This window comes from Pogona vitticeps, chromosome 4 (genome assembly GCF_051106095.1).
Source record: "Pogona vitticeps strain Pit_001003342236 chromosome 4, PviZW2.1, whole genome shotgun sequence".
Taxonomy (NCBI): Eukaryota; Metazoa; Chordata; class Lepidosauria; order Squamata; family Agamidae; genus Pogona; species Pogona vitticeps.
This window is the reverse complement of record NC_135786.1, coordinates 229,149,192-229,372,562: the sequence shown is the minus strand read 5'-3', so window position 1 is coordinate 229,372,562 and position 223,371 is coordinate 229,149,192. Positions and strand designations below refer to the sequence as shown.

The following is a 223,371-nucleotide window of genomic DNA, read 5'->3' as shown; positions in this document are numbered from 1 at the left end:
CAACACACTGGGTCAAGAAATCTTTTCTTTTGTCTGTTCTCATTCTCCCAACACTCAATTGGTGTGGATGTGCCCTGGTTCTGGTATTGTGTGAGAGGGAAAAGAGCTTCCCTCTATTCACTTGAGCCATCCCCTGCATTACTTCATATGTCTCAATCATGTCCCCCCCCAGGTGCGTTTTCTCTAAACTAATGAGCCCCAAAGGCTGTAGCCTTTCCTCATAAGGGAGGTGCCCCAGCTCAAGAATCATTTTAGTCGCTCTCTTCTGCACCTTGTCCAGTTCCACAATGTCTTCTTTGAGGTGCGGCAACCAGAACTGTACACAATACTCCAGGTGTGGCCTTACCAGCATTTTGTACAATGGCATTATAATTTTGACTATTTTATTTTCAATTCCCATTTTAATGAGACCTGGCATGGAATTGGCCTTCTTCACTGCTGCCACACACTGGGTTGACACTTTCATCGAGCTGTCCACCAGCACACCAAGATCTCTTTCCTGATCCATCACGGACAGCTCAGAACCCATTAAATGATAACTAAAATTTTGATTTTTCACCCCAATGAGCATTACTTTACATCTTCTTATATTGAAACGCATTTGCCATTTTGCCTTTTTACATTTCTTTCTCCCAGTTTGGAGATATCTTTCTGGAGCTCTTTTGGAGCAATGTCATCCCTCAGTTCCTTAATAACCCTTGAGTGGATGCCATCTGGACCCAGTGACTTATTGATCTTCACTTATCAATTAGGTCTAAAACACAATACAAAGATAGAATAGAAAATAAATAAAGGGAGAATATTCTTCTTCAGACTTATACTATCTGTCGTCAAGTTGGAACCAACTTATAGTGACCCAAATAGGGTTTTAAGTGAGATATTTAAGGAGTGGTTGTATCCATTCCACACACCCCAGTGAACTTCCTTGAGTGGGGATTTGAACCCAGGCCTCTTGAGTCCTAGTCCTTCACTCTGTCCACTACATCAGACTGGATATTAACAACTTTAGTCGCAGTATAAGAGAACCAGTCCTGTTTGGTAGGATTTAGGGCCGGGAAGGGTGTAACATTTACATGAATGAAGTATAAATTTAGGACGGGAGGAAATGAACAATCTGAAATAAGAAGTTAGAGTGTCACACCTTCACAAGGATTTCCTTCCTGTCATTTGTGCTTAAAACACTATAGCTACCAAGTATTGTTAGAAAAGACGATTGTGTTAGAAATCACCACTGAAATCAGCGGGGTTAACACTGGTTGAAGCTACTTTTGCAAGACCAGATGTTAACTTATCACCTTGTTTGGGGTGAGAAAGACATCCAGCTGTCATGGCTGGCCTAGACTGTAGCAGGTCTTGTCAAGTGGAGAGATGAGTCAGATATAAAATTAGGAGCTGTGCAATGCTTTCTGAGGCAGGCAAGAGTCTCCTTTGTTGAAATCTAATGGAAATGAAACCAATCTTGATTCAAAATTCAAGGCTGCAGGGAAAGCAACAGAGATTCTGTTTAGCTGAGAGAGACAAAAGTAAAGACAGGCAGAGACTGTAAAAACACCTAATCAGGGTGTTTTGTGGCTCATGGCTACCCCATGAACCATGAACCACTCACGAGCGCTGGAAAAAACAAACCAGTTCACAGTTTCTTTTTTTCATTCCGTGCTTGGGAGAGGGGAATCTAACCCCCTCCCCTTCCCCTGGCCTCCTTACCTGTTCGTGCCTCCTCCTCCTCTTCTTTCTCTTCCACTGCTGTCTTCAGAGACAACGCACAACTTCCCTTGTGGGAGCTGGGCCAGCTGTCTCAGAAGATGGCAATGCCAGAGAAAGAAGAGGAGGGGGTGGCCGGACCAGTTCGGGAGCCAACGGGAGCAGCGGGAAGCGAGAGGGGCCCTCCGTTTTGCCAAAGCAAAATGAAGCACAAGATGGGAACAAAAATTTGACACTTTTTTTTTCAACCCAGCAAAATGTAAGGCACAAACCGAACCACAAACAACCCAGTCTATAGGGTTGTTTTTTGGTTGGGTAGTTCGGTTCATGTTCACCTCTAAACAAAAAGGTAAATCAGGATCTATTAATACGTCCTCGGGTGACTTGCGGTAGATTTCTCCTGATTCCTGGTTCTTTCACAGCAGCAACAGTAGGATGCTGACCAGTTTATCTAGATCAGTGATTCTCAGTGATGGGTCTCAAATATTGACTGAAATCCTGTTGCTGAGTGTACTTAGTCGCACTGCAATAGGCCCATTGAATTAGTGGGGATTTGGTGAGTCAGCTTCTCCATATGCTTCATTGGTTCAAATGGGCTTAATCTAGTTGCAACTTGCTTTAGTGTAGCAGGCAACTAGATAAGTTAATGTACTGTCTTGAAAACAGTCATTAGCTAGAATGGGCCCATTGAATCAATGAAACGACCAAACGTCATGCCCTTGTCTGCCATTGAGGCATTCTTAGGCACCGTCAAGAACCAGTTTTATTTCTTTGTTATTTTAAGCAGAATAGTGTCGATGCGCTTGCAGGCCCGTTGTGCAAAATAAGACGAAATATACTGTCCAATGCCATATCAGGGACAGGACCATAATTTTTCTTTCCTGCCTTTCCTCATAGCACATTCATTTCTACCCTACACATTCAGCCAGTCTCTAGAAACAAACAAATAAACAAAAATGATCGCATCAATGTCGTCATCATCTTGGAACTGCAGAGCAGGAAGAGACCCTTATGGATCAGAGATCTAGGAGGCCCACTGGGGATTCAAACTCCCAACCTCTGGCTCTGCAGCTAGATATCTAAACCACTGAACTACCCCGCGGTTCCTTCTCTTCATCAATGCTTTGCAACAGTCCTGATCCGCTGCAGTTTTTTCTGAGTCTGGGTGCTGATCCAACTCAGAAATGGCCTCCTGAACCACCTCGATGCAGCTGCTGAACAGGGCATTTTCAGGGCAAATAACTAACCCCAGAATCCACCACCTCTGGTCAGGCTTGAAAGCATGCTAGGCAGGTCCTAAAGTTTATTTCCTGCTCCTGTGTAAGAATTTGTCCTGTGTAAGAATTTGCCTGTCTAGACTCTCAACACATTTCTGCCTGTTGCTCAATGACTATTATGAGCCCATGTCAGTGCTGCCAATGATGTCTTGCTTTCAAGCTTAACCATTAGGAAGGTAGCTTCTGTTGTTTTTTTCCATTGCCATATCATCTTCCTGGTTTATGGAGCTGCGCTCTCTCATTAACACAAGGCTATGAATTAAAGACAGGGCTGTCAGTTTCACTGGAACACAGAAAAAGTGCAAAATGCAGCAGTGAGTGCAGAATTCATGTTGTTGTGTTGTGTTTTGTTTTTTTGTTTTTTTGCAGCATCTCAGATGTGTTTCATTGATTTGACTTTGCAACAGGGTCTGTCTGCTGTGCCTGCTAATACATCAAAAACCTCTTGATTAGCCATGTGAAAATGGTCACATTTAGGAGCAGAAACACAACAAATAAGTAGACAAGCATTGACAGCTGGTAGCTACTAGCTGCTATCCAACTCCTTGTCTGCTCAAGTGGAAACGGATAAGAAACAACAGCAGATGAAATGGATTCATAAACCAAGTGCAGACAAAGGGTAGCTCTCTAGATTATTTAAGCCAAAGCTCTCAGCTATGTTGAAAAGCACAGCTAGACCATCCTTGACCATCCAGCCACTGTTTTTTAAAAAAATCCAGTGAAGGACACCCCCCCCACACACACACACCTACAGTGGTCTATTCTGTGGTCAGGAGCTCTTAACATCAGAAAGTTATTTTTAATAGTATAATCAGAATCTCTTTTTTTGTTTCTTTCTCTTTTTTTTTTTTTTTTGTAATTTGAATCCATTGGTCTAGGTTCAACCAGCAGAGAGCTAGCACACTGCACATGACTAGATGATATAAAAGCAACCCAACAGAGCAGTTCCTGCCAGGAAATGACCCTGTCAGAAACTACTCCTAGGACTCCGTACCCTCGAGGAAGTGGGAAGCCACAAAACACTAGTATCTGAAAACTTCTTGCTAGGAAGCAGTAATTCATTTGACATTCAGGCAGGCACTGCCCTTGACAAAGCTCAACAGCATTTGTTCCTAGCTTCTAATTTTCTCAACACACACACAAACACAAAGTTCCAAGGACAAACAGAAGCTCATTCTATGAACTGTAACAGAAGATGAGAATGCAGGATCAGATCTTAACTAGATTGATTCTTTTCAAATCCCACATTCCTGGTCCAGCTTCTCTTTCAAAGGACGTTATCAAAATCAAGATCACCCAGACAGATTATTAGAGCTGAAGTTATTCTCTATGTAAGTCAGAAGACCCAAGAAATAATGTGGCCAGGATACCAAGATGGATTGTATGGCCAAAGATTCCAGGCAGTCAAGTGTTTGCTAAAAATATGACCTATGAGATAGCTCAGTGGTCCAAGCATGCATCTGTAAAGCCAAAGGTTGGGAGTTTAATTCCCCACTGTGACTTCTTGACAGGGGCTGGACTTAATGATCCATAGGGTCCCTTACAACTCTGCAGTTCTAAGATGATGATGATGTTCCCAATAAGCAGCAAACTTCTCAGGGTATGAATATCGCAAACAGCAGATTTTCTTCCTATTATTCCTGAATAAGAATAAGGACATTATTCTTATTCTCCAAAAATCCAGATCAAGAACCATGTGTTGTGGGAGCAACTGATTCCTCTTAGCAAGTCTTGCTTGCTTTTAAGGGTTCTTCCAGATGGCTCATATGTACCCCTTTAAGTTTTCTGTTAACTTAATGGAAATTCTCCTGGCATTCAGATGAGATCCTTCTTAAACCACAACGTACACCTCTTTTCATGAGCATCTGCACCTTCCAAAACCACTTGGTTTATTTTATTTTTAACATAACTACACTAATTGGAAGCAGAGCTCACAGCCCATCACTCCAAGAAGACAAGAAAGGAGAAAGAGACTTTTGGGGACCCACAGATCTACTGAAGTCTAAAATTACAGTGCAATTCTAAAATCGTAAACAAACTTAGGTAAAGGTAAAGGTTCCCCTTGACAATTTGTCCAGTCGTAGTCCAACTCTAGGGGGTGGTGCTCATCTCCATTTCCAAACCACAGAGCTAGCGTTTTGTCCAAAGACAATCTTCCGTGGTCACATGGCCAGTGCGACTAGATACAGAACGCCATTACCTTCCCACCATGGTGGTACCTATTTATCTACTTGCATTTGCATGCTTTAGAACTGCTAGGTTGGCGGGAGCTGGGACAAGCGATGGGAGCTCACTCCATCGCATGGATTTGATCTTATGACTGCAGATCTTCTAACCTTGCAGCACAGAGGCTTCAGTTACCAGAAAGCTAAACATGCTGAAAACAACCCCCCCCCCTTTTCCAAGTAAACTTGCAATCAACACAATGATGAATGGGGCTGCGGTGGGCCAGTCTGGAGCTTCCATCTTTTCTGCAAGACAGCAGATTTTTCAACTCTTGGGAAGCCTGCTTTATGTTGTGTTTACACTACAAATTTACAGCAATCTGACAGCCATTTATAGCTCCATCCTCCAAAATCTGGGAATGTAGTTTGGTGGTCAATTTAGAAACCTTAGTTCCCCGAGATATAATGGAATTATGGCAATTAGTGCCATTGAAGTGCAGTACACGTATAGTGCAGATACTGGAGAACAGGGGGGAGATGACACATTTATGCAACCGTGTCCTCTTGGAGGAATGCAAATAGCCACCCTCCCTGAGAAACTTTCTGCAAGAAACCCTGGGAACTGTAGTTTTATAAATGAGGCTAGGAAACTAGAGCTGATTCTATCCAATAGAGATGAGGTGATGGGAGAAGTGGCAGTATGGGGAATGCTGAGAAATGACCACATTCTGCTGGAGTTCCGAGGAAACAAAAGCAGAGTATAGCCTAATGTGTATGTACACTGGATCTTAAGCAAGCCAGTTTTAATAAACTCAAAACAATGATTAGTATGGCAGGAGATCCTAACAGGAAAAGAAGTCCAAGATGGGTGAGGATCTCTTAAAAAGGAAATTTGAAAAGGAAATTTGAAAGACACAGTTACAAACTATTCCAACAAAAAAGGTAAAAGAGCAAAGACGATCAATGTAGCTTCACAAAAATCCCTGTGAAAACCTGAAAACAATAAAATATACATATAGGAAGTAGAAGGCCAGGTCACAGAGGAAGAGATAGATAGCAAATAATTGCAGAGATGGTGTTAGGCAGGCAAAAGCCGAGAATGAGCTGAGGTTAGCAAGAGATGCTAAAAGCAACAAAAAGTGTTGCCAACATACATGGAAAAGGCAAAGAAAAAGTGGCTCAGCTACTCAATGGGGATTGGGAGAAAAATGAACAAATTACAAAGAAAAAGAAGTCTTGTATTCCCATTTTAGCTTGGTCTTCTCCAAAAATACAGTCTATACTCCTCCAGGCAAATGTGAAGTTCATAGGGAAGAGACAGGACTGGAGCTTGAGACAGATAAACAAATAATAAAGGAATACACTTATTACAGTTCTGGACACTGGACTCAAAGAAGGATGGCGACAAAAGGGGAAGTTCAGGGGATGCCACCAAGGATGATCAGAGGATTGGAAATAAAGACGTATGAAGAAAGACTGAAAGAACTGGGCATGTTTAGGCTTGAGAAAAGAAGACTGAGAGGAGATAATATCATGCTTTTCAAATACTGGAAAGATAGAGATACAAAGGAGGGGCAGACTCTGTTCTCAATCATCTCAGAGTGCAGGACATATAATAATGGGCTCAAGTTACAGGAAGCCAGGATATCAGGAAAACTTTCCTAACTGTTAGAGCAGTAAGACAATGGAAACTATTACCTCGGGAGATGATGAGCTGTCCAACACTGGAAGCATTAAAGAGAAAAATCAAAAAAACCACCTGCCAGATATACTTTGATTTGGATCAATGCATTGAGCAAAGGGTAGCATGTTGGCACCAAGGATGGTTAGAAGACTCAAAACTAAAGATGACCACTTATCAGTTGCATGGGAAAAATCCCAGTCCCGCCTCCTCATCTGAGTGGTCAATTGCTAGAGGAGGTGGGGATGGGCAGCCTAAGCTCCTGCCCAGACTGGAGTGCTTCTGGAGAAGGACCCCCTAGCAGGGCTCAACAGGGGATGAGCGGGACAACCAGCCCAGGAGATGCGTATCTGTGGTGCCGTGCAGCTTGCTTCATGCAAACTGACACAGATAAATTCAGACCCGTCTCTACTGGAAACCAAGCCCTATGAAGAAAGGGTGGATCTGTTCTTAATCATCTCAGAGTGCAGGACATGTAATAATGGGCTCAAGTTACAGGAAGTCAGATTTTGGCTGAATATCAGGAAAAACTTCCTAACTGTTAGGGCAGTTCAACAGTGGAACCAATTACCTCAAAAGATGGTGAGCGCTCCAGCGCTGGAGGCATTCAAGAGAAAATTGGTCCACCGTCTGTCAGATATCCTTCGATTTGTGGGTTGGACTCAGTGGCCTTATAGCCCCCTTGCAACTCCATTATTCTATGATTCTATGGAACTCTGGCAGAGAATTCCTTGCCTGCCCCTTGACCAAAACTGAGGTCTCAGAATTCTTGATCCGAATCTGTGCTGATAAAAATCAGACACAATACCAATCTGAGTTTGCCAAGTATTTATACCCGTGTTGTGGAGGCCACAAAATTCCGAACCGTCTCAGTCCCTTGGATTTCAAAAAGCTCATAGTAACGAGAACTGAGAGGATCAGTCCTTCATAGCAAGGCAATTCTATCCCGCAGCTAGTAATTTGTTTTATGATAGATCCCATAAACTATGATTATGTGATGCAAGAGTCTAAGGACGAGGACAGCCAGGGAGTAAATGGAGCAACCCACACAAGTGAAAAGAGGAAGCTAACTGGGAATGAACCCAAGCAAAAGGCAGAACACTGTGATTAATATGCCAACAGTGCTTAAGCAAATTAGAGACTGTTTTTTTCTTTTTTTTCCTTTATCTCCAGAAAAATAAGAGCCTTTAATTTTTTGCCCTGATATACCAGTTGCAAAGCTCGGCAGACATAATTCCACAGAGCACATAGGCATCCATGCAACTAGTTTTGTGACATACGAGATGCATCTACGCTATAATGATAGGACGAAGAAAGTGTTGCAGAGTTTTGAATTTCTGGTTAAATTCCTCTAGCTGTGCAGCAGAAGTGCAGGGATACACAGAGTGGAACAGCTTCTACTTCCCCAGAGTAGTCCACCCCTTTTTCTCATCCGCTGGCACTTACAGTCTGAAGAGCTCACTCTGAGACATTGGTAGCAGAAAGGATAAAAACCAGTTTCTTTACATACGGTTGTAAGCAGTTCAAACAGCAAACTGACAAACATGACTGCCTTCAACAACACACTTCAAGGGATTAGAGAGAGAGAGAGAGAGAGAGAGAAAGCACTCTGTAGAAAGCTGGGACTCTCTTTGAATTCAGAGGCGGGAGGGAACTGTTGATTAGGACTGTTTGTGATTGACAGTCACCCCAGCCCAGAAAGGTCACTCCAGGTCACACCTACTAAAGGCAGCATGGGAGGCTGTAAAAACTCCAACATGAACAGAGTTTATGTCTCAGATATAAGCTGGGTTTAAAGGTCTTCCCTTAGACCTCACGCCAAAAGGGGACAAAGTAGGACACAGATCTGTATTAAAATTATATACTCTAATTGGTTTATTTTGAGTAGAGTAGGGAAGAGGTCCCTTTTCTGGACTAAAACATCCGTAGCATTTTAGCCTGCATAGGCAAAGTCTGGGGTGTTCTCAGAACTGAAGCCCCACAAAGTAAATTTTCCCATCACTCGTGTGGATGCAGCTTTATAAAGAAACAAGTTGAAGAGCTGATCATTTCATCAGCATGATGGGTAATTCAAACACGGATGCCAGATCACAACGGTTTCGCATTATTACTGCATTCACAGTGGCAGAAGCTAGCTGTAAAAAAAAAAAGTCATGATAGCCTTAGAAATCATTTCTGTAAATGAACCAGAAATAAAATGTCTGACTCGTGACCAGGTGATCTCTGTAATGTTCTGCTCAGATGTCTAAGTGCCCAGTGCTGGAGGGCAACTCAAATCCTTTTTGGTTCTCCCTTCTCATGTTGCTGTTGCTGTTATGTACCTTCAAGCTGCCTCTGACTTATGACGACCCCATGAATGAGTGATCTCCAAAATGCCTCATCCTCAACGGCCCTGCTCAGCCCTTGTAAACTCAACCCTGTGGCTTCCTTTAGGGAGCCAGTCCATCTCATATTTGGTCTTCCTCTTTTCCTGCTGCCTTCCACCTTTCCCAGCGTTATTGTCTTTTCCAGAGAATACGCCTTCTCAAGATGTGCCCATAGTGGGTCAGCCTCAGCTTCAACCTTTTTGCCTCCATAGACAGTTCAGGCTTGACTTCATCTAGAATCCACTGGCATGCCTCTCACTTTCTTCACATGAGCAGGAAGGAGCCTGAAGGGGAGATGTTCCTGCTTGTGTGTAGGGTGTACACAAGTGCCGTTTGCTGACATGTAGGGCTACACTGCCAAAAACAGGGGCCTTGGAAGTCTGATGCCCCCCATTTTCTCAGGCCACCTGTGTTGCTCAGACACATGTAATTCATGGGAAACTGTATTTTGAGTTGCCTAAAAATGCGATTTCACTAGAGATGGGCATGAAGATGGGCCCATCTCCCACATCCTGGCCAGCTCCCTGTTCTTTGAAAACCACCTCCTTTTCCACCAGCACACTGGTCCAGGTAGGAAGTCGGGCTGCCCTTCCCTACCTCCTCAGGCAGCCAACCACTCATTGGCTGGGCAGGGAGAATCCCAGTCCTGCCTCCTTGCCAGAGTGATAAGTTGCCTGAGGAGGCGGGGAAGGGCAACCCAAAGCTCTTGCCTGAATTGGACCACCACTGGAGGAGGAGGACCCTGGTGGCATGCAATGAATTGTAAATGGACGAGTCACCTGGGAGATTGAAGATGGGCCTGCAGAGCACCTGTGGTGCCACATGGTGCACGTTGTATGAAGCACGAAGAAATGCTTCGTGCCCATCTCTGGATTTCATCTGCCAACTCACTGTTGCCTGGGTCTGACGATGAGAGGTGCTTTGATCTCACCTAGCCAGTCAATTTTCTATTGAGTCAAAGTCTTCCTGGGCCATATGGGTCATTTTTGCCTCTTATGTTAGATTGCCCAGCCTCACAGGATTGTTGTTAATATTACGAGACAGAAGATTTATATAGCTCTTGGCATGTGCTATCTAAATGTTAAGTATCTTTTTTATTATTATTTATTGTCCTGCTGGGGTTACGCAGGAATAGTACGCCTATGCAATTGCTAGATATTCCACTTGTACTCTGCTGGGAATTGCCTAGAAACACCACTGCAGAAGCTAAATAAATGCCGACGTGCTGTGTGTACAGAATTATTCATGGAAACTTCTGCCTCTCGCCAAGAAAGCAAATGAGTCTTTGGCCTGTGTCCGAAGAAGCAAAGTGACTCTTTTCCCCCCACAGGCAGTTAAGCGGTTGAAATTTGAGAGCTTCTAATTCTGCACCCTATCTGGGCATAGAGAAACTAGAAAATCCATTAGACTCAATTTCTCCAGGGAAAAGTGGGGTGTTCTCCAAAACTTAATTGGATGTGGGGTTTACCGTTAATAGTATTTGTACAGCTTCTCTCTTTTTCTCTTTCTCCCGAATTCAGGTCTTTGAAACCTCAAGTTTCCTGACACGAATGTGAAAAAGAAGAATCCTGATTCCAGATTAACAGAGTTGTATACTCAAGGGTTCACACCTTATTTAAAAAAAGAATTAAGCAGTTAAAAGGACTTGCTGGAGTAGCAGTTGGGAGCCTTACAGGGCTTTGAAGCTTGCTGGGTGAACCTTTGGCCAGTCTTTCTTTTCCAAACAGATAAAATGGAAAGGTAGAGGAATCCAGGTATACTGCCTTAAGGCCACTAAAGGAAAGGAGGATACAAATGTAACTGATGGTAGCCACTGTGGTGTAGTGGGCAGAATGTCAGCCTATGTGTCCAGAGACCTGAGTTCAAATCTCTGCTCAGGAGTGGAAACTCACTGGAGAACGGCAGTGGTAAATTAATCCTTTAACATCTCATGCACCTTGAAAGCCCTGTTAGGGTCACTATGGGTTGGGAACAACGTGACAGGACATAACAACTGAGGCAGAGGTTGGTTCTGTCTTTTTCTGCATAAGCCACACACACCAAAAGAAATCCGCAGGCTTAAAGGGGATTGTGCCAGTGGATTTCCTTTCTCACTCCTCACGCAACCAAGTGAGCAATCCTTTTCTTGACTGGAGAACGTAAGGGGCATGAAGGATGGCCAGCCACACTGGCAGAATCCCTGTGAAACTGCCCATTTATGCTACATGTTTGCGCCACAGGATCCTGGACTACCTGTACAAAATACCTGTACAAAAGAGCAATATATAAATTATACCATATTTTAAAAACTGATAAGTGATCATCATATCCTCTGATAAACATAGCCATCTCTCAGTTATTTTAACTTAAGAAAAAAATCAAGACGAGACCACTTGGCCTCCAAAACAATACAAATACAGGAACAAGGTGATACCTTCATTGAACCGTTGAGAAATAAAATAAAAAATAAAGCGAGATTTCAATGATAATTCCTTTTTCCTCAGGCTGTGCACCATTTTCTGTGGGTTAGTTCCAAAATTATATGTTTATATTAAAGTCCCCAAAGTTTCATGGCCCCTGTTGGGGGCCAGGTGTAACTTCTTCTTAGATGGTGATATGTAGCTGTAGACGCTTGTGGGGGAAGGGTGTGATTTCAGTTCCCTCTTCATTCTGCCCCCCCTTCCCCTTTCCCCCTTCCCCTTTTTATTTAAGGTGTCCCTGAACTGAACCCAAGACTATCAGTCTGCAAAATACATGCCATCCCATTCGTCTGTGACTCCTCCATTTAATCTTCACCCTCCTCTACCAGCAGGAAACACTTTAGACCCTTAGAGTCATTCTCTTGCAGAATTCGTACGACAACAGACCTACAAAATGGGTGTAGAACATACAATGTTAAGAGCCTCGTGGTGCAGTGGCACTGCAGCCAAAACTCTGCTCACAACCTGGGTTCAATCCCAAGTAGCCGGCTCAAGGTTCACTCAGCCTTCCCTTCTTCTGAAGTCAGCAAACTGAGTACCCAACTTGCTGGGGGGCAGGGAGGTGTAACTTGCACAATTAAATTGTACAGCACCTAGAGAGTGCTTCAAGCACTATGGGGTGGTATACAAGCAGCACTCTTTGCTTTACAATGGAGCCTCGTGGCGCAGTGGTTAAAACGCTGTACTGCAGCTAAAACTGTGCTCACGACCTGGGGTTCAAATCCCAGGTAGCCGGCTCAAGGTTGACTCAGCCTTCCATCCTTCCGAGGTCGGTAAAATGAGTACCCAGCTTGCTGGGGGGGGGGGGCAATGTGTAGCCTGTATAATTAAATTGTAAACCGCCCGGAGAGTGCTTGTAGTGCTATGGGGCGGTATATAAGTTAAAAAAAAAAAAAGTGAAATGCGTACCAAGTTTAACCATTTGGCATATACAGCTGGACTTCCTCCTTCTCTTTCTACATAACTTTTGTTAACTCTTCCTTCTCTTGCTCCTTATGCTCATTCTCCCTCTCATCAAAATTGTCCCAATAAATACATTGCTTTGGCACTGAGACAAGTTTTGTCTCAGCCAACAGAATTTCCTTGTGAGCCACAAAGTCAAGTAGTACGAGGGGCATAATCTATTTGGCTTCATCTGGGAGAGGGGCATGGAAATTCTCCATGCATTCAGGGCTTAGAAGAGGCATACCTTCAGCCCTAAGCCTGAGTATACTGGGATTCTGGTGGGGATAGAAACTGCTCCGGAACTCACTCAATGTAACACGTTTTTTGTTCTGTTTTTACAATCCTGGTCAATGGTCACCGGACATCTTGAGGAGAAAGAGAAAGACCACCAAACTCACATGAGCATTGCTTCGGAAGAAATGTGCATAAGAAATTGAAATGAGATTGGAGACACTGTTATCGGTTTTAAAATATGAAGGGAAAGCTTCTCATTTTTTTAAAATAAATCCTTTCCATTTATTGCAGGTGCTACGCCAAAGTCTTGCTTCATTCCTTAATTATGCCCTTGTCCCCTTTGGTACTTTCTCCGATCTGGCCGAGCAACAAGTGCCACACGGATCTTGCCTGGTTCTCCTCTACTGTTTTCCGTTGACTTTGGTATAATGAGTAGGGAGGAATTCCAAACGCTGAGTCATCCATTTTGCCCACATGATTTATGTGTGGAAAAGAATTCTCATTTCCCAGCTGGGGCATCTGCACGGGAAACCGGCGTCCAACTTCTTGATAGCTGCAGCTCCCCAGGCGAACGCATTTCCAGATGATTCCGCTGTTATGACAAGTTTCTTTTCTGTGATTCAGCCTCGTGAGAAGCACAGGATTTTCCATAGCAACCTCAGCTGGAAACCTCTGTCAAGTATTAGCAACAGAAGGAAGCAACAAAGTTTTGAGGAGAGATGTGCAGAGGTTTCTCTCACACTTTTGGGCGACCATTCTTGTCCAGTTGAGCGTGAGAGACATTCCTTTCAACCGGAATTCCAAAGTAAGAGGGAAATATTCAGAAAATTTCTCTTTCAGCTTATCTTACTTAAGAGGTGGCCGAGAGATGGGTTTGGATGTCCTGCCCTTCATGGTGAAATTATTTTTGTAGCTGTAGGCAGCTTCCCCAGTGCCCACACTTCAAGTAAAGTCCAGGAGATAACATCGTAAAGCATCTCCTACTCCAGGGCTTTCTTCAGACCAAGACATGTGGGTAGCCAGGGAAGTTGCAGAATGACAAAAGGCTTCTTGTGGAAGCAAACAAAACAAACATAACACTATCTGCCATCTTGTAATGTTACAGTAAGCTCAGAAGGAACACCCCAAAAATTTTGGAGGGGTGGAATTGGAAGGAGACACAAGGACTTCAAGGCTTAAAGAGAAGGAGTTACATTACAAAAATCAGCAGTAGAGAAAAATGTATAGAATGGTGCCTTCAACTGGAACATTAGGAAGTCACTGAGCTTCACTGAGGTCCTCAGTAGACAACATGCTGATTCCATATCTAGAAGCAATCCTGCCTTTAGAGGAAAAAACTGTCTGTTTATTCTAACATGACCTCAATCCATCTCTGGATTAACTTTCTTTTGTTTGGTAATTGCAACTGACAGATTGAGTGGCTTTGTTTGCATCGCTGATGGGTCAGGCATGTGGCATTGAAAGATTTGTGTTCCCGGGAAGGAACACCTTATAAGAGTAGGAAACAATCTTTTGCCTTAACATCTGACCTGACCCTGAGATTTTAATTCTTTCTAGAATCATAGAGTTGGAAGGGTCCTATAAGGCCATTAAACTCAACCTCCCACTTAATGCAGGCATCCAGATCAAACTAGATACGACAGATGGCTCTCCAATTTTCTCTTGAATGCCTTTGCAAGAAACAAAAAGTCTGCTATGCAGGATTTCCTCCAAAATGTATCTACACTTGGAGCAATCTCCATGCTGTCAGCACAGCGCCTCGGAAGAAAACCATGCAGAAGACATGAAGACACATAAGAAATGGTGGCCAAGTTGCCAACATTATTGCTAGTTTTTCCCTCATTTCCAGTAACTCTGTTGAAAACATGGTAATCTTGAAGATGCCCTATACTTGGTTGGTGCCTTGTTCCATTTATCCTGTTAGACCAACTCTGACTGGCAGCAGCTCTCTGAGGTTTTCAGGAGATTTCTGGCATGAGTCTTTCCTAGATCTACCTGGAGATTCCTGGGTGGCTTCAGACCAGTGCTCTCCCATTTACATACAGTGGTTCCTTGCTAGACGATGTTAATCTGTTCCATTGAAATCACTGTCTTGTGAAAACATTGTCTAGTGAAAAGCATTTCCCCACTGGAATGACTGAAACCCGTTTAATGCGTTCCAATGGGGAAGAATCATCGTTGTCTAGCAAAAATCGCCCATACGGAAGCCATTTTGCGAAACACTGATCAACTGTTAAAAATGCTGTCTTGCGAAGCATAGGTCCTGAAAACACCCATTTTGCAAAGATTGCCCATAGGGAAGCCATTTTGCAAATCCGACGATCAGCTGTAAAAAGCGTCATCTTGCGAAAAAACGGTCCGCGAAGCACGAACCAAATCATCATCCAGCGAAATTCCCCCATAGGAAACATCATTTTGCGAATCGCTATAGCAATCGCAAAAAGTCAACATCTAGCAAAACAACCGTTTCGCAGGGTAATCGTCTTGCGAGGTACCACTGTACTCAGCAGGCCCAGCACTGCTTTGCCTCCGGACTCAATGATGAATGATCTCTTAAGAGTGTTAAATCCTTAGTGAGAAAAGGGAGGGGATGAAATGGATTCCAAACATTTTTAACAGTTAGCCTCACAACTGAGAAACCAACAAAGAATTTATTCTCCTTTCGGAGAAATTCAATGGGATCCATTGCCCCTTTGATGTGTTCTGTCAATAGAGTGGACAGTTCTAAATTGTCATCACTGGTGCATAACTGTTGTTTTTGAGCTCAACAATAATTAGATTTGCAAGGAACAGACTTGAGAACCTTATCGAGTGGATTGGGTTTGGCTACTAAATGTGGCCTATAGCCTGGCTTGCTCATCCTGACTGAAGGATTCTGGGAAATATATGCCCAGAAAGAAAGAGAGACCAAAAAACCCCACCACAGGGAACAAACAGCCTACTGAATGACCTATGCGTATGTGTGTGTTTTTTAAATAGGGAAAGAGAAATGAGGGTCTGCATTCCACACGATGAATGTCCTGTTCAGGGCAATCCAAGTGTGGTCTGCACTCAAGATCACCTCTCTGAGCCTTTTAAGGAAATGAGACATTGCTTCCTTATAATCAAAAATAAAGAAAAAGAAGACATTCAAGTCCATTTGCTAATTTTTATATACAGATGCAAAATGATGGCTTTAAACTGAATTTGAAAGACCAGGGCGAGGCAAGCTCAGAGGTAAAGATAGATGAAGGTTGATGCCCAAAAAGAGGAGGAGACCCAACACCTCTAATGGGACCCCATAAAAATCTTCCCCCAAAAATGTAGGAAATAAAGCAGGCGGCAAATCACTCAATTTCCAGTTTCTATACGCGAATGCCAGGAGAAAGGCTAACAAGTGAGAAGAACTGGTGATCCTAGTACAGGAGGTTGGAGTTGATGGCCTTATAGGCCCCTTCCAGCTCAATTATTCTATGATTCTGTGATTGTTATAATTTAAACAAAGAGACAATGTATCTCACCCAAGCAGAGAGCGCTGTGACCAGGGGGCCCATGTGCCTGCTGGATTTGTTGGCCAGATGCTGCTCATGGGGGACAGGCAAATTCAAGGTCATGGATCTCCCCAATAAAGTTGTTGATAATAATGTGTGTGTGTTAGTGGAGAACCTGTGGGTGGGCCTGCGCTTAATAACTCCAGATGCCACGGATGCGTTGTGAAATGGACTCTTTTTTAAATACCAGGGTTTGATGCAGCTCCCTGGCAGGGCTCTTCACCCTGGCCTGCGGCAAGTTGCTTTGTGGATAAAGGAAAGACAGGGGGGGAGGGAGAAAAGAGCAAACCGGACCGGGTTAATCCACTGTGCCTAAATACAATGCCAAGATTATTTCCCCTGCAGCCAGGGAAGGGATTCTGTGCAATTAAAGCCACAAATTCTAGGGCATTAGAATTCCATCTAGGTCATCGGGCAGAAACATACTTTGTATCCAGATAACAAAATTTGCGTTCCTGCAGAATTTGGAATGTCCTGGCCAAAGCTGCGACTGGCATCGCCTCCCACTGCCCAACTGGGAGCTAAATAGAAGCAGAAGCTCTGTATAGCTGGAAAAAATGATGGATCATCCCTAGAAATAAAAAGATATAGCATGGGGGACCGGAGGAAAAAGAAGAACCTTACTCACACAGAACGATTAAGAAATCAGGGCTGGCTAATTGGGAAATAATTCCAATAACAAAAAAGCAATTTTGTTTCTAAGTGCTTAGAACAACGGAGGAAGATTAACAGATCTATTATCTGAAACAAACGCTCCGCAGTGCCCCATTAACGGAAACGCATCGAGGTTTGCCGAGACACAGAAATGCTTTCCAATTAACAAAACTTTACTCATTGGAAATTAAGACCTAGATTTGCAGAGGCATCAAGAAGCAACTTCTACCAGCTGCCCTGGAGCGTAACACCCGCAGTCTGTGGGTTGGAAATGGTGGATATTATAATCCGTTGTATCTGGAAGAGCAGGGTTGGGGAACAGGAGTCAAGAAGGTGTCGGTTCCTTCTCTGTTAAGAAGTCCATGTCTTTTTGGTGAGCAAATACGCTTTCTCACACTGGGCCAGCTGCCTTTCCACTGTGAAACACTTCAAGGCTATGGCCCAAGGGAGATAATGAAAGATACTTTTTTTAAACTGCAGTTCCCAGAATCCTATAGGCAGCAAGGTCAGTCGCTCCAATTCAGATGTTAAAATGCCCATCTCTCACCCTAAGTTCTTCTCTGGCCCATAAGGAATAGACAGAGCAAAATGTTCATCCTTGAGGCCATAGCAATGCAATGGAAAACGCAAACCCACTGTGTCAATTCAGATTAATTATTTCTCATAAATCTTTCAAGGGAAATTTTTATCAGGGTGCTTTCCAGTACACTGTGGAAAACTGAACAAATCCATAAAGTCTCTATCCACATTTCATCAGCTTCATTGGTTACTGGTTCATTTCTGAGCACAATTCTAGGTGCTGGTTATAACCTATGAAGTCCTATATAGCTTGTGTACACCTGTACAGGTTATCTGATGGATCATAGGTAAAGGTAAAGGTTCCCCTGACAAATGTCCAGTTGTGTCTAACTCTAGGGGGCAGTGCTCGTCCCCATTTCCAAGCCACAGAGCCAGCGCTTGTCCAAAGACAGTTTCCATTGTCACACGGCCAGCGCGAATAGGCACAAAACACCATTACCTTCTCACCGTGGTGGTACCTATTTATCTACTTGCATTTACATGCTTTCGAACTGCTAGGTTGGCAGGAGCTGGGACAAGCGACGGGACCTCACTCCGTTGCATGGATTCGAACTGCCGCTCTTTCGACTTTGCAGCCGAGAGGCTTTGCACCTTAACCCGCAGTGCCACCACGTCCAGTGTTGGCTCATATCTCCCCCTTAATCCTCCACTGGTCTTAAGGTCTTCCAGGGAGGCCCTCCTCTAAATCCCATCACCCTTACAGGTACATCCCACCAGGGCTCAAGATAGCACCTTCTCGGTGGCTGCCCCCGGATTGTGGAATGAAGCTAGTCTGGCCCCCTCTCTCTACTCAGTTCGTAAACAATTGAAAACTTTCTGGTTCAGGCCCATTTTTAATATTTAATTATACCATGTCTCACACTCGTCATGATACCTTTCCTTACATGTTTGTGTGTTTTAAACACTTTATCCTTTTTAATATGCTTTTAAGATGATTTTTAAAAGTCCATGTTTAATAACATGTTAATGATTTGTATATCTTTTTTTCGAATTGTTTGGTTTATTTTCATGATCTGTGAGCTGCCTTGAGTCCTGTCCCCTGTGAGAAACGTGGCATAGAAGTGCAATAAATAAATAAATCCCATCTCCCTCTCCCTCTTCCTTTCCACAACAGTAACACTTGCATCGACAGTAGTAGAATCCTTGGCATGATCACTCACAGGTCAATCCCATTGGCTTCAATACCCTATACCCTGGACCAAACTGTTTTGTTGTCTTGTTGCTAGCCAAAAACATACATAAGGGTGGGGACATTATTTTGGCCATGGGCCACATTCTGTGACATGGAATATCTCAAGAGTTCAAATTAGTGGTGAACAGAAACACAGTAAAAAGTGAGTATATAAGATCCTTTTTTATTTCTCTTTCTGCCACTGATACCATCCAGTTCTTCTCTTTAACCCCTTCTCAGAGCTTGGTAAAATTAATTTTTGAAATCCAGTTCTGAAGATCTTCTCAGCCCACAAAAACGTTGTCATCCCCCAAGAAAAACTGAATCTGCCCTCCTCTGATCTGAGTGTTCAAGTGTGTTTGGGTGGAAGGACCCAACGTGTCCAAGTTCTTCCCTTCTTGTCCAGTGGTCTTCTGGAAAGGCACATGTCTTAATGCACTGGTTTGCAACCTTGGGTCCCTTGACTACAACTCCCAGAAATCCTGGCCAGCACAGCTCATGGCGAAGGCTTCTGGGAGTTTTAGTCCCAGAACATCTGGGGATGCACCTTTCTGTTTGTGTCTCCTGTCGATGGATTTCTGTAGCCAATATTTCTTGCTGCTTTGGGCAACTTGATAATGAATGTCTCCAGCAAGGGCCAGGGATAAGCATCTGTGAGAACTGCAATCCGAACAGTGCACAATTTCATGATTTTCTCTTTCAGTTTTGGTCTTTCCTGCAAAGAGTGGCAGGGAAAATGTATTTGACCAGAGCACAGAGCTCTGACTCCTGTCCTCTGAAGATGCCGGCCACAGAGACTGGCGAAACGTTAGGAAGAACAACCTTCAGAATGCAGCCAGAAAGCCCGAAAAACCCACAACAACCAAAATGTAATTTCTTTCGATGTCACCTCTGTACACCCTACTCCAGCTGCTCCTCTTGAAGGAATCCTGTCTGGTGATCAGAACAAAAAAAAGGCAAAGCCAATTGAGCAATTTAAGATTTCTGAGAGCATTATGCACAGGTTGGGTTCAGAGGAATAGGGAGAGGGCGGTTTTAAGCAACCTATAAAGCCGCATTATTCTCCATTTTAAACTATCCTTAAACTCTGGATTAGTTTAAGTGCTTGTGTTGTTCAGATCACCTTCCTATAGCAGTTTAACATTCAAACGAAGAGTCTGGTGATGCAGCTGTGCTCCCATGCCCATCTATGTAATCTGATTTGTAATCTATGTAATCTATTTGACCACATGTGTGCATGCGTACATACATACCCAGTCTAAATTTCTGACACTTAGTATTCAGAGCTGAGTCCCGGAGCTCTTTCAAAGACCCACAAAGAATGCACTCAGCAATTCCCACTCTGTCTCCAAGAAGGGAGACCTTGTTGACCTCGTTACTCATTTGTAAAAGAGCCCGGCATCACCACCGCAAGAGGAAACCATGACAGAATGCACAATGTGTTTCCTACAAGGAGGGGGAATCGCGAGGAAAACCCTCTTTAAGTAATGAGTGCTGCTTTTCAGCCCTGGTAGTCCATTAACCAGGCTTATCCATTACTACAGATGTATTCTGTGCAGGAACTGTGTAGTAAGACAGCATGGAAATAAATTTAACAAGAGCAACAACAAGAAAACAATAGTGTGAGTTGTTTATAACAACAATTTTAATAATGACCTGCTCTTGTTATTAATAGCAGCGTTCAGTAACTTCTTGATTATTTTTATTAGTCTTACAGCTGGCCGGATAGCTTAGTGTGATGGATGATCTAGCTTGTAGAGCCAGAGGTTGAGTGTGATTCTCCACTATAGGCCTTGCAGGAGAAAAATCAAGTTGGTATGAATCAGAAGAGGTAAGCAGATCACATGGAGACTGTGGATCATATAAGTGCCAGTGACCATATTTGCCCCTCAATCCTGTGGTTTGATATGTGCCACAGCCCTCAGCCCCCCTTCCTTTGATCCTGCCTCCTGTTGACCCCTGGATCTCGTGGTATGGGTCTTTGTAAAGCCTGCATGCTGCTTAATGTAAGACCACAGAAACACAGTAATCTGCTGTGCTGGAGTTTGTTTTTATTTCATGATTTTGATTTCTCTCTCTCTCTCTCTCTCTCTCTCTCTCTCTCTCTCTCGGTCCATTGAGAAATGATCTAGGCACCTAGAGTGGTCGTTTGACCAGATAGGCAGGGTATAAATAAATAAATAAATAAATAAATAAATAAATAAATAAATAAATAAATAAATAAATAAATAGTGCTAAACTATTATATTAATGTAGTGATAAGGTGATCTAGCACTAAACATGGTAGTTTGTTTTTTTAAAAAATTAAATACTTTGGGACAACTGGGGAAAATAATCACGGGAGTAGGTGTTCCCACTGTCCAAAACATCACGTCCTACTTAGTATGTCGCTAGAACACTACCTACAGTCACACGTTCCATCCTTTGGGAGTACAAAACAATTGATCATGTGGAGAAAAGTCCATTAAAATTATTCCAGCTTGAAAAAAGTAGAAGCCCCTAATGGTAGGGAAATAAAACTTCATGGCAGGAGCAAAAACTGATTCGAATTGACGTTTGTGTTGTGTGTGATAAGTAAAAACAAGGTGTATATTAATCCACTTTACACCCACAGCAAATCCTACAGTTATTGACTAGGTAGTTGGAGCTTAATTGTTAGCATTACTATCAGCATTATTGCACAGCATTTTACTATGTTTAGGAGGGGAAATTATTTCCCGTCCTCTACAGGGATTTAAATCACAGTGTTTGAGATACAAAATCACATCAAATATTGATCCTTCGATCTATCTATCTGCTTAGCATGTTGTTGTTGTTGTTTAGTCATTAAGTCGTGTCCGACTCTTTGTGACCCCATGGACCAGAGCATGCCAGACCCTCCCTGAGTTCGGTCAAATTCATGTTGGTCGCTTCGATGACACTGTCCAACCGTCTCATCCTCTGTCGTCCCCTTCTCCTCTTGCCTTCACACTTTCCCAACATCAGGGTCACATCAGGGTCTTTTCCAGGGAGTTTTCTCTTCTCATGAGATGGCCAACGTATCGAAGCCTCAGCTTCAGGATCTGTCCTTCCAGTGAGCACTCAGGGTTGATTTCCTTCAAAATGGATTTTAATGGATTTTCAGTTTTTGGCTGTTGTCACCATCTGCAGTGATCATGGAGCCCAAGAAAGTAAAATCTGTCACTGCCTCCATATCTTCCCCTTCTATTTCCCAGGAGGTGATGGGACCAGTGGCCATGATCTTAGTTTTTTTATCTTGAGCTTCAGACCATTTTTTTTTTTGCACTCTCCTCTTTCACCTTCATTAAGAGGTTCCTTAATTCCTCCTCACTTTCTGCCATCAGAGTGGTATCATCTGCATATCTGAGGTTGTTAATATTTCTTCTGGCAATTTTAATTCCGGCTTGGGATTCATCCAGTCCTGCCTTTCGCATGATGTATTCTGCATATAAGTTAAAGAAGCTGGGAGACAATATACAGCCTTGCCGTACTCCTTTCCCAATTTTGAACCGATCAGTTCTTCCATATCCAGTTCTAACTGCTGCTTCCTGTCCCACATATAGATTTCTCAGGAGATGAATAAGTTGGTCAGGCACTCCCATTTCTTTAAGGACTTGCCATAGTTTGTTGTGGTCCAAAACAAACTGCTTAGCATACTATACATATTAATAAGTTCTCATTACATATTAATAACTTCTTGCAGTCTAGATGAAAGGCCTAGTTTACCGAGACTAGAGTAGACCTGCCTTCCAACAGAGGAGGAATGGTTTATTTATTGACAGCCTAGTCAGGCAAACTCTCTTCCAGAATACCACACTCTCTTTCAGTCCTGGGCTGGAAACCTTGTGACTGCAACAACAACAACAACAACAACAACAACAACAACAACAACAGCAGCAGCAGCAGCAGCAGCAGCAGCAACAACAACAACAACAGTGCATGAGAAACAAAATCAACCATCATCTGATGCTGGGCATTAACACCAATATAGCAGACAAACAAGTCCCCGAATTACAGAACAGGAAATGAAAATAAACCAAGTAAAGAATTTTTAAATGGATGGTTGTGCCTTATCGCTTTGAATGTCTTTTTTGGTGTTGCTTTTGTTCAATGTTTTTTAGTGTGGTATTTGTTTGATCCTTTGTATACTTGCTGTTTTTAGCTTTAAATATTGTCTTTTAATGAGGTAAGCCGCCTTGCATCCTTTTTAAGGAGAAACATTGGGAGAAGAGGGGAAAGGGCCAAGATAATGAAAGAGTTCAGGTTTAAAATTGAAACCAAATAAATGTACATGGGGCAGTAGAAATATCTGAGTTATGACGGTCACTCTTTGGAAAAGGCTCTGTGCCAAACATCACTTGGGCATTTTAGTGTTTTCCTTGTTTAAAAAGAACTCGTTCATTTAATTGCTCTGGAAGCAGTACCAATTGGCACAGCAGCAGGAGGCTTAGTATGAGTCACCCACGAACTCAGAGTCAGGCAATGTTCAAAAATACACAATCCAGTGTTGCTTTTTCCTTCCCAGCCCCAATAAAATCGTTTCCCAGCTAGAAGTCGATTTCCTGCTGGTGCCGGTTTTCAGCATCCTCTCGGAAAAGGACGTCTACCCATTGACGCTTCTGACACCATTTCCTGCCCCAAATGATCTGTGAGAAACCAGCAAAAGCTAATGGCTCATCTAGTTTGGGGTCTCTGAATGGGAAAGTTGGCATGCATGGGCTCAGTCATAGGGAGGAACACCCGGGCGCGGAGGGTAGAGGACCATTCTGCCTCTATAATTAGCCTGTTTTGTGTTTCCTCCTGCCTGAGAAGGAGTACCAAACAGCCGCATGAAGCAAAAAGGCTTAGGAGATGGGTCTGCGCCTTTTGAAAAGCAGCTTTTTGCACCCGTTGAATTTTGGCAACCTGGATCACAGCCCTGATTGTCCAAGCCTAGTTACATCTCTGCCTGGTTAAAATGTGCAAAGTGAAGTCAGAAGGGGCAAAAGCTACACACTCCCCTCCTTGTATGCTGAGTAAGCACACTGCCCTAATTCCTTGAATAGTGATCAGCTCACCCAAATGTTATTCATTCACTCTCTTGACTCCATCATCTAACAATTTTAACAAGATTGCCCTGGCTGGGTCTGCCCAGATGAACTTCAGCAAAGCAAGGATCATCTCATTGGGATCCATTCCTTCCATCTTGGAAAATGGTCTCCATGGCCAAATTTGGAAAAAAAAAAAAAACACCACTAGGTTGATTCTGTCTCCTATTTGAGCCGCCGATCCCATCTGTATTTAGAAAGCCTTCTTACCAAACCACTCAGCTGAAAAGACTCTTGCTGCATCATGCGTAAGGTCAACACCAGTTTTTCCCTACACTTATAAACTAAAAGCCATAGCACAAAAGGAAAAGAAGGAAGGAGGGAAGAGGAAAATGATGCACTGCAGCCAAATTCCATGTACTTACTAGTCCTCTTTGTCACACAGGATCTCTAATAGTTGTTGACCTCTTGCCCATATATGCCTGTGCCCAGCAGAAGAGGAACTGCTGCAGAGCACTAGGAGAAGCACATTAGCTTTTTCTGTCATTGTGGAATTGTCCTCTTCTCTTCTACTAGTGAATGGAGAGGTTTCCAGCCCCTGTGTCTGCATCTGAACTGCATCAAAGTAATAGCAGTAAATGGTCATTTGGTGCTGGGTTCCATTCCAGAAACTTGGAAATTACAAGTAAAGACATCTGGATCACTCACAACTAGAAAGTTACATTTTCATCATTCCAGTGTGGATTTCAAGCTAATAGATCCACCACTGACACGGTATTTTCCCTCCAACAGTTGCAGGAGAAATGTAGGGAACAATGACAGCCACTCTTTGTGGCCTTCATAGATTTCACAAAGACCTTTGATTTGGTTAGCAGGGACGGCCTTTATAAAATACTTTGGAAGACTGGATGTCCACCTTGACTCCTTAATATCATCAAGTCCTTTCATAAGGAAATGAAGGGCACTGCAGTTTTTGATGGCTCAACATCAGATCCCTTTGATATCCGAAGTGGAGTGAAACAGGGCTGTGTCCTCGCACCAACACTTTTTGGGATCTTTTTTGCTGTCATGCTGAAGCACGCCTTTGGAACTGCAACAGAAGGTGTCTATCTCTGGACTAGATCAGACAGAAAGCTCTTTAATCTCTCTAGATTGAGAGTGAGGACCAAAGTCCATCTGAAATGCATGCGGGACTTCCTCTTTGCAGATGATGCAGCCATTGTTGCCCATTCTGCTGAAGACCTCCAACAACTCATGAATCGTTTCAGCAAGGCCTGCCAAGATTCTGGACTAACAATCAGCCTGAAGAAAACACAAGCCATAGGCCAGGGCGTGGACTCACCTCCCTCTATTACCATCTCCACAGAAGAACTGGAGATTGTTCATGACTTTGTGTACCTTGGCTCAACGATCTCTGACACACTGTCTATAAATGTTGAGCTGGATAAACGCATTGGCAAAGAAGCTACCATGTTCTCTGGGGGTGGGGTATTTGTTGGCTTGGCAATAGTCTTCCCTGACTTCGCAGCATACAGCAACCTGGAGGTGATGGGGCCTGCATTCGAAGGCACCTGGAAGGTGACAAATTGAAAAGAGTTGCTGTGGGAGAATCACCGCAGTCCATTTTCCCTCTTGGAAAGCCTGCTGGAGACAGCATTTGTTGGACCTCAAGTGGGTGCTGAGGCTGGTCAGCCATGCCAGGGAGGGGAGGAGAAGCCTGCTGATGAGAGCCATTCAGGTGAGGAGGTGGGTGGGTGTGTCTCTGATGCCACCTGCGTGGAATAAAGGTTGGGAAAGGAGAGGTGGCAAGGGTGGTCAAGAAGGAAGTGAAAGCCCTTGAGAGTTGCTTGGGCGGGGGGAGAAGCTGAGTCTGGCACTACAGGGTCTGATGGTGAAGGGACTTAGGGAGATGCAGTAGACAAACTGGAGCCAGCCCTATATGCCAAAGAGGTCTTCAACTATGTATAGATAGAAGAGCCTTAGTCCAGATTTATTCACCTGTGGCATGGGCTTTGACCTGGTGTCTTGTCAACCTCACCTGTGCACTGCTCCTCTCTTGGAGATCATATGGGCTGGGGGGCTGCTGACCCCAACCACAACTCTGAGGAGGCACTGGAGGTACAAGTGGCAGAAGGAACATCAGTGGTGTCTTCAGGAGCAGTCAGCAAACCCAGCTTTGTAACAGCAGTCTGGCCATTCAGGTCTTCCTTGCGGAGTGTTGGTTGAGGAGACCATTTTCCCAGACCCTTATTTGCACCCCAACTATAGATGAGTCTACCCCAGTGAAGTTATCCAGGAGACTTAAAAACATAGGACTAGACAGGGTTCTAGTCTCCAGGATGCCAGAAAGGAGATGCAGTTGATATTGTTAAGAAACACTAGCTTGTATCATTCCACGAATCTGGAGCCTATGGAAATCAATTCTGGGGAAGGGCAACGGTGCTCACGATGTTCCCCATTTCTGAGGTAAAATACACAGCAAGGAAAATGCTTATTGCTTTTGTAATATTTCCCCTCCATGTCTACAATGCAGCACACCATGTCTGAGCAGTTAGACATGCAAAACAAGTCCATACCTACCTCTGAATGACCAATCAGAAAACACGAGCCAGCTAACCTGCAAGCACAAGTTCATGCCAGGATAAATAGACATCTTTTCCCCCACTTCTAATGCTTGCTGTACCATCTAGAGACGTGTATTTATAGAGGAAAAGGAATCTAAAGGAAAATCAGGTCTTGTATTATCTGAAGAAAGGCAGATCAGGTCGTTCTATTATGTGGGCCTTTGAGTATTCCTCCTTTTAAAGATTTCTGCCCTCAAGAGCACTTCATTCAAATACAAGCCACTCCAACTGAGACAGCTGAGTGACTACTTCAGAACATTCAGATATGCAGAAATGCACATGCAGGAGAAGTGCAGTCAAAGAAGGAGGGATATTAAAAGCCAATCTGTAGGCAACATGAGTGTCTGCTCCGATTTATGTTCCTCCTGCAAGTCACAACTTGGGAGACCTGAGAAGTAGATCTGGAGGCTGCTTGTTTTGTAAACAGGTGGATTCAGAAAGCATGCTAAGGTGGGATTAGCTGTTGTGAGAGTCTCAGCAGGAAAAAAGGTACACCTGCATAAACATCAGGCCCACTTGTTTATTCTTTGTTTTACAGTGGACCCTCGACTTACAGACGGCTCGACTTACAGACTCTTCAAGTTACAGACTTCTCTGGCTGCAAAATTTAGGTTCGACTTGCAGCCGGAGAATTGACCTACAGACCAGAAAAAAACCACAAATGGAACAAAAATGGAATAAAAATGGCCAGTTACAGCATTAATCGGTTTTCAATGCATTGTAGGTCAATGGAGACTCGACCTACAGACTTTTCGACCTGCAGCCACCATTCCAATATGGATTAATTCCATAAGTAGAGGGTCCATTGTAAATGGTTTTTTTTTTAAAATTAATCATCTGCTTCAGTTTTGCCCAGAGAAGGAAGGAGATGCAAATTGATCCAGCTTCAAGGAGAGTCCCTTGGTTGCCTTGCCAAGATCAGAGACTTGCTGGAAATTAAAATTTAAATGAGCCAATCTCAGCATCTAAGCTCTGACAATGAGCAACACAGGGGGAGAAGAAGGCACTTTTTTCTAACGATGTAGCCATTCTCAAAGAGCATCATCTAAGCCAAATACACTCGTCCGCTCTCATTGTACTATCCCAGTTAAAAGGGAAGTAGCCAATTGATCCTACTGGGTTTCAGGACAAGCAATACTTTTTTTTTACATCTGCTTAAGTTGGGTAGGATTCAGAGGAGGAGAGAAACTAAAAGGGGATAAGAGCAGACAAAGTATGCTGATAAAAATTGCTGCCATCATCATTGTCTTAGAACTGCAGAGCTGGAACGGACCCTATGGTTCATCAAGTCCAGCCTCTGTCAAGAAGGCACAGGAGGGAATCCAACTCCCAACCTCTGATTCTGCATCTGGATGCCTAAATTTCCAGCCCTGCTTGAACTGGACTGAATTGCATCTTAAGGTAGTACTAGAATGCAAAGGATAAATTCCTCATCTTCATGGACTTAAGTTGCGTCAACATGGCAAGATACTTTGATGAGAAATTTCCTGATTTCCAGAATGAAAACAGGAGAAAGAATGCTTCTCTTTTTTTTCTTCGAGGTTTATGCAATTTGGTCACCCTGGTTAGAGTTCAGCTGAATATTTTTATCAGCATAAATGCAATGGCATTATCTCGAGTACATAGTAAACAGTAAAGTTCCTGATTAAATTCTCAGTCATGAGTCAGTTGCATGACTTGGCGCACACTAGAAATTAAATCAGTTTCTTATTAATCAGCATTTATTTGTTCCTCGAAATTGTACCACTGGATTTCATGTGGGCATAAATTTCAGTTAGTTAGGTATCAAGAGGCTATGGTAATGTGCTCTGAACAGAGGTCTTGGAACAGCATCTAGTGTGGCTGAGAAGGGCAATTCAAGAGTGACAATCCCTTCGACACTGAAGACAAATACAGTCTGTCCCCTGTCCAGCTTCCTGATTTGGCTGGTTTCGGGACTGCCTTTTTGCCTCGGCCTGCTGAACAAGCGTCTTTTCAAATTGGGAGAGGCCATGACGCACCACCTGCCTCCAAGCTGAGCGCTCAGATGTCAAGGTTTCCCATCTGTTGAGGCCATTCCTAAGGCCTTCAGATTCCGCTTGCAGATGTCCTTGTATCGCAGCCGTGGTCTCCCTCTAGGGAGCTTTCCCTGCACTAGTTCTCCATACAGAAGATCTATTGAAATCCATCTGTTAACCATTCTCACGACATGCCCAAGCCAACGTAGACATCGTTGTCTCAGTAATGTATACATGCATAAATATTCAGCAGGGTTCTAGACAGTGTCTCTGTGTCAAGCTGCAATAGGCTTGTATCCCTTCCCTTTGAGATATAGCACATAAACATATACATACCCAGCCACCCCTACTCAGAGTAAGCATGGAAAGCCAGTTAATTGTTTTGAAAGACACGAACAACCCATCTGATGCATCTCATTCTTAAAAGTTCATAGAGAAAGAGAGGAGTGATTGTAGAGAAATCTCTGCAGAACTAAAACAACACATCGCCGAACAGATGAATTCTCAAGAGCATTTCCACCAAGACAAGACCCTAGCTGGACCATCTGGAAGTCACTTATACTTGGAAGCAAAGTAGAAAGATCAAAAAATCATTAAGTAAAATGGGGCTACATGGATATAGGACAAATTTTCTGTGATTGTGGAGAAATTCAACGAATGCAACAATTCTGTCCACAGAATTTATGCCCTACCACATGTACAAAAAGAAGATCTAGCAAATGACCAAGATAGCACTGTTGAAGTAGAACACTTCTGGTAAAAATAAAGAAACAAATAATTACCTTAGCAGTTCAATTTGTTTTTAATTTGACTTATATTTCATATACATCCATAGTTTTTAATTCTGCAAAGCTCTGATACAAATAAAGAGAGAAAACATTTAGTTGGTGCCAGTTGTGCAATGCTTACAACATCCATAATAGACACAACACGCACACCATTAGTGTAACTGCTGTCAAACTGAGTCAATACAAAAGATCTTTCCCGCTCACCGGGCAAGAATAAAATATTTGAAATTTATCTTCCTTGGGGTCAAGGTGGTAAGAGAAAGAAAGGTTTACACCCCTATGTGGGATGCATGCTCACCTCATTTTGAAGTGTAAAGATCAACTTTAATCAGCTACTAGTGGTGCCATTAGGTTATGGGTGGGATGATGTAACCGGGGCAGAAATGCTTCCCATTGATCAGCTCTTGGTAGACACATGGACCAGAGTGCGCCACCTGCAACATAACTCTGCTGATGTAACTTTTCACCTTTGTTCTCTTTAAATGGGTCAGGAAGAGGGGGGAGGACGAGGACAACTCAACAAAAGGAGCACTTAGCTTGATTAACATTTATTGGCTTAGATCACCAATCTAAGTGAAAACGGGCAGGAAAAAAAGAGAATAAGATTAATACCTAAACAAATGGAACACTCTTGCTTTGCTTTGCTTTGGCTTATTTATCAACCTTTATTTTTATTTTTTAAGTGAGGTTCTTTTAGGGAGGAAGGAGGAAAAGGAGAGGAAACATTGCTGTCGAGAACTGGGAAAAGGCTGTAAAATTCACATTCTCACCCACCACACACGTAAGCCAGCAGGCGTCTTATCTCTAAGGCCAGTCATGGGCTATTGAACACTTCAAAACTGTTCAGTCATCATTCGGAACACGGTGGCCAGTAAGCAGCGCTCAAATACGATAACCTTTTTCTTCAGGGTAAGGCCAGCTCTCTGAAAATGTCACTTTGTTTTTGACCCATTGGCTGAATTATGTCGGTTGTGATCCAAAAAATGCAACTTTCCCATGATCTGGTTAGGCTTTTTAGAGGAAATTTCACGTTGATTGTTTTCGTTGCTTTGTGCTTTGCATCCTCTTATGTGCCTCCTACTCAGAGGTTTGTCCCCCATTAGTCCGTTTTTATCAGTAATGCCATTGGCTGTGTCATACAATGCCATGGATTTCTTTTCTCTATGAGCAGCGAGGAAGAAATATTTGAAATGAACATGATCACTGTCGTCGTCATCATCATCATCATCTTAGAACCACAGAGCTGAAAGACACCCTATGGATCGTCGAGACTAGCCCCTGTCATGGAGGCGCAGTGGGGAACCGAACTCCCTTTCTCTGGACCCAAGCCACTGAGCTATTCAGCAGTTCACTAATTCAACCAAAATTAATTGGCTTTGCTTGCTAAAACTGTTAATTATTAAGCATTCTTAACATGATTCATTAGCTGGAATTCTTAATTTCTTTTTAGCCCATTTTTTAAAATCCAAGATTTTATCAATGACTTCCACAGTAAAAGAATCAAATCTACTATTAAAAGATCTTGTATCATTTGTAGTAATTTATAGAACACAAGAACAAAAGGAAGGGAAATCCAAAAGTGAGGCTGAAAAAGAAAGCAAAATTGCATAAAACGGGCACAAGAATATTCTATACTGCTTTTGATTTTTATAATAAAGTTGGTTAGAATGAAAAAGAGTAACAATGAACACATCATTTCAGAGAGAAACACAAAGCATGTATATTGCTGTGTATAAATATGTGTGCATCTGAATAAAAGAAATACAGACCATAATGAGACAATTCTGAGCAGTCACTGTCTGTTTAGTTGATTACCCAAGTATTAAGTGGCGTAGGTAAAGGTAAAGGTAAAGGTTCCCCTTGACAATTTGTCCAGTTGTATCTGACTCTAGGGGGTGGTGCTCATCTCCATTTCCACCCCATAGAGCTAGCATTTGTCTAAAGACAATCTTCCGTGGTCACGTGGTGAGTGCGACTAGACACGGAATGCTGTTACCTTCCCACGGTTGTGGTACCTATTTATCTACTCGCATTTTGCATTTTGCATGCTTTCAAACTGCTAGGTTGGCAGGAGCTAGGACAAGCGACAGGGGCTCACTCCGTCGCGTGGATTCAATCTTATGACTGCAGGTCTTCTGACCTTGCAGCACAGAGTCTTCTGTGATTTAACCTGCAGCACCACAATGTCCCTGTGGGATTCTCTGTCCCTGAATTTGGGGTACTGACCCCCTTGCCCAGTCCATGTTGAACAGTTGGTGGACAACATCAACATCGCCTCCCTTCTTAGAAGTCTTTACCTTCAACACTCATCAAAGCAGATAGAAAAAAACGCAAGTGACATCTGGAATATCTTCTGACCACATGGGAATTCTGTTGTGTCGAGAAAGTCAGGAGACTATTCAGGGGTTAGGGTTAGGGTTAGCAGAGCTTATATTTCCTGAAATCATGGAGTTTCAACGCCCTCCTCAAAGCAGTGTGTTCTTATTGACAACTAGAACATCCCAGTTCTGTTTCTTAGAGTCGTGGATTTCTGAAAGACAGAACTGGACTTTTTGTTTGTCCTGATACATTACCTTGGCATAGATTTTAAAAAGATCTCTAGGGGCAAACTACAATGGGTATGCTGACATATTTTTTCTCCAGCTTTAAAAAAAAAATTGAGCAGGGCAAATGTCCAAAAATTGGGGTCTGTTTTATAACTCCTCAAATGGCAGTGACATTTGTAGGTCTAGTTTTCAGTGGTTCTGCAACAACACATTATCTATCTATCTATCTATCTATCTATCTATCTATCTATCTATCTATCTATCTATCTATCTATCTATCTATCTATCTATCTATCTATCTATCTATCTATCTATCTATCTATCTATCTATCTATCTATCTATCTATCTATCTATCTATCTATCTATCTATCTATCTATCTATCTATCTATCTATCTATCTATCTATCTATCTATCTATCTATCTATCTATCTATCTGCCTGCCTGCCTGCCTGCCTGCCTGCCTGCCTGCCTGCCTGCCTGCCTGCCTGCCTGCCTGCCTGCCTGCCTGCCTGTCAGATACGACACAACACCATCTTATTGGGGGTTGGGGAGGTTGGACATGCCATTTTATTTAAAAACACTTTAGTTATGCGAGTTAGGCTGCCTGTCTCTGTGTTATTCTTTTAAAGAGCAGCTAAAACTGGCAGTGGATTTTTAGACTGTATGGCTAAGAACTTTTTTTAAAAAGGTTGTAGTTAACATTTTTCATTTCTTCGGTTGTTGTAGGTTTTTGGGCTGTTTGGCTATGTTCTGGAGGTTTTTGTTCCTAATGTTTCACCAGTCTCTGTGGCCAGCATCTTCAGAGGACAGGAGCTAGAACTCTGTCCTGGTGTAGTGTGTGGGATTGTTGAATAGTATTTGTAGCTGTGAGATCAGAGTTTTTGTTCTTTTCAGGAGATTGGGTGTTTCCTGTGTTCAGGGTGTTTTTTGTTATGAATATATTGCTGTGATAAGGGGACAGATGATCTGTCACTGTGATGGGTGACATTGGCTAGTCTTCTGTGTGTAGTGATCACTGGTCCTTGTGGCTGGGTAGAGTTCATTGACGTTTTTGCAGGCTGTATTTTTCAATTCTGGGAGCCAGGCTTTGTTGAGTTTTAGACTTTCTTCTTTTTTGTTGAAGCTCTGCTGGTGTTTGTGGATTTCAATAGCTTCCCTGTGTAGTCTAACATAGTGATTGCTGGTAATGTCCAGTACTTAAGTGTTTTGCAATAGGATTTCATGTCCGGCTTGTTTCAGGGTGTGTTCAGCTACTGCCGGTTTTTCCAGTTGTTTTAGTCTGCAGTTTCTGCAATGCTCTTTGATTCTGGTCTGAATGTTATGTTTTGTGGTCACAATATATACCTGGCCACAACTGCAAGGTATCCGTTATACTCCTGCAGTGGTGAGGGGACCCCTTTTGTCCTTTGCTGACCGTAACATTCATTATATTTTTGTGGTGGGCCTGAATATGGCCAAACAGCCCGAAAAACCCACCACAACCATCAGATCCCAGCCATGAAAGCTTTTGAGAACACATTTTTCATTTCTTTTTAAATAATGTTTTCAAACTGTTTAAATGTTATTCATGTATTCTAATTCTGGTAATTATTCCAAACTGCTGGTGATCAGAAACATTGTAAATAAATGCTGAAGATAAATAAATAAAGGTAGAATATGAGTGGCCATTTTCAAAGATCTCTGGGGGTGACTGACACAATGAGGGCAATTCAGTATACATAGTTAAAATGCTATAGCAATGTTTCATAATATGTGTGTCAGCCCTAGGGAGTCTATTTAGAACACTTTACTTATTCACTTTGCTGCTTCTAAGTCTTCTAAGTCTTTATATTCAAGTGGGGCTTTTTTCACCCCTTAAATAGCAGGAGGCAGTCTAGTATAAATCACTTCAAGTGTCTTTAAAATGCTTGTAGAGGGAGCCTGCTCAGCTAGTTAGATAATTCAAAGGTTTCTTGCAAATACCTAGAGCTTTCCAAAAAGAGATGCCACATTATGTTGTAGCATTCTTATCAAGCCTTCTGGATCTCATTGCAGGTGAGCAATCTTTGAACAATGGGAAATAAAAATGGCAGCCGGGATAAAAATTAAATAAATAAGTGTGCCAGAAAGGCTACTGCACCTGCGAGGGGTGAAAATTTAAAAAAGCGAGAGGCTTTTGGAGAACCATCACGGTATATTTGTCAATAGGGATCGGCATGAATCAGGAAAATTGGGATTCATTTTGATTTGTGATTCATCAAGGTCAACGAATCACAAATTTATGAATTTTCTGACGAATTGATAAATCAATTTGTCCATTCATTTTTTAAATTTCAAAACCTTAAATTTTAAAAACCCCAAGCACCTAGAGACTGCAAAATATCAGGGATGCTTCTCTTTACTCTTCTCTATAAGCCCTGTAAATTTGGGTTTCAGTCATCTGAGTTATACACAGACAAGTAGGGGGGGCCCCAGGAAATCCCCCCCAGGCACTTAGAAGCACCAAAATCACAGAGGTGCCTCTACTGAGTCTTCTCTACAATCCTTCCAAGTTTTGTGAAGATTGGATTTCCCCAAGCCAACTGCTAAAGGGCACTTTCCTGGGGGACCCACTTTGTAGGTGTATAACCTGGATGCCTGAAACCTAGGCTTCACCAAACGTATCAATGGCTGTGCACCAAGAATCTTTGCCCTGCCTCCTCATCTGAGTGGCTGGCTGCTGGAGGAGGTGGGGAAGGGAAGCTCAGGCCCCTGCCCAGACTGGATAGACATCACAGCCTATCCAATGCACACAGGCCTGTGAGTGGGGGCAGCTGGCCAAGGGGGAGCGAGGAGGGAACATGCAGCACCTATGGTGTTCTGTGCTCAAATTGGGAAGCGCGATGAAGTGCTTCATGCCCATATCTTTGGTGTGAATTTCCTTATAACACTCCCTTGATTGCTGTCATGATTAAGACAGAAACGTTTAATTATATAAGGAATATGCATTCCAAGTATCCGCACATCACACAGATCCTCTGGTGCCCTTCTCCTCCATTATTACCATCTTAATACCCATCCCTTTTGCTGGCATTCAAGTTCCTTCTCTCTTGTTTTAATGTTTAGCAAGGGAATTGGTGACTAAATTGAAAAGACGCAGAAAGCATTTGATTCGGCTGTAGCGTTTTAGCAATACTGTGTAAAACTGGGAGAAACATGTTTTTAGAAATACCATTTACAAATTTCTGATCCGTTGTTGTCCTTACCAGGACAAGTAGAAAGCAGGGGAAAGGAATCAGGTTTGACCCCACACCATGCCCCACTGTGGGCATCATCAATGTTGCCCAACAGCTACTCCGAAGAACGAACATATCTGATCGTACAAACCAAGTGCAAAACCAAACAATGCAAGCAGGCAGGCCACAGATATATGTATGCACGTGTGTGTGTGTTCCATTAATTGCACTTTTGTTCAGATCATGAGTAAATCATGAGTAAATCTGTCCTTTTGATATATATATCTCAAGAGGTCAGCTTTACTCATGATTTACTCATGATCTGAACAAGTGAACTGAACGAATGATCTGAACGAATGATCTGAACAGATAGATAGATAGATAGATAGATAGATAGATAGATAGATAGATAGATAGATAGATAGATAGATAGATAGATAGATAGATAGATAGATAGATAGATAGATAGATAGATAGATAGATAGATAGATAGATAGATAGATAGATAGATAGATAGAAAATAGTCAGATTTGCTCATGATTTACTCGTGATCTGAACAAATGTGCAATTAATGGAACACACACACACACACACACACACACAAATGTGCATATATATATATATTTGCAGCCTGCCGGCTTTCATTGTTTGGTTTTGCGCTTGGTTTGTACGATCAGATATGTTCGTTCTTTTATATATCCCTGCCAACCAAACAGAATATACTGCAGAGTTCTATCAAAAGGTCAGATTTACTCATGATCTGAACAAATGTGCAATTAATGGAATAAACACTTAAAGGAACAGTCAGGAACATGGCACAAACAGGGAAACAAACATCAGTTGAGTTGCTCCTGTAGCTCCCATAGCGAATGAGGCAGGCTTTGTAGCAGCCAGCAGCAGCTGTTATGAATTATTCTTTCCTCTCCAAAGAAAGCTCTCCCCTTAGGTGATGCTGCCTGGATGTGTTCAGATGTGCCTGTTTGGCTCTTGAATCCATGGGAGTTCAACAAAGGCATGATCTACCGACGTTCTGAATGCCATTTTTGGAGCGCACTGCCAATGGTACTCACACATACTTCCATAGCCCGAAGGTGAGAATCTTTGCACATTGGGCAAAGCAGACAGCTCCGGAGCCCATTAGAAGCACCCTGGGTTTGTAAATAATTGAAACATTTGTGAATTTGCACTCTTGACTTGCCTTTTAGCCCCTTCAAGCTCCTGAAAACACTTTCTCCGGTGCAATAAGGCAAGGCCCTGGAGCACAGAGGAGCTGTTAAAAATAAAAGCAGTTGCAAACCTAGGCAGATTTGAAGCACAACAACCTGCAACGAGAAAGGGCCTTTGGATTCATTAAAGCTTCAGACCAAATAAATGGCTTTCTAATTGGAGCCTAATCACTGGAGAGATTGTGTAATCAAGACTGTGGTAAAACACCAGAGGTTTTTTTTTTAAATGCTGTTCTACATTTTTAAAATTTTTCTTTTGCTGCAGCAGGGCTAGACTCCAGAATGCCTAATGACAGCACGATTGTAGTCATCCTGTTTTACAGCATTCTTTGCCTCATCTAGATCTGAGAAGTAACTAGCTACAATTAACGTGTCTCATATAACCAGTTGCTCCGAGGGTGAGTGGTAATGTAATTAGGAATGACAACGGTTAGTTTTTACATGTAGCCAATAAACCTTAAAGCAAGCTGGCTGGAGAGTTCAGTGATTTACAGTAGGTAGAGCCAAAAGGAGTGAATTCAATTCCCATAGTAGAGCCAGCCTGTGTGGCCTTGGGCAAACTGGCCCAGGGAACCCCCAGGAGAAGGGACTAGGAACCCACCCTATCCAGAAAACCATGAAAAGGGTCACCCTAAGTCAGAACTGACTTGAAGGAATATGATGACAATGATGACGATAACAACAAGAAGAACAAGAACAACAAGAACAAGAACAACAACAACAAGAACAACAACAACAACTTAGGTACAATGAGGAACAAGTAACCGACCGAAATCCTGTTGCTCTGATCTCTCTGCACAATGGAAATGACATGATCAGTGGTAGCCGTTTCAAGGTGCGTGTGTGGCTTTTACACGATGTGGTGAAGTTACAGGAACTGTGACAAACTGCCCATGACGTTGATGTCCTTTCGGCTGCCCACCAAACAGGATTCCGGCTAACATATCAAGAGCTTGTACGGGACCCTTGTAGTGCCGTGGTTAAACTGGTGTACTGCAGCCAAAACTGTGTTCAGTCCCAGGTAGCTGGCTCAAGGTTCACTCAGCCTTCCATCCTTCTGAGTGCAGTGAAATGAGTACCCAAACTATGTGTAAAGGTTCCCCTTGACATTTAATCCAGTCGTGTCTGACTCTAGTGGGTGCTGCTCATCCCCGTTTCCAAGCGGTAGAGCCAGCATTTGTCCATAGACAGTTTCCATGATCACATGGCCAGGGCGACTAGACACGGAATGCTGTTACCTTCCCACCGAGGTGGTACCTATTTATCGACTCGCATTTTTTGTATGCTTCCGAACTGCTAGGTTGGCAAGAGAAGCTATGTGTTGCCTGCATAATTAACTTGTAAACTGTCCAGAGAGTGCTTTAAGTGCTATGGGTCATTATATAAGCAGCACGCTTCACTTTTGCTTTGCTTTGCATTGGCATTTATAGAGACATTTCTGGCACATATTATGCTTTTGTCTTATCCATCCTGAGCGATAAGGGAAGTTTTGTTTTATTTTTTAGTTTGATTTGCCAGGATGATGGCAACAGCAACTCAACTGCTGAGAAGTCATGAGAAAAGCAAGAAACTGCTTTTAACCGGTAACGTTCTGAGCTGAGGATGGACTGATCTAATTCCATGTGTCCCCAGATTATCTTGGACTAAAGCTCCCAGAAGCCTTTGCCACTAGCTGTGCTGGTCAGGATTTCTGAGAAAGAACATCTGGAGACCCAAGGTTAGGAACCACTGTTATAAATGTATATTTCCAATGTCTGGCTATGCATATCTTTTGAGAAGTGAAGAGGGAGTAACACTATCAAACAAACTCCAGAATTTCTTGCCACAGCCTTGTGTAATTTGATTTTCCCTTTGTCCTTCCTGGGTCTTCTAGCAGAGTCCTCGTCTGTCACTCTGTACACTACACCACAATGGGAATCAGCTGTTTCATAAAATACAGGGAGTCTCTGTTATAAAATCTCTGTTATTCTATAGGGGACACCCAACAGAATTCTCTGTTATTCTAGAGGGGACACCCAATGTACACACATACAAACACATACACACCCCAAATTTAAAAGGCAATACCTGCCCTCAAGCAGCCCCTGCTTCCTGGTTGCGAGGGAATAAGAAATAAATGTTAAACCAGTTACCATCCCTAAGGCAATTAATTCAATGCACTAAATTAACACACGAAGAATTCAGTGGGACATATGACCTGGAGGGCAAACATGATTAATGTATAGCATTCTAGTTTGGATGATTGATCTTATCTCATGACGCAACTGTGGACTAAAGTCTTGCCAGATGGCATACAACAACATGTAACAAAGAACGAATCGATCCTAGAGCAGAGGGGTGGGTTGACAACATGTTACTGAGTAAACTCAGACGCCCCAACTGCGAAAAGCAGCCTGTAAATAGTGAGACGAATATAAATAAACCGTCCATGCTAATCAGAAAGATGGTTCTGTCTCTTGCATGAAGCACAAGATGTCACACCGAATACATGGCCAGAGACACAGAAGTAAAGCATAAGATCATGCCAAAATTAGATGGACTTCTTTGTGTGAATATGAGTAGCCAGAGCTGGCCTTACATTAGAAAGCTGGGCAGCCTTGGGTCCTTTTGGGGAGAAAGGTAGGATAAAAATATTTTCAATCAGTCAATCAATCAATCAATCATCCATACGTAGCCAACGCTAGGGCAACAGAGGAAACTCCTTGCCATTTGCTGAAGGGCACAGCTCTCTGTGTGTCATATGTCCTAGCTTGTATACCCCACACCCTGTAGTGTAGCCAAGGACACTGTTCCATGACTAATGTTGTGTTCAACTGCCAGCCCTTTTGATTCTAGATATGGAAGAGGGGAAGGGGGCATAATCTTTGAGTAGAGTGGCCACGGCCGGGGGGGGGGGGAGGACACTGTTTTGCACAGCATAGCATATTTGCTATGGGCACAAAATCAGCCATTAGCTTTATGATTTAAACAGAATTACAAATTGTACCTCTGTGAGCAGGTGATCTGTGTGCCCAAATGAGTCGGCTGTCCAGGTACTCCCTCAAGGTGGGCAGTGAAGCCACTGACCTTCATCCTTACACTTGTCCATCTTGAAGACTACGTATTCAGCCACTATGGCTTGAATCCAGGAAGGGCTTGCTGAACAGGGGGAGGAAATGCAGTGTGCATGTAAACCCTGCTCCACCTAGAAGACAGGTAGATCTTTGTGCGTTCACAGCAAAAGTCTCTATCAGCACTTGTAAGTGCACTCTGCTGTATGCGCTTAACGGCTTTTCTGTGTGAGTGGGAGCTCTCATAAGGTTCACAGAAACATTATGCGTGGGTTCTTGAAAATGCAAACGCAAGCTGTGAATGTGTGAAAGTCTGCTCGTATTTCAGTCTGAGTGGCTGGGCTGGGGCAGAGACGGAATGAATAGGAGCAGCGCTTACCTGTGTCCCCCTCTCGTCACCAATGGGCTTTAAGCCTTACCTGGATTCAGACCGAAACTCCTGAGCAGGGCTTAAATTGGAATCCATTTGGAAAGCCCTTAAAATGGAAATGGCCTCCACATGAAGGACTGCCCATTCTAGAAATGGAGGACTGCTCCCTGTTTAGAAGAAGAAGAGGAGGAATAATATGCAGCCAACATATTTCTTGGTAGCTTATGCTACCTTATCCACCCTCGTGTCAAAAATCTGATGATTTATTTTAGATCTTTTTTCTTTCTTTATGGTATTCCTTGAGGAGAGCTTGCATGCAATAATTTGGCATTACTGCATGCTCTACTTCTGCTGTTGTCCGACTGGGGACACACTATGAGAAGGCAAGATTCTCTGGAAAAGACAATAAGGCTGGGAAATAAGCATTTCCTGGGAAAGCAGGAGGAGAGGAAGACCAAACACAAGATAGGTTGACTCCTTAAAGGAAGCCACAGGCTTGAGTCTACAGGAGCTAAGCAGGGCTGTTGAGGAGAGAGGACATTTTGGAGATCCCTCATTCATAGAGTTGCCGTAAGCCAGAGGTGACTTGATGGCCCTTAACAATAAGAACAACTTCTGTTACTTCTTTTCACAGAAACCTTGTTAGATTTTTCTTTTATTCCCTTACTCCTCCGATTATCTGGCATGGTATGTTCTATGACAGTGGTTCCCAACCTTGGGCTACCCAGGTGTTCTTGAACTGCAATTCCCAGAAACCTTCATCCCCTTGGGTTAACCAAGGTTGGGAACCGCTGTTCTATGAGAACTGGGCACTAGGTTATTTATTACACCTCTCTTTGGGTTGCAGACAGAACTAGTGTAATGTTCCTTCTATAGATCCAGGCCTAGAACAAGATAATTTGCCACCTGAGGTACCTCCACTCAGGAGGTAACAGGCTGTTACCTTTTTTGATGTAACAAATACTGTTTTCTTGTTACATGAAAATATCATTTCGAGGCTTTTATCATGGAGACATCAGGCATATTTTTTTTTCTATTTTTAACTGATTTTTAAAAAACCCAAAGTTACAGAGTAACATTAAGTAAGAGGTAATGAACAATGTGGTTTTTTTTTAAAAAAATAATTTTTAGAAGAAGGTGAGCAATGGCTGCTAATGTGTTAACTTTTCCGATAAGACACCCAACACAGCATATTTACCGAGCACAATGTGTGTTGACATCCAAGTACTGAAATGACTTCTTTTACTACCGTCATTGTGTGCTTTGCTCCTTGGTCAACAGTACAGGGCTATGCCTATTGACTCAGATGTAGGTACCATTATAACTGTTTTAACTGCCATCCTAATGTACCTTTGACTAGGTGACAGGCCGCAGAGATCCTAATGGCATGTCCCTCTAAGTAAACATGTGTATGTTGGCACTCAGGCTCTTCAGCGCTAGTGGATTCCTTGGCAGAATTCTTTGGCTTATCAGTCTCAATGCTAGCTTGCTTTACTTTTGAGTATTTGCCTTTCTCCTTTGGATCTTATGCAGTTGAGTGCCTGGTTTATTAAACAGTTCTGTTAACATCCTATCACCTTGATCCCTAGCAATGGAACTTCTGTATATAAGGCAGGGTTGCCCAGAAGTACAAGGTAACTGGGTGCCCCATATCACTCACCAGAACCCCACGTGCATAGGCCCTTAGGGCATCCAGGTCAGCAACATCTCATTCATTGAAAACTCAAAATCTGAGCCCTCACACAAGTAGGACCGTCAAGGGCTGCATGGGACCCAGAGCTGCTGCTGGGCCATCCAATAGTGAAAACTAGGAATTACAGGAATGCAAATAAGTAGACTTAGAATCCAGACAGAACCCAATAAATCTAGTAATGTGGCAACCTGAAGAGAGAAGGAACACTTTTCGGCAGTCAGGCAAGTGGCAAAACATGCTTAGCAGTGGTTAGCAGTGGTTATCATCATTGGGACTTCCAACCACACAGCTTTACCTATTGTCCATGACAATACATAGAGGTATTCGCGAAGGCTTTCACGGCCGGGATCTAATGGTTGTTGTGGGTTTTTCGGGCTTCTTGGCCGTGTTCTGAAAGTGGTTCTTCCTAACGTTTCGCCAGTCTCTTTCAAAATACTGAAATACTGGACAACACCAGCAATCATTACGTCAGACTGCACAGGGAAGCCATTGAAATCCACAAGCATCAACAAAACTTCAACTGGAAGGAGGAATGTCTGAAACTCAACAAAACCTGGCTCCCAGCTCTCAGAAACACAGAGTGCAAAAGGTCAACAAACTCTACCCAGCCACAAGGTCAGGGTATTACTGCACACAAAAGACCAGCTAATGACACCCATCAACCACAGGGACAGATAATCTCCCCTCCTTATCAAAACAATACATCCACAACAAAACACATTAATCAACCATCTCCTCATTAGGACAATAGCCTACCTCACAAACTAGCCTTCTCACAGCCACAAATACTCCACCCACTCTCAAGCCTACCCAGAGCACAGTTTGCTGTCCTCTGAAGGTGCCGGCCACAGAGACTGGCGAAACGTTAGGAAGAACCACTTTCAGAACACGGCCAAGAAGCCCGAAAAACCCACAACAACCAATACATAGAGGTCTTTCCCCCCCAAGCCCAATGCTGTTGCCAGAGTCATGTCACTTACAAACATCAAATTATCTCCTCCACAAAGGCTTTGTGACCTGACATTTTGACTTCCACCACACCCCATCTAGATACCAAAGAAGCACAGCAATTCCAAGACTTCAGTCATTGCCTTGACCGTTAGCAACCCTATGAATCTCTGGAGGGGGCAGCAGCTTAACCCCAAGCCTCATCCCACCCTAGACCGCAGAAATGTTCTGGATAGGGATGTCTACCTTGAGAAACCCTCAAGAAACGTCCATGAACTAACCATGATTTATGCATTGCCACCAGCTGACAGTCTGCTCCTATTTCATGAGGAATAGGATGAATTTTTATTAGGAAGTGGGAGATGATTTCATCAACTAAAATGATGTCATTGGGAAGCATAAATCACTGCCTATATTCCATTTAATGGTCATTTTTTTAAATAAAAAGCATTAAAAGCAGGCATGGAACTAAAGGAACACAAGAGGTTAGTTCAAGGCTTATATAAATTTATTGTGTATGTACCTTCCTCTCTCTGTAGCTGATTGAAAGAGACATTAACTGGAAGAATATGTGTACACAAGTAAATTGAATTGATATCTCCCTTCTGCAGCAGCCTCAGCGTGGGAAAAATCATCACCATCCTCTCTCATCTGGCAGAATTATTTACCCCTCTCCAGCATTTGTTGCCTTTATTCCTTCTTTGTTTTTTGAACTTTGTGAAGGTACAAGTACACAGCAAGGGGAAGGTGAGTTCACCTACAGTCACTCCCTATGAAGTCACACCAGGGATTTTGGGTTTCACCAAGTCTATTCGCATTAAATGGCCACATGGGGAGACGGGGGAAATCCTTGCTTGCATATTGTTTGCCGTGCTTCTGAAGCCCTGTAGGTTGCATGGCTAAAATGGAACTTCCTAATAAGCTGTAAACAAGGATTTCCTGCTTGTTTCCTCCTTTTGCTCTCTGTTTAAAAAAGAAAGAAAGAAAAGTTTTGCCAAGAGGGTTTGCTCACCATTCCCTAAGTGTGTGCATGCCTGTGGCTTTTTTGCATCAATTCAAGCCATCTAATATCAGAATTGATGTGAATGGATCCATTTTTCAAAAAGTCAAAGCCCCAGAGGCAGAGGGAAAAACTCCAATGCCTATGATTTGCATTTCCCTTTGTGTCATCTGGTCAACAGAAAAAAATGCTAATCAGCTCACTCCACCCATATCATCTCCTGCATTTTTCCCAAGGGTAGCTGAACCCTATAAAGTAGCTGTTCAAATAACATGTATCAACCAGCTTTTCAATCTTTTATCCCTCCTGCCCCTGCCCAGAAGTTTCTCTTGATGAAAGAACATTGGACTTAGTTGACCTACAAAAATCCCACAGTTATCTCCTCCTCTTTCTCCTCCTCCTCCTTTTCTTCTCTTACTTAAAGGTACATATCATCATAGCCATTCCAACTCTAGACAACCATTTTATGTTATATCTAAAACAGCCTCCAAGGTTTTTCTCCCTGTAAGTCATTTATTTTATTTTGAATGGTCAACAATAACAATCAGAGAACTTTTCCTTTTCTCATGAATTGACCAAAGTATTCTAACTTCATTTGTTTTATGCATGTTGTAATTTCTTTGTCCGTATTTATTCTCCTTGGCACTTCTTTACCAGTCAGCCTCTTGATCCACACATGTGATTTTCTACTCAGTAGGTGTTATTTTTTTCTAGATACAATACTGTTTCTCTTTCTCAATGTCAACCACATTTTAAAAGATGACCAAATTATTATTTACTTGTAGTTTGTAGGTATCTTTGCTGGCAGAAATATAATCTAGGGTTATATACAAAGCAAAATTTCTAATTTGTTTTAAATATCCTTGCATCTCATTCAGATCACAATATGAAGAATAATCGATGTGATTTGTCATTTGACTTATGAGAGAATTTACCTCTCTAACTGAGTGGCGTGATCTCTGTGCTGGCTGAGTCTAATTGCTAGGTGGTAATGAAAGATCAAGGGACGTGGTGGCGCTGTGGGTTAAACCGCAGAAGCCTCTGTGCTGCAAGGTCAGAAGACCAGCAGTTGTAAGATCAAATCCATGAAACGGAGTGAGCTCCCGTTGCTTGTCCCAGCTCCTGCCAACCTAGCCGTTTGAAAGCATGTAAATGCAAGTAGATAAACAGGTACCACCTCAGTGGGAAGGTAATGGGACCACAGAAACTGTCTATGGACAAATGCTAGCTCTACGGCTTGGAGACGGGGATGAGCACCACGCCCTAGAGTCGGATACGACTGGACTAAATGTCAAGGGGAAACTTTACCTTTAATGAGAGATCAACAGTTACAATGTTCTTGTACTTTTCTTACAGAGTATTTGCAGGCTGAGGATTGTGGCCTGCACAGGTTTTAGTGCAATGGTTTTAATATTTTTAATATTGTATTTTTAATTTCTGATTTTAAATTATTTTAAATATCTTTTAAATTCCAGGGTGGGCTAGAGAGAAAGATTGAGAGAGAGAGAATGTGTGTTTGTGTGTGTGTGTGTTTGTGTGTGTGTGTGTGTGTGTGTGTGTGTGTGTGTGTGTATGTGTGTGTGTGTGTGTGTGTGTGTGTGAATGAGTGAGTGAGTGAGAGAGAGAGAGAGAGAGAGAGAGAGAGAGAGAGAGAGATGCTGTTGACAGTACCAATTATGAGTAGACCCATTGAATCAATCATTGAATCATTTACTGTGATCAGGTGCTTTAGAAAAAAATTATACATCCTTTCTACTGGGCATCCTCTTGAATATGAGACAACTTTAAAGGGGGACTGTTCACTTTAAAAGAGAGCATGTGGTCACCCTCTGCAGTTTGGAAGAGCTCTACTGGTAGCATGGCCATAAAATGCACCCATCAGGGTGGTTTAGATTTGAGGAGAGACCCACCATGGGACACTTTATCAGCATGTCTTCCTAACCTCCAGATAACCGTGTTACAGCTATAAACCTGCCAGGGATCCATAACAGTATGATCCCGATTTCTGCAAGCTTATGAGTATGTTTCTAACTACATCATTTTGCCTGCAATTAGAATCCCTGATCATAGAAGGAACCTCCACTCAATCTTCAGGAATCCTCATTACTTCCCTCCCCTCCAATTTGCCCCATTCAGGAGGATCCACAGTCCTTTGAACATTTTTAGGGGGCCCAGGAGCGGTTGGCCAAAAGAACAGCGAGTAATCCACATCCAGGAATTGTCTTACTCTGGTGCAACGCTGGATGGAACTCACAATGGGGTGCAGCCGCATTCTGCTGAGTGTGGCTCAATGGAAAACCCCAACTTCCCTCTGCATTGTGTAGGAATTGGCCCACAGCATCAATCTACACTTTCCCAAGATGTCTGTTCTCTAGCACTCAACCCCATTGCCTCCAAGACCACCGTGCAGGGCTGAAGCTTCAGTGTGGTTCTCTCTGATCCCCGACTTTTGAAGCCATTTGAAGTAAAGGATATAGCACAGGCTGCTGTCTCTTTGCTTCGGTGAGTCTAGGAGAAGACAGGAAGCTGGGCAAAGCTGGTTTCATGCTCCATGCCCAGCGAAAAGCCACTGCATCGCTTAGGATGCTGGAGGGCAAAGACCTCCTACAGAGACATCTGTGCTTAGTTTTTTATTTAGAAAGCTGTTTTGTCATCCTCCAGTCCACTGGCTTTACATCACTGTCCTGACTCATCTGCTGGAATTCCCCAGAGCGTTCTCCTTAGCAGCGACCGCAGAAGATTTGGAACGCACATTTCCCCACTCGCCATGTTTAAAAGTTATGTCCAGTTCTGGGGCAAGGATGGTTTTCATTTGATCTGTACTGGCTATGAGAACAAAGTTTTTGCTCCTCTTTGAGATGGGGTACACTCTTGGACTAGAACTCCCAGTATCCACCAGCTGAAAATGGGAAGCATTTCGAACAACAACTCCCAGATGCTCCCAAGCCAGCTGGCCAGTAGCCACGCTGGGCAAGAGATTCTGGGAGCTCTGATTCAAGGGGCAGCTTTTCTGATCTTTTACACTTCTTAATCTCCACTGCAATGTGTAGCAGAGTTTTGAATTTCTGGTTTAAAATTCTCCTTTTCGTACACAGACGAAGTAGAGAGATTTGCAGGGGAAAATAACTTCAAGTTCCTCAGGTTGTCCACCCCTTCTCATTAACTGTCACTTACAGTTTCAATGACTCTCACTCTGAGGCATTAGTAGCAGGAAGAATCAAAATGTTTCATTATTTACAGCTGTGAAGAGAAAACAGCAACCTAACGAACTAAATGATTTCAACAAAGAGAGGGAAAGGAATACTCAGTGAGTGAGCCTCTCTTTCATTTCAGAGGCTTGATCAATGCTGGACAGATACCTCAGTGAAAAAAGGTCCCTCCCGGTCAAACAAATTTGAGGCAGAATGCAAGGTTGTAAAAACTCCGACACAGTGTTGGAGGAAGCCGGGAGCATTCTGAGGTGTTGTTGTTAGCCTAATGCAAGAAGGAAATGGATTATTTAAGAAAGTAGGAGACATCCAGGCAGCTGAGGGCAGAATGAGAGGAGCAAAACGCTTCAGGGAGTGTGTTTTACCATCCAGAAACTCAGTTTAGTTCGCTCTGTACACCTTTTTCTTCATAAAGCATTTATCACAATACAGTAAAGATTTTTTTTTTTTTATGTTTGTCATTGGCGGATGTCAAAACGATCCCATTTGGGAATAGGAAGTCCTCAATTAATCCCCCTGCAAAATGGGGTCTAGACAAGTGAGGTCAGCAACAGAATGTTGCAGGGCAGAGTGTTCCTTTCCAGACACACCGACCGGTCAGCCTTCTTTCTTCCAGGACCTTCAGTCCTTTTTGCCTTCTGCTTTCAACCGCTTTCCCCACATCTGATACTGAGCGAGTTCAATCTTCCTTGGGCTGGATGCACAGCTGCTGGTTCTCTGTGGCTGAGTTCAATATTCAGAGGAATGCTATATATTGCAAACTCCTCTCTTCCCCTCCTTCTTCAAAGGGAAGAGAACTCGGATTTCCAACTGGGATCTTACCCAGCTGCAGGCAAAACAGCAGGATCAGCATCCCAAGTAGCTGTAATGTCAGGCCACGAGGTCAAAGTTCAGTTCCCAGGACCATCCTGTTGTTCACTCTGAACAATAAGTGATTCTGACTCTAGAGAGAGAGAAAAAAAATAACTTTCACAACCCTTCAGAACACGTCGATAGAATGTTGTATCAACAAAACCTTCCCGGACTGGCTCTCGACCATTTTTTTTCTTTTGTGTATCTTGCTAATGGCTTTTTAAATATGAATGTTTCAATGTGTTAGCAAGCTGCGTCTTGGATTAGCCTCGCCAAGCGCCAGTTCTTTATGGCACAAAATCTCTCTCCCCGTGATCCAGGGATTGCTTCCCGGCTGATCTGCTGAGAAGTAGCTGACGAGGCTGGCTCTTTTCCTGGTTTGGCTCAAAGACGGAAACGGAGCAGATGGGCGGGAGAAGAAAATTGCTAGATGACAGAAACAGACACACTGGACACTATCCAAGATAGATTGGACTATATTGAAATCAATGAGCTTAAGAGCACTTAACTCTGTATTGGATTGTGGCCATTGTAATTAGCTGGGAGGGGGAGAGAGAATGGGGTTCAGCTCCTTGAAATACATCAAGCCCAAGCTGCATGTAATCAGGCAATAGAATCATCTGGGAATTAACTACCTCTGTCTTGGTAATAATTTTTTTAAGGGCTAGAGAAAGCTAGATGTGGCACAAAGTATAATCAAAATTAATGAACTGCTGCCTGCAGACATTCAGTCTAAACACTGAGAGTGAGACAGGGAGTGAGAACAGGAGAAGAAACGAGGCGACACTGGTTGCAAAAGCACTATAAACAGCTCAAGTCCTTTTATTGATCCTTGCTATTAAGCAGGAGCAGGCCGGGTTAGCACTTGGATGGGAGACCTGCAGGATATATGAAGCACCTCCGACTTCTGAGCAAAATCCTGGAGAGCTGCTGCTAGAGTTGGCAGTCATCGTCTAGAGTGGTCTTAACCGACCAGATAGGCGGGATATAAATAAAATAAAATAAAATAAAATAAAATAAAATAAAAAAATAAAATAAAATAAAATAAAATAAAATAAAATAAAATAAAATAAAATAAAATAAATAAATAAATAAATAAATAAATAAATAAATAAATAAATAAATAAATAAATAAATAAATAAATAAATGGTGTGACCCAATAAGAAAGACACTTACCCGATATCTTAAAAGTATCCTCTGTGTTTCCCTGCCTACGGTAATGTGAGCAAACAATGCAAAGGGGATTATAGAGTACAGGGCATCTTCCTGTGTTCCTTTCTATGAGTAGTAGTAATGCAAACCAGAGTTAATAATCGTCATCATCATCTTTAGAATTTCAGAGCTGGAAAAGACCCTATAGATCAGTGATAGTGAACCTTTTTGAGGCCGACTGCCCAAACTGCAACACAAAATCAGCTTATTTATTTTGAAGTGCCAATGCTGCAATTAAAACCCAAATGCTGAGGTTTTCGTTTAGAAAAAACAACTGTTCCTGCACTGCAAGGGTTAAATGCTTGTGTTTTTTCCCCTATGGGCAATATTAACAAAGAAATATCAGTCCTCCAATCCCCCATTGGGCTAGACTGGTAATGGTTGCCATTGCACCCCTCTGATGGACCACTGCACCAGCAGAGGGGAGTGCCAAAATCTGGGATCGGAGGACGGGTAAGTAATGACGACTTATGGCTCATGTGCCCACAGAGAGGGTTCTGTGTGCCAGCTGTGGCACGCCTACCATAGGTTCGCCATCACTGTTATAGATCATTGAGTCCAGTTGTGTCAAGGAGGCACAGTGGGGAATGGAACACCCAACCTCTGGCCCTGCAGCCAGATGCCTACACTGCTGAGCTCTCCTGCAGAAATCACAAAAAGAAGAAGGGCATTCTTAGACAGCCAGGAAGGCAGAGGCCAGGGATAGCCATACTATGACATAGGCTGAAGCAGCTGCCTCTGGCAAGAAATGATCAGGACACAGAGACATATTGAAGGGTCAGGAGACAGAGTGTTATGTATCAAGTAGTCTTCCTGGCTTCCTCCAAGCTAGCCTTCTGCTCTCAGGTGTGCTGGAGGATGCTCTCCACCTGCAGAGGCCCCAAGATGCAGTAGCTGCTCTGGAATGAAAAGGGAGGCCTCCTTGTTCTTTGATTCATGCCAACTAACCTTGATGGGGATTATATTGAACAGATCCTGTGAACAGAAAGAATGGGCTCTCATGTCTAGAGATGGGCATGAAACAACCTACAAAAAAAAAAAACTGAAAATGTTTTTTAAAAAACTCTATGAATTAGGTCATTTCATAGTTTATTTTAGGGCACTTCAGGAAAACACTGAAGGAAACCTACACCAAACTATCAGTGTTGGTGATTCATACACTTTGTGGTTTGTGCAATTGCAGACTTCCAGGAGAATGCCCCCCGCATGAGTTAGAATAGCCAAACTCACAGCAAGTCTTCAGTTGGCTCTCCTCCCCAACTTCTCCAAGTTTGGCAAAGATTGGATTTAGAACGTCCAAGTTATGGTCCCCAAAGCAGATTCCCCCTGGAAAGTGCTCTTTAACCAGCTGCTAAAAAGGTTATTGAAAGTTTGTGTTTCATGAATAGCAACAAACCACAAACTATCATGAACCGCCATTTTCCCAGTCTGTGTCCATCTCATGTCTTTTAAGCTTAAAGAACTCATAGGTATCCCCAAGAATTAGAAAGTCATAACCACAGATGTGAAAAATGTTACCTTTTGGGTCTACAACCTCATCAGCATCTTAGAACTGCAGAGCTGGAAGGGACCCAATGGATCATTGAGTCCAGCCCCTATCAAAGAGGTGCAGTGGGGAATTGAACTCCTAACCTCTGAGCTCCTAACCTCCACTCCTAACCTCCACAGCCACTGAGCTATCCAGCAGTTCTTAACAATAACAATAACAATAACAATAACAATAACAATAACAATAACAATAACAATAACAATAACAATAACAATAACAACAACAACAACAACAACAACAACAACAACAACAACAATAATAATAATAATAATAATAATAATAATAATAATAATAATAATAATAATAATAATAATAATAATAATAATAATAACCTTTGAACTGCAGAGCTGGAAGGAACCCATTGGGTCATTGAGTCCAATCCCTCTCAAGGAGACACAGTGGGGAACTGAACTCCTAACCTCTAGCTTTATGGGTGGAGACCTAAGCCACTGAGCTATCCCTAGCATGTGTCCCTTGTTTTTGGATTGTTTGTTACTATTGTCCTAGGCAGGGGAACACACACCACAATGCTTTCAAAAGGTAAAGGTAAAGGTTCCCCTTGACATTTAGTTCACTCATGTCCAACTCTAGAGGGCGGTGCTCATCCCTGTTTCCAAGCCATAGAGCCAGCGTTTGTTGGAAGACAATCTTCCGTGGTCACATGGCCAGTGCGACTTAGACACGGAACGCTGTTACCTTTCCACCAAAGTGGTCCCTATTTATCTACTTGCATTTGCATGCTTTCGAACCACTAGGTTGGCGGGAGCTGGGACAAGCGACGGGCACTCCCTCCGTCGCGTGGATTCGATCTTACAGCTGAAGATCTACATACCTTCCAGCACAGAGGCTTCTGCGGTTCAACCCGCAGCGCCACCACATCCCTCTCACACAATGCTTTTAAGATACTGGTTAAATGTCTTTCTTATTGGGAGAAAAATGGGCATACGCCTCTTCCTTTCAGAGGCAGTGTTTGAAATCAGCCACCGTTCTCCCTTACGTGTGTAAAGAAAATGAGATCAGACCCAACATCATAGCACAAGAAGCTAGATAGAAGGAAACACCTATGGAAGGGAGAGGCAGTGGTGGGGAGAGAAAAAAGAACAAGCAGAAGCATGGGGGGGGGGGAAATCTCCCTTGGACCAATTTAGTTTTAGAAAATGAGCAGCCATCCATGGAGAAATGGCACAAAGGCCTCCAGTGGGGCTGGCAATAACAGATGGAGAGACATCTCAGTTGTTTCCAACATACTGTTCAGACCTTGTGGGTTGATTCCTTCAAGCCACCAAAGGAACGCCTCCATGTGAAAATGTTCCATAATGATTAGTCATTTACACAAAGATTCTAAAGGTAGAGAAAGGTTACTCCATCTCAGCCTGCTTGCAGAGAATCCAGTAAAATGTAAGCTACTCGGGGGTGCTTCACAGTCAGACTAGAGGATGCCGTTGGCATGTTGTTAGAAGCTGAAATGATGTTATTCTTCCAGATATGTGATTCTTGCACAGCTTCGGCCTGGAGGGCATAACCTGCAGATGAAGGCAGTGTTTACTTTCCAATGATCAATCACAGTGATCTGCATGATACAGGAGATGGAGAAAGCTCATGCAGTGAAAAACCGACGTTGTTCACATTTTAAGATGTTCCCATTTTTATGAATATGCTGTTTGCATCACCTAGTGTGACCCCGAGCCTACCGTGTAAGGTAGAGACATTTTAACATAAATATCATTTTAGAGCTCAGACAATGAGCTTCAAACTTCTATCATTCCTCCAGGCAAGTTAAACCGCAGAAGCCTCTGAGCTGCAAGGTCAGAAGACCAGCAGTCGTAAGATCGAATCCACGTGACAGAGTGAGTCCCCGTCGCTTGTCCCAGCTCCCACCAACCTAGCCATTCGAAAGCATGCAAAATGCAAACTGCGAGTAGATAAATAGGGACCACCACAGCGGGAAGGTAACGGTGTTCCGTGTCTAGTCGCGCTGGCCACGTGACCACGGAAGATTGTCTTTGGACAAACGTTAGCTCTATGGGTTGGAAACAGAGATGAGCACCGCCCCCTAGAATCGGACATGACTGGACAAATTGTCAAGGGGAACCTTTATCTTTGCCTTACACAACATATCAGAAGAGAAGATGCAGAGCCAGATCTGTCACTGGCCTCAGTGAGGCAACCACCACCCCATCATGGCAGTAACATTGGCCATTGTGGAGAGCTGCTGCCATTTTCCATAGCCAGCTTCTGGTGTGGTATGGCTTACAGCTGAATCCATCCTTCGATTTCTCCTTCACTCCAATATCCTCCCCCTTTTGGCAAGCAAAGGTCCACCTCCCTCTCTTCTTCTTTGAGAACCTTGCAATCATCACCAGTGCATCCTTATCCCTTCCAGCTCATTGGGAATTATTACTGCTGCTTGATTTTTCCAGTCTCTGTCCTCCTGAAGGACAGGTGGGGAGGATTTTGTGCCAAGGCTATGGCTTTGTTCTGGCCTCCTTCTTGAATGGGAGGCACCTCTTCCAACCTCCGTGGGATGGGGTGCGGGAGGAGATCACCACTGCAATTACGGCATGATGTCAAGAGTGCCACATTTTGTTGCTGACTCAACGGCCACAGAATTGCTCCCGTCACCCCAGGTGAGACAAACAGCCCAACTACGTTTAGGCATCTGCCATGCTGGCTGCAGGTGACGGATTTAGTCACCCAAACCATCTGGAGAACATTGAGTTCAGAAGGATTAATTCATACCATGTGGCTGCAAGTAGAGATATGACTACTAATGGGCATCCGATGCCTAAAATATTGAAGATATTGATGACTGATGGTGGCTCTTTATCATCTTTCCCATTGGTTTCTACCTGAGCCTTCCGACTCAGGAATGGAGGGATGAAACTCAGGCTAAGTGTATCCCTCCAAAGGCTGATGGGCTGCAACTCCCTACATGCCTCACCACCGGCAATGCTGGCTAGGGATTATGAGTGTTGCAGTCTAAAAGTATCTGATATTTGTCCACCACATTCTAACAAAACATAAGAACATGAGAACAGCCATAGTGGACAAGATCAAAAGTCTTATCTGTCCAGCATTCACACAGCACTTTGCCAGATGCTTATCAACAACCCACAAGAAAACAGCACCTTCTCACCTCAGCAGCTGATATACAGAAGCATGCTGCCATGATGATTAGAGGCTCTGCATAGCCATTGCGATGGCCCTAAATGAGAATGTACAAAATCAAACCTGGGACTATATGGATTCAAAGTACAAGTGCTATGACTGAGCTATGATCTCTTCCAGCTCTACATTTTGATGGCAAAAACCAAGTCTTTAAAGTACTAACAACGTAGCACAGTTATTTTATGCTTGATACAGCATTATTCCATCCTGTCCAGGACTGGACAAATGTTTAACCCTTAGGCTAATTTCAAAATTCTCACCAAATAATTAATTCTTCTGCCTCACCCTGCCTGGATCTGGGTCGATGGGGGTAGAGTTGCTGACATGATTTCCTTCTTTTGTTACAGAGTCTTCTGCAAGGAGCTGTGGAGGGAGTTTGTGCCAATGCTGTTGTATCATTTTGTTGGCTCTGTGCGGAGTACAAATGTTTTTAGAAAGCTGAGTGGATAAAACAAGAGAGCGGGTGACTACACGGCGAGGTAAATACAAATTCATTCACATTCACATGTTGTGAAGTCACGCCAGGGAATTCTGGCTTCCATGAGTCTGTTTGCATTAACTGACCACACAGGGAGATGGGAGAAAAGCCTTGTTTTGCAGCTTGCTTGCAGCTCTATTGAAGCCCTGTAGGAGACACAAATGAGAAAGAACTGCTTGATAATCTGTAAACAAGGCTTTCCTCCTCTCATTTCCTCCTGTCATCTCTCTAACAGAGAGATATGCTTTACTCACCTTTAGATGTTTAAAGAAAGAGAGAGAGAGAGAGAAGCCTTGTCAGTGTGCTTTGCTCACCACGTTAATGAGTACGTGCTGGTGTGCATTGGTTCAAGCATTTCCCCTTGAATCAATGGAAGAATGCAAATCAGCCTGCCCCAAACTTGTAGTATTTCCTGCATTCCCCCCCCCCACTGTAGTTGCACCCAGAGAGAGAGGAGTGACAAAGCAACAGATAGAAGAAAAGGAGGGGATGCGGAAATGAGGGTAGAAAGAACCATAATAGAAAGGAAGAGAAGGGTGGCAGAATGAGGGGAAGAGGGGAAAGAAAAACATAGGGAAGTGAGAAAGAGAGATAAAGAAGGAAGGGATGGCAAAAAGAGATGGGGAGATAGGAGGCAGAAGGAGAGAGATGGTGGCACGGAGCTACAGTAGAGAGAGAAAAGGGATATCAGAAAGTGGGGAAGATAAATTAATTCCTTCATCTCACATGTGCAACAAGTGCATTTAATGTATAACTCTTAAAACAATGCAGCCCTAAAGAGCAACAACAGAGGTTTTCCCTTTGCTGATATCATCCAGTGTGGCTGAGAGGTTTCTCACTGTTTAGATCAATGAGGACTATGGTTTGGGTTTTTTGGCTAGAATTCTGAGAATCACACACACACACACCAATTATCATGTTGTCTGGGGATTATGGGAAGCGTGCTCCAAAAAGAAAGCTTTTCCAAGATTTGGATGGGCTCTCTAAGGTTTCAGCAGAGGTCTTTCCTAAACCTTCAGCATGAGGCATTTTTGACTGCAGATGCTGGTGGTACGAGGGTCTTTCCCCCACTCAAAGCATATCATCTCCTGTGAAGCCCTTACTGAACTGGTGCATTCGTCCTTCGGATGAGGATTTTGATTCAAGAATTGGGGAACCTACCTGCATTGCTATGAGTCATCAGGAATGAGTTCATTAAAATGCTTTTTTCCTTCCAATGTTCCTGACCTATCCTTTGCATTTTCTATTCCACCAAATGCAGCAATATTTTTGGACCCAGGAGTGTTTGAAAATTTGCAAGCACTTGTATTTTGGATATCTTGTGGGGGGAAAAAAGCAAAAACAAAAAAATTAACCCACCATTCTTGCCCTGTATGTGTAACAAAGAATGCTGGAAAACACATGGTTTATATTATTGTCACTCCTCTAAATAGACGTATGTCAAACACTATTTTTTTATGTTCCTGATTTTTAAAATGGCAACAATTCCTTATAAGTGATAAGATTCCTTTACTCCTGGACCTGGAGAGATCACGGTGTGATTCTGATGACCCGCATAATACAGTTCAAAACAGAAAACGGGGAGTCTCTCTACACACCATTGTCATATCAGAAGGCTGCCCATGATATGGAAATTATTAAATAGACTGAGTGTTAAAAATATGTGGCTCAAATTTAAAATTTTCCAAGTTGTTAAAAATCCAATCCGATAAAATAAATACATTAGTCATAGGCATCCTTTAGTTCTCGAAAGACTATGGTAACATGCTCTGAATCGAGGAGTGTCCTCTCCAGAGCATGAAGCCTGGGTAAAGTAATATGGAGGATAGGCTGTTACCCAAGCAGCAAATCCCCCCTCTCCACATTGCTGAAATGGTCCAATGGAAAGGCAAGAGCCAATAGAACAGGTTCCAGCAACGTCGCAGAAGTTGGCAGAACGACACAAACTACCTTTGGGACTCCAGCTCTGGATTTTGCCTCGAGGTTAACTCCTGAAGCCTTTTCCACGAGTGGATACAGCCACGAGGCAGCGGAGGTTTGAATTCGGAGTTTTCCTTCTCCTAGATGGGCTGCCTTCCATGCCTGACGAGCCCCACCTTAAATACATAGATCATGTGAAAAAAGGCAAAGGAATAATGGGAGTGTACTATAGGTTTTGGCACTCGCCTGCTTTCTTGGTGATCTCTCTCTCATGCACTCATGGGGCCTCAAAAGCCCACAGATTGGTCCTTAAGGTTCTTTAATGAAGAAGATCTTTTTCTTCTTGCACTTCAAGGAACCCTTCTTAGAATAATAGAAGAATGGAGTTGGAAAGGGCCTATAAGGCCATTGAGTCCAACCCCCTGCTTGGGGACACTGTTGGCTCATATTTAGCTTCTTATTGCTCATAAGCTGCAACTCTTCATATGACTGAAAGGACGGGCAGCAGTCCATGAGAGGTGATGCCAAATAAAACTTGTCTGTCTTCAAGGTGTCACCAGAACACTGGTTTTGCTTCTGTAAAAGACAGCTCGCTGTTTTAATGGGGGAAACGACTTGTAAAATGGTGAGTTAGGAAGGTTATTATCCCACCTGATGAAACAGCTGTGTTGATTGTGATCTCTGAAAAGGGCCAAAATGTTATTTCTAAAACAGACTCCTGGAACTCTTCTTCCGTCTAGACACAGCTTGCTTATATAGTCATTCTGGATGAACACCATTTGACCTCCTTACAGAATCAAATTGGGGTTTGTCAGTGCTAATCTGGTGAGCTGACCCAACTCTGGGAGGCAGTGGAAGACAGGAGGGCCTGGCGTGCTTTGGTTCATGGGGTCACGAAGAGTTGGACACAACTAAATGACAAAACAACAAGAATCTGGTAAGAAACCAGTCTAGCTGCCGGTACCAATGGCTGAAGGCTAGGAGGAAATGACTGACAAAGGGAAGTCTCGTCCTTGGGCTGATTTCTTCTATGTCTAGCAAAGCTGATAGTGCCCTATGATTGTGGATGCACAATATGCATGAGACAGTGGATGGAGAGACATAAGGCGGTGGTTACCTTCTGAATGGCTTCCTTTGATACAGGGCATTCACATAAGGCAGGTGACACTCTTGTATTGTTGGGTTGCATCTTCCAGCAGCTGTAGCCAGCCTGGCCAAAGGGATTGTGGGAACTGCAACCCAATAGTATCTGGAGGGAGACATGTTGCCCACCACTATATAGGGCTTCCCAAACAACTGCTAACCAAGATCCATCCATCTCTCTAAGTGGAATCATTTTATTGTACCTGAAAAAAATGTACAGGGAGAGAGTGCAGTGCCCACTCTCAGAAAAACCTCAGAGGTGGTGAGCTGTCCTTCACTATGGTTTCAAAACAGAGCTTAAATGGCTGCCTTTCAGGCATGCTTTAGCTGTGGATTTTCTGCATCATCGGGGGTTTGGATCTGATTTCTATTGAGGTCCTTTCTAAGTAGCAGTTCATGGATTCTACAAGCCCATATAGACGGCTTATCTGCTCAGTTCCCAGACGCAAAAACTTCCCACCCATACGATCTCCATATTGTCAAGATTCAGTCTAAGCTTGTTAGTAATCATGTGCCATCACAATTCTGACTTAAGATGCCCCTTTTGCAGGGTTTTCCAAGTAGAGACTATTCAGAAGTGGTTCACCATTCCCTTCTTTTGTGGGGCATCCTGGAGCTGTGTAACTTGCCCAAGGCTGCAGAGACTGGCTCTATTCACAGGAGGCACAGTGGGGAATTTAACTCCCAACCTCTGGCTCCACAGACAGACGCCTAAACCACTGAGCTGGCTTACTGGACTTTCTAAAAAAAAATACTACTGCCTCCAAGGCACTGATCCAAGCAGGTACAGTCTTATCCATCCCAGATGGCAAGGCGATATGGAGGTTGTGTTATTCAGGGTCCTGCTGATTCCTCCCTCCAAGTCATATGATAACCTCCTTTCAGAGGCTTTGTGTAAGTGTTAAAGAACATGGGTGACAGAATGCAGCCCTACGGAGCACCAAATCATGACTGCCATGACATCAAACAGGCATCCCTCAGTGTCACTTCTATAAACGATGATCGGGCAAATACGAGTAATAGGCCCGAAAGTCATCAACTAGAAACCATGCCTTCTCAGTAGTAGCCTCCCCACTCTGGAACTCCTTCCCTGTGGAGGTGTGATTGGTTCCCATCTTCTTGAACTTCCAAAAGCAAGTTAAAATATGCCTTTTTTTTAACCTGGGCCTTTAAAAACCTCACCCCTTTGTAATATTAGTTTTGTGATAAGTTTATGCTGGCTCACAGTTCACCAAAGTATTTGTTTTGTTTTGTTTTTATATGTTCATTTTTCAAAAAGTATTGTATACTTTTGTTATTTTATGGAAGCCACTCAGAGTAGTGCCTTGGCCGCTAAATGAGTGGGGTTTAAGTTTAAAGAAAGAGAAAGAAAGAAAGAAAGACAGAAAGAAAGAAAGAAAGAAAGAAAGAAAGAAAGAAAGAAAATCAAGATAATCTCTCCCCCTTATCACAACAGTACACCCACAACAAAAAAACATGCTGATCACCATAATCACACAATCTCCCGAACAGGACAAAAATCCAAGCAAACTGCACCAGAGTACAGACAGAGTTCTGACCCCTGTCCTCTGAAGATGCCGGCCACAGAGACTGGCGAAACATTAGGAAGAACAACCTTCCGAACACGGCCAAAGAGCCTGAAAAACCCAGAACAACCAAAGAAAAATGTTGTTTAAACTTGGTTTTTATTCCCAGCCTACAGTGTTGTTCTAGGGTGGTATCATTGGTACCATAAGCTGTTGAGAGGTCCAGAAAGATCAGGTGGGAAGCATTCCCCTATTTCTCTCCTAGGGAAGGTCACCCAAAAGGATGACCCCTTTCAGTAGCCAACCTGGCATCAGAAAGATAATTCCCTTCCTGAATGTTTTCGGTAGTGAATTTTAAATTGTAGGCACCTCACTTCATCGTCTTTTAGTCGTTTAGTTGTGTCCGACTCTTCGAGACTCCATGGACCAGAGCACGCCAGGCCCTCCTATCTTCCACTGCCTCCCGTAGTTGTGTCAAATTCATGTTGGTTGCTTCACAGACACTGTCCAGCCATCTGATCCTCTGTCGTCCACTTCTCCTCTTGCCGTCACACTTTCCTAACATCAAAGTCTTTTCCAAGGAGTCTTCTCTTCTCATGAGATGGCCAAAGTACTGGAGGCTCAGCTTCAGGATCTGTCCTTCCAGGGAGCACTCAGGGTTGATTTCCTTTAGAACTGATAGGTTTGTTCTCCTTGCAGTCCAGGGGACTCTCAAGAGTCTCCTCCAGCACCACAATTCAAAGGCATCAATTCTTCGGCGGTCAGCTTTCTTTATGGTCCAGCTCTCACTTCCATACATCACTACTGGAAAAACCATAGCTTTGACTATTTGGACTTTTGTTGGCAAGGTGATGTCTCTGCTTTTTAAGATGCTGTCAAGGTTTGTCATTGCTTTCCTCCCAAGAAGCAGGCGTCTTTTAATTTCGTGGCTGCTGTCTCCATCTGCAGTGATTATGGAGCCCAAGAAAGTAAAATCTGTCACTGCCTCCATATCTTCCCCTTCTATTTCGCAGGAGGTGATGGGACCAGTGGCCAAGATCTTCATTTTTTTGATGTTGAGTTTCAGACTGTTTTTTGCACTCTCCTCTTTCACCCTCATTACAAGGTTCTTTAATTCCTCCTCACTTTCTGCCATCAGAGTGGTATCATCTGCATATCACCTCACCTCAGGCACCTTTAATCTGATGATCAGGGGCAATAAACATAATCATAATCATTTAAGAACAAAACGTCCCTTTAACCAAAACTGGCACATTTTCCTGGTCTCTTTCCATTTAAGCCTGGTCACCTCCTAGTGTTCTGCTTTGAAACAGAATGATTCTTGGTCTCTGTTTGCTGATATCCAAGACCTACTTCTAACTGAGTGCTAGAAGACACTCTTTAATTAATGTTGGCACCGAGAGAAGTAGTTAATCCCTACCTTCCAGAGGAATCCAAGTCCAGGAAACGAATACAGATGTCCCCACAGTAAGAAACAATTACAGTAGTTAATAAACTAGGGGCAGAGATTCAGAACTGTAGTATGTTTGATGGTCACCTTCTGCCTCTTGGTATATTTTCATCCCTCGCCTGGCTGTTCCACCAGTTTCCCTACCGGCTCAATGGAAGACCTCACAGGAAGTGGAAACCAGTGCTGATTGCTTTCATGGCTACAGAGCTTGGAAATAACTGGATATAAATAGCCAGCTTGATCTGCGACTTCCAGTTACTTCCAGCTTACACTGATGACCCAATGAATTCATAACCTCCAGAAGGTCCTGCCATGAACAGCTCTGCTCAGATTTTGAAGACTCAAGGTTGTGGCTTCCTTTATTCAGTCAGAATAAAATCTGTCTTCCACTTCTGGTCATCTTTAAAGTGCTACAATATGTGATGTTTGCTTGTTTACCTGTTTGTTTTCCAGCATGCTGAGACAAACTAAATCAGCTACGTCTTTGGAAGTTGCTCTTTCCAGGTGCCTTTAACTTTTCCTAGAATTGCTGTCTTTTCCAGTAAGACTTCATTCATTCATTCATTCATTCATTCATTCATTCATTCATTCATTCATTCATTCATTCATTCATTCATTCATTCATTTTACCAATCTCTCTTCTTAAAAATGATCCAAGGCAGCTTCAAACAATGAAAGGCAGTATTTAAGGTTGAAAACAATGAGTATACAACTGTAGTTAACATAATTTAAAGACAATATTTAAAACAACGAACAATGAGTAAATGATGTTACATCATCAACAGGCGATATTAATGCAAAGATCAATAAGTTTACAAATACGTATATTTTAAAAGTCACTCGGAGAAATGGAAAAAGACAAAAATGAAAAACACAAGAAGTCCTAAAAATCCAATCAAAGTAGTATTGCAGTGCAATGTATCTTTTTTTTAAAAAAATCACATACAGTAGCTACCGTATTTTTCGCACCATAAGACACACTTTTCCCCCACAAAACAGGGGGGTGGAAAGTCTGTGCGTCTTATGGAGCGAAGAAAACAGATTATATTTTCCTGTTTTCTTCTCCTAAAAAAATGGTGCGTCTTATGGAAAGGTGTGTCTTATGGAGCGAAAAATACGGTAGTTACTGAGGGAAAGTTTACCTGATGCAGAGGGACAGCAAAGATGGGGCCAGTCTGGCCTCCTGTGGGAAGGAGTTCCAAAGTCTGGGTGCAGCCACAGAGAAAGCCCTATCCTGTGTCCTTATCAGATGCACCATATGTCCAAAGAATTATAATCTTGGTTTGGAAATTCTCACTTCTGGTGACAATTCAGGCTTGATTTAATTTAGAAACCAATTTTTGTCTTTTTTTTTTTTGTTAAACATGATCTCCATAAAGATCTTTTCCAAAACTGGGTTTCAAATTAATTTTCCTCCTTTCCACTTTCCTTATTGTTGAGCTTTTATATCTGCATATTATAATCAGAAATGCAAATCTTGGGTTCGGTCTCCAGCAACACATCCTTACATTGGAGGATCTTCACTGGTTTCTACATTGCCTTTTTGTTCTTATGCTTTCTTGTTGAACATCTGATCAATTATTTCATCATCATCATCATCATCAGTAGTAGTAGTTGTTGTTGTTTACCATACATTTTGTGTGTGTTCATGAGACTTTTGTATGTCTGTCTTTTCCAAACTGGAAATGAAATTCTAGTCTCTTCCAGCTTTGAAAGAAGTGTGGGGTAAATCACATTTATGAATGGGGTGTTAACACAATGGGTCCATCAGTGAGGGTCAAAATTGCCCCCTTCAGACTCATCCAAGATGCCCATTCCTCATCTAAACATTCACCCCCCAGCAGACAATTGTGCAGAACCTGCAGCACAAGAGTGGAAGGATTTAACATCGAATAGACATTCCCTGATTCTCTACCCAATGCAGTATGATAATCAACAGGCTAATTGGATTAACAATTACATAGCACCCAGACCCAGACCCAGACCCACACACCCACACACAAAAAAGATTCTGTTGTTAAATTCCACTTCAGATGCCAGCTTTTCCAAATGAGCTCCAGAAAAGAAAATGGCACACGCATTGCGCAATACTGGAACTTTTGACAAGCGAGATGTACATAAGGGACCCTTCCTTTTCTTTAGTGAATGGAAAAGGGAGATCAGCAGGGGCCAGCCCACAGGAAATCTCCTTGATTGCTCATTTAGGAGGAAGTCACAAGAATGGGGCTAGATCTTGAAAAGCAGCTTGGTGAGAAACCCAGCGAGCAGTCCTTAAGCCAGTTAAGTACTGAATGTTGTGATTAAAACCCTAGTTTTGTGGCAGCAAGGCAGCCTGTATTTATGCTGCCTCGTCATATGTGGTTTTAGTCACTTCTACAGTAGTTTGCAAACCATCCTTTGTTGTTATGAAACCCTGTATATAGTCATACAGCAGGTCTGGAATAGTGTGTAGGTTAGAAATGTACCCGAAAATCAAAAAATGAGCAAGAACATCTGTCAGGCAAAGGGCATCATCTCATTTCTTTCCTGAGGAAAAGATTATGAATGAGATTTCTTTTTTCTCTTTTTCTTTATTTTATTTTATTTTCCTTGCCTCTCCTCTCCACATAGCTTGTTCATATAATCTAATTCACAGGATTGATGCAAGAAAAAAAAATGGGGATAACCCATAGCCAGGTGCACCGCCCTGACTGTAACTGAGGAGGGGTGATCTGCAACTTCAAGACCTGGGAAGGAGGCAAATATGGCTCAAGGTCTCCCACCACCTGAAGCAGGAGATGAAACACCATCTCCATGGCACAGATCTAGTCTAGTGACGGTGTTGCACCACAACTCTCTAGTGCAGTGGTCCCCAACCTTGGGCCTCCAGATGTTCTTGGACTTCAACTCCCAGAAATCCTAGCCAGCAGAAGTGGTGGTGAGGGCTTTGGGAGTTGCAGTCCAAGAACATCTGGAGGCCCAAGGTTGGGGACCACTGCTCTAGTGCATAGAAGTGGTGATGGACCACCATCACCCCATACATCGGCAAAAGAAGCCCTGGCATTGCTCTCCCACCCCATTCCTAACTGACTTCATGGATGTTGGCCAATTTTTTTTCAATTAGACCTGGCGGCAAAGGATTCCTTACAGACATAGTACAGTGGGAGAGCAAAAGGGAAAAGGAAATATCACCCTCACCTGTAGGAGTACCTGCAGAGAGAGAAAGACTGGAACAATGCTAACTTGGGGATTCAGCCCTCTGAGACTCCGAATGATTACCTGTGTACAGTTCCCCCTTTGGAACGGAATCACGCCCACACTTCTTTCTAAGAAAAGAAGAAAGCTTGTGTTCATTAGAGGAATGCAATAGGAAAGGGGATAGAATTCCTATTTCTAGCTAACTAAATAGGAGGTATCAGGAGTCGGGGCTACCCCTTTCTTTCCCAGGCGAAATGCTCCTCCTCCTTGGAAGGACAAGAGGAGAAGGAAGGTAGGCACAGGTCAGATCAAGTAAAAGACAGCCTTGGAAACCTGAGGAGTGCCTCTCTTTCTCTCTCCTCTGTCTCATGCAAAGATGTGCATCTTCTTGAAGGTGAGCTTACTTGCATTCAGTCACTTCCAAAAACCTGTACACACACACACACACACACACACACACACACACACAAACACACACACACACGTATGTGATCTGGCCTTACTGAAGAAGGCAGCCATCACCACTGAAACAAGATGGATAGCACAGAACAAAAGATCGAGGCCAGGAAAGAAGCAGAAGTATCTGCATTATGGCAGACTCTCCTGCCCCACGAGGCCATTGCTTCTGGTTGTTGTAGGTTTTTAGGGTTCTTTGGCCGTGTTCTCAAGGTTGTTCTTCCTATAAATACTCAGCTCTCCAACTAACTGCACCAGAGCACAGTGTGCTACACCTGTCCTCTGAAGATGCCGGCCACAGAGACTGGGGAAACATTAGGAAGAACACCCTTCAGAACACGGCCAAAGAGCCCGAAAAACCCACAACAACCGTTAGATCCTTCGCGAAGCCATTGCTTCTGTTTGGCCAATGTTAGGGCTGTCCCTGAGTGAGGAGGATGACAGGTGTGTCAATGGGCAGGCCGTCTCTTCTTCCTGGCACTGGGGCATGTGAGATTTTAAGCTTCCCTGTAGACCTCGGAGACTCCTTCTGGGCTCATTGGGTGCCAGGACAGAGAACCTAGATTGCTAGAGTGGGGAACCTAGGCAGAAGCCCTGGAATTGTCAGTTGAGAACCTGAGCCAGGAGGAGAAGGGAAGGGAAGATCCATGGGAACATAAGGAGATAAGGTCAATATTGAATGCTGAGATTGGGGAGAAACCACCAGGAGAGGAGAGGGAGAGAGTGGAGCAAGGGGTCAAGACAGGAGACCTTCTCCCAGACATAATAGAAAAGGAAGAGGCGAAGGGATTCTGGGAAGACAAAAGGGCTTCCATGTGGAAGAAGACCTTCCAGAGGAACCTGAACTCACCCAGGCAACTGGGAATATATATATTCCCAGTTGCCTGGGTGAGTTCAGGTTCCTCTGGAGGGTCTGGAGGTGAGGCTGAGGAGCCTGACGCCAACGGAGGCCCAGAAGGAAAAAACAAGAAACCAGGCCTTCTTTGCGGTGGCTCCTCACCTCTGGAATAATCTTCCTCCAGAGAGTCGTGCGGCCCCTTCGTTGGGCATTTTAAAAATTCAATTGAAAACTTGGATGTTTACGTAGGCCTTCCCTCCAGTTAATACCTGATTCTCTCTTTTTTCTTTCTTTTTTTTCTGGTATTTTTTTCCTTTTTTCTTTTCATCTTGAATAATCTGTATACTGATGTATAAATATGTTGTTACATTTTATACGTTGTGTTACGTATGTTGGAAGCCACCTAGAGTGGTCGTTCGACTAGATAAGCGGGGCATAAATAAATAAATAAATAAATAAATAAATAAATAAATAAATAAATAAATAAATGGATAGATAGATAGATAGATAGATAGATAGATAGATAGATAGATAGATAGATAGATAGATAGATAGATAGATAGATAGATAGATAGATAGATAGATAGATAGATAAGAGAAACATTCCCCCTATAGAGGTTCCGTTTTGAGTTTTCCTAGTCAGTGACCCCTGAGATGTTAGTCCAATTGACATTTAACATTTCTTTGCAGTACTGTTAATCTTAAATATGCAAACCCCACACAAATCACCCATGATTTTTTTTTTAAAAAAAAAAAATTAAAACGTTAAAAGCTGGAACATTTTGACCAGTTTAAAATCAACCAAACAGCTAGCATCCATAGTTCCATGATGAATCTAATTTTCTAGTAAAACACTGTGTATTTCTCTCCATTAAATGTTCAGCTTCCCCCAATGCAAGCAAAAGCACACGACTCAATGTAAGAGGATTAGATACATTTCATTTCTGAATAATTGTGTTAAATATCCTGCTGTTTCCTTTGACACTTCCTTTTTCTGCTTCTGCTCCTGAACTATTACGCACCATTGCTCTGCACAGCAGGATGGCTGCTACAGTCTGGTAGCACTGGATGGAACACGTATAGTTTTGAAAAGCCAGGGAGCCTGGTATAGGCAGCAGAAAAAACAATCAGTCAGTGTGTGTCGCCCCACTACCACGGGCCCTACATTCCTAAAGGAAGGGTGAGCTATTTTTGAAGCTCTCTGGACAAAATAAACAAATAACAGCCTCCTCCCCGGACTAGTATTCATCATCGCCATCTTAGAACTGCAGAATTGGAAAGTACTCCATAGGAATCGAGTCCAGCCCCTTCAAGGAGGCTCAGTGGAGAATCAAACTCCCAACCTCTGGCTCCGCAACCAGATGCCTAAACCGCTCAGCTATCTAGTCCTGATAGTAGAAGCTTTTCTGATCTGACGTTCTCCACTATATTTTAGTGCACCTTCTATCATCCCCTTACACGATTGGCTGAGTTCTCAGGGACCTGGATGAGACTGATTTTTTTTAAGGCCAAGTTGTTTCCTTAATGGGTCGTTAAGTCATGTCCGACTCTTCGTGACCCCATGGACCAGAGCACGGCAGGCCCTCTTGTCTTCCACTGCCTCCCGGAGTTGAGTCAAATTCATGTTGGCAGCTTCGGAGACACTGTCCAACCATCTCGTCTTCTGTCATCCCCTTCTCCTCTTGCCTTCACACTTTCCCAACATCAGGGTCTTTTCCAGGGAGTCTTCTCTTCTCATCAGATGGCCAAAGTACAGTATTGGAGCCTCAGATTCAGGATCTGTCCTTCCAGAGAGCACTCAGGGTTGATTTCCTTCAGAACAGATAGGCTTGATCTCCTTGCAGTCCAGGGGATTCTCAAGAGTCTCCTCCAGCACCACAATTCAAAAACTTAAATTCTTCAGCGGTCAGCCTTCTTTATGGTCCACCTCTCACTTCCATACATCACTACCGGAAAAATCATTGCTTTGACTATGCGGACCTTTGTTGGCAAGGTGATGTCTCTGCTTTTTAAGATGCTGTTGAGGTTTGTCATCGCTTTCCTCCCAAGAAGCAGGCGTCTTTTAATCTCGTGGCTTTTTATTTTGTACCAGTTAGGGGAATATTTTTTTTAAAAGATGTTGAAAATGAGGATGATGTCTCCATCATTCTTTTTAATGTCACAACTCACCTATTATGTCACAGAGTTGTCACCTCTGATAACACCACCCATAACTTCGTTTGGGTGCAAAATAACTATCCACACAGGCTACAAGACAGGATCAGTAGGACCATACTGAATCCTACCAAAAAAGAATGCATGCCCTACTGCTGTGCCAGAAAGGTGTGCAACAGCTCTTAAAGTGGCAGGATGGATCAATCTAAGTAGAAACAAGGGTGGGCACCATCCTTTGGTTTGAACCAAATCATACCAACAGTGAGCTGTATATATCGATCGATATGCCAGCTACCCAGGCCCTTAGGCTGCATTTCATTCTTTTAAACTCGGAAGTCAGACATTAATGTCCTGGCATAACATATCATTTGAGCATGAATTAGGCTGTATGTCATTAAATCAATACATTAAAAATATTTACAGGTGATTAATCACAGCTTTCTTGGTTCAATGCCCAATTTGACATTCAGGCATTAAAATTCACTGGGCAAAAATCGCTTTAATTTAACCTAATTTCATTTTTACTCTTACAACTGGAGACTAGGCTTTTGAGAGCATAAAAATAAAAGCCTTATTTACCTTTCTGAATCTTTAGGAAGCGAGTTATTTTTTTAAAAAAAGATGAATCTCTCTCTCTCTCTCTCTCTCTCTCTCTCTCTGTGTGTGTGTGTGTGTGTGTGTGTGCGTGCGTGCGCGCGCGTGCGTGTGTGTGTGTGTGTGTGTGTGTGTGTGTGTGTTTCTGTGTATATGTCTGTGTCTGTGTCTGTGTTTCTCTGGCTTCTCTGCTTGATTTCTGAAACTCTTCTCACTGTCTCCTTTTTACCAAACAGAAAAGAAAGGGCCGAAAGGATAATAAAATGAATAAACAAATGATAGCCTGAAATTAATATTTTAGGCTGTGCAAAGGAGAAGCTAGGGCAGAAGGCAATGGCAGGAGCAAGGAGACATTAAATGAAAACTTGAGCAAAAATGAGCCCTTGGCTGGGGAGACTGGGTGCCGGGGAAGTAAGGCAAACATAACTAAAAGGTCTGCGAGAATTCTTTGTTTCTGCTGCATGTCCGACATGTTTTTCCCGCGGAAAATATTAACCGCAGAAGATTGTCACCATTTTAACTAGAACGTCGCCAGGTAGAAATTTGAGAACAATGGGGCAACGAAAGCTTTCAAACCAGATGTTGGTAAATTTGCAGAGAAAGGAGGGGGTGGGGAAGGAATGCTTTCTGGGTAGTGTCATGCATAGAAACACATGCAAGTGGTGCATTTGAAATATCAGAGAGATCCAGTTACACAAAAGCATGTCCAACTGATGAGTTTCACATCCAGCCCAGAGCAAGGGAAGGGTTAACCCAAGAGGTTGCATGTTAACATTGGAGATTATGGAATGTTTATCCAGCGTTCAGATTTCCTGTTTAAGTGTTTGGATTTCCTGAAATCTCTTCTATCAGTTCAAGGAGTCTCCAGTGAGTGGCCTCCTTCCCCCTCCTCCTTTTTTTTCTCACATGGAGAGATTTTCCTTCCTGATCCCTTTCCTATTGTATTTGGGTCTCCTTATTCGCCAGGACTTTTATGGATACAAGTCAGAACGTCTAACGTCCCAGAAAATATTTGTGGATTATTGGACTTTGGATGTTCTTTCCTTTTAAACCAGCAAGCGAATAATAGCACAAAACACCCTTGGGATTTATCCTTGTTGCAAAATGGTCTTTTTTCTCCAGATGCCTGCGGGAAGGTAGTTTTGATTTTCCTTCTTTTTTAAACTTTTTTTTTTAATGGAATGATGGCCTTCGTTTTGGTGGACATTTCTGGCACAGAAGCTCAAACTGGACAAGTCTTGGTAAGTGCTACTTTTAAAAGATGATTCATCAAAGAGGGGGGAACTACCCATGCCAATTTGGGCTGTGTTGTGTAAGTCAAGATATGAAAATCACAGATAGTGAAATAGTTGTTCTGCTGTGTTGATTAGTTCCTATGACAAGGGCCTCTAAATGCACCCTTTTCATTGCACAATGCTGGTGTTGAACATTATGTGGGCAACATCAGAAAGATCTGATTCTGTGCATCCGTAAGCCTTAGCCGGGGGTGGAAATCCCATTCATCTTAAAGAACTGCTCCTGTGAGCACATTTTTACAGAAGTGGGTTTGTAGGAAAACCACATGTTCAACTCCATTGCCTTGGTATTGGCAGAAAGCTAGCATTCAAGCTGAATGAATTTTTTCCCTCCCATTCAAAAATAACCCGATCATTATGCTAGTATGCTATTTTGCATACTTTGAAGGCCTGTTGGAGATCTGATTCATCAGGTTAGTTTTAAAAATGCAGGACAATGCAATCTTTTTCTTTCTTTCTTTCTTTCTTTCTTTCTTTCTTTCTTTCTTTCTTTCTTTCTTTCTTTCTTTCTTTTCAAATATCTCTGAGTGAAGTGGAAGAACCAGAGCAAATCCAAGGGGCAAAGTACGGTAGTTTAGTTTTGTATTTTCCTGCTGAGACATAACCGCAATAAAACTGTGAAGGAAAAAAAATTGGCTTCAAGTTACTTCTGGCTGCAGAGATAAAGAGTCTGTGTTTTTAGTACAATAATTATGGAAACAATCAGCTGGTCTCAATTTTTTTTCCTTGATCAATTTCATTTTTCAAAAATCATTTTAATGTATTGGCGGATTACATGCCACCCCTCCTGTTAGGGCTGTTTCTGAGAATTAATGATCTAAATTTAGTGCAAAGGACTTAGATCCCTGCATAATAACTATCTGTATTTTAGTCCAGATAGTTAAAAATCAGACTGCTTTCAACTGCAGTGCTAATTCCCCATCCCCCCCCCCCCAGTATTTCTAGTGTCTATAATCTAGATGTACAGTTTACAATGGCAAGAATGTGTATTCAGCTAAAAGGGCCTTCCATTTTCCATCCACTGTTACATTCCAGACTAAGGCCACTGTCCGATGCGACCTAAAGATGGAATGACAGATGTCATGTATGGCACTTACAGAAACGCTTACCCAGAAATAAGTTCCGGGGAATTTCACAGGAGTTCCTGCACCCTTAAAATGTGACTTCAGTTGCACTCTCCCATTGTCAGTGTAGGAAAACAGTAAGAGAATAAACCCTGAAGTCACATTTGCTTGGGAAGAAGACACAAAGAAGTCAGATTCAAAATTACACATAATCTGGGTTTTTTTGTTTCACCTCTGAATGGATAAACTTTATCTGAAATAGATTTCAGACCACCATCTATTAAGTTTTGGGGCTTTTTTGGTAGAGTTGGGTATATATTCAAAGAGGGGAACATCTCATTCCAAAATTTTAGGTGTCTGCCCGTTGCTTTGGGCAGAAGCCACCTATGTATTTGGAAGAGGGTGTATTTTTCCCACATTTTGGTCTCTCCTCTGGGACAGACGTGTGGTGAGACTCATTGCGTCAGTCTTGTCACTATACCCAGCCCCATTATCCTCTGCCTATCTTTTCTGTGATAAACCTGACAGGAATTTGGGAAGGTTTTGATAATATGGTCAAGAGACATGAATCCCGCTGTGCACGTACCTCACTTTTCCTTACTAGCAAAACCGACAAGCTAGCAATTGTCAAGATGAAATTGATTGCCTTCCTTGATTTGTTTATTTGTAGCCTATCTTCGATCAACAAATCTCGGGGATTTGTAGAATCAATAAAATCCAATGAAGAAAAACTGATACACTTTAAACACTTCGAAACAACTAAAACTTTTTCATCATCATCATTACCATCTTAAAATTGCAAGCTGGAAAGGGAACTCTATGGATTATCAAAGTAAGCTGAGGAAGAGAGGATCCAGAGAGATAATGGAAGGGTTTGAAAATGCATCCAGTATTTTGATCTGGCTGGCTGGCTAGCTCAATATTTTAGGTATCTGGCTGTGGAGCCAGAGGTTGGGAGTTCAATTCCCCACTGTACCTCCTGAGAGAAAAGCCAGCCTCTGTTGCCTTAGGCAAGCTTTACAGTCCCAGGGTGCCCTCAGAAGAAGGGAATGGTAAACCACTTCTGAGCATTCTACCTTGAAAATCCTGGAAAGGGTCATCATACATCAGAATCAACTTGGTAGCACACAATTATTATTATTATTTATTCCATATTTTTAATCTAGGCCCCAACGGACTCGGCTGGATTTAAGGCTAAGCATTCTTAGGATGAGGTAGAAGGCATTCTTAGCTCTGGTTATGAGATGTTCCTCAGATTATAGATTATATTTATGGATTATAACTTTGTAAGGTTTATACGTAGATAGGATATGGTAACCTGTTTAGTTAGGATAGACAGACTTGGGCAGGAGAGTAAATAAACCTCAAAATCTGTTCAGTTTTGGCTCATCTGGGCTCATCTTGGTGTTTAAGGATCTGATGGTACACATGCCCTGCAGCATGATTTATGTACATTTTCAACATCATTTCTTTCTACTTGACCTTTTCCCCTCTCCTCAACTGCAATATTGAAAGCATCTCAAACTCGCTTTAAAAATGCATCCATCTCTACTTTTCAGAAAACGTCAACACTGGATATCTTAAATAAATATGTTATGAACATTCCAGCCACTGAAGGAATAGAGTTTTGGAGGGTCCGGCATCCGACGTTTGTGAAGAAACAAACATGATCAGTTTGCTTAGGAAGGAAAGAAAAAACCCTGACAAATCCCTAGAAACCAGAGAGGTATAATCTTGTGAAGAAGTGTTGTGGGGAAGACTCAAGGCTGAGAAAAAGTCCCAAGAATTAGGGATTAGTGCTGGGAAAGACGGTAAAGCAAAGTGTACTGCTTATATACTGCCCCATAGCACTTACAGCACTCTCTGGATGCTTTACAATTTAATTATGCAGACTACACATTGCCCCCTAACCCTAGCAAGCTGGGTACTCAATTTACCAACCTCAGAAGGATGGAAGGCTGAGTGAACCTTGAGCTGGCTACCTTGAACTGAACCCAGATCACGAACAGAGTTTTGAGTGCAGTACTGCAATTTAACTACTGTCCCACAAGGAGAGGCTTACAGGCAAAACAGGTAGGAGACCAAAGGCAAAAGAGAAACAGGATCCTGTGCAAACATTGGATGAAGGAGAAGGAAGAAACATTATGTCAATTGTGTAGCATTTAGTCAGGTGGTTGATCTTTGTCTATTCCGATTCTTTTCATTTAACTACCTTGTCCCTTGGTTAGTTTGACTAGCCTTCCCACTGCGGTATTAAAACAAAGGCTAAAATCATGTTGCTTAACTTAGTAAATAGTACTAGAACAGAGGCACCAACACCCTGTTATTTAGAGTAGTGGATCAGACTCAAGTAGGCCCAATGAATCCTGGGGATTTGCTGAATCAAGTCCACTGATTCAATGGACCATTGCTTATGTGGCCCATTGAATCATTTGCTTGTATGGTCCATTGATTCAAAAGACCTTATTCTAACTGTGACTTACTTTAGTATAGTAAAAACAATTAGAATAGACCCAGTTGAATAAATGGAACCTATGGAGGAGTTAATTCACTAAATTCCCATTGCTTCAATGAACCTACTCTAGTGCTACTTACTGCAATAAGCAACAGGATTTTGGCCACTGTGTGGTATTCTCTTCTCCGTCTCACTATAGTGATATTCACTATGCTAAGCAACAGGATTTTAGCCAGTGCTTAACACCACAGTGGGAAAGCTAGTCAAACTAATCAACAGACAAGGGGGTTAGACGAAAAGAATCGGAATAAACAAAAACCTGACTAAACCCTACACAACTGATGGAGGCATAAAGAGAAAAATCAGAAGCTGCCTTATACTAATGGAGACTATTTGTCCAGCTGCTCTGATTGGTGGGGATTCTACTGGATCTCTCTTCATGTGAGAGCCGAGGGATTAAAGCTGGGACTGTTTGCTTTAAAACCCTGTGGTCTCCCACTAAGCGGTGGTCTCCTGAACTCCAGATCAATTCCATTTTGGAACTCCAGCAGCAGAAATCTTTGAAACAATATGGCCCCAAGACTAGGACAGTTTGTGAGTTGTTCACACCTGAGGCTGGGGATGAGGAGCCAGGGATCTAGAAGATAAGAAGAGTAATGCTGGAACAGATCAAGGGAATTACCTAGCCCAACACATGGGCAATAGCTTGCCTACAGGGTGCCTGCCGGCCAGAATAGAGGGGAACGCCACCCTTTCTCACATGTTCTCTGCTAATAGATATGCAGAGCCTTTGATCTGGGAGTAATCTATAGTCATCCTGACCAGGAGCTACCCAGGTTGGCCCAGCATAAGGAATACCTAAACAAGAATTAAGAAAAGGCATGCTGGCTGGGGATTCTGGGACGTATAGTCCAAAAAGTAGCTTTTCTTACCTGGTGAGAACACTTAGGTCTGGAGAATCTTGACGAGGCTATTAAGATTGGTGTGGAGGAGAAATATCATGAATTGTGACTTTTATGCACATCACTGTAACCAGCCAAGCCTAGAAGGAGGAGGAGGAGGAGAGCTAAGAAACAGGGAATGAAAGCATGCTTTCAACATTTGACGTCTTAATTTGCTCGAAGCAGCTAATTCTTTAACAGCAGACCTCTGGATTGCTCGCTTGCTTGCTTGATTTAGCACTTCCACCTCTGCACTTTTTATACCTGATTCTGTATTTCTGACACTCACTTTTCTAAGACAATCACACAAGGTGATACATGGAGGAGGGGGGCAGAGTTCTAGATTTAGCTTTAACATCTAAGCCTGGTTTTACTTCCGGTGATTTCCCATGTGATTCCTCGGAGCCAAAGAGCAGGGTGAAACGTGACATCCAAATTTAAGCCATTTTCCTTTCCACAGACTTGTATCCCTGCCGTGGTTGTTCCTAAAAAGAGCAGCCAGCATGTCAGATACGGAAAACCAGGACTCATATTTGACAGAGTGTCACTGGAGATTCATACATCACTCTTGTTTAGTCTTGCTGAAGCTCTTGGTAAAGATGTAGAAGAGTCCATTTTTGCCACATAGACTCCCCACACATGGACACACAGTTAGGGTCTCAACCCCAGGAATAATATGATGACAGCATGCATGGCTTTCCATTATAGATGGCAGAGCCAAAAGATGCCTCATGAAACGAATAATTATCCAAGTCACTAATGTCTTTCAGGCATTTCCCCATGAAAAGGTTAAGAGATTTTTAATATTATGGAGCATACATATTGTTGTTGATTAGTCGATAAGTCATGTCAGATTCTTCATAACCCCATGGACCAGAGCACGCCAGGCCCTTCTGTCTTCCACTGCCTCCTGGAGTTGGGTCAAATAAGTAAAGGAATTTGTTTTATTCTTTCTCCTACAAGTGTCTCAGAGTGAATTATTGAGACATAAAGTGGCAGTTAAAGTAGCCTCTGGGGACTTATAACTATTCTCCTGAGTGAGTTTCTGTACTTCTACTGTGTAGCAAAAAGAGAATCTTTTCAGAAATTTGACACTCTGCCACAAATAAGCTGTGCCGACAGTGCGTTTTTAATATGCAAACAACTAAAATGTGCACAATCAAAAACAAATGCTTCAATCAAAAGTGAAACATTATGTTAATTAGGTAAAATTAAAATAAATGCTCATATTAGAAACAAGGCATGAAACGGGCGTGGATGACAGTTCTGAAAGGAAATGTAGTCTCACGAGCTGATACAGAACAAGGCAATGAAGAAAATGTTTGTGGAGTTTGGGAAAAATCAAGGAAATTGAGCCTGAGAGATTCTGACCTCCCATTTTGGCTACAATCCTATCAGGCCTCAGCAGCTGAATCTGGTACTGGAAGAGGATTATAAGGTCATTTAAGAATGACGCCTTTTTTGGTCTGTCTTTTCTCTAAGGAATTCAGGACAAAACATGTGATTTCCCCAGCTCTATTTTATCATAAAGAGCCAGCAGATAGAATGCTGCATTAGGACTGAGGAGACCTGAGTTCAAATCCCTACTCAGTTATGGAAACTCTCTCTCTCTAGAAAAACTCAGAGAAACCCCTACTAGAAGCACCATGAGTTGGAATTAACCTGATGGGACATAACACACATTTTTTTTTCCCACAGGAAAAGCTGTGATGGATCAGACCAACAGAGCATGTAGATCAGCATTTCCCAATCTTGGGGTTGTGACCCCCAAAGGGGGTGCAAAGTGTTTTTGGGAGGTCGCGGGTCACCCTGTATATGTTGCGGCTCATGTTAAATAATTTCTTCCTTGACCTTTCAGAGCCATATATTAAAGTTAGCATGTGTGCATATGTATGAGAAACAGTTTGTTTGGGGCAGAAAGATGCCCCTACTTCCTGAGATGGGATCACCTGACTCTATTAAAAATGTCTTTTTACGCAAATGTGGCCGGGGTGTGTGTGGTCGCAGGTTTCATGGCTATTATAAAAGGGGGGGATCACGAGTTGAAAAAGGTTGGTCTAGATGATCGTTGTGTTCTTCCAGAGACCAACCAGCTGTCCACAGGAGGACCATCCAATAAGTGTCATGGCTGAGGGAAGACTGCAACCCCTCTCCCCCTGTTCAGAACAAATCTATCGCAGAGCCTCTAGGCATGGGATTGTATTTCATTTTTGTAGCAACCCCCAGAAGACTGTTGGAATTGTCTCAGCTAGAATTCCTTTGTTGTTGTTGTTTAGTCATTAAGTCGTGTCCGACTCTTTGTGACCCCATGGACCACAGCATGCCAGGCCCTCCTGTCTTCCACTGCCTCCCGGAGTTGGGTCAAATTCATGTCTGGGGCTTTAGCTCCCCCATAAAAATGTCCACTCAGTTTCCTGAAAGGTAGCCTGTTGGCAGAGAGGGACCCTGCCCACATATTGGCTTTATATGTGAACTCTATTAGCTTCTCCAGGGCTTTTGGGGGGTTACACACAAGCAGGAACATCCCCTCCTCAGACTTGTCACTGCTTGCGTGAGCAAAGAAAAAAAAAGAGGGCGGAAGTCCTGGGCTGGCCCCTCCATTATAACTGTGTTGATGGTTCTGTATTGCATCATGCTCTTCGTGACCTTCTGCACCCATCTAAGCCCCACCCTCCAATCTTTGGATGGGCGCCACCCCAAGCCTCACATCATTTGGTTGGCATAATTATCGTGTAACTCTTCTCCCTTAAATAGAGAGATCAAACCCTTTGTTTACTTTTAAAAAAACACACATACACCTTTTGGTCGCACATGACCTTGAAGGAACATTTAACGTATACCCTCAGGGCTCTGCTCAAAAGTTCTCTCCTACTCGAGCAGAAACAAAATTCAGCCAAAAAAATGCAATACCCAGATTCAATGAAAACCCTGGCATACAGAAAACCATGCTAAATCTGCCTGCTGTTTAAACCAGAAGAGCCTCTCAACGGAATGAAAAGTGGCAACCATAATTCGGCACTTAACTGAAAACGCAGCGATTAAAAACCCAGATTTTTAAGAGTTGACGCTCAAAGGCCTGGATCTGGACGGATATATCTGTTTCAGTGTCTTCCACATACAGACACTTTAAATCTCAAATGCTTTCTATCTCAGTCGTGCAGAAATTTGCAAAAAGGAACTAAAATAGTAATCTCTCTTATCTTTAGCACGTAAAGGGTGTCTTCTACCAATGAGTTACGCACCTTCTTGCATCGTCTAAGTCAGCTTGGTGCCAGGGCATTCATGTACTAATTAATTAAACACTGAGCCCAACTTACCACAAAGTGCAGATACACTGCAGGGAAAATATTCTTAGATTCATTATGAGCTGCAGTTTTTCATGCAAACCAAGGAATAAATGACCAAGGCTGATATCCCCATAGGTAGTCTGAGCGAAGGGCTATGAGACTGTGCAAGCACAGGTGTTCACTGGGCTACAGACAGAGTATCCCTTTTCCTTGAAAATGGATTGCTTCAAAGTTCACAAGAAGAGAGACAGCCTCACTTTCATTGACAGAAGCCCATCGGAAACCTGCAATGGAAACATGGTAGAGCCCAGCCTCACACGGCAGTAACTTGACTTGGATAATCATTTATTGCTTGGCAAAGGGGGAAAAAATCATCTCAAATGATCAGAGAGGGTCATTTGGCAGGCATGTGGAACATCTCTGGAACTCATCTGATTTTCTTTGATCAGAAAATCTGGCAAGGACTGCTTTGTGGGGATCATGCCAAGGCCTTCTGGATTTGATTTAGGCTGATGATACTGTGGGAATAGAGTCTGTGGTGGTATTTTGGTATTTCCTTTTCGGGCCACACCCTATGCTAGCCAATGTGGGAGATCCAGCTTTTTCTCTGGATTGTCACATCTGTGAGCCTTGGTATATGTAGGATAAATCTTTCCAGCTTCCATATGGCTCCATAAGAAGTGCCTTGCAAACTTATAGAAGAGGCCTGGGGTCAGGAGGTCCAGTCAGGAGAACATACAAGTAAGATGTGATAATGACAATAAAGCCTCCTCATATTGGTTTCCAAACCAAGGGACGTGGTGGCGCTGCGGGCTAAACCGCAGAAACCTGTGCTGCATGGTCAGAAGACCAAGCAGTCGTAAGATCGAATCCACGCAACGGAGTGAGCACCCGTCGCTTGTCCCAGCTCCTGCCAACCTAGCGGTTCGAAAGCATGCAAATGCAAGTAGATAAATAGGGACCACCTCGATGGGAAGGTAACAGCGTTCCGTGTTTAAGTCGCACTGGCCATGTGACCACGGAAGATTGTCTTCGGACAAAACGCTGGCTCTATGGCTTGGAAACGGGGATGAGCACCGCCCCCTAGAGTCGAACACGACTGGACAAAAATTGTCAAGGGGAACCTTTACCTTTACCTTTATTGGTTTCCAAAGGCATACAGCTTCTTGTCCTGGAGGCAGAGTATAGTCTTTATACTTACAAACTTCATGATTGGCTTCAAGAATTCCTTCAATGCCATCTCTCTCTTTAAAACTCTCTTTTCCAGACAGAACATTTATACCACCATCTTCTCTCTCCTATTTTTTGTTGCTAAAACATGGGCTTTACCCAGATTTTTTGACAGGAATTTGTGTCTAAACAAGAGGAATAATCTTAGAACTGCAGAACTGGAAGGGAATCGATAGATCATCAAATCCAGTCTCTGTCAAGAAAGCACTGTGGGGAATCTAACTCATCAGTAGTACTAATTAGTAATCTGTTCACTGCGTGTGGAACTGTGACTGTTAGGCAATGACAATTTATGCTTTCCTGTCCTTACCCCTTTGACTTCCAATCTGGTCAACCAGCAGTACTCTCTGGTTACACTTTTTTTGAAAGCATTTTGTTGGGATTTGGTGGTAGTTTTGTATTTAGCAAGTAATTCTTAGTGCACAAGCATCAAACATAAATCACGGGTCCAGAAACCTATTACCCTCACCCATAAACGCACATACATCAGCATGAATCTCAGAGGTGAATTGCTCCTCATTTAGCAGCAATCAATATGAATGTTTCCTGTTGCACACCAATTGTGTGAAACAGCGTTGGACTACAAATATCCATGCTGGGTCCTTAACTAGCATCAATTTGCCACTAAAATTTATGCTGACTAACTTAAGAGTGCCATAATTCTTCAGTGGAATTCTGGACACAGATATGATCGTGCAGAAAAAAAGACCCATGTATTAGAAAGTCTTGCAGTTATATGGCTATCTACTAAGTTTCACATAATTGAGTGAAAAAAACAATTCAGTAGAGCTGAATTTAAGGAAAAACCTAATAGTGGCTAGCACAAAAATGCCTGGACGTATTTGTAGGGAATTCAGCAGAAAGAATCCAGTCTGAGAGTCCTACTGCATCTCCAAATTCCACCCATACACACACAAAAAATCACACAAAGATTGCAATTATTTTTATTTCCAAAGCAAAGCAAAAGCAATGTGTGCTGCTCATTTACCTCCCCATAGTACTTCAAGCTCTCTCTAGGTGGTTTACAATTTAATTATGCATTGTCTCCACCTCACCCCACTGAGTTGGGTACTCAATTTGCCAACCTCGGAAGAATGGAAGGCTGAGTGAACCCGGAGATGGCTTCCTCAGCCCAGCATTGAACTCAGATTATCAGCAGAGACTTGACCGCTGTAACTGCAGTTCAACCACTGTGCCAAGATCAGTGTGATCATTCAAATTTTCAAATTGTCATTGCCATTGAATTGTGTGGAGTCTCCCCAACTTGCTCTGTGCCTGAATAAAGGGCATATAACTGGGTCTGACTTGCCATGTGGCCTTTAGAAGAAACTCCAACCCACTCATAGCAGAGATTGTGACATTATCTACACATTTCTGCTTCTTCTTTTTTAAAAAAATAAAGGAATGTATAGGGCTATGACTTGGGGAATATTTTGCAGCACCTATCATGTTATGCAGCACCTATCCGTGTGACCTACCAACTCAAAGCCATACAACAATGATGCTTCCATGGTGACACACATACTTAATCCCAACTGTGTGATAATACATTAGTAAAGTTTACAAAACTTGCTGAGGGTACGGCTACACTAGCAGCATGAAGTGAGCTAATGTGGATCACTTGAAAATGCTTGGGCTTGATTAGAACGATTTAATCAAGCCTGATCGTTCACCAAAAAATGACTCCTGCCAACATTGTGAAATGGCTCAATGAGCAAATCTCATGAGGACATTGACCAATCACTTCTCTTTGACAGAGAGCAGGGGAAGTGAAGAAAGAATATATATTTTTAACTGTAAATAAACTATTGCAAATGTACGGCACCAGTTATTTTAAAATAAAAAATCCCTAAAACATATATTCTCTTAAAAGATTAGTCAAGAAACTGCCTGCAATCAAAGCCACCACCATAGATTCAATTGTGGGCAGTTTCTCAACAGGCCTATAAGGTGAGGTAAAGGGGGAAAAACCTTTTTCTTTATAACTGATGTAGCACATCAGTAACAGTCTTGTTTGGTCATTTAGTGGTGTCTGACTCTTCGTGACCCCATGGACCAGAGCATGACAGGCCCTCCTGGCTTCCACTGCCTCCCAGAGTTGTGTCAAATTCATGTTGGTTGCTTCACAGACACTGTCCAACCATCTCGTCCTCTGTCGTCCCCTTCTCCTCTTGTTGTCACACTTTCCCAACATCAGGGTCTTTTCCAGGGAGTCTTCTCTTCTCATGAGATGGTCAAAGTATTGGAGTCTCAGCTTCAGGATCTGTCCTTCCTTTAGAATGGATAGGTTTGTTCTCCTTGCAGTCCAGGGGACTCTCAAGAGTCTCCTCCAGCACCGCATCAGTAGCACATCAGCAATAGTCGACATATAGTCAAAAAAATGAGCTTCACTGATATTGTGAAATGGCTCGATTATTAAGCTACTTCACGACATTTGCAGATGGAAAAAGGAAGGTATGCTTTGGATTGGTTCCAGCCAATACACACACTGACACCTGAGCAACCCTGCCCTCACCAAAAGAAAAAAGGAAAAAAAAGCCAAAGCCTTTTGACAGGGCCCAGGAAAGTGTGGGCAGGCACATTTTGGAGGCAGGCTGGTGTCCTTTAGCAAAGACATTGTCTGATCCCTGCAGCGCTCCAAACCGTCCCAGGGTAAACCGTCTCTGGGTGATCCAAGAGTCTTTCTCTTTGTTCTACAGCTTCACAAAAGGGTTGCAAGAGCAGCTGCAAAGGATCTGTGTATCAGATGATGGCCTCAGTCTGAGCCCTGCCTAGCACCCAGGGAGTGAGTGTCCAAGGAGATCTTGGGCTTTATTGGAAAGATCAGGTGTCATTCACCATTTCATATTGCTCTGTCCAAGGTTCTGACCACTTCTGACTTTCTGAGCCAGAGCTTGCTCTACCTACCAACTGTGACCCTAGCCCTATTCTGGCATGCCAGAATGGATGGATGGATAGAAAAAAAAAAAAAAGGAAGGAAGGAAGGAAGGAAGGAAGGAAGGAAGGAAGGCAGGCAGGCAGGCAGGCAGGCAGGCAGGCAGGCAGGCAGGCAGGTAGGTAGGTAGGTAGGTAGGTAGGTAGGTAGGCAGGCAGGCAGGCAGGCAGGCAGGCAGGCAGGCAGGCAGGCAGGCAGGCAGGTAGGTAGGTAGGTAGGTAGGTAGGTAGGTAGGTAGGCAGGCAGGCAGGCAGGCATATAATAAAGAGGACAAACACCTTGTGGTACCTTTAAGACTAACTGCAATGTAACAGTTTTTTTTAAAAGGTGGTTTAAGCAATCTACCTTTTGTTTATTCACTTATCTTTGTTTTTGGCCTCTCTGGGAGGTGGGAGAGACTACTGTGATATTCATGAAAAGCACCTCCACTTTCAGATTTATCTCTGCATTGCGTTTAGGCCTCCTTCAGTTTCAAGAGATGGTGGTCATGTGCTCTGAATGGAGGACTTGGAACAGCGATTAGTGTGGCTGAGAAGGCCAATTTGAGAGTGACAATCCCTTCCACACTGAAGACAAATACAGTCTGTCCCCTGTCCAGCTCCCTGGTTTTGCTGGTTTCGGGACTGCCTCTTTGCCTCAGCCTGCTGTACAAGTGTCTCTTCAAATTGGGAGAGGCTGTGATGCACCGCCTGCCTCCAGGCTGAACGCTCAGAGGTCAAGGTTTCCCATCTGTTGAGGTCCATTCCTAAGGCCTTCAGATCCCACTTGCAGATCTCCTTGTATCACAGCTGTGGTCTGCCTCGGGGGCGGCTTCCCTGCACTAATTCTCCATACAGGAGATCATTTGGAATCGGACCATCAGCCATTCTCACGACATGTCCAAGCCAACGTAGACATTACTGTTTCAGTAATGTGTACATGCTAAAAATTCCAGCTCGTTCTAGGACTACTCTATTTGGAACTTTGCCTTCCAGGTGATACCAAAAATGTGTCGGAGACAACGCATATGGAACGTGTTCAGCTTCCTCTCCTGACGTGCACAAAGGGTCCAGGACTCACGGCAGTGCAGGAGTGTGCTCAGGACACAGGCTCTATAGACCGGGATCTTGGTCTATGCCGTCAGCTTCTTATTAAGCCATACCCTCTTTGTGAGTCTAGAGAACATGGTAGCTGCTTTGCCAATGCATTTATCCAGCATGACATCTAGAGAGAGGGTGTCGGAGATCATTAAGCCAAGGTACACAAAGTACCAAAGTATTTATCTCTGTGCTATTGTGTAATGGGCACTCAATCAGTCTATCATAACATCCATAGAATTTACAAGATGAGGACTGGGAAATTTCATGTGTGCAAAAACAGGGTTTAGTGATGACAACCCAAGAAAGACATATTGAGGTCATGGTAGAAAGTAAAATAAAGCTTTCAGGACAGTTGTAGAAAGAATAGATTCCATGCTTAGGAAGATTATTAGAAAAGAGACCAACGAGATAACATCTAGCATTCATTATCCTTATATCAGCTTGTGTTGCAACCACACAAGTAAGCAGTGTAGTGTTCTGATTTGTCACAATATATATATATGCAAAGCTGAAAACTATAGAAAAGAAGATGCAGTTCGAAAAAGGGAAATAATAAGAGTTGTTAAGCAATTTCCCTAGAAGGAAACGCTATTTGATGTTTGCTTGTTTGCTTTTAGTCTGTGTAAGAAGATAACCCAGTGGGGGGCAGATTTACAGAATGGTACACAAGGGGGGCATTTTGTTTCACTGCAGCACCAGAGGTCAGGGGCGTTAAAATAAATAACAGGTGAGGGATTGAAATATGAGGGAAAGAGAAGGAAGTACACCACCAGCTTCCGTTGTTCGTGGAATTCACAAGATGTGGCAATAATGCTTCCTGGTTGAGCAGGGCTATTGGTAGAAAAGGAGCTATTCTTAGAAGCCTGCAATGAAAGCTGATTTTCATTCCATGAAAAAGATACAACCATTTGCTTAGAGCAAGAAATCCAGAGCATCTTCTTCAACACCATTGCTTCCTGCTTTAAGAACATTTTCCTAAGCTCCAGTCACCATTTTTTTCTCCTCTAATATAAAACCGTTCACCTGAGTATTTCAAGAAAATGAGTCTACCAGTTTACCACAGGTGATCTACCATCCAACGCACTGGCTCCTGTTAGAATTAGCCACCATGGAGAGGACTTGCATTTCATGCTATTGATTGAGAGTGAGCAAAACTTAGATCCGGATGCATTGGTAGATTTCAAGATGTCATGCCAGTAGATTTTTCTGTGTTAAGATTGTGAGTTCCATTCAGTTCTGTTAAGCAGAAATTCTTGTTCCTGGAGACACTTACTTCCAGGGGTAATATTATTTGCATCCAATTTGAGTTAGTGGATCTTGATGTTAAAGGATGGGAGACCCCACTAGCTGGGGTAATCTGAAAAAAAAAACCCCACCTAAGTTTTCCTATCTCTGTTTAACACACACACACACACACACACACACACACACACACACACACACACACACACACACACACACACACACACACACACACACACACACACACACACACACACACCGCTGTTTTTAAATGATTTCAAAATCATGTTACTCCAGTCCTTGTTTTCATGTGATATTCTATTTCATAAGGCGCTAATATTTTAATTTAATGTACTGTATTTATTAGCCAGGTTTTCTTAAATGTCATGAGCTGCTTTGCATCTTGCAAGAGAGAAAGGTGAGACATAAATTAAGCAGGATAAATAAATAGTCTGAAATCTGTTTGTTTTTTCCTTGCTCTTGGCCACTTTCCTTGCCCTCATATAACCTTCCCAAGCTGTATTTCAAGCAAAATCCAAATAAATTGTTTTGCTTGCACAGACTAACACGGCTGCCTCTTCCAAAACTACTTCCTGAAGGGTGTCATCCAGAACCAGAGACAACAGTCCCAATTAAGAGTGACTCAGAGGTTCATTTTGATCAAGTTTCTGTCTTTCTCTCACATACATGCCCATGCGCACACGCATGCACACTTGTTGAGAAATGATCTGGAAGATCCCTATCTATTTGTTCCAAGCTGAGGCAATCCGTTGCTTCCCTCAAAAAAACCTAACCTCTGAATGCACGCAGGCGACTGTATCATTTCCCTGGGCAGAAAGAACTTTTCCTCGCGTTGGCAAAAGGCAGACACAGGAAACTGAGCACATTCCACTGCAACCTTCTGGCAAAGGATACTTTTAGAAAATCATTTGGCACAAAATGTCCTTCTGCACACCAGCAGGAGTTCAGCGCTTTAGTTCCTGAGTGGTGCTGACTCTCCCTCCGGTCCATCACTTGAATCGCAGAGTCCTGCTTTTTGTCTTTGTTCTTTCCATACTTTTGTCTTGTGTGACATTTATAAAATTATGAATGGGGTGGAAAGCCTGATTGCTCAGGGAAAGGAGGGAGCCCTTAACTCTTCACTGGCCAATGACCTCTATAGTCCCAAGCCATTCTCTTCCTCCACTCCTCACCCTGAGGGCCCCCTCCCCACGGGCTGGCACTGCAAAGATCTATTTGGATTGTTCTGACTCTTTTTCACAATTGTGATCAGTGTTCAAAGAGGGGAAAAAAACAGAGCGTTTGTTAGATTGAGAAACACTGAAAATAACAGTGTTCCTCCATTTTATCTTTTGGGGAATCTTTTGCCTTAAGCTGTTGAGGTTCAGGCTAAGGGGAGGATCGTGTCTCCCTGTATGAGCCATCTCAGAGAGGGCCTTCTTCTCGGTTATATGATTCTCAAAGGTATGTTTGGTGAGGAAACAAGAGAAGGTCTTCTTGGTGGTTCCTCCCAAGCTGTGGAACTCCATGTTGGCCCATCTTGGTTGTCCGTCCACTAGCAGGTAAATCCTTTCTTTCTAAGCAGGTTTTGACAACCCTCTGGTTCCTTAGGAAGGGTGATTTTACATTGAGGGCTTCTACAGTGGTGCCTTGCTTGACGATGTTAATTTGTTCCAGCGAAATCGCTGTAGAGCGAAAACATCGTCAAATGAAATGAAAAAACCCATTGAAACACATTGAAAACCAGTGTGTTCCAATGGGCTGAATACCTGCTTGTCCAGCGAAGATCCTCCATACGGTGGCCATTTTTGGTGCCTGTATAGCAAGGAATCCATCCTAGAAAACAGCGGGGGGGGGCATTTTGAAAGCCGGCAGCCATTTTGAGACCTGACAATCAGCTGTTTGCTGATCATCATAAAGCGAAAATCGGTTCCTGAAGCAGGGAACCGATCATCGCTAAGCGAAATTCACCCATTTAAAACATCGTTTTGTGATTGCAAAAGCGATTGCAAAAACATCGTCGTGAAGCAGATTCGTCGTTATACGGGGTAATTGTCCAGCGGGGCACAACTGTATATCTTTTCCTTTTAAATTTTTTAAATTCGGCAGCTGTTTTTATATGAACATATTTAACTGTGATGTGTGTGTGTGTGTACGTACACACACACCTACACTGATACCGACACCTACGTATGCATTAGCTGTGGCTGTTCTTTATCATTTTGTAAGTTGCCATAAGTCCCTATATTGGAAGAGACAAAGGATGAAAATATAATATAATGAAATATGAGCTGCCTCCTCTTGTATACGCCAAGGTAACAACCAGGCTCTGGTGCAGATGGGGAAGATGAGAAGCTGGACGGTCGCATAGAGGCACCAGCCCAAATATGAAAGGGAACGACCATCCAAGAAGCCCTGGGAGCATGTAGGTCTGTGCATTGTATGAGATGCGTATCTCTGTTACATTTCCTTTTAATAATTGAATGGGCCAGCAGGTGCCCTGCTCATCTCACCCAAGAGGCAGTAACCAAATCAGTAGCAACACCTCCCATGAAGTGTAGCATACATATCATTCTAAAAGCCTAGCCAAGGAAAACAAAAATTTCGCAGCCACCGGCCAAGTGGTTTTACAGAAAATTGTAGAGATGACAATTAATTTTGCCCTGCTGTTGCTGTTATATGCTGTCAGGTCATCTCTGACTTATGGAGATCCTATGAAGGTAAAGGTAAAGGTTCCCCTTGACATTTAGTCCACTCGTGTCCGACTCTAGGGCACGGTGCTCATCTCCGTTTCCAAGCCGTAAAGCCAGCATTTGTCCGAAGACAGTTTCTGTGGTCAGGTGGTCAGCACCACTAGGAACGGAACGCCGTGACCTTCCCACCGAGGTGGCACCTATTTATCTACTCGCATTTTTATATGCTTTCAAACTGCTAGGTTGGCGAGGAGCTGGGACACAGCGACGGGAGCTCACTCCGTTGCGTGGATTCGATCTTACGACGGCTGGTCTTCTGACCCTGCAGCACAGAGGCTTCTGCGGTTTAACCCGCAGCGCCACCACTTCTCCTATGAAGGAGAGGTCTTCAAAATGACCTATCCAAAACAGCCCTGCTCAGCTCTTGTAAACTCAGTGTTGGGGCTTCCTTTAATGAGTCAGTCCATCTCATATTTGCTCTTCCTCTTTTCCTGCTGTCTTCCACCTTTCCCACATTATTGTCTTTTCTATAAAATCATGCCTTCTATGATGTAATCAAAGGAGGACAGCCTCAGCTTCATCACCTGTTTGCCTTTCTGGGAGTCCAGGGTATGCTGGATAGCTCAGGGGTTTAAAAAGTTAAAGCTAAAAAGTTCAATTCCCCACTGTGTCTCCTTGAGAGGGTCTGGACTCGATGATCCAGAGATTCTCTTTTAGCTCTGCAGTGCTAAGATTATTATTATAAAGCAATCCTCCAGCATTGTTTTTCAAATATATCATTTTTCCCCTGTCAGCTTTCTTTACTGTCCAGTTTTCACATCCATACATGGTGATCAGGAATACAAGAGTGTGGATGATCTTGGTCTTGGTCTCCATTGACACTTGATAATCTTTTCTGATTCCTTCAGTGCTTCATTCCAAGTCTCAGACTCTTTCTGATTTCTTGGCTGCACTTGCCTTAAACCAAGGGATACAAATCTTTCACCATATCAAGTTCTTCATTGCCAATATTAAAGTTGTGTAGTTCTTCTGTAATCATGATTTTTATCTTCTTAATGTTCAACTGCAGTCCTGCTTTGGCATTTTCTTCTTTCAATTTCACTCAAAAGTCATTTCAAGTCCTTGCTGCTTTCTGCTAGTAAGAGTGTATCATCTGCATATCTTAAATTACTGGTGTTTCTTCCATCAATTTTCACTCCTTATCTGAATCCAGTCTGGCTATTCATATGATGTCTTCTATGCAGAGATCGAACAGATAAAGAGATAAAATGTATCATTGTCTGATACCTTCGCCGGAACCATTCTGTCTCTCCATATTCTGTCCTAACCATAGCATCTTTTCCATGGTCAGGACAATCAAGTGCTGAGGCACACCTATTTGTTTCAGAACAATCCATAGTTTCTCATGATCCACACAGTCAAAGGCTCTGCTGTAGTCTGTGAAGCACAGACTGATCATTTGAAATTCTTTGGTATGTCTCAGTAGCCAGCAATTATTTGCAATATGATCTCAAGTGCCTCTTCCTTTTCGGAATCCAGCTTGAGCATCAGGCATTTCTCACTCCATATAAGGTAAAAGCCTTCGTTGCATAGCCTTGAGTATCACTTTGCTTGCATGGGGAATTAAAGCAATGGTCTTCTAGAGATTGGAATATGTATATATTTGTGTCTGTGTGTATGTTTGCAGACTTTGTTTTGCTGTACTCCTTTCATATACAATATATATTTATACAAACCCACTCTCTGTTCATGGACTGGTAGAACTTGGGAGTGGTTTGCTGAATGTAGTGAAAGCATGAGAAAATGTGCTTTCAGTGCCAGAGAAACTATAATATATGTCTTTTGTATGGGTGTGCATAAAGGCAAAATGTCAAGTCACACACCAGGTTTTACAATGCAATAATTTTTAGTCATAGTACAAGACTTAATGTTTCAACTATGAGAATATTCCACAATATATTTGCAAAGGTATACAAAACAATAAGAAGGATATTTTTATGATCTTATCCGATGAAATGAAACCACGTAACTTTTTTGTAAATGCACACCCTTTTGTTTACTGAAAGGCAGGATATAATTCTTGGGAACGAAGGAAAAACATATTTATTTTATTTTTATTTTTTTATTTTTTAACATGCTGCACAGATGTTGCCCTGGGAAAAGAGTATGGCAGCCTTGGAAGGGGTGGGGGTGGGGAGGCTAAGCTGATCTGGAACCAATTTGTTTTGTGGCAAGGATACCAGAGACTCAGGGTCTGGATGATCATTTGATCCATCCCGGCATTTAAAGCGAGAGGCACTTTAGAGACAGAAGGGGTGACAAAACAGCTGGTGAGCGCTGGGCCCAGCTCCGATGAAACAATACCCACACAACGTCTTCTTCTTCTTCTTCTTCTTCTTCTTCTTTAAGTCTGACTGATCTGAGACAAAAAGAATAAGTCTGTTGGGTCCAAGACCTGGAATATCATCTGGGTTTATTATGGATGTTGTTGTTTAGTCGTTAAGTCGTGTCCGACTCTTCGTGACCCCATGGACCAGAGCATGCCAGGCCCTCCTGTCTTCCACTGCCTCCCAGAGTTTGTTCAAATTCATGTTGGTCACTTCAATGACACTGTCCAACCATCTTATACTCGGTCGTCCCCTTCTCCTCTTGCCCTCACCCTTTCCCAACATCAGGGTCTTTTCCAGGGAGTCTTCTCTTCTCATGAGATGGCCAAAGTATTGGAGCCTCAGCTTCAGGATCTGTCCTTCCAGTAAGCACTCAGGGTTGATTTCCTTCAGAATGGATAGGATTGTTCTCTTCGCAGTCCAGGGGACTCTCAAGAGCCTCCTCCAGCACCATGGATGCTGGGCAATCCATTATTATTAATGGACAATCCATTATTATGGATTCTCAATGTCAAATAAGAAAGGAATGCATAGGCCTGTGGGTGTCTATTAGTCATGACACTTCAGTGACCCATTTCTTTGCTTAAAATAGTCTTAACTTGCTTTTCTCCTTCAAAAGGACCCAAGGCAGCTTACAACAATCAAAAGACAGCATTTTAGTTAGTAACAATGAGTATAGAATCCTAAAAGAATCCATGAATACAAAAAGAAAAAAAGAAAAAAAGGGAAGGAAGCATAAGCATGAAATCTCTTCATCTTGGAATGCCATTTCTGCAGAGGAATGATGGCTGACTATCATTGCACTGCCCTGCTTGGAAGCCTCCATGACTACAATTCCCAGAATCCATTTGTTTTCTTCCTGCTATTGATGAACAAATCACTCGGAATTTGAATATTTCCAGGTCCTCCCTCACATCGTAGTAAAAAGTATTATTGTCAAGTGCTATTTCCCTTCTTCTGGTATATAGCACCCCTAGCAGGGTTTTCAATGCATGGGAGCGATCCAAATAATAGTTTAGAATTTCCATCCCCCCAGTTCCACTGAGTTGCCATGATTGAGCATGGATTTGAACCCAGGTCTCCAGAGTCCTACTCCAAAACACTATGCATTACTGGTAGTCCCCAGCCTCACCTCCCCAGATGTCCTTGGACTACAGCTCCCATAAATCCTGGCCAGCACAGTGGGTGGTGAAGGCTTCTGGGAGTTTTCATCCAAGAACCTCTGGGGGCCCAAGGTTGGGATCCACTGCATTACACCACACTGTCTCTCGCTATAATGTATCAGCTAAGGCAGCGGTCCCCAACCTTTTTAGCCCCGTGGACCGGCTGGGGAAGGCAGGGCAACCCTCCCCCCCGCTGTGCTCGTGCACATGCGTGCTCTCACGTGGGCACTCATGTGAATGGGCAAAGGGCAGCACAGTGCTCATGTGGGTGCATGCGCGCTCGTGCATAGGTGCAAATGGGCTGTGCAGGGGGGAGTGCGGGCAGGTGTGGGGGGGGTCTCTCAATGTGGCCTGGTCCAGCTCAGGCCACAGACCGCCACCGGGCTGTGGACTGGGGGTTGGGGACCTCTGAGCTAAGGAATACAAGGGCTACAGTCAATTTTTATTGCCGTAATCTAGACTGCTTTTTTCAGGGAATGTGGCTAGATCAGTGGTCCCCAACCTTGATCAGTGGTCCCCAACTTTGGGCCTCCAGATGTTCTTGGACTACAGCTCCCAGAAGCCTTCACCACCACCACTGCTGGCCAGGATTTCTGGGAGTTGATGTCCAAGAACATCTGGGGGCCCAAGGTTGGGGACCACTGTCCTAGATGATGGAGAGGCAAGGTTTGATCCTGACTTCTTGTTTTCCCCACAGTGTTCAAGTCAGCCTCTGGCATGCTCGCCGGTTTGCCTATGAAGGAAGATCCCAGTTATGGTTTTTATTGTATTGTATTTGTTTTTATGTTATGTTGCTAATCAAGATCTTGTTGTACAATCTGGATTTTAAGGTTGCTAGCGGTCTTGATCTCCTTCTGGTGTCGTGAAATGGGGTAGAAAACAGAGCTGGTTTTCATCCAGTTCCGGGACTTGTCTTCCAAAATGAGCCCTTTCCCTAGGCTTCGCCTGGGGCAATCTGGAAAGAGGGAACTACCCCAAGCTCAGCAAATCAATCAAACAAACCAAAAGAGAGCATGAATAATATTGGCCCATAGATGAGTGGCTGCTGGCACTTGCATGTTAGCTAGACTTATGCAATTTCTGATTCAATATGTCTATGAAAGATGAGCACAGAATACAAAAGAGCTTAAGAGGATGGTAATAACAGTATTTTTCCCTCCCTTATACCCAGAGTCAGCTGTCAGACAGAGTGAGCCACAAGACATCAGAGGTCACTTTCCAAATCGTATGAGACACATACTTCCCACTGGGGATTATGCTTGTGCCAAGTAATTATTTGTAATTATTACCAAAATAAAAGATAACATCATCAAGGACTGCATATATAGGGTGAACAACAGATGCGACACCGAAGAACGTCATGCACTGGAGGAAGGTGATCATTATTTCAATCTGTAATGGATGATCCTGAAGTACAGTTGATGCTCTAGGGTCATGGCAGTTCAAATCAGCTTAGCTTAGCCATTATTTTCGATGACCTGACATTTTCCACTTCCGTACTGTCACATCGGAAAGCACACTAGTCTCCCTAATAGTTTCGTTTGATCCCCAGGGAAGGCCTGCGTCTTCCAGAGTAAAAAAAACAAAACACAATCTTAAAAATGGGTATATTTGTTTCATTGGTGTGAGTAGAACAACATTGTTCGCTTTAACAATAGGTAAGAATTGTTCCAGGGCACCAAGATCATACCTTATATCAAGTCACACTATGTGGTCAATATTACTCTACTACCATCTCCACACAAGAATTGGAGGTTGTTCATGACTTTGTGTACCTTGGCTCTGACACTCTCTTTCTAGATGTCGAGCTGGATAAACGCATTGGCAAAGCAGCTACCATGTTCTCTAGACTCGCAAAGAGAGTATGGCTCAATAAGAAGCTGATGACATATACCAAGATCCAGGTCTATACAGCCTGTGTCCTGAGCACACTCCTGTGTTGCAGTGAGTCTTGGACCCTTTGTGCACAGCAGGAGAGGAAGCTGAACACCTTCTATATGTGTTGCCTCCGACACATTTTTGGTATCGCCTGGCAGGACAAAGTTCCAAATAGAGTAGTCCTAGAACGAGCTGGAATTTTTAGCATATATACATTACTGAAACAGCGATGTCTACGTTGGTTTGGGCATGTCATGAGAACGGTTGATGGTCAGATTCCAAATGATCTCCTGTATGGAGAATTAGTGCAGGGAAGCCGCCCCCGAGGGAGACCACAGCTGCAATACAAGGACATCTGCAAGCGGGATCTGAAGGCCTTAGGAATGGACGTCAACAGATGGTTGAGTGTTCAACCTGGAGGCAGGCATTGCATCACGGCCTCTCCCAATTTGAAGATACCCTTGTCCAGCAGGCAGAGGCAAAGAAGCAGACCTGAAACCAGCCAAATCAGGGACCTGGACAGGGGACAGGTTGGATTTGTCTTCAGTGTGGAAGGGATTGTCACTCTCGAATTGGCCTCCTCAGCCACACTAGACGCTGTTCCAAGTCCTCCATACAGAGCATGTTACCATAGTCTTTCGGGACTGAAGGATGCCTAATGAATGAATGGAAGTTTGGCAGAGTAGTCTATAGCAGTGGTTTCCAGCCTTGGATCCCCATTCTTGAACAGCAACACTCAGAAATCCTGGCCCGCTCAGCTAGAGGTGGAGGCTTTGGGGAGTTTTCATCCAAGAGTATTTGGGAACCACTGGTACATACTAATGGGAGGTTTTGAACCAGCCAGAACCTCAATGAGCTTAGGTGCTTTTGAGTCTGATGAAGACAAAAAAAAAACACTGGTACCTCAGAAAGTTTTTTTGTATAGAGATGAGTGATGGGGATGGAGCATAATGAACATATAGCAAAGAGAGATACGGAGATGCCCTCACATGGTGGCAAATTTTTCCTGTGGAGTCCTGCTGGGTATGGCTCTTCAGCCCAAGTTTAATGAATGGCCCTCCATCTTGTAGCAGAGGAGCTAACTCTTGACCTTGTGAGCAAGGGTCTCTGTTGCCTAGCCTCTTTATGTTGAAACTCTCAAGGAGGAATGGAAGACAACAGCTACTCATGCCTCCAAAGGAGAGAGAGAAGCTGCTGCAGGCTTAGTGCCACAAACTCCTTCTCCAACCAGGTCGCCACCTGGTTACGATAAGCTACTGTTAGAGTCATAGGTTCAAAAGTTCAGGATGCTGTGTGTGGTTTCATTCTATGCTCGTTGCTCCCAATAATCCAGTTGCATGACAACCCAGAAGTAATGCATAGATACTACACTGTTTTATATGGTAAATTTCTTACTGAATACGTAGTCCAGGATAGAAAAACATCCAAGCTTTGTACTTCAGTATGTTTAAATCACAGATGCCCTCCATTCCAAACCAACCCCTCTATCCACCCCACCCCACCCCAGGACTTGTGGCACGTGTAAAACTAGCAGATTTATTTCAGTGTTGACATTCAGAGATTACGACCCTAAATTCATAATTCTCTTAGTGAAGAATTTTGTTTCAGCTTGGTTTTGGAAAGAATTCCCAAAACCTCTTCTCAGAATGGGAAGTTACAGTAAGAGTTGCTTGCTGGTTTGTTGAATGTGTGGGAAACCAAAACTTGACAAACCCATCTCAGGCTGAGTAAAGATGGTAGGACTTGAACTCGCAACCTTCGTTTTGCAAAGCATGAGCTCTGTCACTGAGTTGTGCCTCACTTTATCTTCTTAAACAGCAGCAGCCGACTGAGGCCCTGCAGATGTTTTCTGGGCCTGCAACACCCATCAGCCTTGCCAGTGATGAGGTGTAATGGGAGCTGTAGTTAAAATTGGGAGGGGCACTCCTCATTTTGGTGGACGTTGTTGTTTATCACCACTTGCTCTCCATCACTTATAGCGCCAGAAGCTGGCAGTGAACTGGTTCTTCTTTAAATGGCACTCAAAGCCTTTATTTGCATTTTTTTTCTCTCAGTGACATTTCCTTGCTCTTACCTTCTGAGGTCTTCATTGCATAAAAGTAGTGTGTTTCTCCGAGACATTTGTTGAAAAGTGTAGCGTAGGAACCAGCTGCTCTCAGACCTTTGCAGATGAAATTGTTTGCTTACATAAAGAGCAGGGCTGTAATTATTCTCTGCTTACATTATATATCAAGGTCAAAACGCTGTGAATCAGTTCCATTGTCTTGGCATAAAAGGAAGTTGTTTTTTCACATAGCGGCAGACAACTGCTGTAGTAACAGTGTTAACACAGACCTGATAATGGTATTTCTGTTATCATTTCAGCTAACTCAGTTCACCATGCCAGGAAAGCTGGCTGCTCAGTATTAAAATGACAAAATCATTCCTTGTACACTTTTTTTAGCAATAAAAACACACATTTTTATTAACAAACCCACCAATTTTTGTTAACGATTTTGATGAGAGATGCAGGGAATGCTTACCAAATTTGTGGATGACACAAAATTGGGTGGAATAGCTAACCCCTTAGAAGACGGGAACAAAATTCAAAAAGATCTTGATGGGTTTGAGCAGAGGACAAAAAAAATGAAATTTAACAGAGATAAGCACAATGTTGTACACCAGGGGTGGGCGGGACAACAGAACAGTTAGAAAATGGGGGATACTTGTTTCAACAGTACTATGAGTGAGAAGGATCTTGAACTTGTTACGGATGACAAACAGATTATGAGATAACAATGTGAGGTGACCGAAAAAAAGGCAAATGCAGTTTTAGGATGCAATAACAGAAGTATAGTCCTCAAATCCCAAGAAGTACTAGTTCCACTCTACAGTGGGGTCTCTATTTAAGAACGTCCCTACTTAAGAACAATCCAACTTAAGAACAGCTCCATTTGCTAAATTTTGCTTCTACTTGAGAACAGAAATCCAAGATAAGAACAGGAAAAAAAACCTTTCCTGCTCTTTTTTTAACCTTAGGTCATCTTAGGTTAAAAAAAATTCTCCCCCTAGTGGTAGAGTTCACCTATGGGAACTAATGCTTCAATGTACGAACACACCTCTATATAACAAAAAAACAGCCAGAACGAATTAATTGGTTTTCAGTCCATTCCTATGGGAAATTTTGCTTCAACTTAAGAACGTTTCAACTTAAGAACACCATTCCAAAATGGATTAAGTTCTTAAGTAGAGGTTCCACTGTAGTTTCTATGGACGGAAAAGAGCAGATACGGATTAATTGGTTTTCAATGCATTCCTATGGGAAATGCAGATTCAACATAAGAACTTTTCAACTTGAGAACCACCTTCCAATACAGATTAAGTTCTTAAGTAGAGACCCCACTGTATTTGGCACTGGTTAGGCTTCATCTTGAGTACTGTGTCCAATTCTGGACACCACACTTTAAGAAAGATGACAGCAAACTGGAACAAGTTCAGATTAGGGCAATGAAGGAAGGCTGAAAGAACTACGGATGTTTAGCCATTAGAAAAGAAGACTGAGGGGAGATAACACTTTTCAAATACTTGAAAGGTAGTCATACAGAGAAGGGGCAGGATCTGTATTCAGTTGTCCCAGAGGGCAGGACACATAATAACAGGCTCAAATTATAGGAAGCTAGATTTAGGCTGAATTTCAGGAGAAAATTCTTGATTGTTAGAACAGTACAACAATGGAACCAATTACCTCAGGAGGTGCTGAGCGCTCCAACACTGGAGGCGTTCAAGAGAAAATTGGACAATCATCTGTCAGATCTGCTTTGATTTGAATCCCTGCCTTGAGCAGGGGGTTGGATTCAATGGCCTTATAAGCCCCTTCCAACTCAATTATTCTATGACTCTGATTTCTCGGATAACTTAATGATGTGCTGTCTTGTCCTTAAAAGGTCTTTATCCCAAATCCTTAGAAAGACATGTGATGGCCCTCTGTTTCTTTCATAGCCTGGTTTTCCAACGCTGTCTTCCACACCCACTTTAAAATAATTTCTCAGAGGTGGAGTTTTACATGAACAAGAGTTCATGGTTTTCCAACATGGAATGTCGATTAGATATTAAAAGTCCTGCTGACAGCGGAACCATCCAAGCCCCTCAGATAAATTTCACAGAAAATCCACTTTCACTGTTTCCTGCAAACAAAAGTGCATCTCAGAACTCTCATTATCAGTATCAATCTTTGTGGATTTAGGAAGAACTTTGCAGTTTTGGTGCTGGATCCCACTCTTCCACCTACGATTCTTTCATCTTTTCATGTTTTGTGAGACATCACTTTATCTCCTTTCTGTTCCGATTGAATATAACCCTTAGAGAAATGTTGGCACAGTTTGGATGGGAGTGCAGAGCACATATTTCTCACACATGGTCTGTTTGATGGTCTGAAGCCATTCAGTCTGGCATCGTCAGGTTGTTGGGCGGTGAAAGCAACAGTGAGTTGGAGCAGTGCGGGGGTAAATTTGTCATAAGATCACTTAAGTCAGTGCCTTGACATACTGTAAGATGTTAACAGCTCGTTCTCCAAGGTCTATGGCAGCTTCAACCACGTTTTTCTGCTAACAGCTCTTTGCAAGGAATTTGCAGGGCTGCTAGGGTGAAGCACTCCATCAGCGTTTACATGCCATTACAAAGTTGATAAGTTTGCATCAGAATAGAAGAGTCCCTGGAAAAGACCCTGGTGTTGGGAAAGTGTGAAGGCAAGAGGAGAAGGGGACGACAGAGGATGAGAGAGTTGGACAGTGTCATCAAAGCGACCAACATGAATTTGACCCAACTCCGGGAGTCAGTGGAAGACTGGCGTGCTCTGGTCCATGGGGTCACGAAGAGTCGGACATGACTTAATGACTAAACAACAACAACTTAAACACTAAGAGCAATGTAGAATGCTCAAAACCAAACCCCACTGGACCTATCTCTCAACTAAGTATGCCTTAAGTTACAGCCTCTGTAATTTCTGAATGGCATAATGGCATAATCAGCCACCGTTCTATGTTGAACCTCCTCCTTGATATGAATAGGTGAGCTATTTCAGGGACATAACAACTCTGGAGGACAACAACCTCTGAGATCTGATTGCATAACTCAGCACATATGCCAGATGCCCTGTATTTTGAGAATAAAGTTGCAAGCCAATTAAAAGCTTTTGAATGGATGAAATGCCTTGCCTCGCATCCAATTAATTGCTTACTCATCCAATTAAAATAAATATAAGAACCCAGTAATGGAAGGGACATCTTAGGTTAGGTGAGGAAGTTGACAGCTTTCTCCGGTAATAGATGCAAACATCCATTTAGGAGAGTCATCTCTCGCCTGGACAAATAGATGTAAATGGATTTCTCATGATAATTAAACAATGTAATCAGCACGGAACACCCTTTCGCTTGAAGAGTTCATGGAAACTGGATTTAAACCCCACATTTTAATCTGTGTTGAATAGATTAACTGCATCATTTAACCAAGGGCTCAGTTACACATCGTAGTCATCCTGGTCTTGTGTCGGGTTTAGCGCACTTGAATTCAATTTTAAAACATTCACCTACACGACGTACAGCTAAGTGCACATTTCATGGGCCAGAAAGTGAGTTTTTTAAAACAGCCATGAGGGGGGTTGTTTATTTTTTATTTGACTATGGATCTGATTTATTTTTGAATCATTTTGCCATGTGTGAACACCTGTGTTGGAGTAAATAGTGGTGGAGTCAATAGTGGGATCAATAGGGGGTCTGCAGAGCTTGCTGACAGGTGTCAAGTGTAGGAAATTTTGGACTGAAGGATACCCTGCAGCTCAAACTCCTCCTCCTCTTCAATCTATTTCTGTTTCTAGCGCTGTCTCAATCTAGCACTATGCCACTTCTAATCATATACAAAAACTGAAATACTATTTTTTTTAAAATATTGAAATATGTGAGAAACAAAAGTGTGGAGCTCACAGTGGACCAAGAGGAGTTCCTGCTAGAAAAACAATGAGAGGCTCCTTGCTTTTCCCTTCGCCCTAGACTGAAGGGAGAGGGATAGAGGGAGAGGGAGGGAGAGACACCCACACATGCACAGACAGGCACTTGGACGTGATCAGCCCCCTGTCCTCTTACGGTCTTTCCACTTGCAAACACAATTGCTGCCATTGCTTTGCCCTCCTCAATTTGATTGGGACTCCCGCCACCCTCAACAGTGTCTCCTCTCACAACTCCTATACAGAAGGGTGTGATCCTTGGAGATACAAATCGATGGGTGAGTAGGCAGAAAAGAGGGAGTGAGTCCTTAAGAGCAGCTTACAAAGTTATTCTACGGATGTACACACTAACACAAAAATTGACTTAAATCGATTTATAAAAATCCAAACCAGCTTCTGATCTAATTCAACAGTGTAGTCGTGCTCTGATTGCCAGAGTTATTTATAGGTGCCTCCAAAGTTAACGTCTCAACACCTTCCTTCAAGAAGAATAATTATCATTCTGTCTGAGATCTAGTGACATTTTTAATCATCACATCTGTCTCCTGCCCCACCTCCAAGCAACTGTTTGGGGGGGGGGAATACCAATTTATGCTATTTTATTTGCACGGTAATCTTGCAAACCTAGTTAAGTTGAAAGAGGCAGAGTTGCCAAAGGTTCCCTAATGTGTTCCATAGCTCAGCAGGGTTTTGAACTTTCAAATTCCCAACATAAGACCAGAGAGGTAAGAAAAGTAGACAAATCCTATCTGTGTTAGAAAGCAGAGACTTTGAAGAAGTAACATGTCAGAAGTAATACTTTCTGAAATCCTGTTGTACTGTTCTGTGTAACATTTAGACACAAACTGCCATATGTTAAGGAATCTCCATAGACATTATCTGTTGCATTCTGAGTCATGCTAGTAGATGTGCAACAGATAATGGCTGCAGAGAGTTCTTAACGTACGGCAATTCATATCTAATAGTTACACTATTTGCATAAGTGTGCAACAGGATTTCAGCCACTGCCACTGTAACAAGGTCCACTATTACTTTTTAAAAGCTATATAATATAACTTTTTAAAGTTTATATGTGTTATTTATCACCCCTAAAACACTATTAGAAGAAGCATGGGGGGTGTTGGGGTTTATATATATATTTGGGGTTTATACATAAACTATATATAGTTTTCCAATAACAGTTGCAAAGTGAAGCATTAGTAATCTCTTGGCAACAGTATTTTACTTTTAAGTAAAGAAAAGCAACTAATATAATGAGTTACTTTTCTGACATTGCAGTAATTAACAAGAATACATTTGTTGTAAAAAGTAATGTTCTAAGTTCTGCCAAAAAACCTTTTTTGGCCTCTTTGAAAAATAAAAAAATCATGAAAGTGTTTTATATGCAGAGTGCCCTTGCAATTTGGGCAAATAACTTGGTGTTTTGTGTAAGAGTATCCACCCACCCAGAGACAAATAACACATTTTGGTGCCATACAGAGCTTTTAAAAGTCAAGATAAGGTGGTTGGTTGTTTTTTTTAAAAAATTGTTTGTTGTGCTAAAAGTGCTGGTGGTGAAAAACAAAGAGGTCTTGTCTTTTTGCTCTCGTGCATTAAAAAAACCAACAATGTTTTTCATCAACCTTGAGATAAATCTGTGAATATTTGTTCCCTCTTTAAGTCTCCAGCAGGGCTTGAAGGAGCAATTTTCTTCTTACTCTTTTCCAAAGTGGTCGTCATAATTTAAATGGCTGCTGTCATGTTGAGACGAAAATTGCTGGATCAGATACAGCAGAGTGAGTCTAATTGGTTATTTCAAAGAAGCCGTTTGTGTCCAAGTATTTGGCGGTGGCCCCAGCATTGTATTCCTGATCCATAGGGTCCCTTCTAGCTCTGTACTTCTAAGATGTGGAGGAGGAGGATTTTTGTTCATGCTCACTCCTTTATGAAACGAGCAGTTGTGAAAAGGGTGTGTGGGTGTGTCTGTCTTGTCTCCTGTCTGTCTGTCTGTCTGTCTGTCCTCATGACCGGCCTATGACATTTTGGTGCCTAGAATGGTACAGAAAACCACCTTCAAGTCAAAATACATATTACTCTAGGGCTGCCCAGTTGGTTCATCCACCAACGCCTCTTCTCTTCCTTGGAAATCAAAATACAAGGACAGCAAATTAAATCACCCACTTTTTGTCTGATCTCTCATGAGCCTCGAAATATTCAGCCTGATGATCTCATTTTGCTTGAGAGTACTGCTGGCCCTGTATGCGTGTGGGCGTCCGAAACATGTATGAGCATGGTGTAGTAGTTAGAATATTGGACCAGAGACTCAGAAGACCCTGGATTCAAATCCCAACACGGCCATGAAACTCATTGGAGGACCTTGGCCTAATCAGAGCCTGCCAGCTTGACCCGCCTGACAGGGCATTTGTAAGTATCAGGAAAGAAGAGCTCCTCTCTCGTGGATTGCCAGAGAAAAGACAGAATTAAAACGTAGCAAAATAAATAAATGTGTTCTGCTTGATGGGGGTAGATGTGATATATATATATATCACACCCTTCTCCCCCCAGTGACTTTTGTGGCAGAGCAGAGATTTGAACCCAGATCTCCTGAATCCAACACTCTGCGTTGGGTTTCATCGTATGCATATACACATACATATACCGAAAGCATATACAGTGGTGCCTCGCTTGACGATTACCCCAGTCCACGACAAATCCGCTTTACGATGAGGTTTTTCTGATCGCTATTGCAATCGCAAAAGGATGTTTAAATGGGGAAAATTCGCTTTACAATGATTGGTTCCCTGCTTCGGGAACTGATTCTTTGCTAATCAACTATTTTAAAACAGCTGATCGGCGGCTCTCAAAATGGCCACCCACTGTGCAAAATGGCTCCCCTCTGTGTTTAGGATGGATTCCTTGCTTAACAGGCACTGGAAAATGGATGCCCTATGGAGGATCATCGCTACACAATGAGGTATTTCACCCATTGGAATGCATTGAACCGGTTTTCAATGCATTTCAATGTTTTTTTTTTTACTTTCGCTTGATGACGATTTTGTTCTACAGCGATTCTGCTGGAATGGATTATCGTCGTCAAGCAAGGCACAAATAAATAAGTGTTCTATTTGCTTTTAATAACTTTGTCACTTTTCTTTCCTTTTTCATGTAGGTAACTTTCTTGGTGTGACTGATGAGACATGAGATCTTCAGCTTCCAGGCTCTCCAGCTTTTCCTCAAGGGATTCATTATGGAATCGGTAAGAAAACAAGGAGACGACCTAAGGCTTTATCAGCCAAAATAATGGCTTTCTTACATTTGCTACGTTGTGACTCAGAGATTCCTATTTTCTGGTCTGCCGAAAAGGGTGGTCAGACTGGCAGGTAACAGCATCCCAACCCTGTCTTTGGAATTTCCTCTCCTGAGAATACTATCACAAATGGTGTTTTCATGTCCTTTTAAAAGCTAATTTTACTCCGCACAGTATCTAATTGATGTTTTAATGCTGGCTTTTCTGTGTCAACTACCCTGGTTTTAATTAACAGTTGTCTCAATATTTTGTGGCTTGATGTATGTATTTTATTGACTTTTGGTTAGCTACGGCAGGCTGGGATTACCTTAAAAGAGAGGCGTTAAATACTTTCAGTAAATAAATCGCCTTCCCTAAGTCCCTGGAAGTGTGTTCAGTACAATGATCAACTGAACAGGCAGCAAACTAAAATGAAGTGTGTGCTCAGCCTGGTAGTACCTTGTCAGCTCCTCTGTTTTCCCATCAGAATGACTGGATTTTGGTAGCTCTCTTGGTCAACTCTAGTGATGGGAGAAGTCTCTTTTAGAATCTGGCTATGGGACTCTGGGAGCTGTAGTTCAGTAATGCAACTTTTGCCATGTCTAGTTGGCTTACCCTTACGGCAGACTCCCTGTACACAGGACTATGTTGCGAAAGCAGGAAGCACCACTTGTGTTGTTGCTGGATTTTGCATTGTTGTGTGCGGGGGGGGGGGGAGGAGAGTGGGGACTTGGTTGAAACAACAGAAAAAGGTTCAAATGGATGAAATTACAGAGCCCTGGACCCGCCTGTCAGGGGGGCCACTTACACTATTCTGCTAGTTAAATTACAGGCCTAAATCCAGTCGCTAGTCTCTCCTTACAGTGGACCAACCCAATCAACGGGACTCTTATAAGTGCTGACTTAACTAACATCCAGCAATGGATCTATTCTCGTTATGGCTGGAAATTAGATTTAGGTCACTATATCTCCGTTTGTTTTGGAGCATTTACCAATTTGCTGAATTGCTATGTGAATTGCCAAAGATAATATCCATATCCTTGCAATAAGCTTGCATAGTAGGCCAACATGACCCTGATACTATAATGAATATTTAAGGGGCACAGTAGTTTCCGATCTAAGTGCCTCAAGAAGACCAGTGGTTAGCACAAGGCCATCATCTGCTGTCTTTGAGGTGCAAAACTTAGAAGTATTTCTCTTTTGGGGCTGATCACGCCCAGAATCCCCTAGCCATTAGCCATCTGGCTGAGAAAGTCTAAGAAATGAAGACCCAAAATGCAACATTTCTCAGTTTTCTTACTCCAAGACTGCAATTCTGTGTGCACCAATTTGGGAGGAAGCCCCAGTAAACACAGTGGGGGTTGTTTTATAGTAAACATGGGTGAGCTTTCACTGTATGTTAATTAACATCCAGATTCTGAGCATGAACAAATAACATTCAGAGCAATTAAGAGTGGGCGCTTCTCACTGCTCGAGTTAAGATATCAAGTTAGGTCTGTCATGTAAAATGTACAGTTCTCCTTGGAGGGAATCTGCTTCCATCAGCCCTGACCAGAATAGCCAGTGATGGGAAATGTAGTCCAACAGCATCTAAAGGTATATGTTGTCCACTAGTGGACTAGGCAGTGGCTTCAGCATCTCCAGATGTTCATAGAATCATAGAATAATTGAGATGGAAGAGGCCTATGAAGCCATCAAGTCTAATCCACTGTTCAGTGCATGAGTCCAAATCAAAGCAGATCTGACAGATGAGAGTCCAGTTTTCTTTTGAATGCCTCCAGTGTTGGAACGCTCACCACCTCCTGAGGTAATTAGTTCCATTGTTGTACTGCTCGAACAGTTAAGAGGTTTTTCCTGATATTCAGCATAAATCTGGCTTCCTGTAGCTTGAGCCCATTATTATGTGTTCTGAAGACCAGGATAATGGAGAATAGATCCTACCCTTCCTCTATATGACTACCTTTCAAATATTTGAAAAGGGTTATCCTATCTGCCCCTCTGTCTTCTTTTCTCAAGGCTAAATATGCCCAGTTCTTTCAGGCTTTCCTCGCAGGGTTTTGTTTCCAGTCTCCTGATCATCCTTTTAGTTCTTGGACCACCACTCTCATAAATACTTGGCCAACACAACTAGTTTTGAAGGCTTCTGGGAATCCGCAAAGGCTTTCATGGCCAGGATCTAATGGTTGTTGTGGGTTTTTTCGGGCTCTTTGGCCGTGTTCTGAAGGTTGTTCTTCCTAACGTTTCGCCAGTCTCTGTGGCTGGCATCTTCAGAGGAGAGAAGAGTGCTGTCCTCTGAAGATGCCGGCCACAGAGACTGGCAAAACGTTAGGAAGAACAACCTTCAGAACACGGCCAAAGAGCCCCAAAAACCCATAGCAACCGCTTCTGGGAATTTTAGTCCAAGAACATCTGGGGACCCAAGGTTGGGAGCCACTGGACCAGGGGATGTATCAATGTCTTACTTAGCACAGCCCCATGAAATGGAAGATCAGCCTCCTGTACCTTTAATGATTGCATGGAAGGGTGAGCATTCTGCAGGTGAAATTCACATGTCAAGTTATACCTCCAGTAACTAACAGGGCTATCTAAGGTGCAGGAACCCTGTCCTCCTTTTCATGTGGAGAGCCTTTCAATCCGTTCCCCCTACCTTGTTTCTGTTTAGAAACGAGATCTTGTTTAATTCTCTTGCATAACTGTATGCTCCGTGATCTTCATTCATTCCTTGATGGAAAATTATTCATGCTGATCCCTTGTTGGGAAGGTGGTGAGTGCCGAGGAGGGAGACAGAGATGATTGGCACAGTAGGTTTCTCCTCCTTGGCTTTCAACCTGATAGAATGCAGGACAGCCCACAGTGACTTGAATGTCCTTTTTGTTTGTTCACACCATGGAATGCCAGTCATGTATTTTATCAAACCACAAAAGCTATGCTCGATTTAACGCAGACACCCTGAACTGACCCTTGCAAGAGTTTTAAAACAAACCAAGAAGCGGGGGGGGGGGGGAACAGTTAAAGATGACTTTGTAATTCCACAACGTTCAAATGCTGAGTTAAGATATTTGAGGTCAGGACACTTTGAAACCCTAACGGCAAGGAAACATAAAATCAGCAACTCCTGCTTTTACTGGCGAGCCCACAAGCCTAAACTCTGTAGAAAAAGGATGTAACAAATCTTCACAAATGTTCTCATTGCCGACCCCAACTCAAAAAAGCAGTAGCATTAGCAAAAAAGCGAATTTTGCACAACTCCCCGTCTATTTCATACAAAAACAGACAAACAAAGACCAGAGCACAGAGTGCTGTCCTCTGAAGATGCCGGCCACAGAGACTGGCGAAATGTTAGGAAGAACAACCTTCAGAACACGGCCAAAGAGCCCGAAAAACCCACAACAACCAAACAAACAACTCATTGTACTTTGAGTAAAACTCCATCCAGTTGGCAAAAAATGTTAGTTTTGTGCCCCCAAGATAAGTGTTCTTCTGCAAACACAGACAAATGCTTCCATGAGTTTTTCACGCACAGAAAAAAAAATCAAATATAGCAGGTCTCTGGTAATCTTGCCCAGTGGGAAGAACATTTTTGAAAGAGTTGACTTTTATTTTCAAGAATTTGAAAAGCAAAGATTAGCATCCCTTCTCTACAGTCCTTTGGGACGCTATAAGGAACCATCCTCTGTAGCATGGAGTTCACACTACACCACCAGGGAACACAGATTTTTCCCAAATTGATGCTCTCCTCCTGATGTGTTGGTCTTGGCTAGGGATGATGGGGGCTGTAATCTGACACATCTAGAGGATAATGGATTAGGGAAGCCTTTTCTTGCAAGCTGTTTCAACCGCCCATTACTGGAACATAACATGAAGATTTACAACACCTTCTAGAACTGACACCAAAGAAAGATGTTCTTCTCATTCTAGGGGACTGGAATGCTAAAGTAGGGAGCCAAGAGATAAAAGGAACAACAGGGAAGTTTGGCCTTGGAGTGCAGAACGAAGCAGGACAAAGGCTAATAGAGTTTTGTCAAGAGAATAAGCTGGTCATCACAAACACTCTTTTCCAACAACACAAGAGGCGACTCTATACATGGAAATCACCAGATGGGCAATATCGAAATCAGATTGATTATATTCTCTGCAGCCAAAGATGGAGAAGCTCTATACAGTCAGCAAAAACAAGACCTGGAGCTGACTGCGGTTCTGATCATCAGCTTCTCATAGCAAAATTCAAGCTTAGACTGAAGAGAGTAGGAAAAACCACTGGGCCACTCAGGTATAATCTAAACCAAATCCCTTATGAATACACAGTGGAAGTAAAGAACAGATTTAAGGAACTAGATTTGGTGGACAGAGTGCCTGAAGAACTTTGGATAGAGGCTCGTAACATTGTCCAGGAGGCAGCAACGAAAACCATCCCAAAGAAAAGGAAATGCAAGAAAGCAAAGTGGCTGTCCAACGAGGCCTTAGAAATAGCAGAGAGGAGAAGGGAAGCAAAATGCAAGGGAGATAGGGAAAGTTACAGAAACTTGAATGCAGACTTCCAAAGAATAGCAAGGAGAGACAAGAGGGCCTTCTTAAATGAACAATGCAAAGAAATAGAGGAAGATAACAGAAAAGGAAAGACCAGAGATCTGTTCAGGAAAATTGGACATATTAGAGGAACATTTTGTGCAAAGATGAACATGATAAAAGACAAAAATGGGAAGGACCTAACAGAAGCAGAAGACGTCAAGACGAGGTGGCAAGAATACACAGAGGAATTATATCAGAAAGATTTGGATATCCCGGACAACCCAGACAATGTAGTTGCTGACCTTGAGCCAGACATCCTGGAGAGCGAAGTCAAGTGGGCCTTAGAAAGCATGGCTAACAACAAGGCCAGTGGAGGTGATGGCATTCCAGTTGAACTATTTAAAATCTTGAAAGATGATGCTGTTAAGGTGCTACATTCAATATGCCAGCAAGTTTGGAAAACTCAACAGTGGCCAGAGGATTGGAAAAGATCAGTCTACATCCCAATCCCAAAGAAAGGCAGTGCCAAAGAATGCTCCAACTACCGTACAATTGCACTCATTTCGCACGCTAGCAAGGTTATGCTCAAAATCCTACAAGGTAGGCTTCAGCAGTATATGGACCGAGAACTCCCAGAAGTACAAGCTGGATTCCGAAGAGGCAGAGGAACTCGAGACCAAATTGCTAACTTGCACTGGATCATGGAGAAAGCCAGAGAGTTCCAGAAAAATATCTACTTCTGCTTCATTGACTATGCGAAAGCCTTTGACTGTGTGGACCACAGCAAACTATGGCAAGTTCTTAAAGAAATGGGAGTGCCTGACCACTTTATCTGTCTCCTGAGAAACCTATATGTGGGACAGGAAGCAACAGTTAGAACTGGTCATGGAACAACTGATTGGTTCAAAATTGGGAAAGGAGTACGGCAAGGCTGTATATTGTCCCCCAGCTTATTTAACTTATATGCAGAATACATCATGCGGAAGGCTGGACTGGAAGAAACCCAAGCCGGAATTAAGATTGCCGGAAGAAATATCAACAACCTCCGATATGCAGATGATACCACTCTGATGGCAGAAAGTGAGGAGGAATTAAAGAACCTTGTAATGAGAGTGAAAGAGGAGAGTGCAAAAAACAGTCTGAAACTCAACATCAAAAAACCTAAGATCATGGCCACTGGTCCCATCACCTCCTGGGAAATAGAAGGGGAAGATATGGAGGCAGTGTCAAATTTTATCTTCCTGGGCTGCATGATCACTGCAGATGGAGACAGCAGCCCTGAAATTAAAAGGCGCCTTCTTCTTGGGAGGAAAGCGATGACAAATCTTGACAGCATCTTGAAAAGCAGAGACATCACCTTGCCAACAAAAGTCCGAATAGTCAAAGCTATGGTTTTTCCTGTCGTGATGTATGGAAGTGAGAGATGGACCATAAAGAAAGCAGACCGCCGAAGAATTGATGCCTTTGAATTGTGGTGCTGGAGGAGGCTCTTGAGAATCCCCTGGACTGCAAGGAGAACAAACCTATCAGTTCTAAAGGAAATCAACCCTGAATGCTCACTTGAAGGACAGATCCTGAAGCTGAGGCTCCAGTACTTTGGCCATCTCATGAGAAGAAAAGAGTCCTTGGAAAAAACCTTGATGTTAGGAAGGTGTGATGGCAAGAGGAGAAGGGGACGACCGAGGATGAGATGGCTGGACAGTGTCTGCGAAGCAACCAACATGAACCTGACACAACTCCGGGAGGCAGTAGAAGACAGGAGGGCCTGGCATGCTCTGGTCCATGGGGTCACGAAGAGTCGGACACGACTAAACGACTAAACACACAACATGGAGGTCCAAACTCCCACCTCTCTGAGGACTACAACTCCCAGTGTAAAATTCTTTTTGCAAAACTAGCTGAAGCCCCTCCTCCTTTGGATTGGGGAATCCAAGCTGCTTTCTCATCAACAAGGTCCTAATCCAGATGTACATTCCCTCCCTACTTACCAGTGGCCAACAGGCAAACCTAACAGGTCTCTAAGAGTCTCCCTGTGTAGTAACTAGCCATTTTGGAAGACAGGCAACTAATAAATTGTCACAAGGGCAATGTATTCACAGAAGCTTCTACTGTGCTAGCGGATTTCGTGTCTGAAAATGGAGCAGCATGAAATCTATCTGCTTTTCTGTCCACTCACAAAAAGTCAATACAAAATAGTTAAGTTGCAAAACATACACAGCAAATTAAATTTGCAAACATACCGAATGCTATAGGAAAACAACAGAGTAGGAAATCTAGACAACTGAGTAGTTACTCAATATGTTACAGAAAGAATAGCCGATACACACATTTTTGGTAGGCTTGTAGACAATTCTCTTGCATCTGATGTCTCTTATACAACAGTTTTTGCTTTTAGCATTAACAGTTTTACATCATATTAGTGTTGTTCTTCCTTGTTTGCTTGATCCTCCATTTATACCTAACGAAGGGGAGCTTTATAGGTTAAAAACAGCACTGAAGGGAAACCAAGAGCTAGCGAAGATTGTACAATGTACTCTTAATTATAATATAATTGGAATATGCAATTCTAGTCCAATATTATTGCTTACTGATACCCACTGTGGTATAGTGGATAAAATGATGGACTCAAGACCTGGCTTCAGATCCCTGGTCAGACTTGGACATGCATAGGGTGTGTGTGTGTGTGTGTGTGTGTGTGTGTGTGTGTGTGTGTGTGTGTGTCTACATTTCACTTGAATGCCTTCAGTGTTGATGACACATATCATGACACTATTGCTGACAGCTTTTATGCAATTTCTAGATAGTCTTCAGAGGCAGTCCCATGTACAGGACTTTGCAGTAGTCTAGCAGGAGAGTACCAGGGCCGAGATCCTTGATGATAGGCTATCAATATGAAGGACACCATTCACTCGATGGCCTGAACTGTCACTTCTGAAAGGCTGGGTTGAAACGATGTGTATCTGACAGATCATTTCCCTGAAGCTGTTGGAGGAGAGGGGCAAAATTTGTGATATTTGGGAACACATTTTTCAGGATTACTGGAAGCAGAGTATTGAGAGGCCTGTGGGAGGTGGGTGGTTGACCCATGTGTGCTTTAGGGGGTGCATCCCTTCACACAATAGATTTGACACTCCAAATAGACAAGCTACCTGCCAATACAATAGGGACGTGGTGGTGCTGCAGGTTAAACCACTGAAGCCTCTGCGCTGCACGGTCAGAAGACCTGCAGTCATCAGATCGAATCCACAAGAGAGAGTGAGCCCCCGTCGCTTGTCCCAGCTCCCGCCAACCTAGCAGTTTGAAAGCATGCAAAATGCAAAATGCGAGTAGATAAATAGGTACCACCTCGGTGGGAAGGTAAATGGCGTTCCGTGTCTAGTCACGCTGGCCACGTGACCATGGAGGATTGTCTGCAGACAAATGCTAGCTCTATGGGTGCGATGAACACCGCCACCCAGAGTCAGACACATCTAGACAAATTGTCAAGGGGAACCTTTACCTTTACCTGCCAACAATACCTCTATCATCTTGGCACTGAGCTTCAGTTTGTTGGACAATGTTTCACGATAGTTAGCTGAGGTCCCAAAACTGTGCTCTCTTCTACAGAGCAAACAAGCAAGGCTACTAATTGATGTTTCATCACTAGCTTTGTGTGTTTTGGAGATCTTCCTGGGTCCAGATGGGAGATTAAAAAAAACACTGAAAACATTGAAATATTTGCAATATGGCTTGATGAGCTGTCTCATAGTAAGTGTGTATGTGTTTTCCTGCAGAACCCTCATGCATCAGCTGCTGTTCAACCTGCCAATGACTGCATGATTCTCTAGAATTTCTCATACTGAACAATTAGAAACAACCATCAAAGCTGCCTTCCCTTCTTCAAGCTCTCTCTCCCTCTCTTTCTCAAAATCTTTCCCTCTGTTAATTAAAAGGAGAGAGCTACCCAGGCTCAGAAGAATGTTAATTAAAATATTCATTAGCAAATTCCCTGTGTTAATATAGTTAATACCAGTAGTTGCTACAGAACCATGGCATTAATATTTACACAAGGAAGACATTAATATAGAATTCATCTGTCACACCCAGAGGATAGAGCCAGACCAGTTTCCAGCTCTCTAGTGTCAGAGGTGTTGGCATGTCGTCAAAAGTGTGGAGAAAGAAATGCCAGTTTGTCCCGGAATATATGCTCCCCAGGAAATACTGGCTAATTTTGAGCTCCATGGCAAACATACGTAGGTGATAGATGTAGGGTTGCTACTATGGAATGGCCAGATCTCTGGGCATCTCCTGAAGCTTCAGGGGATTGCAATGCCAAGTCAAAACATAAGTTGGGGTGAGCAGCATTGAGGAAGGAAACTGATTATCGTGTGGCGCCAGTGGCTCAACACCTTTTGTGCATCTGTTGCTTGAAACGGCACAACAGCCCAAAGAGGATGCACCCATCAGCTGGCCTCCCATCCCCTGCCCATCACTCCGGCTGTAGATCAGGCTTGAAAGATGCAAAACATAAACACGTCTAGTGAGACAGGTCATCGGGCCATATTGGAATATCATCAACTTCTGTGGCTGCCAGGTTGGCCACCAGCCTGGCCACTGAGAAATGTCCCATCCCACCCCATTTCATGCTGTCCTATTACTCACTTAGCTAGTTTTTATCAAGATGACGGGCTGTTTTATCTGGATTTCCCCAGAGCTTGGAAATGTGACCTTTTGGACTACAATTCCCATAATGCTCCAGCCAGCCTTCTGGGAATGGTAGTCCCCCAAAGACAACGTTTCCAAGCTCTGGATCCCCTTTCTGCTTGTTTCTAGACTCAGCAGTTGATTACCATACACTATTCCTGTGACATCTCAAGGCCTCCGTCTCTGGTTTGAGGCCTCGAACCTCAGGGCATGGAGTGGAGTTGCTGACCTGGCACTCCTCTATATTGCTGGTTAGCCCTGCACCGAGCAGCAATCCAAAGGTTCACCCATTTTCATAAGGCAGTCTGGAAAGCTTCACACCTCCAGTCGGAGGCTCTCGGTAACTTGCAAATAGACAAGAATGTCTGATCTGTTAGGCAATGTAGGTCACCAGCCTGCACTCATTTCCTCATCTGGGCAACAGCAGAGTTGTCAGGGAGAAAGTGAATAAGACAGTAACAGACAGAGAAGAAAGAGAGTAAAATATTTGGCACAGTGCTATGTCACACATTCCTTTTTAGTAGTGTCGCTCACTCTATCTATCTATCTATCTATCTATCTATCTATCTATCTATCTATCTATCTATCTATCTATCTATCTATCTATCTATCTATCTATCTATCTATCTACCTAACTACCTAACTACCTAACTACCTAACTACCTACCTAATCTGGAAGGTTTTGACAATAGTTTGCATGTGGCACAAATTTCTGCTGTCCCACTCAGAGATGATTTTCTGCCTCTGAAATAAACCCCTTTCTCACAACTTCTTCTCTTTTTTTCACAGCAGATACATAATTCTGTTTCTGCATTCTTTTCTAAAATAAAGTGGCTTTGGGGGCCGCTGCAGAAAGCAGAAGATCAGAAATGCCAGGCCTGTTCGCCAAGAATGTTGTGGCCAAGGAGCTAAATATATGTAAACTATTTATTTTACTTCGCACTGAACAACTTGGCAGAGTCCAGCCAGCTAGGGAGGTGATGGGCTTCCAAGAGAAGGGTTCGAACAAGGTGAGGCAAAATATTTGTTTGTTTCAGGATAAGAGGGGCTCAAGATGCCCCCAGTCATCAAGAAGTAATGAGTGATGCAATTAATTCCTTTGGATATAATTGTCCAAGCTTTGGTTTGTTGCATCTAAATATAGCCAAATTATATCATTATATAATAAACTGAAAGAGCACCCCTTTCCATCCCTGGCCATAAAAAATGCATTAATAATAAAAATGCAAAACTTGAAGATTAGGGCAGGCACATGTACCCTTTGGGGGAGGAAAGTCCTCCAGTGGAAAGACTGACAGAGGATAAGCCTCCTTTTCAAGAGGCCCTCCATGTGACGGGCTTTCCAATTCATGTCTGATTTAAAGCTAAAGGATGACCAGGAGTGGGGGGCAGCAGGGGCTTTAAAGTTGCCCTGCCAGCCTTGGGCTCAGGAAGCCCACGAATCACCCAGTCCCTTAAGAGGGACTGCAATTTTATTTAAACTCCAGAAAGCCTAACATTTCGTTATCTGCGCCTGTCAATCAGCATATGCAATTTTTGTGCAAATCAGTGTCCTCTCTTGACCTCCTTTTCAGTGATGCACTCTACTTGAGAGGGCCAAGTGTATTTTTATTTAGTTTTTTTACTACTACTCCTTGCAGCCCTATCCGTTGGTTCTCTTGCCTAGGGCTTCTTGGAGTTTGAATGTAATACAGTATATCTATCTGGAGCTTCAGGTCTGGGAGTCACTGATGTGTGGCAATCCTTCCTGCCCTTCCTTCTCCCTGAACAAAACCCCTTTTCCTTCGCAGCTTGTCATCTGCTTCCCTTTTGCTGTGTTTTTCTATGTTTTTTTCCCCGGGATGCTGAGGTTCTAAAGCACAGGATTTCTTGCTTATTGTTCTGCCTTGCGAGCCTGGAATGCCACAACGTGTTTGTCAGCGTGACTCGCTCTCTCACATGACAACATCAAAACACAAAGGCAAAACTGAATCAGCACATCAGTCTGCTTTATCACATGCGCAGAACGAGATTGTCAGCTTCATGCTGTTGTTTGGTTTGCAGGCCTCCCCACCCCTCCGGCTTGGATGCTTCTCCGTTTTTTTGTTTTCGGCTGTCTTTTGAGGCAGATTGTGGGGAGAACGGCTGTGGAAATGAGATGACACTTCCAGTTCACCGGAAAACAAGGATAGGCACGCTGGCACACACGGAGACGCCTGTAGCACATTAAACAGGAACTCTTCGATAGAAAACAATGACTTCCTTTAATCTGCTTCAAGGGGCAGCTGAAGGAATGCTTCCCCCACGAGGCTATGATGGCCAGCATTTTCTCCCGACCCTCCAACAGATCCTGCTTCTCCAAGGAAATGACAACTAAGCAATGGCTCCTAATAAAATGTTTTAAACAGCCTCAAGGTGTAGGGACGTGTATCAGTGTTAACAGCTCTGCAGGCCAGTGAAAGTTCTATATACAACACTTTCACGTACCTTTATGTTTTTGTGTAAAGCAAAACAAAGCAAAGCATGCTGTTTATTTACTGCTTCGTAGTGTTTAAAGCACTCTCTGAACAGTTTATAATTAAATTATGCAAGCTGTACATACCCCCCCAACGCCCACAAGCTGGGTATTCAGTTAACCAACCCCAGAAGGAGCGAAGCCTGAGTGAACTTCGAACCAGCAACAGTGGTGGCTTGCAAGGCGAACGCCTCGCAGGATGAAAAAACCTGCAAGAAAAAATGATTTTTTCGATTGCTGTGGTGCCTCACAAGAGAGCTTCTTCTATGGCTGTACTTCGCAAGACGAATGTTTTTCACAAGACCGACGCCTCGCAAGACGAATGAATTATTTTCGAAAATTTCGCAAGACAGCGCTACTCGCGGAAGGAATTACATTCGTCTTGCGAGGTGCCACTGTACTTGGAACTGAACCCAGGCAGAGTTTTAGCTGCAGTACTGCAGTCTAACCGCTGTGCCAGAAGGTTCCTTTAATATAGTGAATATGACAAGTTGTCCCAGATGAGGTTTTTATTGTGAACTCCCCTTGTTGTTTTAATAAAAACTTACAGGGCTCCAGTGTTTTCCTCAATTAGTAAATCTTCAGTGTTTCCCACTTCAGTTTTTCCATATATATTTTTTCTTTCCAGAATTATATGTTAGGAATAAAAAGAAGGAATAATTCACACAGTGCTACTGACTGGTAGAGTAAGAGTAATCTAGTGTTTTGGACTTCAGCTCCCAGAAGCCACAACTCTCCCTGACCATTAGCAAGGGACTATGGGACATGAAGCCCAAAACAGCCAGCAGGTCAAAAGTTGGGAACGGCTCTAGGTATATCCCTTGGGCTTTTGGTCATAAGGTGGGCTCTGCTATAAACGATAGACAGGAGAGCTCCCACCCTGCCCTTCCTACTCCTTGAGTTAAGAAAGCCACCCTGAGTCCCACTTATGTAAGAATGGTGGATCAAATAAATAACAAATGAATACCACTGGACGGGTTTTGATCAGTGAATAACATTGCAAAGTTTTGGTGATTTCATGTAGGAAAGAACGAGGAACGGGGCCTTCTCGGCAGTGGCCCCTCACCTTTAGAACAACCTCCCAGTGGAGATCCACCTGGCTTCCTCTCTGGGTGTTTTCAGGAATAAACTTAAAACCTGGCTATTTGGGCAGGCTTTCTCCTCCTGCCATATCTTAATTTCTTGTACTTTCACCACCTTGGATCTATAATATATAATTTTTTTGTTTTATTGTTTTTAAATTTGTAACCCGTCCAGAGTAGACCTTTGGTCTAGATGGGTGGGATAGAAATCCAATAAATAAATAAATACCCTGTTTCCCCGAAAACAAGACTTAACCTGAAAATAAGCCTTGGTATGGTTTTTCAGGATGCTCCTAATATAAGCCCTACCCCAAAAATAAGCCCCAGTTAAGTGAAACCTCGCCCTCCACCCTTGTGCAGCCACCAGAAGATGGCATGACTGTATTCGAATAAATGTACTGTAGATGGTTGTACATGCAAAAAAATAAAACATCCCCTGAAAATAAGCCCTAATGCGTTTTTTGGAGGAAAAATTAATATAAGACCCTGTCTTATTTTCGGGGAAACACGGTAAATAAATTTACAAGCTGGCCAGTCCATCTTAGAAGCTGGAAAACTCAACTCCTTCCTGCTACCTATTTGATTCAGAACCCCTCTGTCCTTTCCTCCAGTCCACTTAGCTGGGAAAGAGATGAGAGAGGGAGAATATAGATGCCCAAATGGGATCACATTGCATATACATCCCATTGTATATGGATCAGTGACACTGGAACTGTGATGGATACTGTTTTGGCTTACAATAAACCATGGCTCCACCACCACCACTAAATTTGGGATTACCAAGCCCAGAGTTTCCAGGTCTACTTTGGAGCCAAGCCAGGGAGTTGAGTGCATCACTGACACTGTAAACGTCACCATCACCATCATTATCATCATCTAGGACCTTTTGCGTCCTGCGCTTGCTTAACACAGCCTTCCTCAACTTGAGTCCTCAAACATTGTTGAACTACAGCTCCCTTCATCCCCATGCAGCCTGGAAAATGGACAGGGATGTTGAGAACTGTATTTCAGCAATGTTTGTGGGCCAAGGTTAGGAAAGCGGTCGAAAGATATTTGTGTTGGCACACGTAGCATTGTTCTGCTTGCATCATCATATGGTCTGAAATATATCATGACTGACTGAAGAGATCCACCCCAGACATGCCCCATCTTGTCTAATTTTGGAAGCTAATTAGGATCAGGCCTGGTTATTACTTGGATGGGAACCCACCCAAGAAAAAAATCCTGCCTGAGACCCTATAGAGACCTATTGCTGCCGTTCAGAGTTCATAGTCTTGAAGGCAATGGACTAAGGAACTGACTCAGTGCTCTTGTGTTTTTATGTCACTCTGCTTGGCTGAAGGGGAATTTGAACCAATACATCCCCAGTCCAATTTCTCCCTAACACCACTCTGCTTCCTGCTTGATCTTGCATCTAACACGCTCTGTCCTCTGTTGATCCAGACCTTTTGTGTTCTTCCCTGTTCTTCCTGACCTTCTGCTGCTCTTCAATGTCTGCTTATATGCCTTTCGGATCCTCTATCCTCCATCCCCGCTATTGTTTAACAAGATACCTTCCCGCCTGCCACACCCCCATTTTGACATGCAGAATGTTTAAAAGTTAGCATCAGCAAAATCTCATGCAGGAACAATAGCCTCCTTTTGCAATACTCCATCATGTTAATACTAGGAGGGAAATGGTAAATGGGTCTTTTATTCACAAGGCCACTCTGCAACTCAGACATTCCCAATTTGGCATTGCAGTTTCAGAAATAGTCTGCTTGTGTTTCCAGATCTAATTTTTAAGTCGCTGTTCCACCGCCTCTGCCTTTCTCCAGTACTTACCTATCTCCTTCAGTTTACAGCTGCTGGTAGCTTTAAACATCATGTCAGCTGATGGGTGTATCTAAAATAGGCACACACGGCGAAAAAAGAAAAGAAAAGAATTCCATGGTTAATGTATGTGACATTAGTCTCTACCAGATAGCTTTCCTTACAGGCACATGGCAAGCATAATGAGTGCTAAAACAGACATGATATTTTGCAGAGTTTAGAAAGAGTTCCCCCCACCTACCGCCAAAGTTGTCATTTTTATATGTTTCTGACTTACAAAATTATCCTCTACTATAAATCAATTACCTCCAAAACATCCTGGCATTCAGAACTCAGCTCAACTTTTCCAAACCCAAGGGCATATTTTTCTTTTTTCAGTCAATCCATCTTATGTCTTGTTTTCCTCTTCTCCTGCTGTCTTCAGCTTTTTCTTAGTGTTATTATCTTTTGTAGTGAATCTTGCTTTCTTGTGATACGTCCATGAACGTGATGGCCTAAGTTGAGTCGCTCTAGCATCTAGTGAGAATTTAGGCTTGAATTGATCTAGCACCCACTTATTTGTCTTTCTGGCAGACAACAAGGCTCTCTTCTAACACATTTTATATAAATACGTACCCTCTCCCACAGCTTTTAAAATGAGCTCTCTAAAATCTGGTTCCCTGGGTCAGCGACCTAGCTATCCTGTCTTAGGTACATCCCTGATAAATATAAGACACTGTTGCATTTTGAAGCACTGTTACCGTGAGAGCAAAATCTATCTCAAAGCCAGTGTGGTTCCTGCAATAGACCTGTGTGAGGGTCAAGATTCAATCAGAGCTTGAGAAAGTCACTGTTTGGACTACAGCTCCCAAAACCAGTTCTGGGAATTGTAATCCAAAAAGGTAACTTTCCAAACTCTGGACCCACTGCATGCAATAACTATAGATGTGTTGGGGAATGGAACCTCCCTGTCCATGTAAGCTTCTTCCAAACTTCTTCAGCTGATGAGGCCTTGTGATCACACAGTTTAGTTGATGCCAGATTAGTATTTATAAGGGACAGCGCAATGGACGTGGGTGGATCTGGTGTTATATGGAGGCAAATCCACACCATAATGATAAAGGAGGTATTTAAGGTACTGAGTTTAGGAATAGGATTCAGGACACTGGAAAGATCCTGGAACATCTGAACTAAATTCAGAGCAGATTCACCTCCCCTAGTGATGTCAGATCCACCAGTTTCCACTGAGCACTAGCTCTGGGGCCTTGGGACAACTTTCCATAGGCTCTTTGTCCCCTTTGTTGGTATCTTTCTTCAAACAGGTAGAAACCCTGTTTGGCATCTCCTTTCCCCAACAATGGAATAGACACAGGATGAAATATGGGATCACACCCACTGCTTGTCAAATAGAGACATTTTGTTAGATGAGGAGGAGGAATCCTATGAGATAAAAGGAAAGGGTGTTTTACTTCTTTGGAAGTCTCCTGAATATTATGTTCCAAAGAAAAGATCTTCAAAGATTTGCCTTTAAAATCAATTGCCATCATCTGTGCTAGAAGAGAGCATCCTGTTTATGACAGAGGCTTTCTTAGAAGGCAGTGAGTTCTGATGTCAATATTTGTGTTTGGATTGGCTTTAATAGTCACACTGGATGAGCGTTTCCCTTCAAGTAAGCTGAAGAGTTGAAAAATGTACCAGTGGTGCATTAATCTGCAATCTTTTTCATTTCTTTCTTTCGTGAATCATTGCACAAGGGCCTGCTCATTGAACAGGCTATGAAATGTTACAATACTTTTTCCAGGAGAGCAGTCCTTCACATTTAATAAACCACTTAAAGAAGACATGAGTCGTTTACAGTGCTGTCTATAAGTTCTTTCCCCGGAATGTGCAGTAGCAAAACAAGTTATGCAAAAGGAGCAAATCTACATACCGTATGTCTGTTCCAGATTGCAGAATTACGATTTCCTGCAAAAGCATTTTGATTCTCCTTCCCTATACCCAGCCTCCCAGTACAAATCAAATTAGGGAAAATCGATTTGCTGAAAAGACAAAAGAAAAATAAAGGAAAGGGGGGGGGAATAAAATGGTCACTGTAAACTTGCAAAGAAAAATATTGTTCACGCAAAGTACAGGGGACTGGGAACAATGTGCAAGGAGTGTGGTATTGTAGTTTATTAAAGGTGATCTTTATGGAAGTGAGAGCTGGACCATAAAGAAGGCCGGCGGCCAAAGAATTGATGCTTTTGAATTGTGGTGCTGGGGGAGGCTCTTGAGAGTCCCTTGGACTGCAAGGAGAACAAACCTATCCATTTTAAAGGAAATCAACCCTGAGTGCTCACTGGAAGGACAGATCCTGAAGCTGAGGCTCCAATACTTTGGCCATCTCATGAGAAGAGAAGACTCCTTGGAAAAGACCCTGATGTTGAGAAAGTGTGAAGGCAAGAGTTTATTGTGAGCCACCCTGAGTAGACATATGTCTAGAAGGGTGGGATAAAAATCTGATAGATAGATAGATAGATAGATAGATAGATAGATAGATAGATAGATAGATAGATAGATAGATAGATAGATAGATAGATAGATAGATAGATAGATAGATAGATAGATAGATAGATAGATAGATAGATAGATAGATAGATAGATCGATCGGTGGGTGGGTGGGTGGGTGGGTAGGTAGGTAGGTAGGTAGGTAGGTAGGTAGGTAGGTAGGTAGGTAGGTAGGTAGGTAGGTAGGTAGATAGATAGATAGATAGATAGATAGATAGATAGATAGATAGATAGATAGATAGATAGATAGATAGATAGATAGATAGATAGATAGATAGATAGATAGATAGATAGATAGATAGATAGATAGATAGATAGATAGATAGATAGATAGATAGATAGATAGAAGGGGACAACAGAGGACGAGATGGTTGGACAGTGTCACCAAAGCGACCAGCATAAATTTGTCCCAACTCCAGGAAGCAGTGGAAGACAGGAGGGCCTGGTGTGCTCTGGTCCATGGCGTCATGAAGAGTTGGAGACGACTTAATGACTACACAACAACAAGTTGATCTTCATTACAATACACTATAATTCATACCTACCGGTAATTGTCTAAACAGCTAAGACATAGGCCAAAATTCAGTTCTATCAGTGGAACAATCGAGAGCCAGGATGCACAATGTAGTGCAACATCTTCCCTTTTTCCATGCCAGAAACATAGAGAGGACAACTCTCAGGTGCCCTGAACACCATTACAACTGCAGCTTTTGCCAGCCACCCACAGGATCAAATTGGCAGGAATGCATGCCAGTCTCGTGCATTGCTCTTTAGAAGCTCAGCATAGTGGAGTCGGAGAATTGCTAATTTAAGTGGGGTTGAGGTATATGGATGGGGACATGTACAATTATGCAAAGCAGGTAGGATCTGGGGATGGCAAGAAGAGACAGAACTGCTGGGATATTGATTGCTTGACCGGGCCAAGATGAAATGGATAGTCTCAGCTGGGTCCATGTAGGCAAATGAATTACGGTCTCTTCCCATCAGCCAAAGACTGACATTAATGAATATTATGACTAGTGCTGTTTCTCCACACCTGCCTGATTGGAATTACCCAACACAACAGGGTTCAAAAGGACATTTCAAGCAGAAGCCCTAAAACAGATCTAGCATCCCCTGAACTCTTGTTTGCCTCTTCTGCTTCTGCTCCATGTTTAACTCATCCTTCTGTTCGTCAGTTCATTTATTCATTTTATTTATACCCTTTCTTCTAATAAAGGGACCTGGGAGGCTTACAAAATAGGCAAAGGACCAATATTAAGATAATTCTAACAGACAATAAAGTGTAGGGTTTGAAAACAAACACATGCTACCAAGATTTCATTCTTGAAAACACACAAGTATTGTTGAATATTGATGTACTCAATCAATCTAACTATTGGACATGTTACAATAATTGAGTCAAAAGCACTGAAAGGCAGTTAACAGCACATTGAAAGGATAAGAAAACACGGCATCCTTGATTCAGCCTACTGCCTAAGCAGCCGGTGGCTTACCAAAAGGAGGTCTTTGCCTGCAAGCAAAAGGACAGCAAAGAGGAGACTTGTCTGGCCTCTTGTGGAAGAGAGTTCCACAGCCTCCAAGAAAGCCTTTGCTTGTGTCTACCTCAAGTGTGCCTGTTTGTGTCTGTGTGGCAGGACAGAGAGAGAAGCTCCAAAGATCTTTAAAAAGCCTAATGGCTTCCAGCTGTGGGCAAATAAGCTAGACAGAGGCCACCAATTCTGTAAGATCTATCTATCTATCTATCTATCTATCTATCTATCTATCTATCTATCTATCTATCTATCTATCTATCTATCTATCTATCTATCTATCTATCCATCCATCCATCCATCCATCCATCCATCCATCCATCCATCCATCCATCCATCCATCCATCCATCCATCCATCCATCCATCCATCCATCCATCCATCTATCTATCTATCTATCTATCTATCTATCTATCTATCTATCTATCTATCTATCTATCTATCTATCTATCTATCTATCTATCTATCAAGCCTATGGGAAGCTTGAAAGGCAGAGTGAGGGCCAGGGCCTAGAATTGCAGCTCCTCTTCTCCAAACAAGTGTGGTCTGTAATGGTCACAGCTGCAAATGAGCGCCAGGGCCATGGCTGGCAAGGGTGTGTTGGGGCTCACCAGGGATGGCAGTGTTTTCCATATCATTATTCCGCAGCCTATGAAAGCTGACATGTTTCAACTACAGCTCCCAGAATCCTCTTGACAGCACGACAGCCATGCTAGATGATGATTCTAGGAGCTGTAATCCAAACCAAGAACATTTACTGTACAAGCTCTGCTTTCTATCTAGTATGCTGTATTGTTAGGAGATAGCCAGGTGGGCATGTATAGGGTTACAGATGCCCCTTTCATTATATCTAGCATGGGGGAGGGAGAACTATGTCTATTGCAGCAAAAACAGTCTTGTGACACCTTGTAAAAGAAAAGAAAAGAAAACCTAACAAGTTTTATTTGACATAAGCTTTTGTGGACTGCCTGTCATTTCATCAGACACGTGAACTAGCTTGCAGCCCATGGATGTGTATGACAAAGTGTGACTTTAAGGTGCTGCAAGACTCTTGACTATATTCATTTCATTGTTTTTACTTTGAAAATATGTTATCGCTCTGAAAAGTAAAATGATGCATCTTCCTAAAGATAGGCGTTTAACATCAGGGTGGCAGAACGACACTCTCATTTTATATCTGCAGTGAGATAATGCTAGGATTTAAGTGAATTTAAAAATGCAAAGCTGTGCGTGCTGAGCCTATTATTACTATTGTTATTAATCAGACTTGTCAAAATGTCTTTTTTGCCCTCCCCTTCGAATGCACTGGGAAAGGGTTGCAGAGTCTAGAAGTAGGGGGGGAAGGAGAGAAATTTTAGTGTGATGCTTTACAGTGGAAATGATGCACATGTACGACTTCTTGCTTCCGAAGTCTGCCAAAACAGGAGCTGTCAAGTGCATGAGAGGTCACGCTCCACGTGGTAAGCTAGGATCAGACTGGGGGGCCACATGAAGGGAGATCAAATGCAAAAAGCAAGTAGGCTCCTGCACCTTTCGTAGAATAGGAGGAGGTTTCAACAGGCATGCCTAGATCAAATCAAGCCTGAACGATCTCTGAAAGCAAAAATGTGGAAGCTGATGCCATTCTACGGACTTTGGGCACATCACGATAAGGCAGGGTTCTCTGGAAAAAAAAACAATACAGTGGTGCCTCGCTAGACGATGATAATCCATTCCACTTAAATCACTGTTTAGCAAAATCATTGTCTAGAGAAAAGCATTTCCCCATTGGAATGCATTGAAACCTGTTTAATGTATTCCAATGGGGAAGAATCGTCATTTTCTAGCAAAGATCGGCCATAGGAAAGCCGCTTTGTTAACCGCCAATCAGCTGTTTAAATCACTGTCTTGCAAAGCTTAGGTCCCGAAAACACCTGTTTGCGAGCGTGGGAGGAGCTGTCAAAATTGTTGTCTAGAGAAAATCGGTTTGCGAAGCAGGGACCAAACATTGTCCAGTGAAATTCCCCCATAGGAATCACTGTTTTGCAATTTGCTATAGTGATCGCAAAGAGCCAATGTCTAGGAAAAAAAACCTGTCATGTGGGGTAACTGTCTACTGAGGCACCACTGTACTAGGAAAGATGGAAAGTAGCAGGAAAGGGGGAAGACACGGATTGACTCCCTAAAAGGAAACACAGGCTTGAGTTTACAGGAGCTGAGCAGGATCGTTGAGGACGGACCATTATGAAAATTGGACATTCATAGGGTCACCATGAGTCAGATGTGAGTGGATGGCACATAACAACGACACCTGGCATGACAAGCTCAGCCTTTTGAAACTTCCTCTTCTACCCACTTACAAAATGTGCAGGGGCCTTGTGCACTTTTGCATCTGGCTACCCTAGAAATGTGATTAGGTAAAGGTTCCCCTTGACATTTAGTCCAGTCGTGTCCGACTCTAGGGCTTGGTGCTTATCCCCGTCTCCAAGCCGTAGAGCCAGTGTTTGTCCAAAGACAGTTTCTGTGGTCACGTAGCCAGCGCAACTAGACACGGAACGCCAGTACCTTCCCACTGAGGTGGTACCTATTTATCTACTTGAATTTGCATGCTTTCGAACTGCTAGGTTGGTGGGAGCTGGGACAAGCGATGGGCACTCCGTCGCGTGGATTTTATCTTACGACTGCTGGTCTTCTGACCCTGCAGCACAGAGGCTTCTGCGGTTTAACCCGCAGCGCCACCACGTCCCAGTAATGTGATTAGTAATTACAAAATCACCTTTTAGTGTAACATGGATGACCTAAGTTATAGGTGTAATGAAAAACATGTAGTTACCTTTAACAGTCACTTTTAAAATCAGTGATAGGCATTTTAAGAGACCTTTTTAACAGGAACTTTTCAGGTTTTATATCATTCTCTTATCTAACCTAGGTGGCAAGGGGCCTAATTCTTTGTTTTTTGTGTGTGTTTGTATAAATACTTACAAGGTTCAAAATTAAAACCAGCCTCTAAAGGGAAGTGGTGTTGCATTTTGTGGCCTGTTGGTAATGGCACATTAATCATGTGCAATGCCCATAAATTACTGTGTAGAATAATGATGATGGCAACTGAGAATGAATGGATAATGAAACAAGGTCCTTTCAGAATGTAACATTTTGAGCTCTGTATTTTAGAACACCCTGTATCTTGGCTTCATCTCTCACTTTCTAATTTCCTGGGAGTGGAATCTGCCTGTGAGTCCATTGTCAGCTGTATCATAGTTAAGAACCAGTGCTATGCAGAAGTAACTCAACAATTTGATGCCAAGTTTCATCAAAAGCAGGGATGAGCGCCGAGTCCATTTAGAAAAGGATAGAACCAGAAAGCAGGGGAAATCCTTATATGAAGGATTAAAGGGGAGGGTTCCATATCTGATGCTTGTTTCTATTTTATGTTTTGTGTCAAATGTTCTGTGATCAATTTTAAAGCCCTTATCTCTGACACTTTTAATTCTTCATTTAGGCCACTCAAGCTGTATGCATGTTTTGGGCTTGTGTTAAGAGGCAACGATGAATGTAAACGATGCATGTTCAGTGATCGCGGCTGATTCATTCTCAGGCACTCTATTTAAGTGAATTAAATGGTTTGAGAAAATGAGTTACCGAAGCTTTGCTGCTTTACTCCACCTGGAGCCTTCCTCTCCCTGTCTGTGCCTCCCGAGGCCTGGGTGCGGGAAGTTCCCTTTGGCTTGCCAGAGGGTGCAGGGCAGAGGGCTGCCTGCCTGCTGGGGCACCAGGAGCAAACCGCTATTTATAGAACGCTTGGCAACTAAACTGCAACAGGTTAAAAACAGAGGAAGAGCAGAAGGCAGCGTTTAGCAACCTGATGACAGAGGCTCTTCACAATACAGTGGTGCCTCGCTAGACGATGATACTCCGTTCCACTGAAATCGCTGTTTAGCGAAATCATTGTCTAGCGAAAAGCATTTCCCCATTGAAATGCATTGAAACCTGTTTAATATGTTCCAATGGGGAAGAATTGTCATTGTCTTTTATTTATTTATTTATTTATAACTATAACAAAAACAAATCATTCGTCATTGTCTAGCAAAGATCGGCCATAGGAAAGCCGCTTTGCGAACCGCTGATCCGCTGTTTAAATCGCTGTCTTGCAAAGCTTATGTCCCGAAAACACCTGTTTTGCGAGCGCGGAGGGAGCTGTCAAAATCGTCGTCTAGCGAAAATCGGTTTGCAAAGCAGGGACCAAACATTGTCCAGTGAAATTCCCCCATAAGAATCACTGTTTTGCGAATCGCTATAGCAATCGCAAAAAAACAATGTCATGTGGGGTAACTGTCTAGTGAGGCACCACTGTGAAGGACCTGTACACAAAACAAGTCAATCTGGACACAACCTACTAAGTGCCCTGATATGCAGACCCACATAATTTCAGTAAAGCTGGTTGCACAGTGACTTGGATTTCAACATCTGCTCAACATCTGTGCTCTCTGCAACAGCACGGTGATGTCATATTCTCTGACACTATGCTGGCAAAACAATGACTGTGAATATTACTTGCTATAAGAGCAACATGTAGGGTTGCACCAGGAAATACAGTAAGTCTAAGTTGGTTTATCTTAGTCAGACGAACCACCCATAGAACTCAGTACCAGCTAGACCGGAACTGGAGGAAGTTACATTTTTAGACATCAGTTCCCAGAATTCTTCATGTAGCCATGTTTGCCAGGGATTTCTGAGAACTGTATTTTGTTGTCGTTGTTTAAGTAATGTTCCTGAGCTATGATATGATTGACAGCAGCTATCCAAGTTTTTAAGCAGGAATCTTTCCTTGCCCTGTGTGGAAATATCAGGGAATGAACCTGCAACGTTCACATATAAAACATGAGCTTTACTGCCTTTTCCAGTTTGCCACCTGAAATAAGGATAGCAAGTAAGTCTAATGGCCACTGAATTACTGAGACTCCAGTGCATGTTTAAATCACCTACAAAGGCAGATTTCAGTGCAAAAGAGATGAACAAGAATTTGCCTGGGTTCAGCTCTCTCTCCTATGGCTTAATGAAAGGCTTTTAATCAGACATGCCGTTAATCAATTTACCAGTGCAAGGATGCTTGAGTTGCCATTCAAATACTGTTTTGCCAATGGCCCTGCTAAGCTAATTATCACTGCCTGCACTTTCTGCTTCCTGCCATCTCCTTGTTTATAATCCTTTTCCCACTCATGCCTCATGTGCATATATACTGCTGTCAGTTGAGAAGTAACTTCTCACGCATCAGATGAAATGGACGCTCATCCAGTAACAACAAGAACCACCACCACCAATAAATTCATAGTCATTGGGACTTTAGGAACAATATCAAGACATTTCACACAGTACTATAAAGCAGTTGCAGATCTCAGAAATCACACCACCATCAGAGCTACAAAAAATGGCAATATTAGGAACAGCATACATACTGTGCCAATATTTAACAGGTACTTAGGTTTTTGGTTAAAACTTGTATCTGTTATACTATAATACCAGTCAATATTTTTTAAATTTTGACCATGCCTAGTGTTTTCATAATGATTATATTAATGTGCCATCAAGTCAATTCTGAGTTACGGCAACCCTATCCAGAGTTTTCCAGGTAGAGAATACTCAGAAGTGGTTTGCCATTCCCTTCTTCTGAAGGAATCCTTTATTCAAAACTTGCCCAAAGCCACACAGGCTGGCCCTACTCACAGAAGCCGCCCTGGAGAATCAAACTCCCATCCTCTGGCTTCTCAAGTCCAGGGTGTAAAGATCTTAGCCTGCAAAGTGCTACACGACTGTGTTGTTGGTTTTGCTAGAATAGATCAGCCACTTTGAGAAAGAAGTGATGTGCATTCAGTGGAAAGAATAGATGCCATTTTCCTAGATGGGGCCTTGAATGGCACCAGTGAAAATACAGAGGAGAGATTCAATGGGGTTTTCCCTTTTTTGGGAAACTGTCTGGACAAATAGCAAAGAGATAAAGAATATATTTTAAGATTGTAATGGCTACTTTTAAGGTTGTAGAGTCCAAGGGTAACTTTTCTAGTATCTGCCCTTTTCCATCCCTGGTGATGATGCATGCTGCTGTTACACAGGAACATCTGGAGGCCTACCTTAAGCCAGCCAGCCTGACTTTCTTCTTTTCAACTGGTACAATACCAAGTTTCCCTCCAAAGATATCCCCAGATATTTTTCCCCAACAGCAATAGCACAGGTTTGATGCACTTCAAAGGACTTTGAAATCCACACTTTTCCCAGCAAAGAACTACCGCCGCAGCCAAAGCTTATCTCAGCTTGACTTTTACCCAGATCCCTCTTAAATCCTTGTAGTTCAGCTTAGGGAGGATGGGGACCGAGCGGAGTGCCTTCAGTTCCCTCGCCTCCCCCCACAACAATAAGGGATTGGAACAAATCTGTAAAGCAAATGTGGGTCAGCCTGCTTTTAAAAAAAGAAGTCTGATGTGACAAAGGAGATCTCTCTGCCTTTTTTTCCCTGCTCAGAATCTGCATCACATACATCAGTGCTTTTCACCAGGGGAAAAAATGTTGTCTTCTTTCATAAGCACAAACATTTTCTCTCCCCTCCTTGGTGCTTGATCATCTCTTTTTCTCTTTCCTTTCATTTAAATGAAGTAAAAGAGATCAAATGGTTCACTACACAAATCATCAGTGTTCTCATCCCCACTTTGTCTTGGCACTAATGGAAGGATATCTATTGCCTCTTTAACCAGCCAGAGTCAGACAAACCAGTGACATTTCCACAATGCTCTCAGGACTTTCATGGCAACAAGTGTGTGTGTTTGGCTGGCTGGGGGAAGGGCTTCATTCTGCTTATCTCTACACTCCATTATCCCTGATCATGCAAGGTCCCTATCTCCTGCATCAGCAGGGCTTGCTTGGGTGGAGGGGGCGATTGTGTTTCCACTTCTTCTCTGCTTTTAAAAGAAAAGTGAGATGTGTGTGTGGGGGTGCTGCCTTGAAGGCAGGGAGTACAGAGGATTCTGGAGAGCTAAATATAAAGGATGGGAGCAGGGAAGAGGAAGAATAAATTTCACAATGTACCTACACTGTTCAGGTTTTAAAAGAAAAATTACAGCCTTTATAAACCCTCCTTTTCTAACAAGCCATAATACAGTGGGGTCTTGACTTGAGAACTTAATCCGTATTGGAAGGCGGTTCTCAAGTCAAAAAGTCTGTAAGTCAAGTCTCCATTGACCTACAGTGCATTGAAAACCGATTAATCCTGTAACAGGCCGTTTTTGTTCCATTTTGGTTTTTTTCTGGTCTGTAAGTCAAATCTCAGTCTGCAAGTCAAACCTAAATTTTGCGGCCAGAGAAGTCTGTAACTCAAAAAGTCTGTAAGTCAAGCCGTCTGTAAGTCAAGGGTCCACTGTATGTTATATCCTAGGCAGATGTATATGTGTGAGAGATTAAAAGAAGGTAGGGAGTGGAGATGGAGGGGTCACCATTTCTGAAAAACTAAAATAAAATTTCAAATCTATACCCATTGATCTGGCTTCCAACAGAGGGAAAATTCCCTGGTGTTTGAGCCACTTCAATCCCCCACCAAACTTACATCAACAATACATTTGGCCACATCTAAAAGTGCTGGCCTATGGGGCAGATTTCTCTTTTGCATTACCTTGGTGCTCAACTCCCAGCCTTAGCTAACTTGGCCGACCAGCTCACTTTGGCTATTGGTAGGGCAGGCCCTGTCAATGGGCACATATGGACTACCATACCAATGATTTTGGTACCTGACACTTGACTATGTGTTGGGAACACATGGGTCTGGAAGATTTCCCCTCGGTTTCTCCATCTGGCCCCCACAGGAGTGAGAACCAGTCTGCAAGTACAGAAGGTTGCACTCTTAGCTTTCCCCATAACAGTGTAATTGAGTGGGAAACAACAAGAAAAAAAATCCACACTTTATTCAAAATAAGGAAATGCCAGCCTTTTCTTCTGCCTATATGGAGTCAGCAGGAAATAGAACTAACCTAACCCCATTCCCCCAGAAGACTGCACTATACTCTTTTATTCGGAGAAAAGTCCCACTGAGGGTCTGCACTCTTGTAAATATGTTTAGGATTAGAATCACCCCCATTAAATGCAATAGCCAGAGTCTTGTTGGTATTGCAATGTGAAGTAAAAGTCTCGAAAATAATAGTCATGATCTTTTCAGCTGTCTGTTGTGTGCTCTGACAAGCCTGGTTTGCACAACTGGATGCTCAGGTGCATGACAGGTGGCTGGCAAAATACAAACCCCGTTTGCATGACTGGCCTGAGGTGCATAGCATTTTGGCCACTTGCTCAGAGCCTAGAAATATAATTCCCACATACTTCCAGTTAAGACAGCATAATAGTCCAAACCCTAACCCTCCTAAGCTTTCTCCTTAGCCTTGTGTAGAAAAGCAGGGGATTGAATAGTTGGGGGTGGGGAACCCAATTTTTCATGGAAAATCTTCACTTTTGAAAGATGTCTTGACATATCACAAATTACAGCAGCTGAGCTATTCACCAGCTGCTGTGCAGGATATTTACCAGGTGCTGAACAAAGATTTTGCAACTCTTACTGTAAAATGTGAGTAAGGCGAAGGTGCATCATACAAGTACAGCTAAACAGCTGACGCATGCAGCACATGACTGGTAGTAGCTGAAGATCTGAAACTGATTTCACTGAATCATCCAATGTGAGCAGTATTTTGTACTGATGCACGGTAGAACGTCCACCCCTCCAAGTACAACTGGGAAGCTTATTTCACGTGCTGGACAGCTTCCTGATTTCATACAGGCTGACAAGCAGCACTGAAAGCATAGAAGGGCTGAGGATGGTGGCCTGCAAGTGAGCCCAACTCCCCCAAAATGAATTAAGGGCCATGCAATGTATGTAGCTGATGTAACTCATAGGTAGACCTGTTTGCAGGCAGTGACCATCAGAAGGCTTTTTTGGCGGGGCCGATTTTACAAAAAGGGTCGTGTGAACCTCGCTGCCCTCATTTCCACACAGGGGCCACCGTGGGTTGTTTGCGTGCGTCCCCCCCCCCATGCTTCCAAAGCATCCCTTTTTTTTTCATTCCTCCCCGATTCCTCAAAACTGAAGGCGTGTGAAACACGCGTGTGCAGTTTTGAAGCATAACGCGCGCGAGAGACCCACACGCGTGTTGTGTAGGTCTTCTGCATTTGAAAAGCGCTGGGAGTAACGAAAGGGCAGGGATTTGCACACCCGTCAGTGGGGGAAGGGTCCGTCCCGCGTTCTGTCGCCAGGGCAGGATGGAACCCAGCCGGGGATGGGGGTGGGTGAGGGAACAGGGGGCAGAGTGGCCCCAGTGCGCCTCGTCTTCCTGCGGAGGCTCACTTCCTGGTTTTTTGCCCACGTGACGGGCGCGGGGCCGCCCGCCTGCCCGGAAGAAGGGGGCCAGGCGGCTCGCGCGAGAGGGGCGGAGACGACCCAAAAGGGGCGGGGCCCGCCTCCCGTCTGTCACCAACCGCCGACCCTCCCAGCCAGTCGAGGCGGGAAGAGGAGGAGGTGGAGGAGGAGGAGCCAGAGGTAGAGCCGGGGAGTCCTTGTAGGAGGAAGAGCCCGCAGGAGCCCGGCGCGTGGGCGAGCCCGGCCGCGGGGGACAGGCGAGCAAGTGCTGAAGCGGGAGGAGGCGGGGCCGGAATTAGAGGAGGAGGAGGAGGAGGAGGAGGAGGAGGCGGGGCCATGGGAGGAGCCAGAGGTGGAGTCCGAGGAGGAGGAGCCTGCAGGAGCCCGCGGATGGGCGAGCTCGGAAGCGCTGAAGGAATGGGAGGCGGAGCGCGCCGAGGAGGAGGAGGAGGAGCCAGAGGCGGGGCTTGAGACCTCAAGAAGAGAAGAAGGAGGAGCCTGCGGGATCCAGAGGGTGGGCGATCGAGGGAGGGAGAGGAGGCAGCGCGCGCCCAGGAGGAGGAGCAGGGGGCGGGGCCCGAGCCCTCAGAGGAGGAGGAGGGGGAGGAGCCTGCAGGAGCCCAGCGCGTGGGCGAGCCCGGCCGCGGGCGCGAGCGAGGAAGCGCTCAAGCGAGAGGAGGCAGCGCGCGTCGAGGAGGAGGAGGAGGAGGAGGAGGAGGAGGAAGAGGCGGCCGCCGCCGCAGCAGCTGCAGCACCGCCGCGGCCAGAGCCTCAGCGGGGACCTTCACGGCCCCGCAGCCGCCAACGGCTCCTGCGACCGCCGCCATCCCCCAGCCTTATTCCCGTGCCCACCAAAAGCGGCAGCCCCGGGATTACCGCCAGCACGGGAGGCGTCCTCCGCTCGGCTCTTCTCTCCCTTTTCTTCTTCTTCTCCCTCCATCCCCCCCGATTCCCGATCGGGGGGGGAAGCGCCGCAAGAGAGGGGGCTGCCCGAGCAAGTTAGTAGCTCCCGGAGGAGGAGGAGGAGGAATTGCGCGCTCTGTGTGTATGTGTTTGTGGCGGCGGCGGCGGCCGTGTGTTATGTGGAGGGAGGGAGGAAAAAACAAGCAGCGGAGAAAAGCCTCTTTTCTCTCTTTTTTGGCGCAGATCGGGTTTGTGTGTGTGTGTGTGCCTGTGTGGTGGGGAGGTGATGTTTCCCCCTTCTCAGTTTCTGAGGAGAAGCTTTTGGACGGGGAGGGGCAGCTTTCTTTAAAAATTAAAGACAGAGAGTGTGTGTGTGTCTCTTTTCTCCTTAGTTTCTAGCTTCTGAGGGGACTGGAGGGGGGGAGGGAAATGTCCAAGAGAAACAGAACTGGGGGGAGGGAGTTGCACCTCAGCCCCACTTTTTGAGGGAGGTGGGGGGTGGGTATGTGAGAAGAGGGTCCCTCTTCTCTCCATCTCTGTCTCTCTTTTCCTGAAACACCCCTCTCTTTTCTCCCCCCCCCCAAAAAAAGCCAGGAAGAAACTGCCTCAGGCGCTTAAAAGGGGTTGGGGGGTTTGTGTGTTTGTGGAGAAGGGGGTCCGGCCTCTTCCCCCCCCCCCCTTACTGCTCAGTGGATCCACGATTTGTGTGGTCAGAAAGGTTGCTCTCTGAAAAGTGTTGTTCCTCTGTGGGTGTGGGTGTTTTTGAGGGACAGCGAGGGGCCGGAGGGTACGGATCCTGCCGCTTAAAAGGAGAAGGCTCTGAGGTACCAGAAGACACACCCTCTCTTTTTCAAAGTGGCCGGTGGCCTTTTAAGGAATGGCCAGCATAAATGACTACAGTTTATACTAGAAGTCGTTTGGTTGAGGAACCTCTTCTCCCCCCCCCCCAAAAAAAAAAAGGATTTTGAAGGGAGAGATCACCTGCGGCCACCCCCTCCTTCCAGCACTAAGAAATATAGCCTGTAGGATGATCTGACAGTGAGTCAGATGGATAACCTGTTTTCTTACATGGGGGGGTGGGCGGGCTCTGGGTTAGTATCTAAAATAGGGACACATAGAGGACGGTAATGCCATTTAAACGGCTTTTTTTTTGGAAGGGGACCTAAGTAGTGCAAGGCTGAGTCGAAGACAGACCATTCTTTTCCATAGTGGTGTCCTTTAGTAAAATACCAGAGTGGAGAGACACCTAGTCCTTTAATATTTCTTCATTTGAAGTCTTGATGGGGACAGAAGCAATCCCAGTGTAAACATCTCCCATGCTTAGTTGGAACAGGCTGTGATGCCAAGGGCCTCCTTTATTTTGTTTAGGGTACCATTAGGTGCATCCAGGATATTTTTAAAACTGTCTTCCCTTTTTATCCTGAGCTTCTTGATGCTCCTCCTTGTATTTAACACCCCATTCTTATCTATTTCTCCTTCTTGACGATCTGCAACTGATGGGCAGGATCATGCCGGACCAGATCACTGTGTCAGAGTTTATTACTGAGACCACAGAGGATTACAACTCTCCAACAACATCCAGCTTTACTACCCGGCTACAGAACTGCAGGAATACAGTCACTCTTCTAGAAGAGGTAAATAAACACTTCTCATGTCTGCTTTATGTGTTTACTGTAGAAGTACATGCATGTGAACCTAACCAACATACATATTGTCGCTGAACACTATTCTGCTTTCTTAATAAATTATAGCATACATTGTCTTGGCAGAAACTATAGGTAGTATTCACGCCTTTTTTCTGTGTATGAATTACAATGGTTTGAGGGAAAAAGGAGGCTGGATATTTCGTTTCCTGTGTCCTGTTACCTTGTGTTGCCATCCTAATGACAGCCGTGGTGGTTAGAAGCAGGATTGTTTGACGATTATGTAAAGCAGATGGTTGTGCAGAATGAATGGAGCTTGATGTGTCTGGTATAGGTAACAAATTGCATTACTTTCAATTGGGAACTGATAAAAAGACGTAGAAACAGTTGGAAGATGATGCAGAAAGCATGGGGAAGACATTGGAGAAATGATGCAGTGACATTGGCTGTTTTATGGTGATGCTGATATGTCCTTTCCCATTCCTTTTTTCTTTTGAATGGAAGCAGAATATTGCATACTGTGTGTATTGGGAAATATTGTCTAATAACTACAAGATATAAGTGATGTGAAATGGATTGTTGCTTAAGAATATGAGATATTTAAAATGTTTGTCATGAATGGAAAAGCAGGTTTACAGATGGGATGACAGCAAGCTTAAAGGCACTAAAGAATTGTATTTCTAATATTCTTTATTTGTGGTGCATTAAATGGTTACCTCTTCAGTGTTGCATTTTATAATCTCAAGTTAACGCTATACAAATTACATAGCCCCCCTTCTCCCTGCTAAAAGCTTTGTACAGATTATTGCAGACATAGTATATTTTCTGGACTTGGTGTTGCTGATGTGGCAGAATGAAATTGTACCGATGATAATCTTGCTCTAGGGAGCAAGATTATCATTGGTACAAATGACCTTCTGAAATATTAATAGTACTTACATCCAAGTTTAAAGCATAACAACATAAGTGCTTCTGTGTAATTGGATAATAGAACTGGGATATAAGTTTAAATACCTTGTTTGTTTTTGAGGAGTGGCATTGATTCACACTGTAATTTGCCTTTCTTCTGAGATTGGTCATGGTTACCCTGAGCAAGGGTAACATTTCTCTGGTGATGTATATAACTGATCAAATAGTTTTATCAGCTTTTGTGGCTTTAGAGAACATAAAGGTGGAGTGCCACTGCATTCACCTGTACAGATAGCACTGATGTTTCTCTGTGAGAGAGTTTCTGGTCCAGAAGGGAGTCAGAAAAATGATGCCACCTGACATGGCAGTGACCACTCTGAGTTTCCCTGTTTCCCTGTCAGACCATGCCTGGCCTTCAAGTTTTCTTCTTTGAAGGGCTGGTAAACATTTAGTCAAAAGAAACTAGGATCTTTGCAGCCTAAAAGGGAAGTTGTATCCCCCAGTTATCTGTGAGGTAGGTTGGTGTATCACAGCTGAATCACAAGAATTGATTTGTATATCCTAGCTGGCATGTTGAATACTGCTGAGGAGGCAGCAGGAATTTGACAGTTCGCTGTTGTTCTGGGCAAAACTTAATGCAATCTTAAAATGAGTTGTCACTTTTCTGATGAATGAATATATGTGGAATGCTGATTGAATATATGTGGAATGCTAAAAAGCTAGCGTTGGGGCTTCTGAAAATACAGCATGTTGACAAACAGTTGTGTGATGCATATTTGTGATGGTCTGTGATTTTTATAACCTCAATTTTGTTTGCATAAATGAGATTGTTGGAGAAAGGACCAGGCCGATAGAGTCCACTTTTGTTTCGTTCCTTTCATGAAACAAATGAATCCCTTTCGTTTGTCCAGTTAGTCATTGAGTCAGGATTCCGTTTCTCAGTAAGACTGTGACAAAACATGAGTAACTGTTTTTGCATTTCTTCATTTCTACCAACAAACATTAGAAAGATGTGCATTTTTTGCTTCCCTGTCATAACAAATGGAATGAATTCATAATGGAGAAAAGAGGTGATGGAATTCATTGGCTTTATTGATCATAGTTTCATCCTCTTTTTCCACAAGGCAAGCCAAAGAGTTGATTATCCAGCTCTGATACTGCCTTATGGCTTAATGTTAAGTGCTGCATCTTGGTTTGCAGTGGAAAGGGAATCTTGGAATGCCCTTTTAAAACTGTATTTAATGAAAAGGCTGAAGCAGATACCAGGATCAGCCAGAGCAAATTATATATATATTTGCCCCACAGCAAGTTTTTAGAAGATAAATTATTAATAAAGTACTAGCATATTTTTCCAAAGATATGTTTTGGGGGTTAAGAGAGCCTGAGGAGGTCTTTTGCTGCTATCTGAAAGCATTATTGACAGAAAATATATGCAGTGGTCATATAGTAGAACAGAATTGGATCAGGAAAAAAGTCAAAATTGTAGACTCTTTTTTTTCTTTTGCATCACCAGTGGAATTAATATGTTTATGAGTGGGGAATGCCTATGTGCATACACCATTAAAAGTAAATATGAAATAATGGAAAGAAAAATTAATAATTTCATAAATGGACTCCCAGGTATCCAATCTTATTGACCTTTGGCTTATCAAAGATGAAGAACAGCCATTATCTACCGTGTTTCCCTTAAAATAAGACAGGGTCTTATATTAATTTTTGCTCCAAAAATGCATAAGGGCTTATTTTCAGGGGATTTTTTTCATGCACAACAGTCTACATTTATTCTAATACAGTCAGGTCATCTTCTGGTTGCTGTACAATGGTGGAGGGCGAGGTTTCACTTAATTAAGGCTTTTTTTGGGGAATAGGGCTTATATTACTAGCATCCTGAAAAATCATACTAGGACTTATTTTCAGGTTAGGTCTTAGTTTGGGAGAAATAGGGTAGGATTTAAAAACAGTGCTTCAGTATCATGTATTTGTTCCAGCAGGCCTTTCCATCATACACCTCTTTTCTGTTTTTGCTTTTTGTTTTGTGTATGATTTTTATATGATTTAATGTAGTGCTTTCTTCTTTTAGAATTGTCTATTTTCGTTGTCTTATATTATTTTTATGGTTGTTAGCCGCCTAGAGTGGTCCTTTCGGACCAGATAGGCGGGGTATAAATCAAATAAATAAATAAATAAATAAATATTTGTGGCACTTCATCCTGAATGGACGTAATTGTAAACTCTGAATGGTCCATGGATTCCCTGGTCTGTTGAAAGTTGTGCCTTTCAGAATTTGATTCAGTCATCTCTGAAGTTACAGTTCCACAACTGGAAGGTTGCTTGGTATGACAATGGATTTCAGGAACAAGTTTGTACCTGAAGTCTGTAGATGTCAGTGCTGTCATTTCTCAAATGAGAGTTTGTATACAGTTCTCCCAGTACATTCTGTGTATCTGAAGAAGTGAGCTGCTGTTGAGGTTGTGTGGAGAAAAACGTACTGGTCTTTAAGATTGCACAGAATTCCTTGTGGTCTTATTTTTAGAAGTCACCTAACTGAACTTGGTTGTGGAGTGGTTTCCCCAGTAATTTGGTCAGATAGAAAAAAGGAAACAAGGCTGTAGGTTTTGGTCTTATGAAGGGAAACTAACTCCATTACATGGGGGGAGGGGGAAAACCATAAGCATTGATAGGCTTTCATAAAGATAGGCTATGATAGAGATCATACTTGATGCAGTTGCTAATCATACTTCACTTTTAGCTGGATGGCTGTCCTCTTCCAAGTGTAGTCTGGGAAACCCATACACAAAAATTACTGTATTTGCTGGCGTATAAGACTACTTTTTTTGCCCTGAAAAACATGCCTCCAAGTGGGAGGTTTGTCTTATACACCGGGTGCACTTCAGTTGGAATAGACATAACTGCCCATAGTGTCCTTCTGATGCTCACCCAGTGCCCATAGTAGCCTCCCGATGCCTGCCCACCTCCTTCTACATACTGTCCAGTATCGCATGGTATCCAGCGCGGCCACGGCGAGCATCATGAGTGAGACAGGGGTGCCAGCCTTTTTAACGTGACCAGCCCATTCTGCTCGGTGGGAAGCAGTGGCGCTTTGGCCCACCCCTTGTCTATGCAGAGCTCGCACTTGTGCACTAGTGCCAGTCACAGGGAGATGCAGGGGCTGGGCGGAGGCGCTGCAGTCGTGCTCGGCCATACAATGGTGACAATGAATAGCACCTTTTATTTGGTGTGTGGAAGATGTGTGGAAGAGGGGGTAGTTTTATACGGCAAGTATATAACATACTATATATTTTGAGTGGAAATGTTGGGGGGTTGTCTTATACACCCAGTGTAAGATGCTGGCCAAAGTCATTCATAGTGTTAAAGGTGATAACCAGCATCTTTAATTGAGTCTGGAATTGAAGACAAATCCAAGAGCGCTCTGTAATTTGATGTAGTCAATAAGTGAACAGCAAAATTTTGTATCTACTATAGTCTTTGAAGCCTGTGCAGGAGCAGTCGTATATAGAATTCATTGCAACAATCTTGTCGAGATCTCCTCCATGATTGTTGAAGAAATAATGAGGCAGGTTATTAGTTCTAAAAATGATATTCATTGTTACTACTGCAACTTTATTTTCTAATAATATAAATAGGATATAGGACTTCTCAGAGTGCCTACCTGAAGGACTCTAATTCCATCAGATAACAGTTTCTGTTCTTTCTTGATAAGTCTTTTTTTTCGTTTCCTCCTTGTTTCTCACTGAGTACACTTGTATTGTTTTTTAGAATTTATTTCTGTATTATGAGAGCAAGGAATTCTTTCTTACGTGGCAGGTGATATTGTTGGGCATCTAACAAGTGAGCGGGGGGAAAAACCTATGATACCATACAGGCAGTAAAGCCGGAATGAGAAACATGGGCATACCTCAGAGTGTCTCGTTAAAAAGAAAGAAAGAAAAAGAAGGATAATAATTTCCTCTAAGCTTTAAAGAGAAGTGGTTTTCCTCTAGAGCAAGGTGAAGGATTTATTTAATTTTTTAGCTTATTAAACATTTCTGGGCCTTTTTTGGTTCTGGAAGTGAAGTACTGTAACATTTTGGGTAGGGGCCTGGGGACTAAAATTTGTACCTGGGTCCCTTTGGCCTTACCCTAAAGTTTACTCTACATTTTTTCAGGGAAGATTCATAATAACCTCTTGGAAAGTTAAAGTAGTTGCATTTATGCATTCATAAATTTTGAGATGTATCTGACAAATGTTTTTCTATAGAGCCTCATGACAAATGTTTTCTATGGAGCCTCATAGCACAATGGTTAAACTGCTGTACTGCAACTAAAACTGTGCTCACAACCTGGGGTTCACTCCCAGGTAGCCGGCTCAAGGTTGACTCAGCCTTCTATCCTTCCGAAGTCGGTAAGATGAGTACCCAGCCGGGGGGGGGGGGGGCAATGTGTCGCCTGCATAATTAACTTGTAAACTGCCCAGAAAGTGCTTGAAACACTGTGGGGTGGTATATAAACAGCACACTTTGCTTTTATATCACGTTTTATTTTTATTTTCAGCATAAAATTTATTGTTGACTTCACATAGACATGCCTTACTACCAATGAATTTTCATTCCAGATCATTATTACTCAATTTGATCTTTTGAAATACAATCGATTCTATTAGTTCAAATTCCTGCTGAACCAGTCCAGTTTCCTTGCTTCACACACCAGTTGACCAAAAATGCTTTTGGAAAGCCTGCAATCAGAACATGAGCACAATGGCATCTTCTTATTTCTCTTCTGACAGTGGTTTACACCTCTGAACATGGACATCATGGGGAGGCATCATAATTAGTAGCCATTTATAGCCTTGTGTTTCTTGGTGTAATCCTCTCTTAAAACCATCTAAGCTAGTAGTGGTCATCATATCTTGTGCCAGTGAATTGTATGAATTAGTGATATATAATTTTTTAAAACTTGCATATCAGCTTCTTTGAATGGACCCAGACTGTAGAACTGTAAGAGAACTTCTCTCTGCTTTGTTCAAACAGTGCATGCTTCTACAAATTCTAGTCATGTCCAGTGGACAGGAGGATTTCTGTTACCCCAGCATTGCTAGGTTTATTGTATTAATTTGTAAAGATTTTGGAAAATAAATCTTTATTGGATTAACCTGTTGCTTGTTGATGGTTTGAATGAAGCCTAAACATGTAATAAGACAGGACTTGTCTTCGAAGAAGTCATTCTGAGTCACCTTAAAGAAGACTTGTTGATTTTATATTTTTATGCTATCCACTACTTTATCTAAAACAGATGTTATCTGGCCTTTAATTCCCTGAATCCCTTTGTGAAATTCTGGTTACATTGGCTGGTTTTTAGTTCTCTGATATAGAGATCAGCCTTAGTGCCAAGTTTGCTAAAGGTTAGAACTAGATAAACAATTTCATATTTCAGTTGTTTGAAAAAAAATCTCAAGTGGATTTCATCTGAACACAGTAATTTATTAATTTTAATTTATCGGTATGTCCTAGCAGTGTGTGTATGTGTAAGTTGTTGCTTTGAACGGTTATGCCATTTGTTCACACTTTTGTTGAGGATCAGGAAGAAAGTGGTAGGGTGAATTATGTAATGAAAAAGAATCATTTTCTCTTTTACTTCTACATTCTACAAAATAATAGTTATTTTTCATAATTTCAGAAATTATTTTGTAAAATGTATATATTGAGTGTTAAAGTTTTATTTATTTATTTATTTATTTATTTATTGGACTTATATACCGCCCCACAGCGCTACAAGCACTCTCCGGGCGGTTTACAATTTTAATTATAAAGGCTACACATTGCCCCCCCAGCAAGCTGGGTACTCATTTTACCGACCTCGGAAGGATGGAAGGCTGAGTCAACCTTGAGCCGGCTACCTGGGATTTGAACCCCAGGTCGTGAGCACAGTTTTTTAGCTGCAGTACAGCGTTTTAACCACTGCGCCACGAGGCTCTTTTGCTTTATAAACTCACTAGTGTTATCAATTATATGTCCCAGTTTAGAGTATGCTTGTAAATGTGGCCATAGCTGTGTGTGTTTCACATTTTGGGAATCTTTATTTCCAATGGAGATCTGGAAATGGATGATGTCACAGACCTGTGGACTGAATGGATTGGAAAGTATCCTAAAAGCTACAGAGTAAGTTGATCCTGGTCTGTGTGCCATTTACTTGGGCATTTAATTGGGGTTTACCTTCTGCACAGACTCAATACACACCATAACTTTTGGTAGTTATGTAATCATTTATTTATTTATTTATTTATTTATTTATTCAATTTATATGCCGCCCAAACTACCCAGAGGTCTCTGGGCGGCTTACAATAATTAAAATTCAATACAGCAAAAGATAAAATAATTAAAATACAATTAAAATACAATTAAAATTGCCATCAGACCCACAGCTAATATTATTTCAGTTAAAAGCCTTCTGGAACAGGAAGGTTTTGACCTGGCGCCGAAATGTCATCAGCGTCGGCGCCAGACGAATCTCAGTCGGGAGGGCATTCCATAGTCTGGGTTAAGTTCTAGGTGCATGGTCTTGATTGCTTGGGACCCTTGTCAGCTAATACTGTAATATTGTACACTTCTTGTTTCTTATAATTACGTCATTCTTGTTGTGTATAATGAGGTATATTTGGGAAACAAATGCAGTAATAGGTGATACCTTTATAGATCACTAAAAATCATCATACTGTCTGCAAACATTCATGGATGAGAACCATTCACTTTGTCAGGTGGTAATGCCATTGAGTTGTCTTATCATTATAATATGGATTTTGGAACTTGTCTCATGTCCAGTGCAACTTCTCTCTACATTTTACTTTGAAAACATAGCCATTACTATCTAACTTTATATGCATACAGTATATACAACTATACATGACATAATAGAATTTTACTGAGGAAAAGATTCTGAAGCCTTGTTTTATGTTTCTCCTCTGGCTGCAGGTGTCTAGAAGACTTGGTTTCTTTTCAGTCTTTTAGTGCCCTTTTCTGGGAGAAAGTAAATAGGCTACTCCTTTTGCGGGTTGGTGTACTGATTACCATTTTGAATACTTGATTCTGCTGTTCTTTTCTCAGCCTTTCATTTCCACTAGGACTTGCTTTGTTATTGCTGTTCAGTTATGGTTCTGGATTGACTTAATGATGTGCACAATTCACTGTTTTCAGTTCCTTATGAAAAAAATTCGGACTTCTCTTCTTTAAAGTGTGTTGGAACATTGGGCCCTTGATTAGAACGTATACCCACACATGTCTATAAATTTGTCAAAGTGAAAGATATTTTTAAGGTTTAAAAATCCTGTTAGAGATAGCTAGTAGCAGTTGACAGTTCTTTAGTACTTTTCGTGTTCTATTTATAGTTTACTGTTTTTACCACTGTGGCTTACCTCTTGAAAACTGAGAGCCACTTGGGAGAGGAAGGAAGAGTCAAGGGATTATTAAACTGAATGCTTGCGTGAGAACTCCAAATTGGTATCATTCTCCCCTGCCCCCCCAACACAACAAAGTTTGCTTGTATTAATGTTGCAGCAGTCTGTATATTGTATTTAAAGACATGTTCAACCTGTGCAAGAACAATAATAGAACTCTTGGTTTCTGTTGATGTTTGAATAAGATTTTTGAAAGTGAAAAGTGGTGTTAATATTGCTATTTATAGTATATATCGAAAGAGCAGATCACATGCAATAAGCGTTATTTCTACATGAGCAGCACAGGTTAGAATTGATCTTAACCTTAATTATAGTCTCTGCAAGAAACATAAATAGCTACAGTGTTTTTTGATGTTAGAGATAAGTATAGAATAAGAGTCTTTATGCACAATTATGTTTTCTGCACTTTATTGTATAAAGAGGGATTCAAAGTAAATTTGAAGTGTTCTAGCTGTGCTAAACATTAGTGGATGTTTTGAAGGAAGAAAAAATCATTTAACATTAATTTATCAGTAGGCTTTCCTGCAGCATTGTCACAATGAATGGGCAAATAGACCATGTGTTCCTGGGTGTAGTAATGACTACTGTTGTAATGTATATAGAAGTGGAGACTTACTCATGTTTTACTAATGTCTGACTACTGAAAGCAAAGCAAAGCCTGCTGCTTATACCGTATGCTGCCCCTTAGTGTTTAAAGCACTCTCTCAGTGGGTTCTCAAATGTCCAATCCTGAGAGGATGGAAGGTTGAATCAACCTTGAGCCAGCTACCTCAGCCCAGGATTACTCCAGTCATGAACAGGGTCTTTCCTGCAGTACTGTTGTTTAACCACTGCTCCAAGAGGCTACTGAAAAATGGTTGCCTAAAAATGCCATTCTACCTAAGCTAATTGATTTGCTTGGTGTCATGTTACAATTAGTTGGTGACCTTAAGAGCCTGGTAATGAATCCAGTGGAGGAGAACACAGTGTAAAAGTTAGATGTTTACATGTCTGTTGCCACTTGCAGATCTTTGGAACCAGCTTAGATTGAGGTTTGCTCTGAATTTTGTCATGTAAAAGGGTGTTGTGTTTCACTCAACACATCAGTTACAGAGTTCTAGGTTTCATAATGGTTATGAAACACATTGCCTATGTAGACCGCTTCACAAATTAAAGTTTATGTGAATCATGATAATAACTGCAGCCATGATGGTTTGCTTTTGTGGATCAATGGGACTCCTTCAAATGGAGAAATTGTATGTCTGCTGTAAAACAAAGGCCTCTTTTACAACTTGCACAATTTCAAAGTAAAAAAATGGATAGGTTGTTGTGGCAGTGACTTAATTTTTCTAGAGTGCCTTGACTATAGATATACTTCTAACATTATTCTTTAGTGTTTGAACCAAAAACAGTTTTCAGTATGGGAGGCTAGACCCTATCATAATAAGAACATGTGGTAAAGAAATTGCTATTCTATATGCTAAACTATCATTCAGTTTTCAGTTAAGCTTTTTGATGTACTTAGCCATTTTTCTGATTATAGCTTTTCATTTCTTAAACTGTGGTTGCATTTTGGAGATATGTTATAAAGAATAATTTTTAAAGGTCTGCCTATATAAGGTAGAGAACATTATTTGAATAAAGCACTACCTTTTCCACCATAAAACCTCCAGCTTTGTCTAGTTGAACTCTAAAACTCTAATTTAACTCAATAGGAATATAAAAATATATAATAACTTATGAACTGCATGATGCTTAGCTGTGATTTGCAACTTTTCATAATGATATATCTTCAATAGTGATATATCTTTTATATCTCCTTAACAAATTTACAGCATGTATGGTCTGGAAGAGTGCTGCTTATATACTGCCTCATAGAGCTTAAAACACTGTCTGGGTGGTTTATAATTTATTTACGCAGGTTACTCATGCCCCTCCCCAAGCGAGATTGGGTACTCATCAACCTCAGAAGCATGGAAGGCCTGAGTCAATCTTAAGCTAGTTACCTGAGCCCAACAGAATTGAACTGAAGTTGTGAGCAGAGTCTTGGCTGCAGTACTACAATTTAACCACTGTGCCATGAGGTCTAAATATCCAGATGCAGTTAAGGAGGGAAAACATATCATTCAAAAATGAAATAGCATGTAACAGCATTCCAGCAATTTTTGAAGGAAACTGATTCACAATAATGGTATAACGTAAGGAGAAGATTACTGCACGTTACTTTTGAGAGTAATTAGGTGGTTGCAGTGATACTTTGAAGAATAATGTAAGGCTTGCTAATGTTTTAAGGTGGTGTTTTGTTTTGCTTCTTGCATAATAAATATTGTCTTTGTAGTTCAAAATGATTTAAGGGTGTTTAAGGAGATCTTTGTCTATTTTACTTCTTAGGAGTACCTGGGAACCAGTTGTCTTGGTTTACAAAGTAACAAACGTACAGTATTTGCCTTTATAATATTATAACAATGTTGTCAAGCTCTGTTAACAGTGTAGATATTTACAATGTATTTAGTATTGTGAAAATCTGGAGATCCTGGACTGGAGTAAGCTAGAAAAAAGCGAGATTCTCTTGCTTGCTAAGGCAAGGCTAATGCAAAAATCTACTTCTGCTTTAAGAGGAGGAAATGTCTTTGGTTGCAGAACTTAAGCAGTAGAGTGAATTATGATTACTTCCTGTCAAGCCTATTCTGGCTTATGGTGACCTTTTCTGTATACTCAGAATATAGATGTTATTTACTATTCCCTTCTTCTGGGGGCGCTCTGGGACAGGGCAGTTTGCCTCATGGCAGACAGGTTGATTCTCCTCTCAGGTGGCACGCTGGGGAATCCGTCTCCTGATCTCAGTTTGCAGCCAGGTGCCCAGTTCCCTGAGCTTATTCAGACATCTGGGTCAAAACAAAAATGGAATAGAAACTGAATACACCATGAACAATACATCACATGTGGAGTCAGCAATGCTCAGTGGGACAGAGGCTTAGGATACTTTGTTTACCTAGATAGAAACTACACAAACATGAATATTTAAATGCCACAGAATCCTTAACACCCTTAGAATCACTAAGAAAGACGGAACTGTTTCGTTTGCATTTATAAGAAGGATATTTTCTGATGAGTCAGACTTTCAGTTCTTGGTCAGCAGACCAGTGGAGCCTATAGGAGATTCAAGAACACTCTGTGCTAGGATAGGCAGAGGTGACAAACAAAAATTGGCACCATCTTGTGATCAAAAGATGCTTCAGCTAAGCATGCATTGTGTAACACAGTGCTTCAAGGCATTGATCAAGATCCTGCCCTGAATATCGCCACCAGCATCTTAAATTCAGAACTGAAGCATTTTGCAGTTACTTTAGAATTTGTGTGATTTTTTAAATGTTCCGTTGAACAATATAACTATTGTCCTCTGTACCAGCTACAGCTTCCAAGTTATCTTCACCGGCAGCCCTGTGCACTTTTGGGGGGGGCCAAGAACTGCTTTTGAATATAAAAGAAATTTGAAGCCCCTGGATAATTGTTGTTGACATGGTAACTCTGTCTAGAAAGTATGGATCAGGTCAGGTTATTTCTGAATGTTGCAAAGATTGAATTTCTTTAGTTTTCCTTCCCACTGTACAGACTCCACGATCTCTTAAAATTCCTGTGAATGTGAGCATCGTCCTCTTCTTGTTCATGTAAATTTTTGGTTCACTCAGTCTGTGGACGAATTGACTTACAGTTGTCTGGGGGGAAATCATTTGTTACGAATGGTAACTGAAACTTCAATCCTAACGGAGACTCAAACACACCATAGTCATTGATTCATTTGCTAAGCTAACTCATTTGCTAAACAAGTATTTAATAAACTTAGATTTCTTAATTTCTCTTGGGGTACATATTTTTATATAGTAAAAGTACAAAAACAATTCTTGTTTTATTTCATAATAATACAGTCAGTAAACCATTGCACCGCAGAGGCATTACCTTTTATAATACAACTTGACAATTTGCAGCCATCAGTATTTACATTTTTTCCAAATTTCCTGGAGAAAAATACAGAATACACTATTATATCCAAAACAGCGGTGGCGAACCTTTTTGGGATCATGTGCCCAAACTGAAAAACAAAACAACAAACAAACAAACCCCAGTGGGCAGAGTGCCGTGGCAGCAGAAGGGGGAATCCCGCGCACGGAGGTTTCTCAAGACCCCCCTCTGGACCCACCGCCAGTGCTGGTTGCCCCGGATCCACCTGTCGAAGCACCAGCACTGTGGCTGCAGCCGCCTTCTCAGGTTTGATTGCCCGGGGGGAGTAGCGATCCGGCAACTTATGGCTCGCGTGCGGGCAGAAAGGGCTCTGCGTGCCAGCTGTGGCATGCGTGGCATAGGTTCGCCATCACTGTCCTAAACTATGTGGAAATTGAGAAAGTTAATTTCAGTTTGGAAGTGGCAAAGGATGGCCAAGTATAATATAGCCTTTGCCGAAACCTTTTAGCAAGAGTCCTCTTTTCTAGCTTTGATTATTTTGATACCGGTCGAAATGAACTGAAAGTGTTAAGTCACTTTACTCTAGACACCAGACATGTAACAGATGGTAACATTTCTGAATTGTTGTTGATCTGAGCTGGATTAGTTTTCTGACCTGGAGGTGAAAGGCTGTCTATCCCATTAGTGTATCCTGTAAGTCAAAACTGTTTTTGTTTGAACAGTAGTTGATATCTGCTCTGTTTTGTTTTGTATATATAGATGTTGTCCTATAAATATTGTTAGTTCTGCTGTCTGTCATATGCTACTAAATTATGAAATATTTTAGCTATTTTTCACCTTAACAGGTTTTCTTATTGAAACAGATTTGTGTCACTTAATGAAAGTTATACATAAAGTTCATTGTTATTTCTGGAATTGAATATGTTTTGCTCTTGAAAAATTAAATGTTGTTTTCAACTCTCCATGTTTTAAGATTATGTGGCTTTTACTGATTTCCTTATCTTGGTTACAACCTGGTTAAATTTATTGCCTTCAACTTAGAGAGCCCCCTTCCTGGTACTCTAAAGCATATTGGTCTTCAAATACTGAAGTTCTCAAAATAATTCAGGCTATCACAGTGTGACCCCTCTCTATAACAATTCCATCTCCCCTGCCCCCTGGTTTTTGCCTCTAAAACAGTGAGGCACTTTATTGAGAAGGCAATCAACATTTTAGGAGTATAAATAATAATTGTGTGTTGTCAAGTAAATCTAACAGGGCAGGTCTTAGGTAAAAACATTTCCATACCACAATTCTGTAACTTTATCTAAAGAGGTGAGTTTGGTAGAGGATATAATTCATTTAAGCTTTGTGGTCTGAATGTTCTTGTGGGTACTTGACAGCACATTGGATTATTATTTTTTTCCACAATTGATGCAATTTATAAAAGCTTATACAGCTCATTATAGAGTTTTTGTGTGGGTAGCACAAGAGGTGCAGAACTGTGTTCTGAAAGATCCTTCCCTGGCCTGTTTGTACATGCTTTTATATAGCACTGCATTGGATCTGTGTTAAATAATGGCTTTAACTCGATTTTTATTTGTGTAACTTCCTGTAGCTAAAGTGGCTAATTAATCAAGTGCTGGGGTGCATCCCAATTGCTCATTCAACACATGGCCAAGCACACAACTGAGATGCACTCTGGCATTTTTTTCAGTTAGCCACCTTTATATGTAGCATGGTTGGTACTAAACCTTGCCAGAACATCAGTTAGATTCTGGCTTGTAGCCAAATGTGTTACAGTGAAATAATGAAGCATCATGTGGCATCTTCAAGTGTAAGATGTATTACAGGTTCCTTTTTGAGGAGAAAGGCAAGGTAAACATATTTTTTAATAAAATAATAATAAATTAAAATCCTGGGAAATTCAGCAAGGGTAACATGTGAAACCATTTTGTACTTTTAAAAATATTTATCAAATGTTGTGTTGAACTTAGCATTGTTTTCTAGCTTTGCCACAGCCATTTCCCGAGAATAGTTTTTGCCTAAGGAGATTTTTTAGTTCTTTAATTGACTTGAAAGGGAATGAGTAGCCTAAGATCTCTGAAAACAAAGCTTGTACTGTGCTCAGAACTCCCAAAATCGTTCAGCACTTATTTACAAGCATGCCATGTTTGTTGTTCAGCTCTGATGTTCAAAATAGATGCCACTTTACCCCTTGACATTGTCTCTCTTTTTTTATCTCACATTTTTCTACTAGGCACTAGATCAGGACAGAACTGCACTACAAAAAGTAAAAAAATCAGTAAAAGCAATATATAATTCTGGGCAAGGTAAGTTTAGTTTATCTAAATCACAAAGTGAGTTTGATCATTTACTACCTTTTAACTTTTAATGTATGTTTTATTAAGAACCTTTAGATAATAAATTCATTTGAAATGCACTGGCCTGATTTTTGTTTTTTTTTTTTAAAAGAACATTATATAATGTCCTATAACTAGTTCCTTGTGCAGGTCTGTCAGTTCATGGCTGTTGGATTTTCTCCGTACCTCACAGCTGCAATTATGTTGGATGTTTGTAATGATGGTCAGTAGATGTATATTTTGTGACAAGTTTGAAAATGACATTTTATCTTACCACGTTTTTCCTTTTATTGAATATGTAATATTCTGTGATATCTATCCTGAGCAATTGATTTAAAACCACATATATAATAAAGACTTCCCTCCAAATACCTCCTCAAAAAGTGCAGAATAGTCAAATGATCATTACTGCATGACAATTATGGGCATATATGCAGACACAAACAAGATATATGTGTATATAGAAAAATTATCCCTGATTTTTGAGTTGTAGTCTAAAGAAAAGGAAATTATATATTGAACCAAAAACTGTGAGGGCAAAGGAGAACAGCTGTTTGAGAAAACACTGGCTTAGTTGTTTTCCAAATGAGGTTTACAAAGCAAAGTATGGTAATTATAGCCATTTCCTATTTACCCATTAAATTAACCAGAAACAAGCCAGGAAGAAGTTTAGGAATTGCATCTGAAGTGGGACATGTGGTTTGCTGCTTCCAAACAGTGCAGGAGTTAGAAGTTAACTGAAAGAAAGCCTTGGCTTCAGACTCTGTTATGTTACTGCATCCTGGTTCATTTCTCATTATTTGACCTGCTCTCCTTAGTGGGAGGAACTAAAGTAGGAGCAAATAGAATTCTGGTAAACCAGACTATAAATAATAAAGTATGGTTTTATGGAATTCTAGCTTGCTGTTAAGCTTATAAAGGGACTGTTATGGAGCTTCTACATGATAGGTTTATTCTCAGACGTTCATCCTTTTAAAATGTTCCTTGTTTTATTGCTGTCTCATCTTGTGCCATCCTGGCCCTTCCATTTTATAAGCACAAAGATGTACTTAAAATGTTCATTTCCATTAGGATTCCATAAATCATTTCAATTTATTTCAGATAGGTCATTGTGTAACCTACAGATCAAGAAAACTAAGTAGTGGTGTGTACTGTGTGTTGACGAAATGTTTTAAAAGCTACAAACTTGTCCAAGGGGTATATTGATCAAAAATCTGTCGCTTAGTGTAAACCTGACAGAGGTGCTGCGTTACCAGACTACGCCAGGGGGCGTAATGGTGAAATGAACTGCTCAGAGATGAAACCAAACAGACACTGTTGTAGTGTTGATAGTATTATTTACATTAAAGTCCATATATACAGGGGTAAATACAACTTCTCTTGGTCTTTATACAGTCCTGGTCATTCACAGTAGTTCTTCAGTATGCAATGGTAAATTACAGTTTCAGTAACCAAAGATTGTTACCAATGTAAATAGTCCAGCATCCACGAAGTCTTCTCCTCTCACCACGGAGATAGTCTTCTTCCAGGATCTTCTCCTTGCAATATGGCAAGTCTTCATCCAGCGATGCAGTATATACAGCTCTCAACAACACGATCACCAGCAACACAACAATCCACCCAACTACCCAAACTACCCAACAGTTTGTCTCTGCAAGCTTGGCTAGTTTTATTCTTGGTTGAACCAATCAAATTGGTTGTCACACAGCTGTCTTAATTAACTCAGCTGTGTTACTTTGTTACATGTTGCTTTACTAAATCCTGATCCTGTAACAACTTATACACTGAATTGCAATGAACAATTCTCTAGGTTGACTTTGAGACCTGTCAAAACCAAAACTTAACTTTTGGTTGGTACATCCCTGGTGGTGTCCCCACCAAGATTCTCAGGGGGGCACACACACCAAGCCATCTCTCCTAGTGAGATGCCAGGTGTGACAAAAAATTGGTGGCTATGGCCTGAAATATTAATACAGAGAAGGAGACCGAGAGGAGTTATCTGTGTTCCTAAGCTGTTGTTTCTGCAACAGCTTCTCTAGCATAGTGCAAAAGAACTTTGTAAAAATAACCGAAGGATTCTTGGCTATGTATCGTTCAAACTGGGGGTCCCAGATGCACCTCCCTATTAGGATAGATATGTGTTTAATTTTTTAAAAGTAAATCAGGTTTCTTTAGTTGAAATAGCTATGAAATTTTAATTTTAATTCTGGGTTTTCTTAAATCATATCTAGAGTAGTATTAAATATGGGATGCATAGATTATATTGTCTCTGAAGTTAATCTCTACATTTAAGCCTATACCAGGAAAATGGAATTAAAGGAGGTTGTTTCAATTTAAAATGAAGAATTTAGTTTGATCATTTCTGAACTAACACATAGGTATTTCAGTTTCATTTCATGGAAACAGCAGGCTCGAATTGGCCCAGCAATGATTACCTCGTGCTTCTCCATATCATTCAGGGACATTTCACTTTCATTCTTTGTATTTTTATATGGATAGAATGAAGCAGAAATACGCAGCACCGGGGGGGGGGGGAGGCTAACATGTATAGTGTGCCATTTCCTCTATTCCCATATTTGACCGTACAAAACATCACTGGTACTAGAGTTCAGAGGCAACCTGTATGGTAATTTTTTAAATTCCTCCTCTGTACAGGTAAATTATATGTACAATGGGGTTTGGGGTGAAGCAGTGATTAGGGCAAACACATGTGACATTGATCCAGTAGTTAAGGGAATGATTGTTTTCTGAAATGATTACTCAAGTTGAGGGCAAAAATTTACCCCCTTGGGTCCTGATGGGCTTGAACATGTTTATGGTTAACGGGGTGAGAAAGGCCAGGTTATTCATAAACATGTTTGAACTTGCTTATGGGTTCAAATTTATTTATTTTATTGGAGTTCTACCCCGCCCATCTAGACCAAAGGTCTACTCAAATGTAGGTTGCAGAAAAAAATGTGAAGTGTCATAAAAATCCCCTGTTCATTACGCAACATTCAAATTGAGATCATTTACCGTGGGAAATAAATTATCAGTTGCACTACATGTAAAAATCATTGTCCTACATATGTGCATATGTTTAGAATCCACCTAGACCAGAGGTCCCTAACCCCCAGTCCGCAGCCTGGTGCTGGTCCATGGACTGGGCCACGGAGACAGATCTCTCGCCCATCCCCCGCAAACACTCACCCCCCGCAGAGCTGATTTGCGCATGCACATGTGTTCCAGCTTTCCCATGCGAGCGCCGCATCACCATTTGCGCATGCGCATGAGTGCAGTGCTGCTGTTCATGCATGCACACAAGTGCAGGGGGTGCCCTGCCTTCCCCAGCCAAGCTACATTTGTTAGCTATTTGTTCTACCGTAGTTGTTCTCTCCCTGCTCTTCCTTGTATAAATATTTCTTCGCCTTCATATCTCTTAGTTGGAAACAGGACTCTTAAATGCTGTAGAGAAGTAGTTCTCACCTTGGATCCCCAAATGTTCTTGGACTAAAAATCCCAGAAGCCTTTACCCCAAGCTGTCCTGGCCAGGATTTCTGAGAGGTGCAGTCCAAGAACATCATCTGGGGACCCGAGGTTGGGAACCACTGCTGTAGAGAATTAAGGCAGAATCCTATTTGGTTTTACTATACGTACAGCTGTCAGTTGAACATTCAGTTCTTTCTCACTGCTTACCTGCCCTGATAGTTTATATGGTATATCATGGTTGCTGCTACTATTGCAGTGTCTTTGTTTAGCACCCTAAGTATGTTAAATATAGAAAAAGAGATCTGCTCATTGCTAATTTTCAGTTTATACTTTGTAGCCTTAAAAACTGTCCCCTTAGTTACTCAGATTACTGTCCCCTTAGTTACTCAGATTATATCCAGAGTTCATGGCTGTTGCTCTTAATCCTCTCTTACGGACCACAAATTACAAACCTTAAATGTATTCTGTACCAAAACATAGATCTCCATAAAAATATATATCCAAACATGGTGAGTCATGACTTCTTTGTATGCAGAGACTATATAATTAGGCAGTGACATTTAGTCCACTCACATCACTGAATTCTTCCTTCTAAGCCATTCTTCAGATTCTTATTTTGAAATCAACTTGCTGAGCTCCAGCCTTCCATTTCAAGACCAGAGAGGTACCAGGAAAAACCTGTCTTACTAAAAGTGTGGCAGTCTTACTTAACAAGCAAACGACTAGATGCAAAATTGGTCCTCTGAGAAAATACTACTGTTGTATTTGTTACTATTATTGCTTCACATTCCTAGAAAGAAAATTAATTATATATGTTCCTTTCTAGAACATGTCCAAAATGAGGAAAACTATGCACAAGTACTGGATAAATTTGGAAGTAATTTCTTGAGTAGAGATAATCCGGATCTTGGCACTGCTTTTGTAAAATTTTCCACATTGACGAAAGAATTATCAACACTGCTGAAAAATCTGGTAAGGTATTTCAAGTCACCTCTTTCTTCGGGATACTTCTATTTTAAAGCCAGTATTGTGTTCCTGTCTAAAGATTGGATCCAAATCAGTTCAGGTCCCTTTAACTCTGTCCAGCCTCCTTATCAGGAGGACTGGACCGGAGGAACTCCTGCCCAGGTTGATGTGCTGCCGGAACAGAAGGACCCCAGCAGTGCAGGATGAAAGAAAGTGGACCAGCCAGATGAGGGGGGGGAGCGAGGGGGGTAAGGTTCCGCATGGCTGCTGTGCGGAAATATTCAGATGAAGGAATCTGAACTGATTTGGGTCCCATATCTATTCCAAATAACTTATTATAGACGTGCTGATTTATAGATATTTCAAATTTTCTGGAAATAGTGTCAGGGTTTAGGTGCCAGCTCTGTGTGAGATTTGCAGGGAACTATGTCATGTGTCATAGGTACTAATACCATATATTAAGGTAGGAGATTTTTCTAACTCTGTGAGTGAAATCATTCATTCCTATACTGTAAGTTGTCTTAGTTCACAGACTAACTTTAGGTTGCAAAAATATATATTTCCTGTTTGCACTCTTCAGAAGCTTAATACACAACCAAATTTGACATGAATGCATTGAAACATTCCAGCAGAATTTAGGTCTACGTAGGCCTGATGGTTTCCACACTTTGACTGGAGTCCTGTTGCTTAGTGTAGTAAGTTGCAACCAGAATAGGCCTACTGAATTAGTGGAATGTAAGAGCAGTGACTCATTAAACCACTGATTTAATGAGCCCACTCTAATTGTGACTTACAGCGTTACACTACAGGGGTTCAAGTGTTAGCTTCATTTACACCTTTAGCCTAAGATTTTTGTAAACATATTTCACAAATCCTTAAATGAAACAGCAATAAGTGTTTGGTTGCAACAGACACTGAATATACGAAATATGTTATGCATTTGTTAAATTCACAGACACTGCTGTGGAATGTACCAATGCAAGCCATTCAGGTTCACTTATTTAGGCTCAGGGGATCAACTCATGTGTAATGGCAACTAAAGGTAGGGCCCTGCCTCCTGTCCTTCATCCTCCTCTTTCCACCAGATGTTGAAACTAATTAGCAATCCTGAACTGGAAGGTGAATATCAACCGTAGTTTGTTGATTTATGTGTGCTTACAAATTGGTTATTAAAAATGGAAAGCAACAAAAAAGAGCACATGGGTTTGGGATACAGGGACCATTGGAAACACACACACACAGGATCTCTTCATATAGTAACAGGTCATGAAAATATACTGAAGAATATATCAGTGTACAGTGGGGTCTTGACTTAAGAACGGCTTGAGTTAAGAACATTTTGACTTAAGAACTGCTCTCATAGGAAAATATTGACTTGACTTAAGTACTTAGATTTGAGTTAAGAACTGAAAAAAACCCACGTGGGGGGCAGGGAAAGTGCAAAAAGTGAACTTTCAGTTAACTGTTGGCCAGTGAAAAGGGTGCCTGTCTGCTTCCTCACTCCTCCCAGCATTTAGAGAGTGGATTGGGAGACAGTCTTCGGACTGCCTGGTACTGTACTGCCTGGACTGTATTTTCCCTGCCTTCCCTGAACCTTTCTTGACCTAAGAAAAAAAGAAACAAAATATTCCCCCCTCTAGTGGTCGAAGGCGGAATAGCAGCTTCCCATTAGTTTTTATGGACGGAAAAGAGCAGATACGGATTAAATGGTTTTCAATGCATTCCTATGGGAAATGCAGATTTGACTTGAGAACTTTTTGACTTGAGAACCGCCTTCCAATACGCATTAAGTTCTCAAGTCAAGACCCCACTGTACAATGAAGTAGATGAAAACAGTGAATAAATACTTTAGGTCCCATAATTATCCAAACAATCCATATGTCATGCCAAGACCATGGCCTAGCCTTGTGAGAGGACTTTTCACATCTTTGAATGTGAATATTTCTTCAAATTTTTACAGTACCTCTGTTAATCTGGCCTTGTTTTCAAGATTGTTCTTTAGTTACCTTGTCTGACTTTGAAAGTGTTTTTTCGTGTTCTAAAAATTAGGTCTAAAATTCTTTACACAGGAATAAATAGAGCTCTACATGATAATGTACTGTATTTTTTGAGAACATACTGTTCCTCGCCTATTTCCTACTACCACACTTTATAATTTTACATCTCACTATATTTTTGCTTTTTGGCTAAATTGGGTGTACTCTATAAGTAGAGGCATGTGGCTTAAACCTCCATTCATTTTATAAAGACTCCAGGGATGAGAGCAAAGCATTCTGAACTAGAAACATTAGCCCCCTCTGAGAAAACAGCAGTACTTTGTACAGACTGAAATGTGGAGGCCTGAGGTGAAAGACATTTCAGCATGGAATAAGAGAGAGAATCCATATGAAATTTTCAGGGTTGGGTGAAGATTTGCCATCTTAGAGGTGTAAGATACACCTGGTATTTCTGTTGTCTGGGAGAATGACAACATATCTGAAGTATAGACTGCTAGGGATAGAAGCTCTACTGCCTCCTTGTGGAGGACAGCATCCACAAACGTTTGTTAAGAAGGAATTGGCTACAGTGTGTTGAATTGAACTTTGGTGAATATGTGGCTGTGAGACAGACTAATGCATTTGTGTGCCCTGTGCACAATAATGTGGAAGGTGTAGCGTGCTGGAAGTGATAAAACAGCTTCTGTCTATGGGAGGATATATTCAAGTTTAACGTTGAATGGCCTGTGGTTCTTTATGATGTATTACTGTTGCTATGTGCCATTAACTTGCTTCTGATTTAATGGGGACCCTATGAATGAATGACCTCCAAAAAGGTTCTCACATCCTTGCACAGCTCTTGCAAACGAGTGGATGGAAGAGCTGAATTGCACCATTAAGTAATGACATAAACAACCTAACAAAGAGAAGTGGGTAAAGCGCCTACTCCCAGGGAATGGAAGAAGGGGCGGGAGTGATCAGAACTGTATTTTCCAGTGATGAGACATCTGAAAATGTTGGAGTGCTGATGAGGAGCTACAGAGTGTGCATGTGTCTTCTGGTTAGCTCTCTTATAAAAAAATATTACCGATGTTCATACTTAGAAGGTCAGTACATAAATGAGAATAATGAGGAAAGCTGGTCAGACTCTATTGCCTACTCTTGCCTTAGAATCATAAGGAAATGGTCCTAATATTTAGCATGCTGAAAGAGTTCTGCCAAATCCATCTTTTCATCACAAAAAAATTAGGAAACCTTTTAGAAAACAAATTCATATATGGAAACACAAGTCCTGTCATTTAAAATATGAATCGAGGGGAATAAAATATTCATCTTGTGGTAGCTTGAAGATCTGTCAGTGCTGAGTGAGATTTTTGCCTAGATTTTCCTTAAGGTGCCCCAGTTTATATCAGGGCTTGGCAATACAGTGGTGCCTCGCTTAATGATTACCTCATTAAACGACAAATCCGCTTTACGATGGTTTTTTGCGATCGCGAAACGATGTTCCTATGGGGGGGGAAATCACTTTACGATGATCGGTTCCCTGCTTCGGGAACTGATTCTTCGCATTACAACAATCTAAAAACAGCTGATCATCAGGTTTCAGAATGGCTCCCCACTGTGATAAGGATGGATTCCTCGCTATACAGGCACCAGAAAATGGCCGGCTTATGGAGGATCTTCGCTGCACGATGAAGTATTTCGCCCATTGGAATGCATTGAACAGTTTTCAGTGAATTTCAATGGGTGTTTAAATTTCACTTGACGACGATTTCGCTTAACAGTGATTTTAACAGAACGCATTGTTGTCAAGCGAGGCACCACTGTAATGTGTTACAAGAGTGTGTGGCCACCTTCCTGTGATTTCAGGAGGTGTGTCTAGTTGTTATTCACACTTTCAGCTTCATCAGGTTGCTCTGCTTGTATGTTTACCTGCTGGAACTGAGGGATCCCAAACCAGGAATCTGTGGTGCTCTGAACAACACAGGAAATTGTTTAAAAGGGGAACCTCTCTGGCCACATAATTAGTAAGGAAACAAGAACAAATATGCAACTAACTTAGAAACTCAATAAGTTCCCTTTTGAAACATTGCAAACTGTATTGCATTTCTTCCCCCACCTAAAAAATTAGTGCAATAAATTACTTTCGTAAACTGCTGATTTTGTGAAATAATTTAAATTTCTGTTATCATGGCATATAGCCTGTCAGAAGCAGGCAAGAATAGATTTTGGAGTTTTCATAATTTTGAATAGTACTCTTTATTGTTCTTAGCACCAAGGCTTGAACCACAATGTCATCTTCACATTGGATTCCCTTTTAAAAGGAGATTTGAAAGGAGTCAAAGGGGTAAGTTTTCCTATTTCTATAAATACCACACAGTTACTAGCATTGTTTCACGGGCTTTTGGTGGTTTCCTGTCAGTGTTCTTGTGATAATACTGTCAATTTTGCATGACACTCTGTAGAATTTAACTAAACTGCATGCTTACATTTCATATTATTTTTCTTCAAAGCTTTAGTTATATGTGCCTTAAGATCCATGGGAAAGAAATAGTTAAAAAGTATAAAGTGTTTAAAAAATGCTTTCTTTTTTAAAAAAATGTCAATGTTAATCTTAGAATGATATCTTAAATATCTTAAATACATTAAATATAGACATAGCAGTATCAAGCATATTTTAAGTACATTTTCTCTTTCCTAAGGATCTTAAAAAGCCTTTTGACAAAGCCTGGAAGGATTATGAGACCAAATTGTAAGTATTATTCATTTTGTTGAGTAAATATTTGTGAAACATTAAGTGTACAATCTGTTACCTTTCCATCTGACCTTTCCATCTCTGGTGGTTATGTTTGTCACTTACCTCTGTGCTGATAGATAATAATAACAGTTATTTCTGTAAGTAGACGTTCCACAATTTGCTCCTTAGTTAATGAAAATGTTTCTTATATAAGTACCTTCTTGGGAGTTATTGCATAAACCGTTCAGAATATATTAATGCAAACTAAAATCCTCATACATGAGCTAGTTGAACCAGTATTATTAATTGACCATCTGTTTCAAGAACGTCACTGACTGGCCTTTAAAAAAAAAAAAAGATATGTGCATTTATTTTTCAGTCCAAATGCAGTTTCTGTGTAAATCATGAATGGGAGCTAGTTTGGTTTTGGAAGCCAATTTCCCCCCAAAAAATAAGACCAGTGTAGCCAGTCCAAAGTGACTTCATGAGGCAGGACCTGCTGTAGTCCGTCCAGTTTGCAGAGTGCAGAAGTTAGAACAATGAAGAAAAGGATTCACATAACATTAGAAGTTGCTCCTTCAACACCAAGCTGGTTTTGAGTGCTCTTTCTCATCCTGATTATGCCATCAAATCCAGCCCCTGTTAAGGAAGCACATTGGGAAATCACCAACCTCTGGCTGCCTTAGTGTGGGTTTTCATAAACTACAGTGAATTGTAGCTGTTAAAAATGTGGTATTTCTAACTATATAGAGAGAACTCTGCCTGTAGGGACTTGTCATTGATTGAGCAGAACATTACTACTTTTGAACTCCAAGGAAAAAGGGAATGCGTCAGAGTTCAGATTGCCATGGGGAGAGAGAGTATAAATGTCTGGGAATAAGCTTTAAACGTGTTTGTTTGAAGAATCATCGAGTTAAACACAACTGCATACATAAAGACTAGCTTCAAGACCTCAAATATACCTGTACTTACGTTTTTTGGTATTGTATTCATGGATCATTTTCAGTATTGTCTAATCATTATTGCTAACATAAATAACTCTTAAATGTTGTAAGACACCTTATGTGCTTTTTAAGGAGAAAGGCATGTTGAAAAGGCTGTAGCACATTGCAAAATGGAACACCCAAATCAATGTAGGGGAATGAATCTGGCTTTAAGCTACATTTGTTTTATACTGAAATTTCTATAATATTTATAATAGGAAAACTTGAGTCACTGTTATGATGTGTATAGTTTAATATCAGGTCAAATATAACTTATAGGGTTTTTTTAGTTTTCCTCAATGTATGCTTATGCGATTACAGCACAAAGATTGAAAAGGAAAAAAGAGAACATGCAAAACAGCATGGGATGATAAGGACTGAAATTACGGGAGCTGAAATTGCCGAGGATATGGAAAAGGAACGACGTTTCTTCCAGTTACAAATGTGTGAGGTAGGCAACAGCTTTACCGATTGCAAAAGTTTCGCAGTCCTTTTTTGTATTTATTCATGTAATTTTCAAATGTTAATGTATGCTGAGTTTGGCAAATGAAGGTGCTGGTTTGTCAATAGCTGGTTTGTCACATTAAAACCATTGTAGTTCTTATGGGCAGTGGGCCCAGAGCCCTGATCATTGAGGAAGATGTCATCTTTGCTACTTGCCCAATCATCAACTACATAGTTCTAGCTGAATGGACTGATCCTGAAATGTTTGTGCAAGTCAGTACGTTGGCTTGGATGTCCGTGATCTTTTATAGGATTATTAGGGTCAAGCATATAATCAGCTATTCATATGGACTATTGACAATGTTTTATATATAAAAAGGAATCCTTTGAGCAAAATCTTTCCTATGGTTCTTAATTTGCTTCTAGATACTGAGTGTGTTGACATGTGCTGCCAAACCATTGTTTAGATTGTGTATAAGCAGCCACAAGTTATCGTTTGTGGCATATATAGATCATTTTGTTGTTTAGTCGTTAAGTCGTGTCCGACTCTTTGTGACCCCATGGACCAGAGCATGCCAGGCCCTCCTGTCTTCCACTCCCTCCCGGAGTTTATAATAACAGACCATAATTTGTCATGAACTTTGAATTTAGTTCAGATGAGATAGTATATAAAATTTGCATGCTATAATAAGGTTCATGAGAGTTGTATAGGGATATTACATTGTAAAGCAAATTACAGATTGCAGTCCACATGCACCTCCCAAAGAGTAGCTTGGTAAGAAAATTGTACACACAGAGAGACACCCAGACCAGCTACATGCAGAAAAGTATTTGTTTTTTCTGCTTGTGAAGGCCTCTGGGAGTGGGTTTTTTTTTTCCAACTTGCAATCTATTGTGAGATTGATAGATGGGAATTTATAGACTGGGGAAAGGTTCTTCAAAGTAATTTTATTGTAACAGTTGTTCTTTGTGTTGTCTGTGAATGCACACTAATGGGTTAATCTGCTCCCGCACAGAGCAGCCTCAGACCTTTCTAGCTCAAGCACATGGTGCGGGGACCTTCCACATGCTGGCCGCAATCTCCCTCATAGGACAAGGGAGGTTGCAGCCTTGAGAATGAACCCTCCATTCCTCCAGTCTCACCCGGACAATGTGACCCTATACCCAGACCTCTCCTTCCTACCTAAGGTTTCATCTCATTTTCATTTAAGCCAGCCGATTGTCCTCCCCACCTTCTTCCCGACACCCACCTCACCACTGGAGAGGGCACTGCCCTCCTTGGATGTTAAGTGTTTTCTCATTATATTCACCAAACTTCCACCTTCCGTACCTCGAAGGGACTCTTTGTAACCTTTCATGGCCCCTCTAGGGGAGCGCAAGGTGCTTCCAAGACCATCTCTAGATGGATTGTGGTGACAATATACCTGGCCTACCAACTGTCTAAGGTTCCTCTCCCAGGTACAGCTAAGGCCCACTCAACAACAACTGTGGCCTCTTCAACACATTTCTTCGTGGGGTGGATATTACAGACATCTGTAAAGCTGCTACACGGGCCACGCTGTCCACATTCGCCTGCCACTATCACTTGGATGTCCGGGCCAAAGCCAAGGCTGTGGTGGTTCGTGCTGCCTTGTCTTCAGTGCTTTCATGACGACCCTCCTCCAAGTGAGTGAGCTTGCTAGTCAGCCATTAGTGTGCATTCATAGAGACCACGAAGAAGAAAAAGAACTCTGTAATTCTGGTTCTTTGAGTGGTCCTCTGTGAATTCACACTTCCCGCCCTTCCTCCCCGCTGGACGACACATGTGCACCTATAGGCTGTGCAGCGGCGGATGGTTCTAAGGCAGCAGTCCCCAACCTTTTAGCCCCGCGGAGAAGGCTGGGAAAGGTGGGGCACCCCCGTGTACTCATGCACATGTGCGAAGGAGCGGGGGGGTGTGCTCATGTGAGTGGGGGGTGCTCTGGCGTGCTCATGCACATGCACAAAGGGCGGTGCAGTGCTTGTGCAGTCGTGCTCATACACATGTGCAAAGAGCAGCACGGTGCTCAGGGGGTACTCATGCGCATGCACGAAGGGGTGTTTGAGTGCTCATGGGGGCGCGGGCACAAATGGGCTGTGGAGGGGGATGTGTGCGGGGGTGGGGGGGAAGTCTGTCTCTGCAGCCTGGTCTGGCTCAGGCCACAGACCAGGGGTTGGGGACCTCTGTTCTAAGGAATTGAGGCACTTGGTGCTGGGGTCAGAGTTAAAGCCAGTGTGTGGGAGGTCCCGGCACCATGTGCTCGAGCTAGAAAGTTCCAAGGCTGCTCTGCACAGGCATAGATAAAACCCATTAGTGTGAATTCACAGATGACCACTTGAAGAACCAGAGTTACAGGTAAGCTCTTTTTTATTTTTAGATCAGACACTGTGTTTTAATATACAATTTGAAATCAAAAGTGAATTTGCAATCACTTCTGAGTTCGTTTTTTTGGATGTTTTGTGGCATGGCAGGCAGGCATTGAGAGTTAATTTTTAGGATGTAGATCTGCCATGGGAAAACCTGAGGCTTATTAGTTGCCTGGGCCTTAATGCAAAACTGTTTAGCTGTAGTTCTGAATGTGTTTAATGATTGCTTCAGTGCTGTGCTTTAGAAATATCTTAAGGACCTTATTTCAAATTATCTGACATAATTCACTGAAGTTAGAAAAGTGTTTTTAAAAGTATAGGAGAGTGTAGTAGATACAAGGTGAACAACAGTGTGGGGAAAATTGGGAAAGTTAGTGCAATCTCGTTGAGCACAGCTGACAGTCCCAATATTTATTTATTTAGTTTGTATTTTTTTTTCCTTCTACAGTACCTTATCAAAGTGAATGAGATAAAGACCAAAAAAGGTGTAGATCTTCTACAGAATCTGATAAAATATTACCATGCTCAGTGCAAGTAAGTATAATTTTATTGTTATTTGGCTATGGCATATCAGTTAAAACTGAGTATGCTGTTCTTGTTTTGGTGGTGTCATTTGCTTTTATAGGAAATGCACAGGATTGTAAAATACTTCTACATCAAAAAAAAAGGAAGACAAATTTATTTTATCTTCGGCTCAGCAAACAGATCTATGAAGTAGATGGTGCTTCATTCTTTCGGCTTCCACATGAAACATTGAATTTGATTATCTTTTCAATTGACATATAAGTTAATTTTAAAATGTGACAGCTTTGCATATTCCAGAAAGTGAGGGGAAATGTGTTGAGTGAATAGGAAATACAGTATGCTGACATTAAAATCAATTTTTAGTTTTTTCTATTTATATCTATGTAAAATGTATAAAATACATTGTTGATTCGCTTCACATACTTGAACACTTCAGAAACAAATATAATCAGAAAACTGCAGAGCTGTAAGATTCCCAGCCCCTGCTAAAGCAGGAATTCATACCTAAAGTATCAGTGACAGGCGGTTGTCTGATCTCTCAAATGAAGGAGAGTCCATGTCCCCCCAAAGCATACCATTCGATTGTTGAACTGCTTTTCCTTTCCAAAAGTTATTTCTGATCCTTAGGCAAATCCTCTTTTTCATGATTTAAATCCATGACTTTGGGTTCAGCTATGTGCAGACTAGAGGAAGAAGACAAGCTTATTCCAGTACCCACATGACAATCCTTCAAATATTTCGAGTTGGGTATTGTACAGCCTTTCTGTCTTCTCTTCTTTAGGCTTTAGTTCATAAATTTCCCAACTACTGATGACTTGGGGAAAAAAATCTCGTATAATGTGCACATTAATTATGAGACTTTTCTTTGAAGCTTTTTTCAGGATGGTTTGAAGACAGCTGATAAAATGAAACAGTATGTAGAAAAATTAGCCGCAGACCTTTATAATGTAAGTCATTCATAAGACCGGTACATTGTCTGTTTTGTTAGCTTTTTAATCTGAGGATACCCAGTAAAGAATAAACATTTGTAATGTTTGTATTCTCGAAAGCTTTCACAGCCGGGATCCAGTGGTTGTTGTAGGTTTTTCAAGCTGTTTGGCCATGTTCTGGAGGCTTTTCTTCCTAACGTTTCGCCAGTCTCTCTGGCCGTCGTCTTCAGAGGACAGGAGTTCTGACTCTGTCCCCTGAAGATGCCAGCCACAGAGACTGATGAAACGTTAGGAAGAAAAACCTCCTACAACAACCATTTGAAATGTTTGATTCTTAAGCATCTTGATTTACAAAATTATCTTTCACAGATCTCCTTGTTTGAGTTAGCAACCTTCAGACCACATGAAAGAGCCTTACTCAACCTGGTCTCTTCTACATATTTCTGAGTTCAGCTCCCATTCGTTTTGCTAGCATGGTGAGCAGAATCATCAGGAATGCTAGCAATGGGAGGCCCAAACCTTAAGAGTCTTGAGATTGTGGGAAACTGCCTTGAATTAACAGCTAGTTTACTTGGACTAATAGGAAGAATATGGGTTGATAACCGAACTACCTGAACTGTTTCTAATTGTCCTCTTAAAAGCATCTCTTACATTTACTTGAAAAATAAAGCTGTATGAGGTAGTTAGCTACCTATCTAGAAATTTTAAACAGCATAATCTCTTAGCAGACTGGCTCAGGAAAATTTGGGTGTTATATATATGAATATATTTTATATAAAAATATAAACATGGAGAGATTGACCAGCATTTTGGATAAATGATACTTAAATAGTTCAGAATTGGAATTTCTTTAACTTAGAATTTAAAGCAGAGTACTGTATCTTGGGGCAGGTTTTCCATGTTTTCAGTGTTCAGAAAGGTCAAGACATTTTTTAAATGGACATGCCTGTTTGAGAAAGATACCCACATTTACTGCATTTAAGCTTCATGGTGAATTTATGCCCATTAGAAATGTGAATAAGGTCTTTTAAAATTGGAGTAATCATGAATATTTTTACTGTAGATCAAGCAGACGCAGGACGAGGAAAAAAAACAATTAACGGCGTTGAGAGATTTAATAAAGTCGACTTTACATTGTGAATCCAAGGAGGTAAGAATTCCAGGCAAAATATATGTACTGACTATAGACTAAACTCCTGGGCCACCTTTATTTATTGCGTTCATTTAAAATGTGTTAAATGTATATGGAAGAATGCAATGTTTTCAACACAAGAACATTTGGCATGGAACTTTCTTATTTCTTGGACTTCATCCCACAGAAATTGAAATGCATCACTTTAGCCTTTGAGCCCTGTTCTCTTAAATGATGTGCAAATACTAAGACGGGGAGCAGAGGAGGAAGTTCTAAATTATTTATTGGTAAAAATAAATTCAGGTTCAAAATTCATGTCACCTTTATCAGAACATATCTTTCATAGAATGTCTATGGTTTATTACTTCCTATCCCTTTTCCTTTTAATGTTGTTTGTACAAGGACTTATGTTACATTGGTCTATTCCCCAGCAAGTATTCCACCTGTACCTTTTCTATAGTCTGTAAATTGCTGGAATAACGAGACTGCAAAATGTACACAAATATTCTTCTTTTAGCAATAATACTGTCTTAAATGTTCTACTTTTTTCTTCCTATGTTGCCTTTGCCTTTCCTGATCGAAGTCTAGGAGAGTAAGTCATTGCTTTAATGAATCATTGTTTTCATGGTACATCTGCAGACCTTTCTGTTGTATTTTTCATCAGGGTGGATGTATACATATGAAATGTATTTTTAGAGTAGTGTGTTTGTGTGTCTGTATACATATCTTGAATTTCATACTGCTGGTTTAAAACCATGAACACAAATTGTGTCGCTTGATTAAAAAATAGCTTAATAAGAACAATATTATTACTGAATGTGCATATCATACTGCTTCTACAGCTTACCAGCATTTGTTAACAATATTTTTGAAATATTTTATTTTTTACTAAAATTTTCTGTAACCTTTCATTCAAAGCCTCCATCACGTCTCATCAATACATCATAAAATGTGTTGCTGTTGTTTTTTCTAAAAGAAAGCTCTATGTATAAAATTTGAAGTCTTATGCAAAGCATGATCATGTGTTTTTTTCTTTGTGGACCTATAAAAGAAGGGATTAATATGAAACCAAAAGAATTTTTACAAGGATTTTGAAAAGAGAAATATGTCTTTATCTCTCCTCTTCCCCCTTCTAGGATTCCCAGAGTAAGCAGGGAGGGGGCTACAGCATGCACCAACTTCAAGGGAACAAGGAGTTTGGAAGTGAAAAAACAGGCTACCTGCTTAAAAAGAGCGATGGGTATGTGTTGTGGAGCTTAGTGTTTGATGTATGCAGTAAGTAAGAGCTATAAAATGTGTTCTGGACTCTTACATAAAAAAAACCCTTGTTACCCAAGATGAAGTGTTTTTCATTTGACTTAACAATATTTTAGAATGTACATGGAATAAATGGGATATAATGAGAGTCAGTGGAATCATTTGTGTAGATGTTTGTTAGACCCAAATATCTGGTGATTGTCCGGGGAGGAAAGTTGTTCTCTTTTGTTTCAAAATCTTTATCTTTACATAGCAGACTAGGCTTCTCATAAAAGTTGATTTCACATATAAATGTAAAATGTACAGTATTATGCAAATATTAATTTCTTCCCCAACTGTTGGGAGAAGACCCATGCTATTTGAGGGTATAATCTGAAAAATAATTCATTCATGTCATAGTTCTTTTTCGTAGCTTTATCACAGGGAACATTTCTAAGCCGTGTATTAGTGAAGGCTTTCACGGCTGGGATCTGATGGTTGTTGTGGGTTTTTCGGGCTTTTGTGCTGTTCTCTGAAGATGCCGGCCACAGAGACTAGCAAAACGTTAGGAAGAACAACCTTCAGAACATGGCCAAAGAGCCCAAAAAACTCACAACAACCATTTCTAAGCCGTGTTATAATAAAATGAAATTATTGGGGCTTCTAGAGATATACACTGTCTGTGAATAAAGCACAAGCAAAACCACCCACTGGGTTTAAGATTGAGAACATATTTTTTCCAAGGAATATGTTGCATGAAGCTAAGCCACATGACAAAAATACATTGGTCACTGGACAATTAAGAAGGAAAATTTCTGCAATCCTTTTTTCTCAGAGGTGCTCAATACACATCAAGAAAGACATACAGCCTTAGGGTAGTAAATCTTCTGGATACAGCATTAAGAAAGTATGTTGAAATATATCTTAACAATGCAAAGATTTATATTTTAGCTTTATTGAATTGAACTTCTGTTGGGGGAGAGTACACTGATAACAATTTCATATATCCAGAATACAATACAAATTTATTCTACACCTAAAGGCCCGATAAAATACAATATAAGTACAGTATAAATTCACAAAGTAAATTTAAAAGGTTTAAAATTAGTTGAACATCAGGATTCTTTTTTGGGTTTTCTGGGCAGAGAGAAGGAATTTAGCCACAAAATTCCGTACATCTGCATTGTTTTGTTAGCATCTAATGAAAGAATCCCAATTCTGAACAATTGGGTAATATATGGTAGTTAACATAGAATATTTATCATTGTATTTTACCATGCAAAAACATGAGGAACAGGTTTCATTTTCTGATGTTTAGCATATCAAAACTTTGCTGCTACTACCCTTAAGAAAATTAGCTCTGTTATGTAAGACATTTATGGATCGATTAGAAGAAGGAACAAGTTTCAGTGTAATCTTTATAATACCCTCAGTAATTGCAGCTGCCATTTCATGAACCTTTTTTAATTGTGTCACATTCCTCCAACATTTAGAATAAGAAAGGTTTGGCAAAGAAGAAAATGTGCTGTTAAAAATGGGGTCCTGACCATTTCTCATGCAACTGTAAGTAGCTTTTTATTTTCAGATTGCTGCTTTTATAATAAAATTAGTTTCTGTATTTAATGAATGTGAAAAAAATTAAATGTTTGTTTGGATTGAGACTTCGTCATGCTTAAGGGTAATCTCATTGAAATTGAAGGAACTTAATCCAGTTGCATCTCACTTCCCAGTTAGTGTATATAATAACATAAACATACAGCTAAACAAATGACTATTGCCATCACTTGAAATAATCGCCCAGTGGGAGCAGTAGTGGTCAGCTGTTTCAGTTTACTTATGTGAACTCAAGTTTTCATCAAAAAAGAAATGTTTCCAAGCCCTCAAATTTGTATTAACTTTACCTGCAGCTGGGCAGTTTGCCTCTTATTTGCATAAATCTAGTTTTTTGTTGTTTAGTCGTTAAGTCGTGTCCGACTCTTCATGACCCCATGGACCAGAGCATGCCAGGCCCTTTTGTCTTCCACTGCCTCCCGGAGTTTGGTCAAATTCATGTTGGTCGCTTCGATGACACTGTCCAACCATCTGGTCCTCTGTTGTCCCCTTCTCCTCTTGCCTTCACACTTTCCCAACATCATGGTCTTTTCTGGTTTTGCATAAGTATAATTTACATTGCAGATCAAAAGCATAGAACAACTGTTCTTTCCTTTTCAGGAAAGGGGTGGTATTCCTGTTAGTCTCCTTTAAAGTGCTATGCGACTGCTGCTTTTCTAATTAGCTTTCTTTTCTCAGAAGAGAAAGAAAAGGGGGGGGGGGGAGAAAGAAGCATGGATGGATATTACATAGATATCTATATGGTGCAAAAGCCCAGTGTTCCTGAAGGTTTCCCCAGGTAAAAAGGGAGCCCTAGGGGGCCTTAGAGCTTGAAGAAGGGGAACAGGAAGTTTTCAAGTAAATTGAATTGAATATTGCTGATAATATCATCCAAGTTGTATGGCCTAAAGTTATGACAATGGTATTTCATCTTGTAGTTTCATTAGAATCTGATGTACTATCCATAGGATTTGCCTTTTTACATGTAGTAACAAGAAGTTTGTAATCTAGCAGGAACTACTAGTTAGTGCCCTAACCACATTCTCTGCTTATCTTGGAAGTTTTTGTTTGGGACTACATCTTAACTAGCCTTAGCTCTTTTAGGCTTCTTTTTGAGATCTATGTCCCACAATATCTGAGGAGAAGGTTGTTGTTGTTGTTGTTAGTGTTAATATTAGCATTAGTATTATGTAGTAGTAGTAGTAGTAGTAGTAGTAGTAGTAGTAGTAGCAGCAGCAGCAGCATTATTAGTATTATTATTATAATACCAGCCATCTGGCTGCCAGGCCACAATTATTTGGCATAATAATTGACAGATGACTTTTAGGCAAAGTATTTTTTGTATTCTTCATTTTTTAAAAATGGAGTCATATATGAGTTGCGTTCAGAGTTAGAAGAATTGTTCGAAAGGAAGATTGTGGCTAGTATTTATAGGTGGTTTTGTTATACTCCTTGAGCAGTCATATTTAGAGATCACGCAAATCCAGTTTTAATGAGTTCAGAGCCACGGTAATGTTCCCAGTCTCTTAACCATGGTTGAGGGATCAGGAACACCCCTCAGGCTCACATGATGTTTTGCTCTTTTCCTGACAGTTTTCCTCTCCTTTTCCATTTTCACTGATAACTAAGGCTACAGTTGTTTGCATAGATCAGGACAATCTCAAAACCAGACTCCAAAATCACAGCTGAAAGTAGATTTTAATCTATGCTCAGAGTCCTTTTGTGTAAATTATGCGAGTATAAGGGAACTGATGCCACTTGCAGTGGCAAATTGCCACTAATTAAAGAGTCCCCACTTTGAGTTCAACATCCATGTGAAGCCACCCAACTCCCGCTCCCAAATTCTAGGAGTTATAGTCCAAAAAGATAAAGTTTTCCAGTCTCTAGGAAGGAGCAGCGTGCTAACCTGACGAGATGGAAAAGAAAGTGAAGGTGCTCCCAAGCTCTTAAGCTTAGGCACACATGGACCGATCAATAGTTACCAGAACTCACTATGAAGACTTTGTCCTTTCTTCTGAAATTAGCTTTCAGGCATGGCATTTACTATCTGGAAAGCTATGGTGCTTTGATTAAAGCAAATTTGAAAGAACCCATAGACTTCGGGGATGCAGTGGCACTGCGAGTTAAACCGCAGAAGCCTCTGTGCTGCAAGGTCAGAAGACCGGCAGTCGTAAGATCGAATCCACGCAACAGGGTGAGCTCCCATCGCTTGTCCCAGCTCCTGCCAACCTAGCATTCGAAAGCATGTAAAAATGCAAGTAGATAAAAAGGTGCCACCATGGTGTGAAGTAATGGCGTTCCATGTCTAGTTGCGCCTGTGACGTGACCACAGAAACTGTCCTTGGATAAACGCTGGCTCTACGGCTTGGAAATGGGGATGAGCACCGCACCCTAGAGTCAGATACAACTGGACTAAATGTCAAGGGGAACCTTTACCTTTAGCATAGACTTCACACGTTTAAATCAGATAATGAAAACAAAGTAGTACCACAAAAATAATTGAAAGATGGTTTCAAAACACATTGAACATGGCTGTCCTTGTGTAAATTGTAATGTGTGGACACTGAAACTTTTGCTTATATTTGTTTTGTACTTATTTTAGAGAGGCATGATAGTTTGTACAATCTAATAAAGTTTAGTCCATTATTAGAGCATTTTATATATTTCTGCCTTAGCCCCTGTTGCCTTCTGTTAACGTCTTACTGTTGTTAATGCAGAGAGGTATACCTAATGCAAATATAGATTCTTGCCACTATAGGTTTTCACATTTCAGATCAATTAAAACAAGATCCACCTTAAATACATATTAAGTGGAGCCTTCTATCAAGAACACTGATTGCTAGACTCGGATGTTTTGGTATAGACATCTGTAAAGCACATAATTATGTTTTATTCCCTGAAAAACAGTGAGACTAATAGTAAGCTAATAGATGAGATGAAGTAGAAAGTCTCCCACAGTAGTTCTTAATAAAGAGTAAGCTACAATTTATCTTTCTCTTCTGCATTTAAATGTCACTTATGTTAATACCTTCCCCCCGTTTTCCTCTCAGTTTCAGATTAATGTTAATATATCTTTAATATTACATAATCACTAGACTTTTCATGAGTCAAATTCAAAAATAATGCTAGGGGGAAATGTTACATATGAAAGCTGACAGAAGAAGCTGGGCTAAACCTGTGGAGAGAAAAAACAACATACTTTGCTGAATGGATGAATATTGAAGAGTGTCTCCCACCAGGACAACACAGTAGTTGAAACACCTGGAAGTCACTTAATAGATTTCAAATGAAGTAGGAAGATCAAAGAATAATCAAGTAAAATGGGGCCATTTGGATACCAGACATTTTTTTCTTTACAGAGAAATTCAATCAATACAGCACTTATGTGCATGCAATATATGCCCCACAATATATGTGCAAAAAAAATTTATCTAGCAAACGGCCATGAAGTAGCTTGCTTCTGGTCAAAAAGAGGCAAATTATCTTAACATTTTAATTTCTTATTCATTTTACCTGTATTTCATATGTGTTCATAATTTCAGTTGTATAGTGCTGTAATATGAATGTACGAAGAAAGAAGTAAGAGGATCAGAAGTTTTACCCTCTGATACAAGATTATAATTCACCACACTGTGAACTACTATGAACTAGGCAGGTTATTGGGTAATAAAGGTAAAGGTTCCCCTTGACAATTTTTGTCCAGTCGTGTCCGACTCTAGGGGGCGACGCTCATCCCGCTCTTCAAGCCATAGAGCCAGCGTTTGTCCGAAGACAATCTTTCCGTGGTCACATGGCCAGTGTGATTTAGACACGGAACGCTGTTTACCTTCCCACCGAGGTGGTCCCTATTTATCTACTCGCATTTGCTTGCTTTCGAGCCACTAGGTTGGCGGGAGCTGGGACAGGCGACGGGTGCTCATTCCATCACGTGGATTTGAACTCATGACTTAGATTTTTGGCAGAGTCTGAGAATATGGAATGAGGCAGAAAGAAGAACGTCCTCATTGGAACAAGAGGAGGTTGAACTGGGAAAAAGAACATTACAGTCAGATTTCCTGAGAGTTATCAGCCTTTAGTAGACATTGCCCCCTTGTGTTGAGTTTGCCTTCTAAACCACAAGCAGTCAACAGATGCATTGTTGACTGGTTTGGTACTAAGAAGCAGTGTCAAAAAACCAGATGGTAGTGAAATCATAAGCAGTGAATAAAATTTCTGCCCTTCCATAGCTGACAGCAAGTACATTGAGATGACTTGTTATTCACTTTTTAAAACTATTTGATATAGATTAAAGTTCTTCGCTAACACTTACATGCAAATGTGTTTAATCAAATCCCCATAAAGTTCCTTCTTTTACAGTCTCTCTTGCTTTGCCTATCTCTTCTCCACTCCAGACTGTGGAACTGAAAACTGCAAAAGAATCTTGTGTCATTTTAATGACGAACATTTTTTTTATTTGGTGTAATTTTTGTGCACCACCGCCTACGGCTTCAGATAATAATACTGCTAGTATTTATTGTGCCATGAGGCTGATTTTTGGGGGTTTTTTTGTTGATGTAACAGACTGAGGTGGCTATTGCAGTGGGCACCCCCTTTCCTCTGGTAGTGATATTTCCTTGTGAGGATGAGCGGATTATAAATTCTGCAGTTTTGTGTAATGTGTGCTTAAATACTCACAGTGGAACCTAACAGAGATGAAAACAGACATGTCTCTAAAGAGAAAAATGGACTGTATAAGTCATAAGCATGTGTTGCTTTGCATTTTAACCAAAAGTTGGTTTTCTTTCAATTTTTAAAAAGAAGTTTGTTCTTCTAAATATTTCCACAATTATGAATGACTTAACCTGAAGATGAATACATTGTGGACTAACTAAGCTAAAGGTACAGTTTGTGTGTTCCGCAACACATGAATACATCACTGAGTTTAAAATACATTATTAAAATATAATGATATATCTTAGAACAGCAGAATTGAACAATATTTTATTGTTGCCAAATCAAGAATGTTTTAACTAGAACAAGATCATCTTTTTTTAGTCAAACAGGCAGCCTGCTAAGTTGTATTTACTAACCTGCCAGGTGAAACCAAATGCTGAAGACAAGAAATCGTTTGACCTGATATCACGTATGTTACATTTAAAGTTAATTGGCATGTTCATCATGATTTGCATTGGGTTGTCATGGATAGCTATTTTAAGTTGTATAATTACTAAGCATCCCCCGCTATAGATATTTTATATGAAGATGTTGAGAACTATTCTTTTTAAAGTGATCAGAATGTTTTCTACTGAAACAGAGATATTGAACATTTCTTGACACAGTCCAATATATGTTCTAAGATACTAAATATATTTTTTTTCTAATTTGAGTCTTGAAATCTTGAAACAAAAACAAAAAAAGTAAAAGCCCTTAGGTTATGTTCATTATTTGAGCATTTACACATTTCTGTTCCAGATAACAGAACGTACCACTTTCAAGCAGAAGATGAGCAAGACTATGTAGCGTAAGCATGTTTTTATTTCTTGACTTAAGGCTGCAATTTAATTTTGTTCATCTATGGAACATAACAGATTTGGTTGCACTATGAATGGCTATAGTTGTGCTCACCTAATTACACCTCATTTGAGCATTAGTTATCTAGGTTGTAAAAGTCCAATTTCCTAACTTTCTGAACACTTCCTTGTTGAAAAAATATGACTTCTAATGCATGCAAACATATGTGCTTGAATTGTTCCTTTGAATATTATATAAATGATGAATCATATACCTTAAAGTATTCATAGTAGAACAGATTTAGTACAATCCATAAGATAGAAATCGTATTCCTTTTTGGCCTGATGTGCAATGAGTCATGCCCCTCCTGTGCCTTGTAGAATGATTCACTGTCAACTGAGTTCTGACATGTGAAACCAGCCACTTTGATCACAATCTTTCTCATGGCATAGGAAATCTTCAAAAGCAGAACCGGATTTAAGTTCACCCTTTGCTTTACTCTTTCTCTTGTAGAGTCCTCACTCTTAGATTGGGACAAGCAGGTGACTCCTGACACACACACGCCCCACAGCCTAGTCTTGAAAGACCTGTTTTCTAGTCAAACTGAGGGAGAAAGAGAAAAATGTCACAGCTTAACTAAAACATTAAAAACATTTATATTTTATATTAGATGGATATCAGTATTGACCAATAGTAAAGAAGAGGCTTTAAATATGGCATTCCGTGGAGAAGAGAACACAGGAGACAATAGTTTAGATGATCTTACAAAAGCCATTATTGATGACATCCAGAGGTTACCTGGAAATGATGTCTGCTGTGACTGTGGATCACCAGGTATTTTTATCAATGAATTTTAGTTGACATGGAAATTACTTTTCTGACACATTTGTTTGTGGGAAATGCAGAGGGATACAAATTCACAGTTTTAGCAAAAGTATCAGTAGTAATTTTACTGCTACAATGCAATGTCCATTAGCACTACTGTGAATTAAAATAACATTTTTTCTAATGTTTTGTTTTGTTCTGTTTTGTTCAGATCCAACATGGCTTTCAACTAACCTGGGTATTTTAACCTGCATAGAATGTTCTGGAATACATAGAGAAATGGGTGTTCATGTCTCTCGAATACAGTCTTTAGAGCTAGACAAATTAGGAACATCTGAACTCTTGGTAAGGAACATTACAAAGAAATTAAGATTCCCTTGCCTTAGAACTAATAAACTTGTTTGGTTGCTGATAAAGAATAATAATTACATGGAGAAGGGCCCAAGCTCAGTCCCCATCATCTCTAGTGTTGGAAGAGACTTCTGTGTGATCCTGCAGGTCACTGTAAAGACAGTGGCAGGAGTAGACTTACTCTGATTTCTGCACTTCTTTGTTTCAATGTGAAATTATTGGTGACCATAGATTAGAGCAGAATTTTAGAGGAAACAGTTTCTTAGAAGGTTTGTATTGGTCCTTTTTAGATGTTTCAATTTACTTGGAAAGGAAGCAGCCTTTATCATAACATGGAAACATCCACTGTATTTCAAACATTATGTGTCTAAGACTGCAGTCTGAAAGCAGATTCTTAATTGCGTTGCTTCCACCCCCCCTTTTTTTTTACAGTTGGTCAAGAACATAGGAAACAATATTTTTAATGAACTTATGGAGGGCAACTTGCCAAGTCCTTCTCCAAAACCTACTCCATCGAGTGATATGTAAGTCATGAAAGAATATTATATTCGGGCAAAATTTTCATGGGATATGTGTTCTGTTTTTTAGCAAGAAAGACAGAATAAAACAAAAATAATAACTTTGTGGATACAGACCTCAGTTAGACAAGACTTCAGATGCTATACTTCACAAAATCTAGTTTTGTTATTGAATGCCATTTTTCAGGTCAGAAAATCTGACACCTGAACATCCTCCTAAGAGCCCTGTAGAACTTTATAGACCTCTATTTGGGGGGCGGGGGGGGGGGAATCAGAAGCCTTTTTTGTCACAGCTGTCATTATCCCATTTAATTTTTTATTTTTATTTAAAATATTTTTATACTGCCTTTCTACTTAAAAAGGACCCAAGCCAGCTTACATCATTAAAAAACAATATCCATAAGCTAAAAACAGTAAGTACAGTGGTGCCTCGCTTAACGATTTTAATTGGTTCAAAAAAAAAACATCGCTATGTTAAAACATTGTTAAGCGAAACACCATTTCCCATAGAGATGCATTGAAAACCGGATAATCCATTCCAATTGGAACGGATTACCATCCTTAAGCGAAAATCCCCATAGGAAAAAACGTTAAGCGAAACCCATTGAAATGCATTGAAGCCTATTTCAATGGGGGAAAAAATTCACAAAAAATTCAAAAAGACTCAGAACAAAGCCAAATTAAGTTAACGAAGGTTTTATTAGGTGCACTAACGATTCCAAGCATTTTAAACATTTTTTAAACATTTTAGAATATTTTAAAAATAGCAAAAACAGGGCTGTTAAAAAAACGTTAAGCGAAACAAGGGGACCTAAAACTGTCATCGTTAAGTGAAACATGGTCCCGAAATCGTTAAGCGAAAATCGCCCATAGGGAAAATCGTTAAGTGAAGTACAAGATTGCTCTGAAAAAGCCATCGTTAAGTGAATTTTTCGTTGTACGAAGCAATCGTTAAGCGAGGCACCACTGTATACAAATATTGAAATGAAACAAACATTATTTTAAAAGCAGAAAGTAAAATCAGTGCTAAACACATTTAAAACTACCTAGCACAACACTCAGTTTAAAAAAAATCTCTCTCAGACCATCAGTCATTAAGGATAAACCTGCCTGAAGAGAAAGGTCTTTGCCTGCTTGTGGAAGGAGAGCAAAGATGGGGCCAGCCTGGCCTCCTGTGGGAGGGAGTTCCAGAGTCTTGGGGAAGAGAAGGCCCTCTCCTGTGCTCCTGTGAAGGTGGAGGGACTGAGAGAAAGGCCTCCCTTGATGATCTTAATGCTTAGCAGGCACATAGACAGAGATGTGGTCTTTTAGATACAGTAGCTTGAATCCGAGCCATTTGTTCCAGAATGAGATCAGACCATTTTTCCAATCGTATCAATATTCATCTATTAAGTTTTTTTCATTGTTGCAATAATTCCAGGCAACATCAGCTTGTCTAATTTTACAGATTTAGTTTATCTACATTGCTGAGAAATATTTAGCAGGAAATGCTAAAATATCAAAGTTCTTAAAAGTTAAGTATGTATTAAAAGAGTAGGCTCCCTGAATCAACAAAATTGAATCACAGACACACGAGTGGGAACTGTCTCAACAGTATGCAATACTGGAAGACAGATGGGGAAAGCCGAAAGTGGATGTATTTGCTTCTTACAACAGAACATGCAGGATGTAGTGTTCTTGGGGAAACAAAAGGAAACATTATTTGGGAGATGTCTTCACAGTCTCTTGCAAAGGATGCCTGATGGATATGTTTCCCCCATTTCCAATGATTCATTGTAGAATACTAAAGATCAAACAAGATGAATCAGATGTAATTCTGATAACACCAGCCAAAGTTCACTACTCTGTTGCTGATGGCAAAAGACAGAATGAAATTGCCAATGTATCACAACCTAACGTCAGAAGGAATCAATGTGCCACCTAGATATAGAACAACTGAAGTTGTCTTCATGGAGAATAAGTCACTGATAAAGCGTATTCTGCAGCAAGCAAGAAATCCATCTACTAAACCATTGTGTGACTTCTGTGATTGTGTATGATTTATATACTGCCCAGAGTAGACACGTTCTAGATCTAAATCTAATAAATAAATAAATACCAGTGGAAGAAATGTATGGAATATGCATAAGCAGTTAATGAGAATAGCAATCCAGTTTCACTACAGACTACTTTTAAATTTCCTCTTCACATACAGCGATTGGAATTGTCAATTTCATCTATGAAGGTGTACATAGCTGCAATAGTAGCCCATCAACCTGAAAATCACCCATCCTCACTGCTGTGTAGAGATCCAACTCTAAGAAATTGTTAAAGAACACGGCCAAAGAGCCTGAAAAACCCACAACAACCATTAGATCCCGGCCGTAAAAGCCTTCGCGAATATAGTTTGAAAAATACTTACTCTGATACGAAGCCACCGCAAGCACTATCTCTGGCTTTAGTGTTGACACAGCTAATGAAAAGTCCATTTGAACCCATGACTTTCCAAATAGCATTCCTAACTGCTATGACTTCAGTAAGAAGAGCAAGTGAGATTTCTGCATTGAGAGATGATCCACCATATATTTAATTTAGCAAAGATATATATATGGACATACGCTTGCTCTCAAAAATAGTGTCATCAGTTCTCATGTCTCAGCCACTGATATTACAAACCTTTTATGCATCACCACAAAACGGCTTAGAAAGGATGTTACATATCTTAGATATGAAGAGAGCAACAGAGAAGGCCCTCCTGTCCTTCTATTTATCAAAAACAAGAGTGTAGAAAAACATCTAGACTCTTTGCATATTATTAAATAGTTTTCCACAGTCGTTAAATGAGTGGTTAATACGATAAAATTGGCTCAGATATCAAAGGTCCTTCAACGACATCAATGGCTTTTACAATAGCGAGAGGGGTTGATATATAGAACATTTGTGGAGCATCAACATGGTCTCAACTTCTGACCTTTGTAAATCATTATAGACTTGATTTGAGAGCTCAAAGAGATGCTTCTTTTGGTAGAGCAATCCTGTCTTGGATTCCGGAGTGACAGCCCATCTGTAATAAGTGACCAGAAATTGGCTACTTCCTTGTATTTTGATACTTACAAAAGGAATGGGCTTGATAGGGGTAGGGGCCATTCCTTCTAAGTACAGCAAGGAGGTTGTGGAAGATACTTGAAAACATTATAGCTGATTTGTTCCTCATATACATGTCCTGATAATTTTTTAAAATTTAATCTGTGGCCTCAAGTTGAAAATGGACTTGGTTGATTGATTTAAAAGTAGTGTGACAGTGCTTAGTGGCTTTCTAGGAATAATTTTTCCCTTCTTTTCTCAGGTCTGTTCGTAAAGAATTTATTATTGCTAAATATGTTGAACGTAAGTTCTGCAGAAAGACTTGCCTCTCTGCAGCCGCTAAACTGAATGAACTACTTGAGGCTGTCAAATCCAGGGATTTACTTGCACTACTTCAAGTCTATATAGAAGGCGTTGAACTAATGGAACCATTGCTGGATCCTGGACAGGTAAGACTTATCTGACAAGTGGTCTGAAAAGGATGATTCCCCAGAGCAAGCCACACTATCCTATAAAGCAGGGGAGGAAAGTGTGGCCCTTCAGATGTTGGACTGTAATTCATAATAACTCCAGGCAATGTAGTGGTGCAAGAACTGCTATTCAGAACTATACTTTTGCTTTTGTCTCAGATCAGATTAAAATGGATGCTTTATCTTAATTATAATAACCATTTTAGCCCTTCAGTACAATTCCTGGACATTGACCCAAGCCTCAGAAGAGTCTTGCCTTGGTTCTGTCGGCAATTTGTAATACTGTCTATCCTTGTTCTGAGACCATGTTGTAAACTTTGATGCTGGGAATTCTGCTGATAACAATGGTTAGGCAGGCAGTGAAGTGTAGTTGTCCTAAATGGCCGTTGAGGGTGGAGGAAATGACCACATAACTATGAGGCCACAGTATTGAAGGTTTTTAAAAGATTGAAGGAATATGGCTCCATTAGTGTTGAAACCAGCTATTGATATTGAGAGCTGCATAGTTCATAATCACATACAAGCATGTCTGTAAGGGACACATCGTTTCCATGCTAGCATGTCTTTATCTGAATGAAAAGAAGTCTTAAGTCCTTAACGCTACAGTTTTGTTCAGTTTACTTTGTTTTGTTTGGCTGTTTTGGTTTGTCCTTTAGGAACCAGGTGAAACAGCCCTTCATGTAGCAATCCGGACTGCTGACCAGACTTCACTCCCTGTGGTTGACTTCCTTGTTCAAAACTGGTAAAGACCATTTGCTGGTATCCTGACTTGTCGTAATTGAATTACTCTGTAAAGTGTTGAAATAATAATGATATGTACTACCTCACCTTTCTCAAACTAAAGTACTAAAAGCCATGCCACATCTCTCCAGCCCAACATTCCTCTTTCTGTGCTGTTTTGGAGAAAACTATACACTGGATGTGAAGACAGAATGTCGTCTTGTTTTTGTTTTCAGTAGCTGTTGATAAAACTGTACTTGATGAGTTTTACTCCTTTTCTTTTGAAAACATTTGAAACCGTTGTTGTATCATCTTCTCATTTACCCATTTTACTTATATCCTTCTCCTAAAAGCTCAATATAGCTTACATTTCATTTATTTATAAATAGAATGAATAAATGATTATATGGCAATGAGTTCCTCATTAGAAAATATTTTAATTGCCTGAAATATATTGCCTATCAGCTTCATTTGGAGATCCCGAGTTCTAACATTAAGAGAGAGGGGAACAACATTTTATCTACTTCCTCAATTATCATTTTGCTTCCCCTTTGTAAAATATCTTCAAGTTGTACACTAGCCATTTTGAAGGGACAACCAGATTTTTCTATCTTATTCCAAATATGGCTGCACCACTGCTCTGCATTAAAGCAGTATTGTAGTGTGCCTTTAAGCACTTTTGTATAATGCTGTTTGCTGTTTTCAGTGTCTAGACTTTTTAGGGTCAATCTACATGTTATGTTAAACATGCATTTTGGATTGGGACACCCCACCCCACCCCCATCCATTCACAAGTGCATAGGAACTAATTCTAGATCTGAAGATGGAGGAAGGAAGTCATTGAAGCTTCTGCCAATTCTTTGTTTGCTTAGTACATCATTCAGGGTAAATCACAACTTTGCAGTGCTCCTAAAATAATTTCTTTACTTATGCACCTTTGAGTCTTCATCCCCAGGAGGATTTAAGGTTTTCTTTCTGTCTGTTTATGCTCTCATTCATATTTGGTAAGGACAAAAGAGAGGTCCTCCTCTATGGCTGTTCCCAGGCTACAGACTCTCCTTCCAAAGGCAAAAACAGGGTTGTTGTTGTTGTTGTTTTTAAAAAAGCTCCTGTTGTAAAATGCCTTGGATCATGTAAGGGAGAAAAGCAGGATATTGGATGGATGGATGAATAGAGAAACAGATAAAATTCTTCCAGCCCTGCAAAGTTTGTGATCTTTTTCTAGCAGCTGTTGTGACTTTCTTACCCTTACAGTTATGGTAGAAAAATAGAAATGTATTGATATCTGTAAATTTCAAGGGGACAATAAAATTTTGTAGTGTAGTATTCCACCTATCACAAAACAGAAGTGGTGAAAGAATGTTTGTGGCTGAAATTGGAACAAAATGGCTTCCACTATGAGACTGCTTAAAACTATTTCCAGTACTCTAAAGACCAGAAAAACTACTAGCAGTGTTTCTTTTCTCAGCTGTTTATAGTTTTTTAATAGGTGAGCAGAGATTTGAACCCAGGCCTCCTGCATCCTAGTCCATCACTCTGTCCACTGCACCATATTGGGTGTCTGGCTGTTTATAGGCTTTTGACACTATAGGATGAAGTATATTTATATTCAGCAAAAACAGTACAAAGTACTTATGTACCGTAGGGTACTAACAGAGTTTTTCATCTTTGATTTTCAGTGGATACTTGGATAAACAAACAACGTTGGGGAATACAGCCCTGCATTATTGCAGTATATATAATAAACCTGAATGTTTGAAATTGGTGTTGAAGAGCAAATCAGTCATAGATATAGGTAAGCAAGTTTGTCTCTGGAATATTTTGAATATTCAGTAAAGAAAGTTTTGCAAATATATAAGCTTTAAACAGGGGATTAGAATTCATTGCAGAAGTATTTCAACTTAGACACAGAGTTAGAGTAAATAACAATTTTTTCGAATTAATTTAAAAAACCTTATTTGGTACAAATCTCTGGGCAATTCCTGATACAGATTTACTTCATGTTTCATATGCATGGCCTTTGACAGCTTGTTTAAATGTGCATTTTATACCTGCTTTCCCAGACAATGAAAATGTAGAGCAGCGTTTACATTTTTGTTTATTTTGAAAGCTTTTCAGAATATTTAGATTCAAAAAGGTTTTTGTCTAAACATTCATAAATTGGAAGATTTATAAGTGAGAGGTGACAGTAGAATATAATTTAGGGTAGTTTTCCCAAACAGTATAGTACTTTCCACAAACTAGTAAGCTCCCCCAATATCATTTCACTTCTTCCAGGACCCAAGAAGGGCAGATCTCTGCTGCTAATCATTATACCTCTACACTGCTTGCAAAACAATGAGAAGTCCCTTTCTTACCATCAGGTGTCAGGCAAAACAAGGTTTTGCTGGAATGACTTCCTCATCTTGAATTGCTCTTGCTCTTCCTGTGCACCAAGATTATTTTTGGTCTACATGTCAGTAGTCTGATTTTTCTTTTCAACGTCCAAAATCCTGTTGCATCCTTACACTAGCAGAAGGGAAATGATGTAACTGCAGTGGCAAGTTGCTACTGATTAACAAGACCCTGCTTGGATTCCAAGTCATGTGGCAAGTGATCCACCTGGCATGCAGTGACAGATCCAAATGGGCTGGGTAATTGGGAGCAGTTTGCTGCTGGAAGTTAACACCATTTTGCTTCCACTGGCCTGACTATTCAAGAGGATTCTGTTGTTCTTGCGAGGAAGGGGCAGAAGTCCAATACAGCCATGCCCATGTGTCTTGCCCACTGCCCTGGAAGGAGGAGGGACAACCAGGGATGCCCCTGTCCAAGCCTGGAGGAGGGACAAGGGAGAAACAGAGGAAAAGACAGATTCCCCAGAAGAGGGGGGAAATGGTGGGAAACAAAGGAAAGGAAAAGAATGGGGGGAGGAGGAGTAGAAATGTATAAAAGGGAAACAGAGAGAAAGAGGGCAAAAGAAGTTGGCTGGTCAGAGAGTAAAAAGCCACAGGAGAACTCCCTGAAGGATGGGAGGGGATTGTGCTAGAGAAGCCCTGGACAGGGGGAGTGGGAACGACTGAAGGTACCCTATGAAGAAGTGGAGAGGAGGAGAAATCCTTGTCCCCAGAGAAACCTTCATACTGTGGAGTGACAAAGAGAGAAGGGGGCTTGAACAGCAACAGACTCAGGAAGGTAGAGGGGGAAAACACCCGAGACTCCATGGAACCGCCTTTCCGTAACTGGTCAGGAACCCTAAGGGAAACCTCAAGGTTAGGCACATGTTGGCAGGAAGAGAGGATGAGTAATGGAGAAAGGAATCCGACCCCTGTCGGCAGGATTCTGGCCACCAGACACCACCCAAGGCCAAGGGTGGAAGGGAAGGGGCCATCACAGTGGATGGTGACTTAGATGGGCAGAAATGGAGAAAGAATTTGTGGAATCCCTTCCTCTCTGCATTGGAGAGAGAGAAGGCGAGTTATTACCAGAAGTTGTTAAGAGGGATCTCATTGGATCATTGCTAATAAAAGTTGATCTTTTGCAGCATGAACATTTCTCTGCATTGCTCTGGGGAAAGTAATGAAGGTGGGAGGTTGCGGGGAGGTCATGAACCTTCCCAGAATGATTTGTTTCATTATAATATTGGTTCAGCACAGTTTGAGTGATATCTTCATATTTAAATTGTACAGTAAACCATGCTGGAGAAACAGCGATGGACATAGCAAAGAGACTGAAAGCTACCCAATGTGAAGAACTGGTAAGGGGGGGGGGGGGAGAGAGATGGGAATTCTTCTAATTGTGTAAGGCAGTACAATACAGGGGTTATGAGATGCATGTGTGGGGTTACACTGCCAATGGAAAGCATGGAGGAAGAAATAGTTTCTGCCAGTACACCTTATGCCCCTAAGGTCTGCTCCCATATATGGGAATATATTTCTAAACAGCATAAAAGGAGGCACATGATGGGGAATTGGAGAGATCAACAGCAACAAATCTCCCATCTCCTCTCTCCTGTGGAGTAGCCTGTGTTGGACCAGAATTCTAAGTCCTTAAAAAAAGAGAGATATTTATGCCAGATGTGAATCTGTGTATGGATTCTCTTACTAAAGAGCAGGACCATATTTTACATTTTTCCAGCTCCATATAGCCTCAGCGCATACACATACATGTTTGCTCAAAACCTCAATTAAACGTTCCCCCGTTTCCTGTTGCTCACAGGGGTGCTGATTTCACATTAGTGACCATGTTTTTTATTTTATATTGTTTTAGACAAGTATTAACCATTTACTTTCATATTTTCTTCACTTGCTTGAAACTCCAGTCCTTTTTTAGTATAATAAATCAGAAAAAGAATGAATTAAAAGGTATTAAATCTGCATTCAAAAGAATAAAATAAGCTTTTTGCAATCCCAAATTTTAAATATTTGAAATTGTCTTTTCAGCTTTCCCAGGCCAAAGAAGGAATCCTAAATCCACACGTGCATGTCGAGTATGAGTGGAATCTTCGGCAGGAAGAAATGGATGAAAGTGATGATGACTTGGATGACAAGGTAGAGAGAAGTCTGTAATCAGATTTTTGTGAAATGAGTCGTACAGGTGATGGCATGTGTGTTGCTTTTGATGAAAATAGGTTTGTTCTGTAATAGTTACTTCTCTTCTACTATGGTACTGCCTTAGCAACTAAATAGCACTCACTGTAATAAATGTATTATTTTCCCACAGCCAAGTCCAATAAAGAAGGAACGTTCTCCAAGACCTCAAAGCTTTTGCCATTCCAGTATTTCTCCCCAAGACAAAATGGCTCTTCCTGGTCTTAGCACTCCAAGAGACAAACAGAGACTCTCCTATGGAGCCTTCCCAAATCAGATTTTTGTCTCCACAACCACAGACTCCACAACATCTCCAACAGGAACGGATGCTCCTCCGCTTCCACCTAGAAATGCTGGAAAAGGTAGGTTTTTTACATATTGGTGTCTGCCATGGCTAATAACCCTTATGATTGACTCATCTTTCTCTTCAGTTCTGTAAAATTATTGTTTGATTTTAATTTATAGGAAGTCATTCCAGCAAAAGCAAGGAGTCTTACGTCATAATTATAATAAGTTTTATTTTGCTTAAGTCTTTGAATAAAGTATTTGTTAATAATAAATAATAAGTATCTGTTAATAATAATAAAGTATGTTAAGTTCTTTAGTAATATAGGCTCCCAAAATCCTATTTAATCTATGAGATTCTCTGTGTGGTGTGTTACATGCTGTCAGGTTGGAACCAACTTACAGTGACCCTAACACAGTGGTCCCCGACCTTTTTGCCTTCACGGACAAGTTTAGCGGGGGGTGGAGGGCGTCCATGGGTACATACTTGGGAGGGGCTGTATGTGCATGCGTGCAGGTGTGGGTGGGGCAGTGCGGGCATAGGAGGGGCCCTTAATGAGGGTGAAAGAGGAGAGCACAAAAAACAGTGTGAAGCTCAGCATAAAAAAAATAAAGATCATGGCCAGTGGTCCCATCACCTCCTGGCAAATAGAAGGGGGAAGATATGGTGGCAGTGACAGATTTTACTTTCTTGGGCTCCAGGATCACTGCAGATGGTGACTGCAGCCACGAAATTAAAAGACGGCTGCTTGTTGGGAGGAAAGCGATGAGAAACCTAGACAGCATCTTAAAAAGCAGAGACATCACCTTGCCAACAAAAGTCCAAATAGTCAAAGCTATGGTTTTTCCTGTAGTGACGTATGGAAGTGAGAGCTGGACCATAAAGAAAGCTGACCACCGAAGAATTGATGCTTTTGAATTGTGGAGTTGGAGGAGACTCTTGAGAGTCCCCTGGACTGCAAAGAGAACAAACCTATCCTTTTTGACGGAAATCAACCCTGAGTGCTCACTGGAAGGACAGATCCTGAAGCTGAGGCTCCAGTAATTTGGACATCTCATGAGAAGAGAAGACTCCCTGGAAAAAAACCCTGATGTTGGGAAAATGTGAAGGCAAGAGAAGGGGATGACAGAGGATGAGATTGTTGGACAGTGTCATTGAAGCTACCAACATGAAATTGACCCAACTCTGGAAGGCAGTGGAAGACAGGAGGGCCTGGCGTGCTGTAGTCCATGGGGTCACGAAGAGTCAGACACAACTTAAAAACTAAACAAGAACACGAGAGAGATATCTGGCTGGATAGCTCAGTGATTTTAAATATCTGGTTGTGGAGGCAGAGATTGGGAGTTCAATTCCCCTCTATGCTTCCTAGTAAAGCCAGCCTGTCTGGCCTTGGGAAAAGTGTACAGTCCCAGGGCATGCTCAGAAGAAGAGAATGAAAACCAGTCCACGGAGGCAAAAAGGTTGGGGACCACTGTGTTCTTTTATTCCTCCTCACTTTCTGCCATCAGAGTGGTATCATCTGCATATCGGAGGTTGTTGATATTTCTTTGGCAATCTTAATTCTGGTTTGGGATTCCTCAAGTCCAGCCTTTTGCATGATGTATTCTGCATATAAGTTAAATAAGCAGGGAGACAATATACAGCCTTGTCGTACTCCTTTCCCAATTTTGAACCAGTCAGTTGTTCCATATCCAGTTCTAACTGTTGCTTCCTGTCCCACATATGGATTTCTCAGGAGATAGATAAGGTGGTTAGGCACTCCCATTTCTTTAAGGTCCACTCAGTCTAAGGTTTTTGCATAGTCAATGAAGCAGCAGTAGATGTTTTTCTGGAACTCTGGCTTTCTCCATAACCTAGTGCATGTTAGCAATTTGGTCTCTAACCCCACTGTCCAGCTTGTACTTCTGGGAGTTCTCGGTCCACATACTGCTGAACCCTACCTTGTAGGATTTTGAGCATAAGCTTGCTAGCGTGTGAAATGAGTGCAATTGTAGTTGGAGCATTCTTTGGCACTGCCCTTCTTTGGGATTGGGATGTAGACTGATCTTTTCCAGTCCTCTGGCCACTGCTGAGTTTTCCAAACTTGCTGGCATATTGAGTGTAGCATCTTAACAACATCATCTTTTAAGATTTTAAATAGTTCCACTGGAATGCCATCACCTCCACTGGCCTTGTTTGTTAGCCATGCTTACTAAGGCCCACTTGACTTCACTCTCCAGGATGTCTGGCTCAAGGCCAGCAACCACACTATCTCTTGTTGTTTACCTCAGAACTGACTATTGCTTTGCATTCAATCCCAACATTTTTGTATATTTATGTATATTTATATATTTTAGATGTCTTATTTGTGGCTGGTCTTTTGACTGTAATGAAGTTTTATCTAATCACTATCTGGGTTGTCCCAGTTGTCCAGATAATTCCTCTGTGTATTCTTGCCACCTCTTCTTGATGTCTTCTGCTTCTACGAGTTCCCTACCATTTTGTTCTTTATCATGTCCATCTTTGCACAAAATGTTCCTTTAATATTTCCAATTTTCTTGAACAGATTTCTGGTTTTTCCCTTTCTATTATTTTCCTCTATTTATTTGCACTGTTCATTTAAGAAGGCTTTCTTGTCTCTCCTTGCTATTCTTTGGAAGCCAGCATTCTATTTTCTGTAACTTTCCCTATCTCCCTTGCATTTTGTTTCCCTTCTCTTCTCTGCTATTTGTAAGGCCCCGTTGGACAGCCACATTGCTTTCTTGCATTTCCTTTTCTTTGGGATAGATTTTGTTGCTGCCTCCTGTACAATGTTATGAACCTTCATCCATAGTTCTTCGGCACTCTGTCCACCAAATCTAGTTCCTTAAATCTGTTCTTCACCTCCAGTGTATATTCATAAAGGATTTGGTTTAGATTATACCTGAGTAGCCCAGTGGTTTTTCCTACTTTTTTCAGTTTAAGCTTAAGTTTTGCTATAAGCTGATGATCAGAGCCACAATCATCTCCAATCAGCTCCAGGTCTTATTTTTGCTGACTGTATCTCTCATGCCTCCTGTAATTAATAACATAGGCTTTTTTTGAGCAAGAGACTCAGGGGACTGTTCCATCTGGATAAAATAATGTGACAGGTTTTTTAAAAAAAATCAATTTGTTGATACTATAACTTAGTTTGCTAATTTGCAACAAAATCTGATTCTTGACTTTCATTGTTTTAATGTTTGCACATTATAAATTGACTAAAAAACAGATCCTGCAAAACTTCATGGATACCATCAGTGGAGCAATGAAGACAAAAATATGGTCCTGTATGTTTGTGAATAAAATACCTAGCTATGAGGCATCACTAGGACTCTGTACCCATTTTTGAAGAACTACTGGATTTTGTTTCTAAATTATTGGAGCATATCCTGGTCCGATGATGATATAACTTTGAATATATTATCCTTGATAGGAATCTATTATTATTTTAAATATGTTTCGAATGAAATTATTATTATATTTTAAAAATAGTAGTAAAGTCATTCAGATACCACTGATAGCTGAAGAGTGCATTCAAACAGAGATTAAAACATCTAAATATATGTAAAATAGGGAAAGATCTTTTTAAAGCCAACATGATGTGAAAATGTAGTGCACTGTTCTTGTGCATTTAGAAACAGCACCGTGGGCAGAGGGAAGGAGGAATGCAAAAGTTGCAAGTATAAAAAATTGTCCATGTCGTTGCCAATATAATCAGGTACCACTGCAGTCCAACTTGCATAGATGAGCTGATTCATACATATGTTGAGATAGAAAGGCATAGTCCTTATTGAACCTGGAGGCGGAGGGGGTGGATCTGAGCTTCCTCAATGAATTTTTATTAAGCCGTTTCCATTTGGAATCTGTGTTGGATTTCTTTTCTTTATATAAAAGTTAAAAAAAAGACAATCATGTGGTGGCACCTTAAAGACTAACTTTTATATTTTTATATGAGCTTTCACGGACAAGTTCACTTAATTAGACATAAGAGGAGGTATGACATGGCAAATATTTATACATGGCATCAAGGTATAGTAGTCAAGACACAGAGATCATGGTTGGTAAGAAAGTCAGGGATGTGAAACCTTGTGATGATAGTGTCTTTGATATGCAGGTCTTTAGCAGAAGCTTGTGCTGTAAAGAATGCGAGAGCCTCTGTTATAAATTAACTACCGTAAAATAACAATGGTACAGGAACATGAATGGTAGAGGAACATTAGATGGGCTATTTTCCCCCTACAAGCTTTTCTTTGGAATCAGTTGCAGTACTGAAGGAACTGGCTGAAGAACAGGACCATTATCCATAAATTTCTTGAAAACATGGGAAATGGTTGAGATGCCAGAGGATAGGAGGAGGGCCAATGTTGTCCCTGTCTTCAAAAAGGGCAAAAAAGAGGAACCTGGGAGCTATAGGCCAATAGAAGCCAACATAGATTTGTCAAGAACAAATCCTGCCAAACTAATTTGAGCTCGTTTTTTGATTAGGTCACCTCCCTGATAGACAGAGGGAATGCTGCAGATGTAGTATATCTTGACTTCAGCAAAGCTTTTGACAAAGTGCCCCATGATATCCTGATTAGCAAGCTAACTAGGTGTGGCCCGAATAGATCAAGTGTCTGGTGAATACACAATTGGCTACAGGATCGTATTCAGAGGGTGATGATTAATAGGTGCTTCTCTAACTGTGAAAAGGTAACCAGTGGGGTGCTCCAAGGCTCAGTCCTGGGCCTGGTGCTCTTCAGTATTTTTATTAATGACTTGGATGAGGAAGTGCAGAGAATGCTTCTCCAATTTGCTGATTATATGAAATTGAGTGGAACAGCTAATACCCTAGAAGACAGAAACAACATGAAAATGACCCAATAGGATGGAGCACTGGGCCGAAAGCAGCAGAATGAAATTCAACAGGGATAAGTGCAAATTCCTGCATCTCGGAAAAAGAAACCAATTGCACAGTTACAAATGGGGGATACCTGGCTCAACAAAACTATGAGTGAGAAGGATCTTGGAATTGTCATAGATGTCAAGCTAAATATGAGCCAACAGTGTGATGTGGCTAAAAAAAGGTTAATGCTGTTCTAGACTGCATTAAGAGAAGGATAGCTTCCAAATCCTGTGAGGTGCTAGTCCCCCTCTATTCAGCACTGGTTAGCCCTCACCTTGAGTATTGGGTCCAGTTCTGGACATCAGACTTCAAGAAGGATGCTTAAAAATTGGAACAAGTTCAGAAGAGGGCGACAAGAATGATCAGGGGGCTGGAAACCAAGACTTATGAGGAAAGGTTGAAAGAACTGGGCTAGAGACGGGGGTATACATATACTAATACTGTACAAATATCCCCACGCAGGTGGGAATAATGAGGGTGGCCAGATCTCTCCATTTATGATTTCGCCGCTGGCATCGGCTCCTTAGAGGTTTTCTATCGTGCTGTGGATTAGCCACTCTGCAACCTGGCAGAGAGGCTTGTCATCCTGCCTCCTGATGGACTGGGTAATCGATTGTGGACAATGGCGCAATAGGAAGCCTCTGTGGAGCCGGCAGCAGCGGCAAAATCATGAGTGGACGGTCTGGCCCCATGGGGCCCAATTATGTTATTTCCACCTATGCAGGGATATTCATATTCTTATACAAATATCCCCATCTCTAAACCGAGCATGTTTAGCCTTGAGAAAAGAAGGCTGATCTGATAGCACTTTTCAAATATTTGAAAGGCTGTCATACAGAGGAGGGCAGGATCTTTTCTCAATCATCACAGAGTTCAGGACACACAACAAAGGGCTCAAGTTAAAGGAAGCCAGATTTCGGTTGAATATCAGGAAAAACTTCTTAACTGTTAGAGCAGTACAACAATGGAACCAGTGACCTTTTTCAGCTCAAGTGCCCAAAATGAGGGGTGGGGAAGAAACCAGTGGCTGCCGTGCCACCCGGAAGACCAGAACTGGAACAAGAAGTGGCTGTTTCAGGGGGAATCATGAGGATGGATAGGAAGTTAAAAGGGGAATCAAGGGGACGGAGAGGAAGTTAAAGGGGGAATCATGCAGACGGATAGGAGGTTAAAAGGACCTGGAACAGGAAAAGAAAGGGGGAATTCCAGCTGCAGCCACTTCAAAAGGTTTGCCACGTACCAGAAGAAAGGGCTTCGCATGCCAGCTGTGGCACAATGCCATAGGTTCGCCATCACTGTTCTAGTGTGTGAATTACCCCAGACAATGGATGACCACAAGAGCAGAGTAAAGAATCTGTTTTACTTCAGAAATTTCTAAGGTGGACCTGTTAAGAGGGGCAGAAACATCCGAGAGATGCAGTGCTGAGTGAGAACCCATGTTCCTACCATTTGAGCTACAGTATTTTTTGGTGATGTAATGCAGTTCTTTTCCCAGATAGCCCACCCATCGCTACCTGGAATGCAGTGGTATAGGACTTTCAGGCCCAATCGGCTATGATAGTCTCTGCAATTCCAGCTTCTTCACATTCATCTCTCATTTAGAAGTTTCACATAAACTATCATGAATATAATTTTTTATGTAATGGTTACATGGCGCTTCTGTTTTAAAAAGTGGAACCAGCACAAACACCACAGTATGTCATAAAGGTTTGTAGGCTTAAATTCACATTTGAAAATGGAGACATGGGCAAGGCTTGGTTAACATATATTCAGTTCCACTGCCATTCTGTTCATCTTTAAAATGTTAATAGAATGTTAACCAAAGAAGTGTTAAGCAAATAACTCCTCCCCCCCCCGCCGATTAGCCCATCTAATTTGGGCCATGGTGGACCACAGTAGAATTAGGTACAAAAACAGGCTAGTGTTAGTAGAGGAAATAGTAACTAGAAAAGGAGCAGGTAGTTTTAATATTTCTCTAGAAAGGCAGAAGTGAAATGAACTATATTGATACTGAAAAGAAGTTACCGTATTTTTTGCACTATAAGACACACTTTTTTCCCACAAAACGGGGGTGGAAAATCTGTGCGTCTTATGTAGCGAAGAAAACAGATTATTTTTTCCTGTTTTCTTCTCCTAAAAATTTGGTGCGTCTTATGGAGCGAAAAATCAACAGTTTTATATTTTTCTCAGAGACTGCTTTGAAAGGAGGCAGAGCAAGTTTTTCCTGCAAACTGAACTGGTTTATTCTAAGTAACAACAGCACATGGCCAAATTCACAGTTCATAACATCATTGGTCTAGTTCACATAATTCATACATTATGCCTGAAAGCTGGGAAGGGGTTGCATTGACTGGTGGGAATGCAGACAAGCAATGCTCCCCACCATTCTGTCCTTACTTGACTAAAGGGCCTTTATTGAAATTAAACTTTTGCCATGTTCCCTTTTCACAGGTTTAAAAATAATCTCCATTCTCATTCACTTTCTAAAACGTTATAAATCTTCATAGCATATTTTTGGTGGCATGGAAGACTTAATAAAGAAGAACTATACTAGTAACACACACTGAAATGCAGCACACTGCTAGGATTGCATGCTCTTAAACTCTTGCTGTCTTCCCTGTATCTGAATATTCTTCTTTGCCCCCTCTCTCCCTGTGCTACAATACCCCCCTCCCCCCCCCCCCAAAAAAAGCTCGCAAGCAAGCTACAATCGTCTTCCTCTAGCATTCTCCAACACTCAGACACTTCACTGAGCTGGATCTTCCAGACCTCAGGGGGAGAACACAACACATTCAGGAAGGCAGAGGTGAAAAATCAGCTTCTGCCAGCCAAATTATTCAGGATCTGCGAATATAATCCAATGGTTTGAGGCAGCCCTAATTACTGCTAAATATGACTTCAATGCCATATGCTTAAAGCTATGCATGTTCAATTGCTTTCTGATCAGATTTTGTATCCAAATGTTTCCTTAAAAAATTGGTATGGTCTTCTCTGAGCTGATTTAGAGGTGTTCTGAACTGATCTGTTCATGGGGGGGTGCTGTTTGCAGATGTACGTATCTGTGTTTCTGGATTGCAGTCGGTGGGGGTTGAAGAGAGGCAAATGGGAAGGACAGAGGGCTATGACCTAGAGAGGCAGTATGGAGTGCTATCAACTTTGGAAATGTAGTAGACACACACTGTGTAGAGAAAACCCATAGCAGCTTCCTTCTTTCCATCCTCTCCCCAGACGCTGTGTTTGGGGATGGTAAGTGATGTCCCTTATTGACTCCTGGCTTGCTCAAGTGTGCCTTAGATGTGGTCTGTCCACAGAATGCTGCATGCTTGGCATCCCACCCATTCCGGCACATAGACGGGCACATATAACATGGGGGTGGGAAGCACCCCCTTCGTATCAATTGCGTAGGAGAGGTTGTGCCATGTCAAATACAAAAAAAAAAACAACAGTAATTTCAGGTGGATATTTCTTCTGTGACACTCTTGTGGTGCATCAAGCATTAAAAAATATTTAGAATAATGGGAGAAAATATATGTTTGGGATGATGAATATGTCTTCAGTCAGTGCTCTGGCTTGCCCAAATGGACTCACCCGTTGCCTAGCCCAAATCAGAGTGCTGCACATTTTGTATCTACTCACTCTGGAACGTACAGCTTCCCGCAGCAAGAAAAAAAAGTGAGTATACAAAGAAAAGACAGCAAGAGACATCTTATTGTAAAAAGGTAGAAATGGTGGTAATGGGGAGAAAACACTACTTTAATCTATCCAGTCAAAACTTGCACAAGAGTCAATGAATCTGTTCCATGATCAAACCAAGGCTTTCTGAGTTCTGGTGCATCCCTATATCCACCAATTCTCAGTGTAGCTACTTAAAAGAAAAGGCATTTTTGAAACAATAGCATTGTACAATGTTTTGTTTTAATCTGTAACACAAATCTGTACTATTTGGTATTACTGATCTTTCTAATCTGAACAGCAAAAAAGTTTTTCTTCTTATTTATCTTTCAAAACACTTGGAAGTAAATTTATTTGTAAATTAGTTTACAGGTTTGGAGTTAACATTATGAAAATAAAATCTATACATTTACAGAGCTGGATCACTGTTGAAATCAATGGAATTTAGGTTAGTCATACTTAAACCCCACTTATTGCAATGGTCTGTGCTAAATATGAATAACGGGATCTAACTCATAATGGGAGGAATCCTGTTACCGTTTTCCACATGTGCAATGATCCCGTTGTACATGTGATAGTTGAAAAATGCCCGTGGTGCAAAGGAATAATCAATCATAAGTGCCACGAAGAATGGCAGAGCAGTCCATCAGCAGAGCAGCTACCTTCCTCTGTTACAAATAGGATTCTGGCCACTGAATAAGTTCACCTAAACACTGCCTGGTATGTCTAAAGATTAAATGGCAATTCTTTTGTGGTCTAGCTTTTCTCTGACACTCTATGTTTTGTCTTTCTGTCTTCATACGCACAGGAGCTGATTCATTCAAAGTACCCGCATTTTACAGAAAAACTAATCATGTATTGTTAATCTTACCAATGTTGGAAATGTCTTACTGTTTTTCAGCACCTCACTAAAATTTATTGTGGTGCAAATTGTGTTCCTTTTGTGCCATTATGTTTTAACCTTGCGTTAGTAAGAAGGTCTCTGTTTGATTTTACAGGTCCATCTGGCCCTCCTTCAACCCTCCCTTTAAGTACTCAAACCACTAGCGGCAGCTCCACTCTGTCTAAGAAGAGGCCCCCGCCCCCGCCCCCAGGACATAAAAGAACCCTCTCTGACCCTCCAAGCCCACTACCTCATGGACCCCAGAATAAGGGCCAAATTCCTTGGGGTGAGTCTTAAAACACCAGACAACTCTCAGGTGCGGTTGGGAAATGTGCATATAGTGCCTCTCTTTTTGGTGTTAATGCCGAACGTGTGCATAAAGGCTCAATTCAGACTTCTCACCAGATCACATCCAAGGAGGCATTAAATACGGTTTGGTGTGACATCTGAATTGACAAACTACTGGCCAGCAAACCAGACTCCCAAATCATGGTTCATATGATATCTGTTTGGTGTGATCTCTAAACTGGCAAAATTAGGCCTCTTCTTAGGGAAAGGAGTGATGAGCAGATGGAAACTGGAAATAGAGCAGAACTGTAGGTCTTGGATTTCTGAGCCATATATATGGTTCAGTTGTATACTGTATATGGAAGCTCAAAGAAGAGCTTTAGTTTTCTGTAGGTCTTGGATGTCTGAATTGAGCCATTGATTGCTATTTATAAATTAAGTACTCCAGCTGTTAAGCCTGCTGATGTTTTACGACTTTATTTCTAGGTAATTCCAAAGATTTGCAGCTTCATTTGTACCTAGTGGTAGCAATCCATGGAAAAACGATCATGACATTTTGTGAACACAGCTCTCTTGGGCTTTAATAAGCATTATCTCCTCGTAATGATTGGGAAATTCATCCATGGTCTTCAAAGTTGTACATTTTCAGTCTTCACTTGATCATATTCAAGGAAAACTTTTCAAGCTGCTTTCCCTTAAGGTTCTCCTCCAGGGTGGGCAATAGCTGTCCCTCAGTATCCTCAGCCGAGGAAGCAGATGGGACACTCCCTTTAGGGTCCCCTTATCCTTACACACAGATATGACTGTTTCATCTAATGAAAAACAATCCAGTCCAAGAGGCTTCTAGATGCAAAAGGGATTTTTTAAAAAAATGTGAAAAATGTAATTCTTCTTGGGGTAGGGGGGGCTTCAGGTGGTATTGGGACCACATATACCCCATGGACTAGATCTTTTCCACCCATGCAGTAAAGGAAACAGTTTATAAATAGTTGGAAAACAGATATGGCTAAAACATATTCAGTCGTAATATGCTAAAAAGCAGTTACCGTATTTTTTGCACCATAAGACGCACTTTCCCCCCTCCAAAATGTGGGTGGGGAAGTCAGTGCGTCTAATGGTGTGAATGCAGCAATTTCGTCGCTGCTGGCCCCGTGGGGGGGAGCGTCGCAAGGGTCCGGGTGAGCCTTCCAGGACCCTTGCGAGGCTCCCCCACGCCCCCACGGGGCCAGCACCGGCGAAATCGCCAGCTTCCAGGTGGGGGGAACGTCGCAAGGGTCCTGGGAGCTCACTCAGATCCTTGCGACGCTCCTCCCACCCACGCACCGGCCAGCACTGGCAAAATCGCCAGGTTCTGGGAGTGTTTTGAGGCTTCCCAAGCCTCAAAACACTCCCAGAACCTGGCGATTTTACCCCCCCTGGTCCCATGGGGGGGTGGGTGGAGGGTGGCAAGGGTCCAAGAGAGCCTTCCAGGACCCTTGCCACCCTCCCCCCACCCCCCCACGGGGCCAGCCCTGGCGAAATCGCCAGGTTCTGGGAGTGTTTTGAGGCTTCCCAAGCCTCAAAACACTCCCAGAACCTGGCGATTTTACCCCCCCTGGTCCCATGGGGGGGGTGGAGGGTGGCAAGGGTCCAAGGGAGCCTTCCAGGACCCTTGCCACCCTCCCCCCACCCCACCCCCCCCCCCGCGGGGCCAGCCCTGGCGAAATCGCCAGGTTCTGGGAGTGTTTTGAGGCTTCCCAAGCCTCAAAACACTCCCAGAACCTGGCGATTTTACCCCCCCTGGTCCCATGGGGGGGTGGGTGGAGGGTGGCAAGGGTCCAAGGGAGCCTTCCAGGACCCTTGCCACCCTCCCCCCACCCACCCCCCGCGGGGCCAGCCCTGGCGAAATCGCCAGGTTCTGGGAGTGTTTGGAAGCTTGATAAGCCTCCAAACACTCTCAGAAGCTGGCGATTTTAAACCCCCCCCCCGCTCCGTGGGGGGTAGGTGGAGGGTGGCAAGGGTGCAAGGGACCCTCCCTTGGACCCATGTCACCCTCCCCCCACCCACCCCCACGTGGCTAGGGGGGGTAAAATCGCCAGCTTCTGGGAGTGTTTGAAGGCTTGGGGAGCCTCCAAACACTCCCAGAAGCTGGCGATTTTACCCCGCCCCCCGGTCCCATGGGGGGGGTGGAGGGTGGCAAGGGTCCAAGAGAGCCTCCCAGGACCCTTGCCAGGCTCCCACCCACCCACCCCCATGGGGCCAGGGAGGTTAAAATCGCCAGCTTCTGGGAGTGTTTGGAGGCTTGGGGAGCCTCCAAACACTCCCAGAACCTGGCAATTTTACCCCCCCGGGTCCCATGGGGGGGGGGTGGAGGGTGGCAAGGGTCCAAGGGACCCTCCCTTGGACCCATGCCACCCTCCCCCCACCCACCCCCACGTGGCCAGGGGGGGTAAAATCGGGAGCTGGCGATTTTACCCCCCCTGGTCCCATGGGGGGGGTGGGAGGCTCCCTTGGACCCTTGCCAGGCTCCCACCCACCCCCACGGGGACAGCGGGGGGAAAATCGGGAGCTTCCAGGACCTTTTCTGAGCCTGGAAAGGCTCAGAAAAGATCCTGGAAGCTGCCTATTTTGCCCCCTCTGTTGCCCGGGGGAGGCAGGGTGAGTCTCCAAAGGGTCCTAGGGTGTGTTCTAGGACTCTTTGGAGACTGACCCTGCCTCCCCTGGGGGCCAGAGGGGATGAAATCACCACCTTTGGGGGCTCTTCTGAGGCTTGGGAAACTTCAGAAGAGCCCCAGAAGGTGGCGATTTCACCCCCTCTCGCCCCCGAGGGAGGCAGGGGGAGGCTCCAAAGGGTCCTGGAACACACCCTAGGACCCTAGGGTGTGTTCCATAAGATGGACCTCTCCATAAGGCTCACCAAATTTTAGGAGAAGAAAGCAGATAATTTTTTCCTGTTTTCTTCTCCTAAAAATTTGGTGCGTCTTATGGAAAGGTGCGTCTTATGGAGCGAAAAATACGGTAATATAACAACCACTGACTCAAAATATTTAAAAAATATGTAAAACGCACAATTTTTAAAATTATAATAATTATCTTGTCCTTTCTGCCTCTGCTCTTCTAAACACAGCCCCTTAAGGTTCTCCTCCAGGGTGGGCAATAACTGTCGCTCAATATCCTTAGCCGAGGAATCGGACAAGACACTCTGAGCAGCACGCTTTGCTTTTTTTGCCCTTTAGGGTCCCCTCATCCTTATACACGGATATGGCATTGTTTTATTTATAAGCAAATCAAAGAATTGTAGGGTTGAAGAAGAGCCTCAAGAGTTCTACTCTAGCTTCCTGCCAATGTAGGAAATCACGGCTAAAGTATCCCTAAAGGTGGCTGTGGAACCTCTGCCTAAAAATTTCCAGGGAAGTCCACCCCTTTTCCAAGCTAGTTTGTTCAGCTGTTGAACAGCTCTTACCATCTGGAAGTTCATCTTAATCTTCAGTTAAAATCTGCCTTTTTGTAATTTGAGTGGTACTGCTTCTTTGCACAAGGCACACAGGGTGGCTTGAAAAATAAAATATTATAATACAAAAGGTAGAATACAATCTTAAGAACTAAAGCAGTGCAGGAAGAATTTGACAAAGCTGGCAATAGAACCAAAGCGTTTTTTTTTCTGAGTTTGCTTTCTCTTTGACACAGCCAAACACTGTTCTGTGCATTGCTTTTCCTTTAGTGGTTCGCCTTTTACATGGCAAATGGGAACACTTGTGCTATGTCTGTTTTTACTCACAAACTTAGTTTGTCCTTTTGTATATGTGTACTGCTTTCAACTCTCATTCTTGGCTTTGTATTGCTGTTTTGTATCCATTCTTAATTAAGCAGTCTTTTCATAAGAGTTGGCAGCTTTTGTATTGAACTTACAACAGAACTTGTAATCTCATAAAAAACTTGGAAAAGATGTAAGGGAACGAAATGCTGAAGCCTGCTTGGGAGGTCTGATGGTTCTTAATGGCTTTGAAGCAAAACTGAAATCCAGTTTTCATCAGTCCTGTGCTTTGAACTGTCTTAACAAGATGTGCTATCCATTGATCATCAGTTGTTACTTTGCAAATAACACATGGCTTTTACATGCCCTTTTAAAAAAAAAACATGCACACAAATATAAAAATGGCCAAAAATACCACAAAATGACACCCACATAGTGTCACAGGTGACAAATGTGACTTGTTATACAATTGACAATTTCACCCAAATACAGTATTTTGTGAAAGTAATATAGTTGTCCCACTTGTTACCTTCCATAGAAGCATGCAGTGCATACAGTCAGTGAATTGCTTTCAGTCTCATTGACCATTTCCCCACCTTCCAGATCTTCAGCTTTCTGGGCTTTTAGTTTTCCTTATTACTTGCATTCTGTGGTCGTTGAAGCTGGTCTGTGTTGCCAGACAGTCTCTCTCTCTCTATTCTTTCTCTCCCCTCCACACCCCACCCAAGCAAATGGAGACTGACATTTGCTTTTTGTTCTCTCATCTCTTTCCTGTTTTGGCTGGATCTCTTAGATTCTGTGATGAGAACCACATTTCTTTAGGGAAAGGTTCCCTTTTCTCAGGCAGCCTGAGGAGCTTTTATAGGAAAGAGGGCAGCTGGAGTGGGACAGAGTTCTGATACGATCCTGTTAAACCTATAATATTTCATTGGGGGGAATACACATCTTAATTGATGCAAAGAGCTTTCCAGGACCACAAAAATTAAACCAATTCTATCTACCCATATGGTTTCATAGGATGCCATTCATTTTTTTTTCATATGCATCTTGCCAAGAGCATGGCTTGTTCTCAGCAACCCAGTTCATACAAAAACTTTTCAGTGGTGGTCTAGGTGGCAGTGAATCAGGCTTATATTTGTTCTTCACATTGGTGAAGAACAAATATTAGGATCCAATTTTAATCCTTGCCAGAGAGACTGAACTTGTTAGTAGCAACTGATGTAAAAGTTTAGTAAATAGCATTTCTGAAGATTGCAGATTCCCTGTTTATAGTAAGCGGAAAAGGTAAAATTACTATTTTTTTCTCCAAATACTGTGAGTTTTTATTATTCTCTCATTATGAAACTAATACAGTGTAGCCACAGAGGTAGAAGTAATAAACATTTTCTTCTGTGTCTTCACACAATTTAGTAAACTCTGTGATTTTAAAAATCCTTACAGAAGCAATGATCTCCGTATATAAAGACTTCAGACTTTCATCCTGAAGTAATGACTTTGTAGCAAAATGAAAACATTGTCTCTGAGCAAGAAGTTTACAATTTCCTTCATATTGCCTTGACCACAAATGCATACATTCAAGTGTAGGCAGGATTGAACACCATGATTTCCTGTAAAGAAACTGATAGATGCAGTTGAATTGTTCAGCTGTCGTTAGAACTAGTCTTTTTAAACATTCTTCTTTATCATGCCATTGACTTTAATTGCTCAGACTGACCTTGGCTGAAATCCTGTTGCTAAGTCCCAAGCTGAGTAAACTTTTTAGAATCAATGGAACTTACAAAGGAATTGTCATACCAAATCCCATTAAAGAACCTACTGTAGTGCGACTGCCTATGGTAAGCAACAGATTTCAGCCATTGCAATGTAAAATTTGAAATACAAGTAAATACGTTTCTAATTTACAAGGAAGTTGTCTATTATTTCTCTTGTATCTGCTACTTTTTCAATATCAAATTAAAATTCAATTTAATATTTTTAAATCTTAGGTAATGATTTGGGTCCACCAGCCTCAAAAACTGCAAACAAGTTTGAGGGGATGTCTCAACAATCAGGGTAAGATTGCTTATATTTGTGTTACTTTTTGAAATTCACTCCTGTTCTTCTGTTGGTGGTTGGCCAACGTCATGATTATTCTGATTTTGCATGTGGCAGCCCTAAACAATAATAATATAGTGCATCCAAGCAATTCTGGCAATACATTGTTCTCCTATCTGCAGTTTTTATCCTATTTACCATGTTTTCCCGAAAATAGGACATGGTCTTATATTAATTTTTGCTCCAAAAAACGCATTAGGGCTTATTTTCAGGGGATGTTTTATTTTTTCATGTACAACAATCTACATTTATTTAAATACACTCATGTCACCTTCTTCTGGTTGCTGCACAAAGGTGGAGGGCAGAGTTTCTCCTAACTGGGCCTTATTGGGGAGGTAGGGCTTATATTGGGAGCATCCTAAAAATCATACTAGGGCTTATTTTCAGGTTAGGTCTGATTTTCAGGGAAATGGGGTATTTTGTCTTGAATGATCAACCCATATTTGGATCTTCAACTGCGCTTCTGGAATTCCTTGCTTTTTACTGATTACCATGAGCTTGTATGTTTTTTTTAAACATTTGTTTTAAGTCACGTTCATTGCTTACTTCATTGATCGTATGGGTTAACCACTGCAGCCAATCTGTTGCCACCTAGTAATACTGCATAATTTCTGAATCGGAATACACTGTGCAAAAATGTTAATCTAAATTTCCATAGGAAATCACTTTTTATTATTTGTAGTAGAATTGGGGTGTTTCTGTATCACCACTTACTTACATAATTTCACTGCTGTGTTACTTTTTTATTCATCCACCTTCTTGTCATTGCAATGAGTCACCAAACATGCTTATAAACATGTAAGGAAACAGAGTAATGTTTAGCTATGTTTACACGCAAACACACTCTGTGAGAGCTCATACCTATACATATAAATCAAATGAACACTGCACATCAGTAAATCTGTGCTGTCTGTTCTGTTATTATTCAACAAAATTTGAATACTGTTGCTGTTTTACAAATTATTTTGGCATTCTCTTTCTTCCTTTATTCTCACACTGTCATTCCTGCATCTTGCAAATAGCTACACAGATTCACATTGGACTGTTCCAAGCCTCAATGTTGGAATATATAATGATCTGCCGTTTTCTTATCTCCCATGAATTCCAAAGTGAATATATAATAATAATAACAACAACAACAACAACAACAACAACAACAACAACAACAACAACAACAACAACAACAACAATAACAACAATAATAATAATAATAATAATAATAATAATAATAATAATAATAATAATAATAATAATAATAATAATAATAATAATAATAATAATAATAATAATCTAGTTTCCAAATTCATGTCACCACCAACAAATTATTTTTCATTTTTATCCCATATCCATTTGGTTTTGTATGGTTTCATCATATGTAAAAATATTTTGCATTTTTCTTTGACATTCTCAACATCTTTTAGTAGATGTGTACCATATGGCGTGCAATTTCACAAATATTATAACATCATATTAGTTTAATAGATGTTCTTTGATTTTAAAAAATGGAAATGCTTTTGCCTATAGGTGTTCCAAAATATCACCATAGATCCTAAAGTTTGACTCTCTTTTTTTAATCAGATATTCCTCATAGTAGAAGCAGAGCAAAGTGTTGCTGCTGGTGTTTAAAAAAACGCTTTTTGAACTGTGCTTTTATGTTCAAAGTTTGGTGTGATCATTGCAGTCCAGTGTATTTCTGTATTTCATGTGCCTCTTCTATATAATTCTTTTGGAAAGAAATATAACTATAAATACTAGTCATAGTTAAATAGTATATTCATGTTATGTTCTCAGTTTCTCTTTATAATTCGAGAAGAAGCTTTAACAGAGAAAAATGTCTTAGAGAAAAGTTATACTATACAGTCTTCATAACAGTTTAGCTTCCAAGATGTCAAAAATTAATTTCTCTTCCAGAAACAGGATATTTGTAGAGAAGCAAGTGAAATAACCAAGGTTCTCATCAGTCCTATGCAAGCTTTAATATTTGAATTCTGATTTTGTTTGCTGATGACTAACAGAGCACAGCGCAGGAATGAAACTGAGGCAGAGGCAGACTGCAGTGAGCAAGCGACCTGAACAGGCAGAACAAACAGGAGTTTTGAAAGAAGAGGGGGTAATAAGGTAAGGGTCTAGTGGAGAAAGAGACAAAAGAAAAGAGGAGGAGACTAAAGGCATAGAGCTGAGTGACTTAGATTAACACCAATAGTTGATCTGGAGTAACTCCAGTAAGTAAACTATTCAGAAGTACCATGTGCTCAGCTTAAGAGGAAGGGGCATTGCTCAAAGTAACAAGTAGCAGCTGTGAGTGCTGGGAGGGGCGTTCTCTTTGTTGACTCCTAACAGCACAGCAGAGAAATAAAATTTATATAGATGCCAAGAAGCGAGTGACTAGGGAAAGCAAACAGCAATTTTATAGAGGAAGATCGTAAAGCAGTCATTATGCCAAGCACCTAGAAAACAATGAAGTAATAACTAGAAGCCAACACAGATTTGTCAACAACAAATCCTGCCAAACTAATTGGATCTCATTTTTTGATCAGGTCACCTCCCTGATAGACAGAGGGAATGCTGTAAACATAGTATATCTTGACTTCAGCAAGCTTTTGACAAAGTGCCCCATAATATCCTGGTTAGCAAACTAACTAGATGTGGGCCAGATAGATCAAGGAGGATACACAATTGGCTACTGAATCATACTCAGAGGGTGATGATTAATGGGCCTTCTCTAACTGGGAGGAGGTAACCAGTGGGGTACTCCAAGGCTCAGTCCTTGGCCTGGTGCTCTTCAATATTTTTATTGATGACTTGGATGAGGAAGTGCAGGGAATGCTTGTCAGATTTGCAGATGATAGCAAAATTGATTGGAATAATACCCTAGAAGACAGAAACAAAATTGAAAATGACCTTGGTAGGATGGAGCACTGGGCCGAAAGCAACAGAATGAAATTCAACAGGGATAAGCAACGTCCTGCACCTAAGAAAAAGAAACCAAACACACCCTAAATTACAAGATGGGGAATACCTGGCTCAGCAAATCTATGAGCAAGAAGGATCTTGAAATTGTCATAGATCACAAGCTAAACATGAGCCAACAATGTGATGTGGCTACAAAAAAGGCTAATGTTATTCTAGGCTGCATTAATAGAAATATAGCTTCCAAATCCCATGAGGTGCTAGTCTCCCTCTGTTCAGCACTGGTTAGGCCTCACCTTGAGTACTGGGTCCAGTTCTGGACACCACACTTCAAGAAGGATGCTAACAAATTGGAACAAGTTCACAGGAGGGTGACAAGAATGATCAGGGGGCTGGAAACCAAGCCTTATGGGGAAAGGCTGAAAGAACTGGGCATGTTTCGCTTTGAGAAAAGAAAACTGAGAAGAAGATATGATAGCACTTTTCTAATATTTGAAAGGCTTTTATACAGAGGAGGGGCAGGATGTATTCTTGGTCATCCCAGAGTGCAGGACATGCAACAATGAGCTCAAGTTAAAGGAAGATTTTGGTTGAATATCAGGAAAAACTTCCTGACTGTTAGAGCAGTACTGCAGTGGAACCAGTGACCTTTGGAGTTGGCGAGTGCTCCAACACTGGGGGCATTCAAGAAAAACTTGGATAATCACCTGCCAGATGGTCTTTGATTGTATTCATGTATTGAGCATGGAGTTGGACTTGATGGCCTTGTAGGCCCCTTCCAACTTCACTTTTCTATGATTCTATGACTTCAGCAGGGGAGGCCAGGGAGGAGGCCCCTAAGAAAACTTTTGGTTTTTGTATGTAGTCTTATATTACTTGACTTTTTCAGTATCTTTCAAGGCAGGCAAGGCAAAGCAAAATCTTCATAGACCAAAGAAAATTAAAAGTTATAAACATAGGGATCATGGAGGGAAGAGACAGTTTTGTCGTAGTGAACTGCAAAGTGTGTGCAGTGTTCATGTTACTGCCTGATAATATGGTATTCACATTCAGCAGATGCCAACTGGTTGCACTGTTGAAAGAGAAAATGAGAGAAGTGGAGCAACAAGTGGTATAAGAGAAGATAAAGAGTACATAGACAACTCTCAAACAGCAGCAGCCAGGGGAGGCATAAGTAGGAAGTTCAGCAGTTCTTGGATGTTTCAAGTTGTTGTTGTCAATTCATACTACACTCTGATCCAATAGTGCCCGATAGAAGTTATATCATCATTTTGTCATGCTCCATGTTTTTATATTGGTCTACTGTTTTCATTGTATTTATTGTGTTATAATTTATGACTTTTGATTTTCTCCCGTGTTATTTGCCATTTTGTTACTTTGTTGTTTTATGTTTGTTCTTCTATGTTGTTTTAAACCGCCCAGAGTGGCCTTGGCTGTCAGATATATACTGTACAGTGGTGCCCCGCTTGATGATTACCTTGTTATACAACGAAATCGCTTCACGACGGTGTTTTTGTGATCACTATTGCAATCGCAAAATGATGTTTCAAAGCGCTTTTTTCACTTGATGATGATCAGTTCACTGCTTTGGGAACCGATTTTTTGCTTAACGAGGATCAGAAAACAGCTGATCGTTGGGTTTCAAAATGGCCGTCTGCTGTGCAAAATGGCTCCCTGCTGTGTTTAGGAGGGCTTTTTCACTTTACAGGCACCGGAAAATGGCCGCCCTATGGAGGATCTTCGCTGGACGATGAGGTATTTCACCTATTAGAACACATTAACCAGTTTTTAATGCATTCTAATGGGTTTTTTACTTTTGCTTGACAACAATTTCGTTGTACAGCGGTTTTGCTGGAACGGATTATCATCGTCAAGCGAGGCACCACTGAAAATCAAATAAAAAAATAAGTCATCCCATTTTCTGACTTAACAAGGAAAAAAGCTCCTGAAGTAGATAGGTGAAGATCCCAGAAGGGAAATTCCTTCTTTCAGTTTGAGAAGGACGTTGAGGGACAACTAGCCTCAGATAAGACACAACCCCATACAACATGCTCGTAATTTCTCACTACCTTTCTTATTGCAGACAAATGCATCTGACCAAGGTTAAGAGGCAGTACTAACTCAGCAAGAGAATGGGGAAGAACATCTTATACCTAAACAGGAAACTTAAGCCCTGAGAACAGAAATACTCAGCTATAGAAAAGGAAACTTTGGCCATTAAATGGGCCACACATACTCTTAGATTCTATATGTTAGGGGCTGTTTTCATATTAGTGACTGACTATGTTCTATTGCAGTGGCTTCAACAAATGAAAAACACAAACCCTGGTCTTACAAGGTGGTATTTAGCACTACAACTATATTTCTTTACATAGGAAAGGGAGGGCCAATGATAATGCTGACTATTTCTCCCAAGAGGGTCCAAACTGGAGGAGAACGTGTGGCAGAGGAGACCCCCTAGAAAGCCTTGGTATTGGGGATTAAGAGAGTGGAGATTGCAAATGAAGGAAGAAACAAAGAAAAAGCAAAGGTGTAAAGAGATGTTAATCATGTAAAGGCGTTGGTAGAGCTGTTAATTGTTCCAGAAGAACAGTGAACAGATGCCTGAAAGCTGTCCATTGTTCTGGAACTGCCATTACCTGCGACACTCCAGGTAGCCAGCTCAGTCGTCCCTCCACTCTAACTTTGATGCTGTTGAATGCCAGGTCTGTATCCAGTAAAGCCCAGCTACTACAAGATCTTAATCTGGAAAAGAATAACCAAGATGTGGATGGGTACTGAAGGGGGTGTACCCCTGTCTCCTGCCTGTCCTTCCAGTTATGCTGTCCAGCTCCAGGAAAGACTGGAGGGTCAGAGGGGGAGTTGCCATTGTTCATAAGGACACCCTTGAGGTTGTCAGGCTCTCTGCTGTGGCAATGCCAGGCCTAGAGTGTCAATAGGGGCCAGGGATGGTATTGGGATCTTGCTGGCATACCATGCTCCCCGCAATCTAGCCACCTCCCTACTGGAGCTAACTGACTTTGTCTCAACGGCTCTGTTGGGAGCCAAGAGACTGATTGTCTTGGGTGATTTCAACATCCATGTGGATGCAGAGGTTACCGGTCTGGCTCTTGAGTTTTTGGAAACCGTGGCCTCCTTGGATATCTCCCAACACGTTAACGGCCCCACACATGGGTGGCCACACTATGGACCCGGTTTTCTCCACTGAGCAGAGAGAGTGTGGCCCGATGGTGACTGACATTCGGCTGGTCCCCTTGTCGTGGTCAGACCACCACCTGATAAAGTGCAATTTCACATTGGCCCTCCCTCTCTAAGGAAAGTAAAATAGGTTTACTTCTGAAAAAGGAATTTTGTAGTAAACTTCCAGAATTAACAAAGATGAATTATAGACAGTGGGTTGACAGACTGAAAATAGATTTAGAAGCTTTAGAAATGTGTGTTTGTATAGAAAAAAGAAAGGCCTCATAACAAAGAGCTAAGAAAGAGGTGGGAACAAAATGACAGAATTGCCAGGTCTCAAACATACCACAGTCTCACGGATATGCCATCAAATTATGTCAGAAATTCAGAAACAGCTAAAGAAAGGATTCTGAATTTAGAAGATGTTTATGGTGTTTCTGTCCACACATCTGTAATGAATTTTTTCGGCCGATTAGGCAAGTTGTGTTTAAATAAGAACTGTGAACAACACATAAATATAGACCAAGTGATGCTTCACTATCCATTGCTGGCACAAACAAAGACAAGGGAGAATATCAACTTTTACTCTGCAAGTGCTTTTTCACTAACACACTTAAACTGAAGTTTGGTTGTTGTGGGTTTTTCAGGCTGTTTGGCCGTGTTCTGGAGGTTTTTCTTCCTTACATTTCGCCAGTCTCTGTGGCCGGCATCTTCAGAGGACAGAAGTAGAACTCTGTCTATGTTCTGCTGTAGTGTGTGGGATAGCTTTTCAGGAGATTGGGTGATTATGGTGATCAGCGTGTGTTTTTTTTGTTAAGGGTATATTGTTGTGATAAGGGGGAGATAATCTGTCACTGTGATTGATGAATGTCATTAGCTGGTCTTTTGTGTGCAGTGATCACCAGTCCTTGTAGCTGGGTAGAGTTTGTTGACCTTTTGCACGCTGTATTTTTCAGTGCTGGGAGCCAGGCTTTGTTGAGTTTTAGACTTTCTTTTTTGTTGAAGCTCTGCTGGTGTTTGTGGATTTCCCTGTGCCGTCTGACATAATGATTGCTGGTGTTGTCCAATACTTCTGTATTTTGAAATAGGATTTCGTGTCCAGCTTGTTTCAGGGCATGTTCTGCTACTGCCGATTTTTCTGGTTGTTTTAGTCTCCAGTGTCTCTCATTTTTTTTATTCTGGTCTGGATGCTGGTTTTTGTGGTCCCAATATATACCTGGCCACAACTGCAAGGTATCCGGTATACTCCTGCAGTGGTGAGGGGATCCCTTTTGTTCTTTGCTAACCGTAACATTTGTTGTATTTTTGTGGTGGGCCTGAATACTGTTTGTAGGTTGTGTTTTTTCAACAGTTTTCCTACGTGCTCTGTGACCCTTTTGATGTATGGCAGAAATACTTTATTTGTGAGGGGGGCTGTTTTTCTTCTTCAGTTCAGTGTTGTTTTCTTGGTTTGATGGCTCTTGTGATTTCATTCTTGGAATAGCCATTTGCTTGTAGGGCCCAATTCAGGTCGTTGAGTTCAGTGCTGAGAAATTGAGCTTCACAGTTCGAATTCGCACACTCTACCAGTGTTTTGATTATGCCTCTTCTTTGTCATAGGTGGTGGTTGGATTTTTTTGTGTAGGTACCGGTCTGTGTGGGTAGGTTTTCTGTAGACGTTGTGTCCCAATAGGAGGTCAGTTTTGTGTATGACCATGACATCTAAGAAAGGGAGTTAGCCCTCTATTTTTTTTCACGGTTAATTGTATATTTGGGTGGATGCTGTTGAGATAGTTTAGAAATTCTTCCAATTTTTCTTCACCATGGCTCTGAATTGCAAAGGTGTCATCCATGTATTGGAACCACACTGTGGGTGCGAAGGGTGCCGAAGCCAGAACGTGTTTTTCAAAATGTTCTGTGTAGAGGTTCACTATAACCGGGCTGAGGGGGCTCCTCATGGCCACTCCATCTGTCTGTTGATAAAAATAATTATCCCACTGGTCGTTAGACAGTGTTGGAAAAGGGCCTGGGTCTCTTCTGGAAAGATCTGTTGGATGAGTGTCAGCGTGTTCTTTACCAGTACCTTGGTGAATAGGGATACTAAGTCAAAGTTGATCAGTCGGTCACTGGGGTTGAGTTTTAGGGTGCTGATCTTGTTTATGAAATGTCTTTGATGTAGGATGAGGTTTGTCCAATGTCGCTCTGTAGGAGGATGGGTAGATATTTTGCTAATTCGTATGTCAGGGAGCCAGTGGCATTCATTTTTTCACCAACACGCTTAAACTTATGCGGTTTCTTTTATATATATGTGCAGAATGGCGCAGCGGAATCTTGCCTTGAATGAAGTTATTTATTTACAAAAACACAATTCACAATTCATGTGAACCAATTACAGTATTTATTTCTCAAGGAATATATATTTATATAATCCCAAAGTACAACTGCTTCTCATTGCTTGTTCCAGTTGCAATTACAGTAAGTTAGTTACTTGACGTCTCTGGAATTTCAGAGCTTATAAATCTCTCAACAGTATTTAGCTGTTTTCTCACCTACAAAGAAACATCCATGCTGACTCCTTTTACAACATCAGGCAGTCATTTTGGCCGTATATTCTTCTTTCTGTTGTTGCTTTTCTTACTAGCTGAAAGCCTTCCTTCTTTTATACTGAGTTTACTAAGAGATGCTCGGCATTTCTGAAGGTCAGTTGCCTCATTAATTTCACCTACCATCTTTCCTTCCAGTAGGTTTACTCAGCAGAAACGCTCTTTGTAAAATACAACACCAACACAACTGTATACTCTGTTAGATAGAGTTTATATTATTTTTTATAGCTGAGGCCAACAATGATAACCTCTCATGTGTCTGTTCCTCAGCACAGGGACTGCTAAGACTGCACTGGGCCCAAGGGTTCTTCCAAAACTACCTCAGAAAGGTAAGGGGCCTTTAAAGGGTATGTGTGTATATGGAAATTGCTGAGCCTAGCCGTTGAACCATCTCCCTTAGAATCCAGCACATGGTACCTCGATTTACGAATGTCTCCACTTGTGAACAAATTGAGTTACGAACAGCTCAGTTCGCAAAATGTTGCCTCAACTTGTGAACGGAGCCTCAACTTACGAACCAAAAAAACCCACAAAAAACCTTTCCTGCTCTTTTTTTGACCTAAGTTCTCCTTAGGTCAAAAGAAGAAAAAAATTTAAAAAATTGCCCCTAGTGGTGGAGTACGGATTAACCTGCTTTGCATTAGTTCCTGTGGGAACTAATGCCTCTACCTATGATCAGCACCTTGACATACGAACAAAAACAGCAGGTACGGATTAAATGGTTTTCAATGCATTCCTGTGGGAAATGGTGCTTCGACTTATGAACTTTTTGACGTATAAACGCTGTTCCAATATGGATTAAGTTCGTAAGTCGAGGTACCATTGTACTTTCCACTGGCAGGATCTCTGAAATCTCGCACGCTGATCTTCCTCCATCTCCTAACGACCGAGAGATGAGAAGACCTGGCAGGGGGAATGGAAAAATTGGGGGGGGGGGGGAGAAGAAGGCAGGATTTAAATGCTGAAAAGTGAAAAACACAACAGCTACAGTGCACTCATTTATTGTAGGCTGTAACAGGAACGTGATGCAGTGACCATCATCTCTGAGGTGGACAGAGCGTGCATTTGGCATGGCATCACAGTGGTGCAGACGACATGTGGCAACCACAGAATGGGAATGGAAAGACAGAGAAAATGAGGCTTACTCTGAAATTCTTCTCATGGTGTTTTCTTTCTGTTTCAGTGGCCCTAAGAAAAATAGAAACCATTCATCTCCCTTCAGTCGACAAGTCCAGTCAACATTCAGAAATATTCCAGAAGTCAGCTTCACTTTCTATTGATCTGCCCCAGAAACCATCGTCTGCAGATCTGTCCCCTAAGCCTCAGCCTCTGGAACTGCCCCAGAAACCGCACTCTGGAGAGTTATCCCCTAAGCCTCAGCCTCAACCTCTGGAGCTGCCCCAGAAACCTCAAACTGGAGATTTACCCCCAAAGCCAGGAGAACTACCACCAAAACCTCAACTAGGAGACCTGCCACCAAAACCCCAACTCGCAGATTTACCTCCAAAGCCACAAATTAAAGACCTGCCTCCCAAGCCTCAGTTGGCGGATGCTTTGGCTAAAATTCCAAGTGGGGAGGTATCCCTAAAGCCTCAGGCGTCAGAGGTGAATCAGAAATCCCACTCCGTGGATCTTTCTCCAAAGGTGCAACCTAAAGAGGCCGTCCAAGACTCCAATGACGTCACCCAGGTATTGCCAGAGACCCCAGTGCCACTTCCTAGAAAAATAAATGTGGTAGGTGGACTTTTTCTACTTTGCATATCTGTTAACATGGCTACAAGATTATGAACTCTGTGATGGTTCTATGAATTTTTTTAAAAAAAACTTGGGGAAGTTTGGTGCACAAAGCACCATAGTTTGTGGAAATTAGCTTTGGGGGTGTATCCTTGAAAGATTTTATGAGAAATAGGTCTAAATGTTGTTGCCATGGGCTTCTAACCCATGTTACACGCACTTTACAGCTATTGGAAGATAAAACAATACCTGCCTGCAGGCTTACAGGGTAATACACAGAATACAAAAGGAAAAGGGAACAGAGAGGGCAAAAGGAAACTAGTTCTGGAGCAGCTGTTCCTTCTCTGGCCAGTGGATGGCCAGCAAAGGATGTGGGTCCCTTCCCCTCTGGCTGCAGCAGGTGTATGACCTTGCAGAGGTCTCAGTGGATGTGCCTCTGCCCCATCATTAGCTGTTCAGCTCCAAGACCACTGTCAGAGTTGGAAGAGATTTAAAGTTAAAGGCTCCAGCGTTGATGGGCAGGAGGAAGGATTTTTTTTCAAACGGCTCAGGTGCTTTAATCAAAAGTGATAATTCTTTAAAAATCGTATTTCAAGAGTAATAACTGCAAAGCTTCACATTTTACTATTCAAAGTATAGATTAAGCAGTTATGTTTTTATAATGGATTTTGCTGGGAGTCCTTAACCTGTTTCACATTTACTGGCCAGATTGCCCTTACAATGTTGAATAGACCATTATCTAGTTCTGTCCTCATACTGTAGATAGATGCCGAGATAGGGGTTGTCTTGAATACATAACTAGACCAAACATGAACCAGAATGCCTTTTCAAAAATAACGATTAATAATTGTAGTTCACTCGGAGTAAAGAATTAGGGCAAGGTTGAGCTGGACATAACATATATGGTAGCATCTTGGTATTCTCAGTTTCTCCATGACTGCTATATAAATCATTGGCTTGTGGTATTGGTGGTAGGGCGTGACTGCATCATTGTGTCATAACATGAGGCACGTTTTAAGGAATGTGAGGCAGTGGACAGTGAAGGACTAGATGCCTCTTAGAATTTTTTTGGTAAAATGGCATATATATGCTTTTCCTTCTTCCTAAGCTGTCAGCTAGACGAGATTTCCAACAGAACCAACCCATTGTCCACTTCAGGAACAGATCCAAAGAGATGGATTTATTGAGTAGACTTGTTTTTTTGTATGAGCTTATTGTTATCAAAAACTAAAACTAAAATGTTGAGTGTGTGTGGTGTTACTCTTGGTACCCTAAAGCATGAATTCTAATTGATCAGTAAAAGCAGAGAAACTGAGAAAAGGTTGCTCTGAAGATATAAACATACAACTAACTTGCAGGCATTAGTAGGATGGTGCTGAGGGTATCTGCATCTCTACATGCGGAGCAAAGCAGACTTACGTCCTGCTGCATCATGAATTATGTTGGTGTGAGCAAGGAAGAGTCTTGCTTAAGAAAAAATATTTATTTAAAATATTTTTACACTGCATTTCTTCTTAAAAGACGCAAGGTGGCTTAACAGCAATTAAAAGGCAATATTTAAAATCTAAAAACAATAAGTATATAAATACAAAAAAGGATTAAACAAGTATTCTATTGAAAAACAGTGAATAAAATTAATACTGGAAATACATTTGAAAACAGCAGGGCACAATAATCAATTTTTTAAAAAAAAATCCTCTCAGGTTGCTAGTCACTAGGGAAAATCCTGACTTTCATTGTTGTAAGCCACCTTGGGTTCTTTTCAAAGAGAAAGGTGGGGTAAAAATATTTAAAATAAAAAAATAATTAATAAATAAATAAGCCAGAGGCTCATTCCTCATGTCTTGTAAGAGACCAGCTGCCTTGAGCTTTCCTTCACAATAAGCCCTGTTTTCATTCATGCTTCATTATAAGAACTTTGTAACTTGAAAGAAAGGATCTATAAGTTCACTTGTTCTCCTCTTCTCTTCTTTTTGTTTGTTTGTTTCTTTTGTTCTGCTCTTTGGACTGTAACCAGCAGTCAACAATAGTCTTTTAAACCCTTGATCTTATGTAGATTGTTCTGAATACCTTTGCAGTTGCAAAGTGGTGAAAGGGAAAGAGGGAGCATGTAGGTACACAACTTGATCCTTTTCAAGGAAACCATGTTTTTTTTGGGGGGGGGACCAGAATCACTGGGTCTGAACAAAGGTAAGAAGGAGTAGGAAGACTGATCCTGCTATCTTAGTGTGTGTAGCCCCTTGTAGCGTGTATACATTACTGAAACAGTGATGTCTGTGTTGGCTTGGGCATGTCGTGAGAATGGCTGGTGGTCGGATTCCAAAAGATCTCCTGTATGGAGAATGAGTGCAGGGAAAGCGCCCCAGAGGGAGACCACAGCTGCGATACAAGGAGATCTGCAAGCGGGATCTGAAGGCCTTAGGAATGGACCTCAACAGATGGGAAACCCTGATATTGGAGCATTCAGCCTGGAGGCAGGCGGTGCAACATGGCCTCTCCCAATTTGAAGAGGCCCTTGACCAGCAGGCAGAGGCAAAGAAGCAGACCTGAAACCAGCCAAATCAGGGAGCTGGACAGGGGACAGATTGTATTTGTCTTCAGTGTGGAAGGGACTGTCACTCCCAAATTGGCCTTGTCAGCCACACTAGACACTGTTCCAAGACCTCTATTCAGAGCACCTTACCATAGTCTCTCAAGACTGAACAATACTTACACATAGTGTGTGTATCCCCACGCATGCATTCATCTGGTAGCATGTAGATATATACTGGAAACAGAATTTGAGTAATTAGATGTGCTCCACCACCGAACATCACAATGTTCTATGGCATTCTGAAGATGGCTCTGTAATCACATTCAGCCAAATGCAGTCAGCAAGTTCCCATAAGGACTCTAATAAGATCATGTATCTGATAAATGGAATCCCGCAACTGCATCTGCTAGATGTAGTCACAATCCTCATCCGATCTTTGCACTCAGCATATAAAAGTTTAATTTCTTTCTGAGTTCCTGATGATACCATGCGAATGTACTCACTTCTTCATCCCCAGGTTCAGCTCTACCATGAGCAAGTGCAGACCCGCATAGGCATTGTGTATATGTGTCATTCCTTTCTCATGTCTCTCTGTATCCTTCTGTACAGCAAGCCTACTGCTGCTTCTGTCATTTGCAGTGTCAGAGCCATTGCTTTACCAATGTGATGTAGGGAGCATCTGTTACTGCACTGAGTTTTATAAAAATGTGGCGGAGGTTCTTAAGCAAATAAATTAAATAAGCTTGAGATATACCCAGTTTTAGAAGATACCAATTTAGTTTTTAAAAACTGAAATAAGGTGTATGTGAGCCACAATCAACTATCCTAATGTGCTTTGAGGCTTCCAGTTAAAAATATAGAAAAACATTGATTTTCAGCTTTAACTAAAATGTGCATACATGCTTTTTAGGGCAAGAACAAAGTTAGGCGAGTGAAGACAATCTATGATTGCCAAGCAGATAACGATGATGAGCTTACATTTGTGGAAGGTGAAGTTATTATTGTAACAGGTGAAGAGGACCAAGAGTGGTGGGTATGTATTTTTACTGTTTTAAAGAATGAAATGAATCTCCATAGCACTATGATCAAAGCATTGCCCTAATGCTTAACTATACGGTATACCAATATAGTTTTGGTTTATGCTATTTAATATTGCTTAACTTTGCATGTCGTACAGTGGGGTCTTGACTTGAGAACTTAATCCGTATTGGAAGGCAGTTCTCAAGTCAAAAAGTTCTCAGGTCAAATCTGCATTTCCCATAGGAATGCATTGAAAACCATTTGATCCGTATCTGCTCTTTTCCGTCCATAGAAACTAATGGGAAGCCATTTTTGAAATTTAAATATGCTCTGCTGCAAACCATATCTTAAGTTGCACATACAGTAAACCTATCTAAAAGAGAAGAGCCAAAGAGAATAAGAAGGATCCCTGGAATTGTTGTTGCCCTCTCTAGGGCCTGCTTACTCCACTCAGTGATTGCCCCAAAATCACACAAACCCCTCTGATAGGTTTATTTTTACATATTTATCCAAAGACAATGCACATCTCTAAAAATTCTCTTACAAATTATGTGTGGCAGTGACATACATATAAAACATTTCTGTAAATATACACACAATTTGAATAACGAAAACAATGTGATTCACTGTGTTCTTCACATTCAGAAACAGCCAAGTTTATCTTCTATTCCTGATTACAAAGCACTGTGTCTCAAAGTTATATTTCAAGATTGAGAGAGCCATGAAGTTGTTCTGTTTAACTGTGGAATAATGGCTGATCCATATGCCCTTGGATTTCTTAGCCAGGGAATTGCATTTTTAAAAAATTGAGCCTTCACATTGCAATAGTATTTTTGTCTGTCCACTTTTTGACTGTTGCTGCCCTTTTGTGTTTTGCATTTTGCTGGATGTGGCTTGCTGTTAACTTTTGTGTAACCACTGTGCCAAACATTGCCTGGAAATCCTGCAGCACAGCTTTATATCATACAGTCGTGATGACATGTTATGGCCGTTTCATGGGAGATCCCTTGGGATTCTGGGAATCTTTAGGGGTCCTTTTCATTCTGGAAAAAACTTTGGGAGCCAGAGAACAAGGGAAAGGACTCTTTTAACACCCCAAAATTGCTGCCACTAGTACTGGTGCCATTGTTAAGACAGGCAGCAACTTTTTTTGGACATTAAAGAGATCACTTCTCATCGTGCAGCTCCCAGGCCAAAAAAAGAGCCCTTAGGATACCAGCACCTGATGAAGGCGGATAGGAAAATTTTAATTTTGCCAGAATGGCCACAGTTGATGCCATCACTGCAGTTGCCTGGTATAAACATTGTGCAACATGGTTACAGTCATTATGTAGTTGTTATCTTAACTAAGATAGTGTGGGCATTATAGTTACCCACGTGTAAGTAGTATCTGAACTCAGACTCACTTCAGTATGACAAGCAGGCTAATGGTAGAATTTATAAAATGAAAGATACCAAAGCGTAAAACTGTTTGCCAGCCACCACATAGTGTGCATTGTGGAAGCAACCAAAGCCTTTTTGAGCACAACAGTCGCAACATGTATACTAAAGAAGCTATCTTTGTTGTTCTTTGCAGATTGGCCACATTGAAGGAAAGCCCGAAAGAAAAGGGGTTTTCCCAGTATCATTTGTCCACATTTTGTCAGACTAAAATCAAATTGGAAACTTGAGCATTGCACATTCTTCTTGCGAAACGGGCTTTTAGCACAAAGCAACCAGCTGCTGCATCCTTGTAATTCTGTGCACAAATGTGGATATGTATATGTATAGTTGCTGTTAACAGAATGAGAAATTATAGTTCACCCTATGAGGTGACTTTTACTAGTCTTGTAAATAGATCGTGTTACTCTGCCTTTGCCAGTATTACGGTAGCCTTGGGACCTAGCACGCCTTATTGGGTTTGCTCAAGCCATCCTTGGCATCAGGCACGTACATCTCCGTAGTCCTATGCAGGTGTTTGCCTGCTCACCCGTGGGGCTAAATTGGGGACAAAGAATATCAGTAGGCACGTAAGTCTTTGTCCACCCCAGAAGTTAGCTTGTACCCAGCAGCACCGGAAAATACTTCTGTAACCATGTTCCTTTGAGTGGGGTTACACAACACAACTGCCACAATCAGGAATCCCAGTGAGGGCAGGTTCCCAATTAGAGATGGGCACAAACCGGGCTTCAGCGGTTTGGCCCAGATGTGGGGGGGCGCCCACACAGGTGTTCCATGGGCTTCCCTCCCCGCCTCCTGTGCACATTCACCACCTCTTACGGGCAGCAGCATGCATCCCTCCCCTAGCTGCTCCGGTGATCAGGTACTCATTGGCAGCAGCGTGTGCGTCCCTCTTCCCTTTTTTTCCAGTGGCTACCCACTCAGAGGACGAGCTGTGGGCTTCCCTTGGCAGCCATTGGAGGAGGTGAACTGGCCCCCATGAGTGGGCGAACCGGTGAAGGAGGTGGGGGAGTGAAGGAGGTGTCATCCGTGCAGGTGCCATGCTGAACTGGGCCGAACCACCGAAGCCCAGTTCACGCCCGTCTCCATTCCCAACCCCAGAAGCTCTGTAACGGCATTTAACTGAACATGGTTACAGAGCCCTCTTCAAATTTTCATGCTGAATGTGAGAAGGTCTGTAACACCGCTGGTGGCATGCGGACATGCAAGGTCAGGGCTTATGTGTCTGTCTGCATCCCCACCTCCACTAAGCAAGCATCTGCATAGGACTTGTCTGTGTGCATCAGCTACCAGTGTTCTAGGTATTACTTGTTCAATCCTGTTTAACTGTACAACTGTTACCATTCCTAATAAACCAGTATTCTTAAATAGATAACTAGCAGAGAGTTAGCGTTTTTCAATATAGATGCCTTTGGCCCAGTTTACAGCTACAGCTATAAAGACATAATGATCTGTGAATTCCACTTCCTTGGTATTTGTTTTGAAAAATGTGTTCCATGGTACACATTAAGCAAAAGAGATATTCACTGACACTACAGAAACAGAGTAATAATTTGTGGTATGTGATCTGCATTTTCGTGTTATATAATGTAGTCTCGGTTTCATCCTGGGGTGTTTACCTCAGGGCTCGACTGCACTGCAAAATATCCCACTGTTAAGTCCCGGTGGTCACTGGTCTATTTCGATCAATTTTCTTTCAAAGAGCATAAACGTCATCACAAGTAAGTCCAGCCTCTTTAAATGGGCATTCATTACATATGAAGCGACTACATTTTCGTGGCCATTCCACACATGCTGCTTTGCTCCATTTCTGGCACGTGAAGTTTGCCTACATCCGTCCGAAAGGGCAGTGGCAGTTGTGTCATGCGTGATACTGATTGTGGTTTCTTCAGTGGGGTGTAGTGTGGCAGTACAGCAAGAACCTCCTCCACTTGTGGAAGGTCCACCACCACGCCTTTTTAATGGTCCGGTCCAATATAGCTCTGGATCGCATAAATGCTGCCTTCTTAATGGTTTTGCTAATCTTTTCTATGGAGGGGAGGTAGCAGCTACAGCCTTGGTGTCAGCCAGGAAGGTGTTTATATAGTTTTCTGCATGGGAGATATTTTTTTAATTTTTTATTTTTATTTTATTAGATTTATTCCCCACCCATCTAGACAGATAGTCTGCTCTGAGCAGCATAGCAAAGTTTAAAAACAATATAACCAATAACATACGGAAGGGATTTTTTTTTCAGAGAAGACCCACATACTCTTGCGGGTAATCTGCCCTAGGCTGCATGCTGCTGGTAGGTAGGCACTGAGCAGTAATCCTGAAGACCAAGCAGTTGCGCTCGGTGGAAGGAAAAGAGTAGATCATAATGATTTTCTCTCCCCGGTGCCCCTCTACGCAGTCTTTTTTTTTTTTTATAAGAAGCCACCGTCAAATTTAAAGGCATCCTTGTCTTCCCCCAGCTCCATCTTTTCTCACAAGAATCTGCTACAAAAGAAAAGAAACTTAGGCTATTGCTGAGGTAAACCTCTAAGCAGTATTACCGGAAGAATTCCTGACCCTCCATGTAGTTTGCCTACTCAGCCTTTTCCTTTTGCTCCCCATTCCTGCTTGGTCTCCTTCTGTAGAGCAGTGAATACGGAGAAGGAAAGGAAGAAATGTTTCATTTCCAAAAAAAACACAAGTTCAAATCAGTTCCCTCTGAGGTTTTCACTTTCAACATTTTACAAAGCTGTACTCAGTAAATATTAATTTTTAATTTCAGTTATTTTATTTGTATGCCGCATTTCTCCAAACAAGGGACCCAAAGCGGCTCACAACATAAAAATTCACATTATTAAAAACATAGTAAGTCAAATATTAAAAACAATATACGATTTAAAATAAAATTAAAAGATAAATACATGAAAACATGGAAAAGATTAAAATTATCTGCTAAAATGGGGTTCAGGGATTCAGTTGTAATTGTTAAAAGCCTGCCTGAAGAGATGGGTCTTTAGCTTTTTTTTCAGAAGGATAAAAGGGAAGGGGCCATCCTGATCTCCCGAAGGAGAGCATTTCATAGCCTGGGAGCTGTCACCGAGAAGGCCCTCCTCTCCCGTGTTCCCATCAGATGTCCTTGCGCTGGCAATGGGACCGAGAGGAAGGTCTCCTCTGCTGATCTTAATCGCCAAGAAGGCACCTATAGGGAGATACGGTCCTTCAGGTAGCCTGGACCCAAGCTGTAGAGGGCTTTAGAGGTAATGACCAGTACTTTGAATTGGGCCCAGAAACGGACTGGTAGCCAGTGCAGTTCTTGTAACAAGTGTGTTATAGGCTCCCTGTAGCTGGCCTCAGTCAGTAGTCTGGCTGCAGAGTTTTGCACCAGCTGAAGTTTCCAAACAGTCTTCAAAGGCAGCCTCACATAGAGCATGTTACAGTAATCCAAACGAGATGTAACGAAGGCATGTGTCACTGTAGCCAAATCTGACATCTCAAAGGACAGGCACAGCTGGCGCACTAGCTTTAGCTATGCAAATGCACTCCTGGCCACCGTTGACACCTGGCCATCCAAGATTAGGGATGAATCCAGGAGTACGGATTCCCAAGATGCGGACCTGAGTTTTCAGGGGGAGTGTAACCCCATCCAGCACAGGTAGTATCCCTATTCCCTCATCTGCCTTCCAACTGACCAGGAGCACCTCTCTCTTGTCTGGATTAAGAGATTAAGAGTTCCAGTAAGTCTAAACCTCACCAGGCAGTGATCTGTCCATGCTAATGGAACTACAGAGAGCTCCTCCACACCCAGATCCCCATCATCCTGCCCAACAGCAAGTAAGGTCCAGAGTGTGCCCTGCTATAGGTGTGGGGCCAGAAACCACTTAGGACAGACCCATGGTTGTCATGGAGGACATGAAGTCTGAGCTGCTTCTCATAAGTTGGTCTTGGCGTGGACATTGAAGTCCCCCAGTCGTATCAGCCTAGAGGATTCCAACATCACCTCTGATACCAACTCAGTCAGCTCAGGAAGGGAGACTGTTGACCAGCAGGGTGGACCAGGGTGCACCCAACAGAATCCTTATTCTGTCCCAGGCACCCACCTTTAAGTATACACCCTCGAACCCAGAAAACGGTGGGACAAGGCAACTGGTGAGGGGGATGGCGTCATGATAGATTACTGCCACTCCCCACTCCCCGGGTCCGGCCTGTTGCTGCTGCACAGAGAACCCAGGTAGGCAATGCTGGGAGAGACCAACTCCCCCAGCTTCATCCAGCCAGGTCTCTGTAGTACAGGCCAGGTCAGCTTGCTCCTCCAATATCAGGTCCTGGATGCCAGATGTTTTCCCTTTTAATGGCCTGGCATTCAGCAGCAGCATTTTTAACCCGGGGGGGGGCTATCGCCACGGCGATCCAGGCTGTCTAAATTGGGAGACAACTTGGGGGTGACTAGGATCCTGTTCCCTCCCTCCCGCCTACAAGGAATCCCTTTTCTCCTCTCCCCGTATCTCACTCTATCCAGCATAGGGCCAATGGGAGCAACTTGCTCCCGCTCATTAGCTCCCCAATTTGAAAGACGGATCCCTCCCACCCCAGACAGAGAGCAACAGACTGGCAAGTAGAATGGACTTCGCCCTTATTTCTCAGTCGCCAAACCAACCAACCAACACCCCACCAATGCTGCCCCTTTGCAGAAAAAAGTCTCTGTAGCTCCCTTCTCCCCTGGAGCCAGGGGGCCATGTTGACAAAGGGATGGGAAGCAACCAGTTGCGTTGACCCAGTCCTGTGGGGCAGGAAGGGTCTGGAGCCAAACTCCCACAGGAGAAGCTAGCAGGCAGCAGCAGCAGCAACCACCCAGTGGCCTGTGGGATGGCAAATGATGATGACTCCTCTGCAAGCATCATATGGTTAACATATAAAATGTCATCTAAAAAATTATGCACGACTATTGATCAGCTAAATTGGAAAGTAGTTTTTAAAGAACATCATCCTTGCAGAGCTCAGAAGTCCTAAATTGGACACTAGACCCTCTTACTCTGCAGTGGCCATGGAACAACCTCCCTTTCAGATTAACATCAGGAGGACTTAATTTAATGGCAAAATGACAAATGCCAAGCATTGTGTTATTTTCTAATGCATTACGTCTATATACTGGTCATGACACATTTTCTTAAAAAATGCATCCTAATGGGTTGAGAGAGCCTGGTGCCATTAACTCTGAAGGGTTAACAGATTTTAGTGTTTTCACACTCATGCTGTTTATATGAAAGCTAGAACAAAATTTACTTTGCATTCCTTTTTTTTTATTTTTTTATTTTTTATTTTTGTTCACAGCCATTATTTGTTTTGCCATAGTTCTCCCTGTCTCAACTGGGACCAAACAGTTAAACAAAGTTAATATCATAAACAGGGCTTGGTAATATTTGATGATTAAAAAAATACCTTTCTCGTGGCACAGTGGTTAAACCGCTGTACTGTAGCCAAAACTGTGCTCACGACCTGGGGTTCAATCCCAGGTAGCGGCTCAAGGTTGACTCAGCCTTCCATCGTTCCAAGGTCCATAAAATGAGTACTCAACTTGCTGGGTGGGGCAATGTGTAGCCTTCATAATTAACTTGCAAACCGCCTAGAGAGTTCTTGAAGCGCTATGGGGCGGTATATAAGCAGCACACTTTGCTTTCTGTTACTAAAACTCACTTTTCAGTCAATGGTACAATAGTTGTACACTTGAATATCTGCTTGCCGTTATTTCTAGACTTTGATCATAGACTTTTACTTTCAGAGCTAGTTATTACTAAAACCAATAATAATCGAATGAGGAGGATTAGAGTTAATATAACAAAGAGTAGATCCATTTATATAGTCTTACAGATACAACCGGCCCATTGAGTGCAACCATAATGCCGATGTGGCCCAAGATGAAAATTGAGTTTGACACCTCTGCTCTAAAGGCTGTCTAAGCAGTATTACCAAAATAATTCCTGACCGTCCATGTCATTTGCATACTCAGTCTTTTTGCTCCCCATTTATGTATGGTCCCCTTCTGTAGAGCAATAAACACGGAGAAGGAAAGAAATGTTTCATTTCCATAAAGCACAAGTTCAAGTTAGTCTTTCTGAGGTTTTCACTTTCAACATTCTACAAACCTGTACTCAGTGAATATTTATTTTTGAGTTCAATTGTTAACATGTCATCTAAGAAATTTTGCATGACTATTGATCAGCTAATATTGGAAAGTGATTTTTAAAGAACATCATCCTTGCAGAGTTCAGAAATCCTAAGTTGGACACTCGACCCTCTTACTCTGCAGTGGCCATGGAACAACCTCCCTTTCAGATTAATATCAGGAGGACTTAATTTAATGGCAAAACGACAAATGCCAAGCGTTGTGTTATTTTCTAATGCATTACGTCTATATACTGGTCATGACACATTTTCTTAAAAAAATACATCCAAATGGGTTGAGAGAGCCTGGTGCCATCAACTCTGCAGTGTTAACAGATTTCAGTGTTTCCAGACTCATGCTGTTTATACAAAAGCTAGAACAAAATTTACTTTGCATTCCATATCGCTCCTCAGTACGGTGTACTTCAAACACATTCTAGAATAAAACTGGTCTACCCATTTTTGTCAAATATATTTTGAAATTATCTCAAAATCTACGCGTTTAAAAAGAAAAGCAAACCATATAAAGAAGAGCTGGATGTGTAAAATGATGTAGAGTCAAATGTCTATTATTTTGTATGCATTTTGAAGTAGTATAATATGGATTTTTTTAAAAAAAAGATAAAGTTCCATCAGGAACTAGAGTTGACTATTCTGGGTGATCTGAACGTCCATAGGAGAATTAAAATACAGTGTATGATACATAGGTTGACTTTAAGTACAGTGTTGTATTTAAACTCAAAGCCACTATCTGCAATTTTGTACATGACATATTTGGAAAGTTCTGTTTGTTTGGGGGGGGGTTTCCCTGTAAGAGAAAGAAGTATGTTCTGCAAATTGTATGTTGTTTTACTGTTGAACAGCAATTGCTATTTATTTTTTTATGACACGGTGCATCAACATGTACAGAAGGTAGATCTGAGAGTTCCCCAAGGTGGAAACTTACGTCTCATTTGAATGTTAACAGTCATCATACATCTGTACACTTGTTTCCTTATGTGTTTAATGTGACCGTTTGAGTACTGTATGTGTTAATTTCTACTTTTTTAATATTTAAATTTGCTTTTAAATAAATGTATTCAGTTCATCCTAGAACATCTGAGTGGCCTTTTAATGACCAGTCTGCTGTCAGAGAAGAAAGCCAGAGATCTCTCTCTATAGAAAGGTAGAATCTATATCTTTGCCTAGCATCCATAGCTGGTTGATTAAGGATCTTCACAGCAACAGGATGAGGCCATGTGGCTGTACTGTAGTGCATATGCATACAAACGTGAAGAGATCCTGCTAAATATACATTCACAGTTGTGTGCACAGATTTTGTGTGGGTATTGAATTGCACTGAAGCACTTCTTTTGTGGCTTCACTTACTATAGCACTGATGGGCAATTACTGAATGTTAGCTAAGGTTCCGTTGCTGCCTTCTCATACTAGTACCTGTAAAATCAGTACAGATACAAAATAGAAGGCTAGTGAGAGCTATCCCTTTCATATTATTCTCCTCATTAAGATGTCTACTAACTTTAGCATCATGTGCTTGAACAGGGAGTGAGTGATCAGAAAGGAGCCACAGAGAAATTTGTGACCATCTGAGTTAGTAGCTTTTTTAGTGGATGGTGCAGTGGACTTGTCCATGAAAGCTCACATTAAAAAAAAAACACATACAAATAACAATCTTTAAGGTGCCACCACGTTTTTGTCTATTTGTTCCCTTATTTTTAATAGTTTAATTGTCTTTTTACCTATAAGGTATTCCCTCTGCACTGAACCTCATTCTTAAAAGATAGTGTGCAATTAAGGTAAAGGTTCCCCTTGACATTTAGTCATGTCCAACTCTAGGGGTCAGTGCTCATCCCTGTCTCCAAGCCGTAGAGCCAGCGTTTGTCCATAGACAGTTTCCGTGGTCACGTGCCTAGCGCAACCAGACACGGAATGCCGTTACCTTCCCACCATGGTGGTACCTATTTATCTATTTGCATTTTGTACTCCATAGCTGTGGGGAAGAAACTTCGATTTACCAAGAACAGGATATGGTTGCAAGCTACTCCTGTTATCACGTGAATTACTTCAATGCAGTTTTGGCCTAAATGGGCAATTAAAAGCCATTAATTTTACAAAAGGACTGTTCAAGGACTGATCCAGCAGTCTATATTTTTTTGACTTTCCTTAGAGAGCTGCGGTTTATTTATTTATTTATTTATTTATTTGATTTATACCCCGCCTATCTGGTCCGAAAGGACCAACCATAAAAATAATACAAGACAACGTAAATAGACAATTCTAAGAGATGAAAGCACTACATTAAATCACATAATACATAAGACAAACAAAAAGAAAAAGAAGAGGGGGGGTCAAGAGGTGTATGATGGAAAGGCCTGCCGGAACAACCATGTCTTTAATTGCTTATTGAAGATACCCAGCGAGGGAGACCCGCGGATCACAGGAGGTAAGTTGTTCCAGAGGCAAGGAGCCACCACTGAGAAGGCCCGATTTCTTGTCTTCTCCTTCCGGGCCTCCCTCGGCGTTAAGCTCCTCAGCCTCACCTCCTGGCTCGCACGAGTGACACGGGTAGATCTTGGTGGGAGTAGGCATTCCGCCAGATATCGAGGCCCTAAACTGTTTAGGGCTTTATACGTGAGCATCAACACTTTGAAGTCGATGCGGAAATGGATGGGCAGCCAATGCAGGGTGGCCAGAGTGGGCGAGATATGTTGGCATTTTTTCACACCGCTGATTAATCTGGCCGCCGCATTCTGCACCACCTGTAGTTTCCGCAGCAGCTTCAAAGGTAGCCCCACGTAGAGTGCATTACAGTAGTCTAATCTTGAGATTACAAGCGCATGCACCAAGGTAGTGAGCGCCCCCACATCAAGGTAGGGCCGCAGCTGGGCTATCCACCTAAGGTGAAAAAAGGCGGTACGGACCACCGACGCCACCTGGGATTCCATAGTGAGCGCCGGGTCCAGATGGATCCCCAAGCTGCAAACCACATCCCTGGCGGGCAGGGTCACCCCCCCCCCAAAAGAGAGGGAACTTCCCAGATCCCGAGCTGCGGGGGCGCCCACCCTCAGCACCTCCGTCTTGTCCGGGTTCAGCCTGAGCCCGTTCTCCTGCATCCATTGCAGTACAGTCTCCAGGCAGCGCCAAAGGGACAGAACGGCATCTCCTGCGGTTGGCAAAAAGGAGATATAGAGCTGGGTGTCATCAGCATACTGATGACACTTGACCCCACACCCCCTGATGACCGCTCCCAGCGGCCTCATGTAGGTGTTAAACAACATTGGGGAGATAATCGACCCCTGCGGAACCCCACAATTGAGGATCCAGGTTGCTATGGAGGCTGCCATGAGGACTGCCTGCACTTCCAAATTTACTCCTCCTGCTAAAACTCAAGTCACTGGAAGAGCTGATCATAGATTTCAGAGGCCTTTGCCAAAGCTTTGGAAAAGGGGTTGGCGTTGAACTACAAATTCTAGAATCACCTAGCTGTTATGCCCACTAACTTTTCAAAGATCTGCCCTTCGCCCGCCCAGAGAATCTTTCAAGCTCCGAGAACAGACTATAGCTGTCAGGATGTGGTCAACCTCACAGATTGCACATACTGCAGATGGGTGACAAGCAGTTCCATAGGTGGGCACATGCATTTCAAACTCAGTATATAAGCTTCGCAATCTCAACGTCATTTTCCTCAGTTGCAACTGCTGGCCCTGTGGTTCCCTTGTCCACCCATGGACACAGTAATAATTCTGCCACTTCTAGATTGCCATGCCTTGTGTTTATTCCGCACTTGACATTACACATTCAGTACATGTGTTCCTTAACAGTAAACACCACTGAAAGGGGATTCCCGCTTCAAATTTCCCACTCCATTGTTTGCAGGAAGAAACCGTTTGGTCTCTGTTTTAACTTGCTAGGGAGTTATGACCTGGGTGTGCGTGGATTGTGCATGTGTGGTTTAATACGTTGTGCAAGTTTCCACCTCCCTTGTCCTACATAAACTTCTGGAAAGGTGTGCTGTATTAACACTAACATGTACCTTACAATCCACAATATCTTGTAATGCTGCTCTGTTTTAAATGGAGCTTGTTAGTCTGCTACTTCTTCCACTGTGTTAAACATTACTTCAGTTAAAACTATGACCTTTTGAAGCTGGTTAAAATGTAAAGGTAAAGGTTCCCCTTGACAATTTGACAATTTGTTCAGTTGTGTCTGACTCTAGGCCACGGTGCTCATCTCCGTTTCTAACTCATAGAGCTAGCGTTTGTCCGCAGACAATCCTCCGTGGTCACGTGGCCAGTGTGACTAGACTCGGAACACCGTTTACCTTCCCACCGAGGTGGTACCTATCTATCTACTCGTATTTTTGCATTTTGCATGCTTTCGAACTGCTAGATTGGCGGGAGCTGGGACAAGCAATGGGGGGGCTCACTCCGTCACGTGGATTCGATCTTCTGACTGCAGACCTTCTGACCTTGCAGCACAGAGGCTTCAGCAGTTTAACCCGCAGCACCACCACGAAGCTGGTTATCTACTATGAATTCTGTCTTGGTTGCCCAATGGCAGGTAGAAATTTATCAAGCAAAGTTTTCCTTGCCATGGAGTGATGGGGACAACTTTGCTGCCTGATCTTCAGTCTTCAGAGAGTTGTGAAAAGCATCGGACAGCAGAAAGAAGCAGGTTTCTGCACGTGCCCCGTTCTATGACTGGCAAGCAGATGTGTCATGTCCTGAGGTATGAATGCAAGCACAAAAGGAGGAACATCCAGTTTAGGTTGGTGACCACTCCTCTGCCCAGTCTGTAAGACCACACCATTGCTATGAATACAGGATTGGCACATTCTGTTCCAACTGAGGTTTGTCCTATCCGTTGAAGATGGGTGACATTCAACAGCTATGGTGCTCTTTAATTTCTGGATCTCCCTGTAGGAGCATGCCGTTTTTGAAAAAGGGTGTGCTCTCAAGAGGCCATTGTGATACTATTTCTGCAAAAACAAACACAAAAACAAAACATACGTGGCTTTATTTATTGGCAACACATGCCACGGTGGATTTTGATATGTTTCTCCAGGCATTTGGCTTAACAATAGCTGTATCCGAAGTCCAAAGAAGAGGATCGTAATCATAGAGATACAAATGTTACATCTTAAAGGTGCCACAACATTCTTTGGTCTTGTGTTTGTTCTTCCTCAAAGGTACACATAAATTCTGGGGGGGGAAATGGATTTGGAAGTGAGAGTACTTAGAGAGTACTTTTGGGGGGGGGGACACTCTTAAGGTTTTCACAGTCCTTACATCCTTCAGCGAGGCTCCTTCACAGAAACCTGGGTCCACTAGTGGGTTTCTATTTATTTATTTTATTTATTTAATTTATATCCCACCTATCTGGTCAGTTAAACAAACAAAAAAATAAACCTCATGTAGAAAAAGACAATTTCAGAGAAGTGTGTGTGGGTTACATGCTGTCAAGTCAAAACCAAATTATATAGCAGTGTTTTCAAGGTAAGTGAGATATTTACAGTTTTACCAGATCTGTTCCATTCCCCCAGTGAGCTTCCATGGCTAAGTGGGGATTCAAACCCTGTTCTCAAGTGCCCTAGTCCATCACTCTATCCACTATCCCAAACACAGTCAATCACAAATCTACATATGAAACAGAATTAGCTGATGGACCTGGCTGGTGTTAATAATAAGGCACTGCATCACTTCCAACTTGTTGTTGTTTAGTCGTCCGACTCTTCATGACCCCATGGACCAGAGCATGCCAGGCCCTCCTGTCTTCCACTGCCTCCTGAAGTTGGGTCAAATTCATGTTGGTAGCTTCAATGACACTGTCCAACCATCTCATCCTCTGTCGTCCCCTTCTCCTCTTGCCTTCACTCTTTCCCACCTTCAGGGTCATTTCCAGGGGGTCTTCTCTTCTCATGAGATGGCCAAAGTATTGGAGCCTCAGCTTCAGGATCTGTCCTTCCAGGGAGCACTTCCAACTTGCAAGTGAGGAAATACCATGTCACTGTCTTACCTAATTACATAAAATTGAATGAAGATAGAAAATGGAAGGGAAAACTAAAAAGAAATGTTTCCAGCTCATTCACTGTTAGGGGAAGTTAAGATCAGATCAAAACATTTTGCCTCCTGAGGCAGAGATGCTCCGGATGCCTTGCTCCTCTTCACCTTTAAAGGACGACTACCTGTCTGCTGGCCAAGTCCTCTTGGCACCTGCAGATGGAAAACTCCCCCAGCAGCCTTCCCTATCGGTAAAACACACAATAAAGCGAGTTATTAATGAATTCGGATCCTTGCAGAAGCCCCCCCCCCCCCGCATGCATCAGTTTGAAAAAGTCATCTCACCCTGTCTTAACATTCTATCACTCATCATCATCCTCTTAGAACTATAGTGCAAGAATGTTTACCTCTGGAGGGTACTCATGCGGGCAAGGCTTCAGCCTCCTAATCTAAAAACACCCTTTTAAAAACCTCTTTTCCCCCAGGGTTGGGGAAGCCTTATGTACAAACCTGGGCACCGGGCAGGAGGGCCACCGTGCCAAGGCGTGAGCCCAAACCCCCAGCAAGAAAAAAAAAAAAAAGGGGGGGGGAATTCCTGTGAAAG

The 223,371-nt window shown here is 42.0% G+C and overlaps 1 protein-coding gene and 1 long non-coding RNA gene across 5 annotated transcripts; one reads left to right on the top strand and one right to left on the bottom strand.

Moving 5' to 3' along the window:
- Positions 1-67,576: 67,576 nt before the first annotated feature.
- Positions 67,577-213,515, top strand: ASAP1 (ArfGAP with SH3 domain, ankyrin repeat and PH domain 1). Of its 4 annotated transcripts, XM_072999340.2 has the most exons (30): positions 67,577-68,195; positions 99,729-99,815; positions 130,248-130,377; positions 144,921-144,993; positions 149,318-149,463; positions 153,706-153,780; positions 154,136-154,185; positions 155,475-155,604; positions 158,431-158,516; positions 159,379-159,454; positions 160,500-160,586; positions 161,705-161,808; positions 163,298-163,367; positions 168,429-168,516; positions 168,846-168,894; positions 169,555-169,718; positions 169,921-170,054; positions 170,493-170,584; positions 173,904-174,090; positions 174,768-174,853; positions 176,511-176,626; positions 178,497-178,564; positions 179,250-179,357; positions 179,530-179,758; positions 189,238-189,408; positions 195,129-195,195; positions 204,180-204,238; positions 205,093-205,643; positions 209,087-209,209; positions 210,773-213,515. In XM_072999340.2, exons 2-30 carry the CDS (start codon positions 99,757-99,759, stop codon positions 210,845-210,847), a joined length of 3,453 nt encoding a protein of 1,150 aa, XP_072855441.2. In that variant the 5' UTR covers positions 67,577-68,195; positions 99,729-99,756; the 3' UTR covers positions 210,848-213,515. The 4 variants fall into 4 exon arrangements, with proteins under 4 accessions (XP_072855441.2, XP_072855443.2, XP_072855442.2 ...); XM_072999342.2 differs by lacking the exon at positions 189,238-189,408; XM_072999341.2 differs by lacking the exons at positions 67,577-68,195; positions 99,729-99,815 and adding an exon at positions 128,353-128,838.
- LOC140707004 (uncharacterized) lies at positions 111,511-128,849 on the bottom strand. Its single transcript, XR_013544207.1, has 4 exons — positions 128,717-128,849; positions 116,335-116,443; positions 114,438-114,498; positions 111,511-111,740 (listed from the first exon to the last, which is right to left on the bottom strand). It is a non-coding gene; the product is annotated as an uncharacterized LOC140707004 (long non-coding RNA).
- Positions 213,516-223,371: the final 9,856 nt, after the last annotated feature.

Bases quoted from the DNA above. Each gene is read 5' to 3' on its own strand.
- ASAP1 (XM_072999340.2), top strand. From the start codon at position 99,757: ATGAGATCTTCAGCTTCCAGGCTCTCCAGCTTTTCCTCAAGGGATTCA. The intron at 158,517-159,378 runs GTAAGTATAATT...TTTTCTTTGAAG, and splicing joins TATTACCATGCTCAGTGCAA to CTTTTTTCAGGATGGTTTGA. The intron at 189,409-195,128 runs GTGAGTCTTAAA...TTTAAATCTTAG, and splicing joins TAAGGGCCAAATTCCTTGGG to GTAATGATTTGGGTCCACCA.